The sequence below is a fragment of the Amia ocellicauda genome, chromosome 18 (genome assembly GCF_036373705.1).
Source record: "Amia ocellicauda isolate fAmiCal2 chromosome 18, fAmiCal2.hap1, whole genome shotgun sequence".
NCBI lineage: Eukaryota > Metazoa > Chordata > Actinopteri > Amiiformes > Amiidae > Amia > Amia ocellicauda.
The window spans coordinates 17466556-17754913 of record NC_089867.1 but is presented as its reverse complement, the minus strand read 5'-3'; the positions used below and the strand labels follow the sequence as shown (position 1 = coordinate 17754913).

Genomic DNA, 288358 nt, shown 5'->3' with positions numbered 1-288358 from the left:
TTAATTCAAAATTCCTGTCTGTGGCTTTTAGCTCTTAATAATTTGCCTACTTAGGTCAGTAGGGTGAAAGAAAGGTCTATGATCACAATTTCTTGCAAAGACTCTTATCAGCTATTGTAGTGTATGGCATATTATGCATAATGATGAAGACCTTTCATTGGAGTTTATTTTATTGTGCTGTTCTTAAGTGTGTGTGTGCGTGTGTATATATATATATACACACACACATGCACACACATATCTATATACACTCACCTAAAGGATTATTAGGAACACCTGTTCAATTTCTCATTAATGCAATTATCTAACCAACCCATCACATGGCAGTTGCTTCAATGCATTTAGGGGTGTGGTCCTGGTCAAGACAATCTCCTGAACTCCAAACTGAATGTCTGAATGGGAAAGAAAGGTGATTTAAGCAATTTTGAGCGTGGCATGGTTGTTGGTGCTAGACGGGCCGGTCTGAGTATTTCACAATCTGCTCAGTTACTGGGATTTTCACACACAACCATTTCTATGGTTTACAAAGAATGGTGTGAAAAGGGAAAAACATCCAGTATGCGGCAGTCCTGTGGGCGAAAATGCCTTGTTGATGCTAGAGGTCAGAGGAGAATGGGCCGACTGATTCAAGCTGATAGAAGAGCAACTTTGACTGAAATAACCACTCGTTACAACCGAGGTATGCAGCAAAGCATTTGTGAAGACACAACACGTACAACCTTGAGGCGGATGGGCTACAACAGCAGAAGACTCCACCGGGTACCACTCATCTCCACTACAAATAGGAAAAAGAGGCTACAATTTGCACAAGCTCACCAAAATTGGACAGTTGAAGACTGGAAAAATGTTGCCTGGTCTGATGAGTCTCGATTTCTGTTGAGACATTCAGATGGTAGAGTCAGAATTTGGCGTAAACAGAATGAGAACATGGATCCATCATGCCTTGTTACCACTGTGCAGGCTGGTGGTGGTGGTGTAATGGTATGGGGGATGTTTTCTTGGCACACTTTAGGCCCCTTAGTGCCAATTGGGCATCGTTTAAATGCCACGGCCTACCTGAGCATTGTTTCTGACCATGTCCATCCCTTTAAGACCACCATGTACCCATCCTCTGATGGCTACTTCCAGCAGGATAATGCACCATGTCACAAAGGTCCAATCATTTCAAATTGGTTTCTTGAACATGACAATGAGTTCACTGTACTAAACTGGCCCCCACAGTCACCAGATCTCAACCCAATAGAGCATCTTTGGGATGTGGTGGAACGGGAGCTTCGTGCCCTGGATGTGCATCCCACAAATCTCCATCAACTGCAAGATGCTATCCTATCAATATGGGCCAACATTTCTAAAGAATGCTTTCAGCACCTTGTTGAATCAATGCCACGTAGAATTAAGGCAGTTCTGAAGGCGAAAGGGGGTCAAACACAGTATTAGTATGGTGTTCCTAATAATCCTTTAGGTGAGTGTATACTATATAAACTAAGTGTATATGTGTGTGTATGACTTTGTCAAACAGTTATTTTGTTTTGGCCTTATTGGCATTCTCTTTATATAAAGGGGGAGATTACAATTTATTCATAGGCCTGAATTTGAAGTGCCTGCCCAACTTCACTGTAAGATGACCCAGTGATAGGAAAAGGAGATCTATAATGGATTGCCTTTGTGATTAATTGGAATACGTGACATTGGATTTTTGTAAGTGGAATTCCCTGGTGAGGCACTTGGGACGTAAAATGGGAAGGGACAACAGGCGTTACAGGGGATTTTCGTTCCTGTAATCTGTTCAGCTTGGCAGTAATTCCTGCCATTGGTACTGAAACAGTGAGAGTAATAACCCTCCCCCCAAATCCTGAGAGGAAGAAACCCGACAATAGTCTGTGCAGTGCAGAGTGACGCAGATTCCTACATGAAATATACCCTCTGTTGGAAGTACTGTGCTGTAATAAGTAACCAACCTTCTGGTTGATTCCTTTACAAAATAGTGTTTGGTTCAATTTCAGTTTATCATATATATATATTTTTTTAAACGTATTTTTGTAAACATTAAAGCTAGGAATGTTTTATGACACCCTTTCCATAACGTGACTTACATTATTCAGAGCACACATCTGCTGGTTTGTTTTTTGATCTGTGGTTATAACTATTAAAATATGAAAGTACGTCTCACTAGCATGACTTAAGAAATAGAGTAGTAGCAGGCTGCTGTGTAGTAGGTTATTTTGTGTTAGAGATAAGAGCTTGAATTAGGATGTCAAGGTAAAGAGTAAAGATGGCAAGACTGCAGGCTTTCTTATTCACACTCTTAATCTACAGAACACTTTTTTTTCTGTTTCTTGCTTATACCCCTACTGCGCTAGTCAATGGTCCAGTGCCAATAGTACTTTGTGTGGCCATTAGCACACCACTGTGAAACTTGACAGCTTCCTGTTAGGATTTCCCATGCTTCTCAGTTTTGCCCATGCTTCAACCGTATGAACTGTTTCATCGATGCTATGTTTTCATCAAGCATGGACAGTAAAATAAAGTCTACTGCCATGGGGGGTTGGGCAGAAAAAGCTTATTTCTGCAGGAGGATGACTTACGCTCTCTATATTTGAATGGTTAGATATAGCTAAGCAACCTTTTAGAGTCAGATTGAGCTGTAAGTGGGCTTTCTGAACTCCTAACAGTTGTCTTTTGAATGTTGACAGGCAGAAACCTTATGCCACCAGGAGGCTGAAGTCATGCATTGATGGGTCGAAGTATGGGGGAGCGAGGGTGGTACAGGAGGTGTCAGACAGCACCTGGGGGCTGGGTTGCGGGGAGGTTGTACAGAAGCATACAAGGAACATGTAAAAGATTAAAAATATATCTGATCATTTGCTAGTCAGTCTTCACAGCAGTGCAATGACAGGGAAAGCAGTAAGAAGGAAGGCAGTGTGATCTAGTATTTTTCATTATTATTCAAATGGTTTCTGGCTGCATTGCTGCACACCTGGCAAAGTGGACGAGTGTAATATTCCCTCCCCTGTCCGAATATGTATTACTGAACAGGTTCATGTTTGCACCGGCATCTACTTCCTATAAGAGTTGTTTCTATAGGTCAAGGTCAAGAAGAGCTTTCAGGACATTTCACAGACACATGCAAATGCAAAGTCACCATTCAGGCATGCCAGGGCAGTACCGGTGCCCAACCCCAGCCACAATTGAATGACAACTTTCACACACAGATGCAATGCATGCAAATGCAAAATCACATTATTAAACTGCAATTCTAGTTTAATGGCATTTGACCTTTACTGGCATTTACAGTGTGCCATTGTGCATTATACATACAAGAAAAATGCAGTTGCAGACATGTTAAAGCTTTCTGCTTTCCAGATGTTGCAGGACTGTTTATCTTGACCGTTGAGGTGTATCCTCTGAACACTTTGCAGAATGAGAGAGGAACAAAGCTCCTGAGAGTGAGGGAGTTTTCCCCACAGCAACTCAGGTCATAAACTATTCTTTAAATAGAATATTTAGAAAGGTTTTTTTTTTTTTAGGGAATCAAAACGTTTTCGTATCATATCATCTTTAAATTACAAACAAGTTCTAAATTATATTCTTAATCTTAGCAATCGTCATTAATTTGTTAAACCAATGTTAAACCAATACCTGTAAATACCTGCATCACTGAGTCTTATCAACTTTCCAACCATCCCAATAAAGTCTAAAGAAGACCTTCTATTTCTTGTTTTATCAACATATTCCTGATGTGTTTTTTAAATAATGACTATTTTTAGTGCTCTGCTGTGTTGATGTTATGCCTCTGGGGGGCACTGTCTGAGAGCAGTTGCTGAACCGGGCACCATATTTTTCACTTTCCTTGCGCAGTCCTTCACAGGCAAGGGCAGTGACAGTGTTTAATTAGATCAGTGCAGATGTTTGTTCCAAGCCGGGGGTTTTAAGTTGTGCTCTTCAGGGTTCTGCAGTATTCCAAGTTATTGATCCAGCCAGCGAGTGGTTGTATTTACAAATAACCCAAGATTTGATGTGCAAACCTTATGGACGAGGGGCTGTGTGTAAATAATATCCACTAACTCCAGTCTACATGTAGAGCTGAGCAAATAATCCATCTTAATGGAGTGCCCACAGCTCCGGCTTCACTTCGTAAACTCCACATTTATTGCTAATCCTTTACAGGAAATCAGCAGCTGCCTTTCCTGACCCCCACAGGGACATTTTAAATCACAGAATGATGCCTTTTGGTAAAGCAATCATACTGACATACGTATGTGCAGAACCCATATCATGAACGGCTGTATAGGTACTAGAAATCATATTAATTCCACCTTGCTGCGCTTCTAAAAAATAATAATACAACATTTAATAATACACAAGTCAACAATTTTAATGATATTTTCTTATTAAGGGGGTTGTGGGAGATATGTATAAATTCAGTTTGATTTAGTTAGCAATCTGATTCACACTCAAGGGACACAGAAAACTCCTTATGACTAGTGTACTCACGAAGTTAATTTTCCATTGATTGCGATTTTAAAACTTTGCAAGAAATGAACCTCACTGAGATCTATTCACTGAAGATGGAGCACCTTGAAGCATTTATTATACAGTAAAAGATCCACAGATTATGTCCTTCGTGGACCTGAATGTCTCACAGGTGAATAAATTAGCAGTGTCACCCATTAACAGTTCCAGCATTTGAAAAAGAGAGACATTACTTTTTACAAGAAATGTACAAGTATTTTACCAGGTATATCTTTGAAACAATGCCAAGTTAAAAGCGTTCTGCCTTCAAGAAAACAGTAAAATAGAGAGAGAGTGATACATCTACATAGAAATATAATATTTAAAGGACACATTTTTGAAAAATAAGATAAAAAGTAACAATAAGAGAATAAGACTACATTTACAGGGCTATTTAAAAGCTAAGGATACCATCATTGTACTGGCTTGTGTGTATCTGAAGTCTTCGTTCTCCTTGTGCTTTCCTCCTCTCCTTTCCTGCAAGTTGCTTAATTTCTGATGTCACCTCTTGCACAACCCTTGGCCACAGAGCTACAGAGGGAGCTGTGTTCGAACTTGTCCCGACACGCAAGGGCTTGTCTCCGAATGCTGCAAGTTTGTGGTCAGCCTTATCGGGCCCATCTGTGGACTGACCAATAAAGAACAAACATAGACAGCCCATAAGCAGAGGAATGTTTCCATTGATGATACTGTATAATGGGATTCTGGATTTCCTCCCTGGTTTGGTTTACCCTGTTTTAATTATTTCTTTAAAAGGGCTGCTTCGTGAAAGCAATTTAGGCATTGCGTTTCTCTGTGCTGTGGACCTGTGTTTAGACTCCTCACTGTCTCTGAAGGGCATGCTTTCCAGAATAGCGTAACTAAATGTGCTGGGGACATACAGTCAAATTATCTTCAAATTGAACAAGTAGGTAAACCTTAATGCAGACTAAAGCAAGACTTCAAGTTTTGAAACCTATATGATGGCCAAATACACAATTCTTCTACACTAGATTTAAAAACAGCACAAAACAAATCTTACAGGGATACTTAAGAAAATACTATATATATATATATATATATATATATATGTGTGTGTGTGTGTGTGTGTTTTACAACATTACATTTGAATACTGAATAGTGTGATATAACACAGTGGGTAGACTGTTGATCATGCTGGTTAGTTGCCACACAACACATATTAGGTAAAACTGAATCACTGCAAGAAAGCGGTGCAGTGGGGCTGGACATGTGTCTACTGTATCTCTATGTATTGGATGAAGAATTGTCTGACTTTTGTTTTTCAGACTGCTGAGCTTCTCTGATCGTCCCTGCAACGGAGATGGACAGAATCTAGCAGGAGCAGACAGTAGGATTGTGTTGGTGGGTTTTCCACTTCAAACCCAGTTGGTGAAAACAAATGAAGGTGTGGAACACAGTGGATGAAAGCTTTATTCAGTGTTTTATTCATCTTGTAGTTTGGTGTTGTTTTCCCATGTACTAATGCTATTTGATGAATAGACATACAGTGTGTGTGTGTGTGTGTGTGTGTGTGTGTTTTATTTTCTTCTTTCTTTAAATTTTATGTGAACATTGAATTCGCTATCCTGCTGTCCAACAAAAACGTGAGTCTAAAAATTTACTATTAGGGTTTTGTTTTTTTCCCACTGTGGTCATCTGTTTTGATCGTTTTGGGTTTTTTGTTTGGTTTTTGTTTGGTTTTGTGTGTTTGCTTGTATATATTTCTTGTTTTCCTCATGTGATGTATGAAAGAGGCAGGAGGATCTCCACTCCCTGGAGATCTGTGGGTGGGGGAGGTGTCGGCTGTGTTGGTAGAGTTTAGAGGGACAAGCCCACAGTATAGATTGTGTTCCCATTGAGTTTTCACAGATATATACAGTTGTCGTCCAACCATTTATAGATTTATATTATTTTGTATTATATTTTTTCTTGATTTTATACTATTGTTTCATGTTTCTGTCTCCAGTTTACTTAACTTGGAGTTTACTTACTGTGTGTGTATGTCTGTGTGTGAGAATCTGAGAGTGCGAGTGCGTGTGTGTGTGTGTGTGTGTGTGTGTTTTCCTGTCGCACAGCTGTTTTGTTTTGTGTGGTTTTACATTACTGGAAAAACATTCAAAGGTGACTGGTAAATCTATAAAAAATAAAAAATAAAAATTGACATGCAGTGACTTTGAAATGCCACTCAGTGGGGAACTACTAAATATTTCCCAATGAGCCGCTTTAACATCACTGTGGATACCCAGCCCATTTTTGTTCTGACACCAAATGAGCTGTCAGTCATGAGATGAAAGAAAAGGAGTTTGAATTAATTAATAAGGGATAATTAGGGAGAGTCATTTAGTACAATGTCCAACCAATGAGAGGAGCCTATTTAGCTGAGATGCACACCGTAGTCTTGTAGTTCAATTTCCAAAAGGGGTCAAGTGGGAAGCTGGCTGTTAAGTCATTTCTAAAAACTTGTTCAGGTACCCTCATTGAATTCATTTTATATAAGGGTTGGTATAAAATATATTATCTTGTATCATCTTTCTATATCTTTAAATACACTCACCTAAAGGATTATTAGGAACACCATACTAATACTGTGTTTGACCCCCTTTCGCCTTCAGAACTGCCTTAATTCTACGTGGCATTGATTCAACAAGGTGCTGAAAGCATTCTTTAGAAATGTTGGCCCATATTGATAGGATAGCATCTTGCAGTTGATGGAGATTTGTGGGATGCACATCCAGGGCACGAAGCTCCCGTTCCACCACATCCCAAAGATGCTCTATTGGGTTGAGATCTGGTGACTGTGGGGGCCAGTTTAGTACAGTGAACTCATTGTCATGTTCAAGAAACCAATTTGAAATGATTCGACCTTTGTGACATGGTGCATTATCCTGCTGGAAGTAGCCATCAGAGGATGGGTACATGGTGGTCATAAAGGGATGGACATGGTCAGAAACAATGCTCATGTAGGCCGTGGCATTTAAACGATGCCCAATTGGCACTAAGGGGCCTAAAGTGTGCCAAGAAAACATCCCCCACACCATTACACCACCACCACCAGCCTGCACAGTGGTAACAAGGCATGATGGATCCATGTTCTCATTCTGTTTACGCCAAATTCTGACTCTACCATCTGAATGTCTCAACAGAAATCGAGACTCATCAGACCAGGCAACATTTTTCCAGTCTTCAACTGTCCAATTTTGGTGAGCTTGTGCAAATTGTAGCCTCTTTTTCCTATTTGTAGTGGAGAAGAGTGGTACCCGGTGGGGTCTTCTGCTGTTGTAGCCCATCCGCCTCAAGGTTGTACGTGTTGTGGCTTCACAAATGCTTTGCTGCATACCTCGGTTGTAACGAGTGGTTATTTCAGTCAAAGTTGCTCTTCTATCAGCTTGAATCAGTCGGCCCATTCTCCTCTGACCTCTAGCATCAACAAGGCATTTTCGCCCACAGGACTGCCGCATACTGGATGTTTTTCCCTTTTCACACCATTCTTTGTAAACCCTAGAAATGGTTGTGCGTGAAAATCCCAGTAACTGAGCAGATTGTGAAATACTCAGACCGGCCCGTCTGGCACCAACAACCATGCCACGCTCAAAATTGCTTAAATCACTTTTCTTTCCCATTCAGACATTCAGTTTGGAGTTCAGGAGATTGTCTTGACCAGGACCACACCCCTAAATGCATTGAAGCAACTGCCATGTGATTGGTTGGTTAGATAATTGCATTCATGAGAAATTGAACAGGTGTTCCTAATAATCCTTTAGGTAAGTGTATATAAGTTAAGTGATTTGAATACAGAAAATCTAAATCCTTTTTAGAACCAACTGTTTAGTGTGCAGCTGTTGGAGGTCACACTGCATGTGTTGTAAGAAGAACATTCCCTGGCACTGTAAACCTTACCAGGAGATAATATTTTATATTTCTGTGTTTGTTTGTGTGGTGGTTGGTTTTGTTGTTCCAAACACAAATCCTTTCTCCAGCTGTCTGAGATTATTGAATTGTTTGATTTCGTTTTTTAACTTACATGTATTAATTTTCTCTGACTATATAGTACTCTTTCTTTAAGAAAACAATATCTAATCATACGTAATGGGGGGGACATGGCAGAAACTAAGCCTCTTAATCTTTTTGGAATTGGTCCAGTCCTGTAGCCATACTCTTCGATACCTGTATTTTCCCTTCTAGATTAATGTGGAAATGGATAGACCGTGAGCATGTTTAAAGGCTTCCCTTTTCATACGTAAATTGCGACACATTGAGTAGAAATTGAAACTTTCTGTTGAAAAAGTACCTGTGGAACTACCACTTAAAAGTCAGTCGTTTGCAGACAACGTTTTCAGTAAGTTGTTAATGAATCACTGCGCCTTGGTATTTTTTTGGTTTTGTTTTATTATTTTTTCTCGCATATTATTTTCTTAAAATTCCACCATTTCATGTATTTGCAGCAGTGGCATGTAAAAGGAAACTTTGTAGTAGTCCAGCAGGATGTTTCCCAGCACTATGACATACGTCACTGCACGTCATAACATTGCTGAGTTCCGTTGTCTTTTGTTGCCAAAGGTCAAAACATTGTTGGCAGAAACACCCTGCTTCTGTTATTGAGTATTGAAACCTGATTGCAATAGATCATTCAGCAGATAGTTTAATCTGACAGAAAGACATTTACAGAGACTAGGCATTGAACTTTGTCACTCATTTTCACATTCCTTCTGGTTCACGTTTCTTTCCTGCTAATGTGAATTTAGCAAATTGGAATCTCGTGTTGACCAAGGCCGTACGATGGGACTTCCTTTGTGACTTGCGAAATGTAATTGCTTCCCTTGTGCCCCTGATCACGAGCGCAACTATAGTTTCAGCTCTGAGTGACACACACACACACACAGGGCAAAGGTGTGTATTCACCACTTTGTTTCACCACCTAGTGTTTGTAGTCTCCACCAGAGAAAGAAAATTGAGGGGATTTTATGCAGAGAAAAATCTGATTGACTTACTGGAAGATCTGAATTCCCCACCTGAGTCATGTATTCTATATAAGCACACAGTATTGCTTGCTCTCTAAAACCTGGGGTGTTCTGTTCAGGAATGTTCTGATGAGCTCAAAGCTCTTGGGGACACCTGTGAACTGGAGGAGAGTCTGCATCGTACAGTGTTACATGAGATCCATTCAACTGATTTGCTTTCAGGTGCAGGAAGAAATGTTGTGGGAAAAATCTCAAAGCTCACTGTTGCTGATCAGGTATGACTGGAAATAGTGTAGCCAGGTAAGAGGTCTCTAATGTATTGCTATCTTCCCTGGGTGCTTCAGCACAGTTTGTAAGGAAGCAGAGATATGGAAAAGGGGTCTTAGCATGATTAAATTAACAGAACTGTATACGGAAGCTGGAAGAAGAGTGTCATGCCTTGCTTGAATGGGACTATGTTAATGAATAATGAGGCCTATCTGATCAAAGAATTGATTGATTCATTGATTTATGTAAATAGCAGTTTTAAAAATACTGATACAGCTGTTATTTCAGTTAAAGCAATAGGTCGTTTTTCATAATGCAAATCATGTTATCTTGTTCTACAATTTGCACTTGTAAATTTGCAATTTGCAGACACAATGAATGAACGTGTCATTTTGAATCCCATTAATCAAGAACTGGTACCTATTCACAGGTTAGCATGATTTCACATCTTCAGTATTAGCGTTCAAGTGTCTGCCTCTTGTTCTGAGGTTGCAGCAAACCCGTAAAGATTCCAGAGCCCGGAGAACTGAAAGGCTTGCCTGCAGTAAACCCAGAAGTGCGGAAGGTGGTCCTTGCATCCAGTGAAGAGTAACGGTAAGAGTCTGATACTTGAGCTACTGCAACAAGAGTAAACGAAGCAAAGCAGTGCTACTCAGTTCTTTATTAAGGACAGAGAGCAGCACACAGGGCTCTTGAGAGTCTGACAGTCGAGACTGCTGATTTGTGCAGCGAATCCACACACCGCTCTGTGGAATATGCAGTTACACTTAGACACAAATGTGTTTTGTGTGGGTACCAACAGTGAATGGGCATACATGCAGACAGGCAGGTAGACTAGATATCAATCAAACTAGGGATGCAGAAATGCAGACAATGTATCTAATGTACGCTTAAGCTGTATAGGCAGGGAGGTGGGGATGCATTCATAACTAAAAATCATAGTCTTTGAGGCAGAAACAGTATAAGAATGCACCTCTGTTTGTCTCCAGACCTTCGTGTGCAGCATCGCTCAAGCCTGGGAGGTTTAAATTATTAATGACATCAGGTTCTGCAAATAGAGCTTTCATTGATCAGGAGAATCACAGGAAAACTGATACTGCAGAGGACTGTGGTGGGAGCAGTTCATTTGTCTTGAGAGCCCTAGAGCTGGGAGTGTGATCTGGACTTTTCTCAGTGATGCTGAAGCACGACCAAGCAGCCCGTTCCAAAGGGTAGAATTTATCATTGTTTGCTGGTATCACCCTGGTGAATTACTGAAAGGGGAAGTCTAGATAATCCTTGGTTGTAAAAAGGTTAAATAGAAATATCTGTCTCTTATGTGCATACAGAGGCTCAGCCCATGTTGCCTATTATTATGATTGTCTTCTGTACAAAGTTTTGCATTCATAATAGAAGACTAAATATTTCTGTCACACTCAAATTAGTTCTGAGTATTTCAGTAAGCCCCATGTCAATTAAAATTACAATTAATATAATTAAAAACTGACAGAAGTTTTACCTATTAGTCACCATCTTTATGAACAATCTTATATTTTCAGAGAGCATATTTTGTGCTATTCAGAAATAGTTGCATACTTATATGCATATCATACATATCAAGATTATGATATAGCACCACTAATGGGAAGATTGCTTTTTAGTTTTTTCTGGTAATGTAATACTGCAATTTAGGCAGAAATGTTCTTTTAGTTCTATACAATACAGTAAACCTGCAGACTGTTGACTTGCTGCCCTGTTCAGAAGCACGTTTTGATCTACTTGAAATGCAGAGTCAGTCCACCCCTTTCAATGTGGTGATAAAAAGTTGTCAGTTGTACCTATTGATAAAGCTGCCATTTCCTTCCAAAAGAGAGTGACAAAACCAAAAGCGATTGTTTAGCACTGTTTATCAAGTCGACAAAGAAAGCCACACGTACTCCTGACTGACTGGGCGGTTTACATCACCGTCTAAAACTGTATTTCCTTAGTAAAGAATTGTGGGAGTCTTTTCTTTAGCATATAGTTGTTCAACACACCTTAGTCTGTGTTAGTCATTTCAAAAACTACATGACAGAACTTAAATTGTTCTCCGAACGTGCATGTTGAAGTAAAATTAAGACGCTTTTTTAGGGGCGGATAATTGATAACTTACCAACAAAAAAGAAGGATATGGCTTCAAATGCCTTACTAAATGTGATTGTGTGTGGAACCGATAAGCCATGTTCCATGCTCCTGTTCAGCAACATTTTGGTAACCAACCCAAAATAACCACTAATGACCAATTACACAAATATCCAGAAATCGGGACTTGAGTGGGATGCAAACTAGAAATGTCTGGCCCTTTGAAATTGAATAATAATAAGAAGAAAGAGAACAAAAAAAAAGTACTAAAGGACATAAAGCAGTCAGAAAGTACAGGCATTTTTCCAATTGTTTTCAAACAGAATACATTTCACATTGTCTGTGATTAAGAAAAACACACTTGAGAGGAAAAAAAAAAATCAGCCCGGCTCTTGAAATGTTTTTGCCTTCCTATTGTATCCATTGTCCTTTAATCTCTCTCTCTTATCCCTGAATCAATGTACATTAAATCTGATTTAACTTTGTTTTTTTTTGTTTTTTCCAGATTTGAAAAGCTTTCACTTTAAGAGATGATCGAGCTTGGAGTGAAGAGTGCCTGTGATGCACCCAGTAAAAGCCAAAACCCTGGATGATAAAATGGAGTCTCCAAGTGAAAGGTTAATTACTGCGGTGTGTTTCTTCATTAGCAGATTTGCCAGTTGGACCTGGACAGAGAGAGACCTCTAGCTGATGAGCTTCTATCATTTTCGCAGTCCTGGTCTCTCCTGTATTTCAGATAAGAGGTTGGTGTTCGGTTTTACTTTTTCAGGACAGAAGAATTGTTTTGTTTTATTGTGAGGCTGCAGCAGCCATCTCCCATTTGAATTCTATGAATTTGCTCTTAGCATCTTCACCAGCAGCGCTGCACTGTGTGTGGGGAGGTTTCATTGGTCGTTGGGACAAATTGCTCTCCTGCTTTGCTCAGCGATGTTAAAACAGTACGTGACCATAAAATCCCCTCCCAAGAGTTGGGGCAGAAAAATAGTTTTGTGTCAGACTGCAGCAGGGGTGAAAGACTTTGTCAAAGAAAGAGAGAGAGTGGGAGAAAGCTTTTTTCTTGTGTTTAACTTTTACTGTACATATCTTCTTAAGAATGTCTTAAACAAGCATAAAAAAGAAAAGACATGTTGTAATACATTTTCCAGCAGCTTCTTTCCACCTCAGTATGTTTATTTGTCACCTTTTGTATTAGCTGTCTTGCAGGCTTAAGTGTCTGAGAAGACAGTTTGGTTTAAATTATGACTCTGTTTCTGTCTAATGGAAAATTTGTTAAACAGCATTGGATGCCAGTGAAATCAGCAGACTCGAGTTGTGATATTCATATTCGGCCTTCCTAAAGTGCCTCTGCCAGTAGCAATTTCTAGTAGACTCCTGCTCACTTTGTTTCTCTTAAAATGCTCAGGTTTGTTCTGTAGCCATCTGCTCTGCTCTGCAGGGGAGGTAGTCTAATCCTGCGGTCTGGCACAATGGAGATGGAAAACTGTGCACATGGAGCATCTTGGATTGGCATGATATTGTGAGACAGGGTAGCACAGTGCACAGGGATAAGTTGCCGTTGTGTTAGTGTATGCTCCCTTTGGTGCTAGGCGTGATGTCGTAGTTGTATTATATCTACATCAAGCCTGCTTATCTGAGGTACATGTGTGTGCTATAACTCGTCTTCCCGTCAGTGACTGGGATTAGAAAAACCTTGACCTGAGCTATACTTACAACATCGACCTGCTCGATACAATTGATCTGTCAGGCCGCCATCAAATTACAGCCCTAGAGAGACTTTTAAGTTAATTGCCAGACCCGCACAGCACTAAACTAGCGTGATTAGTCTACAATGTTTTTTTCTCTCACTTGGCTGAAGAGCTAAATCAGCAAAAATCAAGTCTGAAACATCGTCAATAGCAGAGGTTAAAAAATATATAGAGACATTAGTTAATGAAATTAAAAAAGAGAAAGAAAGAAAGAAAAAGAAAACGTGAGTAAGCGTGTTCCCGGTAAGCCTGTGAGTCTTATGTGTGTCTGTTGATAATCAGGGCCTATGGCTTCCTTACATTGTGGTTACATCACCGCATAGCCGACAGGAATTACACGGGTCTGGTCATGTGGCTGCAGCTGTCTGGTGTGTGAGACAAAAGTGTAACACAGTCACTGAGAAACATGAGGCACATTAATCCAGCACTAGGGTCTGAACAACATCTCATTTGTTTATTTGCCTGTTTGTTTTCTTGTTTACAGCTCGTTCAGCAACAGTCTTGCATTCCTCTGCTTGCTGTTGAGCTCCAGCCTGTTTCCCCCTGGCACACTCTCTGCTTTGATTACCCAGGCAGATATAATTGGCCACTCCTGTGATGTACAAACGCTTTGTAATCTTCGCAAACAGGTTGTCCTCCTGTTGTTTGTGTTTTTTTTTTTTTTTTTTCTGCTGTTGTTTCCACTGGCAAATTTTAAAATATGCTGTGGTCGACACATGCTTAAGTTGTCTGGAAACTTGAGAGAGATCATCATTCTTTTTATTGTAGTATAGGGCAGTAATGTACTACTTTTTTATTACTTTTTTTATTTATCTCCGGCATGTGTTTGCATTGTCATCATTTCGTTTTTTTTTACACTCACTCTGGCAGTTAATCACAAGAACCGTGTGCTGCAGTAAATTCAAAGGTAGTTTTCCGATTCTTGATGATGACTTTATTTCCTATGTTTTTGTTCTTCTGCACTTTTAAGATAATTCAATCCTGTGCTGGAGTTTGATCGCATTTTTCCAGACCTTGTCAGCCAAGGGAAGTGCTCTCTGTGTGGGGTCAGCTAAGGTTCTCATCTCAAGGTAAAAAATAATACAGATTTAAAAATGTTGTGGTGGCTGATTATCACACTTGCGAGAGCCTGATGAGTTATATCTTGTTTTTTTGTGTTAGGTAGTGTCATTGGAAAGGTGATCTTTGCCTTATTCTACTGCATAAAACACAGACCAAGAGAATTCAGCAGAGGATTATATGGGTTTAGTTGAGTTCATAAAGGCTAGGTTGTCCAGTTGTTAAGGAACTTCTTCCACTTCTTCTTCTGAGAGATTCACAAAATCTATCTGATACTTTTATACTTTAATTTTAAAGACAGTGGCTCTTTACGTTAAGTGAACAGTTGTACTCATCCACACATCTTCCCCGTCTCCTATTACACTGTGTCGTATTGTAAATTGTATTGGGTTATAGGAAAATATATGTGTGTGTATTAGGTTTCATAAGCCTGGCTTTACACAAACCGACAACACGACCATCTCATTGGAACTCGTGATGATTTAGTCAAAATTAAGAAATGAAAGCGAGAGCAGAAAATACTTTTTCCTGAAGATGAAGAGGTGCTTTGAGGCGCCAGTTTTAGTTAGAGAAAATAAAACCTTGTATGTGTGTGTTGTTTTGGGGTAGAATTCCTTCTACTCTAAGGGCTGCCTTTAAATGCCAGTCAGAATGTGATGCCAGTGCACTCACACAGACACATTCTTTGAAAGGGAAGGAATGCAACAGGAAAAACAGCACTGTTCCTGCTCATACCTTCACACACACGTCAGGGCTGGGGGACCCAAATTAGACCTGAACAACAACAAGGTCATCGGCTGTTGCACAATTTATTTTCATGGCCTCAGCAAGGCATTTATTTTAGGAATTCAATTCAGTTATTGATATAACATTCTCTAAAGATGATTTCTGCGTTTTATTTATGTATTTATTTCTTAAAATTAGAAATATATACATATATTTATACTAGAATTTTGAGACTGGGAGCAAACATTATTTACAAATACTCTTCTATTCTTTTGTCTTCTTGCAAGTAAATATGAACTATTCTGTCTCAAAATGGGTATCCAGGGAACTTTTATTTCCATTGTATTCTCAAAAAGAGAAATGTTGATTGAGGAACAAGAGACAGAGAAAGATTTTACTCATCTTGCAACAACGGAAACACCCCCCCATCTATTTTTCAGAATACATTACAAGGGAAATAACATTACCAAGAATGTTTACATGAGCGGATCATTAGGTTTAGGGCTCATTTTCAGCCGCCCACTCTGAAACCGTATGAAGGGTATTGCTTTCTAAGAAAAGTAAAACATTGCAAGAAAGTACTACAGGAAACTATTAACCACAGTGACCACACTTGCCAGATACCGTTAAGCGATATAAATGAACATTTCGCTGCATTATCTGAGTGAGAAAGGTGCATGCTATAGACAATACTATTAATTTGATGGACATAAACAATTAGATAAATCGGACATAGCATATTACACTAAAGATATTATACTCACTGTTGCTGGGGGAGGATTGATGCTTGACTGAAGAGCCAGAGTGAAGGGTGTTGGTGCATGTGAGTTATGACCCGGTGTGGTCATAGAGGGCTATGGAGGCAGCAGAGCTCAGCATCCAGAGAAACTTTCTACTACAGTTTTTGTTGTGTGTTGTAGTGTGTGCAGTTTCCCCCCCCCCCCCCGCCAAGGCCTGGCAGACAATGCAAAGCAGTCTATGTGAGGATTATGTGACAAAGTGTTGTTAAACACTATATAATGACCGCGTCTGTGTTTGCTCACATTGTTCTCTCTTCACAATGCAACACAATCGAACTTGTTAGAGGGTAGTGGCACTCACACACATACTGCACCTTCAAGCCAGACATAACCAGCTGTTTTGATTGAGTTTGGATACGTATTGATAAGTCCATACTTGCAGTTGCACATTTCATTTGGTCAGGATATGAAACTGCTGTAACTAACACAAGCACATATAGTTCAACAGAACATTCTGTAGCGTTGCACTGTGGCTTGGTATCTCAAAATGGGAGTTCAGTTTTTGTCAAATCTACATAGAGTCATCTGAAGTTTACAGTCCCCTGTGCGAGAAAAAAAAATAGAATGTGAGTTACAAGGAGAAACAAAAAGAAACAGTTTCACACAGTCAGAGAGGAAGGTTGGCTAACTTTGCTTCATTTCTTCCCCAGTATCAATCTTGCTGTGTGAGTTACGCTGAAAGTGTAGGGGGCTGTCAAGTAGGGGTATGAAATAAAATCAATACTCAAGTGTCTTTACATCACATGAGCTAGGGGAGGTAATGTGCAATGTCAGTCTAACATGCCACTTTAATTTTGTCCTTGCTTTCACTCTGACATTTTCTGTATTGGGGATTACAGGGTTGTTCTGTAGTTCATCTGAATCTAATATGCTTTTGTAAACCAGTGCTTGTTTGCTAAACCACTGTAACTCTCAGTATGAGTTGTTTTTTAGCCCAAGGTGTTTTGGTGAGAGAAGCCCAAATGAGATTAATTGCAGAGCAAATAGGGGAAGCTAATCGCACTTTGCTCTCTCTATCTCTCTCTCAGTTTCTCTCTTTCTATTTCTCCCTCGCTCTCTCTCACTCACTCTCACACACCAGTGCACGCGCTAACCCAGGGCTTCCTCATATCTATGTGCCTCCGTCATCGTGCTGTTTCTGGCAGGGGTGTGAGGATTGAGGTTGCCTTCCCAAAATAACTCCACTGTGGGGAATACCAGCTTATACCATTGGATTCCAGCCTCAATCACTGTAGCCAATTGGGGTCTGTTTCTGCCTTTCTCTGTCTCCTTCTTTCTCTTTCTCTGTTTCTCTCTCTCTCTCTTAGACACAGACACACATTTACTCACACTCACACACTCCCCTTTATTCTGGACAGGCTGAAGTATGAACAGAAATTCCCTGGGAACTCAAGCTCAGCTTTGAAAAAAACGTGAGTCACCATAGTGAGGTATTTTTAGATGTGAGTTACAGTGAGATGTAATAAAGGAAGGTGTGCCTAATCTGTACCAAAGGTGTGGTTGTCTCTCTCTCTCTGACGCTCTCTCTCTGGGTCAGACTCGACAGTATATAAAGCTGCCTGCTGTAATGTCCTGGCTTCATTCTGTGTCCTGTCTAACCAGGTGTATTGTGTATTGTAACAGGGTGGCCACGAAGGCCTGCCTAACTTAAACATCACTGGGAGCACTGCTGTTTCTGTGGACTGACTTTTTACAAGAAGGAATATGTTTTCGGGTGTTGTTGTTTTTTTTTGTTTGTTTGTTTTTTGCTTGTTATGTTTCTCTTCAGTTTTATCTATTCAAAGCATACAGTTCTTCTTTTTTTTTTTCTCTCTCTCTCTCTCTTCAGTGTTGTCTGCTGTGTGAATCCAGCTCTGTGTTCACGTGCTGTGACTCACGTCTCAGTGCCACTCACACTTTCTGTTTGTTGTACAACAGTGACACAGCACAGAGTGTCACTCCCGAGGTCGCAGTTCTCGAAGTGAGAGCTGCTTTTAAAGAGATTGCCAACCATTAACTTGGTGGTCCTTCTGGTGCTCTGTCTTATGACATGCGCACTTATCGCTGCGCAGTCACACAGTCACTGGTGAGGCTGGAAATGCACAGCTTTGAAAACTTTCCTTGGCTTCTGAGCTAGGCTTGTGCAGTACAGTGATTCTCTCTCCGGCTTCCCACTTTTGCTCGGGGTAAAGCCGCACACTCTGGTAAGAAATATTCAGTCTAAGGGCTAAAGCAATCTGCTCTGTCAGAGGAGGGAGGGTGGGGGTGGGAGGGGGGTTATTTGTATTTTTCTGTTATATAATTTCAAGGAAGACAGAACTGTCACTTAATGGAATAGTTATGTTCAGCTGTTTCTCCCCCCGATTATAGCATTAATGATGTACAGAGAGAGAGATAATTATTCAGAGAGTGCAGCTGATCTTCGCAGTACAAAACAAAACTTGGCTTTTAAAGTAGATCTATTCCTGGGCATATATTTGTTTATTTATTGTATGCATTGGTGTTTGTTTGCTTTCAGAGGGACATGTTTGCCATTAAGGACTTCATGGTCATCAAGAAGGGAGAACAGTGTGTGTAATTTGTACCACCAGGGAAACCCACCAAGCCGTCATCCTGGTGGTAGATCGTGGGCTCCTGGTGCCGACTTCCACTCCCAGCATGCTGTTGATGCAGTGGACCCAGCAGCCTGTTGACCACACAGGCCCTGTTGTTCCTGGGGGTCTGCAGTGTCTTGTCTCTTGCCTCTCGCCCCCCTAGGAGAGACAGAAGAGGCACACAGAAGAGAGTGTGATTGGGGGGCATAGGAGGGCTATGGGATTTTGGCTGGCTGTGGGCGTTTCTTTGGCAGTGTCTTAGCTGGTTGTTGTGAGGAGTCAGAACGAAGCAATCAGCAAGTATACTGCCGCAGAAACGCATCACCATGTGCTCCTGTACAGCCTGGTTTACAAGCATGGCGCCAGTGGATCGTCATCATGTGCCCAACTGACCCTACTTTCTCCTTGTCAAGCTCAGACAGAGGCTAGTGACATACCAGCCATGGCGTTGGTAAGGTAAGTATCAAATGTGATTTCTGTATGATCATTTAAGTATTTTTGCACAGTGATTATTGTTGGCTGTTGTTGTTATTATTACTTTATGAAAGCAACAACGGATTGCATAAATAAGAATTCACATTTGCCTTTTTGTTTGCTCATCAAAATTAATAAATAAATAAATAAAACATTCTGAAACCTGTATTCCCCAAGCTATTATTTTTTCTTCTCTTTTTTTACTATTCTGCACTCTGTTCACGAAGGAGTGTGTAAAGCTACAGCTGCTGACACGTTGTGCTCTTTAGCCTGCTTCACTCTGTGCCTTCAGTGCCAGGATGCACGTATTGAGGGAATCTATCAATGCGGTAATGCTCTGGACCTCAGAGCGCTATTGCTGCGGAGAACATGAGTTGTTTTATTGCTGCACGTTTTTTGCACATAAAAAGCTGCAGCTCTGGAAGAACACCCCAGCCTCTCCACGCTAAAGCGGGTGGATGTATGTCTGGACATGTAACGTCACCTCCAAAGCTTTATTGCTCTGCAGCGTACAAGCAGAGGGCTGCAGCAAAGTCCTCTGCACCGTCTCCCCGGGGAAGCATATCAGGTTACAGAAGTGTCACTTGGTCAGAAGCCTATGCATTGTATTGCATATCACCAAACAGCTTTTAAGTCCCATATTAATAGCACTTTCCTTTTATGTTTTTTGTGTTGATTTTGTTAATGCCTGATGCATCAGACACCATTTTCTTCTAGAACGGTTCACAAAACTGAGAAAAGTGTGTGTCAGGGGTAGGGATGATGGAAATTAAATCAGCAATTCGTGATTGGGTCATTCTCTGTGCATCAGGCCTGTGCAGGGAGGAAGGATGTGAATGCAGATTGGATTCCACACATGTGATTTCTCTTCTAAAATGTATCAATAAAAATCCCCCTGTGCCCTAATGTGTTTTAATTTTAATTTTTAATTTTTTAAAGAAAAGCTTGAAAATAATTTGCTACCTATACTCACTGTGCCCTGCTCATCATTTCTGATAGTGAAGGCATATAAAGGAGCAGACTTTTCCATCTGTCAGGAGTATTTAAACCTGCAGTATTTCCCTGAGGCTGCTGTGCACTGCTGCATGCTGCCTGGTGAGGTTACTGGTACAGAGAGGCAATAAATTCTGATCTGATTCACGTCTAGTCACATGCTATTGATCTCAGTTTTCTCTTTGTTGCTCAGCTCTCTCCTGCACTGCGCTGCATAACATTCCTCTGCACCACACCACACTACACTACACTGCACCACACTGCACTGCACTACTATACTGCACCACACTACACTACACTACTACACTGCACTACTATACTGCACCACACAATACTACACTGCACTGCACAAATATACTGCACCACACTATACTACACTACTACACTGCACTGCACTACTATACTGCACCACACTACACTACACTACTCTAATACACTGCACCACACTACACTATAGTACACTATACTCCCTCTGCAGTTCCCCAGTCCTGTATTACAGTTCCTCCTCACAACCAGTATTCAAATAATAAAATGGGTACAGAAACAGTCTGATAGAAAAAACATTTTAAAAGAAGAAGTTGGTCTTAAGTGGAAATAACTCTGTGAGGGGCACAGAGGCAGCTGCCACTGTTTTCTGAAAGTAATGAAAACATTTAAAAAAGTCAACATGTCCCAAAGTGTTGGAGGGGGGATATTTGGGACACTGCAGGGAGAAGAGAAACACACAAGCAGTGGAGTAGCAGGAAGGCTCATTGATCGGAGGGAGGCTCGGCTCTGAATCCTTGCCGAGCTGCGAAGTGGAAGATCAACTTGATACAAGTGGGGCAGTCATTGATTTTCTCGGGCAGTGTTTAATACAGACACTGACGGGAAGTGACACTGCAGCTTTAAGGCCACCCTGCTATGCTGCTAGGAAGAAGGAGGAGGTGACACGGAAGCAAGCTGGGTGGGGATGGGGAGTGGTGTAGGGGTGGGGGGGCAGTTATTTCTAGAGTGCATCAGCGAGAAGGAGATACAGGATACTGACTTGGTTAGGCCCAGTAGAAAGGGATGTGTTTGTGGCTGTCCTCAACCTGCCAAACCGCTGGGCCTGTGACCGACACACTGACTCCCCCCCACCACCAAAACTCCACTCCATTTGAGATCTAAAGAAAAAAAACTGAAAGTCTCTGTGAAGGTATTAGCATGGGGAGCCTGGCTGCACCCTGTGTCTTTGACCCCTGTCTTCACTCACAATGGGAGAGTGCTTTTCCAATTAACACGACAGCCTGCCTCCGCTGAGTCTATTAAAGGTTTTAAATGCAATCGGCACTTATTGTAGTTTTATGGTTTTAAGGTCCCTTGAGACATGAAGTAAGCCCTCATTCTGTCTTCCATTGATTACATTTTTCCTTCCTGTATGGCCGCAAGTGCCTTTTTTTCCTTCAAGATTTTTTGAATTAATTTCGTAATAAACCATTTATCTCTTTTCATATTTACGTATTTGTGGGATCTATGTATTAATGTCAAGGTTGAAATAAATTCTTCTGTTTTATAAATACATGTTTCTGGTAAGAACGGATGCTTCAGCAGAAGCTTGTATCAGAAGTGACTTCATGGAGGTGAGTGGACTGGTGCAGAGTCTCTTGCAATGGTATCAGCTTTAAATCTCATCTGAGCGACAGAACACCAAAGAGGGTGGACTGAGAAGCAGTGGCAGAGTTAAGATTTGAACCACAAAGCTGCTGAGAACAAGCCCTTCACATAAATCACCCAGTTACTGCACCTCCAGCCCTATTGCCTGATTACTGGGTTAATTTAAGACACTGTTTCTCAATCTTTTTATGCCTCAATCACGCCTAGATAACACATTTTGTGGGTGGCAAACCAGTTCAGTTACCCCATTATCAACTTTAAAATGTAGTTTCAAAGTTAGTTAAAAAGCAAATTATACATTTGGTTCAGCAATCAAATTACGGGCTAGGGTTAGACTTCCCAGTAAACTTGGGTTTTCATTAAGGTTCAGATTAGGGTTGCTAACTAGATTGAGTGTAGACTTGGATGGGCCTAACTTAAAATGTTACAGTTGGCTAGGTTTGGGGTTCAGGATGTTGTTATTCCTACAATTGAATAGGAAGCCAACTGAAGTAATATAATTTACTGTAGTACGCCCATTTATTTGTAATGCACTGATTCCAGTCAAATATGCAGCTGACTCAGCACAAAGTGAATGCTATATGCATGCCAAAATAATTTATGCTTGCATCTGTTATTATGGAGTAGACTGAGATACAATCATTTCTGTATATTAGTGCTGAATTTTTCTAGGCTGATAAAAAGCAAAAGCAGTACATTTTTCAAATATATGTCTCTACGGTGCTTCTTCACATTTTGTATTTGGATTCTAAAACATTCCTCTTTCACTGAAGGAGGCAATGTGCCTGAAATATTGATGTTAACGTGTGTGTTTACTGGAATCCTCTGGTTCTTTAATGGAACATCAAAAGTTAAAAGTTAAAAACTATTTTGGAAGCATAAAGAGGACACACAGAGTCTGTGTTTGTTTCAGTTGTCTTTGTAGGAGTAAGGGGAATAAAATACTGCAGAGAATATAAATAAACCTTGCTTTGCAAGAAAATCGGAACAGAAAAAAACAAATTCCCACATGGCCTGTCAGGAGGGGAGGGGGAGGAGGACAGAATAAAGAAAGAATAAAATCACTTTGAAAGTTGATAGAAAAATGAAATGCAGACTCAGAGCTCTTGTGGGAGTAACTTTACTCTCCATACATGACACAGCTTTCTCAATCAAACTAAATAGTCTGCCAGAGATTAAGCACTAGTTGGGATAGAGGTGACAGAAGGTGAATCCGTTTTCGAGATGTGCTTTGCTTTTACAGTGGCAAGAAAAAGTATGTGAACCCTTTGGAATTACCTGGATTTATGCATAAATTGGTCATAAAATGTGATCTGATCTTCATAATAGACAAACACAGTCTGCTTAAACTAAAAACATAAACAATTATATGTTTTCATGTCTTTATTGAACACACCAAGTAAACATTCACAGTGGCAGGGTGGAAAAATGTGAACCCTTGGATTTAATAACTGGTTGACCCTCCTTTGGCAGCACCTCAAATATTTCCTGTAGTTGCAGATCAGACCTGCACAACTGTCAGGAGGAATGTGGGACCATTCCTTTTTACAAAATACTTTAAGTTCAGCAAAAATCTTGGGCTGTCTGGTGTGAATCGCTCTCTTGAGGTCATGCCACAGCATCTCAATTGGTTTGAGGTCAGGACTCTGCGTGGGTCACTCTAGAAGGCATATTTTCTTCTGTTGAAGCCATTCTGTTGTTGATTTACTTTTGTGCTTTGGGTCGTTGTCCTGTTACATCACCCAACTTCTGTTGAGCTTCAGTTGGCGGACAGATGGCCTTACATCCTCCTGCAGAATTTCTTGATCAACTTGGGAATACATTTTTCTGTCAATGATGCCCCCTCCACCATACTTCACAACTGGGGTGAGGTTTTAGATGTTGGTGTGCTGTGCCTTGTTTTCTCTACACAATGTTGTGTGTTCCTTCCAAACAACTCAACTTTGGTTTAATCTATCCACATAATATTTTGTCAGTAGCGCTGTGGAACATCCAGGTGCTCTTTTGCAAACTTCAGACATGCAGCAATGTCCTCCCATGAACATTCTTGTTTAGTGTTTTACATATCAGACTTGTCAACAGAGATGTTAGCATGTCCAGAGATTTCTGTAAGTCTTTAGCGGACACTCTAGGATTCTTCTTTGCCTCATTGAGCATTCTGCTCTTGTAGTCATGTTTGCAGGATGGCCACTCATAGGGAGAGTAGCAACAGTGCTGAACTTTCTCCATTTATAGACAATTTGTCTTACCGTGGACTGATGAACATTAAGGCTTTTAGAGATACTTCTGTAACCCTTTCCAGCTTTATGCAAGTCAACAATTCTTAATCTTAGATCTTCTGAGATCTCTTTTGTTCAAGGCATGATTCATAGCAGGCAATGCTACTTGAAAATAGAAAACTCACCATTGTGAGTGTTTTTTATAGGGCAGGGCAGCTCTACCCAACACCTCCAATCTTGTCTCATTGATTGGGCACCAGCTGACTCCTGACTTCAATTAGCTTTTGGAGAAGTCATTAGCCTAGGGGTTCAGATACTTATTCCACCCTGCACTGTGAATGTTTAAATCAGGGATTCACAAACATTTTGACCCAGGGACTTTTTTCTTCTGATGCACCCCTTGGGGTCAGCCCATGCACCCCTGGGGGTAAGCACATCACAGTTTGGGAACCGCTGATTTAAATGATGTATTCAATATAGACAAGAAAAATACAATTTGTGTTATTAGTTTAAGCAGACTGTGTTTGTCTATTGTTGTGATTTAGATGAAGATCAGATTAAATTGTATGACCAATTTATGCATAAATCCAGGTAATTCCAAAGGGATCACATACTTTTTCTTGCCACTCTATAACCCCGAATATCATCAGCAACTTCATATTTAAACAAACACATCACAAAAAAAATAAAAATAAACCTTTCATCTGAAATATAACAACCCAAAAATGGTTTAAGTTAATAATAATAATGTCTTTAAAATGTAATATTCTTTTGATAATTTTTATGACATAATTTTAGGATTTGCATTGCTATATCCAGACTAAACTGGATGAGAGCAAGTGTCTAGTCTTTAGTGTAATGTTTCCATTAGTAAGTGTAATATAATCATCAGTGAATATATTAGTAGTAGCTGTATTATTTATGTATTTACTTGTGCTTAATTTTCAAAGCACATGGTTTATTTGTGGTGGTATTTTCTTTGCCTGTCATGCTTTTCTGGGTTAACAAGTTGAACCAGGCAGACCAGTTGTGCATATTCCCTTCTGAGGCGACAGAATCCCAGCTGTGCTTGAAGAAGTACGACAACGTCACATGTCAACAGACCAGAAGGGCCTACACTGCAGTTCACGTTCAGTCAGGTTGCGCCTCACACATATGGCTAGTTGGTTCAGACAATTGTTTACGACACATAGTTTGACAGAGGACACGACAATCATGTTTTTCTTTTCTATTTTAATTATTATTTCCTAAGCATTACAACACAAATTTTAAGAGGTTTTATTTTGCTGTAATAGCCCACCTCCAGGTTCACAAAAGTACTAGCAAACATTTTTAGATTTCAGAAAAAAAAAAACAATCCTGACAAATAAAGTGTAATCTGTCTGTTGTCATTAGAGAAACCTGGGAAGATACAGTTCAGTTCAAACCCTTCATTTCAAACAGTGTTGTTCAGTGATTCATTTAATTTAAGCAATGTTGTTCATGATAGCCTAATTATCAATGTTTTAATTGCTTCTTTTTTCCTTAGCGACTAGCGCTCCCTGGTGGCACATCGATGTAAGTGCCCTTTGAGGTTAATGCTGATTATGGGTGAGCATATGTGAGACATCCTTGTTTCTACTTTAGTACAAGCATGATAGTCTCTAAAAGAAGGACTTTTCAAAGCTCCATTTTGTCTTAAGGATGTTACTCCATTCCAGAATCAAGCTGTGTGTTCTTCATAAGCACTGCGTCATCGGTCTAGTGAAACCCAAACATATCAGTCAGCCATAAAATCTGAAAGAAAAAAGAATCGATGCAGTAGTGGCTTCAGGAACAAAAATGTGATATTACACTAGCGCTTTTACTTGGACAACACAATGTGTTTTGTTTTCATAACAGGGGTCAATACTTACCAGCCATGTTTACCAGAGTGTTGAGATCATGCTTCAGGGGGAGATAAAAATAGAAAGAAAAACAAAATATAGTGGTAGGCCTATACAGAAACAAAGCCACATGGCTGTGATGCTATTTCTAGATGACAAAGTTTGTAAGTAAGTCCCTCTTTGTGTCCTGTTTCATTGGATCATGTGTTGTATTCTTCAGAGAACTTAAGTACACAATCCATCATGTTTAATCACAAATGCATTACCTTTATATTAATGTTAAAGATTCCTCAGTTCATGTTTCTGCCCTCTAAAGTTTATGTTGACTTTTAATTTTGAATAAGTATAATATATAATAACTCTTGAGTGAAGTATTGTAATAGAAACTATCACCTCTTATAATTAGTTCTTTTTATCACTACAGTCAAATCTTAAAGGCTGCTATTTATTGAAAGACTCGAGTCAGGATAATATATGACTTTAGACAGCTGCTCTATTCCCTGGTGTGTTTTCCACAAGAATTTTTTTTTTGTCGGTCTTGAGATTTTGTCAAATTAAGTTCGGTCTTTATTAAATTTTAACAACTGCCCCTGACATAATGAGCAAATGGGAAACTGTTCCAGCTAAGTGAATAGAAAATTGAGAATTGAGATTTGTTAGCACAGGCCGCCAGTCTGCGGAACCAATTTAAGAAAGATGCCACCCATTTTGAAATTTTGACTCTCTTAATTTGCAATATAAATCTGTATGATTCCGTGTACAGGTAGACATAATTTTGTCAGGTATCTTTATTTTTTGTTTTGTTTGTTGGAATCTTTATTTTAATTTTAGGATAGGGTAACAGTGTAATACATTTTGAACCTGTGATAGAGATATTGAGACTTAATTGTGCTTCACTCTTCTATGTAAATATTACTATAAATATTGTAAAGATTAATTAAATGCCTGATGCTTAATAACGGCATTTTATCTATTCTAGCAGACTTGAAAATTCTACAATCACATCAGTAATTTGGCTAGCACTTTTGTGTATGTTGTACTGCTGCAGATAACACTGGGTACTGTGTTATACTGAAAGTTGCCTTTAATACATAGAGAAGGATTATCTAGGTGTAAGGAAAAAGGGTCTCCAATCTTGTCAATCAATGCTTCTTTATTGGGATATATATAGCAGCAGCAGAGCAGAGGAGTCAATCTGAATGTTGAGTTACAGTTTTGCAGTTTCTACACAGGGAACATCTTTTCTTCCCTCTGATTCCAGGTGTAACGATTTGTTTCTTGTGCTCAGCCTAAACAAGACAAAGATATCTGATTGTCCTAGACACTGTCCTTTAATTTTTCAAATTCTGTGTGGTCACTCAACTGGGCCCTGGATCCAGATACATCTGCCCACCTAACAAACCTGTCTGCAATTAGTGCCTTTACTCATTGTTGTACTGATCAACCTAGCACACAGTGAAATAACCCTTCATAGGCTATATAACGGCTGGAAACCATTGCTGCACTGAGCTGGAGGGACAGGTATGTCGTAGGGGATGGCGTGCCTTAGGGGACAGTGTGTTGTAGGAGACAGGCGTGTCATAGAGGAAAGGTGTGTTGTTGGTGACAGTGTGTCATAGGAGACAGGGCATGTTTTAGGGTAGTGTGTGTTAGGGGACAGAGCATGTCGTATTGGACGTGTTGTAGGACATAGCATGGCCTAGAGTACAGGGAGTGTCGTAGGCAACACCCAAAGTGTGATGCCCTGAATATCTAGTACTGTCTGTGTGTGTGTGTGTTTGAATTTATTTGTATATGGTACTGTATACCCAGTTATTACATTTTCACTTCACCTGGTCTCTATTTGTTTCCTCACTTAGGCCAACTTTGTGTCCAGTAGATGCTCTTAGATGCTTATATGAATGTATCGGTCGTTTTTAAGTCTTGCAATTTAAAGTGCTGCTTAAAATATGGACACAAACAAATACAAAGTTAAGCAACCCGAAATGCAACGTGTGGTGCCCTTGCCTGATCTTGTTTTGATCTCAAATCACATTAAATCAAAGCCCTCCAGTCACCTTTCAAGTGTCTCGCTAGGGGGCAGTAAAGTGCGTTATTGTCCCGGACAGACCGCCAGTAACGACCGGACGGAGACGCGGCGTGCTGTGAAGTTTCGGTCAGCAGATCCACACGCAGGCGGGGAGCCGGGCGATGCCGAGGGGCCGGGGGCGCACAGGGGCTGCTCTCTGCTCAATATGAGGACATCGCGAAAGCTGCACAGGGGACTGGGTTGAGGATTTGGTTTCCGGGTTACACCGAAGGGAAAACGAAAGATATCATCGCTAACTCGGATCATACGCAGCCTGGATGGTTTTTGCATCTCATACCAAAAACTTCCGAAAGTTGCTGTTGCGCGTCTTTGCACTGTTTTGGAGATCCTCAAAAACCAAACCAAACCTGCGTTTCTTTCTCCACCAGCGCTGCTAACTTAGGTTTGGGTTTTTTGAGTTTGTTTTGCATGTGACGTGCAAGTGCCCTGGGGGAAGAGGAAGATGCATTTGCTAAATCAGTCACAGTAAAACTAAATCAAAGCTTTTTTATGAATTGTTTGACTTCCTACGCAATGTTGGGCCACCACGCTTGACCCTCACCTGAAGCAGCCCGCAGTTGAGTGGCGGTGTGTGTTTGCGAGCAGAGGTCGTCAGCACAGTACAATGGCTGATACTGGGGTTTACTTGTACGAGCAGGTTATCATCCTGATTTCGTGTGTGCTGTCCTTCTTCGGCTCTTGCCTGATTATCTTCTCCTACATCGTGTGGAAGGACTTGAGGACCAAACCCAGGAGACTGCTGGTCTTTCTCTCGGTCGCTGACCTGATCTCTGCCCTGTCTTACTTCTACGGGGTCCTGCGGGTCTTTGAGTCGGATTCGTGGGACTGTGTCCTCCAAGGAGCCCTGTCCACCTTCTCCAACACCAGTTCGTTTTTCTGGACCGTGGCGATTGCCATTTACCTGTACATCTTCATCGTGAAGTCCGACCAGAGACTGGCCGACAGCTTGTCCTTGTGGTTTCATGTCATCAGGTAAGCCTGGACTGAAGGAACCACTTTGCTTTGCTGTTGTTTTGGCAGACATAACTGTTCCCTCTCTGATAAACTGTACATCTCACAGGGATATCAAAAGGGATGTGATCATTTCATTTGTTTTTACATTTGAATTGTGCAAAAGTAATTGAGGTACCAACTCCTTTTAAATGCACCTGTTTGATTATTTACCAACAATTATGTTGACCAGGACTTTCTATTCAATAGTTGTTGTTGTTAACTGCAACATTTACATTAGCCAGGCGGATAAACAGTTTAAAATTAGTTTTCATTTCTTTAAATCCAACTAAATAAGTATTTAAATATAGACTAGGAGGAGATATACTCATAATGTAACCTACTGAAACAATATTCTTGGATTTGTTACAAATTAACGCAAAGGAAACAAGGACAGAAACCTTAAAACTGAATAAATGACCCCAGATTATATCTAATCTGAATTATTACTGCTAGTTTTTTTTTCTTCCTTAGAATATATCAATTCCATTAAACGTCTTTAAAAATAATTTAGTAACGGAATTACATTTTTTTTTATAAAACGTCACTTTTATAATTTTGTGTATCATTTTTCCATCCCCCATATATCTCATGTCCACCAAGATTGGCAGGCAGAAATAAGCTAATTGTCTCAAATGTTAGTTCATTGATCAGCAACTTGTGTGTACACAAGCCTGGGAATATTGTCAAAAGGTCCTCTATTCTACAGAGATAAATTCATGTTTCAATGAATGTTTCCAGTGCATTCCAATACACACTCACACTTATACACTCACCTAAAGGATTATTAGGAACACCTGTTCAATTTCTCATTAATGCAATTATCTAACCAACCAATCACATGGCAGTTGCTTCAATGCATTTAGGGGTGTGGTCCTGGTCAAGACAATCTCCTGAACTCCAAACTGAATGTCTGAATGGGAAACAAAGGTGATTTAAGCAATTTTGAGCGTGGCATGGTTGTTGGTGCCAGACGGGCCGGTCTGAGTATTTCACAATCTGCTCAGTTACTGGGATTTTCACGCACAACCATTTCTAGGGTTTACAAAGAATGGTGTGAAAAGGGAAAAACATCCAGTATGCGGCAGTCCTGTGGGCGAAAATGCCTTGTTGATGCTAGAGGTCAGAGGAGAATGGGCCGACTGATTCAAGCTGATAGAAGAGCAACTTTGACTGAAATAAGCACTCGTTACAACCGAGGTATGCAGCAAAGCATTTGTGAAGCCACAACACGTACAACCTTGAGGCGGATGGGCTACAACAGCAGAAGACCCCACCGGGTACCACTCATCTCCACTACAAATAGGAAAAAGAGGCTACAATTTGCACAAGCTCACCAAAATTGGACAGTTGAAGACTGAAAAAATGTTGCCTGGTCTGATGAGTCTCGATTTCTGTTGAGACATTCAGATGGTAGAGTCAGAATTTGGCGTAAACAGAATGAGAACATGGATCCATCATGCCTTGTTACCACTGTGCAGGCTGGTGGTGGTGGTGTAATGGTGTGGGGGATGTTTTCTTGGCACACTTTAGGCCCCTTAGTGCCAATTGGGCATCGTTTAAATGCCACGGCCTACCTGAGCATTGTTTCTGACCATGTCCATCCCTTTATGACCACCATGTACCCATCCTCTGATGGCTACTTCCAGCAGGATAATGCACCATGTCACAAAGGTCCAATCATTTCAAATTGGTTTCTTGAACATGACAATGAGTTCACTGTACTAAACTGGCCCCCACAGTCACCAGATCTCAACCCAATAGAGCATCTTTGGGATGTGGTGGAACGGGAGCTTCGTGCCCTGGATGTGCATCCCACAAATCTCCATCAAGTGCAAGATGCTATCCTATCAATATGGGCCAACATTTCTAAAGAATGCTTTCAGCACCTTGTTGAATCAATGCCACGTAGAATTAAGGCAGTTCTGAAGGCGAAAGGGGGTCAAACACAGTATTAGTATGGTGTTCCTAATAATCCTTTACGTGAGTGTATATGCAATAGATAATGTTAATGAAGTCTAACTAAAAGTGTGATGGAAGTCCAACCTGTCCAACTTTACTAATAGTGTTGTACAGGGTCCGTGGTAAATCGCCTCCAGGTTAAGGTAGAAATCATTTTATCTGCAGTTCAGAGTTTACATACTGTGACTTCAATCTGTTATAGTTTGTACAGTGTTAAGGACATTCTGGCTTTGTCCACTCTTACCTGGATTTAGATGCAGCATTTGTCCCTCAGATCATCTTTTATACTAGATATAGAATTACAATGGAAAGGAAGTATATTGAACTGAAATACAAACTTCCAACCATTTGAATAATGTAAAAACATGGGCTGCATCCAAAACAGTGCTGTTGCTCTCTCTTTTATAATTTGTTTGCCCCCCACTGAATGTCTAATGTGGGTTAGTTTTCATATCTTTCAAAATGGGTTAACTCCATGACATTGAAATGCATGTCTAATGGTGATGCAGTAACCTCGCATCCTGTGTGTTTTAATCAGTTTTTAGTTAGTCTGTTGTGGAAGAGGGCTGGTGACGACACCAAGGAATGAAGATGTTTCCAGTGGTTTATGTGCCTTGCCAAGGAGCAGGAAATAAATTAATAAAACACTAAAACCCATTACAGTACTTATGATGATTAGTGGCTGTAATCTATCATTGACCTGCCATGTTTGAGTAGGTCAGACATTTCTACTTCTGATTAACTCAACATTGATTAGCCATCTCGTCTCGCTGCTGTTGCAAATGAGAACAAATGTTGCTTTTAGCAAATCGGCCGTTCGGAAAATGCCCTTTAATTTAAAGTGTCCAGCTGAGTCTTTTAGTTTCTCTGGGGTGCCAAAAGCAAGCAAAAGTAGTTGGTGTAGCCTGCTTTGCAGACTGACTGATAGATGACCAGACTGACAGATCGCCACTAAATATTTTAGTGACTAGTGATCCAAAACTACAGGAACTGCAACTGCAGCCAGAAGTGGCCTAACGCAGTGGTGCTCAACCCCAGTCTGGGACAACCTCTGTGTCTGCTGACTTTTTATTCTGACTGAGCCCTTTAATTGGACCATTGATTGTTTTGTTTAAACCTTGTCAGTTGTTTCCAGCTCTTAAACAGGTGGAAATCAGTTGGGTCAGTAGGCTACAACAGCTGGGGGCTGGAGTAAAACACCAGCCAGCCGACACAGGGAGCCCGCCAGCGTTGTGTGATGCCATGGCTTTACGGTTCCAGTCCTGCTGGGCTGCACTGCCTCCAGGTTTTATTCCTCCCTGAGCTCTAAACCACCCATTGTTATATATATTGGCCTCAACAGAATTACTTTAACAGTTTCCAAGAAACCTATAAAATATGTTGAACTGTGGTCTTCCAGGGCTAAACTCTTAAACATAAAATCATAAAAAAACAATAACGCTAACCTTGTTACAATCTAGTCAACCAAAGTTTTGGACTGCGACTTAGACACCAGGTTGGAATCAGGTTGAGAAAACATGTGACCCGTTTAGTAAGACTGTATTCAGTGGGATGATTTTGGCCGAACCCACAGAGTGAGAATAGGCAGAAAGTCAGCGACGTGTTTGGTATAGATGACCGTTGTAGTACGCCTTAAATAAAGCATGTAGTCACTACTGAGTTTACTCCCCTTTCTATTTCGGCTTTCAAAATCTGTTTCGTGCCAAATTCCTTCAGCCTCCTGCCTTGTCCGAGCGAGTGGGCGGTGGTTCCGCATATGTGAACGCACAGAGCCAGGAGCAGCATAGGGCCTTTGTTCTTCTCAGATCAAAATCCCCTCGCCTCTGAGAAACAGCTGTCACAAAGGCATGCTTTGTGAGGCAGCAATTGTGGATTTCATTTCCAACTAAGTAACGAAGTACAGGCCTTGACAGTGCTGCAGAGTGATACACTGGTATATCCTGTGCACAAGCACTTGGCACAGCTAATTACACACTGCACAACTTCCTTTCCTTTTTCCGTGTGTGTATTTTTTCCAAATAGTGTTGAGGAGCTGAGGATCATGTACATGTGATGCAATGAGCGATGTTATGAATGAACCACACATTAAGCGTCCAGACATCCGTACATCGCTTGGGCAAAGTGGCTGTGTTTTCCCCGCGTGCACAACTGATGTGTGTGAGAAACCAAGGGGAGTGATGTCGCTGTACAGCAGTGTCCCTCAAATCTGCTCTTCAAATGGCTTGCAACATCCATCTTTTATTCCACCCCAGTTCTTAATCAATTAATTTATCTTAATTGGGCCAATTTGACCTCTTTCTTAGCTGTAAAGCAGGTGATATTTTGCTGAATTCTCCAGGCTTGTGTCCCCTGAGGACTGGTTTCGATGACCACTGGTGTGGGTAATAAGCAGTGTGCCTTGTTTAGGAGAGTAAGAGGGTGGAGGATAGTTAGTTTCTATTGATTAACATAAACTCTGATATGCTGGCAGATTTCATGTTTTTTGTTTTTATTAATTGACTCTGGAAGTTATTGTGATAGGGGTACCTGACAAGGGACCCTTACACAGCATGATGTTAAGAGATCGGTGGCCTGGCTGTGGGAATTGTTTTATTTTCTTTACAAAGAGCACTAGTGTTTAAAAAAAAAAAAAAAAAAAGCTGCATAACTACTTAAGATCAAGAATCTCTTCATCATATGAGTGAGAACAGAAACCCCATCCCTGAGAAAATCAGATGCATAGACTGTGGTAAATTACTGTGGTCGAAAGTACCAGATTTGTTTTTTGTTTCGGTAGTAGAATAGTTTTGTTCCTGAGTCTAAACCAGAAGAAAAGGGTATTGTTAAGTGTCCCCACTAACATCACCACAGCAGTCATTCCTAAGGGGATATTTTTGTTGGAAATGAAAAAAAAAAAAAAAAAAAGAACACTTCAAACTTTAAATTTGATTTGTACAGCCCTAGATTTTGAACTCCAGGCTGCGTTTCATTCCACAGCATTCTTTATGAATCAGGGGAGTCTGTCAGCTTTCTGAAACTGATCCACCGCAACAAACCAAGAAACAAAATGCAGAAGTGCTTGGCAGAAGAACCCTTCCAGAAAGTTTCTATGCTGCAATCCTAAATGGGTCCCCATCCACACTGGAGGAAAGCACCAGGCATTTAGTTGATGACTGATTTGCTCTTATGTCACAAGATGAATGCCTAAAGGTTACCTGTTAAGTTCAATAATAAATCAATTGAGAAGCTAAAAAAAGAAAATCCTTGCCCAAGTCTGACATCACTCCAGATGTGTGCATGTGGGCAGTCTTCTGCAGCTTGTGGCTCTCGGGGCTTACCTCATCAATAAGAAAAGCCCACAAGATGTAAATTGCCATGAAGTTGCCTAAGTGGTTGTTGACCTAGCTTGCATCTGCACTGCCTTCTGTAATCATGTTGTTTTTCCTTCCTTCCTTCCTCCTCCTCTCTCTCAGCTGGGGCATCCCTCTGGTGATCACAGTTGCCGCCGTCTCTCTGCAGAAAATCGGCTACGATGCCTCGGAGGTGTCGGTCGGCTGGTGCTGGGTCAGCATCCGGGCCGAGGACCACGTGCTGTGGATGTTGTTGACGGGCAAGATCTGGGAGCTGCTTGCCTACATCACCCTGCCTGTGCTCTACATCCTCATCAAGAAGCATATCAGCACTGCGGTGAGGAACCTGCCATGCCTGTACACCCCCCACCACCACACACACACACTTCCCATTCTGTGTTGGCATTCATGCATGCAGAACTGAAAGGAGAGTTGGTTATTCCATTTCCCGTTGGGTGTGGGCAGGGTGATGTCTCACAGTACACAATGTTGTTTATCTAATATAATCATCTACACACTGGACTCCTTAAAATGTTGATTGTAATGTGCGCTCACAAGTGTGTCAAGGTAGGATAATACACTGAGTTGTGTATTACAGGGTTGTGGATTTTGAATGGTGAGAAAAGCAGGGTCCCTTGTGAAGATAAGCCAAAATGATGAAAGTCTTGTTTCTGTCGTGCTCCTCCTTCCCAGCATGCCGCTCTGTCCGAGTACCGCCCCATCCTGTCGAGCAACCCGCTGTCCCACTCGCGCTCCACCATGGCAGACAGGAAGCTCACCCTGATCCCCATCATCTTCATCGCACTGCGTGTCTGGAGCACCGTGCGCTTCTTCCTCATGTTGTTCGACTCGCCAGCCTTGTACAACCCCGTCCTTGTGACACTGCACGTGAGTGAAGCCCGACTGCGAGGCAGCATGCAGCTCCTTGCAGCTACAGGCCCGCACTTCGCAAAGATGCAAGGGCTCAGGTACCCTCCTCAGCCCCCTGCAAATGAGGACGGGGCTCTGGGAGCTGGGGGGCTGATCTTCGGGACCTTGGCATCCTAACTAGGGGAATGTCAATTCCTTCCATCTTCGCCTTGGAAACAAGATTAAATCCTACTACCCATGAGCCACTTGGGTAGACAGAGGATTAGCTAGTGAGGGAGGTGGTGGTGGTATTCTCAATATTTCAACCACTTCTTCTTTTCGCTGCAGGGGATTGGCAACACCTTCCAAGGGGGCGCCAACTGCATCATGTTCGTCCTCTTCACCCAGCTGGTGCGCTCGCGGCTCGCCAACTCCCTCTGCTGCGGCTGCTGCTCCAGGTATGGCCCGGAGCACACTGCCGACTCGGGTGACGCTGGGATCTGGGGGCGGAACAGCCAGGGCAGGCCCCAAACGCCGTCCCGCACAGAGGAGATGAACCCCCCCGAGTGGGTGGAGGAGCACTGAGCACTGGCACAGGCCTTTGGGGGAGTTGACTAGCGCTAGCTGGCAAACTGGAGCACTGACGTTGACAATGCGCTAAGCTCAGCAGTCCCACATCACAGACTCTTTTTCTACCGGCAAAATGTGCCTTAAAGGGCTTCCCAGCAACGCAACGCTCCAGTACGGTCACAGAGCGGAACACAGGGTGTGGCGAAGGGAGAGGTTGGGTTTGTCTTCTGTTTTGTGTCACTTTTTCACACATCTCATCCTTTGTTTATTTTTTCTTTGGATTGTCTGATTTTCCAGTTTTGACAGGGGTTACTTTACTCGCACAGTGCAAAGATGATACTAGTTTACCTTCCTGCTCTGGAGTTGCACTACTGTGACACAGGCAGTGTTGTCGGGGGATTCGTTGGCTCGTTCACTTGTTGGACCATTCCTGGGGTGGCCGTGTGATATGAATAAAACTGCGGCACACGGGTCAGTACAATCCCCTTGGGTTACTTCATGAGATCCCATAAAATCTTTCCTCTTTAAATAATTCAAACAAAGCATTAGTCCCTCCCAGATTGCAGCTGTACTCACCACACTGACAAGAAGGATGTTTTCTTAGTGCAGGGGAAATTCATCAGTTAGCATTTTTCATGTTCCACAACTTTCTGTATTGATCTTATTTTTTTAATCATTGTTTTCTTGGACATGTTTGTTATTAGCATTTCATTCAGAACAGAGGTGAGAGGAACCCACAATCCTGTCTTTGTCCTGTACTGAAATGGAATTCCCCAAACAATCCAATGTATTGCGAGACTTTATTATTTTTTTATACTCCAGTGAGGACTCCCTCCTAAATATACTGCGATCAGCTATATTCACTGAGGTTGTCTTCAAATTTGCACCTGACTGCAATGGACTGAATCCCTTTTTTCTAATAGTCTATAACTATAAATCAGACATCTGTTTACATCCTATATCAGTGACACTACTCTTTTTATCTTGGTCAGTTTTTATATTTTTTACGTCATGTCTTATCATTGCTGTTACCATCGTTCCTCTGAAAGGTGTCACAGGCATTCTAGAGAGTCATGTGACAGCCTTCCTGAGTGACAGAAAACCTTTTAAAGACAGGACTTCAGTCTTGTATTTGTAAAATCACTGCCAGATGTTCATTGTGGAAAATAATTTAAAGTTATACATAGCTGTGGTCAAGCAAGGAGAAGTACAATTTCTCCAAATCTGCACTTTTATCTAATGTTGTAGTATTTTTACTCTTTCTATGCAGTATCTTGAAGAGATTATTTTGAGAGAGTTTAAATTTCTTATTTCTTTAATGTACTCTTCATGTAGCCTGATGAACTCTTTGAATACATGGCTGCGGTTCTTTCGGTGAAGAAATCATTGTGCTTTTTTTGAATATTTGTTTGTACATTAGAGTGTTTTGTAAATGCTAAAGATTATTTTGGGGGATGGTAGCATTTATACTGCAGCACTTAACTTGAGTGAAGCTCATTAAAAAAACACATGAAACTGTTCCCTTCTCTCGGAGTTTTATATATTGGTCAGATTAGTAACTATTGGATTTGATATTTCTCAGCTTTAAAATAGCTGTGTAGAAACATACATTGTGGAACCCACAGATTCTGATATCAAACCCATCTTTAAACTTGTTTTTTATCCCTGTATACAAAAAAAGTGATTTGTTTTCTGCGTTAACATCAGTCTGTTTAACATCCGGTTTTGACTCCAAAACCAAGACTACAGGAACTAAGCCAGAAAGTCAAAAATGTACAAACTGGTCATGAAGGGCTATTGATGCAAAATAACAAACAGAAACAAAACACACATCTATTGCATAACTACAGTCAAAATAAAAGCTGTACCTGTAGTACACAATGCATTAGTGTTTTAATGTATAATTGTTTTATTATGTTGGTGATTACATAATGTTTCCAGGGAGGTTGTGCTTTTCTCTTGAAATCCTAGGTTGGAGAGCACTATAGGATAATAGGGAGAGAAAAACAAAAAGTAATCAATGTGTTCTGGGGATCTGAACTCCAACTAGATTTTGACTGTTATGAATTTAGTTTTGATCAGCAGTCAGACAGAAGGTGAATGAGTGGAGGTTTGTAATGCAGCTGAACTGAGAGACTGTCAGTCTATCATATCTATAAATATTCAAGAGAGGGAGCTGTGCGAGCTGTGGCTTTCACACCAGGGCCCCCTACACCGTTTTAGCCATGGATTAGAGGGATAATCTTTACAGGGGGATTTAGTCACAGCTACAGAAAAAAAGTCACAATCATGCGCCTTTGAAGGAACCTGTTTTTTTGTTTAGAAATTTAATGAGACAGGAAGAACATTTTGCCTTCATGCTAGACCAGAGTAAAAAAAAAAATATGCTTCTATGTTAATCTGGGAAAGAAAAAGGAAAAAATTGGATTTCTGTTCCAACACAAATATAATATTTACTCACTCCACACAGTACAAATACTTTCTCAACAAGGAGGATCAATTTGCAAGTATATATATATATATATATATATTATATAAAACCTATATACAATTTTAAGCACTTATTTCCCCCATAATACCTGCTTTGGGGTTCCCTAAATATATATGCATACATAAATACACACACGCATTACTTTTAATCTGCTGCCTCCACAAGCATTTGGTGGAAAAAAAAAAAAAAAAAGAAGGAAGGAAGCCCATTGTAACTGCTGAGCATGAAAACCGGAAGGAGGTCAGTGCAGACAGATTATTGAGGGTCATTCATTATTCACTAGCCTGCACTATTGGCAAGGTGAAAGTTGACTTTTGTTCTTTTCAGTGACCGTAAATAAACATCTGTCTCTCTTGTGTACATCATATTACATTTTAGATTTCTGTTCCTAATGAAAGCATCCAAAGAGTTTAATATTTTTTTTACTAGTTTGTCCTTACAAGTTTCACTGGTAAGGAAAGTCTGTACAGTACCGATACTGTAGCGCCGCACTATGTGAAGCCTGTAACAAAATAAAATGTTCATCTCATTGTATCCATGTGTTACATGAAACCTCTGTCAATATTGTAAGGAATGAATACCTTCTTATTAGATATCCACTCACCTTCAAAAGATTTTTCCATTTTGACATATTTTTCCCTTTGGAACATTGTCTATGAGTGATCAGGCCTCCAGTTTACAGAGCAGCTTGAGCATAAAAATAGATTTATATCTTGCAGGGGGGGGGGGGTAATCCCAGAAGGGAATGACACTCCGAGATGTTTTTGTGCCTTGTGTAGTTTATTAGCCAGAGTAACCAGGGTGATCTTAAAAATGCTGCACTTTAGGTTGGCAGTCGGGGCATTGAGTAGAATGCCAATAAGGAGTAGTTTTTACACTGTCAAAACAAGTCCCTACATTAAGGGGATTTGGTTGGGGGTTTATTATTCCAGGGGGAAAGTACAGGGTTACACACCGCAGGATCTTCTGAGCAGCATCCTGACCTGCGCAGTGGCAGCGTTTGAGATCATGAGAGACTAGTTGTAACCGCAGTGTGAGAACTAGTAAGTGCATCAGAGAGTCGCATGCACCTGCAAAAGAGACGGGGAGGGGGAGGGTTGGTTTCATTTCCCCGAGGTGTTCCTTTCACCATGAAGTGACCCTCACAAACCTGTTCCAAAGGATGCCTCTCTCTCCCCCCCCTTTCCCTCTCCTCTCCCACTCTGCTGCACTCCACTGAGTAATCTCGAAGCTCTGTGTTTTCCACGGCTCTCTGCCAGTTAAGAAGGCCTTGTGACCAGCAAGCAATTCCTGAGGTGAGCCCTTGAGTCTGACCCTGAGTCAGGAGACCTTGTTTTGCATTCTGTGAGGGGAAGGGGGAGGCAGCAGGTTCACACTGACCGACCTCCCCCTCTTCCACCCGCCCCCTGCCCTGAAACCTTAGAAGCAGGACACCATCCCCCCTCCCACCCAGACGCCAGGGAGACGCAACCTCCCTACTAGAGCATATGCAGCCCTGGCTGAATGTGTGTACACTGCTGTCAATGTGTCTGTGTAACTATTGGTGTTCAAGTCTGTCTGTTTATTACAGAGTATATTTTATTTTATTATGTTTTTCGGGGGACAGGTTCTGTTTTTCCCCAAAGTGAGCATAGTTTCAGTCTTCTGTGAGATGTGCTCTGTTCCCGTCTACAGAATTGCAGACCCAGCGTGCTGTAAGTCACAGAGTCTCACAGGGGGCACAAGGCCAATGACAGTGCTTTTCATCTAATACCACGACATGCCTCAGCGCACACCAGTCAAGTTTCAAGAAGAATGTGCAGATAAATCGCAATCGAACTCCAAACTCTGCATTATTAAAGTTCAAGTCCAGCTTCCAATTCAATTCCTCTCCTGGGGATGCTCAGATTAAATGTTCTGGATCTCCCTTTTAATTGATGTTGCGCAATTAATTCGATTAATGACACGCTCGTGAAATAATTGTGCAGCAAGGATAGTAATGCCCAGGACTGCAGTGATTATTCACAAGCTCTAAATTGTATTTAGTGAAATGAGGACCTCTGCTGGACAGACTGTGTCATGCTCAATTGAATAGGCATGTGGAGGCTTATGATTGTCCATGAGTTGGCATTCATCTTAGAACCCCATTTGGGAAGCTCTGTATTTTGGTGGATGCTGTTTTTGTAAATATATTTTTAGTTATGCCTTAATTGATTCAATGTTCATATATATATATAGAGAGAAAGGACAAGATAAGATGCTCTATAACCTGGAAATGATTCCTCTTGGTGTATGCTGTGGCAGAGATCTCCCTGCCTTGGCCCTGGTACCAGACGTCCCTGTTTTGGCCAGGGTTTTCTTTGGAGCTACAGTGTGGCTAAAGAAGCAAGGATGTTGTGTTGGCTATGGAAGTGTGTTTCAGAATCAAGAGAATAAATTACAGCTTTATTTTCTGTAATATGAGGATAATATCTGCTCTAGGGTTTGCTTTTTTATTATTTGTAAGTATAGAGAGGCATTTTCTATATCGAGATGTCATACTGAGCCATGCAGAGCTGCACGCGCTGTAGTCCATTGCTTTTGTCTGTTGAGGCTTAAAATCCAAAGCATGTCGTCTTCAAAACCCCTTTCAATGAATTATGGCCAGTGCTTAGAAATGATTGCACAGTTTATAAGGGAGGACATATAAATCGAGTCTTACTAGAGTACGTGCTCGGATTTGAATTACCTCCCCTGCGAGTGAACGGTAATACTGTTAAGTGTGCCGCATCTCACAGACTGAGAGGGGATCGCTTTCAAACTCGACTTAAAGGGCATTAAAACCGGCTGATATAAAAGATAAGTGGGGGGCAGCGAGTCATTTGTAAGAGCGAGAACTGACGTTTAATCCGCTGATGAGGAGAAAAGCCTGTTCGGGGTTGGCAGTGGTGGGATGTGCCCTTCAGACTGGGAGAGGGGGGCTGGGTTATTAGAAAGGCACTCAAATCAGCTGTGTTGGTTAATCATTTGTATGAACTGATGTGTGTGGGCATGGTGATGCGCAAATTGAGTTATTTAAACCACTTTCATTCTGTAAAACACTAAGTCAACAAAGCTGGCTGTTTCATTTGGAAGCCAGGGCTTGATGGTCCTTTGAAATGTTGCCAGCTTGTACCACAGCCTGAATACAGAAAAGATTGTGTGTGTGTGTGTGTGTGTGTGTGTGTAGATCTGTATATCAAACCTGTCCTAGTCTTTTCTGCAAACACACATTGTCCCTTGGTCTCTTGGTGTGTTCAGTGTCCAAAGCTCTTCTGGGATCATGCATAGCTTCTTACCTTACTTTCTTAGGTACTTAATTCCCAATACACTCTCACATACATGCACACACACTCACATTTTAGTTCTATTTCTGCAGCATAAAAATAAATAAATAAATAAATAAATAAATAATGCACAGATGTAAAATCTCAAGTGACGTAAACCGTATTCAGATGTGAAAACCTCTAGCTTCCCATTTCAGCATGAGAGGACAATCAATGGAGGTCTTAATTAAAAGTGTGTCTATTCCAGGGACGTGTGATTTATTATGTACTGTACGTATTGTTCAGCCATCCCCAGAGAGAAACGCAGCACCTGAGTGATCGAAGGACTGCAGAGTGGGTGCTTGTCTCCGGCCCAGACGGGATATCGATCCAAAAATCACTGGGAGGGGCTCTTCATTTGGTTCATGCTAAAATAACTGTATTATTCTTGCTAACACGTAGACGTTTTATGGTATATTGAAAATACACATTTAATCTGTGAAGTAAAGCATTAATCTGGGCCTATAATGCCTTGTGCAAGATGGGAGAACTTGACATATACAGTAGTGAAAATGATCTACTGGTGCACCTTAAAATCATGTATCCGTAGTTATTTTGCTTTATTTTAAGGACTGCTAAGCGTGACCCCATCCAAGCTATAAATATTGGAGATGTCAATGTAAAAATCTTTTCTTTTGTCCAATGTATGCAAAGCCTCAAGTTTCATTTATTTATTTTGTTTGTTTTATAATTTCTTCCCTCCAGTGAGACCACCACAGGTCGGGAGCAGAAGATTGATGAGGGTCTGCAGATATCTGCTAGGCCAAGGCATCTTCCCGTCACTCGGTGAGCCAGTCGTCACGCTCTGATGAGATATCGATGGGAGGAGGATGGTGGTCGTCCTCCCAACACAGAATATAGTGCTGCAGTAAAAGTGGCCATTGTGAGAGTTTATCCACCCCTCTCTTTCGAATCATTGTGCTTCTCGTGAGTGAATGTCAGTTGGTTTAAACCTGTCATTGCTGAAACCTGTTACACCTGTGCATGTTTTTGCAAGAAAATTGGTTTTGTTTGCTTGGGCGATTTGTCACATTCAGTACCGAACAGTGTCGGTAAGCTGGAAAGGGTTCTCTGCAGTGAATGGGGACGGTGTATATATCGGCACTTGTTGTGGATCACATTGGCCACATGGTGGTGCCCAAATCTTTTGGCACAGCAACACCAGCTGTTTTTGTGAGTCTTGGGAACAGAGTATGTCATATACCCCATTCACACTGAAACAAAGACATTGTGCTGAGATAGGGAGGTTGCAACAGAGGCCATGGACCAGTGTTCAGTTGCACAAACCAGCTTAAGGTAATTTTCTGCTTTATTTTCTCTGTAAGCAGACCTGTCAAGACACTCACCTTCAGACACATGCACTGGGATATTTTGTCAAGCTCTTGTGCCACTGTATGAATTTCCCGATGTTTGTATTTTTGTATTTTTTTAACGATTATCAACTTTCCATATGCGGACATTGAGGCCCAATACTCAGAACAAACACCATGTCGAAACTGCAAAGAAACATCTTGTGTTTATTAAAGCTCAGGATTATTTTAATTAATATGCTATGGTATTTATTTAAATTAAAAATACGGAGTGTTCTGTCTGACAGCATTTACCCTCCTTATATCACATAATCTCACCCATTTGGGAACATAAACTTGACTGGTATGCTTTAAGTAGTCTTTGAGTGAGTTGCACTACATTTCCTCACAGATGGAAGTCATCCTATTAGTTAAGGGAAAAGCTGCTATATTTAATGCCTATGGGGGGGATTTACTCCCGCAGGGCAGCCGTTTCCAGTTGTCCTTTTCCAGGAAGCTCTTGATCCTTGAAGAGCACAAAGTCCCTTGAGCCTCTATCTGTGGTTCACCATGTCCTTCTCTCACAGCGTGTGTGAGGAGGCATGTACAGGTGGTGCTGGAAGATTTGTTTGAGACTTGGCAGTGACTGCACAGTGATGTAAACCTGCGCAGGTCTATGCACGGCACGGCACGGCACGGGGCGGGTGCGGGAGTGTTTGAGCGCAGTGGCGGTTAGCGTCATTCTCGCACACACCTGCCTGTGAAGAGATTTGTTCTGAGCCCGCTGCACCGGGACAGTCTTTAACAGTGGTGCTTGTTCTTTAGTTTAATCATCACAGTTGTAAGGTTTGTACCGATGGGAGGGCCGTGCTTAATAAGTCTGCAGAGAGGCTATCTGTGATTTAATCCACCTCCCCCTTGTTTCTGCCGCTGTGCATTGATAAGGGAGTTCAATGCCTTGTGAAGTAGAATCAGGGACCAACCCATTCGGGGCGGGGGAGGGGTTGTGGTTTTTGTGGACTGTATTCTGTTTGACTTGACCTCCTATGATTACAGGAACAGGAGATTTTACTTTCACCTTCTTTCTTTTCCTCCCTGTCTCTCTCTCCCTCTCTCAGACTTAATATCCTGGATGCTGTGCATTAGGATTGCCTCTCCCTCCCGCTGTGCTTCGGCTCTGGGCTGCCTGTAACTGATTGACACTGCAGCCGCTCACAGCTCTATTGGATTTAAACATCCAGCCATTAGAGGCAGTATAAAGGCGTGTTTCATTTCTCTCCTCTCTCCCTTGTCTGGCAGCTCGGCAGGGGCTTCACAGACCACTGCAGCGCTCAGTATCTCCCGCAGGCAGGCAGGCGGGTCGGTCCCCAGCATTGCACCTCAGCCTCTAGGAAGTCCTTATCTGTGCATTTCACAAAAAGCACCCAAGAAAATGAGTAAAGGCAGCAAACAAATCATAGTGTGTGTATATAAATATTTGTACGCCTGTATAAGTGTTTGGAGGTGAACGTTGGCACTCGCTTCTTTATTCGGCCCACTGCAGCCGCAGTGCCAGGCAGAGTATCGGCTGCACACATGGAAATAGGAGTGGGGGTTGGGGGTAAAACAAAAAATCACCCCCCCAATAGCTGCCTTGTGTGAAGGAAAGCTCCTAAATCCACCTGGGCGCCCCTGGGGCTTTTATTGTGCCCAATGGTTTATTTTCTTTTTTTTTTTTTTTTTTTTAATTCTGTGCAGCGCTCTGTGGCAACCTTGCAAAGGGCGCTATAACAAATTAAAATTGATTGATTGTCATTCTTGCTGCAGATGCCCTCCTGATTGACATGCTTCACTCCTTGGAGGGCATTGAATATCTGAATCAAGGACCCCGAGTCTTCCCGGCTAAAATGTCTGTTTCTTTACTCTGAGCCTGACATTTCCTTAAGATCTGAGTTTAGTCATGTTGCTGTCCTTTGAACTGCCTCTAGAGTCTTTTTTTTTTTCTCCTAGTCTTTTCATCCTTCAGATAGCTGAGTGAATCTCCCTTAGTTAAGCATAATGTTTAAACCCAGTGCGGCCCAGACACTAATTCTATACTTTTTTTTTTTCCCAGGTGACTTGTCCAGGTGTTTTCCCAGAAGGCCTGGCCCTGTTGTCCTCTGCTTGCAATCCAAACCCAAGTCTGCTTTAATGGATGGCTTTCTTTAAAACAATACCTCTTTAAAAAGAAAAAAAAATCCAAAGCCAATCCCATAGATCACAGCTCAAACAATGAACAAAGCCGCAAGGACTTGGCTCACCTTGGTCGAAACCAATCATGACCTTTTCTGTCAGCACGTGTATGAGAACATGTGCCCCCCCGACCCTGAGAGAGTGCAATTAACTGAGTGCTGCCCTTCTCAATGAGGAGAGGCACTGTGATGTGGCCGAGTTTTAAATATCTGCCTCTGTCATAATAGACCAATCACAGGTGCATTAGTCTTAATGCTGGCACTTGAGCTTAAGGCATGTGATGACACAGTGTCATTTCAACCCCATTTATTTACCTTTTTTTACCCTCGCTCTGAAATGCACATGTGGGTGGTGGGGAGGATTTGCAAGCTGTGGTAGCTGATATTCGGTTCCAACAAGTTTATTTAAGGCTGTCATTCTTGAACAGGCTGGGAATTGTTCCGCTGACATCTCCCTTCTGTTCGGCTGCAGGTGGTGGCTCTGGGCGCCGCATGGGGGTCCTATTGTGGGAAGTTAACAATGACTCTGAGGCTGGAAGTATTTACAACGTAGCCATCGTGGTCAGGATCAGTTCCCTTTTTCAGACCCCAGCCCTGGTTAGCTCGTTCATCTCAGTATGCTTGGGAACAGTGTGCACTTCCCAAAGCTATTTCACACATGATTTGGATTTTCTAGTATTAAATGCAAATTTAATGAGTGATGAATGCTTTATGATTGCTGTATTTTGATTTTAAATACGTTAATGAATAAAGAAATATTTAAAATGAAAGATTTGAGTCACTGCATTTCATTTCTTTCTCGACTCAAAGGTTGAAAAGTGTTCCTGCTGACTGTGTAAGCTACCTGTGCCTTTCCAGAGGTGTCCAGATGTGTCCTGGCTTTGTGTGCATCAGCATTTGAAATTATTTCAGCTCAATAACTATTTTGACTGCTGATACTGGGCTGGAATTTCTCTTGATTTTTGAAAAAAAAAAAAAAAAAAACTTTAACAGATTTGAACAGATTTTCCAGATTACCTACATACAAAATAAAATGGCAAATATTCCTATTTGTTAAATCGTGGATCTTCAGCCCTGCTGCTGGTGATTAGTAGCTTTATTGAAATGATGAGGGCAGGGGTCTGACTGGGTGATTGAGATTGTTAGCTTCTTATTGATGTAATGTAGCAAGAGCCATCATTATATATCTCAAAACTGCTGGATAGGGATTTTTTTCCCTTCACGTCATGAATATTGCTTTCACTAGCACAGAATTAGGATTGTGCAATGCTCTCTTTCGCTATCTGAATGTATCTTTTTTTTTTATGTGAGCAATTATTTAGTCAATTATTGTCCAGGCTCCGTGTCACTGATCAACTACATTCCTGTGCCACCAACGCAGTAAATATTATTGAAAATTCTGATGTCCAAAGTGCATTACAAGCCAGCGGTCAATTGATTTTATTTATTGTTTTGTAGCAGCTAGCCTAATACAATGGAAGGAGTAACTATCCTGCAAAAATCCACTGAAAGGAAAGGGGTGAGTCAGCTGGTTCAACAGTGGTTTGGTATTTTATTTTGTAGTCAATCTGTAGAACCTATTTTTTTGGGAATTGCAGGCATTTGAAATGTGGGAAATGAGACTATTTGGAGCAGTCAGTACTTGAAGCTGCTATGCTTTGTTTTCGTTGTTTTTTGTCTTTGTGTATCATGCTCTCGATCGTATTCCATATCACTCCTGGACATTAAATTAAATATGAAATATATGCCATTTCCCATTTGGTGCAGGACTGACAAGGTCCATGTCTGCCAGTGCCATGTTCTAGTGAGGCAAAGTGACATTAATGAGGTCACCAAGGTGCCACTAAATATTTCACAGGAACCCTAGTTATGTATGAATTTGTTTTTCCTCTCCCATTTAAATTCGCACTCATGCTGATGATTGGAAATGCACAGTGTAGCAAATTCACAATGCTTAAATGCCTTAATTTCCCCAATTGGAGATATTCAGTAATGGACAATCATTAATCACCCCTTCTTGAAACAAAGAATTGTGCAAACCTGTCCTTATGATGGATGTGAGTGTGTCAAAGCACAACACAAATACAAATACTTTGTTGAGATAAGTTGATTAAATGTCCTTCCTGTTCCCATACCCATCACTTTCCTGCCTACAGCAGTTGACTCTGGTCCTGGCTTTGGCAACCCTGATTTCTTCATTTGGATCGTCCTTCCAGTACGGGTACAATGTGGCTGTGATCAACTCTCCTGCTCCGGTAACACGCAGCAATTTCCTATGCTTCCCTTCCTGGTGTGTGTCCTTCAGCTTGTCATACAGTATCATGTTATAAACAGAGATAAGCATGCTTGGTATGGCTTTGAGAGCTTGAAATGAAAGGCAGCCACAAAATGACATTTACAACAGTTTTTGTATATGTTTCTTGACTCAAGAGGCTTTAAATCATAGCAAAAATAAAGCCAGCAATGTCCCAAGCTTGGGTCATGTTTGAGCTTCTGAGCAAGAGAGACGGGGAATGGCAGACGGGTCAGTGCAGTGGGATCCCAGAGGATTACTTCATGCCAGCTCAATAAGCCTTTACACAGCACGGAGAGAGGTGCACCTCAAGGACTTGTTCATTCAACACTGGTACATCCTTTTTCTCCAGTCCCCACACTACCTCAGACATTGGAGTTTAGTGCATCACATTACTGTGAAATCACATTGTGGTGCTGGAGGCCATGGAGTCCAATAAACGATTAAATGGTTTGAGAGTAAATCAAAACCAGCATAGTTACACTATACCACCAAACACACTGGGACCAAACATATACAAATACCAAGCCGCAAGCATTTTACACTGTATTTATTAGTGTAGGTGAGATCTCTCCATCCTGTAGTGGATTCAGATAAACCAGTCTCTGCATTACACATAATCTCTGATACAATCCATCACTGGCTGAATTTCATCCCGTCACTTTTGCCATCGCAGCGTAAGTGTTGCGCAGAGTACACAAGCAGGGAGGATTCATGTGTCTAGAGATCTGAGTGGTGTGGCTACAGAGTGTGGATCACAGGTGAGTTCTACTGATTCTGCTTCATTCCGCAGTTTATGCAGCAATTTTATAACCAGACGTACTTTGGTCGCTACGAGAGGCCGGTGGATGACAGCCTGCTCACCTTGCTGTGGTCCCTGACCGTCTCCATGTACCCCCTGGGTGGCTTCTTTGGATCCCTGATGGTTGCCCCACTTGTGAACAAACTGGGGAGGTAAGTTTGCCAACAGGGAGTCAGAGTAGGTGACCATATGACTGAAACCTGCGAACGTCTGACAACTGACTGCGATTCTGTTTTTTTTTTTTAATCCAGACTGACAGCAAGCTTGTGTTGTTTTTTACCTTGTTAATGAATTAAATTTATTGTTTGTCATGCCTGTGAGCTGGAACCCTATTGCAGTGGCTCATGGGTGTAGCTGATATTGTTATGTACAGCAGTAAGAAAGCTTTAAGCATTAAAGTGGTTCCCTCAGTCAGTCACATTGTAAGCATGTCATTAATTACATTAACTTTCAATCACCAGAGCTTCCTGATTGGGCCAGCAGCCATACTCCTCCGAATTAGCCCTCTTTTTTCTTGCCACTACAATCAGAATCCTGTCTTAAATCACAAGCTAATGAGAGAATATAATGTGAATGCAAGGCATGAACAATAGCATAATGAATGCAATCCTTTCTCTGTGATTTACAAAAATGAAACCCACATACATCAAATATATATAGATATATTTATTCTTCTTATATTATTCCTTAATTATTTTTGTCACAGGAAGGGGACCCTCCTGTTCAATAACATCTTCTCTATAATCCCTGCTATCCTGATGGGAGCGAGCGAGGCTGCCGGCTCCTACGAGATCATCATCGCCTCACGGTTCCTCGTTGGGATATGCGCAGGTTGGGAACACCGACGCAACAGCCACAGAGCACAGTGTATATATAGTACAGCGTGTTTTGAAATGCTGTACACTAATACAGCCCCTAGTGCAATTCCTGACAGTGACAGTGTGGAGAAAGATCTGCACTGTGTTAATGGCACAAGGACCATCAGCAGCAGAGTGTGTTGGGCTGTGGGTCCCTGCTGGTCTTCCTCTGGTGTCAGTCAGGACCATGCTGCATTACCTTTGAAAGAGACATGAAGGCAGACAGACATATCGATCCACAGACAGATACACATCGATAGACAGATATGCAGATGGAGGGAGGGAAAGCAAGGCAATCTTTCTCATGGTGTTCCCCTCCTCTGTGGCTCTCTGCAGGCCTGTCCTCCAATGTAGTGCCTATGTACCTGGGAGAGCTCTCTCCAAAGAGCCTGCGTGGGGCGGTGGGCATCATGCCACAACTCTTCATCACCATCGGCATCCTTGTCGCCCAGGTGTTGGGGATCAGGAGCATTCTGGGCAGCACCAGAGGTACAAACTCCCCCCTTGCGGGATTCGATAAGTTAAGATTATAAGGCGCTCAAACCATAAGGGTGCGATAAACCAAGCTCTTCACTGCAGCTCTACAGCAACTCCATAATACCATGCTGCCAAGACAGATCCAGCACACCATGTATATTGCCATTTTTTAATTATTAATAATTCATTCATAATAATATCACTATGATTATATAATAATGGGCATGTCTACTACGTCCCCAGGCTGAACACCCTGTTGGCCATTGGTGATCAATAATGCTGTAGAAATGTCAAGTGTTCCACAACAGACTCTCTCTGTGTGTGTGATGGGCTCTGTCTGTCTGTCTGTGTGTGACGGGCTTCTTGGCTATCTGCGACAGGCTGGCCTCTCTTGCTGGCTCTCACTGGAATCCCCGCAGTCTTTGAGCTCATCTTCCTGCCCTTCTTTCCCGAGAGTCCCCGCTACATGCTGATCCAGAAGGGAGATGAGGAGAACGCCAGGAAAGGTAAAGTGTACATCACATTTGGTGGTGTTTTTGTCTTGCTTAATCTCATAGCACAATCCCACATGAGAAAGTATCTAAATTATCTCATATTAATAACAAATAGTGTGTTCATTTAGTTTCCGTTAGATAACTGCACTCAGCCCATAAAAAAATGGAATGAGATGGTCTTATAAAGAATAAAATAATAATAATGAATAAAATGAGAAGTGACTTTCTGTCCCCCTCCCTCATTCCCTCCTTCCCTCTCTCCTCCTCCCTCTCCCTCTCTCTGTCCCCCTCAGCTCTGCAGCGGCTGCGTGGCTGGGAGGACGTGGGCGAGGAGCTGGCGGAGATGCGTCTGGAGGACCAGTCGGAGCGCGCAGAGGGACGCCTGTCCGTGCTGAGCCTCTGCTCCTTCCCCTCACTGCGCTGGCAGCTGGTCTCTGTGGTCGCCATGAACATGGGCCAGCAGCTGTCCGGCGTCAACGCGGTGAGCAGGCAGACGGACAGATGGACAGACAGACAGGGAGTGCTGGGCTGTTGTTTTGGGCAGGCCATCATTGGAGGAGATGTCAGGGCCTGGCATCACTGATGATCACATGACAGCAGAAACCCCTTTTCCACTTCCTGATTGAGGGTTTTCTCCTTCTCATTTGCCTTAATCTCCCTACTGTATTTCAGTAGGCTCAGTAAGTGTAGTTCAATATGCGATTTCTCATCTCTCTTCAGGGATCATTCTCGGGGGAGAGAGATATATGATATATATATAAAAATCAAGTGATATGTAAAATATTATAGCATATTCAACATTAAATATTCATGTTCAGCCTCAGAAATGACAGGAGTGGATTGCTGTGTGTGCTCCATGTTTTACAGATCTACTACTATGCCGACAGCATTTATGGTTCTGCAGGCGTCCAAGAGGGCAACATACAGTTTGTCACCGTTGGAACAGGGTCTGTGAATGTGGTCATGACGGTGATAGCGGTGAGAGGAAGTGACCCTACATAGTGTGCTTCTTACATATACATCTTAATTCAATACAAGCTATATAAATCATCCACATTTCAAATAAGCAGTGCCCTAACACTGAGCCTTCACTTAATTTTAATGTAATGTTTTACAAAGTTTATGGTTAGGGTTACATTACCGGAATACATGGACTTCTATTAGTTCAAGGGCTTAGTTTACTAGTTAACTTGGTGATCTTGTAGTAATCTAATACTAGATAATCTTATCACCCTAGTTTGAGCCTGAAACTGCACTGTGTCCTAACGATTCCTGTCTTCCTGTTACTGTTGCGACCTCAGGTGTTCATCGTGGAGAAGCTGGGGAGGAAGCTCCTGTTGCTCAGTGGCTTTGGGATCTGCTGTGTTGCATGTGCAGTGCTGACTGTCGCCCTCCGTTTTCAGGTTTGTGGCAGAGGAAACACCAGGCGTAAGACTACATAGCACCTATACACACAGGATTTTTGCTCCTCTCAATGTAAAGTGCGTTCACACACACACACCCCCTTCCTTCTCACCTTGATAGCTCTGTTAAGCTTGCATGCTTGTGTTGTGAATACCACACTACAGAAACCCTCTCTAGGAAAAGCTATTCAACTCTGTTTATGTTTACAGGAAAGTGTGGAGTGGATGCCCTACCTCAGCATCGCCTGTGTCATCATCTATGTCATTGGCCATGCCATTGGACCCAGTAAGTTAAACAAATTCATGTTAATTTATGATAAAGTGGGTTTTAATTCAGTCACTGTTGTTTAGGGTAATTCAGTTGGATGCTTGCTATGCCCAATTAAATGCCACCCCCCGTGAGGGGAGAGAAGCATAACTGCCCAAGATAAACTAGATAAAAAAAGAAGAGTACGGGTAACACCTCCGCCCCTGTCCTCAGGTTCTATCCCTTATGTGATTACCACGGAGATGTTCCGCCAGGCCTCTCGTCCTGCCGCCTTCGTCATCGCCGGCTCTGTCCACTGGCTGTCCAACTTCACTGTGGGCCTGGTCTTCCCTTTCCTGGAGGTCAGACTTTTCACCTATCACCTTTCACCCCAGGACACTTGGTTCCGAGCCCCAGTGGCCAGTTTAATAGAACAGCTATAGTAAAATATTTCCCTCACATTTTCCCATGAGTGTACCTTGAGGTTAGATTGCTGCACAAGAGTGCCTTAACACATTGTTGCTGCTTTAGAGTAGAGTTGCTGTATTTAAGTTAAGTTAAGTTAGAAAGAGGTTTCATACATCTGCCCATTGCTAAAGTACCAGGGAGTTTTATTATTCACTTGGTGTACAAGGGTAGTAGGTCAGAATCACCTTTAATTTCTAGTTGAAAGAGAAAAGTGAAAGTGAAGTGAAATCTGATTTTCCTTCACTATCCCAGATAATAACTAGTAACAATATTTGAATTTACCTAAATCCCTCACTATCCAAGACACTGAGTGTTTAATTATATTGGATTATATATATTAGTCCCAGCAGGTTCCAAGTAAAGTGACCCAGCAAGCTAATTAAATGCAAAAAATGTTACTTTTTTATGTAGACGCAATGTGAAGAACAAAGATTCACAAATTAGAGATGTCAGTTTTATCTGCAATCTCCATTGAAAATGACCTTTGGGAAATCAATCCTTCCCTCCTCAGCAAAAAGTGTGAGTGTTTGAAAAGAGATGGCAATCAATGGAGGTTTTGTAGAATTAGAAAGAGTTGAGAGTGTAAGACGTTATCCAAGCAATGTGTGGAGACTACCGTAGCCAGTATTCCTTAAGAAGTATCCAAAGCCACCACCACACCAGAGTGGAGATATTTGCCAAATCAAGGTGGCCTACAGAGATGAGTCATGTGCAAACCCTGTCATTGCAGAAAGGGCTTGGCCCATACAGCTTCATCATCTTCTCCTTAATTTGCCTGGTCACGCTGGTCTACATTTTCATCGTGGTGCCGGAAACCAAGAACAAGACCTTCCTGGAGATCAGCCAGATGTTCGCAAAGAGGAACAAAGCAGAGATCATCATAGAGCCCGGAGACCTCGGCACGGAGAAGGACCCAACTCTAATGAGCAGTAAACTGGACACCAGACCGGAGGGAATGAAGGTGACCAAATTCTAAGGCGACCTTTGCGTGCCCTCCAGAATCCCACAGATGTCCACGTGTTCCCCCCCGCTGACTAATAATAAAAAATATAATAGTGACAGGAAACATAAAACTATGCAAGGATAAAGTGGCGGGGGGCTTCGGTATTTAGTCAGGATCGTACCCTGGATATTTTCAAATGAGCAACAGCTGCTGGTTTTGATGGAATTGTAATCTTTCATCCTCCTTTGAAACGTATGCAAGATACTGTTCTTGTTGATGTTGTTCTCGAATCATAGACAATTTTCCAGGCGTGTCCTGTAGAGGCTCCAACACTTGCTCTGATTAATTTGTATTTGTTTTTATTGGAATCGCACTTCTGCCACTAGACCAGGGGTTCACAATGTCTGGTGATGGAGGGACAATTTCCGGAGGTTGCATTGGATGGGGGGGCCGTAGTACCAAATGAACCACAGATGAAAACAAAATATTTCCCAAATTATACCTTTTTATTTCTGTTAGGGAACATTTATTAACTTTAATTGTTGTTTTATTATTTTCCCCCAAATTACATTTGCAATTTATAACAGAAAATGTTCATGAAGTGTAAAAATATAGTAAAGGTTCAGAAAAAGGGTGGTTGAAGGCTGGCTTTGGGGGGCCGCACCAAACATCCTCGGGGCCACATTTGGCCCCCGGGCCACACTTTGGGAACCCCTCTACTAGACAGTTAAATATATAGGCAGTTAATAACCATTTAATAACACATTAAATATAGTTGTGTCTATTCTACAGTAAGGTCTTACATTACAACATTTCTGAAGATCTTCAAAAAAAGTCTTACAAAAAAAAAAACAGCAAATAGTTTCCTGGAAAAACTCTTATCCACAATCTTGTGGCCATTAGCTGTATTAAATTCCCTTAAATAATAGATTGCTGAAATTTAATTATTTATTGTAGATATACAGATCTGAATTAGATACAAGTTCTATATTGTTGAACACCATACACGTTACAAATTCACTTACTGCTGCTACTGTGCAGGCCCTGTTTGGAACAGATCCCCAGCTATTAAAAATAAATGGATAAAACAAAAAGTAGCACACGTAGAAAATTCCCAAAGCATTGTATTTTTCTTATTAGACTGAATATAAAATATAATAGTTTTGGTTAACTTCCATTGTGTGTACAGGTTAACGTGCTCTACCCATCACAGACAGTGCTTTAATGAGACTAAATAAAAAAGATGAAGTAAACCTCTACAAAGTAGTCACTGGACTCACTGTCTGAACAAGTCATATTAGTCATAGGTCTGGAGAGCAGGTCTGATCAAGAGATCCTGTTTACTTTTTTATTTATTTTGCTACAGCTCCCTTTAAAAGCTGCATTAGACTCGATCCAGCGGTCTCTGAGCTAAGCTTCTAGGCAGCGCTGAATGGGAACTGTGGCAATAGCTAGGGTCTGGTGTGTAACCCCCTTAGTAGGATTGCGGCACACTATTGTGATGTCACAGTGCAGTGGGCGGCACTGGATGTAGGGGGCAGGGCCTGCAAGCGCCTGTTTCCAGGGCATCCCGATTAGGGACACCTGTAGTCGGTCTCCAGTCTCACCCCTCCGTACAGGCTGACAGGCGTCCTCCCCCAGGCGAGCACATTGCCCTTCTGGGTGTTGTTGCTGCACTGCATCTGCTCCCGGATCTCAGAGGAGCCAAGCACATAGTCCCACATGTTGACGTCGGTCATGTGGCCCACGAAGGCGTCCTCGTCAGAAATGCCCAGCAGGCCATCCTGGTCCTTGCCTAGGATAAGGGTGCCCCCCGCCCTGATAGTGTAGCCCCGCTTCATGTACTGCTCCTCGCTCACCATGCCATTGATCCACAGCTCTGCGCCACCCGAGTGGGAGGCCCAGGTCATGCAGTAGTTATCCCAGTCCTGGGAGCGGAAGGTGTGGGGGAAGCTGATAAACTCGTTGCCCAGCCACAGCCCCACCTCGTAGCCGGCTGTGATCATGAGCTCATTGTCATGGACAGCGCTGGAGTAGGACAGGATGGTGTGCACGCTGGGGATCTGGATCTTGATGTGGGCGCACACGGTGAAGGAGGACAGAGCCAGGCTGTGTGTACGGTGCACCTGGACGTAGCTCTTTGTGTTCCTCTCCGGGAACTGGAACACCAGTGGGGACAGCATGCTCTGGGCTGAGAGCGGGAGAGGAGGGGGGTAACATGGAGACACATGGAGGAAGATGGGTTTGCATTTAATAAAACAGCAAAAAAAAAAAAAAAAGGTCCTGCAAGGGTACGAAGGCACCTAATCAAAGAGACTCTCTCTCACTCTCTCTGATACTCTGTCACTAAACAAATGGTTTGTGACCTGCAGCTGTTAATAAGCCCTGCAGCTGAGAATAAGCTGCATCAATCCAACACATTATTTTGAAGCTAGGTCCACTGGAAGCTTATGTATAGATTAGTTTTAACACATTTAAATGTAGTGAACCAACTGTCCAGAGAGAAATATGCATAGTAAAAGTACTGAACCCTTCTGTCAGATTATATGGGGTTGATTTTGCCACAAACATGTAAATTGGTTTTGCTATATATTTCCACAAAGCCAATTTCGACTGTGCCAGGCAATTTTACATGCACCAATACACTTTTCTTCTCAAGGCTGCACTGTCAGAGGACTATAACAGTCTGCTCCAGCTATTAAACTCAAAGCTGGCTGTCAGATTTTATTGATAATAATATAACACACTCAATTGCATCGTAAACACCCTGGAAAGTGTTTTTTCATTAATGGAGGTACAGGTTGTGAAAAAAAACAAAATGGAGAAGAAGAGAGGAAAAAATACATCAGAACTCACATTGGTCGCGCTGCTTTGGGCCTTTGAGAGATCCCAGGGGGAGGGGGGGTAGAGAATGTTAAAAGTTAAATGTCAGAGGTTAAGAGGCACATTGAAGATTAGATTCCTAAAGTGTGTGTGTGAGACAAGGATGCAACATACAATGCAAGGAAAAATCTTGGTATCACCTAGAATTTAAGTAATTTCCTGCTAATCAGATTATATTATTATAATTATTATTTTCTAGCTATAAACAATTAGTGTTTTATTTGTGGGCACACAGTAGCTCCTGTTATTCTAGGTGCAACAGTCCTAATTAACACTGTGGGAGGAATGAATAGTTGTATTTATCAGCTATGTAAACACATTATTTAAAAGTGTAAGGCATTCAAATCCTTTGAAATCAATTATGCTGCCAGAGTAAATTCAAACATGAGCTAAACCCATGAGCAGGGTTACCTTCCCGAATCTGCTTTCCGAAGGAGTCCAGCATTCCCTCTATCTTCAATAATTTGGTCTCAATTTCTTCTTGCCGACAAAACGCTAAATATAAAAAAATAATTGTAATGAGGAAAAAGGGGAGGATAAAATGAAGATGAAATTAGTAAATGACTTGCGATACAGCTTAATTTGTGTTTAGGAACATGTACTGTACCTTGCTTCTGCCTTGATTTTTATCAACCTTAATATTTGTGCAAAATGTGGTCCTGGTTCTCAATTTTCAATGATACAGGAAAATAAGAAAGTAAAGCGTACAAAGTACAAAAACGTGTATTTTAAATGTATTATTTTTTTAATGTATTATAAGAGCTTTTAAAAAAAAATCCCATGTGCGTCTTTACACAGTAGTTAATTGCTCGTAGTAAAGAATACTGTAGTAATTGTTAATCTTGCAATGGATGTAATCGCAACTAGAGTGCAGCAGAGAGTAACATGGAGGCGATTGCGGGAGCAAGTTGCAGGTTTTCAGTCTGGTTAATATAATTGTTTCTATTTTAACTTCTCCCACTGCTTGGAGATTGAATTACCATTTGATGCTTTAAATATGCAGGCCCCTTGAGTGGGCAGGGGCCAAGGATCCAGTATGACAGCAGCAAAGGAAAAACACTAAATCAGATAATGCTCAGGAAAGGCTGACAAAATGATCAGATGCTAAGTGGACTTAAATTAAGTAATTCAGTTTTGCACACAAGGCACTACTAAGCAAGACCCCGTTAAGAATATTGTATTCAAACTTGGTCACTGCGTTTACAGAGAGGAAGCTGCTGCCCCGAGATTAGTTTTAGGACAGAGACCGGAATAATGATTCTGGTCTCACAGATATGTCCCATGAAGATGGACGAAAAGGCAACTCTGCCCAGTCATCTTAAATTTAAAAAAAATGAACCAACCGAAGTCAACCGAAGGAACTAATTCAAGCTCAACAGTGCAGCGGAAGAAACATGACTCTCTGTCTGTCAGAAAAATCACCCTTGTTGGAAAGTGCACTCTCTGAAAAGCAGCTTTCTCTTCTTTTCCATCAAGCTGCAGCCAGGCATTCAGCTTCAGACCAGCCATTTCCCTGGGTCCGGCCATAAAAAGAAAAGCATCACTGGGCCTGCGACAGGAGCTTAACTATGTTATTTCTGATGCACAAACCGTAGAAAACACCCAAACGCCCGGACAGGCCACAAGTCTCTCAGATTGGGGGGGGTGGCTCTGTACTCACCGCCTATGCCAAGCCTCGGCAGGAAAGAGGACTCCACCACGCGGTCATTCAGCGACTGCGCCACCCTGTAGTCATTCCACAGGGTCTGGTTTTCCGGGTCCATCAGGGTGCTCTCTAGCTTCATTATCTTTGGACAGGAGAGACAGAGTGACCATCAGCTTGCACAGACTGCACTGAGAATCGGGAGGGGGGGTGGTTAGCAATGTAACAGTGCATGGATGTACTGAGAGGAACTGTTCTTGGGGGGATATGCCTGGATATTCTTCCCCTCACCACTAGTACTCCTCGCCCAATTATGTGCCCGTTCAAGAGGCCTTCCAGGCTAGCACAAGGAGACGTGTACCTGGCTGTGGGACAGAGTAATAGGGGTGTCGAAGACTGTCCACAAGATGCTCTCGTAGCAGGGTGGGGTGGTGAGAGAGCCCTGGTACCGGAAGAAATGGGACAAGTTCTCTGGGAGCATGGCCCGCACATTCACCGAACTGATGTTCATGGATTGGCCTGAAAAAGATTGAAGGGACAGAGAGGGAAGGGAGGGGTTATAGCAGATATAATACCATGCTTAAAAGTCAAGATTAAAAGAGGATGTAGTTTGCATCATGTTACCTCACCTGTATACTTCACATACTTCAGGTTGGAAATGAAATCACTGTAGTAAGTGTTCTCAAAATGCCCGTCCTGGCAAAAACAAACCGACAAACCAAAAACAGTGAAAAATGAAATGCCAATTAAACATTCATCCAACGCCCTCCTGCAGATCAATATTTAACACTGACAAGGTAGGAGGTGAGTGGTGGAGTGGATGCTCTATTGCACTGGAAGCAGGCGTGTGTAGCTTTATACTGGCATGAAATCCTCGACCACACTGACTGGATGAAAGATTAATGGCGTGCCAACGGAGTAAGAGTATGAAGCTGCATTACAGTGAGAGTGCTTGAGTGCTATGTGGGGAATGGAGCGAACACAAAGGCAGTGAAGGCTCCCTGTGCATTGCGGCTGTTGCTGAAAAACCTGGGACGAAAACAGGCCTGTCATCGCCCGGATTCAGCTTAGACCTGGAAAAACGAAGCTGTGCCCTCTCTCTAACTGCATTATGTAAGCTGCTATTAATGGCCTTCACAGATCCTACAAGCTGTCACACAAATCGTGGCTCGGACCAGTTGCTCAGAGGCTATCTAGCAGCTTTATTAATACAGGGCAACGCTCGTATCACAGAATCAGAGCCGCTTTGTCTCACACTTCCTTATACATATTCATACAGTATACCTGCTTCTTTTAAAAGTCCTTTATAAAACTACCCAAACATTGTTCTTCTTTGACCACGGTTTGTTTGAAGCAGGTCAGTGCCCAGACCGTCACAGGCACTGACTCCTTAATCTCTTAATCTCACCCACGCACTGCTGCTGTTGCACTCGTGTTGTGCCGAGATAGCTCACTCCACATCGCATTGATCGAAATCATTGATCACTAATTGGAACTGGCACTGTGATGCAGAAGTGTGTGTATGTGTGTGTGTGTGTGTGTGTGTGTGTGTGTGTGTGTGTGTGTGTATCGGGAGACTCCCTGGGTGCCCCGAATGTGTTCCCTGTATCAGTGGCATCAATTTGCAGACAAACATTTTACCTCATAGAAGAAAGCCAGCACGGCTAGTCCATCGGGTTTGTCTACAGCTTCAGCAAAGCTTTTGTATTTGTCTGAGTTGTAGTGAACAACGTGCAGCTGCAAAAACAAAATGAAAAAATATTAATTAAATACGGATGTATCGAGTCTGATTATTCTCAGTTATGCTTTCTTTCTCAGGAGCTTTTTAAGGGAGACACAGTGCTTCTTCCACCTCGGTTGGGTTTTATCATATAAGCCCTGTCCCAAGCAACCCTTAAAGGAGAAGGGGGGGGATATACAGTGAGGGAAAAAAGTATTTGATCCCCTGCTGATTTTGTACGTTTGCCAGAAAAACGCATTTCAAAAAAGTTATAAATTGATTTGCATGTTAATGAGTGAAATAAGTATTTGATCCCCTATCAATCAGCAAGATTTCTGGCTCCCAGGTGTCTTTTATACAGGTAACGAGCTGAGATTAGGAGCACGCTCTTAAAGGGAGTGCTCCTAATCTCAGCTCGTTACCTGTATAAAAGACACCTGTCCACAGAAGCAATCAATCAATCAGATTCCAAACTCTCCACCATGGCCAAGACCAAAGAGCTGTCCAAGGATGTCAGGGACAAGATTGTAGACCTACACAAGGCTGGAATGGGCTACAAGACCATCGCCAAGCAGCTTGGTGAGAAGGTGACAACAGTTGGTGCGATTATTCGCAAATGGAAGAAACACAAAATAACTGTCAGTCTCCCTCGGACTGGGGCTCCATGCAAGATGTCACCTCGTGGAGTTTCAATGATCATGAGAACGGTGAGGAATCAGCCCAAAACTACATGGGAGGATCTTGTTAATGATCTCAAGGCAGCTGGGACCATAGTCACCAAGAAAACAATTGGTAACACACTACGCCATGAAGGACTGAAATCCTGCAGCGTCCGCAAGGTCCCCCTGCTCAAGAAAGCACATGTACAGGCCCGTCTGGAGTTTGCCAATGAACATCTGAATAATTCAGAGGAGAACTGGGTGAAAGTGTTGTGGTCAGATGAGACCAAAATCGAGCTCTTTGGCATCAACTCAAATCGCCGTGTTTGGAGGAGGAGGAATGCTGCCTATGACCCCAAGAACACCATCCCCACTGTCAAACATGGAGGTGGAAACATTATGCTTTGGGGGTGTTTTTCTGCACCAGGGGACAGGACAACTGCACCGCATCAAAGGGACGATGGACGGGGCCATGTACTGTCAAATCTTGGGTGAGAACCTCCTTCCCTCAGCCAGGGCATTGAAAATGGGTCGTGGATGGGTATTCCAGCATGACAATGACCCAAAACACACAGCCAAGGCAACAAAGGAGTGGCTCAAGAAGAAGCACATTAAGGTCCTGGAGTGGCCTAGCCAGAGGAGTGGGACAAAATCCCTCCTGAGATGTGTGCAAAGCTGGTGGCCAACTACAAGAAACGTCTGACCTCTGTGATTGCCAACAAGGGTTTTGCCACCAAGTACTAAGTCGAAGGGGTCAAATACTTATTTCCCTCATTAACATGCAAATCAATTTATAACTTTTTTGAAATGCGTTTTTCTGGATTTTTATTGTTGTTATTCTGTCTCTCACTGTTAAAATACACCTACCATTAAAATTATAGACTGATCATTTCTTTGTCAGTGGGCAAACATACAAAATCAGCAGGGGATCAAATACTTTTTTCCCCCACTATATATCAATGTATAAATAAATAGTGTAAACAAAAATCGAGAGCAGTTTAAACTGTGCAGTTAATTGGTTTAATTTGTGTGGAGATTCCCTTTGTCTCCTGAGTGTTTTTCCACCGTCCCGTGAAGGCTCGTTGGCTGCAGGAAGACCATATGTACAATAGGGCCATATATCTCTACAGATCTGAGGATGCTCTTTAAATCAGGACTGGCTATAAGCTGACCCCAGAGGTGCAGAAATATTTCCTCCGCGGTTGTCGCTAAGCAGACTAGGATTTCACAGCCTGTCCTTGCAGGAGAGAGAGAGAAGGAAGGATGAAAGGATTATTTTCATCCTTCAGTTAACACCGTGGCCCTTGCACTCCAGATGCAATAAATGTGGCAGATGTGTAAGGCTGAGGAAGGGTCATTTCATAGCTAAGACTATAGGCTGTTGGGGGTTGCTATGTTGCAGTGTGGGAGTGTGTGTTTGCTTGAAGGTGGTATTTTGGTGCGTTGGCATGGTGTTGTGGGCTCCACTGTTGTTGTATTGGCATGTCAGTGTGTAGGTGAGTCAGTGTACTGCAGTGTGGGTGTGTCAGCGCGTTGGCCAGTTGGTGTGTGGTTCTGTCAGTGTGTCAGTGCATTGACAAGATTGTATATATTTGTGTTAACATTTGTGTCAAAGTTCTGGCCTGCCGGTGCATCAGTGTGTCGGGGAGCTGGTGCGCAGTTCTCTCTGGGGTGTAGCTGCGTTGGCGGCTCAGCTCTGTGCCGTACCTCAGCCATGTACCGAATGCCGTCCACCGTGTGCTCAGCACCGCTGGCCTCCAGGTCCATGCCCCCCCAGTGCAGGTGCATCTGCACGGCGGTGTAGCGGGCAGGCAGGCCCTTGCTGATCACCATGGTGGGTGGCAGATCGATCTGAACTTCAGGAGCAGAGAGCAACACCGGGCACTCAGCCAGCAGCAGGAAAAACAGGATATAGTTGTGTGTTGGGCAGAGCTTCAAATCTTGTTGGCTAGAGCCCGGGTTCTGCCCATTGTTAGGATTCATAGGAGCAAAAGAAGTGACCCTCATCCCATCACCCTCACAGTTACACCAAAGCAGGATCACAAACCCCTACTCACTAATACCCCCCCCCCCCTCCCCATTGATTGATAATCCAAATTCCCAAAGCCCAAATATAACACTTTAAAAGTCATGCATAATAATGACCTGGATTACGGTTTATTACTGTGTAATAAACAAGGCTTTCAAACAAGGGAGAAAACCGTCAATATCAATTTAATTGTAGTCCCCTGTACGCCGAATCGTTGTGTTGGTAGCAGTTATCTTCAGTGTGAAGCATTCCCTTTTGCATCATTTAACATGAAGCTACTGTGTTTGCTGATGTTAAAAATAAAGAAAAATATAAGAACAAAAGAAAGAAAGTAATTAAAAAGAAAATAATGAAATCAGAAAACAATGCATTTGGAAAAAAAAACTAAAAGAATGACTGAATGTAATGGAATTCAAAGAACCCCCTTTGAAAAAATCAAATAAGTTTCAACGTTGATTATGCTATTATGTTGATTATGTTGATTATACTATGTCATGTCTCATAAGATATACCCTGGCAGACAACATCCTGGCAGAGTTGGCAGCCCCTATTTGGAGAAAAGTCACTGGTCACTGGTCAAACTAAATTAAATGGCCCTTAGGTCAATATTAGAGTATTCTGTCTGATCGAGGGTTTGGTAGAAGGGCAGTGTACTGTCACAAGCCAATAGCTTTTCCAACCCGGCAGGCTGATCAAGTCAACAGGCAGCTCAAGGTCCTTTAAATATTCATTAGTCTTCTTTCCTTTCGCCTTCTTCTCTTTATCTTTCTCATCTTGAAAGATGTCAGGAGGGTCAGGGGGTCAACTTAAAGAAAGCAGTTGAGCAATCTTGGGTCTGTGTGGCTGTGCTTTACATTTGTTCAGTCGGGGATTGTGTGCACTTGTGTGAAATCGACAATTAATTCATGTCAGTCCATCCAGGATTCCACTGTGCGTAGTTCTGTGTGTGTGTATTTGTAAATGAACAAATCATTTGCACAGTTGGAATAGCCTGTGTGTGGAATTGTGACCTTTTCTCAAGAACATACACCTGTAAAACATTCAGTTCAGCTGGGCACATCTTTTCTTATTGCTTTACTTTGAGAAACATATGTAGAAATGGTTTACTTTTAATAGTTGTATTATTGTTGTTGTTGCTGTTAAAAGGAATAAAGTACTTGCCAGTGCCAAATACTAATGCAATGTCTTCAGATAATACAATTAATGTCTTTTACATGTCAAAGATTAAGAAAATGACAGGATTATCCTGGAGCTGGAAAATACATCCTTTGTACTGAAGCTCTCTCTTTGTATGAATATCCTACAACTGGAGCTGGAGATTCCAGAGCTTATGTCATGACTGTAAGCGTTTTACTCAGCAATAGCCAGTGCTGCAGATTAGGAAGTCGAGTCCTCACTATGGGCTGTCACAGCAGGCTGCCCAGCTCACCGTAAGTGTCAGTTTTATTTGCTCTGTAGCTGGAGAGAAACCATTCTTGTCAATGGAATCTATTTTCTCTGTAAGAGGTGTCTTTCAACTGTTCCACCTCCGTGTTTATACTTAAAATTTGTATCATTTAAGAATAACTATCCTTTCCTTTGAGTTTTATTATTATTATTATTATTATTATTATTATTATTATTATTATTATTATTATTATTATTATTATCTGAAGGCTCCATGTCAGTGATTGATCTTGATATACTACCAGTTGCACACTAGAGGTCGCCATTTATTCAAATTAATGTGACCCGTTCTTTACCTCTGATTGGTTATACCTCTGCTCTTTGTCTCTGTAATAAACCTGTACGCCTTATAGGTACCTTCCAATAAACAAGAGATTAAGAGCTGGAATAATTATTTGTATCCTTTATAATGACTACAATTAAGTGATTACAAACTGGTGGCATGAAAACCAGAAACCACCTCGGCCTTCAAGGACTGGAATTGCAGAGCCCTACCTTTGTGGTTGAAACATAATTTCTAGCATATAACTATTAATTAGTTAAATACATACATACACACATATATATATATATATATATATATATATATATATATATATATATATATGTAAGTATGGGTGATTTTGAGGGGTGTTCTTACACATCTCTCTCTCTCTCTTTCTCTCTGCCTTTGAAGCTCATTAAAGATACACTGACGCATGCAGCGGTGTGATCTTGACGTCACAAGGGGAGTGAGATCACTGGATATTCTCTGTATGCAGGGAGAGCCGTGCTGTGGAGCTGTACCTGAGTGCCCGTTGTTGGTCATGAGGAAGGTGCCTCTCTGCGGCCCGTCGTAGCCGCTCAGCTTCAGCTGCTCCATCTTGGCGTTGTACCGGACATGCCTCCTCTCGATGTTGATGGGAGACTGCCTCCTCCCACCGCACTCAGGGTAATTCTCTGCCCAGTGCATTGGGTCCAGACCTTCCCCCTCTTCCACAGGACAGGGGACAGGGAAACACACACAGGCAGGGGAGTTGGGCATGTGACTTCTGGCTTACTGGACATTACTTGTTAACTAAATACATTAATAAAATCACTCCACTAATCAATTGATCAATTAATCAAATCGGTCATTTAATAAACTTCCTTTCCCTGCAGCATATGGGGCAAGGCAAGAATGTTCTTAATTGTCACATACTGTCTTTCATCAGCCTGATGTTGCAATAATGCTGGTGTGCAGGTATACTCCCCTCTACGAGTCTCGGCACCACTCAGTACCATTCCTTAGATCAGGGGTTCTTAACCTGTGGAGTCGTCTCCCCAGGGGAGGTGTGAAGGGCCTCCACGCTGTAAATTGTTTTAATAAATGATAAATGCAAATTTCTGGTTTTTTTATGTATTCTTGCTTCTGCTGGTTCAGGTTAGATAAATTCAATATATGCTTGCTGCCTTTACAGAATCCATTTGTCATCTTAATTATGTCCTGATTGGTTGATTGATTAATTGTTTTAGGGTTTGTTTGTTGTTGTTTTTGTGAGGGGGGATGGACGTTAAGATCACCCTCAAGGGAAGTGTGAGGTAAAAAAGGTTAAAAACCCCTGCCCCTGATAATCAGCCCAGTGTACATAAAGATCCACTAGATTATACATCATGCCTTAGAAGTTAAAAATGTATACACAGTATAATGATCTGTACTGCACGTGAATTCATACATTGCTTTAGATGCATCATTTGTCACTACATTACTGGAACTGGGCAATCTGTGAATAATCTACTTGTGAAATGGAATTGCTGAAAAAAATGTGTTGTTGAGCAAAATGTGTCTTCCAGACATCCGCTGTGCTCTTCAAAATAGTGGGGCACACTGATGTGCGTCATTAGTTTTTGTTTTCACAGACCTTTTCTTTTCATCTTCTTCTTCCGTTGTAAATTAAATCCATATGCCCAATTCCTCCTTGTACCCACCACTAAAACACAGCAGCTGTGCAGAGAAGACAAGTGCTGCTGAGGACTTTCTTCTGCAGTCTGAAAACGCACTGCAAAGCCCATCTCCCTGTCTATAGCAACCTAATTAATAACTTCCTAACTTCTGAGTAATCCATCGAAAGCTACTAGCGTATAATGTATATTATATTTAAGCACATGTTTAGCAGTACCTAGATTACTGTATAAGGTCAGAAAATACAATGTCTCTCTTTACAATCTTTCATGCAGCTTGATGAAGCCATCGCTACTATATATGTCCATAAATCAACCAAATGTATGTGTGTTGTGCCCCTCAAATTTAATTACAGAAAACAGCCTTTGATGTAACTTTAAAAGCCCCCTCAAAAGACTTGTTTGCTTGTTACACATCCAAACCCATTGCATTATTTCCACTGCATGAATCAGTTTAAGCAATAGTAAGAGCACATGTTAAAGGATCTTACTTTACCTTTGTAGGACCAGTGTATCCCTTGTATTGATTCCCAGCTGGGGTCCAGCAGGAGAAAACACACAAAAAGTCCCAGGTACCCAGTCATGGCTTTAGTTGTGACCAGGAGTGAGTCAGGATGTTAAATTCTGTGTTGTGTGTGAGAGAGATTGGGTGGGTGAGGGAACAAGTGAGGGAGGGAGAGAGGGAGGGAGGGAGTTCAGGGGTAAAATATAAAATCAAAGTGGAGATGCCCTTCAGTCAGTGGCTCTGTGCGAGTTTATAAACACAGGCCATCTGGTATTGATTTTCCTGCCTGGTTAACAAATGGTTTTCATATGTAACCCTAAAGTCTGTGCATCTTAGATTTTATGAAAACTCAAACAGATGAACTGTGAAGGAAGCAGCTGATTAATTCTATGAATTGCCAAAGCTTGGTATACATGCTGCCCATGTGTAACTATATATATGTACATAAATAAGTGTTTTTAATTTTTTTTAGTTGGAAAGGTCAGGTCACCCTGGAAGGTAACTTAAAATGTTTTGTCTCGCAAACTCTCTGTCTCGTCCTCTCTCTCTCTTACACACAAACAGAGCACATGGAATTTAATAGCCTGGCTGCTCCATTACAGAGGTTAACAATCCCTTTTCATGTTTCCTCCCGCAGGGCCTCACCAGATTGGGGAAAACATCCAGGAACATACACTGATATACAAGAAAAACAAACCGTTTACTTCAGTATGATTGTTTGTTTGTTTGTTTGTTCGTTCATTTGCACACAATGGTCCATATCCGTTCCTTTAACTACATTTTTGCCGGTTTGCCAGTGGAACAAAATTAAAACGGAACATGTCAAATAATAATAATAATAATAATAATAATAAATATTAAAATGTATGTATATAGCACCTTTCATACTAAAAGCAGCTTGAAGTGCTGTACAAGAGAATCAGATTAGTTGAATATTTAAAATACAGTTAGATAGAGAATAAATATACAAAGAATAAAATACAGAGAACAATACAAATATAAGAAACATCAGTAGTGTTAAAAACAGTCAATTTCAGAAAGCCATTGTTGTACAAATGTGTGTTAAGTCTTGGCATAAACATAGTCAACGAGGGTAAATCTGTGATAAAACATGGCAATGACTGCCACAGTCTTGGAGCATTATAACTATAGGCTGCCTCTTCTTTCTTTTGTGTCTCACTCTGGGGACACAAACGAGGCTGATTAAATTAGTAGCTCAGTTAAATAAGGTAAGGGGCCTTTCCAGTTAGTGCTTTATATTTTTGGAAAATAATCTTAAAATCAATCCTAAAGTGTAGTGGAAGCCAGTGCAGCCAAAACAGTCCACAGAGTAATGTGGGCCTGTTTTTCAGTTTTGCCCTAGCAGCTGTATTCTGCACAAACTGTATTCTGCAAAAAGCATGATTTGTGATACCTGGAAAACAGCACATACTACAATCCAAACTAGATAAATAAATAAAAGCATGGACCAATACCTCAGACAAGGAGAGAAATGTTCTAATTTTAGCGATGCTTCTCAGATGATAAATGGACACTTTAGTAATATATCTAACATAATATTCAAATCAGAATCAAATATTACCCCCAGATTTCTTAACCACAGACTTCACATTAGAGATCAGGTTTCCCACATCTATATTAGTCAACTTTATATGTCGCTGATAACCTATTACTAATTGTATTTTGGTTAAATTGCAGATGCAATCCAATTTTTAATATCAGCAAAATACTTGTGAAGCACTGGAATAGAATTACTATCACCTGGTTTAACAAAGTTGTGTGTCATCCTCATAAAAATTAAAGTTCACCCTATGTATTCAAATAATCTCATCTAAAAACAACACATATATGAGAATAGCAAAGAACACAGGACAGAACTCGGAGGGAATCTTCCAATGCAACAAAATACTGTCTATTGTGGAGGTGTGATCGAATCCAGTCCAGAACAGTTCCAGGCAAGCCTATCCATTATTTAAAGCAATGAATTAAAATGTCATGGTCTTCAGTATCGAATGCAGCACTAGTCAAAGAGGACCAAAATAGAAATAGTATTTGAATCTTCACAAAAAATAAATCACTTCGATCAAAGCAGTCTCTGTGCTATGATCTAAACCCTGAGAGAAACTTTTCCAAGATACAATTCATTTATTTAAATACTAAATTTTCAAGGACTTTGGCTAAAAAAGGAACACTTGAAATAGGCCTTAGTCAAGACTGAACTATGTAAATTAGTTGTTTTTTTTTCAGTAAAGGCTTCACCAGGACTGTCTTAAGGCAGCTGGAAATGTCCTGTAGGCAGAGAATTACTGATTATATTAAGAATGCCAATGGATAAGTCACTAAATACAGCCTTCAAGAATTGTGTAGGTATTGGGTCCAAGGAGCAGGTTACTATCATATTTAACTCCTCTTTACTAATCAGCAAACATAAAATCCAAAGCTGATTCAGCCTGTTCAACAAAGCACAGAGGAAAAAGAGATATGAATCAGCCCATCAGCTGTAAAAATAAGAATCCTCAACTTATTCCTATTTGCCTAAATCAGATTAGAAAAATAGTTACATCCTGATACGCATAACAGGCTTGATAACCAACAGGCTTTGTTATGCACCGATATAAACTGTTTCAAAATAGTATAATGGATATGTAGTTTTGTGTTTATAAACTTTACAATAAGCCACCTTAAAGAGTTTTGTGTTTAATCATTATCAACAGATACATATATAAATCAGGCTTTTCTGTATGCTCCAGTAGTGGTGTGAGGCTGTGGCTCGGGGGTTGGGGGTTGCTGTTCTAATTGCTGATCAATCAATCAGTCTATATCTGTGTCAGCTCAGCACGTAGTCCTTCACATAACCTGGGTACATGGTATTGCAGTTCAGCTGGAGGGGTCTGAAGCCCTGGTCCTGGAGAATTCTTATGAATGTGAAAAGTGGCCTGATTTGCTTGTTGTCCTGCTCTCTTATTTTAATGTATTGTTTACAATGACATGAAGGAACCTTATATATATGCGGGACAGGTTTCTACAGAGTGCAGTCAAATAGTGAGGTAATAATATATTACCTGTAAATATTTGTTTTATTTTATGATTTATTTTATTTACTATCTGTCCCTGTATAACTAGCTCATATTATAGTAGTAGCTGTGTAGTAGCACAAATTGTATAGTTTTTATTAAAGGCACATTAGGGCTGAATTTCACATCCTATTTAAACCTAAGACACACCTGCTTTTCATAAAAGTGTGTGACACACCAAGCCCATCTGTCCAACTCTCATTATAAACTAGAAAACAAGACTTTGTTTGAATTTCCGAGATTGACCTGCGTCTCTCGATATAGAGAGCTGTGTAATTCTGCTAGAACATGTTTAATTATTTATTATTTAACTTTTATCATGTTTGTCTTTTCCGAGCACTCCCTGGCACAACCAAAAATAACAAAAAACGACTTAAGAATTAAGATTATAATAGGGATAGGTAGTCTATTGATGTGATGCAAAGTGTAAACTCCCTTTTGCGCTGCAATGATGTATGCAGATCAGAACTAAATTGTTTTTGACAATAACAACAACAACAGAAAGTTGGCAGTGGTAGGCAATTTTGTATGTACATTTTAAGTTTATTCTTATGTATTTCTTTATTTGAGAACCAATCAGCTTTTCTCTCTCTCTTTTAAATAAAGTAGAGCACATTTTTGTGTATGTATGCCCCCTACCCCCTAATCCCAGAGAGCATTGTTTATGTCCTGTCTATGTCTCCTGCACCTTGGCCATTGTTGATTAATGGAAATTGATTTTGGATTGGGGTGCATTGTGTTTGATGTGCCTGACCGAGGGTAAATCAGCATGCGGTGGTGCAAATCTAGATTTGAACACTTTACAATAGTTAATTAAACTGTTTGTAGAAATGAGCTAATAATTAAGCTCATGTTGTGTTATATTCTATAGATCCTTAACTCTACGATTTAAATACTTTTTAAAAGATAATTCACTATTATTAAGTATTCTTTTATATATATGGCAAATTAGATCCGAAGCATATTTGAATATATTTATATAGCACATTCTGTTTATATTATCGAATGTATGTCTTTCAAATACAGTTTGCCTGGAAACGGTACCCCTGTTTGTTAGTGAGGTTAGTTACGTTATTGGTTGTAGAAGTTTCTACAGCTGCGATTCTCCTTGTCACCTGCAGCAGGGAGTGTGGAGCTGCACAAGACCAATTTATGATCAGCAGATTACAAATCATAGTGTATGACATAACTTCCAAGTAGGAATGGGCCATTCCTGATTTTTTTTAAATATTATTATTATTGATTGATTGATTATTGATCTTATAATGGAAATAGCTCCAAGAGTAATTCATCTGTTTTTTGGACCAAATATGAGGATGTGACACTTTTGTTCCCTACAAGATTGTAGTGTGGTGTACTGTGGTAAAAATACAGCAAAGTATAGTGTGGTATAGTAAAGTTTTCCCTTCTATTCCTGCAGAGAGCATACAGATTTTACTGGCAACTTCAAATGCATAGAGGCTAAAGTGCTGGGAAGCAGTAGTCATTTTAGACACATTTATTTCAGTACATGCTGCAATTAAGCAATTCGTTTCTGGGGTAGAGTTCACGCAGGTCTGAGCTCTCTAAGATCATACTAACATGTTGGTGTTCCCAGGTTCTCACTTCACCTCAAAGGCAGGCCCCTGTCAATTGATTCCTGCATTGCTTCAGGTAATTGTTATGAGTTTAGGCTAAGCATTTTGATTAATGTCCTTGACTGGATAATAGATTAGGCAGTTGAGGTTTAGCTCAATTTGGTATGTTGGACTTGGACCATGTAATTTTAATGTGTTTTAATGGAGAATGCAGCAGACACATGAATTATCAGGTGACATGAGGAGGGGGTGGGGGTACAACCTTACCTTCGATAAGATACATGTTACAGAATACCTCCTTTACCTAAACAGGGGCCGACACCTTGAGATTTATCTCGAGCAGCTGGTGTGACACATAAAGGACAGACATGTAATGCCTGGGTTGGATTCCACATTTACATAATGAGAGCTGTGGGCGAACATCACTCTATTGGGCCTTGTATTGTATCCAATACAGCAAAGAGGTGTCAATACTGGACCACGTTTCAATCAAGAGTGGGTGGATCACAAATGCCTTTCTGCTTTAAAATGTTTTCTTCAATAGAATAGAATAAATGGACAATAAATTCAAGGCAATACAAAATACACTACTGTTCTTATTTTACAAGAATAGTAGTCTATTTTGCTGCAGATGTAAAACTTACTGTCATATTCCTTCATTTGTGGAAAGAACACAGAAGGTTCACTATAACAGACACAGGATGTGTTACACTGCACTAGAAAACTTGCTCGACTTCCTTTATCAGAGGTAGAAACAAACAACCAAAAAAGGCCCTGCATGTACAGAACGCTTCAGACCTGCCTGCTTGTCAGAAACCTGTCAGGACACAGCAGGGAGCCAGGGAAGACACTGAACACGTCATCAGCGATGTGATCTGATGCGACACATTTCAAAGCGTATCTTCTTGCTGCTGTTGCTATTCGCCTCCAGGTGGAGCCCTCCTGTGTCATTGGCTCTCAAGGTCACTGGGACTGTCAGCCATTGCTGATGCTCTGTTCTGCACTGCTCTAGCTGCCATGGCTATGACTGATGCCTCCTCCCACAAGCCACAGAGTGAGTCAGTACACAGAGGGACAGGCCCTCGCTGTGGAAACAGTGCCGCAGGGGGAGGAATTACTACTAGGGATCATTATTCATCAGTCAGAAGCAGGGAAATGTGAAAATCAGTGAATGAATAAGTAGATTTTCTTTTCTCACCTCTTAAATCAAAGTGTATGGGTTTTTTTTTAAGTCATATTAAGTTAACCCAGTGTATTTCTTTAAAGTGCTTTTGGCTGGGTTTTTTTCATCTTTCACAGAAGACCTTCCATTAATGTCTGTTTAACTGCCACGTGTTGTATGTAATACAGATGTATGTACCTTGTCATTACTAGCCTTTGTGCCATAACACATTTCTGCTGCACATTTACCTTTGGGGGGGGGAGCTCCTCCAAACAGAAGAGACACAATGGGGCAGAAGACTTATCTCCTAGTGTGTAAGAGATCATAATTTATTCCTCATTGTTAAAATTTCCTTATACCTTTTTTGTGTTTGCATGGATTTACTGGGTTCCAACCTTAGAATACAAACCTATATGAATGATAACTTCAAATATTCAGCACACAAATATTGAGTAACAGGATGCTTGGCTCACTGGTACTCAGGAAATGTAAAGATTGTTGCATTAATTTTTTGTTCAATTTCCCTTTCAGTAGCACCTCCTTCTCTCTTGTATTCCAGTCTTGCATAATGTACTTACTTTACAACACAAGGTGCTAATGAACTCCTGATAACTCCCCTCACAGAAACATTGATTCATCTTGCAAAAGCAGAAAAGAGCAGGACTTTTTCTAACACAATTCCTGTGTTTCCTTCAGCCTTTGCTACTCAGGTCCCCTCTCATTTACAGAGGTAGAGAGATCCTTACTCAGACAGTTGGAGGCTAGGGCCTGCAGAACAGTCATAAGATTATACTACATTATTTCTTAATGCTTGCAAATGAGGAGGGAGACAAGCTCCACCTAAAATAGGCAAAAGGCTGGAGTATAATTCATTATTGTACACATTAAATTTCTGAAGACCATGTCTTGTCTGTCAGTTAAAGGAAGGGTTACTCCAGGTTCCACACAGCAGGTTTAGTGCCAGAGCCAGGGCTTCAATCTCAAATCTCCTGCTAACCAGCCTTTGGACCATCTAACCTCTCGAGTAAGGCAGGGATTCTGTGGTATCCAGGTTTAACTCAACAGTGCAAATAATGCTGCTGGCGGGGTTCAGAGTGGCCAAAGTCGGACACAAACCTGTGGGTGCTGTGCAACATGCTCAGGTGTAATCTGATGAACAACGTTTGAAATTACTCAGAGCGAGGCAGAGCTGGTGAGCTTCCCGCAATGTGTCAATTACTGCTGCACTACTGTGCACCACTAGTCCTCAGCTGGACAGTGAAAGAGAGGCCAGCTGCTTGCATTATTCCTGCAGCTCCAATAACCATCGTGCCAGGAGCATAAATACCGTTTTGGTGCCATATCTTTGAATTTTTATTACAGGAGTAACATGCACAAGTCTGTGTCTGTGCATTACAAAGTTTGTTCTGTTTCTGATGTGCATGAAAGGGAAGGTGTTTTGGTGGTGTTCTTTACCAATCAGTAGTGTGCAGAAGCAAAAGTAACAACCTGTTGATCACTAGATACAATAATCTCTACATAGACAGAGCCCTTACTGAAGTAAGTCTGGAAAGGAGTTCTAAAACGAGTCTTCTATAAGAAAAAGTATTAAAACATCTAAAAATTGAATCACTAAAGGGGTTCCACTGAATTATCATTAGAGCACACAATAGAGTTCTACACTGAGGCCTGCGTGCTATGGGTTTCATCATTGTCAAGGGCAGTCTTTTTGGGTAGTGGTTAGGATAACTTCAGCCAAACATAGAGCCGTCTCTGTGGTTCCCGACTGATGGCCTACTGCATCTATTGGTTACGCAGTGTCTGTCAACCGTTGGGGAAAAAAATGACTCAGAAATTGAACTGATGCTGCAATTCCTAAGATGTCTTAACACTGTTCTCCCCACTTCCTTGTCCTCCCACAGCACACATCAGTCGTTCAGTTTTGTGAAATGTGTGCGTTTGCCACATACATCATTAGATACACAGACAAATGGGTCAATAGCATGGGAAATAAAATAAACATATAATGTAACATAGAGAACAGATTGGGATGTTCATTTTTAAATAAATATGTGACGCCTGTGCAACACTTTTTACCCACGCATTTTGTGGCATCCATGCCTGTTGACTAAAATAGAAGCCTTGACACATGCAACATGCTGTAAATTAATTGCATTTGAACATAATGAACTCCAGATTCGCCAACCATTGCATTATCAACACTTAAGCTAATAATGATGAGCATGTAAAGGGAGCAGGTGGTGGTAGGGGCTTTCTGCATTCAGTAATGCACTGAACAATCAGAGGGCAGGATGCAACTGTATCACTCATCCTTCACGGGATGAATGGCTCTCTTTCTGTGAGTCTGTGTAATTGACTTCAATGAGTCAAAACTGGAAATCTCGAATAATGTCTGCTCCCAGCTCTGCCTGTCAAATGACGCCGCGGTGAAGCACGGAAAAGCTTGCTGATTCCCCGCACGTACTCGCACTGCGTTTTCCTACATCCTTCTCGGTCACGTCCTCCACTGCAGGCGGCTCCCAGGCAGCCTAGCCCTAAACAGGGAAGGCTCTTCACAGTTAGTGACACAGAGATATAGTACAGTAAATACAATACTAACCCTCCACCACAAATAAATGAAATAAAAAATAAACTGAGACTGGTGCTAGTCCGCTACGACCCGTTCGTCATTGGTTAATGTGGTTGACAGATAACATCCGCATCTGCCTGCAGCGCGCCTCTCTGCGCGTCGCGTGAGCCCGGCTCAGCCAATCAGGCTGCGAGGAGGCCGTGCGCGCGGCCGCGTCCCGGGGATATGGGCCAGCGCGAGCGCCGCCGCGTCTGTCCGCGCGGAGAGAGAGAGCGAGCTGTCCTTGCCTCACCTTACCTTCCCGGCCCGCACCTCGCTGAACCAGGTGAGCGCCACAAACGCCACAAATACCTTTTTGTGTTTGTTTTAAATAAACCGAACAATCATTTGTAAAAAAAAAAAATGCACCATTTGATTTGGTTCACTTTTAGGGAACTGCCAACATGGGCGATTCAGATTCTCTCGCTTCTGATGTGTATCTGTTTTGCAACCATATTAGAAGTTTCGCGTGTATAACCATCGCCAATCATTTTCACTGTCTGTGTCGCCGACGTGCATCTGCAGCTGAATGTATTTTTAAACCCTCTTCTCAACGTTGGGGAGCTAGACACGGGTGTCAAGTTCCTGCGATCTGTGCCTTAGAATAGCGTGCCGTTTTAATGACGTTGTGTATGTTTGCATGTTAACGCTGCCTTTTATTGTGTTGGAAATCACGGGAGGCCTGTCCTTTTGGAAGGGAAGGCGTAATGTCCGTGTCCAGCGCATTGCCATTTCGCTAGACGCGTTAGTCACGTCCGTGCAGCACAGATTTCCGCAGTTCTGCACAGATCTGCACCTGTGAACCAATGATGTTACAAGAAAAGCGCAGATCTGTGCAGAACTGCGGAAGTCTGCGCTACAAGAATGTGACGACTGTACTGCAGTGGTGTAATTTAACTGCGTGGTATCAAGTTCAAGTTCAACCATTTGAAACTGATTTTATCAGTGGGTAGGTATGCATTTCCAAACGGCCCATCTCCAAATAGACCAGGTTTGCTGTCTTTTACTGTCACTAACCATGTACAATACATAACCTTGTTTCAATATCGATAACTGAAAATTATGTAAATTCTATAGCGTTCGATCAGTTCGATTGCAGTTTCGAGTAGATTAAAACGTTTAAAACATAACTAACATGTAGAAATACAACGAATGCCCTTTTAAATAGCAGTTATCCATTATGTATTTTTTAAATCGGATTAAATGGGCAGGACGTCTCTGATCTCCACCTCCGGAAAGGCACACTTTTTTTTTTTTTTTTACTCTATCCTTTACTCTAACATGCGTTAAATGACATTTAAAGCTCGCACGGTGTAGGGTTAGTACGCAAGAGTAACTTATACATGATTTAAAACGAATACGGAAATTAATCGAAACGCTGGAAGCCATTTCTTGCTGCAGCTTCAGATCCTGGTGTGACGTTACATTTGCGCCTAAGACGCAAATCGGTGGCTTGCATACAATTTTAAGGGAAAAATAATTTTGTACCGAACAAGCAACAGGCAGGTTGGGTGGGGAAATCCTTCTAGCCTTAACCACAGTATTGCTGAAAGTCAACTCCCCCCTGAAAGAGACTTAATATTAGAATGCAAAGTCGAAAGTCTGTATTTCATAACCCCCCTCACTGCAAACCACCTCCAAGCTGCATTTCCCCCCCTCTCTCACGGAAGATTCCCGTGTAATGATATAATCCGTGACAGTGCGAGTTGCTGGGGGTGGGTTGCAGGATTAAGTCATTCCAATCCAATTATCCCCGAGGCCTGGTATCCTCGTGCTGCTGTCCCTGGATTCTAGAATGACCACTCGGAAGTGTCCCATCCCTCTCTGGAATCATTCCTGCTCATGGAGGGCTATTCTATGTATAATTCCAGTCAGTATTGTTTGTGGTGGCAGGTCTTTCATGTTTTACTATTATTCACGTTACCTATGGCATTCACCTTGCTGTTAGATAACATTACATTTACCAGACTGTATACAGTGGCAATGCACACATTATAGCGCTGCAGTGGCACACCCAGGTAGCCCAATATTGAGAGCAGTACCTAGCAAATGGAAATGCATTCTAGTAGAGCAGTGCTAATGCACAACTGCATTATCATATTTAACCTTGACCTTGATGGCATGGTTCAATAAAGAATAAGGTGACATTACAATATGTATACATTTTATATACCTGTTGCCAAAATATCTGAAACTTGTAAACTACAAATAGGTATTGATTTCTCCCCCTCCCATTTCCCCTTAACTGAACGTAATTGAATTCAATGAATTTAAGGTTCCAGTTAAAATGGGAGGCTCGGACTACAGTGCAGATGAGGGCAGGTCACATGCTGTATTGGTGTAGGATGGTCTGCATCACCCCCCTGCCTTATATAGCCAGAAGCAGGTTTGTGTTGTCCTCTGGATTTAGGTCACAGGCTTTTCCATTGCTCCTGCTTTAATTGATATGGTTGTGGCTGTTGTGCAGAGCATCCAATCAACAGACCAGGCAGGCTTTTATCATTGAAGCTCACTGCCCTTAATACCTGGGTGTGAGTGACTGCTATGCATCCTGGTCTATAATCGTAGTTTGATCCATTGCAGCATATACAGGCTACAGTCTCTTGTCTGTTAATACAACATGTGAAGCAGAAAGAACACCTCTTAAATTTTCCAAGTACCACTTTTACTGGAGCTTGAAGTTTGCAAAATGGTAGACTGTTTAGTGCCATGCAATGAGAATCTTTGGCTTTCTGGTATCCACAAACGCTAGTTAGTTACTTAACCAAAACCGTACTCGGTTACAACTTGGAATGAACTGATTCTATGCAGTCAAAATATGCCTTGAATACCACTGGGGCAGTCTCGCTTGTTTGGACTGTAGTTCCTGCGCTATTTAAGACATGTGACGGTATTGTTGGCTAATGACAGGAAAACAGGCCTGTAATACCAGGGAAAGGGCAACTATGACGATGACAATGTCAACAGACATGGCTTTCACTTTAAACTGCTGATCTTCAAGGAAACCCCCATCCTGCTTGATTTGCATGGGGATGGGGGGGGGGGGGGAGATTTATTGGCAGCAGTCATCAGATACAGCAGGACTTGAAATAGTCCCCTCAATGGCCACCTGTTAGAATTGATCAGATTGTCGCCAGATTGACAATTGTTTTGCTACACTTTCACACTAGAAAAGGATGGGGGGTAAATGGGTTTGCCATCTAACACTCCTCCCTGTGAGCTCCCACACGTACAAGCCGAGAGCAATTTGGGAATGTTAATTCCAGGGCTTCCTGTGTTGTACTAGTAGCCTTTGTTTGTTTTTTTTGTTTTTTTGCCCGTGTGGTATTAAAAACCCTTACAATGCTTTATATGCTCAGTTTGCCTTGTCAGATTTCTAACCTTCAAAAATACGCTCTGGACATCTATACTGATTGTGAAATTGAAGACTGTCTCATTTCAGCTTTGCTCTGACTACCTCTTTTCCTTTTTCATTGAGCTATTAATTCAGACGATACCTCCATTTTCTTACAGAACTATCATGTCCATTCTGTCGATCACTGCTCGGGAGATATTTGACTCCCGTGGAAATCCCACTGTGGAAGTCGACCTCTACACCAAGAAAGGTAAGCCAATAATAGACAAAATCAACATCTGTTTGTTTAAAAAAAAAAAAAAATCCACAGAACGGTCCAGGAGTGGTGAAAGTCCAGTGGCTCTTATGCAGCATTTGAGACCTAAATATTATTGCTGCTCTCAAGTGCCAAACTGTTTCCTTAGCTTTTTTAAAATTGTAATCGTACAATCATAGACTGGGAAATGTGTATGACAATCCTGACCATTATGCTGTTTAATGTTCAAATTCAATGAAGACCATGAACATTTAAAATGTGGGCAGACTCTTACGCAGCATCGGTAAACATTGTAGACTCTACTAAACGCACAAAGGTCATTTTTATTTGAGGTTATTGTAGTACAGAGGTGAAACTGCAAGTGTGCATTGGGGGGGATGTTTTTCCACTTCAGCAAACTTGCATGCAGCCGGCCATGTTCTACACCAGTAGTCTCCAACCCTGGTCCTGGAGAGCCCCAGTCCACCATCTTATAGTTCACACTAAATCACCAATTTCTAAATACTGGGAACACGTAGGGAGTTATTAAGCAACCCAACTAAGGGTATTCTTGCCTTGAGAGGCTGAAGGTATTCAGAGGACTGTGCCAATGTTTTCAAAATTATTGAATTTAACAAACCACCTGCTTAATTGTTCAGAATTAAATACTTCTGTTTTTTTTATAAATTGGTGATAGAAGGGTGACCACAAAAACCTGCTGGATAGGGTCTCTCCAGGACCAGAGATGGAGACCACTGTTCTTAACCCAGAGAATCCAGGCTTGTTCTTTGAATGAGTAATTCAAGATGCAATTTGTGGGAGATTAGTTTTCCCCATTCTCACAAACATCATAGACAACTATACGGTGGTTCAGCTACCTGATTAAAGTGAAGTTATTTGAATGGAGATCAACAGCACTTAGAGCAGACTGATATCACTGGTCTGAAGATGACCTGACAGACTGACAAAGTCCAAAGCCCCAGAACAATAGAGACCTGGACACTGGATATGGCAACAGACTTCCAAAACGTCAAAGCCTGTTCTTTTACTTGGGGCTTCGAATGCTTTTGGAAAGTATACAACAGGCCAGGGAAACGAGGGATTGAGTCATTGATTTAATAAAAATAGTTTGTGTAAGGCTACGCTCCTCAGATGGAAACAAGATGCTATAATTATTCACAGTGGGACTTTGAGGTGAATAATTGTTTTTGAAGAGGAGCCAGATACCAGAGCCAGTCTTTCTCCAGATACATTAAGAGGGTGAGGATCTTTCTACACTGACGTGTTCTCTGCATGGAAGCCGCCAAATTTAAAATTGAGCTTTAGCCTGAGGAAAAGCTATTTTTAACTGAAATCCACAAGGGCTGTTTAATGCCTTTTTTCCCCAATTTATTTTTTATTTCTTTGGCTAGTGAAATTTTAGGCAATTGAATAATTTTAATTTCTAAGCTTTTGTTAAAGATACAAAATCAAGCAGACCAAGTACTTGTCGACAAACTCCTGTAGGTGATTGTGTTGTGATAACAGGTAAATTAACATTTAAACTTTTGCCTGATGTAAAATGTACTGTTTTATTCTGAATTACAGTCGATTTGGCCTTTGTATAGTTAACGAGGCTTGCTGTGTTCAGTTCCGCTGTGCTTTCAGATTCCAGCATGCTTTATGAAGGACTTTTTTTTCCCTTCTCTTTACAGGCCACTGAAAGTTTTTAGGGTTCTTAACATGGCTGCCTAAATTCATAATTAAGATTAATTAATGTCACACTAGTTCGTACGAAATACTGGAAGAATTGTTTTGTTACATCTCTGCCACGGTATTGAGGAAGCAACCAATTAAAATTGTTTTTGTTTTTTTTTTTCATTAATAAAGCTCCCGTTAAGATCTCTGCAAATGAGACTAAGACTAAATTAAGTGAAAGGCTTAATTGTTATACAGTGTGTGGAATTCAGGGCAGCAGTTCCGAGTCTCAGAGGAGAGCAGCGCTTGTTCAGAGCTTCATTTGTTTGCTTTGCCCGACTGGTTGCTAGGGAGTGAAGTCACGTACCCATTTGTGGGTCCAGCATGTCAGGGCTTTTGTCTGTGCAGCGCCTCGGTTCCTTCAGTCTGCCAGGCTTGTTTTGGCAGCCTGTTCAGCTGTACACAACAAAGGATTGTTAGAACAGAGGGTGCATGAGGCCAGTTCAACCTGATATAATAGGCCTTTACAGTCAGGTTTTGCATAACCCTTGGCAGAGTCTGGTAACGAACTTTCATACTACTGCCCCCCCTTCTTCCATGTTGGCACAGCAGCATTAAAATAATAGTTTAATAGTGTTTTTTTTATTATTATTCCTGCTTTTTCACTTTGTGGGAGATTATACAATTTTTTTTTTTTTTTTTTAATGTAAAATTACATTTTTAAATGTATTTCAGGAAAATTTCCAAGTGTTGTAATGCACTATGCTGGGGTTTTGTTGCAGATTAAAATACTAAAAATGTCCTATGCTAATGGTATATTGAGCCAAGTCATAAATTCGCAAACTTGTCCAATGTTTTCAAATAGGAAGATGTTAAGGAGCAGGAGCAGCCTGTCCATCTCATTAATGGTTTAGTGTGCCAATGTAATTGAATAGCCTCCAGATATAGGCTTACTTCAATATTCCCATTCTGTTCCATCACTGAATTGAAAACTAATCCTGAGCATTGTCCTCGCTTTATGAAATAATCCCAGTACTAACTGTGGAATTATTTTCCCAAAGCTTTTTTAAAAGATAAAACGCTGCCTTTTTCCAAAGGTAGGCATCCCAACAGGGAATGGTTTCCTTGCGGAAGGAATTCCTTTTATATCAGATCAGAGGTTAATTCTCTAAAGAAGTCTGTTCAAGCATTGAAATCACACTTATTCACTGGCCTGACACCTAGAACCAACAGCCTCTTGGGTATCTGAACACAGTGAATGAATATTAAGACTGTGATGGTTGACGCATGGTTGAATTAAATGGGTCAATTAATGTACTTGTATGCACGCGTGTTTGTGTGGCTTAGTTGCTCTTGTATATATTTTTCCTGCGCATCAGTGTATGCATGTTTACTAATGTGGAATTTCCTTCTACTCCAGCTGTAGCACTTGTGCACGGTCTGACACTATTGTTCCTTCAATGACTTGGTCAACTCGTACATGATTCCAAATGGAAGGGGTGCTGTAGAAACACTTGGCAGCAGCTTGCCCTCATCTCCAGGTTACCAACTAGTTGGTCTGGGGCTCAAACAATTTTCATGGTCAGGTGTGTGGAAGGTAGCTAGCTCCTGCCAAGCATACCCACTTGCTTAAGGGGTTTAAATAGTGTAACTTATGATGGAAGTTTTTCTTCCCTGTGCTGTGAATTAGTCTCTTCACTTTCCCTGAGTCTATAGAATGGCATAGTCCTTTTTATACATCTACAGCTCTGGAAAAAATTGAGACCACTTCAAGCTCAGAAATCAATGTTAAGTGGTCTCTTTTTTTTTTTTTTTTTCTCTCCCCAGAGCTGTACATCTCTTAATAGTTCTTTATTCATGCTTCCGTTTGCATTTTCATCTTTCCAGGTCTTTTCAGAGCTGCAGTTCCCAGCGGTGCTTCTACGGGAATCTACGAGGCTCTGGAACTCCGTGACAAGGACAAGACCCGTTACATGGGGAAAGGTGTGTAATGTCACCTGTAATGGGCCCTATTTGTGTAACACTCCATATAGCAGCTGAAATTAGCTGTCTAAATGGAAAACATCGCAAACTATAAATCTCTCTCTCTCTCTCTCCTGCCAGTTAACATTCAGCTTGTTTGGCCCATTCCTTATTTCTGTTGAAATGCGTATTTGTATTCTGCAGTGGCTTTCTAAAAGTCCTAGTTGACATTGGCTGGACTTTAGTATAGAACACGCAAGCCTTAAGAGTCCAAAACTATAATGCCATCCATGGTTCTTGAAATGCTTTTCTATTAATGTCTTTAATGAGACTAAATTACTCTGCTTCTGTAAGCTTTGGCAAACTCCTTCAGAGGTTTCTTCTGTTGTTAAACTAGCAAGGTAGTTTGTATTTGTATCCAGAGTTGGAGCTCTTTGAGTGAGGTTTTAAACTTGCTACTAGGCTCAACTTAAAGGTCATATATTTAACTCCTCATAACCATCTGTGCATCGTTTCAGTCTTGCTTTTATTTAAAATTGTTTTGGCCCTGAACATTTCACAGCCTTTCCTTTTTGTCTTTTGTTTTTGTTCACTGTGGGATGTGGCAGGGCTCTCTGTACTTTCCTGTAACTTGATTTTCTGCCCCTGGCTCTCTACTTCCCTCTTTACTGGCGTTCATCTTTCTCTTCCCTTCTGTCAGGGGTGGGCAGAGCTGTTAAATATGTTAATGAGTTCTTGGGACCAGCTTTGTGTAATCAGGTAATTAACAAGTGTGCGGCGGAGAGTTGGAAAATAACTGAACAGAATGTTGCAATAATTCACAAATGCATGAAAAAAGTTTTGACCACTAACCTTTCAAGCAGGCATTTATAGACGATCACTTTTTGTTTGGTTTTCACACAATGATCATACTTAATCAAATCGCTTACATCATGCATTCCCATTAATTTTGTTCCGTTTTCGTATGTATAGCACTAAACAATTCTCCTTGGCAAAAGGTGTGCTGTGATCGTCTAATCGTGCCTGCAATGCATGAGTGTCTATTTTGTGGATCAGTGATTGATTTGCTTGTTCCTTGCAGGTGTCTTAAAAGCTGTTGAGCATATCAATAAAACAATTGCACCTGCACTGGTTAGCCAGGTAGGAACATTTATTGTTTGAACTAACCACTTTGAAATGTGTGTTGTAAGTGTTAAGTTATGCCAAATGTTTAGTCCTCTTGCAAGATGCAATGGCAGAATATTTACATCCAATTCGGCATCTTTTTCTGCAAGTCAGTCACCCAACAGCAGACTGGTTGAAGAGCAGGGTATTTGAGTAAGTCCAGAACCTCATAACATTAACTGGTTTATTGGCTTAAACTGATGAACAGAAAACATGCAACTGAAACCTATAGATGGATGATGTTAAAGGTCAATAGAAATACATAAATATATATATTAAATCTAAAATGGAGGCAAGCTTTTCTCTTAACCCAAATCAAACCTGTTGCACTTTACACTGGATTTTATTTTATTTACATGACAAACGTAAGCTACACAATTCTGGACACTTCAGTTATGGTGGGGGGGGTTCATGTGTAACAGGTTTTTGCATGTGCAACAAACTGCATAACCTCTGGTCTAACTGCATGGCAGATGTTTTGCATTAATTAAAACTGCCAGATGTTGAAGCACAACACAATCCCCTCCCAAGAAAATAAAAAAATGTAATATTTGTTAGGGTCTGTTGAAGCGGGTTTTGATTTAGATATGGGCACTAGAAGGAAATTATATTTAAGTCCCTAGACTTTTGTTTACTGGTTTGTTCCTTTCATGTATTTTCCCAATAACCATACCATGTAACCATACTTGGTCAAGTCTGTATCCTCTAAAAAGGGTGAGCATTATACCCTTTTCTGAATCTGGAAAATGCCATTGAGCTCAATCTAAATGATCATGCACACACCACTCCACAGTCACTAAATGGCAAGGCCCAGAGAGAATATTTTTAAGTATGAGCCTATCCAGATTGTATCACACTTCAGGGCTGCAATGCTGTTTGCATTAATGTAATTTTATTCCTTTTTTTCATTTTCAGAATGTGTCTGTCATCGAGCAAGAGAAGATTGACAAACTGATGATTGCCATGGATGGCACAGAGAACAAATGTACGATTTTATTGACTTATCCAACAAGAGAAATACTTTTGCATGTGCATGAGATGTGCAGTTGTCATCTATTTTTATTTTGTCTGCAAATTGTAGAAGCATGCCAAAGCCCTTAAAAAGAAGGCATTTAATCGGCACATGTGTGACGCATTTGACTTAATTTTTAGCCAAGTTTGGTGCCAATGCTATCCTGGGTGTGTCTCTGGCTGTGTGCAAGGCTGGTGCTGCGGAGAAAGGTGTCCCCCTGTACCGCCACATTGCCGATTTGGCTGGAAATCCAGAAGTCATCCTCCCAGTTCCTGTAAGTCCCTCTTCAATTAATTTTCCTACTGTGGTTTTGATGTTGCTCCTCTGTGACCAATCTCTTGTTTGTATTTGTTAGAACCCATTTATATTGCAGTTCCTGTTACTGGATTTTAAGTGCGTCGGACTACTTTAATACACATACACTTGATGTGCGCAGCTCCAATGAGCAACACTGCTGGATACACTTAAAAAGATGCACCTTTTTAAAAGATCATACAGCAACAAAAATGAAAACCTCCATTAAAAAATGACAACTGATGCAAACTGGCTTCCTGATTCCAAAATGCTTGTTTATTTTTCCAAAGGCTTTTAACGTGATCAATGGCGGCTCCCATGCTGGCAACAAGCTGGCAATGCAGGAGTTCATGATCCTGCCTGTGGGCGCGAGCAGCTTCAAGGAGGCCATGCGCATCGGGGCCGAGATCTACCACACCCTGAAGGACGTCATCAAGGCGAAGTATGGCAAGGACGCCACCAACGTGGGAGACGAGGGTGGCTTTGCTCCCAACATCCTGGAGAACAAGGAAGGTGAGCCAGGCCAATCCCCCCCCCCCCCCTCCTCATGGCTAAAGTGCTAAAGTTAGGGCAGGATCGCATTTCCCGAAACATGACAGCATCTCTGTGGGGGGGGGGGGGGGGGTTTCCTTGACCCTGTGTGGAGACTAACAGCCCCTAGAGTCTGTCAAACGGGGTTTCAGTCAAAGCTGCAGACCAGTCATGAAAGTGCTGGTTTCTGTGAGTTTCCTGTTAAGATTGTTTTATCTTAATATAACCAGTTTCTTAACTTGGAAGGAACCCCCCCCTTAATTTAACTGCATTGAGGTTTAATTTCATTTCCTACATTTTTACCACACTGCACACCCTGCACCCTTGCCATGGAGTGGTTCCCAGCCCTGCAGCCCAGGTCTTGTTTTCACATGGCTGTCATGCAGAGGCCTGAGAATGCAGTTCCAGGGAAGCAGATGGCTTCCAAATTAAGGTCTCCTAACTTGATACCGCTAACTGTATTTGACTGGTAGCCACTGAATTAGCTGAACTACGACCCAGCTGCCTGGGGGAGTTGCTGAAACTGCAAGAGCAAACCAGCAGCTGCATGCTAAGGGCTGCCAAACGCAACTGTAGCCCCCACAGAAGAGCAGGGCAAGCAACCCACTGCCTAGGCCTCAATCCTTCAAAAAACTGCTTTGTAGCTTTTTTTGCATAGAAAGTCAAGGGACAAGAGTTTAACTTCCTGACGGGTTCCTTGCTTTCACGTGCTTCTGAGAGCATGCTGGGATAGTGCACTGTAATGTACTTGGCCGCTGACTTCCTCCAGGATGACTGGTGCTGAAAAGCACCGAGATCTAACTCGTGTGGGAGTCTTTAAACATGTGCAGTGAAGTGGATGGTGAGGCCCATGACCAAATGGGTGTATGGAGTGGCAGTGGGTGGCTGGTGTGGGCCCTCCAGGAATAAAAACTGAAACCCTTTTCTTGATGGATGCCTGATATTAGAGCCTCCTATTCTAACGCATGTATTCTCCCATTCCCTCCCTCCCAGCCCTGGAACTCCTGAAGAATGCCATCGCCAAGGCTGGCTACACCGACAAGATCGTGATTGGGATGGACGTGGCTGCCTCAGAGTTCTATAAGGACGGCAAGTACGACCTGGACTTCAAGTCCCCCGATGACCCCAGCCGCTACATCACCCCCGACCAACTGGCTGACCTGTACAAGGGCTTTGTCAAGGACTACCCAGGTATGTGGACCAAGTCAATACTAATCCTAACACTGCTGTTGATACCTGGGGGTGTCAGTCTAAAACCCCTCGCTGAACTCCTTGGCTGCCCCTCATTCCTTTTTCCTTGCTAAAATACCACAAGAGCCCCTTGCTAAGGTCCGGGTCTTGCCTGCTGGCTGTCCAGTTCATTAAGGCTGCAGGCTTCACACCCCATTTGTATTTTTAAAATGTTTTTAAAAATTCTTCCCCCTTTTGGCACAGTGGTCTCTATCGAAGATCCATTTGACCAGGATGACTGGGCAGCTTGGTCCAATTTCACCGGCAGCACCTCCATCCAGGTGGTGGGTGACGATCTGACAGTGACCAACCCCAAGCGCATCTCCAAGGCCGTGACAGAGAAGGCCTGTAACTGCCTGCTGCTGAAGGTCAACCAGATCGGCTCCGTCACCGAGTCACTGCAGGCGTGAGTTTCATTTTGGGGATCCCTGGGTTGCACTAGTCTGCCTTTTGTGCAAGCCCTTATGTACTGCCTCACACAATCAAAACAATGTACCAGCCTGTTCTAGTGTTGCATCTGATTTTGCCAGAGACATGCTTCTTGTGCCGAGTTTGTAGAAGCTAATGGCGTCCTCTGTTCTCACTCTCCTGTGCAGCTGCAAGATGGCGCAGTCCAGCGGCTGGGGGGTGATGGTCAGTCACCGCTCCGGGGAGACCGAGGACACCTTCATTGCTGACCTGGTAGTGGGACTCTGCACTGGTCAGGTATGTGGACTATTCACACCTTTTATATACCCGGCACACCTAACCTGCTGAGCGTTTTGATCCCAGGTCTGGTGCGTTGGGGGAATTGTCGCCATGAAGCAGAAAATGTGTGTTCAGTCTCGCTCAACACTGCGCTCTCTTCCCACAGATCAAGACCGGAGCTCCCTGCCGATCAGAGCGCCTGGCCAAGTACAACCAGATTCTCAGGTGAGGAGTCTGCTTTTACACAGGAGCTTCACTGCAGCAATTTTATGCATTTAAGAGTGACCCGACTTCTAGCTGTAAAGTTACCTGACCCGAATTCTCCTTGTATTCCTCCACCTTGTTCCATATTCTTGCACCCAGATACATTTCTGAAACGGACTTGTTAAAGTAACTAGACTTCTCTAACGGTCCCCATGGTTTCACAATGGATGATGTATGCTTTATATATTTTCATATACTTGTTTTTATCCATCATCTGCACACACAATGCATAAAGTGTCTTATCTCCTTTTGACAGGATTGAAGAGGAGCTGGGAGATGCAGCTCGTTTCGCAGGCAAGAACTTCAGGAACCCTCTCATCAACTGAAGAGTGCTTCCACCGGCCTTACTGTTCAATCCCTCCTGTTCACACTCATCCACATACATGTGCACGCACACTATAGTTCACCTGTTCCTGGACAGAGGGGCTGCTGGAAGGGGTCACATGGACGCCCAAGGTCCAAGTCCTTAAAGCCATCGCAAGGAACTACCCTTCCCACCACCCCACCACCCCTGTGTGCAGTCTACTGCCCCCCAGGCTTTGGCTTCTCGATAGGCTTAGTCCCTCAGTATGTGTATTATTTTTGTATCGTCTGAGAGATCCTAGTTTTCCTGTGTGAGTCATCGTGATAGTCAGTCTCCTGATATAATCTATTTTAGTAAAGAGCAAAGTCTATACTGTACAGTACTGTGTGTGCAATGTGTCCTATCTGAGCAGCTCTAGTGTTGCTGTATGTGTGGCGAATTAAAAACCTACTCCCTTCAGCGGTCACAAATGTGCTTGTATTTATTGCATTCTGATGTGAAATAGCTGAAACGTGAGAACATGCTTGTATAAACTGCACTGAGACAGCTGCTGCTTCTACAATGGGTCTGCCCAGGCCTGAGTCTGGACCACAAGCCTCCCCCACCCTTCTGCAATCACTTTTCTATTCCCATCGAAGTGCTTAAAACCTCTGTTGTGGGACAAACCAATTGGGCTGTGTTGGTGTGGAAGGACATTCCTCTGAAGTGAAATGTATTGATTACATAATGGGATTTATAGCTGCCCTGTTTACTTTCTTAGTGCCTCTCCGTATGAACATTTGGCTGAGACAGTTTGTGTTGAAAACTATATAAACACTATCTCTTGGGCTGGGTCCCAGTAAGGAGTGTTTTAATACCAAATGCAATGGTTGCAAACATGAGGTGAAAGGTTTTCAATCACACAATTACAGTATGTTCAGTTTTTATTCTCGTTTTTGCAACATTTTGATGCTGTTAAATATCGGTGTCCGCAGAAACTGTCAACAAGTAGAACATGGGAAAAGAGTTGCAGTTCACATGACCTAGACCTCACACCCTGTCCTCACTGACTCTGCTTAAGAGCCTGGGGTAAACGGGAGTAAACAGTGACATGTCGAGGGAACCATGGGAAAAGCCACAGCCCTGCAGCCTGGTTTCTTAGATCATCCCCTGTGGAGAGAGGGGAGGCCCGCAGGATTACTCATCTAGGAGAACACCAGACAAAAGAGAAATCTGGTAAATTAAAGGTGATAGGAAATGGTTATGAGGAAAATCTTTCGCATAGTTGGATTATTTCCTATTTCTATAAAGGGTTTAACAGCTGCATTGACCTCTTAGTCAGGTGCCTCGATCAGTCCCAGAATCCCAGTTTTAGAGCTGTGGCCAGATTGAGTGGATCATCCCACTCACATCTGAGGATGGCAGTACAGAGAATGGGGGAAGGCTGCAGAATTGGAAGATTTATTGCTGGGAGTAGGTTTATGGTCCTCCATGCTGAAGTGCACCCTGGTCCTAGCATGGGGGGGGACAGTGGTTGTGTGTTTAGGGTGCTTAGTGTTTAAAATAAATGGATCTGTGCCACTCTAGGTCTCTAAATGGACCTGATCTTCCCGGAATCAGCACTCTAATTATTTTACAGCACATTAGCAAATGCTGCACTCTGCTACAGGACACTGACTTTCTTCCCAAAAGGATGTATGCTCCATTTCCTCTCTTGGGTAATTTTGAAGGGCAGGGAGCTTTTAATCCTCAACCGGTGCATTTCCCTCACTGACCTGCTGTGTCTATTTATTTTGCATGCATCATCTGGCTCTGCTATGAGCCTGACCAGCCTAGAGCATGACCACAGCAGACCTGAAAAATGGTCAGCACACAGGGACAGGATATAGTGATGTAGGTACTAACAAATAACTGTAATCCAAACTGAACATTGCCATTACGAGAAGTAGATAGGGTGCACGGATCATATGAAATAATAAGATACAGAATGCAAAGACTCTCATTGATTAACTGTCCGCATTAATTCTGATTGGTAAATTGGCCCAGGGGTTGGGGAGTTGAGGGGTGAAATGTAGGGGAGAGGGATCGTTTTACTTGCCTGTGATTTTTAAATAAATACCCAACAATGCCCCAATATGTCCAATCGCATTAATGATCCCCCTCCTCACTAATCTGACCATCTCAGGTTCGTTTCCCAAAGCCGGCAGGAAGAAATCAATTCTGCCCGAATGAGACTTGATGAAACTGGGGCAAAGGGCTCTGCTGAAACTAGAATCAACAGCAGATCAATATTGTGAAATAGCCTTTCACTGAGGAGCTTAGTGCTGGAAACGTTATTGACTTGGATGGATGGATGGAAGGACATACAGATAGATGTACAGCCCCATAAATAGGCCTCTATTAATGTATTTTTTTGGTCCGATTATTTCAGCATCTATAAATTCCCTGCTTTCATTAAGCAACACAAATCTCAAATTTTACGCATTAATGATTGCAATCCATTACGTGCACGTCCGTGTCTCTATCATGAACCTCTGCGCCATCTTGTGGTGTTCTCACGCTACTGCACCCCTATATATATATATATTAGAATTGAATGTTGGGGAAGATGCGCTCACCTTTAATTAGTTTTTAATTGCTGTTCATTTTTCATATGTTTCATGTTCTTATTAATTAAAATGTAATACATTTGTCGTAGCGACAGTCAAGGAAACATTTTATATCACTGACTCAAATCATAAACTTTGAACTGATAACGCTGTTTATACAACTAAACTAGTCATACAGTTTAAATACACCACAAGACTTTGTTTGGTTTTACTCATGTCCTACGGGACACGCCTGGATAGCAGTTATACGTGGCTTCTAAGACATTATACACTTTGTATACATGAACATTTGTTGAAAACATTATTTTTTAAATGCATCCATATTGTGGCACGATTGTCTTTCACTGGCCAAAGTGGTTCCTTTGCTCTTGCATGTGAACCAGGCGGAGATTGTGGTGCCTGATCACAGATACTAGTCTTGATTCAGCATTAACAGACGGATCTAGACATGTTCCCTGCGGGACAAACATGCAGTCTTGGCCAATAGGACGCCTGCTTAGTATTCTATCATCAAACCACTGACCTTCACTTATTTAACGAGTTCTTTGTATCCTTTTATTTTTGTGTAAACAAATGTGCACTGTTTCTTTTTTTATTTAATACCAACTAAACCTGTCTGCCTGTACAAACATGAAGCAGATGATTCCCTGCATCTACCGCAGAGCCCCTCAGGGGGATGTCGTTTTATTAAGTGTAGCACTCCAGATCATACTGTTAGTGGGTAATTGCGCCCCCTGCTGTCGGCGTGTGGTAAATGCGCGCATGTTACATATTGTGAGCATCAGCAGGTGGCGCTTCTCTGCGGGGTGCGTTCAGCTCACTCTGCCATGCCCCCCGTTTCGTGCGCTTAAAATCAACCATCCTGTCTCGTCTCGTCTCGTATTGAATACACTGCCTGTGAAATGCCCACGCTTTACGATAATGCTATTCTAATGATAATTCTATTTTATATTCTTCAGGAATGTAATTTCATGGAAAGCGGGATTGAAGAGGTGGGATCTGGGCGTGACTGCGCGATTCGTGCCCTGCAGCTCATTTGAACGCTGTTAGAGCTTCTGTCACGGTAGCGTATCGCGCAGATCTGCAGAATCCCAGCGATCCCATTGGCGGAGCAGCGCAGATCCGCGCAGAACTGCGTACGTCTGCGCTACAAGAACGCCACCAGATAGAGTCTCTGTGTGGCTGAAGATCAAAGATACCGCAGGACTCAAACGCTTTTATTACGTCACCAGAACTGATCCATGTGTATATTATAGTTTGCATGAAGACATTTCCTTGCGGTAGATTGTCTTTTTCTGTACGGTTAATTGACAGACTATTTCTATTCAGAAGTGACATTTTCCGCTCATGGACCATTTTAAATGAGTTATGCGCCACAGACCTGAAATGCCCTGAGTGTGGAGAATTAGTGATCGCCTTCCTTCATCTTGACAAGCTAATTGAGATGTGCTCGTTAATTTCCCCACCAATGGCCGATTTCTAATGGTCACCTCTTGCGTTTATAGAGACTGGACAGCACAGTAGTCAGCCAGTCCTTCAGGGACCCAGTAAAGACTATTGTTAACTACATTACTAGACAAGAAGGATCATTTTCATAGTAACCAAAAAGTGACCTAGTTGCAAAGACAGGTTAGATGTTGAGCTCTGGTGTAACCAAAACTAAAAGCTACAATGCAGCACCATACCATATAACCAGTCATATAGACGAATTACGGAAGATGCAGCACAAGACTGACCACATTTAGTCCATGATTGAGTATCTATATTTAATTATTGTTATTATTGCTTTTGATGTTACTTACCCCTATGCCCTGGGGTTAGCGTAATGCCCCCCACCTGTGCATCAATATTTATTTCCAGTTGACAGTCAACAGTGCTTGTGACCCTTGCTTCAATGATACTAGACACATCCTCAGCACAACACAGTGCCGGAGTGTGTGAAGCACCCTGTCCCCCCCAGCACTGCGGGCTGACTCAGGTCATTAAACTGGAGTCACATACTGGGCTGTGTCCCACTCACTAACCCAGAATCTTTATGAGCCTCAGTCATGTTATCTAACTATAGCAATACGGGGATGACATAAGTGTGTTTTATCAGTTGTTTTCTCAATAATAATAATAATAATAATAATAATAATAATAATAATAATAATAATACAAATTGGTGTGTTAATTTAGTATCCATTAGATAAGTGCGCACAGCCATAAAGGATGACTAATGCGAGGGTTTGGAAAGGCTGCCAAAACACGGTATCTTAGCAATTGAAATGAGATGCAGCCCATCTGTGTTGTGCTGGCAGCAGCGATAGAGGTATTATATTTGCGGAATATCAATTAAACTTGCGCACTCGTTAAGCTACAAAGGAAGGTTAATACGCTGCTTCCCTCGGTCAGAAGCTGCGGGCTGTACGTTTTAATCGAGATGCTTGTTCTTGTGTCCTTTCCCATTTCCAGTTCTTACAGCCGTCGTGTGTGTGTGTGTGTGTGAGTGTGTGTGTGTGTGTGTGTGTGTGAGTGTGTGAGTGTGTGTGTGTGTGTGTGTGTGTGTGTGTGAGTGTGTGTGTGTGTGTGTGTGTGTGTGTGTGAGTGAGTGAGTGTGTTTGAATGAGTATGTGTGTGTGTGTGAGTGTGTGTGCGTGTGTGAGTGTGAGTGAGTGTGTTTGAATGTGTGTGAGTGAGTGTGTTTGTGTGAGTGCGTGTGTGTGTGTGTGTGTGTGTGCACGTCTGTGTGAAGTCTTTCAGAACTCTCTTTGCATATAATGTACATTTAAGCGCTGGCTGTCCTTTCATTTCTCCGAAGATGACTGATCAGCAGTGTGTTGTTGACTCCTCTCTTCTGGATGGTCTTGATTCTGTTTCTTTTCACTCCACTGAAGACACTTATCCTGGAATCTGATTTTTTTTTCCAGCTGTTCATTCAGCCTGTCATGTTACAATAAAATAACAAGCCATCCATTCCCACACAATATCTTAGAGCAAGCCTCTCGATACCTTTATTTTAACGAGGAAAGAAAATAGCCAGCTGTGATCATAACACCATACCTGAAACCCATTTGTCGCCATCTTTTATTTCTCGCCACAACTGATCTGGATTTACAGCCTCGCCTATTTCTCATCTGCTTCACTTCTTTTCATTTGGCAACAAAATCACCCACATGTATCCAGTTATTTTCATCTCTTTTTAACCTCTTAAAGGGAGCTCCAGTTTAACCATAGGAGAGACCTGATGGCAACGTGGATAATGTACATCAATAAGGGGAGTCGTCTGTAATTCAAAAACTGAGTGAGTGTGTGTGTTGGGAGATGCAATCTGAAGCATGGTTTACTAAACATCTTCTTTTCATTGCAAAAAAAAAAACTCAGTCTGTTCGTCTTGAGTGATGACGTCTCTGTGGTCAGGTCAACATGCATGCTTTTTATAAACTACCATTCCCAGACTGTCCCTAGAAGCCGGCTGTCTGAGCAACACATTGCCTTGCACCGACTTCCTGTTGTTTCTACAAGTTGTCCACAAGGTCACAGAAGTTGTGAGGTGGAGTTTTAACAACCAGGCCTGATATTGTTGATAATTCAGTAACCAATATAATCTGTTAAAACTGCGTGTTAATCAGAATTTAATTAATATACATTTTATCCAATAAATGCATTTTTTCTTTCGTCTGTCTCGAGGTCTAAACCTATCAATGACTGCACCTATTTTTTGGGAGGGTGCTCAGAACCTTCTCTGATCCTATGCATCTCTCTAGATTTTTGTATTACCCCCCCAAAAAAAAAGAAAAAGTAGATTAATTGTCCTCCTGTGGATTCCTTACAATAAATAGAATACAACAAAAGTACAGATATGGTCCAGGTGGGAGGTTTTGGAAGCAATAGATTATGTATTGCAAAAGATCTAGTGGGTGGGAGTGGGTGCGGTCCGGCTAGTTTTTCTCAGATGGAACCCAGGTTTATGGAAATTAAAAATCTTCTCTTTCCAAATACAATAAGCTGTAAAAAATCAATGGAGAAGGTAGATAACAGTAACAGCAGTCTGACGTGTCCACTTGTTCGGATTGTTTCACAGCCTGTGCATAGTGCACAGCTTGTCCACCCTGGTATCAGTGGAGCCACTGTGGCATCCTGTGTCTTATTGCCTGTTATAAATTCCACCATATCAATCATCTTTATTGCACACTTTTGTTTCTGCTTTTACTGCTGCATCCCAGGATGGTTAATACTTAAACAGATGCTTAAATGGTAGTTTACATCTGCATTCACTGTTTATTAAATGACTCAGATTGATTTATAAGTCACGTTATGGGCTCCACCCTATTTTTCAGATTAGTTAGCCTCTGCTCAGGTTGTATTTATGTCCTTACTTTCAAGTTATTCCAGAAGGAACCTTGACAGAAAATAACAGAATTCTCAGATTTAGGTGAGAGGAAATAAAACCGGGTCTGTACATCAACATTGCACCTTCTGCGAATAGACAATTCCAATATCCTTAGTCTGCGTCATGCTAATGCCCTTCCCTAGTACAGTTCTCACAGATTCCACATGCCTGCAAGACTCAGTTCCCTGGTTATGCAGTGGAACACATTATATCAACACAGGATCCCATGCTGATTGTGAAATAGCCTTTTATTGAGGTTTTCCAGGGTCTTTGTTTGTATTCAGGCTGTCCTTGGAAATAACTGCCTTTGCTTGAATTTCTGACACTCTCATATTCACATTTGCCCCACATTGAAAAGTAATTGTTTTCTCTGCTGGGGGAGCTGTATACCTCTGTGACATCAGAGTCAAAGGAGAAGGAATAATCTACACTGGGTCATAGACTTATAGAGTGTCTTTTATGGTGTAGTATAATCTTCCTCTCACCTCAGCTCTTCTTTTCACAGTTTAGCTTTCACCTGACATTGCAGTCCTGGTTAAGAAGAAAAAAACTAAAGCAGGCTATGATCAGACCTCTTTGTAGGCCAGCTGCTGTATAGTTTCAGTACTTTTCCTGTTGCTATCTTGGGTACAATTTCTAAAATTCCCCTGGCTGGCAAAAAGAACACCAACAAGAATAAAACCAATAAAAAAACATCTGTTCTCACCTGAAGGGTGTGTTGGAGCTGTCAGTATTTGTAAATGAGATTTGTGATGAATCTGTGCATGGCATTACAGTTTGTTCAACCTTTATCCTTCTACACAATTTAAGATGATGATTGTTTTTCTTTTGTTTATGCTGCAGCTTATATGTCAAATTAAATGTTACTGCCTACAATATGTTCGGAATGTCTTTGTATGTTTGTGTGTTGTGTTTTCTCAAGACTTTCAATTTCAAGGTCAATTATCTAATTAAATTGCTGCATTGGTCTGAAATTGCAACTAACTACAGTTTTGGGAAACATGGGGTGTGGTTTTAATATTCAGAGAAAGAAGAGGGAGGACAATGCAGCATTTACGAGCTGTAAACTCAAGTCAGACCTCCCCTTTGTTTTTCTGATATGTGTGCCAGAAAAACATCACCTTCCCCTGTAGAAAATGGCAACAATTATTTTGAACCTGTGCAGCCCACACTACAGTGAGACAGGAAAGGGAACAAAAACTTCCTCTCAGTCCTCCATGGACAATAAGACATCTCTTGACACAGGGATGAAGCTAACCGGATCTATTGGGACTATGAGGAATCACAAGCTAATTATACAGAAATATTATGATAAATATGATTTTTTAATCATGAGGAAAATGTATGTATAACATGGATTTGAAAAATATTTGAAACTGTTTTAGCCAGTGTTCTGTTCAAGCTCTGCTTCAATCAGTAATTATTTTCAAAGACAAGTTACTATTATTTAGGTATGAAAGGGGGGAGGGGAGGAGTGTGGCAGGCAGGGCGGTGTTTCACATGAATGTAACTAAAATGTTATACATAATGGAAACAGGGGGCGACACTTAAATATACACTAAATATATCATCTTTAGCCACACACAAACACACACACACACATATATATATAACCTATACTGGTGTGTCTGTGTAGATACACTTGTCTTCCGAGTCTTTATCGTCAACACTTCAGAATAGCCAAGCGGTTAAGTACCTCTCACGTCGAGCGAGCAAGGGAAATAGATCTGCCTTGAATTCAGAAACAGACGAGATACACAGTATAATCAATGGGCTGCTTGGGAAAGGTCGAGTGCAAAGGAAGAAGAGAAAACGATCGGCAGGTTGCAGTCACGTTTAGCTAAATGAACGAAACAATAACATGTATGTGGAAGAAAAAGGGCAACGCGCCAACCGGGGCTACTTTTCGCACGTTCCCGGGGGTGGCCATTAGCACAGCTTTCGAACGCGCTGACGTAAATGGATCTCTCCAGCCGTTCTGGATTCCTTTCCAACGGGCGATAGCGGCGCGGTGCGTTCACAACAGCCCGTCCGGTGTGATATTATGAAACCGCACACGGATCCCCTAACCGCATCTGCACATTAAAACACACAACCGATTGCTTATTTTGTATCTCTCGTCTGCCTTTCTCTCTTTTTTTTTTTTTTTTTCACACACGCACGCACCAACTCTCTCTTTTAAATCACTACATGCTCACACCTCATTGGTGGGTTTGACGCCCAGACCACCCGAGCGGCCAATCCGGTCGCCCGATACTGGGAGGTGGGCTGAACCTTTTTTTTTTTTTTTCTTTTTTTCCCTGTGACTCCGTCCCCTGTTGTAGGAAGGTGGTTTCTTTCCATCTTCTACAGAGGGAGAGAGGGAAAAAAAATCCCAACATTGATATTTACACACACGCACACACTTTATTCAGAAGCATACATATTGATGACAAAAACACGATTCGGCAGGAGCAGTCGCTTACGTGGATAAAAAAACCAACAAAAAAAAAACACCCAAAAGTGGCACACACTTTTCCCATCTCTACTTCCCTGCCTCCTGTTTCTTGTTGCAGACAGCTCCTCAAACAAAAACACTGATGTTGTAGAACAAGAAAGAAAGGTAAGTCCTTAAATGAGCGACATGTACTCGGGGGATGATCGGTATTGGGGAATGAGCTTGTAGATGCACGGATGTATTTTTTAAAAACGCCACTTTGCGAGTATCAAACCCTTTTTCCTAATTGAGAGGCTGTTGTGTTGTTTTAATGGGAGGACCAGTCGTGCTTTTGATGATGGGGGAACTCTTTTGTTTTCATTTCAACACAAATCATAAAACCGAGGCGATGCATGATACGGAATCGATCAAACGTCCTGACAGCCCGGTGATCAGGATCAGTTGTTGGCATCAGATCGTAATGTGTTTTTTTTTGTCCTGCATTCTCTTTTATGGGATGTTATTTGCTTAATAATAATAAAAAAAAAAAACCAAACAACAACAACAGAAACCAGCCAGCTGATGTGCAAATGTAAAATAAACAGAAAACACTTGCATTCCTTTATGTAAAATGAGGCTGATTGATCCCCCCCCACCCCCAACCCAACCCCTGTGTGTTTATATTTGACAAGTCTGCATTTTTAGGACAGTTTCTTTATATCATTAGACACGAAATGAGAGCTGCTTTGATAACTACAACGATGTCAATGTGGTTGACAACCATCAAAAAAGTATTGTGTCTCGGAAGTCTTACGTAGGACTGTTTGGGTCGTGTTCAGCTTCCTCTTTACAACATTGGGGGGAAAAATAGAGGAAAACGGGACAAATATATATGTACATGCACATTGTTATGAATCACAGTTTTAATTGGCCCTGGCGATAATGTTTAAAAACGTGCCCTGCCAGATTTCTCACATTGTCGGACAGATCAGTCATTGTTCGCCGGCACGTCAGTATATCAGTAAAACGTGAACCGATGTATTTACATTTGACAGCGATGGAGAAGAAGTTTGACGCCGAAATAACGATTTTATTACCCCCCACCCCCCAATACAATCGCCAGAGCCCCCGGTTAAGACATGTCTGAAGAAAGCACCGTGGTGTGTGTGTTGTTATGAATGGCTACATGCACTTCCCTTCACCCCACACACTCATGCCGCGCAGGTTTGCCATTGTGCCCAATTGGTGTGTGACTGGGAGATGCTTTATTTTTAAATGTGCCACAGGGTTTAACGCCGCATCTTTGTTCGCAGTCTCCAGCCCACAAAGGTGCCAAGTGTATTGATCGTGTCAGTTTATGTCAGATCTGTCTCGGTTGCTCCTGGCTCGATTGTGGCCTATAGAAAGGGGATCTTTGATTAGCCTTTGATTATTCAGATCTACACTGCAGAAGGGGGAGGTTGGCGTGGGCTTTGTGTGAAATAAATGTAATAGCTAATTCTGGCGTCGAGCCATTTTCATCAGTTTAATGTATTGTATTTAAATGTGTCTGTGTAATTATGTATGTATATATGTGTGTGTATGTATGTATATACACACACACACACGTGTATGTGTATATATACGTATATGTAGTACAAGTTCACTTGCAAACAGAGGCGAGATAAGTAAATGGCCGTGCTCTTTTCCAGTAATTGCAAATGATGATGCACATAGATTTTCTTGTTTTTCCCCGTTGGCTCTCGGTGTCATAATCTAGCATTGTGTGTTTGTGTTTCTCTCTCGTTTGGGAGTGTATTTGATTCACAGTCTCCCTCACTGATGTCCTTTTACAGCACATCTCTGTTTTCAGTTCATCTGTGAGTGTTGTTAAATGGGGAGAAGACAGGCTTTCATGCTTGGGTTTGACACTAGAGTTGTGAAAAACCACATGATGAGAAAATGTGGTTAGAGGATCTAATGAAGTTATACAGAGTTTTAGGCATTTAAAAATAGGCCATGGAGAGTAACTGAAAACAGGCTTTGTTTTGACCTTTCTCTGTAGGCAGTCTCAGCCCATGTTCTGAACCTTAGAATAAATATGAGGCTGAAAGTTTACTAAACACATTTGGAACCAAGGCTTCCAAAGACGAGATTTGCTTTTAATCTTTGTTTTATTTTCTTGTTCGTGTACTTCAGCGTTGTGCTGTTACATTGTGACCTGCTGATACTTGCAAATTCCATAAGTTTCATACCACGCTGGCAAGAGAGTATTTCATGTACATGAAACCGTTGCATTTATAGTAAATGTATAGTTCCTGGATCATAATTAAAAGTTACAGTATGTCCATATGTATTTGCCAGATCAGTATTTTGAAGGTGGTTCTCTGTTGTGCATTTGTAAATCCCAAAACACTACATTCACAGCTGGTTTGTAAGGCTCTGCTCTGGTTTCCAAAATACACTCTTTCTGTAAAGTAAAAACATTGCTGTTTTGAATGACCTTTTTATAACTGGGAAAAAATCCTGTTAAGTCATGTGCTGTAGTGCCATGTAAACATCTTAGGAAATTAGGAGTTTCAAAAACAACAGTAATATATCGGAGATGCTTTTGGGCAATATGCAACATTCAGTTTGTCCATGTTAGACTAATGCAGATTAGTGTCAGAAAGAACAGGCAGTAAAGTAATGTAGGGTAAAATACAATGTCGTTGTTGACAATTTGTTTTATTTTGGTGGGGGTGAAATGCTTAATGTTTAATTGCTAATTGTTTAAATGTAATTGAGGTCTCTTGCAAGTGGAGGTCATATCCACTTTTTGTTTTGTTATTTTTGGGTGTTTTAACTTCCACATTCTGATGGGGATAGTACATTTTCCTTTCCTTTCCTTTTCTTTTTTAAATCATTGTCAAGAAACCGGGAACATGTCTCAGACTAAATTTACAACTGCCTGACCACCTCATGGTACCAAGCAAGTAGAATTGCTGGGTTAGCCCCACACAGGACCACGAGTCCACAATTCTCACAATATTTCCTCAGACTTGAATTAAACCATGACCAAATATAAGCAATTTGCAATGCAACATGAACATTTGTTTCACTGATAACTCTGACCTTGGATAGGAGAAGTAAAAAAAACAAAAAACAAAAAAAAAACAATTAAAACTAATACAAAGGCATTCCAGTTGCTGGTTATAATTTAATTTGCTGTAATTAACAGATTGCGAATAGGGCTAATGAATGCTCTTCGTGGATAATGGTGGAGGAGATTACTGTATTTTAAAATCCTGGTAACTGATATTGAGTAAAATTGTCAACATTGATGAGCACATGCAATTAAAATCCCCCCCCACTCCTTTAAATGGCAAAACTAGAAACAACAGCAAATAAGGATTTAATTTAATTCAACTTTTTGTAACAGAATGACTTTGCTACAGATAGTCTTAATTGTATTTCTTCCGTTTTTTTGTTGTTGAGGTTTTTTTGTTAGTTTTTTTCCTTTCAGTTTGTTCCCCTGACTGCAGATGGAATTGTCATTAGAATTATCTAACTCTGGTAACGCCGGCGTTTCTTATTTTTTTTTCCTTTTCATCCAGTGTTTGAATACTCAAACATGCATCCTGTTAAAAGACCGCAAATTGAGCAAGTGTACTGCTTACTTCACAAAAGAAGAAATCTGACAGGTGCACTGTTTAATTATGCAGCGAAGGAATCGCAAGGTGTGTTTGTTCGACCTTTATAACCAAATAAATAATTGAATTGCATTACAATGGTGCTGTTGCATTCAAACAGATCTTCCTCGTATTAAGTGTGAAATATGTTGGAGCTCTAATGCTGTTGATGCAGTAGATGCTGTGATGCTGTCATTAGGTTCCATTAACAAAGTTTGCTGTGCTTCAATAGCTTTCATTGTTTTGCTTTATGGCTCGTGGTATATAGTGGTGTACATAAATAGCACCACTCTGGTGAAGCAACATTTTCAATTTGTTTTGCAAACCACTGTGTTATAGTTTGAACAAGGATCTGTTTATCTTTTAATAAATAATGAGGCTCCTCCTTCCCACTCCTTTTTCTGATGTTGTATCGAAGACAAACCACACTGTGCTGAGTGAGGGTAATCATCTTAGTTTATAGTTTAGCTTGACAAGACTTTTATTTCTCTTGGTTCATGGGTTTAACCAGCCCACTATGTTGTTTTGCCAGCAGTGTTTGTGCATCAACAAAAGTATTACTGCTGCTCTCATTAAGATGGATTAAATAAGAGCGAGAGTCAAACGGTGTGGCCATCATCCATTAGTGACCGTTGTGATTTTGCCAGAGGGCATGAGAGAACGTCTTAATGGGACTGGAGAGAGCGGCATTTACAGTGCATAATGAGATCAAATTGTGAAAGCATTGATGAACGCTTTGATAAGCAGGGTTGGTTTGTTTATTTATTTCATCTGTTTCAGGAGCAGCCAAGGTATTGTAATTTACACTTCTGCACACCACTCCAGGCTAGATATTGTGTTTTTACTTCCATTTTATTTTGACTGTTTCCATCAGATCTAGCAAGTTTCATCACCATAATCAATATTTCTGCCACATCATAATTATGGAGAGGCCTCCTATACCGACTGTTAACATCTGCTGTGAAATAACCCGTGATATGACCCCCCCCGTTAATGCTGAACTATAGACCTTTCTTTCCGAAGTATTCTTCTATAGTTGGCCGTAATCATATTAAACAGGAAATGTATTCCTAGCTACACCAATAAACTTTATCATTCAGGAGCCAGTTGTCCCCAGCCTAGGCTTTGAAGTCTTCGTCTGTGGTTGCACAGGAATATCATAACCTTTTATAGCTTAGTTCATTATGCTCTTTAGCAGAGAGCAAGACTGTGTACTGTACACAGTGCATCGTTCCCTATACTGTTTCTTGTAAATAAACACATGGTTATCCAAACAAGTCTTTAGGAAGTAGATTACTGTGTTTTTGGTGGATCTTAGCTTTACAATATGCACTAGCTTTCAACATTATATCTCTCTTTTTTAAGTGTGTTATTAAATTAGACATTATTAGTGATGCATACTGAGGATAGTATGATATAGTAGTTAGTAATGTCAGGGGTTTTACTGAGGAAGGCATGGTTTTTGTTGAAGGGGATTTTTGAGTGAAGGAAAAGTGTTTTTTTTTTTTTTTTTAACTATAATCAAGAACACATGGGGCTTTGAATCATTGTAAAATCATGTGACACCTATAAAGGTTAGCCCCTGTAAGTAGGAAATCAAACCAATGGTTGGTGAATAATTATAAAAAAATTGTTGCATTGTTTTTATGTACTTGGATACATCGGTGTTCACTTTGCATAAACACATACATGCGGTTATGTTTGTAGTTTTGTAAGCAGCAAGAATTTCCTTTTTATTTTTAAAGTCGTAAATTGTTATCCATGTTTTTCTTAAAAATGTTGAGTGTTGAGCATCTGAGGTTTTTCTTTCTTTCAAATTGTAAAGGCAAATTGTAAAGACACTCTGGTGGATGCACCAGGGAGTGTGTGTGGTGGCTCTGCTCTTTTCAGTGTAGTGTTTAAAAAAAAAAAAAAAAATGCGAACAGTGTACATGTTTAGGGCCTTATTAAAGTTTAAAAAAAAAAAAAGCAATGCAAACTGTTTGGCATCAAGCTCTTGCCTGTGCAGCAGGGGTCCGTTCTGTCACGTCAAACACTCTGTATTGAATGAATACAACCTGGTCACATTAATTTCACCCACCTTTTCATAAATAGATTAACAATGATATGTGATGCATAATAATAATATTAGTAATAATAAACAAATATTTCATTTGAGTTTAAAAAAAATGCTTTAGGTTTTATGTGGCTCTTCCCCATTGTTTTTGTTTTTCCTTTATTATCAGGCTTTATGAATATGGCCCTCTGTGTGCTTGTTCAACCCTAAGGTGTATCACACACTCACTAGTAACTTTTTTTTTTTTTTTTTTTTTACATAATGTATTTTGGCAAAGTAAATCGTTTTTGATAAAGTGCTCTTATTTTATCATCACTCCAGATGCTAATCTCATCAAATGATTCTAATGGTAATAATTAAAACAAGTAAAAAGGCTTTATTACCAGCAGTGGAACTTAATATTGAATTTTCTATATTATAATGCAACTAATGTTGAAGAAGGATAATAGAAGCTAGTGCACAGCAGTTGTGATTCAATTTCTCAAGTTTTTAATAAGATTGTAAGGACATTCTTAAAGCAGGTGGAGAAACACACCACAATTCTTGAGCTTTACAGGGAAACTGATTTCCTCTTTCCATTTGACCTCAGGAGCCTGAGGGAAATCCAGGTTCCTGAAGACACCTGAGTCTCTGACTCTCCACTAAAGTATGTTTCTATTTACTTCTACAAAGAAAGTTAAATTTTTTGTGATCTCCCAACAGTACAACAGCGATTCATCAGACTTCCCACATGGAGGCTAGAAAAGTTGTGTTCTCTTTCTCAAAATAACAAACCTACATACATTGAAGGGAACAAAATCATAAATACATAAAAAAGCGAGCTCTCTTGTAGTGTTTCCATTTTGGGCATTGTTTCAATAGGCCGTGGCCATCGTAGACATTTTGACAATGTGATGTGTACAACCAGTGTCTGACCCTTCTAGTGATAGTGTACTGTTGAGAAGGTAATGTTCAACAAGCATTTGGTTAACATTAGTGAGGGAGGAACCTCATGTTTAAATTCATATAAGCTACCTTTCCTTAAGTCTTTACTCAGCTCTGTGCACCTGTGTTTTCTGCCTCTGGACTTCAGAGCACACTGTGCTTCCAAAAGTTGGCGAAACAAAGTGCTCTGCTTGAAGTAGACTTCCTGGTTTTGCTTCTGAACTTGCTTCATATCTGTTTTTATTTTGCCTTACTCACACATTATATTAGAAGATAATGCTCAGGACTAAGTAACCAGGCTGTTTCAAAGAACTCTTCATCGTCTATTCAAGTGCAGCACTCTCATTAAATTTAACAATCTGTCAGCGCTTACTGACAGCAGTACACATGACATGTCAGTTTTTGCTCTCTTTTCAAAGGGTGTTTTACGTCTGCGAGTGCCAAAACAATCATAATTGGCAACGGCAAAAGCTTTCTACGTGTGTGTTGTTTCTAAACATTAGGGCTGACACTGCGAGCACGTTAACGCAGAAGGAGGTTCTGTGACACGGGGAAGCAGAGATGGATCCAGGATTCGCGCAGTGGCCAATTTGTTTAAGTTTGTTCCTGCTTTTTGTTCTTCTGCTCACGCTTCAAAGAGGCTGCTCGTAGTCATTGCCATGATCACGCCATGTGGTAGTGCTGGCGCTGTACCTTCAGTGTACTTCGGCAAACTCCAAGGTGAGAAATGTTACTCGCCCAGCCCGCGGTGTGTTCTGCAAAATGTTTCACTGACTTCATGACAAGTGGCTCGTTTTAAATGCAGGTCTTACAAGCTAAGTATAGATGTGTAGTGTGGCCTGCTTTTGGGATATTTGCCTATCTGGAGACAGGTTTGCAAAGTGGGTGGAGAAAACATGGCAGTGAGGAAGAAGTTGTGCTTGTTGTTGTGTGTGGTAGTTATTGAGGTTGAAATTGAGACTTAAAGTGTATTGAATCAGGTGCTTAAATACTGGCCAAGCATTGTAGACTTTGGTAGACTTGAGGCTGTGGTTGATGTGCTTTTCTAATGCTGAGGCACTGCAGCTGAAGGTGTCTTTGCAAAATGGCGATTGACGCCAGTTCTAACTCTCCTGTGGACTGTGAGGGAAAGCTACACAAAACAGGCCAGAAATCTGAAATGTAGTTATGTTGTTGCCACACCGATGTGTGTGGCGACAGGAGAGGAGTTGGGTGGTGAGCACTGACCTTGGAGTAGCCTTGGTCAGAGTGGCTTTAGACTGGCATAAAGAAAATCGTTAACAGACTTGGGCAGCTCCCACCTATGAGCTCTGCTTATGTGGACCTTCTTTCCAGGAGCTCTGAAAATGTAATTGACCCTTGCTAGTCTACATCATGTCCTGCCAATTGGTGTCAAAGAAGTTAGACTGTGTGTGTGTGTGCGTGTGCGTGTGCGTACGCACGCTCGCCAGTGCTGCATTAAAAATAAAAATTGAGGCTGAGAGCAATGAGGAATTTTACTAGATTGCTACAATATGTCATCTGAGATCAGACAAAGACATGCTAGGGAGTCAACTTGTGGGATTGGAAGAGAATGTTTGTAATTTTAAAGCAAAACAAAAGCAGATGCAGGGAAATGATAGCGCCATGGGATTATTTTGGATGTTATGAAAACTATTAACAAGATGATGTTTTGTTGCAGCTGTATGCCTGCTTTAATTGCCGCGCTAAAAACCGGCAAGCCGCAGTGAGCGGCGTAAGAGTGGAAAATTCTTTCCCTGTGTGGAATGAAACCATCAGTTTTTTTTTTTTTTTTTGGTTAGTTTTTTTCTTTCTTTTTCTCTACACTATTCTAACTGGGGCCAAAAAAGAAAAGAAAAACAAATCAGTGCCCTTTTCATGTTTTTTGTTTTTGTGAATGGCAAAATGATGGCAACCTTAAAAGTCCAATCAATTATGAGACACTCGGCCCCCACCCCCCTTGAGGTAGCGGGTTGGCTTTGCTATTTAGGATGGAGGCTTGACTCATCTGCTATGACAGAGCATTGCATGTGCACTACATAAACACACAACACAACGCAGTGTTTTATTTCATGCCTCTTGTGGTTGCCTGGAGCTGTTTAGTTAAGGCTGCTGTAATATTGCACCATCTTTAAATAATGTCCTCAGTAGTGGCTTCCGGAGACAGTTCCTTGATTTAAACTGAGTGCACATCTTGTTATTCTATCATGTTTTATCCAGTTGGATGGTGCATTAGTTTAAAGCTCAGTGTTCTGGCTCTAGTTGCTTGATTGCATGCCATGAAGAAAGGAGTGGGGGGTGCATTGAACCCCCCCACCCCCACTTAAACTCTCTCCAGCTTCTCTCCCTTGTGTCAGCTTCTAAATGTGTGTGTTTGCTTTATGTATTATTATTGTTGTTCTTAAAAATGAAAGATTAAATGCATTAATGTATGTGATAGTGTTGGAGAAAGGGAGGGCAGGGAGCCAGGGAGGTGTTTCTGTTTTCTTCTGCAAGATGGAGCTGGCAGGCTTCTGGAGTGCTCCCGTCTCTGGGGAGGGTTTGCACTCGGTGCCCTGATGTGCTTTTACCTGTAATATTGATGTATCACTTCAGAACAGGCTTCAAGTTTCTGAGGGTCTGAGCTAAAGAAAAGGCTGTTTGTAAAGCTAGTCGTGCTTGGAGCATGTGTATGTGTGTATGTTCTTGCAGGATGACTGTATTCTGTATTGTAGTAGCCTACAGGCTTTAAGCAGAATAATGATTTCCTTTGTTAAACTGTTCTGTATATGATGTCTCCCATTATTTAAAAAAGAAAACACAAAAACATATTGAAGGATATATAAACATTTTAAATTGGCTGAATTCTACAGTCTGATTGGTCTACATGTATTTCCCCTGGTTGTTGGCTTGAATGTGTGTAGGTATAGTTTTACCAGACCCCACTTCCCTGATTGTTGTTGTTGTTTTGTGCTTTTAAAGGTTACCCTCCTCCAGGACTGAATATGTTCTGACAGACCTTATAATGAAAAGTAATTGGGGATCAATGCTCGATATGTGATTGATTGGAGCCCAATTAGTAGTAGTCTAGTTCATACTGTGTAATAGATTTCGGATTTCGGGTCACCGGGAGTCCAATCAATAGTTAAAATGATGTATGCAAGCCACGGGGGGGCTGCTGCTGAAGAAGGGGATTTTGAGAATGTGATGATGCGTCTGCTTTGATGGGTAATCTGTATCACCCTACATAAAAATGAGACAAGATCTCCTGAAACTTGTCCATAATGAGGCTTTTTTTTTTTTTTTTTTAAACATTGTACTAGATATATCTGATGTGTGTCAGAAAATAATGTAGTTTAATCATCAACCAAAGAAGAGGGGAGGTGAGGACGTTGCTTTTGAAAGCCCTGACTCATGCAGTGCTTGTGCTGTCCTTTAAACGAGAGGCGGCAGCACGGTGTTAGTCTCCTTTTCATGTGTGCGGCTTGTTTGCTTTGCTGTGTGGACTAGCTCCAGGTGTGGATTGTGCCAGGATGTCCCATGGGTTTATACTTCTTGCTCGCTGCGGTTGAGCAATCTTTGTCTTCCGAAGGCGGTGGGCCTGATTGACCAGGAAAGCCACCATAACCTTGGTCAGCATCAGAAAAAAAAACCTGTTTAACATAAAGGGTTTTGTTTTGGTCTGGGTGGAAGAGTTGAAGTTTCGATTTATTTAGTCTGGGTCTCAACCGGGCAACTGACGTAAAAGCTTGAGCAAAGAAACTTCAGATAATACATTTATACAATAACTATAAGGTAAACGGTGTGAGGCCAGGCTGAATGGAACAGAGTAGATGACATATGTGTATCTGGTTAGTGTAAGTAAGAAACAAATTAAAGCAAGCTGCCTTTTTCTAATGACAGATGCTTGGTTTTCAGTGATTGGTAAACAGGATCGGAAGGATCAGAGTGGTTATGGTTCTGATAAATCAGGGGTGGCTGGGATTAATTGGGGTTAATTCCCACCATTATAAAGAATGTGTGGACTAGATTCATAAAACATGGTATTGAATATCTTCAAGCATGTTGACTTCTGTGTGTCATTAAGGTGCTTTATTGGCGACACTTGAGGAAAACCATTAGCAGGACCACACTTGCATTCGTTGGCCACTGACTTCTGCCGTTTCCTCCGTCTCCCTGATCAGCCTACAGTGCACCTGGAGTAGCCTGCCCTTCCGCCCTTGCTATCTTTGCTCTACCTTGTGCTTTTTGAACCCTCTCGTTTGTGCTTGGTTGCGGGGAGGCCAGTGTGGTGAATAAAGGATGGGTCTGTGGGCAGAACTCTATGCCATGTGCGTCTCCCCAACTCCTGTGGGGGCAGCCCAGGTCCCTGGTCTGGGAGGCCAGGTGTGATACGAACAGCTGTTTGGCTCCATCCTCTTTGTGCCCGTGTGGCAGAGCATGGCTGGCTGAGAGAGATCTAACAACCGCGAATGAAGCAAGCAAACAAGGAGGCACTGCGGCCCTGTCAGTTGTCATAATAAATCTGTTTCCTCTGGCAGCAGTCCTGTTGAATGAGCTACCAGAGGAGTGATGGTGTAACCCTGTGCAGCTCTGCACGCTGCTCTCCAGGGTGCAGCACAGCAAATGGCGATGCTGCTGCAAAGCTCACATACGCAGTGCACTCGCCTCCAATAAATTCGTCGACCTCTCTTTCTCTTTAACTTTTTTGGTTTATCTGTTCTTTTTTTTTTCCCTCTATCATGCACTCTCATATTCTCCCATTGGAAAAAAGTCTTCTACCACATTGCACAATAACAGAAGGAAAATTCTTAGTTTTTGACTTTTTTTCTTTTCCTAAATTGCCAGGTGGTGTCATCCCTTATACACCAGTCTTTTTATTTACATGACACTGATACAGAGATGCAATCTTTGGATCCCTGTAGTATAAATAATAAACGGAATGGTCAGCCTTTCCTGGTGACGGATGCTCCGATTCCGGAAAGCATTGCATAACCCGGGGAACGTGCTGGGGCGACGGAGTCATGGTTTTTGATGAGTGTGGGGAAACGGGGACGCCTTTGCTTGAAATACAGTTATTAAAATTGAAAGAAAAAGCCTATTCTGCAGCCATTTAGTATCACAGGGGATAAATGTCATGCATCAGGGAATTTGGGTCCTTGGGTAATGCCATGCTAGTCTGACATCCTTCGGTGAGTTTCATTAGGGGTGAAAGATCATATAAAAGGACAGAGGTGCAGAGCTGATTGGTAATAGCAGGCGACTGTGGTGGCAGGTTTAGTGGGAAGTGCTTCGGCAGTGCAGTTGCATTCTCCTGAATTAGATCTGTCCTCATGCCAGGCCTCCCCCGCCCCGGACAGATCCCCAGTGCCTCCCCTGTGAAAAGAGAGGCTTGTTCCTGCAATAGAAAAGACATTGTTGATCAGGCAGAAGAATACCAGGGCCACTGTTGATTTATGTACTGATCTGAGCCAGCTCTAAATTGAAGGGTTTATGCTTTTAGTTGGGTTTGCAGCACTTTCTCAAATGGGAACAGAAAGCGGTTTGTTAGCGAGTGTACTGATGCATAATATAGGCTTGGTTTTCTTCTGGGTGCCACATAGCGAAAGGCTAAACATGTTTTTCTGCTATTGGAAAGCATTCTGAATTGTAACATTCCCCCCCTCACCCAGTGTTTATTCACAACTGGCTGGGTAAAGAGATACATTTAGAGCAACTTTCATCTCCTCCCTGTACAGACAACCCGATAAGGTGACAGTTTGTACTATATTGGCACAGCTTTTGGTCTGTAACAGGGAATGTCATTGTCTAAAGACAGTTTTAAAGACATGTGGGTCGTTGCAAGTCTAAGTATGTTTCATGCCCGCCACAGGCCTCTGTGGCCAATAAGCATGGAGGTTTCTGTGAAGGGCATCCTCTTATTTTGGTATAGACGAGCAATGGTTTACAATTGTTACGTTTTGTTGGGGGAAGATTAACTAAATGTGTTTGAAAATGTGCGTTTTGTGTTTTTAAATACACCCTGATGAATGTAAATATATTTCGATTTATTAAAAATGTCCACAACTGAACCAGGATCTGTCATATTAATTTGGTATTTGGATAGTCGTGTGTTTTCTTGTAGAATAGTAGGCTGAAGTCAGAGGTGTGGGACTGTATTTGAAGTCTCCCCTAAAGCCTCAGGAAAAGAATGGGATCATTGTTGCAAACTGGCAATGAACTTCTAACACTGTATACTGAAATTCACTTCATGTGTCACTTACAGTATTGCAGAGAAAGGACCACATTAGCTGTACTCCGGCTTACATAGCCCTTGTGCTGCAAATCTGTGACAAATATCTGTGTAAGAGGATTATTAATAACATGAAAATTACAAAGCCTACCCCCCCCCCCGCTTTATGCATAATAATGTATTAATTACAATACGGGAAAACAAGTTGCAGTGTTTTTACGATCATCAACTCAATGCAAAAAGCCGGCGTCAAAGTTATGCTAATGGCACTGTGATCTGAGACACAATATGAAGGAAGGGAACCAACGGTGACGGGGCTGTAAAACATGGCTCTGTACACAGTGTATGTAAACAGAGTATGTAAACAGAATTCCCCAATTACAGATAGTGGTATTCAAATAGAAAAAGCAAAGGTAAAACTCATTAATTTCCACGAGTCCCTGGCAGCTATGAAATGAACTTAAGGCCGTCGTATTGTTATCCTATAACTACACCCTGTGATGATTCAAACACATTTCACCTTTGAGGCCTGCAATGTCAAAATGAAAGTAGATTAAAAAAAAACCCGAAATGAACTGACACATTTTGCATACTGATAGTGGAACAGAAATTGTAATTAACACATACAAAGGGAAACGAACCTGACAGTAACATTTTTAAATCTCTCCACTTAGCTGTTAGGAAGATGAAGTGTTCAAAGATCATTATTATTATTATTATTATTATTATTATTGTTTTGTATTTTTTGCAAACCTACAGCATCTAGAGTGGTGCAGGTGTGTTGATATTTATGATATTAAATGAATGTATGGGATGGACAATGAAACGAGTGTGGTGGGTTGGGGAGGGGGGGGGAGATGTGTTATGGCCTTGTGGTACAACAGTCCTGCACATTAAATCAGTCGAGAGACGATTGCCCTGACGATGCTTTTCCATGCTTATGCAAAGTGATTGGCTTCTAGTCCCCATTCTCGTGTTGATGGGATGGTGCTTTACATTGATTTGAAGTGGAGATTCTGCCTCTGACGTATGTTAATTGTGGGCCCCTGCTCTTTCATTAAAACCTACTATGGTCATCTTAGGGGCTGCGTTTATAATGTTGGCATCTGATGTGGCCAACTGCTTTGTCCACTTACTGTATTTTTATATTATTATTGATGGATTGAATACATAAGGCTGTCTTTAAGGGTAGTGGGGATAGAAGGATTTTCTATTTTTATTTATATCTATGTATCTATATATATACGGGATGTCGATTTCCACGGACCACCCAGACCACCCTGCCCTGGTTACTTAAGGCATTTGTTACTGGTAATACAAAACGATTAATTTACCCGATCTTGTTAAAACGCAGCTCTAAGTTGTTGTTATTGTTTGTTTTAACAGGGGTGTTTAGATCTTATCCCACCATTACATATAACCCTGACACCGTAACTGCACTTGCCTCATCCTCTACCATTTGCCATCCTAATGGGACGAATGGTGCTGCATTGCGTATAGGGTGTGTCTCACACAGTGCAGCAGCTCAGCTAATTTTCAACAGTAAATTTTGCTTTTATTTATTTATTCAGGGTTTACCTAACTTCATTTTTACATTTAAGTATCATAAGTAAAATATTAATTCATGTCCAGAACCAAAGGTATAAACTGTCATTATTTCCAGAACAACCTCACTCATCTGTAGAATGACATATAGGCGTTTATTGTAAGGCTGCTAACTATGAATGGGTTTGGTTGCTCTCTAATATTTTGGAATAGTTGCATATATATTAAACAGACGTATTCATTGCTTTTTAGTATAATAAAACTGACTTAACCACATGAGCTGACAGCTGATAATGGCTTTTCTACTGCTTCTCGTTCAGACCACTCATTCTCCCAGCTGAAACCGTTGAAGACATTATTCTTGTCCCAGGCATCCATCCGCCGGTCACAGGTTTGATTCACTGCACCTGGATCCTCATCTTGTTTCTCCCCAGTGGTCTTTGTATTGACTCGATCTCTTCTACCGCATTTCAGATTTCTTCCCCTCCCTCTACTAAACTGTTGCCAAGTTCAGTGTGAAGTATGTAAACTACTAGGAAGTTTATATTTGCATAGAAAGAGAAGCGGAAATGATCTGGTATGTAATCCTCCTCAGTATTTATATATAAAAAAAGACTATAAAGTCCTTGATGTTCAGCTTCCCATTAAAGGATGACGTAGTTTGTTAGTGTAGAAATCAGACACGCTTGCATAGCACAAGCGATGCTATGTAATTACACCGGTTTGGGTTTATACACCAACCCTGGCTCTCAGATTACCACTCACTTTCACCGTGTCTGTTTCCACATGTTTACATTGAACACTGACAAAGATCTGCTTCAATTTTATTTATTCCTGGGGGGCCGTCATTGACATAATATGTACATTTTATATACATACGTAAACACAAAAGGGAGATTTTCACGCAGTCGGATTTGTTAATTACTCATCATGAATTCGATCTGGCAGGTCTTCAGTCTATTGTAATTTTCTGGTTGATTATTACTAAACAAATCCAAAAAATAATCCAATGTAGTTCTCCCACATACCATTGGGAATGGCTGAGTGTGTGAGTGTTGAAAATGCCCCTGTTTGTTTCCACGAACCCTCAGTACCGTAGGAGAGCATTAAGCAAAGAAACGCTCTTGGCTGTGCCAGTTTACTTTTCATGGTGAGCGAAATCGCCACCTCTTTCTTGCATGCAGAAATAACTCTACCCACATTACAGTGATCAGTGGTGCTTTGAAATGTCTGCTCTGCCCTGTGCATTGTTTGAATCCGGGCAGTGTGTTTTATGTGTAAATGCAAATTTTTAACAACAAGGAATACATTCTCACCTCCTGGATGGTGATATTTTTGTTTCCTTTCTGCAGGGTGGGTGGAGGCCGGGGCATAAAAGCTACATTTTTATTTTATTTTATTTAAAGATCATAAACCACTTGAATGATTGTACTTATTACGAGGGTGATAAAAGCAGTGATAGGTCTGTGCTCTCATTGGAAAGCCTGGGTAAAGGGAGGGAGGCAGGCAGGCAGGCAGGCAGGGATAAAATGTACTGTTTAAACAGGCAAGGTAGAATATAAAAAATGACAAGTGTGTTTTAATTCTCCTTGTCATATGGAGGCAAAAACCATTACTGTGGTTACAGCAGACCTCAGAGATCAAAAAAATTCTCCCTCAAAAGCCATAGACATGACAGAAAATAGACTTTTAAGTAAGCGTGAAATCATGACTACAAACATCTACTACTACTACTAATAATGAAAACACGGAAATTAACTGGAAATGAATGCAGCTCCCCCCACCCATCTCCTCTCACCGCCGCCCACCCCCCCATCTCCCTTTGAGCAGCCCAGATAACCCTAATTTAAAACCAGATTCATGTTTGAATTAACCCTCTTAAATATATGTAGTGTGCATTTCAGTGAGCACTGCAGAATTACCTGATTTGACTTGGTAATGCAGCAATAATGAATCTGGTGGGAAATAGGGGCGAACGAGCACAAATATGCTGCAAAACTGCAATGTAAAATATTCTGTCAGTTCCGTCAATGCCCCCGATAAAGAAAAGAGACAGAGATATAACTGTCATGGGCTGATGTCTAGAGCTGGCATATTCCTCCAGGACCCAGAGGAGAAAAAAAGAGAGAAGAAAACAGGGCTAAGAGGTGTTGATAGCTCCAGTGTCATAGCTAAATTCTGTCCCTCCAGTTTAATTTATTTTTATTATCGTGGCGAGCAAGGAAGATTTATCTCGGCAAATATGCCATATTTTCATCTTGATTAGACGTCGGGAAAGGAGGAGGAGGGCGGGGGGGGGGGGGAGAAAAACCTTTTATTATTCAAAGTAATAAGAAGAGAGAATTTTGAATACTGTTAGAAGATGTAAAAGGAAAACCCTGAAGCACTATAGATTAGGGCATTTTATTATAGCCACTGATGGGTTTAAAAAAAACTAAAAACAAAAAAAACAGTTTTTATTGATGATGTTGATCTGCTTTTCTTCCCTCTCCCTCCCTCTTTCTTTCTCTCTCACCCAACCTTTAAAAACCTATATGATCCCGGGAACAGAAGAGCTGTAGAACTCCTTTAGCAATGACTGTTAGCTTTTATTTATGTATTTATTAATTGTAACGTTGTTACTCATTATTGTACTAGCCGTTTCGACAAACAGAATCACCAAGAGGTGTTGTGCCCTAATGTTGGCATTGCTTTGCATCGCTCCTTATTCTCCACGCTTACAAAAGATAATAGATAATAAATCAGGCGCAATAACAGGCATCAAAATATGGACTGTTAAATCACCGCTATCAGCATGCAATTATGAATTGCTGTTTATTTACTTGATGATATTTGACCTTTTGGGTTTGATTTCGAGGTCAACCTTTAACACGACACTATTTTTACGCATGAAAAATATCCATCCAACGCGGTCAACTGGGGCCGAAACAGTCTCTCGGGAGAAACGGATCGACGTGAGGCCGCTGTTGAGACATTTTGTGTACACTACAGCCAAAGAACAAACAACAAAGGCATACTTTGAAAGGTTATCTGTAGTCTGCGTGTAACCCAACTGGATTGTTTCAAATTAGTATGCATTAGGCGCATAGTGCGAAGCAGTTAATTATGCAAGATTGTGCTAAACTGTCTACATTATGATTAGCTAGTTCTTTTTTTTTTCTCCCTCCTGCCTCTCTCTCCCCTCTCTTCTCCCCTAAATCAGAAACACACACACTGCAACATCAGTCTTTTCCTGTCAGTGGAGACAGCCCCATAAATGACACATATAGCACTAAGTAAATAGTCTTTGTAGTAAACGTTCTCGCACAGTAAATAGCTTGTACAGATGAGTTTTTATACTTCAGAGGTTTCGTTTTATTTTATTTCTTCTCCCTTTTGCATCCTTCTGTTCGTGGCTTGCTCCTTTTTATCACAGGGAATCGTTTTTAATAATAGCAGCTTGAGCAGTGTGACGAAGCATCCGTCTGAGGCTCCCCTGAGAAGCAGATTATACAGGAGAGATATCAAACCATGAATCATTTACGCTACCCTAGCACTGAAGCGCAGCTTGCATTTTTAATGAAGGATGATTGCATTTCATAAACAGACCTTTAAAAATTAAAATAATATTGATCCGCATTCATTTGGTTGCATGTAAAAAAAAAAACAAAAAAAAGCGCTTTCCGCAAGATTCCGTCTCCTGTCTCTTTGGTGAAGGCTGCAGACATGCTTTTATTATGCATTTGTTTATTTTTTGTGGTGTGGGAGGGCAGAAAAAAAATCTGAGGTTTGTTTAAGTGATTGTGTTTTATGCTGACCCTAATATTATCCTTCCATAAGTGTTTTATGTAGTGTTTGTGTCTTAATGACCACAGAGAACCGATGGTAAAACTGTGTGTTTGTGTGGGGGGGGAGTGGGAAATGAATATATTAAAATTAGTGTGTTTTCCCCTCTGTCCATGCTAGTAGAGGCTAACACATTTTAAATTAGTGATTTAGGTCAATCACTCCTTCTACATCTGCCACTCTGAGACCAGCATTCCAGGAACGTGCACTGAATACTGACTGACGGGAGAATTGTCATGTATGTTATTTCTTTTGATATGCAAAAAAATAATAATAGTAATAATAATAATGAGAAAAATCCCAAAAGTGTAGCTTCTTCAGTGCAATCAGCCCTTTCAGAGCTTGTTTGACACAAATATAATCATTTTTACCTTCATATTAAGCATCAGGCTGCTTAAGCCTTTGCAAATACAGCATCCCGCCTCTCTCTCTGGAGCATACTCCAGTTGTTGTAAATATCACATTCAGTCGCTATTAGTGGGGGTGGAGGGTGGGGGGGGAAAGAGTGTGAAAGCGAGAGAAGCTTGTACTGTATCTCAAAAAGGGGATTACTAGAGCCATCTTGTTTATCTATTATTAATGTGTATCTATCTCCACGTAAATGTCTGTGTACAATCGATTGCATCTCTCCTTTTATTTTCTGGGTTGATAAGTGTGTATATCCCCATGTTTTCAAAAATATACAGCTCTGGAAAAGAAGACCACTCCAAGTTCAGAAATCAATGTTAAGTGGTCTCTTAATTTTTTCCAGAGCTGTATATATAAATATAAAAAGCTCTTGGAGTATTGTAGTAGGAGTAATATGTGCATACAGAAATGTCTGTCAACACCTCGGTGTGTTTCGTGTTGTCTTTGGAGGGTTCAGGTAGTGGAAAGTTAGGAGATGCATTCACTCTCATCCCCCCATACTATTACCCTACGTGCCCCACAGTATGTCCCCGGCCTGTGGGCTCCAACCCTGCCCTCGGTCCCTGGCCTCTTTCCAGCCCAGAATTACAAAATCTCCCCCTGGTGTGCAAAAGCCTGTGTGCCGCAGTCTCCAGGTAACCGATGAAGACGGCAGCCAAATGACCGGTAGGCAAACTTGTACAGCAGTGTCAATCAAAATATAACTCCTGTATTCATGTATTTTTTTGCCAGGAAATGTAATAAATAAATAAGTAAATAAATGAGTGAGTTAGTGAGTATTTGGAGCAGGCAGTTAAATAATTAGACTTTGACAGACACTCCAAGACACGTGTCAGTATGTTTGCGGCCCAGCGCGGATACGAGACATGTTCGTTCACCAGGGCCCAGTCCTCCTTGTGCTGGGAATTCCCAGGAGTAATTGGCTTTGACGGATACTGGTTTGCTGCAATGATACTGATTCCTAAGCTTGCGTGAGCCGCATAATACCAGCTAATGCCTGAAGGATTCTGTACCCATCAATATGTCCTCAGATCACGAGCAGCTCTTTTATACTCTCCTAGCCTGGCAGTTTATTAAAAGAAATACTTGCTTCCTGAACTGTATATTTGATTTCTACACTGCCGAAACTGTCATAGTAGATAAAACACTGTCCTAGAATTTGGTGCACAACATCTGTGTTTATGTTGTAGTCAGCTCAAAGTGCTTGACACAGGAGGGAGGGGGGAGAGAGAGGCAGAGAGAGAGAAGGAAAGAGGGAGGGAAGAAGGGGGGTGAATGGTGGTGGTGTGGTGTGGTGTGGTGGTGGTCGGGGGGGTGTGTGTGTGTGTGTGGGAGGGGGATGTGGGGGGGCAGGGGGAGTGTGTCTGAATTAGCAGCTGGAAAGGAAACTGGACATCTTTCATGGAAACAGCTGTTCTTGCCGCTCCCTTTCACAGGAATGTTTTCATTTTATTATTGTTACCCCCTTCTGTTAAACATCGCAACAGGGTTAAGCACCTGCAGTAGGGAGCGTATTCCCCCCCGAACTCGCCAGCGGCATACAGGCCCGCGGAAATGAGGGGGGGGTGGGGGTGTTCTCGCAAAACACCAGAGTAATATATTGAGAGCAGTGTCTTGGACAGGCATTGCTTTACCTTTGCTTAATTGAGGGGAAATTCCCTGGGCCCCTGCTTAGTGTAGCTTTCTCCTGTGTCTGAACCAAGGAGAAGCCAGCGAACCTTGACAGAGAAATAAAGCAGAGCGCGGAAAATTCCACAAGGGGACGCAAGCTCTCTGCATCCGAGAGGGGGGAGGATGGAAATTATTAAATAATGCAGACAAAGCAGAGAGGGATTTCATTCTTTAAAATCCTTCTCGTTGATATTAACCAGGCCCGGAAAAGGAAGGGGGGGGGTGAGAGGGATGTACTGTTGCCAGTGTTCTTTTCTTTTTTTCCCAGAAAGGATCTGAAATAGAAGTACTAAATATTTCAGGACTTTTGTGTCAAACAGAGAGCCCTCTTTTTATATGTAAATACAAACGTGCTTAAGGATTATGACACCTCTTATTGACTGAGAAGGAGGCCGCACTGAGGAGGTTAGTCAAGGGCAGTGAAAGCACATTGCCACTGGCCAACATCAAGGGTGTGTGTGCGTGTGTGTGTGCATACATTCATTATTATACACCACCCGAGCTGTAGTTTACAACTTCTTTGCTGTGAATTTGACTTGAATTTAAAAATAAATTCAATTAAATGCATTAAAGGGTGCGTGTCATTGCTTATTAGGATTGGTGCTTGGTTGGCAAATTGTTTTTCGAAGGCTAATTATCACGAAAGCCTCAACGTTTATCCAAGGAAGGTAATGAATGTTATGTGACGGGGGGGTGGGGTAGGGGGGGGGAATTGGGGGTCAAATAAAAAAATATATAAATTTAGATTTTTTTTTTCTACAACTTTAGAAGACGGTAATGGGTTATCCCGATACCCTAGCACTCTTGTTTAATCAGGGACAAAATAATTGGTGGCCTTTGCAATATTAAAGGCTTTACGGAAATATGTCACTGTTATTGAATGGGGCTGAATGTTGTTTATTTTTCCCTTTTAACCTTCCAATGGTCTGTAATTAAGTGCCACCCCTCGCTGTAACCCAGCGCTGATGGCCTGATTGCTAATCTGAGGAAGCTCCACTGTGGGATACAGGCTGCTTGCTTCTTTGCTTGGGCAGAAGTGAGGGATCTCTTGGGAGAAGAGGCGATTAGGTGTCAGCAGTGAGAGTGGGGAATGATGCTGATGTCTGTCGAATACAGGAGCTTGTTGAAGAAAGAGGAGAGAATGGCACAATGTTAACTGTCAGGAGAGTAGCCAGGGACCACATTTATTTTAGCGTATTTTATTTTTCTTCTGTCTTTATTCACGTTTCTGCAATAAGAAAGGCTGGTCTGTTTGTGGACATATTTCTGTGATATGCAGGGCAGGGGCAGCGCCTTCCACATCATCTTGTTTGTGAAGATGCTTTTGGAATTTATTTTGCATTTCTTTAATAATGACCTTCCCAAAATCAAATCTCGAGAACCGATGCATGACGGCACCTTATTGCCTTGTTGCGTGATGCCACGTTCTGTTAATGAAGAGGCCTACTGGGTTCACAGACGCTGCACTTTTGATATTTAATTCGCCGTTAGATTATTTTAATTAGACAGTAGTGTCTCCATCTGGTTGGACGGTATCGTTCGGTTGCTGAAAAGAAAAAACATAAATTAGGAAAAATTTGGGAGGCTCCCAATGAAAACTGAAGGGGTGGGAAAACAAAGGGAAATCTGTGTATATATATATAATTGGCATTACACATGCCCTTCCTGTGCTACAGAGAGACCAGTCAGCCGTGCTTAAGTTTTCTGGCTCTTAAAATATCCATGGTATAAAGGGATTGTGTCTGTACCGTTACCTGGTTTCATCTCAGCTGGGCCTTCAGAGCTGCTTTGGTTGAGAGATCAAGAGGCTCCATTGAACCTTTGCCCTTTGTGATGCTGTAGCTATTACCATTAATTTTCCTCCTGCCTCGTGCTACACAGCCTGACACACACCACTCTTTGCTGTACACATCAAAGTCATGTTAATACTGAAGGGTAAAAATGTCAGTTTTCGTCTGGGGGGGGCTGTGCTGTGCTGGCCTTGTGGAGGTTCAATATATACACAGAAAGAGAATGAGAGAGATGGGGATTGATTTTATCAAATCTGCATTTGTAATTTTTTATCTTTTATTTATTTATTATTTATATATGGTTATTATTCTCACCCCACTCCCTTCTTTCTTTCTCCCTCTCTCTTATCTTGTAAAAAAAAAAGAAAAAAGAAAAGCCATTCTTCTTTCCCCACAGACACTTGTTCCTTTGTCCTTTCCTATAAGTCTTAGTCTTTCTGTAACCTACTTCCATATGTCAAGGTGATGTTTGTAATTTGTATACATTTTTCATTCTCTTATATGCACGATTAGCCGCAGTTATTTACCAAAGATTGTGCGGCACTGCAAAGATGTGTGTTTGTGTGTGTGTGTGTGTGAGACAGTGTATTTCATTAAATATGCCAACAGTTCTTAATAAATAAAAAATAAAAAATATGGTCATTCAGACACTGATTGGGGAGGCGGGGGGGGGTAAGGGTGGAGTGGGTGTTAACATGTATAGATCTGGGGTTTCCTGCCTGGCCCTGAAGAGCTGCAGGGATCCTCTGATTTTCACTCCTACCGAGCTCTTGCTGTCATTTACTCAGTTGAACCAATTATTACTGGATTAGTCAAGATAAACGTGATCTTTAGCCATTGATTTAAGATATGTACAAAAACTGAAGGGACAGTCTATGACTAGGGCTGGAGAATGCAGCAATAATCAAACTAAGTGAATTTTCTTTTTTTTTTTTTCTTTTTTTGTGTGTGTCTGCTTTGGATACAGAGACATTATAAATGTTGCCAAATCCTGTTCACCTGGTTAATTTTCATACAGTTGCCAACGGTACCTGTCACAGGTGACTTCACTGTTGCTCTGAGTGGTTTAATAAGCCCAGCTCCCCTTATGTAACATAAATATTGCATGCATACAGTTTCCTCATTAATCTTCAGTACATGCATAGAAATGAAAAATTAATTTAGGGGAGAGTTGCAACTCCCCTATCTAACTGTAGATGATTAAGGAGCACTAAATCGAGCCCCATTAGAAGGATTTCATTTTCTTACTTAATATTTACTGAATAATAAATACGATAGTGCTTCCTCTCGGAAAAAGCCATTTTTTTGTTAATGGAAATCGCACCTTCCTGATGGTTTCATGTTTGTTTTATAGTAAATCCAGAAGCCATTTTGATAAATGTTTGTGTACCTTTGAAACGGTTTTAGTTATTATAATGGTCTTGAGATTTGTATCTTGTGATTTGCCTATCTATCTCTCTGACTGTCAATCAGGCTGTCACAGGCTGAGAGAGAATCCTAGTGTGGAATTTAGATCCCCCCTTTCTTTTATTCCAGCATTGTATAACCCCCCCTCTTCCTTGCCCCGGCTCTGTATTTCATAACTTATTTCTTAAGCCTCCGAATGTATCCTCTGCCTATGGTTTTGATAGAAAATAACTTTTCTAGGAAATTGAACTGACCTTGGCCTCTGTTTCTCTATATATAATGCTGATGTATGGCTTTGCTGCCAAGACACTTTGTAAGTCTGTAAGTGAAAGGCATGTTGTTTCTCCCCCACCCCCCTACCGTGCAGGTCACAGAATCGAGAAGGATCATTTTTTTATTTCCCTTTTTACATTGAGAGAATGATTCTTAGGTTTTCATTTATGTTACGTTGCCATATGCAGACATAGAGTATTCTGGGTTGGTTAAACACACCGCTCAAAGTAATAGTACGCCATCTTTGGTGAATCGGTTTTTATCACCTTTATTTTTTCCTGTGGTGCAATAACTCAGTAGTTCAAGTTGCATTTAGGTGACCCCCCTTTTTTAAACCGTTTAATCGCAGAAGTGAAACAGAAATGAAAATCAAATTGTTATTTGAGAACCTAGTGTGAACTACATGCATTCAGAGACTTGATACAGGTGAAGTGGTCTGAGCTTGAGTTCCTCACTAAAGAGCATCTGTTCTTCTTACTCTTGCCAAATTTAAGAAATCAATATTTACTAAAAAATACATCATAAATTGGGTTGGTCTCAAGAACAAGTTGAGCGGGGAAAAGGCTCCAGTAACAGCGTGGGAACTCTTACGTTTTTTTTTTTTTTTTATTACGGATATATTACAGAGATCATAAAACTCTTTACAGAGGTGAAAATACTTAAAATCTTAAATTGCTATATTTAAAATGTAAATTTGTATTTTAATTGCATGGAATATGGCAAGTGTTACACAGACTGTGGGAAGTACAGTGTACCTTTGTTGTCAGTCATCTGCAGTACTCTAGGTGCAAACATGCAATGAGAATTTTCTTACAGAACAGAAGAACCCCAGTTACAACAAATTCAATTACAACAGACCCTTCCTGTAAAAGTTTCATTTTTGTTCTTTCCTTCTGGAGTTTCACCTTAATGTTAATCCATCGTTACAATAGCTATCTCTAGCATGATTTTAGTTCACAGCTGTGGACTTAATTTGCCTTTTATATGGTGTTATAAAATCCACACGCTCACACTCCACTGGCGATAAAGAGGAAGTGAATGCAGCACTGCATGTGAGATGTGGTTACATCTGTCAGACTGGGCTGCTTGCTGTTAGATGAAATAAAAAGCAAGATGGACAAAGTACTAGAGTCAGTTGTTGGATGTGTTTACTAATACCTGAGGTGGCCTAGCAGGGAGACGATGCCTAGAGCAGGTAAAAGCAAAGTGCCATTCATCTGTTTAATAAATCGTACAAATTCATTAATTAATTTCATTAAGTGATTAATTGACAACCCTAGTATAGGTGTGTGTGTGTATGTATGTATGTATGTATGTATGTATGTATATATATCTATATATACACTCACCTAAATGATTATCAGGAACACCATACTAATACTGTGTTTGACCCCCTTTCGCCTTCAGAACTGCCTTAATTCTACGTGGCATTGATTCAACAAGGTGCTGAAAGCATTCTTTAGAAATGTTGGCCCATATTGATAGGATAGCATCTTGCAGTTGATGGAGATTTGTGGGATGCACATCCAGGGCACGAAGCTCCCGTTCCACTACATCCCACAAAGATGCTCTATTGGGTTGAGATCTGGTGACTGTGGGGGCCAGTTTAGTACAGTGAACTCATTGTCATGTTCAAGAAACCAATTTGAAATGATTCGACCTTTGTGACATGGTGCATTATCCTGCTGGAAGTAGCCATCAGAGGATGGGTACATGGTGGTCATAAAGGGATGGACATGGTCAGAAACAATGCTCAGGTAGGCCGTGGCATTTAAACGATGCCCAATTGGCACTAAGGGGCCTAAAGTGTGCCAAGAAAACATCCCCCACACCATTACACCACCACCACCAGCCTGCACAGTGGTAACAAGGCATGATGGATCCATGTTCTCATTCTGTTTACGCCAAATTCTGACTCTACCATCTGAATGTCTCAACAGAAATGGAGACTCATCAGACCAGGCAACATTTTTCCAGTCTTCAACTGTCCAATTTTGGTGAGCTTGTGCAAATTGTAGCCTCTTTTTCCTATTTGTAGTGGAGATGAGTGGTACCCGGTGGGGTCTTCTGCTGTTGTAGCCCATCCGCCTCAAGGTTGTACGTGTTGTGGCTTCACAAATGCTTTGCTGCATACCTCGGTTGTAACGAGTGGTTATTTCAGTCAAAGTTGCTCTTCTATCAGCTTGAATCAGTCGGCCCATTCTCCTCTGACCTCTAGCATCAACAAGGCATTTTCGCCCACAGGACTGCCGCATACTGGATGTTTTTCCCTTTTCACACCATTCTTTGTAGACCCTAGAAATGGTTGTGCGTGAAAATCCCAGTAACTGAGCAGATTGTGAAATACTCAGACCGGCCCGTCTGGCACCAACAACCATGCCACGCTCAAAATTGCTTAAATCACCTTTGTTTCCCATTCAGACATTCAGTTTGGAGTTCAGGAGTTTGTCTTGACCAGGACCACACCCCTAAATGCATTGAAGCAACTGCCATGTGATTGGTTGGTTAGATAATTGCATTAATGAGAAATTGAACAGGTGTTCCTAATAATCCTTTAGGTGAGTGTATATATAATGTACAGATGTGTATATATGTGTGTGTGTGTGTGTGTATATAGATAGATAGATAATGTATTGATAGATAGATGAATATCTCAGACATTACTGTTCATTAGGCAAGGAGTCCTGATTAATTTACAATCCTTTGACAACCCAGTTGAGACAGCACTACACATGGAAAAGTAGATTATAAAGTAATCTCTTTATATTGCTTACTTTGTCAAGACCAATGGTGGTCTCAATCAAGGGGTTTCCATGCTGTAATGTTTTTTATTTCACATTTCAAGACTCGTATGGCGTTTTTTTTTTTTTTTTTTTTCTTTTTTTCCCTTCCTTGATATAAAAGTTTAAAAAAACAAGTCCTGCAAATGACAGAGCCATTGAGCATATTTATATCAGCGTCCATGTCATAAAACTAGTTGGTGCTCCATGGTTGGGGCATGGGTGTTGTGTGTCAGTTTCGTAACAGACACATGGAATGATAGGAATTCCACTGAAGCAAAACTCAGATTGAGGTGGACCAGTACAGCTTCAGGTTTTAGGAAAGGGAAATATTACCACATTAACAGGTACATGGTTCCAGTCTGTGCTGTCTCTGCCTTTAATCTCCTTCATTGGTATTGACTTAACAAAAAACAACAACCACTGAGTTGTTTTCTAATTACAGACCTCTGCTATCCTCTTCAAAGCAGTCAATAGTGACCATGCGTTGGCAACAAAAGGGGGGAGAGAAGACTAAAAAGGAAATTTAATAAATTAATGATTTAAGCTAATTATGTAATTAAGGCTGCAAAGCTGTGATTTAATAGTCTGAACATGTTAACAATGGAAGCTATTTACAGTGTCGGCTACAAAAAATGTAACAAACGGAACCTACCTTTGCAGTAAGTGTGAATAGTGATGTATGTATGCCGGAAGAATTTTGCATCCTAAATGCAGGCATTTTTGTGTATTTATTCATTATCTTTTTTCTTGATCGCCGATACTAATACAGTAAAATGAGAACAGGTTTCTGCTTTTGCATTGTAAGCAGTGCATATCAGTAAACTCAATTATGGCCAGCTAGCATTCAAAAGACAGTCATTCGTAGGATTGATCAAAGCCAGATTAATAAATCTGCTCGCCGTGCATTTATTTAACCTTTTCTTAACCACCTGTGAGAATTCACTTCTGCTGTATTCGTGTTTTTTGTTTTGTTTTTTTCCTGGTTTGTCCACTGTGCGTGCAGTCAAGCTTAAAGTAATGAGAAGGAACACATTTTACAGGGCTATAATTATAGCAATCTATCACTGTATCCACTTGAAGTGTTGAGGAAGAAAAAAAAATATATATACACGTTTCCCCCTCTACTAAAAAAATTACACGTAATTAATTAGAGAAGTTAAAGATTTCAGGTCCTCGTGTGAAATCTCAAAGATCTTGGTGCCGGCCAAAGTACCAGCCCAGAGAGATGGAGTCTGTTGTGGTTTGCGGTTTAGCTTCTCTCATCATAGTGGTTCAGATTCAAATTTAGGTGCTGCCATGGTAAATGTGTACAATCTCATCTAGATTGCATAATAAAGATGCAGCTGCAAAAGAGTGGATGTCTGTATCCCTGATGCAGTGTTTACTGCTAAACACCTTAAGGATGCACTGTTCCCGTAGCAGCACAGGAATACTGCTTAAACCTTTGAGCCTCTTACTGCTAACCACTGTCTTTTGTTGTCCAGCAACCACTATTTCGCTTGGAGTGGAAATCAAATTAATTCAGGAAAACACAAGTATTATTTCCCCTCCACATGATACAGATATCTTTACTAAAGGTGTTCTGGGTATTCAGTTTGTATTCTTCACAAAAATATTATAATAGTAATAATAAAAAAACAGAAAGAAAAAAATATTAAAATGCCTGATGAGGGGTCTATAGTAAATCTACACAATAAGGGTGTATTTGTGCGTGGCTTCAGGCAGATGTACAACACTTCAGTCGTGAAATAATCATTAAATATAACATGACTGTGACCAGTCTTTGGTATGACGTGCTCATACAAAAAATATATAAAATTTGATAATTTATTAAACTGCTGCTGCTGGATAAATCAGCATTTTAATACGGTGATCTAATCCACAGACTTAATAACCCTTAGCTCTTCTAATTGCATAGGTCTAAATGCTTTAATACCATCAGACAGATGTCCCTGCTGATGGGACCAGGAGATGGCGTGTGTAGCCCTTATGAGTGTGTGTGTGTGTGTGTGTATGTCTGTATAAGTGTGTGTGTATCTGCCATTAAGAATGACCAGTTCATTTTTGTGTGTTTTTGTTCAAAGATGAACATGAAGATTTAAAAGCTGCATGAAAAAAATAAGAGAAAAACAGCTCGTCAAATTCACCGGGGCACATTAGAGTAATTTAAGTTTTCTCTTGGTGAAATCCTGTATTTGAGCCCTAGTGAGACGTTTTCTCGCATAAATCATTTCCTGTGCAGTCTTTTCATGTTCTCATTTTGGAAGTGGGTGCCATGAAACGCTTTGAATGGCGGCGGCCTGTGGCTGGTGGATGTGAAATGTCAATGTTATTGAACAGAGGGCTGTGAGGCAGGATGCTGATGTTTTCATTTCCCAGACGTGTGCATGGAGAGGAGAAAGGAGATAGGCGGGAGGAGGTGGGGTGGAGGGGGGGTAGTGCGCTCTAGAGGGCACTGTAAATATCCGTGAATCTCGTCTTTACAACACAATTACTGGAAGGCCTACCGAAATGTCAAATAAGAACTCCGGGGTCTTCAGATCAAAGGCTGGCTGTACGATAGCATAAAGCCAACTCTTTGAATCCTCTGCTCGGATGATGGCAGCCCGTTCGGTCTCTTCCTAACTCCGGAAAAGTGCAAAACTGTTTATATAAGCAAGGATTACAAGTTCTGTGTCGATTTTGAAAGCATAGTTGTTTACTTTATGCTATTTTGTTGTATTGTACTGTATTAAAAAAAAAGAGAAGAAAGGAAGCTTGTACTGGATGCACAGTATGTAGGCATGTTAGAGAGAGACTGCCTTGTTTGTTCTTGATTAATTTACACCATGCTCTTTTTTTTCCTTTTTCTGTTTTTCTTTTTCTTCAGAGTGTCGTTCTGTTTCAGTGCTTGTTAGCATTTGGAGAGGCGGTGTTGGAGTGTCTAAAGAGTTGAATGCAGTCAAGGTTAGTTAAAGTGTTACAGCAGTAAAACCAGAAGATGCCCCCCCTCCTCCTCCCTGATTTGCCAAATTAACCACAGTGCTTCTCCCTCTTGCTTTCTCCCTGTCTCTGTCCCCTCCTCCTGCTCAGATGTCTGTTGTAGGTGTTTAGTCCTGTCTCTATTTCTGTAGTAAGCAGAAGCAAGTAGTCCCTTTTTTCTGCTGCTCTATTAACAGTGGATCTTGTGTGACCCAGATATTTCACCTCTTAACCTCCTGTTGCAATTAATACTTATTTTCCTTAATGCTTTCACCGTTATTTCCCAAGCTGTCTAACATTTCCTTACTACTGTGGTTGTTGTTGTTATTATAATTTTTGTTATCATCTGTGCCTAAATCCTTGCAAGTTTCCTTAACAATGAAGAAAACCTTTTAAAATCCCACATTTTGATTGTCATCTAAATCTGTGATCTAAAATGTTCCTATTTGAATGTGCCGATTTTCTTATGATAATTGTTCCCTTGGGGGTGTGTGAAACCACACTTTTTTTTTAAGCAGGGGAGAGGGTGGACGGGCAGGGGGCAACCTATTTAGCGATTCCAACAGGTTGATATTAACATACTTGTAACAACATCCAACTGGCCGGTACACAGGGCTAGATGCAGCATTGGCCCGTTCGCCGAGTGCAGCCCCTCAAAACTGACGCGCTGATCGCTAATGAATGGAGCAGGTGCCTTTCGGCGGGAAGGGTGAGTGAGTTTGCGGGTGTGAAATGATGCAGGCATTGCAAGCTTGCCTTCTGCGGCGCTTGGGTCTTCCTAATGTGCCTGTGCAGTGTGCCACATCGCCAACAGCATTCTGTGTACTGCTATTTATTTATTTTTCTCAATATCAGTAGATGGTGGTTTCCATTAGGTGGTAATCCAATTAACAAATCATGAACAGATTTTCTTTCCCTGCTGTTTCCTTTAAATGGAGCTACCAAGGATTAGGCATTAAAACAAGCTCTGCTAGGATGTCTGACAAGAGCTGCCTGTGAACCTTAGATGAAGGGTGGAGGGGGGAGATGGGGGAGAGAGAGAGAGAGAGGGGGGGGGGGGGGACAAGGGACAGACAGATGGACAGACAGGGACAAAACAAGAGAGACTGAGACCAAGGGAAACTGGGAGTGAGTGAGAGAGTGGGAGACATGGAGACATAATTACAAGAGGGAAGTCCTGAGTGCTTATACCAAGTGTGTGTGTGTGTGTGCGTTTTTTGGAGTGTCTTAGTCTGTTTTAGTTTTCCATGTGACTGAGTGGAATTACATAATACACTACACACACAGACACGCACATGTGTGACATGCCATAGCTGTGCAGGTTGTTAACTCTGCATAGTGTAGCAACATGAAAGATTTTGATCAAGGCATAATTTCCAGTCTCTCCTCTCTCTCTGGGTGTGCAGTTTGTGTTTTTGTGATGCTATGAAAGATCTCTCCTATAAAAAATAAACACATTCTGGCTGGGAGGAATTTAATCACAATGTTTTCAAAAGCGGGAGGGGGGCAGCCAGGTTAACCATGTAATACTTTTGTTTCCTGTGTATATTTTTCTATGGTGTGTGAATCAGGAATGTACCTGCAGTTGTTACAGAACAATAACCGCGTGGAGGCAGTTTTGAAGGCTCTCCGTGACTGTGGGGATAAGAGCATTTGATGGACTATCACTGTTCAAACAGATGTTCGTTTCTTGTTTTTTGTTGTTTTTTTTCCCCCTTCTTCCTCATCTTCTGGAAGACGTACTGTTATGGCCAAATGTTTCGACCTCTACCAGCAGACTTGTGTTTTCGATCTAAGTTAGAGATGCAGACTATAATTATAGTTTAGCCAGCTCCATCCCCCCTAATGCCTCTCAGCTCATCAAGTGTTCTTGGTTAGAGCCAGGCTGCAAGCTCTTTCCCACTCATTAATTGGATCCTCCATCAGGGCTCTCTTCCTCACTTGTCAATATCTTTCACAATCAGTCCAGCAGCTGTAAGCTTAAAAAGTTACCTGCCTGACTTCATTGAAGCCCCCCCATCTAACATTTTCCATGATCATTAATGGATAACACAATCGGCCTTGTCAAACGATGTAGTGTTTTAAGAGCTTTTGCCTCATCTAACTGATGCCATACAAAATGTATGAAAAGCGACAAGCGTGCCTTTTAAAGCCTTCGTTCACACTCTTGGTTTTATCTGTGTGTTTTTTTAAAGTGTTCAACACGATATCGGTCAATTCTGCCATTATCCTTTATCCTTGCCATCTGCAGATTATCTTAAACCAGTGACCGAACACCATCTCTGTATTCGGAGATGGATTATATTCTCTTTTGATGTAAGCGCCTTCTCAAAACCAGCTCTTCAGCGTGAGGCACAAGTGAATTGAATCTAGTGTTTGCTTACACTAGGGGAACTGCAAGCTTCCAGTCTGCAGGCCGCAGTATAGGCAAACAAAGAATCGCAACAAAAACGAGCATACAAAAAAGTATGTGTGACAGAAGGCATCACTGACAGTTAGATACGTTTTCTCTTGCTGTTGTTGTTTTTTACAGTACATCTTAAAAGTAAACCCCATAGGAACAGCCATAAAAATGCACAACAAAAATCCTCAGTGATGGAGCTTTGGAGCATAAATTCATGGCCCATGTTTTAGTGCTTTGTTTTTCCTCTAGATAAAAATTACTCAAAGGGCAGAGAACACTAAAGCATCAAATATATCTGCTTTGGATTTTCCTGGACAGCCTCTTGGCTCCCAGATGGGGTGCTTCACACATTGTGGAGCTAGTTAATTACAAGTGTTTATTTTAATGTACTTGCGTGTTCGCTGAAAAGCAGAGTAGAATTTTTTTCCATTTAATTTTACTTTTTCCAGCTCCATTGCAACCGCTGACACTTGTCTGAGGCGAAAAAACAAAGGAACAGATTTGGTTTCGGAGGGCGAACTGCCAAGATATATTTTAAGTTCTGCTAATGGATTATTAATGAAGTAGCGAAGCGTAAGTGAATAATATTATTGACAAAACATTGCCCATTAAGACTCAACAACTATTTCGGAGTGGGCTGTCTAAGGAGCAGGTGTAATGTTTGAACCTCAGTGAGCTGTGGACAAGGATTTGAAAGGATGTGAGGGACAATAAAAGTGCTTTTATTGCATTTATTATTTATTCAGTTTAATTTATTGAGCTGTGTTTGGATTCTGAGCAATGAGTAAAGATTGTATTGTGTTGTATTATCTCAACGCTCACTGAATATTTCTCAGTACAAATTGGTACATTTTTAAGCTCTATTCTGTGTGCCTGAGCAAGTGCATGTGAGAAGGACAAAGCGGGGCTGTGACCAGAGAGTGTGGCTGTTTGTCCACTATTGTTGATAATTGTCCATTGTTATTGCAAATGAGTTAAGAACCAAAAATATGTTGCTCGGCATTGTATTGTGATTAGACCGTAGATTATGAATTGACTAGCATTTCTATGAACGTCCAGCAGATGGCACAATGTAGGAATTATCACCGCTCGACTGCTCACTACTGGGAAGGTTTTCATCCCTCAGTCTTTCAAGCAGAAAGTTAAATCATCCCAGTGTGTTTCTTTTTTTTTATCTTCATCTCTGTAAAGGACACTGACACCCTGTGAAAGGATCTAATCATTTCAATGTATTCGTCAGTCATTCAATAACAACCATTCTGCTACGATGGCATTTCTGTTTGAATTGTATTTGCAGGCGAGTTACGGACATCAAGTTTATATAAACAATGTGAAAAAGGAAATGCTTTGAGTTACAGCGCGGTGCGAGGGTGCCGTGTTAAGCATCACCTGAGGTATTCTGTGGGTTGAGCGCTACAATAGGATACAAGCCTTGTTAAGAGATTTGCAGAAGAATCACAAAGGCAACTTTCAAGACCTCCCCCTCTGAGAATCTCCTACTTGTACTACATTGCATTTGGATCCTACAGGCTAGAAAAACATTGAAGTTTTCAGATCTTCTTCCTTTATTTTTTCCTTCCCCTTCCTCTCTCTAAGTATAATGACTATAAATCAATCACAGGTTCTTATATATATATATTAATTCTCCAAATCAGTTTGCAAACAAGCTCTCTTAGTCTTCAATATGTAGTTAGAAGGGTGATATAGATTCAAGGGGATTTTTTTAAAGCCACTTTTATTTCTGGTGTGTGTGTATCTTTTGCTTGTTATTTCTACAGTACATGTGTCTTTTTTATTTAAAGCTCCTAAGCATATCATTTTATGTCGTCGTTGTTGTTTAGGGTAGAGACACACAAGCAGATCTACGGTGTTGGTTGAACATGCTTATTTAGATAGGGTATTTTAGGGTAGTCCTGAAAAATAATAATTAGCATGCCTTTAAAAAGATGTATGTTGATAAAGAGTGAGTGTGTATGTGTGAGGCTTAGACAAGGGGAGATCTAAAACCTTCCCTTTCCCAGTTCTACTAATGACACTTTCCCAGTTTCCCATTTCTGTTCTAGACCGTGCCTCTAAAAAGTATATGAAAACCCATTGTGGGCTCTTAAATGTTGCTTGAATGTGTGTGAATTTTCTGCAGCATATAGAATTACAGGAGAAGCAAGCGGTCACATAAAAACTTGCTTAATTTGGGAGAGATTTTGTCGCAAACATTTGGCAGGCATTTCCTACAACCTTTGAGAAGCAGCTTCCTTTGACATAATTGAACCACAGATTTGATTGCTGGTATCACTTTACTGTATCCTGTTCAGTCTTTTTATTTTATTGTACAGTGGTTAATATATCTATCTACCAACGATATCTCATATATATGCGAGACACAGAGAGAGCCAGAGATTTGTTTCAATAGTATTTATTTTTCTTCTTCTGACCCCCAGCACTTTCAAATATAAGCATTTGATTTCTTTATATAGGTCTGTTTGACTGGCATGTCTTGCTGACCTCTACACTCCCCTGTGAGTGTCGTGAAACTGTGTAATACTAATTAAAAGATCAAGAAGGCTAAAGAGAAGGAAGGAGAAAAATAAGAATTAAAAAAGGAGCCTCCCTTTTCGGCCATAACAAAATCCCTGTCAGTAAATGCCTGTCGTCTGAGATGAGCTAATGTAAGCTTATACTGAAAGATTAAACTTGGAAATCTTGCCTTTTAATCCCTTCGGAGTCTCTGCATTTTCAAAATAATTGGGAAAGATTTCAGTAGTGCTAACATGGAGTATTCCACTCTTAATTCCTAACATTATGCTGCATTATCCCCTGTCCGCTGATTCTTAACATCTAAAAGGTTTTGTGTGCTGGTCTAAATGGCATTAACATCTCCTGGGTTTTTCTCCCGTTGTACAGATGTTTTTTTTTTTTATAAATCCCTTCTCTGTATTTTTAAGAATTATGTATCTACTTTTCTAAGCGCTGAAGTAACTTGATCTTCAGATTGCTAAAAAGAGTACTACGCTTTATTTTTTTTAATATATATATTTAATGGGGGGTCACTGTTGTGTGAAATTACATTTCTGTTTCATTCAACAGAACAACAAGAAACAAACAGTGGTAACTAATTGATTATATTACTTTTTTTGGGGGGGGGGCAGGGGGTTGGAAGAGTTGGGAGAGAGCAGGGTGGGGGGGGTGGATGCTAAGCAGAATTGAATAGACATTGTCAGCTTCCCAGCTACATGCTTAGGCCTGTAGAATTCAGAGTGCTTTGCTTGTAACAGCTCCCCTTGTCTCCTTTCATTATCTGTTAATGGTGCTCAACATGACAGGGCTGTGTGATAAATAGAGGCAGTGTGAAAACCTGGAGCTGGATTCCCGCTTCAGCTGGGAACGGGGTCTGCAACGCAGCTCCAGTGAACCCGAGACTGGACCCAGCAGCACAGTCACTGTAGAAAAGACACAACTAAACGCATCTGTCAAAATGCATACATATAGTGTTTGTTTCAAGTGCTGAGGTTCACTGGATCCCGTGTACTTCCAGTTTTTATTTTTGCAAACACCCTGGTTGCAAAGTTTAAATTTTTTCCCTCTTTGTAGTAGGAGCATTCATATTATTCATTTTGTGTAAATCTATGTTGTGCCCAAACCCAAAGACTATTTCACTATTAAATGTAAAGCTTGTGTGGTGTAAAAGTTGCATAATGTGGAGTGGTTTAACCAAAAAATTTAAACATTACAATAATTCAATACATTCCACAGTGCACTCAAATATAGTACTACTAGATACAGAAACAAAAGCAAATAAGATTGCAGTTCAAAGCAGGACCAGCTGGTAAACAGAATGCTTATCTGATCTGTGTGCTCTTTGTAGAGGCTTGTATGTGTATGTATTTATTATTTTTTCACATACTGTTGCTACATGTCAAATGTTTTTAATATTCAAAGTACACAAAGTGACCCCCATCCACTCAGAGGAGTGGTCTGTCTCAGTAAAGACACTTCAGGCTTGAGCTCTTGGGAATGCCTTTCACCCTGACGGTGCTTCCCAGTTAAAGGGTGAAGGAGGCTCCTTTGTTAGATCCCTGATGTTTTGTTCAGAGTGCTTCTCAATCTGTGGGAGAGCGAGAATGTGAAGTGTGTAAAGGAACTTTTGAGTTTGCTCCTATTTTTTACGGTTATCGATCAGTTTCCGTGGAGCCAATCCACAAAGAACAAGTCTCCAGCTTAAAATTTAAACTGGTTTGGCACAAACTTTCATGAATTTTAAAACCCACATGACCTTGCCTGAGGATTCTGAATCTCGTGTCAGATCGCATTTCCTTTACTGAAGCCATTCATTCACGTTCTGTCATGTGTCCATACTGTGTGTGTGTGTGTGTGTGTGTGTGTGTGTGTGTGTGTGTGTGAGAGAGAGAGAGAGACAGAGAGAGAGAGAGAGAGAGAGAATGAAAAAGACCAACCAGAATCACACACACACACACACACACACACACACACACTTGGTTTGATGATGAGTGTAAATCAATACGAACAAATTTAAGGCACCTATCCAATCAAAGACATCATCAACCACAAGACACAGAACTACGCCAGCAGTACTGTGAGACCCTAAAACACTACAAACACACCCTTAAAAATAAAAAACAGAAACACACAAACAAAACACTCACAGACATAGAGAAATCTGTTGACCAAAACCAGTTCTGGGAAATGTGGAACAATTTAAATTCAACAAAACAACAAGAATTGGCAATACAAAACGGAACCATTTGGAAAAAATACTTTTAAAAGCTTTAAGATATCCAACAAAATGATCTGACACACAAACAAATTGAAACCGGGGAAAAACTGAAATTACTCGAACAATCAATTAAAAATAATCAAAACCCAATTGACTCTCCAATCACCCTACAGGAACTATCTAAAAAGCTACAGGCACTTCCACCCAGAAAAGCCTGCGGCCCGGACAGCATCAGCACTGAGATGCTCAAACACAGCAGCACACAACTGCAGGAGGCTGTGCTTAAATTGTTCAACATGGTCCTCAGTACTGGTTACTTCCCTGACATCTGGAACCAGGGGCTGATCACCCCAATCTATAAGAGTGGAGACAAATTTGACCCTAACAACTACCGGGGCATCTGTGTGAGCAGTAACCTGGGGAAGGTGTTCTGCAGTCATCAACGCCCGGATACTGGCCTTCCTTACCGAGCACAGTGTCCTGAGTAAGAGTCAGATTGGCTTCCTCCCAAATCACCGCACTACAGATCATATTTACACCCTACACACCCTCATAGACAAACACGTCCACCAAAAAAGTAAAGGCAAAATCTTTGCCTGTTTCATTGATTTCAAAAAGGCATTCGACTCCATTTGGCACGAGGGACTTTATTACAGAATTCTTTAAAGCGTTGTAGGGGGTAAAGTCTATGATATTATAAAATCAATGTACACCGAAAACAAATGTGCAGTAAAAATTGGCAACAAAAGAACAGAATTCTTCACTCAGGGGCGGGGAGTGAGGCAGGGCTGCAGTCTGAGCCCAACACTGTTCAACATCTACATCAATGAGTTGGCAACGGTGTTGGAGCAGTCTGATGCCCCTGGCCTCACCCTAAATGACACAGAAGTCAAATTCCTGCTCTATGCAGATGACCTAGTCTTGCTGTCGCCCACAGAGCAAGGGCTTCAGCAAAACCTGGCACTACTAGAGCAGTACTGTCTGTCCTGGGCCCTGGCAGTAAACATGAAGAAGACAAAGATCATGATTTTCCAAAAAAAGGCCAGACCTCAGGGAAACAAATACCACTTCACACTAGATAACACTACCCTAGAACACACCTCACACTACACCTACCTGGGCCTGACTATTAGTGCGTCAGGGGGCTTTAACCTGGCAGTGAAGACGCTCAAAGACAAAGCAAGAAGAGCATTCTATGCAATCAGAAGAAGATTCTATAAAATTAATATTCCAGTCAAAATCTGGCTAAAACTAATTGACAGTGTGATCCAGCCCATTGCGCTGTACGGTAGTGAAGTATGGGGTCCACTCAGTCAACAGGACTACACTAGGTGGGACAAACATCCAATAGAGACCCTGCATGCTGAACTCTATAAAAACATACTGCAGGTGCACAGGAACACACCAAACCACGCATGCAGGGCAGAATTAGGCCGCTTCCCAACCCTCATTAATATAAAGAAAAGAGCACTGAAATTCTGGATGCACCTGAAGAAAAGTGAGTCAGACTCACTCCAGTACAAGGCCCTCCAAACCCAAGAGCTCAGCCCTGAAAAGAGTCCCCTGAGTCAGCTGGCCCTGAAACTCACGGCACTGACCCCCGCTAATACTGCGAACAGAGACCAGCTTCAGGTCAGCACTGCTTACCTGCCCCCAATTAGAGTCAACCAAATCATAAAAATAACCAAAACCTCCTATCTGGAACATTGGAACAATGAAACCAAATCCCAAAGTAAACTGGACTGCTATCGGGCCCTAAACAGAGAATACACCCTGGCAGAGTCTCTCTTCACTGTCAGAGATACGAAGCAGAGACGGATCCTGACCAAGTACAGTGACCACAGCCTGGCCAGAGAGACGGGCCGACACAGGCAGAGCTGGCTGTCCAGAGAGCAGCGGCGCTGTGGTCACTGCGAGACAGGAGAGGTCGAGACAGAGATGCACTTCCTCCTCCACTGCAATAAATATGCCAAATTAAGGGACACATTCTTTAATAAATTCATACATATTACAAAATCATTCTCTGAATTGATAAATGGAAAAATAGATAAATGGGAGGGACATACAGCCCCCCTGGCCGCCCAATATGTAGCCGCCTGCCACAGCCTGAGGGGCTCACTGTGAAAACATACATGAGCACCAGCAACCTGATAACTATAAATAAAGTAAATGTACATGTCTATTAAGATTTTATTTATAAATTATAATGTTACTGTTTCATTTGTTTTTGTTTTGTTTTTTCCTTACCTTTTATTATTTTTCAATGTATGTATATAATATTAACTGCTTTGGCAACACTACGAAACTGTTTGTCATGCCAATAAAGCACCCTTGAATTGAATTGAAATAGAGAGAGAGAGAGAGAGAGAGGGAGAGAGAGGGAGAGAGGGAGAGAGAGAGAGAGAGAGAGAGAGTATATGTGACACCGAGAGCAACACATACACAGAGAGTGAGTGAGAGTGTAATATATAAATATATTGGCTATGGTTCAGATTTGGACCTACTAGGGTGGCTGTGTTCTCTGGTGCACGTTGCTTTTCCCCAACTACATCGGTCTGTGCTTGTAGTCGGAGCGTTTAGAACCGGTAGAAATGGAGAATAGGTCTGTATCCAAATGACAACCTGTATGAGTAGTGTTGGCTTATTTGTCTGGACTGGGAACCAGTCTGCTTTGGTAGTGCTAACAGATACGTGGATAATGAAATAAGTCGGGCAGGCTGGGAATATGGTTGACCTTTTCATGGGGATGACTGGCAGAGAGGAAAAGTAGGGGAGACACAGAGGTTAAATACAGCCCAGGAGATTACTCCCCTCGCCTTTCTTTTAAAAATCACAGTGTTGCAGCCCCGGTGAAAATGAGCACACTCGGACTTTAGTGTTTTAAGTGTTTGTATTTTATTATCCATGTCTATGTTTCTCTAGATTTCTAGGTCTAGGTTTCTCTGAGTGCTCCATGAAAGCTTTGTTTGCAAGAAAATATGATATATCCGTGTGTGTGTGTGTGTATATATATATATATATATATATATATATATATATATATATATATATATATATATATATATATATATATATAGTGTATACACACACACACACACACACATTATATAGAGTGTGCATTCCACTCCTGTGCTTAGAGATTGACCCTGAGCTGATTAAAACTGCAGAAGAGATGGATGGAGAAGAAAATGGGTGTTTAGGATTGGGCTCACAGTGTACCATAAGCATCGGCCGCGTGTGAAACACACTTTCAAGCGATGTGTTCACCAGGGACCCCTCCTCTTATTGCACAGCCTGATGATAATCCACAGAAGAGATGCCCCACACGGCACCAGCTTCAGTGGATTGATTGATTCCCATTCCTTTGCAAAACCACAACAGGCATTAATGCTGGTGTTAATGTTGACCCAAGTAGCGGCAAGAGAAATTATCTCTCGCTTCTCCAGCAAACTACCTGCTAACTGCTGAGCCCTTGACTGAGGAGGTTTGTAATTTAGGAGATGGAAATGATTATTATTATTTTTTTTGTATTAGGTATGCATACTTCAAAAGCATACATCATTGCAATGCACATATTAGGTAGTCTATAGCTTAGTGGATGTTCATTCTGCCAGTGGTATTGTTCAGTTTCAATTGTCTTAAACTTTGGTTAATGAATATTCTTTCATCTTTTGGAAGTGCATATGGGGGAAATGTGTTGGTGATCTTCCTTAGGAAACACCCCAATTAACAAATGGAAAAACTGAATTTTGTATAATTCATGGGACTATCAAAATAATGAACATGGACATATTATTCCGTATTATTTGCTTAACGGGAAGAGAAACAGGTGTGCTATGTGTAGTGACTTTAAACCTCTTTCTGCTTCCAGGGGGATCGATAGACTGTACAATTGGACAGGCTTCATTACAAAGAATATTATTTAGGAAATGATCAGTATCAGGCTTCAGGCTTCACAGGAGTACGTTTGTATCAATACACCAAATACAAGTAAGCGTGTCGTTTATCAATATGTACAAACAAACATTCATAGCCTGACATAGATAGATAATTTACATACCCCCCCCCCCCCCCTAACAGGGATATTATGCATTTGTATGGCGCTTCCATTCGGCTTTCCTTTGAACGACTTCCTACTTTGAAATCCTTGGTGTGACTGATTTGTAATGCAAACGGGGCCATCAATGCGTTATCAACACATGTATGCAAATGAAGCCACTACCCAAAGACTACAGGGCTTCAAACATATCGGTTTTGTGTTTAAATGTGTGGTGCATTTCATGGATCAATACAGTGTGATTATAGTGATGGTGATTATTAGTGTTCTACACGTTCCAAATCATACGTTCTAAGGTTTCCCCTTAATGTTCTTTCCTGTTACATACAGTACTTACATAGTACCCTCTCTTGCTATGTTTATTTAATTAGCACCAGACGAAAGGGTCCCCCCACCCCCCTCTTTTAATTTGTCTTTGAGCTGCAGTTGCACGTCAGAGCTTTGCATTAATATTCCTCGCAGCAGCCGCGAAAGTGAGCGGTTGATCACACCCGGGATGCAAGCTGTGTAATATCTTGCTTACCGATGCATTTTCCAACAGACCGTTCTCTTACGAGTTGCCATCAATCACCCCCCCCCCACACACACACATACACACTTCTCCACCCCCCCCCCCGTTCCTTCATTCGTCCTGAGAAGGAAAAAAGAACGGAAATCCAGTCCGTATTTTCACGGAGTCTCTTTTATTTTTTTGTGGTTGAAGAGAGGAGAGGAGGTGGGGGGTGCTATTCTCCTTCACTAGTGTCTGGCTAAAGGAAGAGTAGGTCAGGCATGTGTATGTGTCTGCTGAACAGCTGAGGGAGGGAGAGGGAATTGAAAGAGAAGAGAGAGAGAGAGAGAGAGAGAGAGCGATCGTAGTGTATGTGCATGTGAGTGAGTGAGAGAGAGAGAGAGAGAGAGAGAGAGAGAGAGAGCGGACGCGTGTGTGTGTGTGTGTGAAAAAGGAAGCGGAGTCGGTAAACGGGTGAACTCTGTGATTTCCTATCCGAGATCTACAGTATCTTCCGCTACTACAGTACTACTACTCTTACCACCAGCACTACTACCGCCACTTAATCCCACGGCAGGCCACGGAGGACACTTTCTGGCACCGGCGCTCTGTGTGAGAAGAAATAAGCAAGCGAGGCCGTCTTTTGTTAGCCAAGTGTTTTTTCTCTCCTCCTCCTCCTCCTCCTCTCCCTGTATGGGCAGTGGCTGACTGGTAACGGATAAAAAGTGCCTCTGATCATTGTGTAGCCCGTGTGCTGGATCTGGCCCAAGCGAGCAAGGTCCGCCGGGGTCAGCCTGGAACAGCTGAGAAGACTGGACTAAAGTTGTTTCCCCCTTAAAGGCATTTCAAGATTAACAGACTGGCGGGGTGAGTAGTGTGTGTGAATAATCATTTTTATGTCGTGCTTTGAGAGTTGCTGTGTTGCTGAGCGAGATCTTGGCAGAATAGCGACAACTTTTAATGAGAATACAGTGGATCCAGTTACACACAACCCAGCCGTGCACTGCTTTTAATTTCTGGAAGTGTTGTCATTTGTGAGCCAGACAAAGGCGTAGTGGCATTGAGGACATGTTTTGAGTTAACACACTCGAGTTGGGGCAAAATGTGATTTTAGATTTTGTTTTGTTTTTGTTTTCCTCTATTAAAAGTGTTGTGTAGAAGAGGTCATAGTCAATACACGTTTTTGTATTTGATTATTGTGAATAATACACACACACACACACTTTATGTATGTATACTTACCCTTTTAGGTTAGTGATTTAAATCAGTGTTTTGTTTTTGTCTTTGAAAGCCTTTGCAAAGAACTAGCCTATAAAGTTTTGTTGTTGTGAGTTACTTATTATGTTTAGGTCTGGAAATAACGTCAGAAACCTTAGCTTGAAATGTGTATTTAAGCAGGGCTTGTGGAGGACACACACTTATATGTGGATCTCCTTTTAGGGGTACTTTTATTTATTTATTTTTAAATAAGAAAACACTTCCCATTCACAGGAGAGAGGTTGAGATGAGCTTGCTAGCTTTTTACTGCAAACCTCAGAGCTGGTGAAATGCATTGTAGCTGTACTTGCTTGACCAGTTGCAGGTTGTTTAGGGGCAAACAACTCAGCCTTACTTCCTTGAGCTGAGCGGGGAGCACATGTGGCCGGGCTCTGTGTGGAGCATTGTGTGATTAGTCAACCCTCAGTGAGGTGATTATTTGCGGAAAGAGAGCATTTGTGATAAGTGTAAAAGGAGAGGGGGTGGATATTAAAAATAAATAAATACACATTGTTGGGGGGGGCAGAAGGGGGAAGCTTTAAGTGTTTTCTCACATTTTCATTTCCCCATGTTATAACTACAATCAGCTGCCACCCATGTTGTGAATTACTGTAAATCGAGGGAGATTTGTTTTATCACTATATATATATATTCTTTTTTCAATTTGAGTAGCTGTCTGATCTCCAAGGTGTTGTAGGTTTGCGAATACAGTATAGAGCTGTGGTTTTGAGCTAGATCTAACTAGCTTTAATTACACTGAGCCGTAAACAGAGGTAGCAGCGGCAGCCGACTTTGAATTGTTGAATTGGGATATTTTTAAAATTAGCTGCTCTGCTGTGCTGTATATCTTTTTTTTTTGTGTGGAAGTGGGAGTCTTCTTGCTTAGTGCTTTTCTTCTCCCATTGTGGAGAATCATAATTTAGAACCTCAAATGTTAATTGGCTTTTAGTTAATAATGGTGTCACACTGAGCTGCTTTGTGGTTGCCTTTGTCATATATGTGTGTGTACTTTTTCCTGTTAGCTGAGAACTGCAACCCCTGTTTTAATGATTCAGATGTGATTAATGTACTTAAGTAGGAGGACACTTTGCCTTTTTATCTGTGTGCATAGTGGTTTGAGATGATGGGTAAAATCAGTGGCCTAAATCTCCTCCAGTACAGTTTTAACAAAGGATTGGATTCTTTGTTTTGGTATCTATGTTTTTAAGGAAATGTATTTTTCATTTTGGTTGTTGTTTGAGAGGTTCACACGGTGTTGGCCTGGGCACTTTGAAAAGTTTCCTTCAAGTGTCCCTGTGCAGAAACTCTGTCAGTTCACAGAAGAATAGCACAGGCGGCCATTTTCAGAGGGGTTAAAGGTGACACGTAAGGCTGCATGTGCTATGGAGCATGTCGAACTAGATCATCCGAGAGTGCTTCTCTGAGCGTGTTGTTTTTTAGCAGATGCTTCAGTTGGTGTTTGCAAAGTTTATTTTTTTTGTATATATTGTGCAAACGTTCAGTTGTGGATCCTAGTTTCTCTGGTGAAATGACGAGGTACTTTAAAAACTGGAAATTAAGGTTCATAACCTCTTGTTCTAAGTTTCCCTTTTTCCCCACATTATTCAAATATATTGCTTCTTCTGAGTCTCTTGTTTTTGCTCAAAAGCAACAAAACATTTTTAGAATTGTATCAATACTGTTTAACCGTGAGAACACTCTTGACTCCACTGAAACCGTACTGAAGATTTGACTGGATTAAGATGCAATTGATTTTTTTAATTTACTTTTTTTTTTTTAACAAGTGTAAAAAAAAAATGAATCTTCTAGTACCTCTTTGTGAGTCATTTGAAGAGTTTCTGTGTGTATGTGTACAGTGTGCTGCATGTGTGGGTGTGTGAATAGATGGATATTCTTACAGCAGTGCATGGCATATTTATAATGCGCTTGTCTGAACTCTCTGGGAGGCAACAAAGAAACAAAAACTAAGCTTCAGTATTACTTGGGGTCATAGCCCTTTAGTGTTCTGCTGAACAGAAATATTGGTGGCCGGTACAGTTATAGAAATTGTAACAGTCTCTTACTGCTGTATAAATGTGTAAAAGCCTTACATTTACTGAATCAAAGTGTGTGTAAGAAAAGGGGGGGTGATGAAAGGACTTTTTTTTTTAATAATGATAGGTGTTTTTGTTCATGGTGGTTTAGCAGATTGCCTATGGGAGACTGACATGGGGGGAGGAATGTGATTTATTCTGTGCTGTGGATACAATTCAGTGAGATTCACCACATTCCATTTGATTTTTGTTTGTTAATTAGTTTATCTTCTCTGCAAGATGTAAGTGCATCAGAGAGAGAGAGAGCAGTTTAACTCCACAAAAAAAAAAAAAAAAAAATCAGTTTCGTGTGTTGTGGAGCTGGGCTGGGAGCTGCGGGGCTTCGTCGTAACAGTTCATGAATTAGGGGAATCACAGATGTAATTAATGTCATGCTTTTTACCACTTCCTTTGTTGTTGCTGTTGTTGCTACTGCTGCTGTTGTTGGCTGTCCTGGTCAGCAGCCTTTCGGCAGTGTAGGGAGACCTTGCTTAGCGACTCGCTGCCATACTTTCAAGTACAAATGTATCTGATGTATTTATTTATTTTAGTAAAGTGCTTATTCAGATTTTATTTCTTCTGGTATTCCCTAGCTGTAAGCTGTATTTAATAATAGTCTGTTTGAATGTACAAATTACGAACAGGGATCGAATTTTAGTTTATGATTATTATTTGGAAATTAATTTATGCATGATAAACATATTGCTAAAGCTAAATTATAAATCGGCCACTGAATTAAACATTCAGTTTCATTCTTGACTGATAACTATCCATGTTGCAAATCAACACTGACATAAATGCCAGTAAAATACTTTTAAAAATATTTAAGTATGGTTGCCGTTTGTGATTTTGCCACACCCAAAATAATGTCTGAATGAGTCTTTGTATCCCCCTCCACAGTGTAGAGTAACGTACATACTTTTGGGACACTTTGTAATGTTAGTCTTGACACGCAGAAAATATACAACACTGTGAAGCCCTTGAATTTATTATTAATAATATCACTATTGTTACTTTTAATTTTATGTGTGGCGATTTAAGCTTCCCTGTTGGGATGGAAGGGATCGAAAGTGTTGTCTGCTTTCTTAATTCACTCCCACATCGCATCTCCTCCTTTAGTTTAAAAACCAATCATAATAATCACTGAAAATGGCCTTTATCATTGTTTTAAATGTCTTTCTAATTTATCATGAAGGTGTCTGGCTTTACCAGGGCCGTTGCTGTGCAGTATCAGGTTACTGTGGCTTCCAACACCATGCAGCCTTATTGAACAAAATTCTAGTCATTAAAAACAATGCCATTTTAACATTTTGATCTGTGATTTGAATATGATTTCGCTCTTCCTATTAATTAGCGCTCTGATGTGCCCAAGGCAGAGCTGTGGCTGATGACCTTTTTTAAAACTGAAAAATTAAGATGTAGGGGGAGATGAAAAAAAATAAAAAAATAAAATAGAAAAAAGTAAATTACTTAAGCACAATGCAAGTCTTCAAGAACTGGAGGAGGAAAGGAATGAAAACAAGAAAAATAGTTAACTACACAAAAAAATGTGTAGAAGGACAAATAATGGCATTAATCGCGGAAAGGTTTACATTGAATTAATTTTTTTTTTTGTTCATAATCAGGGAATGGGATTTTCATGTTGAGGAGGTGGGCCCTGTGGTCATTCTTGTTCACAAGGCGAATTACAGGATTTGAGCAGGCAATCAGCAATTTCATCTCTGCCTCATGTGCCACCTTCTGATGGATTCGTATCTGTGTTTCAGCCATAGTGGAAAAAACAATGTGACCAGTGAATGTCACCCAGCAGGTCTGTAGAATGGAGCAACTAAGCATATGTGTATTTCGTCTTTTGCTTTTGATAAGATGACAAACGGCTCTGTGTTGTGTTAAATATTTTCCTGTAGCGTGCTGGAAAGATAGATCAATAGGTGGATTCCTGTTTGGTGAAGACTAGATATTTCTGTTTGGTATAAAGCAGTTTAGTTGACAAGGGAGTGCTGAGTCTCACGTTGACCTGTGACAACAACAGCCTGAGAGACGATGGCTGTAAATGTTGTATTAGCCCAATGTCATCTCCCTTTCCCAGAAGGGGGAGAGTTATGGCTTAAAAGGAGTGTTTCCATGCTGTTAGGATGTCACAGATGAATTCAAGCCAGTGCCTTTTCAAAGTGAGCTTTTGTTGTGTCAAGTTCTTAAAAAAATAAGTTTAAAAATCTGATGGGGTGCTGATCCTGTATATACAGAATTCTTGCATTTGTCTGTCACAGCCAATTCATGTTTTATACATTTTCTTTAACTTCTCTCTCAACCCAAAAACCTGTTAACATATATTAAACTATAATGATTTAAACTTGTATTTGAGTTTTATCAGTATCTCTTTACAGATTGACATTTAAGACTAATTTAGCTAACATACAATTTGATTTATAATAGAAAGAAATACATAGATCTAGATCTATATATTTATATCAGTGCACAACAAAGCATGTCTGTACTGTTGTGTGTGCATGTATGTATTGTTGGCAGCTGCTAGGCCTGTCTTCTGTGACGCACAGGTTTAATCATTTAAATATATTGCTGGGTACTGCATCTAAATCCAGATTAGGGGTATTGCATTAATGGCTGCACTGTGTACCCCTTCTCAGGATTAAGTTAGCTGATTTAACCACAACAAAAAATAGTTACTCATAAATAAAGGAGTAGCCTATGTAGGGCATTGTCAGCCACAGGGCCTTTGGTTATTCCTGGGTTTGCAGTAACCTTAAGCAACTGACAAGATTAAGTCTGGGAGCTTGATGTCTTATTTTGAATATGGAGTAGACATGCAGAAATGTTACATGTGTTTATTGTCAGTGGAGTTCGCAGGTTTGTCTTGTCACTCTCTACTGGTGTCATCTAAAGCAGTGAACCATCTGAGAAGTTCAGTTTTGCAACTTAAAAAAACACTTTTTTTCTGGTAAGGAATACAAAGCTGACATTGCAGTGTGTTTTAGAGAATTCCAGCTATTCATTTATTTATGATTATTGTTGATTTCTTGGCGGATGCCCTTATCCAGGGCGACTTAGTTTACACAAACATTTTAAAGCATTACAAATGTGCAGTAATACAATCGGTATAAAATACAATACACACAAAGTGAGCCAATAAGTGCAGACATAACATTTGTAGAGAGAGGGGTAAAGGAGAGGTTGCAGAATCAAGTGCTAACAAAAGTTTTAATAAAGTGCAAAATAGCAAGGGCACTGAGCAACCCAGGTTTAGGTTCTTTGTGCTGCATCCATGGGTCTGCCTTTTTTAATTTTTTTAATTTTGTGTTTTATTACCAAATTTTTGCTTTGCTTTACTAAAATGTTTTATGTTGACGTATGTGACGTGAGGGTGCTCCATCTTGGGCAGCACTCTTGCAGAGCTCCTTGCTCCTTTTCATGCTAAATCAGGAGGCCTGGTGTGTGTGGGGGCAGCCCCTGCAGTTGCCATAACCCACTCTGTCTAGGTAGATGTTGGTGGTAGTGTGTGCAGACCACTCTGTACAATTTGTAGGAAGTTGACAGGTGGATAAAGGCCGTGGATGCTTTTGTGGAGGTCTTAAAGACTGTTGGAGAGGTCGTACTAAACTATAACGAAAAATGCGTGACCAATGCACTGTTCCCGTCTTGCACATGACTGGAGCAGGGGCCTCCTCACTGTGTTCAAAACCCTGAAGGTGGTGATGGTAGATTCCTTTCTGTTTCTCCGATGCATTGTTAAACGGCACTCTGGGAGCTGCTCGCCCAAGAGGACTTTCCCCGTGTCAGGGAGCCGGCCACGAGCGGTTTACAAGATTGCATTTAGAAACCATCAGGGTTTGAAGCCAGCACCACTTTGCATATCCTTTGCATATCCCTTGCAGTCTTTGTTTTAGTCCTTCTCCTTGGCTCTTGGACAACTTGCAAAAAGTGCTCCCTCAGCTGTCTTTTAAAAGCTGCTTTTTTTATTTTTTAAATTATTTTGCTCCTGTGCACGCGCACTCGCATGCACCTTTTCCTGGTGTGTCTGAGCACTCCAGTGGGGTTGTTCAAGTTAGCGATAGATTAACTTTAATGACAGATTGCCCCTGTGTTCTAGAAGATACAGGGAGACGGCTATGCAAGACATTTCCACTTATCAAGAACCTTTTAAATAGTCAGCCCCTATTTAATTATTTCCAGATGTGTAACTGGTTGCAAAAGATCATGCGTTAACAGTTTTTATAGTGAGCAGATTGTCCATCTCTCACCCTACCTAGAAAGTCTCTCCCACCTTGTTTTTCCATCTCCCAGTCTTCTTCAAAATCCTTCTGCAGTGCACTATGCCAGGGAAAAGTGTAAACTTGCATCAGGTCAGTGACTGGATATTAAAAACACTCAATCTATCAACACATCTATTTTTTATTTTATTTGAAAGGACTGTGTGATGTTAAGTAATACATGTTGCTTCCTTAAAAATAAAAGACTGTAACAGAGCACAAAAAACAAGCATTGACTGACATTGGTACAACGCCACCAAAGAATAGTGAGAACCAAATGTCCCCCACACACAAAAACACACTCACCCCTCTCTCTGTTATTCCAGTGTGCTTGTATCCTATTCTTTTGTTTTGATACGGATTTAAAATGCAATCTTTAGTTGCTGAGGGTTCTGCGTCTTTCATCAGCCACTACTGGAGGGATTATTTTAAGTATCGGCAACAGGTGTTGACACTAGAGAGCAGTTACTGTAATATCCGCGCCAGGAAAGCAAAGAACTGGAATCTTGAGGGACGAAAGGAAAAAAGACCCAAAAAAATGTCAGCCTAACAAATCCCCACTGGGTTGACTTTTACATGCAGTCAAAACACACTGTAGGCACTCCACTTCCTATTGAAATCCCGCCCTCCCCTCTCCCAAAAAAATGTGATTTTCCTTCCCGATAAAGAGAGGCGAAGGAGGCAAGAAAGACATGGGTTTTCCTTTGAGACTGTGCTGGAGAGGGATTTCAGTGCAGCATTGGTCTGTGCTGATTAAATGAACATTTGTAGATAATCCTTTGAGTAAACATGCTTTTGTTGTGGTGAAGAAGAAGAAGAAACCGATTCAAAGCGCTTATCACCTCTGCTATCTGCTAGTGTTAGGATAAATAATTAATTATATTGGGGGGGCTGAAATGGTTACAAGAGACTGTTAAGAATTAGAGCTTCTATTTATACTTCCTACTGTCCCATAAAGTAATGGCATTAATAGACAGCTCAAGGTTATTAGTGTGTTCAAGATTAGCTGTTCTCTTGTGTGTATGAATATAGATGTATACCAAGACTGTCTGATGAGTTGCAGTATTTACTGGATGAAACTACAAATGTCCCGCTTGCACTGTGTAGCCTACAAAGGTGAATTGTTTTTCTTGTATTATATATCCATCTATAATATTGGCACAACATAATTCAGCAGTGGCAGCATAGGAAGGTAGAGAGAGTGTGAGGTTTTAAATTGTCATCTATTTTGGTTGATTTCCATAGATATCAAACTCAATCCTCCCCCTAGTAATATATAGCACTTGACGGATCTGAGGTTAGAAAAGACGGAATCACAGGTATCGAGAGACTGTAACTTGCATTTCCCCCCCGAAAAAATATTATACATTTATTAGACCACAGGTTGTTTAATTCAGAAGCAGTGTTACCTTTTATTGCGTATTTAGTGGAAAGGCAATAGTGATCAGATGGATGTATATCAGGGTGCAATTACAGGATATTATGCAGACTTAATTGTTGTTGGTATTAACATGTATTCAAGAATAAAGACAAGTGTGTTATTTGATTTTAATTCCACTTTTAACACAGGCATTGCCAAACAATGAATGCCTGAGGTTTAGTAATCCCTGTTTATTCGAGGTCTCCAGTTCTTCATCTTTATGGGAGAGATGTTGTACAATAGGACAAATCCAGTCCTGAGCGTTGTAGCATTACTCGTACACGCAGCCTGTGTTGTCAAAAGGTACAACCTGTGTTATTAGAGTAGTGATATCGTTTCATGAGAACATTGGCCTTCTCAGGCTGGGTTTTGAATGGAGTTCATTGTTCTCTTCGATCTCCAGATTGCTTCCGTTACACTTTTAACGCTGCACCGAAGAGGTGGTGGTATTTATTTGATTTTCCCTTTCCTCTCTAAGCGCTTTCTAGTTTTACAGCCTGTTGTTTTGCGAGGAGCTCATCAGCCTGTTGGTGGAAGGAGTGGAAGCTGCTCTCATTTATCAGTGCTTGACACTTCTGTCAGTTTAGCTGGTAATGTTGACGCAGTGTGTTTCAGCATGCTTGGTGTTGTGAAAACTTTGCAGTAAGCACTTGAGTAGCCCTTGTATTGCAGACAGTGCATTTATTGGGTCCTAGTGTCCCCCCTCCCCACTTTGGTATGAAATCTGCGGTTTCTTATCGTGTGCGTGTCCAACAGTTAAAAAGGGATGGCTTTATCTTGGAGGGCAGTATATTTTTATGTGCACACTACCATTGACGACATTTGTTTTTGTTCTGGTTCGTTTTACATGCAAACGGCCAAATTTGGCAGACCAGGCCAACTGGAACCTGAAAAGATTACTGCACTGTAATAAAGCACTGCATCTGTGGGGCCTAATCCTGACGCTATGGCAGGCCACTTTGACTAACCGTTCATTATGCGGTAATGCCTCTGTATTTGTTGTGCCAAACGGTCCCTGCTATAGAACGAGGCATCTGAGCAAGACAGAAAACTGTGTGTATTTTAAAACAACAGCAATTGTGATTTAATTTATTAACCTTTAAAATGTCTTGCAAGTATTTTTTCCATGAGGTTAAAGCAGTCCGAAACGAGACACTGCTCGGTGCTTTGAATTATAGTATTGAATTACTTGCTGCTCGTTTCTTACTGTTCACGGTGTGGAGGTGTGCCTCTCGAGATTGATGACACCATTATTGTAAATTTGATTTGTTCGTGACAGTCACTGTGTATTGGTGATCACTGGGATTCAGGACCAAAACAAGCCCCCAATAAATCTTTTCCGGCATCATAATTTATGCATTTAATTAAGAAATTAATTTCTGAGATGTTCGTGCATTTCGCTTGCAATTTTATTTGTGTTTTTTTTAATTTCATTACTTTTATTCAACTATTTATATAAAACTATTATTTTTCTTCTGTTCTCAGTGTTGTTGTCCCTCCTGTAGCCAAGGTGGTAAAATGTGTAATTTGAACTGCGGCATGCCAGTAAAATACACTGTGCTTGCCGAGCTGATGAGTCTGTTGTGGACTTGCCATTTCAGCCAAGGCCTCCGATGCCATAAATCAGATTGAATACACATTAGCACTGAAGCCATTGCGTATGCCTTTGGAGGAAGGTAGAGGTTAGGAGATTGCACTAATGCCGGAGGGATAAAATAAAAAATAAATTCAGATTCCATCACTGGCTGCCCCGTGTCTTCACCTTAATTACTGTGAGCGGTAATGAACCAGGAGAAGCCGTGTCTTTCTGGTCTAATTGCTCGCTGATGATCATATTCTGGGCTGTGCTACTCCAACCAAGGACGAGCATCCTGAAATCGTCCAAAGCGGGGCGGGTCGTGGAGAACGGAGATCTGATGGAGTTCTGTGTCCCCTCCGAGTTCTGTGTCATCTTCTTGATTTGAACTTTCTTACGATCCTTCATGTTTTAGTTTATTCCCCCGTTTCAGTTTTGCTCACTGTATATGCCCCATTCCTTACTGTTATAACCCATTCTAAAACGGTGCAGAGGAATACATTCCAGCTCTGTCAGATGGGTGTCTGGTGTCCACAGGAATGTTTCTGGTTTTGTAGTTTTAATGTTTATAATTCTGCAGCCTTCTGGGTTTGGGCTTAGGCGTTCCTGGAAGTTATGGTCTACAATGTGCTGCTTGTTTTAGTTTTTCCTTTTTCACAACAACGGCAACATGTCTTTGTGTCCCTTGCTCCAGCTCACAGTGTACTTATGAAACAAGGGTGTGAGAGACTCCCTCATGTAATATAGTGTGTAGTGTGATGACCTGCAGTGTCTCTCGGTATCAGATTCCAGGCTGTAAGTCAGTCAATCCATCCCACTCCTCCCCCCTCTGCTGTTGATTTGTGTTGTTTCCTCCACTTAGCATCGTGTTGCCCCTTGTCTCAGATTCTGTCATAGGGTGAATTCCTTTGCTTAGGCCTAAGTGTTAAATAAAATGGAAATTGCTGGAATTAAATGCATCACGGTGACCAAAAAAACACTTCTCGATGCCTTTATTTTTCTTGATTTAAATTCTTATTTTTGCTCACCAGAAGCAATTTGGAGTGTTGTCCACCTAGTTTGAAATATTGCAGATTAATTGCAGTAGGCAGCCACGTTAGAGTGGAAGAAAACACTCAGGGTACATTATTTGACCTCAAGCCAGACTGTTCATTAGCTGTGTGGAGTGAACTGTACTGTAAACATGGCCTGCTGCTTTTTATTTGACTGCGCTTTGGTTTTTATATACTCTGTGTTTATCTTGTTATCTGTATGTGTGTGTGTGTGTGTGTATATATATGTGTGTGTGTGTTTATATATATATATATATGAATTGACCCTCAGGAATTTGTAGTGACTTGGTTGCAGTACAGCTTGTTAGCATTTCCTTAATGCCTCTTTGTACATTAGTTCTGCAGTAAATGTTCTCTCTAACTAAACAATAGGCCTTTTCACAGTGGGTGGATGTGCCTCCTGTAATATGTAAACTTCTTTTTAATCCCCCCACACCACCAACTTCCCTAGGTTATAATCTGTGCATCTGTCAGAGCAGAAAGTGCACAAGGTTTGTTTTGGTCGAGATTTGTAGAAGGGGAAGGAAAGGAAAACACGCATGAGAAAGTTTGGCTGTGTGTGAGTGTTGGATTGGCTGTGTGCTAGTCTCTTTTCTAAACCAACAGAGCTGGTCTTTCCTGACCAGGCCACATGGTTCCCTGACACTTGAGACTGTTTTGGGCTCTTCTGTAATCGGGTTTGGCTGGGGATTTCTCTGGCTGTGCAGTGCAGACAGAAATTGCCATTGTGAGTGACTGACCTATTTATGTACTGCACTCTGATAAATATACTAGGTGACTGAAATATTGCTTTGGTGTCTAGGTGACCACTAACTTGGCGCAGACCTCCAGCTGTAGAAGCTTTTTTTTTTGTGTATGTGTATATGCGTTTTGCTTTTTTGTGTGTGTGTATATGTATTATGTGTGTATGTAAAATTCTTGGTTCACAGTCTAGCTTTCTTCTGGTGTATTACCAGGATTTGCTTAACGCTGTGTATGTAGAAAAAAAAATTACAATAAAACTGATCCTTCCCCCCCTCCTCCGTTGTAGAGGAAACATGAAGAGCTTTGTGACAAGGCCGTGTGGTAGTGGAAACCCTTTGGCTAAAAAAAAAAAAATGTACATAAGCGTGACATTGGAATTCCAATACAACTTAAACGACAAGAATAAGGCAAATGGAGGGGGGAGGGAGAACTCTTATACATACCAAGATAATATGTCACGTGAGCCATGGTGCTTTATCAAGGCACTGAGACTTGTGTAAGATTTAGTACTTCAGCAATGTTAAAATTCATTAGGTTGTGCAAGGTTAACATCAGAGGATAATGTATTTCCTTGTGACTCCCATGACGTCAGCTCACTTTACTGGTACTGGCATGTGAAGTTACAATTACAGCTATAAAACCACGTCTGAGAGTAACACCTCGACCATGTTACTAAGAAACTGTGTATGTGTGGTTTATATGGAGTGTTTTGCTGCTGGACTTTCCCATTCTTCACATTGACAGCCTTGCGTAGCGGTATGTAGCTTGGCTTTCTGCTGTGAGGAATTGAATTGAGGCGAGAGATTATGGATGCCCGTAACCCGACCCTTACTATCCTTGGGAAACAATGTGAAAGCTTTTTTTTATTTTGTTTTCAGTCTCCCTTTCTCTGAAGCTCTGAAGACACAAACTGTGCGTCTCGTCAGATGCACGTCCAGTGAGATATGCATGTACGTGCGCACACGACCATAACCTAGGCCTTTTAAGGTATAAAAACACAAACAACAGGAAGCTTACAATGCCAGAGTGGTCCCATCTTCTTAACTTGTTGGCTTGGAAATTGTATTTGTGACTGGAGGCTAAAAGAAGAAAACCTGAATTCTGGTGCTGCATTAGACTTCGTCAGCTGTGATTGAATCCTCTGCATGGGCTTGGAGTCCCTGAGCTTTTGCATTTCCCAGGCATTTGTTTTTTGATTGGTACTCCCCCCCCCTTTGACCGGAGTACAGGTCCCATGCTTAGAAATGACCCAAGTGCAGAGGTTGCACTTCCTCTCTCCCTTCTCAGTTATGTTAAACGCAAGATATTTACAGGGTCTGCATTCTGCAAACTCGGGGAGGGATATGATGTGTAATCTAATATTACAGTTGTTAGGCATTATGAAATTATGAAAAATATGCAGCCTGTGTTTGCTCTAGGCAGCATACTGTATCAGTCAGGGATCAAGTCTCCATTTCACACATGAATAAGCAGAGTTAATCTCCTGATCGCAACAGTGCTACTGTATGCTGCTTAAAAACTTGGACCTGCATTTAGACACCATAAGCCTCCCCTTTTGTTCTCATCCTCTGGTTGTATTTTTAGTAATTGCCAACCTCTTTGGGTTAAAGTTGATCATATCCAGGGCTCAGGATAAGTTTTGTCTCCTATCTGTCTACCCTTCTTATCATGCTAGCTAGCTAGCTAAGAGGCAGACTGTAACAGGGAAATGCATGTTTTATGACCTATCCATTGAGAACATGGTGCTTAGGTTCTGCTAGCTCCTACAGCTGCTTCTTTCCTGACAACTAAGTCTCCCCTCCCCCTACTCTTGTTGTAACAGAAAGGTTCCTTACATGCACCCCCCCCCTGAACTGTATCTTAAACCAGTTGCTGAACACATGATTTGTAAATAATGATTCTGCCCTCCCCATCTTAAAGCCTTTGTGAAAGCAGACACCGTGTCCTTGTGGGTGGTTAGGTGAGAGTGGGGTCAGTGTCTATGTGCACGCCTGTCCCTCTTTGGCCCTGGTGACTCAAGCGTTGGGAGTTGCTTAAACCAAATGAATTAAATCAGTCCATTGCATAATCCTGTCCAGACAGTGGATTGTAACTGCCTTGTAGTGGTTGTGAAAATGTATTTTGGTAGGCTACATTTTAAAACAAATATTTAGTTATTTGTGGAGGGAGAAAGATAATTTATAAATGCATGCCTTTATAAAACAAAGCAAGAAAAGGGCAGAAACCAACAAAAGTAAGTAAATCAAGAAATAAAACGTACACACAGCCCATGGTATTCTCACAGCTGAAGCTTCCTGAAACACAGTTGCACTGTGGCTAGACAGAGCCGGAGAAGCGGCCGCTGCAGAAACAAAAGCTTTGCCTAATTAGAGGTAATACCATCCTGTAGTAACCAGGGTGGAGATGCTTTTGGCAGAGCAGTAATGGGTTTTTGAATGTAGGGCTTGTTCCAGGACCATCTGCTAGGAGAAGCCGAGTAAAAGGCCACCAGATAACCTTAAATAATTTAGTCTGCAAATGTTTATATGTGCTGACCTAATGGCTCCCCCGCTAGTGTTTCCTCTAAACGGAGGTTGAAAGATAAAGCAGAGATGATATTTTAGAACGGGGAGAAAAAAAAAAAACGCAGGGGGGTGTGGGAGTGGCATGAAGAAAGGAAATGAGCAATCTCCTTTGGGACTTGAGCCATGTCGTCGCGTTGAATGTGCGTCCGTCTCCCTCGCTCTCCGGTGTTTTAGGATTGATCAAGACAAGGCAGCCGCAGCTCTGAACGCAGGCCTTTGTGGCCCTCTCCTGAAGTGGTGCCAGAGCTCTGTTGATCATTTGTCGGGACAGGAAACGCTTCCGGTGTGGCGGCTGCCTATTTGCCTGTCCACATTTGCCAATCTGTGGGTCTGTCACCAGGGGTTCAGTGGGCATGTGCCACTTCTGCAGGTTTTTTTTTTTTTTTTTTTTTTTTTTAATATTCACAATACAAAAAAAATTGTCTGCAGCTTTAAGATCTGTCGAGGGGAATCCATTGCATTTGGAGTCTGGTTAGCTTGAATATTGCTTGTTTATATTCCAGATCCGTTTGTCTCCCACTCGTCTCGCAGCCTCCCCATTACTCGTCTCATAATTCCCCCAGCATGCCCGTCTGTCTGTAATCCCTTTTGTTTGCCGCACGTCCTGCCTTGTATTTGCCATTGTATTATTCACAGAACGCTGTTAATTTGGCTAAGTTTGATTAAGGGAAACACAAGTCCCCTATAAACCTATTTTATTACTCTTGTTATGTGCATCTTTGTCTATCTGGATATTTAATCTTGTAAAATACAGTTTGTGTTTGGATAATTAATTTGATGGATGGAATGAAGGAAAAGATTAGTGTGTCGGGGGGGGGGGGGGGGGGAAATCCATGAGAAAATAATTTTCTTACCATATGCTAACAGAAACTGAATTTATAATACTGCTAAATACATGTGCCAGACACAACTGCCTGAAGAGGGCTGGAAAAGATTTCCACAACCTCTCAGGCGGTTGGGGGAGTGATTGAAAACACGTGCCTGTTGAGAAGCTGGGGCTGAGCTCTGGATATTACAGTAAACATTCTCCATTTTCTTCTGTACGTGCAGGGGGCCGAGCGTGAGTTTCAAGCAGCATGCTAACTGAGTGTGAGAATTTATCTTCGGTGAAGACAAAGTAATAATGATTTTTAACCGCGCTGAAGTTGCTTATAAAATCTCCTGTTACGATCCAGATAAGCACTCTCCATGGGGAGTCCTTGAGATCTGCAATAATTAAATTTCAATTTAGCCCTTTTATACAACTCCTGTTAAGGGGGACTTAATACCCCCCTCTAATACCTGCACTTCTGCCCCTGCTCATTTGATTTGCAGAACAATCAGACGACAATATTATTTTTTAATGGGGCACATTTCTTTTATTTTTATGTAAACCTTTCTGAAAGGTTGGAATTCTGGAGAGAGCTTTAAAATGACCACATTTGTAATTAAGAACAGGAGGAGAGAAAAGCAGGGGGAAAAGTGTGTGTACAGGGGGGGAGAGAGAAGAAAAATACCACCCCCACTTGGCTGTGGAATTCCACAGCTTTAGAGAAACTCAATTAAGACATGGATGCCTGCTAGAGCACTTGGCACATCCCCGGTTCTGAATCCTCTTTTGTTAACTGTGACACGTAGGTACGGCGCCCCGTGTACTTCGTGTGATTACACCTTCAAGAACAGTTTGGAAAAATAGCTCCTGCCATTTTCCACTGCAGCACTGTCACAACTTATTATTCAAGGTAGTGTAGCAAGCAGAGACAATTGTGCTGTATCATTAAAGTGATTGTAAGACATTCTGGGCCTATTGCACACTTTTTTTTTTTCTCCTTTTCTCCCCTCTCCTTAAATTGATATAGAAAGGTGTCAGCTTGGTGTTACAGGTTATTGGTTTGTTATAATAATAATAAGAAAAGTCACTTTCACAAATGCTTTAAAGATCTTCCGCTGTCTCTTCAGCTTGTGGCGGCGCATCGTGCTGTCACTGTGGAATGTGACGGTTTGATTTGTCGGTAGATTTCGTAGTTGGAAAATACATACTTTTCTCATTATGCTCAACACACCTTTATGAAAGTGCATAAGGAAAACGCAAGACTATGTATGGCCTTCAGGATCCAGATGAAGGGAAAAAGCTGGAAAGGTTCTTGATACTGTATTAATGGATTGATGTCCAGGGAAATGTTAGTGAATGCATAGGGATTGTTCTCAATTTTTATTTTTTAATGAAGTGCCTTTCAGTTCAGGTGAATGCTTTGTTGAGGGTTTCCTTTGCTTTCAGGAGGTTAGAGGAGAGAATAACTTTTACAAACAAAATGTGTATAATACAGCTGCAGCAAAGTGATCAAGTTTGAATTTCAGTAAATCTTGGACACATATGGTTTGTTTTTAATGTGTAAATAAACATCAGGGAAAGGGTAACACAGTTGATTTTGCTTTGAGTGTCCGTTTTGGGTGTTGTTGGTCTTGTTTCAGTCACAGATTGTAGAAGTGCTGACCGTTCAGTGCACAAATCTCTTATTGTTGTGCAGAGCAAGTGGGCCAGAGAAGAGGGAGCACAAGTGAGGGGGCACAATGTTAGTCATCCCATTACAATAATGTACAATAAAAACAGCTTTGTGTACATCACCAACAGGCTTTATAACACTGATGCATAAATCACGTACATCTCACTGAGTTTCTTGGACAGGGGGAGGTGAAGTGAGGGATACTCTCTTCTTGTTAGCCTTAAATGGTAGTGTTGCGCATTTGTCTTCTGAAAATGAAGCCACCCCCCAAAAAAAAGTTAATCTTTCTACATCCTGTCTGATTCCCCACCATGCCAGTCTTGTCTTATTATGAAGTGTGTGTGTGATCAAAATTGTTTAGTTATCTGCTGAATTATTTGCACCAGAGACTTTAAAACATGGGATTTTACAGTGTTGGCTTAACAGTGGGGGGGTTGGGTGGTGGGATAGTCTCCTCAGACAGTTAATTCAACAAACAGCTGTTACAGACAAGTGTTTTTGCCCTTGGGTTACGAAATACATCAGTATGGGATAAAATAATGATAATAAACTGAGCAGTTGTTTGGTGATTCAGTCTCTTACTGCAATGCTTTGTGGGTTGAGGCATTATGCAATGTGTTTGCACATGCTCGAATGTTAGCACTAAAGAGGGGATCTGGTGTTCTAGATGCTAATTTCACTAGGCTACCTTAGAGATTTTGTCTCAGCAGTACAATTTTGTCCAGACTTTTTTCCCCCCTTTTTCTTTCTTTTTAATAAAGTAAAGCCTTCTTTTGGGAACTGAATGCTGGATAGCCCATAAGGGTTAGAAAGTTTATTGGATAAACCTTTAAACTTTTACTCCAAGTTTATAAGTCAATAAAGGAGACATCTGGAGGAATGTGAGTGTTGTTCACGAGCAGACGCGTAGGAAGCGGAGGAGGCGGTAGGGGGTGTTGGGGGCAGGAGCAAATGAGCAAAGCACAATAATGTCCGAGTGATGATCAGATAGCCATAGGGGTTGTGACTGCAGCCCTCAAGTAAAATAAGATTCATTGATGGCTTCAGAAATAGGAGTGAACGAAAATGGATTCCCAGCCACACGCATATAAAAACCCACTCCCAGGAAAGTTAAAGGCCATTGACCTGAACTAAAGTAGTAGGATATATCCCAGATCAATACAGGGCCTGTCACACTCAGCCGTATCCACCCTCCAAGCCGTTTCTAGTAGGCCCTTCATCATGTACCAAAAACGAAAAAAAAGCAACACAGGTGACATGGAAAAACAAGCTGTAATCTTTCAGGAGGGGTTAAATGCACACTGGTAGTGGGCACACACGTATTACAAATAAAAATCTTTGCAAGGGTTTGCTTTCTTATGAAATACACAATGGAATGAGGGTTTGTGTAATAGTTTTGGCTGGATGTCAGGTCTCTGGAGTTTAGCTCCTATAACAGTCCTAAGAAAGGCTAATCTGTAGTTTTAATCAATTTAGAGTTTAGGTGTTCTTGAGCTCCTTGGAATGGCCTCCCGAATCCACGCCAGTCATTTTTACCACTTCATAATTCTCAGATTTAAAAAATATTTTGTCATCTTGGCCTCCATTTACATTTTTATAATATATATATATAATTTTAATTTACTTTTCATAACCGCTATATACTACCTGCAGATTTTGATTTTGTTTTAAGTTGCCTTTGCAGATGTTTGTGCAAAATGTGTAACTGGCTGTTGATGAACACTTTTATGAATTGGCAAAGAAATGCATCGGTTTGTTTAATTTCAGCAAGAATTTTTATAGGCCTGTTTTAATCTTTTTTTTAAAGAGCTGTCTTTGATTAAATTACAGATTCGAATTTGTATCTGGTTAGTGTTTAGGAAATGAAAGGGAGTAAAAAGTGGAAGTGGAGTGGGGGTTGGGGGGACAGAAAAAACAAGACCACAGAATAGTCTAGCCTTGTGCAAGTTTTACTCGCAGCCAGATTTCACTGTTTGATACAATGCTGCCTTAGAAGAGGCAAGTGTACTGGGCTTTTGTTTTATTTAAATGCTTAATAAAACAGGAGTTTGTGTTTTATTGTCTTGCTTACACCTTTTGATTTTGCAGAGAGATCCTAACTGGTGAAATTAGGTGCTGTTGTGAAGGGGGGCCCAAGGGCTTTTTCTTTAGTTTTTTTTTTTTTTGGTTGGTGTGACTAAAAGGGATTTATTTTTTCTGCATTAATAAGACAGATGGCGTCTTTCTGAAGCAAAGGGTTTTAGGGTTTGCATCTTCACCGCACAAAGGTCTCTCCACACGGTAGTGAGATCAGAGTCTGTAACCCAGAGATGCTAGATGTGAGCCCCACGCCTTTCAGAAATTCAGCACCACGTATATTATTTTCATTAAAATATCAGTGTGTTCCTACAAGAGGGGAAATGGCTGTTGCGGGTGGTGTTGAATTCTGGGAATTTATCCCTGCCAAAGCAGCCTCTGTGTTGGATGGTGGGTGTTTCGGTGTTTGTGGTGCAACTTTGTAGTACAGTTTTCCTCTACCAAAGATGGCTCTGGTTGCAAGAATTAGTTAGTTGGAAAACAGAAAAGCCTTTATGTTGGTAGGGAAAGACTTCTTTCTGAGTGATATTTAACAAAAATATTTTTGCTTTGCTTGCCCTGTCATCGAGCCACTTAAAATGTGAGCTGGAATTCAGGACATCCCCTTTTATTTGATTAGGGTTGCTTCATATATTTTATTTTTATTTATTTATTTTAATTATTCATCGTAAAAAACTGTTTAGCCACCTGGGAGCTCATTTCATATGCAGTGGTTTAAGAAGCAGACTCTCTAGAACCCCCCTCCCCCATTGGTGGAGAAGATCTGCACCCAGTGAGGTGGTTTGGAATTGAGCTGGGAGAGGTGCTATCAGAAGGGCTCGCCTTGATGAACGTGGGTAAACGCAACCTGAAAAGTATTTGAAGAACAGGGCCAATGCATTTGACCCCAAGTCTGTTAAAGAAAAATAAAGCAGACTTGTTTTTGTTGTGATGTGTTCAGACCTGCCATGCCAACTGTTTGATCTGCCTGCCTTCTTTTTTTTTTTTCTTGGCCTGGTGTAACCCAGGAGATCATTTCTTACAGCCTGCATCTGTGAACAACAGTTGATGTGTAAGAAACGTCCCACTGTGTGTCCTAGTAACTTACCATTAGGTGATTAATGTCGGTCAACCCGCAGACCTGTAATCAGAACGTATTATTTGTATAATGTATGACGACAAAAGCAGCTGCTGTGTCAGTTGCTGTCTGCAGTGGAGATGACAAGCTGCCAGTGACTAATGTTATTGTGAACCGCACTCCGCCACGCCTGCCAAGATACACTTTTAGCATGATTATCGAATCTTCTGCTCTCCTTTCCACTTCTTCCCCCCCCTCCCCTTCTCTCTCTCTTCTAAATCCATCTTTAAGCAATCTGAGGTGATTGCCAGTTTTGGCCCAAACTCCTAAGCACCATAATCATAGCCACGGTTTATCTTATAGAGCAAGACAAACTAACACCTGAACTGTTTACCCCAGAACCTGACATGCAGGCTTGTAGCCATCAGGGTAAGACCAGGATGTGGTAACTGGTGCAGTGGAGTGAGTGAGGTTTAGTACTGGAGTTATTGAGTCAGTGTGCTGGAAAGAAGGATTCCTTTGTGAGATTTTGGGCGCACCTCCGTTTCTGATCCTGCTTTGATGTTGGCTTCATTGCATGACAGTCTTTCTCTCTTTAGCTGTGTGTGTGTGTGTGTGTGTGTGTGTCTATGTGTATGTGTATATATCTATATCTACATCCATCCATCAGCCTCTATCAACCCCCCTGCAGGATGAGGCCTCCTCATAGAGGATCACTACCCATAACTCACCATGCTGGCATTACGGGTTGGCGATGCACCATGCTCTACATGGCAATTTTATAGCAGCCAGTCAACCTAAGCACCTGTATTTGGGATGAGAGAGGACACAGGTGGCCATGGGGAGAACCGGCACCCTCCACACAGGCAGACACCCATGGCTCGAATTGAACCTGTGTCCCAGGAGCTGTGAGGCAGCAGTGCTATGCACTGTGGCCTTCATATATCTATGTATTTTATAGTGGCATCAAAGGAAGATGAATACAATTTATTATTTTTGTCAGCTTGTGGAAAACTGATTAGGGAGGCAGTTGCTCTGTTTATGCACTTGGATGTTGGGCTGCATTACCATATGGTCGTGTCTTGACTTTATTAAATATTGGAAGCTACACCACGTTGAGAGAGCATCCGATTTATTTTAATTTTTTCCCATGCTTATTTTTCCCTCATGTACCCTTGTTTGCTGAAGTAGTACATCTATGTACAGAATGTAATCAATTTATCCAAGATGGATTCCAAAGTCCCTGAAACTCACTCTGGCTTAAGCTTTTTTAAATTATACTGTACCATAGCCACTGCACAGGGGTGGTGTCTTGTGGGCAGAGTGCGTTAGTGTTTTATTACACGGGGGAGGGAAAAATATGGCTCTGGGGTGGGCAGAGTAGGGGAGGGGGGTGAAACTGGGGAATTTCCAGTGCTGGCTAGTTTGTGCTTTTAAGAATACTCCAGTGTTTCTTGTGTTAAAGCAGTGGGAAATCCAGTTCTGCCTGTGTGTCTCCAAACCCTTGTTTCCCTTTCAGCCATCTCTAAGATACACCGGGGAATTTAAAACCTGGTGTGAAGATTCGGTTCATTTTACACTTGTCACAGTGAAAGATGTGTGATTTTAAGAGATTTTAGACCTGTCTGTTCGGGTTATCCTGCAGGTGTGCCTTGTTGAGATACGAAGGTTTTTCTTTTGTTTTCTTTTTTACAGTTCACTACCGATCATGTGATCTTGTTTTCCATGCCTTGCCTTTCTGTCTCTCCGTGAGTATTGTGCTGTGCTGTGTCTCGACAACCACCACTGGTCATCCACTCACGCTGCTGTGTTTGTGTTTGTGTTCTGCAGCTCTTCTGAAACACTGGGGTTGCTGGTGTGGCTGAATTTTTCCTGGATCTGAGTGATAAATTCAGAAGACTGAAGCCCAGGCTCACAGTCTACCTTTCACGGAGGCCCAGCCGTGAGAGGACGGAGGAAGGCACGTGGCGTATCATGACGGCCGATAAAGAGAAGGACAAAGAGAAGGAGAAGGACAGAGACAGGGACAGAGACCGGGACAAGAGAGACAAGATGCGGGAGACCGAGAGCTCCCGTCCGCGACGCAGCTGCACCCTGGAGGGCGGCGCCAAGAACTACGCAGAGAGCGACCACAGTGAGGATGAGGACAACGACAACACTGGCACCACCGCCGAGGAGGCCACCAAGAAGAGCAAGAAGAAGCCGCCCAAGAAGAAGTCCCGCTACGAGCGCACAGAGAACGGAGAGATCACCTCCTTCATCACCGAGGACGATGTTGTGTACAGGCCCGGCGGTGAGTGTGCCATCTCGGCTTTTTATTTCCTTCTCTTTGAAAGAAATGTGGATCTGTTTTATGGATGAGGCATTGTATGGAATACAAACAGCCCTCAGATATAAATTTAATGTAACATACATCACCCACCCACCCATCAATCTTAGTATTAGAAAATTCACTACTGCTTTTGGGTTTCCCATGATCACATGCATGGGTCAGCAGATGAACCAAAAGCTGTCATCAAGGTCTCAGATTCTGGTTTACCCCTGCCAGATGTTCTGATCTGTTCTGTGTCTTACTGTATGACGCGACGCACAGAAGTCAGCAGGAGAGTTGCTGGCACATATAGATTTGTATAGGCCCAGTTTGAAAACGGCCTGACATGGGACATGTAACCTATTGATGTAGGGCAGGCTTAAACTCAAAGGTGTGCGCATCAGAATCTCATTGTGACTGTCCCACACTGTCCCATATTTCTAATCCCTCATCCTTAACCCACTTTGACAAAATGTAAAAATGACTGAGTGGCCTTCACTGATGTCAAAATGGGAAATCACCTTTTTATGGTTTGTGCAAGGCTGTTTGTTGAGGCCGCTAGCAGTACAAATATAAAGGTAATGTTTTCGAAGGTAGCTGGGTGCTGCCTTGCCTGTTCTTTATTGCAAATAAGTGAGAAAAGTGTAACCTTTCTGAAGCCGTAAATATAGGCCTGTTTCCACTTTTTTTTTCATAAATTGGTTATATACCAGACTTGGAAAATGTCAACACTCGAGACAAAGGCCGTACTTAGTCATTTGCCTGCTATAACATTACAGTCTCTACTGTCCGATTAAATCTTCTCTGTCATGTCTTTCATTAATCTGCCAGGAATTTAAAGGTCAAGTAGGAGCGCAGTTTGCAACGCTTAGTTATTTAATCTTAAGACACTGTGAAAATTACAGTCAACGTGTTGCTTTGTCTTTGTCATGGATCTTTTTTTTTTTTTTCTTAAACCATGCCTGAGATTCTGTTTTGGTGGATTGGGCGGTGCCTGCAGTGAAGTATGCGAACTATGATTGGCACATGTCTTTGCGTTTCCTACTTATAGATACCCGCACACACAAAAGAACAGTGTTATCTCTCGGCTGGTATCAGAGCAGTCCCTGAAAAAGCTGTCATTCTACCAAGTGAGGCGTGATGCTTCACAATGACTTCATTTATGGCGCTGCCTGTATTGTTCACAAACGGAAGGAGAGGAATGGTGACAGTGCCGCTTGGTTGCCTGTACTAACTCACTGGTCCCCCCCTTTTTTGTGTGTGCTCTGTCTTAACCTTATTTAATTTACAAATAAAATGCTGAACAGATAGTTAATCTTGAGTCCCTAGCTGCTGTGTAGAAAAAATATTAAAAAAAAAAAAAGATTCTTTACTGAACTCCCTTTGGTAGGTTGAGGTTAATTGTAGAGAGGGGTGATGTGTCTCTCACAAAGGGGCCTTCTCTCTAGAGGTCAGTGTGGCACATTGAAGCAACCAATCACAAGCTCATCTTCCCTGTCTTGTGGCTGCAAGCATTAGGCCTCGATTGTGTGCTGTCCCCTATAGAAAAGCGCTGTAGTGGCCATGAACAAGCCCACATCTTAAGGGTTCGCTGTCTTGACATCAGTGCTTAATGTCCTGCGATAAAGTCTTAAAATTGGTTAAGCGGGAAAAGAACATAGCCATAGTCTTTTATTTTGCTGTACATTTGTTGTATGTTACCGGTCTGTAAAGCGCTCTGTGGCTACCCTGCGAAGGGTGCTATACAAATAAAAATTGATTTGATTGCTTTTTATTTTTGTGGTTTACTTTGCGAACCGGTTTACTGTCCACACAGGTATTAATGATGACTTTGGGATCGCTCCCCCTCCCCCCACCCCCCCACCCAGCACTACAAATCCAGTGTTTTTTTTTTTTTTTTTTTTTTAAACTCAAATCTTACTACCGTCAGATTTTGATTTGGGCGGCTTAAACCAGGCACAAGGCTTGGAGTGGATTATGCGCTGCTAAATGTTAAATCCTTTTATTTTTGTCTCATGTCACACAATATATAAAACAGACCTCCTCTGAGGAAAGAGAGACCGCGAGAGATGGAGAACAAAAGCTCTTCTCCAACACACTGATTGTCTTTAGACTGCTCAGGACAAATATTCAGTGCTTTCTTAAGATTACCATGGGGAACAGGAACACCTTGCACACAGACCCTCTGGCTACCTGCTTGTCTGTTGATCCTCATGGGCAGGGAGCAGTCTTTTTGGTGGATGAGTGTGCCTTGAGTTAAAATAAAAGCACATAAAAACACCCTGCAACCAACATTCGATGCCAAGTACCAGTAGGGAAAAGCACAGAGGGCGACTCGGCAATAATAGTAGATGAAGGGAGACAAGGGAAACGGAACGGATACTGACTGAGATTGCTGAATCCTTCTTAACGACCGTGTACTACTGCAACCCGAAGCCACGACCCAAACACAACACAGCTCATACCCCACACTGTGCCACTATATATATTTAAATATTTATTTAAAACAAAAGCACATTCAAAACTGATAACCAAAACCCCAGCTCCTTTTGAGCTTAAACTAAGCACAGCATACATGTTCTTCTCTACACGAATAACAATTAAAGACACAAACACTACCAACAGCAAGCAGAGTCTGTAATCTGTGTCTGTTGTCAAGTTCACTAGCCAAGTTGGTTCCCGTGATCCAAATCACTTTCTCTCGGACTCTCGCTCGCACTCCCAGGCTCTCCTCCTGTCTCTTCTCAACAGCAAGCCAGTTACTTCTTGTTTTACTGAACAGGGGAGCCAGTCACCAGTGGAACAGCTGATCAGGTGCTTCCCAGTTAATTATCCTCTCCCAGGGTCTGGAGAGTTGCATGGCTGTTCGGTGCAGTCTCTCACAGCACCTCATCACAGTGTTTGCATGTGTTTGCGTGTGTACACAACACACAGGTACATGCTGATTTTATTAAGGTGCAGGTGGGTTTCCATAGAGAGTACCATTTGTATTGCAGACAGGCTCTGCTGACACACCACCCAGAGCGATTACATCTCTGAATACAGTGCTCTCCATCCCCGTCACTCAGTGGCCGTGCAGATATTCCCTCCGAAGCTTCAGCTGCTGTGCCTTGAGAAGCAGTTATGAACATGCAGGAAATGGAAATAATATACTAGACTCCTCGTGACATTATACAAGCAATGTCTTTTGCGGGCCCACTGTTATCAACTCTCGTCCCCTCTGAGAGAGAGCGCTGTGCATACTGTTAGCAAGGATTACATTTTTGTACCAGCCATCATAATCCTAATAAAAAGGAGAGAACATCTGTATCCCTCCACCACCTCATACTGCTTGAGGTCTTTAAATATCATTTGTTTGTGTATTATTATTATTATTATTATTATTATTATTATTAATAATAATAATATTAGTAGTAGTAGTATTTATTTCTTAGCAGACACCCTTACAAAATACATATGTGTACATATAAACACACATCTAATTTAATTGTTCAGAGATGCTGCTGTTGTATCTAAATCATTTGAAGAAACCAGGCCGGCCTACTGAAACTCTCCAGACATTTCCTGCAGGGTCGACTGTTCGCAGTGTTAGGTTTTTTTTTTTTTTTGCAAGGTCGGTGGGTGTCTGGACAGCTGTCACCTAATTATTCCGCTAAGTAAAGCAGCCAACAGTGTTAGTTTAGGCTGCACACACACACACACTGAACTGGGAACTCGGCTCTCCTTTGACACAGCTTAATGAGCTAAAGTAGGGCAACCCAGGCCTCATATACATAAGAGACGAGCCACCAAAAAGAAACCGTCCTGCGCTGACGTTTGGGAAAGACTTTACTTTGCCTTGAATTTGTTGTGTATCGGTAAAAATCACCTGCATGTGCGTTATTTTGCCACTCTCTGATCCTCCATTCATCGCTCATAGAACGTTTGCTTTCCATATCAAACTAGAATCGTTGTGTAAATGTGTGGATGAAACATAGTTTCCCCACTTTGGATTGTGTGAATAAACTGGCCCATCGCAGTAAAAAAATAAATGCATTGCAGAAATGTCATGGTTTGTCAGGTTCTGTCATGCTTGCGGCTTTAACTTCGTGATATTTTTTTAAGAGTATATTCAATGTTATTATCGTTATTTGACTTTTTATTTAATGTTAATCCTTTTGGTGTGAAAAGAAGTGGCTGTCAGCCCCCAACATGTTTACCATCCCAACCTCTTAACAAGCACATAATGACTATGAAGATACTTTGTCAACACCCTGAGACTCGAGGAGGCCTTCAGGGGGATACAAAAGGGAAGCTTAACCAATTTTTTTTTCTTTTTTCTTCTTTTTAATGGAACTAGCCAGTGCTGCCCAGAGTGTAGGTCAGAGCTGTGGTTACAAACATGTTGGGCAACATTTTATTGTTGTGGTCCCTAATGTGTGATTACATTTGGAATGATGGCAGGTCCATTAGCTGAAGTGGTGCTCAATCGTGAGGATATGGGGGACAGGTGCTGTCTGAGCTGAAGCTAGCCAGCCCAACTCGTAGCTCGATCTCTTTTGTGGTATATTTCCTAGTTGAACATTTTTAAAAGGCCACAGAACAAGACAAAAACAATAAAAAATGGATGAGGTCAACAGCAAAACGTTTTCCTGACAGTGAGGACACTCGATCGGCTCGTTACCTGCAGGTTTACGGCTAATTCTCTAGCTCAATGTACCTGCTGTAGGAAGCAGTTTTAATTAAGTGGCTTAGCCTTTACGACAGTCAATGATGGAGAATCACACTTGTTTGTGGGGTTGCTCTGGAAACCTGCCCACCTTGGTTAAACCCTTGTCAGTCTCGATGGCTTCAGGCTCTTGGGTAGGTTTCGCCCTGAGCACGTAAGGTCACAGCCACCATTTGTTTAATCAGTTTGAACTGCTATTCCCATCAGGGGCACATCCCACCTTGAGAGTGAATTTCAGACTGTGAGCTTCCTTGAGAGTACTGTGTCCGCAGCGTGTTCCCCCCCAGTCGTTCGCACTTCTGATGGCTGAGCTGCCATTTATATGATTTTTCTGATTGTTTTCTCTATGAAGGGGGGTTATAATGACGCTGATTTTAGGTGATTAACTCATGAAAGTGAAGAGCAGCTGCAAGGATTTTATGTTGGATATTCGGTTCTGGGACCTTGAGAGGAGATCGGAAGAAAAAAAGAACCATATAAGCTACTGTTGCTTCGATTCACTCTAACAATTAGTGGTCCCTGTGTGTCTGGACCTTGTCTGCTCACTGAACTCTTGTGCTAAATGGAGCGTCTTCTCTTAGTGGTGTTTCTCGTGTGCTCGAATGCCCGTGGCAACAGAGGGCTTCTCTCTCTGTGCTGGAACATTTCAATATATCAGTTTAGTAAATGACTGGCCGGAAGATGTATTCAGATTTACACATTTTGTGTCTCTCATCCGTCATCTATCATGTATCTCTTAGCACCGTTTCCAGCTGCTATCTTCCACCTCACCTGCAGCCTTATTATTCTCCTGCCTTTTTACACGATTTCCTGTGACAATCACTGTCCTTTCAGTGAGTGAGTGTGCATCTCGCTCCGGTGTTTGTGTGAGGACCTATAAAAGTAGAAGTCAAGGACAACTACAAACTGCTCTTTAACTAGAGCCAGATGTTGACTTGCCCAAAGGTCTAAGGTCAAGGAACTTAAAAGCAATGATTCATACACTTGCCATACTACTCTGGCCAGGTGTCTTGGCACCCTCCCTCCTGTTCATTATCTCTATCTAGTAGAAAGGAAGTAAGGTCTCTGTACTACTTTGCTCAGTCTCTTCCCTATGTGTGTCTGTGTGTTTCAGTTTATTTTCCAGCGCTGATTTTGAATTGAGTGTTGGAGGCACGGGGGAAATTAGAAATGCTTAATTTAATTTAGAATTTAGTTACTTGAGACCATTCCAGCAGAGGCAGAAACCTAGGAGCGTGGTTATTAAATCCTCTGTATAAGCCCAATTAAAGCTGATAGTATAAGGTTTTAAATTTTATTACTTTTAATGTATAAGGCTGGCTGGCTGGCTGGCTGAGGGTGACTTTTGTAATATAGATGCATTTACCATGTTATTATTGCATGAATCCTTTTTGTGAGTTTCACAGATCGTTTTAAGAACAGCCTTGCCTTTGTATTTTAGTCCTCAGGGAAACAAAAGCATAAACGTTTAAATTTTACAACTGATAATACCCTAGAAGGCAAATTTCTAACGACTTGAATGCTTTAGAAAGGAAACCGTAACACAAATAAATCCAATATAAAACAAACAACTACCAAAAACAATAGGTCTTTGTTGGATTTTAAGGCATTGCAGGCCAAAAGAACAAGAGTCTGTGAAGTCAAGTGTTCCCTGAGAGAGGAGAGACATGGGGTCTCGGTAGTAATAGGAAGAGATGTTTGTGTACAGGGGTGTGGCTGCGCCCCGGTGTTGGCGGACTTGCATTTCTTCTCAATTGTTTTTTTTTTTGGGGGGGGGGGATATTAATCTCAGCCATGTCACACCTGGGCAGACACTGGTGATCAGGCATTGTTTGCGATTTTTTGCCGTTTTCCGTGCCGGGAGAGGGGCGTCTCCGTGACTGGAGATGCGAAGAGTGAGCGAGACAAACAGGTGCCACGGCGCATCCGTGTCTCCCTGTGATTAATGGAGGCAGCCCTGCAACAGCCCCATCCCAGCGCCAGTGTGTTAACATCTGTAAAAATCGCTGTCTGTCATTGCTGTAATAAACGTGTTTTTGTTTTCCTTTGCCCCCCCCCCCCCCGCCACCACCTGTCTTTGATTTTTTTTTTTTTTTTTTTTTTTTAATAAGAATTCCGAATTTTTTGCTTAGAGAGAATACCTTACCAAACGGGTAGAAGACTGTAAATATGTTTTTGTTTGATTATTTCATGTTTGCAGGTGTGTTTGTAATTTGTGTGTTCTGGCTTTTGCTGTGAATTTGCTATCCAGGAATTATATTCAGTTGAGCAGTTCCATATGCATTCATTTCTGCCAAGTGTGTTCTGTAGGTGTTAAGGCAATGAAACGATGAGGGATTGTGATGTGTAAGAGGCTAATTCTATAAAGAAAGAGAAAAGAAAGGCAGTGTGTATTAACAAACGCAAAGCTTGTATAGCTTTACATTCACACTGACAGGCAATGCACTGGTTTTAAAATACTGAAAGCAGCGCTTAAAGCTTGAGTGGTGCCTCTGACAAAGCTCTGACTGAATCTTATCAAACCAAGAGATAAGGGGAAAATATGTACATCATCATAATAATAATATGTTTAATGAAAAAAGAACAAAAAGCAACCACCACCGCCAAAACAAAACCCAACAATAGAAACCGCTCGAGTCTCCTCAGTAGCTCAGTGCGTCTGAAGTGAGCAGCGTAAATTGGATGAGCAGTTTATTGTTGAGCTGAAGCCTTGACACATTGTGTTTACAAAGAGCGAGCCTGCCGCGGTGCTTGAAATGGGCCCAGCAGGAAGTGACATGAGCAGAGCAGGCAAACAGTTTGTCGGTCGCCGACCATGTGGGGAGAGCGCTGTGACAGTGCTGTCCGGCCCCACTATGCCTCTGCCCCCGCACGCCGACTGATCGGATGCCCCCCGATGTTTCATTATTACATTCCCTGTGCAGTTTAATTAGATGTATCTGTGGAAGGGAGGGATTATTACATTCAAGGGTGACCATCTTGCATTAACAGCTTCTCTTTCTCTGTCTATCTGTCTTTATTTATTTATTTATTTGAAGGTAACACATTGCTTTCTATAAGAGGTTTTATTATTATTTTTTTAATTTAAATTTTTATGCACATTATTTTACTCAAAATAGTGTACTGATGCAGATTTGTTTAGTTTTTTTTCCTCACCTCCTTCTTGCAACATTACCCTGTAGATGCAAGCAGAAATGTTAAGAATCCCAATCGGTAGTCAGGACTCGTAATTGTTTCTTAGAAAAAATGTGAGTCTGCACATTAATGGTTACCTTTTTTGAGTTTTCTGTGGTGTAGGTGTGGGCCTGACAACCTGCGAATACTTAAACTTAACAGGCAAATTCCACAAGCTTTTCCCCTGAACACCTTATACTTGAGCTCCACTGTAATACATTGTTTTGTGCTTTTAGGTTGTACAAGTTTTTGAAGACCTTATAGCTTGTTAATTCTTCCTTTCATTGTGGAACAAATTAAATGAATTATGCAGCAGTGTAGACTCTGTTGACAAAGCAGAAAAGCAACACATGAAACAGGTTTTCTCCATGATTGGTAAAGGTGTGTTTTAAATTAGCCACGCTTCAGATGCAGCACAGAATAATTTTCACTACTGGAGGAAAATTAGCTGCTCTTAGCTGGGAAGACTGGCTTTTTTTTTTTTTTTTTTTTTTGTATATGTATATTTTATGCATATTCATGTTGTCGAGTGGCAAAGTGTTAAGCAGTAATAACTGCAATTATTAGGTGGCAGTTTCTGGAGGCTCCCTGTGCTGTAGCTTGGGTTTGTGGCAGTGCAGTAGCACCCTTGAGCTGTAACGGAAGATGATCTGTGGCTTCCTTCGGAGAGGTTAATGATGGATTTTTGCAATTACAAAGCACACTACTCTTGTAAAGTGGGGCAGAGCTGGAGAGTGAGGGAAGACTACAAAAGCCCTGATGTACAACCCACTGCCCCTTCCCCCACTACAGACCACCCCCACCACACATCTCGTATCCTCTGGCCCCCCAACCCATACAAACTGACCTCCCTCTCACCCTGTCCCACTCCTCCACACTTTTTCTCTCTCTCTCTTTTTGAGGTTAATCTCATGATACATATTTGAATATTCAACAGATTGCATGTTCTAAGCATTTTAGGGAACAACATTGAGACAGTTAACCTGTAACACATGACCTAATTTCCCTCCTCAAACCACACACAGTCCCCTGCAAGCACCACAGACTACAAGCGATGTCTCATTTGCCTCAACTTTTGTCTTTTCAACTTTCTTACAACTCTGACAAATATCTGGCCCCCTAGGTTCCATTTATCTTTTGAATGAGTTACAGGACCCAGGTCGAGACGGGCTATAGTCTTCTGATCTATCCTCTTATTTCATCTGATGCTTCCTTCCTGTGTTTGTTGGGGTTTATCATTTGGAGATGGGGGGGGGGGGGTATAAACACACAAACAGTCCTTGTCCTTGCCCTGTTCTTTTGCCTTCTGCGGTGAAATGATAAACACAACAACAACAAAACAGTGCTGTCGGCTTCCGCAGAATAGCTGGATTAAGCAGTACTTTTCTGCAAATAATAGCTGCATATGTGAGGCTGTGCCATATGGATTTACTGCCTTGGTTTGACTGGATTGTCTCAGTGTTTATGTAAACAAAGTAACAACAAGCAGGTTTAGTGCTTTAATGAGATGCTAATATTAAACAAACACACACCGTGTTTGAGGTGCACAGAGATAAGGGCGCCAGGCAGATGCAACGTGAGCCCATCTCCGTGACGATACGGTGGTACTACTAGTTACCACCTGGCTCTGATTGTGCAACAGCGTTTTTGCGGTTTTATATCAGCGATCGTTGGTTAAAGGTCACTGCGCGTGTGCTCGTTCATCGGGACAAGCCTAGGTGACTGATTTGAGTGTGAGCCAGTGTGGTGACACGTGCGAGTGGGCTGCTATAGGTTTGTTCGTTCTAGTTTTGAAAAGTGATAATGTTCAGTTTTACATTACTGGCATCTACACCTTTTCTACAGTCGTGCAATGGGAGAGATGGAGCTGCAGGCTGGAATCAGAGGTATTGGGGTTCTTCTGTGCCTTGCATGTATAACCATCACAAGTGGAGGTGTAGTGACCCCACATTGAGTACAGTCTGAAGTTGATTCCTGGAATACTGTGCACTTCACATTATTCATGGCTCCAGCTTCTGCTACTTCGTCAACTCCCATTTAGATCTCTCCTTTTAACCAAACCCTGTGTAGTCACGGACACTTTATCCTGCCACACATCATTGCAAAACACTCAATTAGGGCCCAGAAACACATTTCAGTTTGCATCATGTCGCGACACATATTGAATAAAGATTTCAGCTTGTTTTCAAACTACGACATCCCTATTGTGAACAACAGAAAGGCTTCCAGCCCTTGATGCTCTGTCAGGCGTTGAGTATCAGGCACTTCTGCTTCTGTCTGTTCATTTTACAGTGATGTTTTTGCAGGCGTAATTGGTGGTAAACCTGCTTTTGAAAGCAGCAAGATTTAAAACCTAGCTCCTCTTATCTGCATCAGGCTCCCCAGGGAGAGGAGCCCTCTTTCTATTGAACGAGCTTACTTCCCTAATAAACCAGGTCCGGATAAATCTATAGGAGGCTTGAACATTCAACAGCGTCTGTGCTGAAAAAGCTGTGTGTGCGAGAGAGACACTACAGAGAAACAGTGGACAGGCCAATGTAACGCATTGATGTCTGAAACCATGGGTTGCTGTTCAGTCAGGCTCCGCTGGGTCCCGAGTCTTGGCCTTACGACAGTCAGTAGTCTTCTGTTCGGTCTGGGTGGGCACATGCAGGACTGACCATGTCGGCTGATGGAGGAGGAGGAGGAGGAGGAGGAGGAGTAGTAAAATATGGACAAAAAATAAAAATAAAACCCTGGGCAATGGAAAAGTCCCAGTGTTACATCACGGAAAAAAGCTGTTTGCAATAATAAACATCTTAAAAAATATCTGTGGACTCATCCATATATAACAGAAAAAAATCTGATTATGTGTGGATAAATCATCCGAGCGCACATCAGTATACTATTTATAATCAAGTGAATAATCTGTTCCATGTACATTACTCAATACAAAAAAGATGTCTTCCACTCCCGAGTGTCCTATAGGGAAGTGAAATCATGGTGTAGGCATTGTTGCTGTATAAAGATAATGCCAATTGCCTTTCATACGTAAACAGCACCCTTTAAGCCCCGGAGGAAAGTTACAATTTGGTTTCTGTGTCACAGTTATAGGGCCGGTCTTGCAGTTGTCTGTCACCTTTTCTATAAAATGTGTATGCGTGTATACTTATGACCTAACCATACCACAAGCTGCTTTCAATTTCATAAATGACACCCCCATCTTTCCCCATTTGCAAGCGTCAACCATTTTTAAATTCATGCTAGGGAAATATTTACTGTTGTCTTGTTTATTTTACTTGGCCGGATCTGTGTAGCTACCTAGCAGCTACCAAAAAAACAAGCACTTCTTTATGGGCTTTTAATAGCAGGAGAAAAACTTCTTCTCACCTCCTGGTTGTATTTGTAATCCAGATCAGCACAAAGAAAGTGTATTGTCTGTAATGTGGTATTTTGTTTCATACACAGTGAGTTCAATCATGGCAAGCAGGGATTTCAAATAAAAAATGCAATGTGAAGATTTAATTTCTCTTCTCTCTCTTTCAGATTGTGTATATATTGAGAGTCGCCGTCCAAACACTCCTTATTTCATTTGTAGCATTCAAGATTTCAAGCTGGTGAGTACCCTTTTCCTTTCTCCTTCTCTTTCCTTCTCTCATATTCTCTCTCCTGTGATTTTGGCTTCCATATCAGTTTGGTGCTTATCAGTGTGTTTCAGAATTGTTTTTGTAAGTTATATAAAAGGGAGATCAAATGTAACTTTGATGTAGAATAATTTGCTGCCTTCATGTGTTTGCATAGTAAAGATGCTTGGTGTACTTCCTATTTTTTGTGTGTGAGAGAGAGAGTGGAGAAGACTCATAAACTCAACAGCCTTTGATCAATCTCTTGATAATGTGGAGTGATTTTTATTTTATTTTTTCTATTAACATATAACCCTAATCAATAGCAAGCATGACATTTCACATTGTGTCCAGTATGGAAAACGGACGCATAAAGCAATGGTTGAAAATGGCCACACTTCTCTGTTGAGGCATTCGGCTGAATCCCAATCTCAGTTAAGATGCACCCCCACCACTTCTCTTTCCCTGAACCTCAGTTTAACCATTACATATAAGGCATTCGTTACCATTTCTGACTCCTTTATCATCCTCATCATCGTCGTGGGGATGTTTTTAAAATATGTGCTCATGAAGCTGAGCTGTAACTTTATTCATGGCTGATTAAAGGAGAGAAAACACGCAGATTTCATTGCTTTTAGAGTCAGTGGACTAATGTGTGTTATAAGGGTTTTATCATGGGCTAAATTCTGCCCATTATGGATGTCAGGAGAATCCAGTTGGGGGTGTTTGAAGCACACGCAAAGATTGAGTTGCTTATATGTGGATGTGGGAAATTAATAATGTCACAAGTTCTGATAACTGGGGATGTGGGGGTGAAAAATGGAAAATATGCAGCTTGATTCCAGTAAAGAATATGTATTGCATTGTTCCTGTGCTTAATAATTTCTATACACGTGTGCAGATCAATAAATGGTCACACTGAACCCCCCATTGCCAAAAGAGGATGCATAGCAACTCTTCTGCAGTGTTAGGAATAATTTGTATTGTGTGTGCAGTTGTTTGTTGGTTTGGTTGGGTTTTGTACCATTCCCAGGAATCATGCTCTGTTCTTTGCAATATTTAGAAAGGGGGTTGGATGAATCCAGACTGGCTTCAGCATACAGCTCTGTTCAAACAAACAGTAAATGGCAGGATCATAATTGGAATAGTTAATACAGTGCCTATAGAACTTTTTTTTCACATTTTGTTGTCAGTGCCTCAGAGTTTCATGCATTTAAATTAGGATTTTTTCCATTTATCTACACACCATACTTCACACTCTTAGGCGGGGGAAGTTTTTATTGTGAAATAATTATATTACAATTTTAAAACTGAGATATAATGATTTGATAAATCTCCACCCCCCTGAGTTAATAATGCTTGGGATATTGTTGTCACATGCACACTTTGATCAGTCTTGGCCATAAAAGCCTGTAGCTCTTGAATTGTTGCATTGACCGCTTTGTAGCTTCTCTGATCATTATCCTCCTTTCTTGGTCATCCAGTTTGGACGGACGGTTTGACCTAGGCATGGTCTTGGTGGTAACCTACACCTTCCACTACTTAATAATTCTTGAGTGTGCGCCCATCCCCTGATCTGTGCCCTTCAACTTTGTCCCGGAGTTCTGTTGAATGCTCCTTAGTGCTCATCATTTAATCTTTGCTTTGAAATGCACTGTGCAGCAGAGGGAATCTACAGGAACTGCTACAATTATCATGAAATCATGTGAATCACTACAGTTTAACACAGGTGGAGTCCACTTAACCTGGTGTGTGATTTTGAAGGTGATTGTTTACACCTGAGCTAATCTAGGATTGCTATTACAGCTCGGCTAATTCAGTTTTTATTTTTAAGACATTTTCTACACATTGTTCACTTGAAAGTTGTGGAGTAGGATGTGTAGATAAATTAAGAAACTAATATTTTAATGCATTTTAACTCCAGACTATAAGGCAAAAAAGGTGAATATTTTGAAAAGGGATATAGACTATCTATTATAGGCACTGTATCCTACACTGCTGAGAAACACACAGATATAGACGTACACACGTCCATGTCGTTTTAAGAAGTGATGTGGCTATACAATCATTAATCTATAAATTAGAACTAAAGTGTGCAAATCCCTAGGTTTAACAGTCCGCAGCACCCACAGGGACAGCATTAATGGCAGAAAACATTAAGGACAATAATCTAAGGTCATAAGGCGAAAGACTCGGGCAGTGTCAGTAACTGCACCGAGGGGTAGAGGACGGGCAGGCATGCAGGCAGAAACTAGCGGTGCTGGAGCGCTAATCGGATTGATGGAAAGAATGCTGAGGATAGCAGGAACTTATGACGGTTCGGCTCTTCCTGCCAATAATAACATATAGAGCATTGTGTGCTAATCCGCACGTTGATTTAAGTGCGGTCTTCAGGTTCTGTGTGTGGCGGTACAGATGGCAGCGAGCAGAGACCGAGATCCATAAAGGGTCTGTCTATGACTTCCCATCTGTAAGTAATGAATGCACTGTCTGCCTGTTTTTATCCCCCCCAGTGTTGCGGTAAGTGGCAACTTCATGGGAAGAGAGAGCGCCAAATTATTTATTTTTTATTTTTTATTATTCATTTATTTGGTTTAATGTACTTATTTTTTCTAAGGTATTTATTTTCTTTCTGCTGCAAAGTGTGTGAAACGACTCAGTCTTTTGCAAAAGCTTAAACCCACTGCTTGTGAGATGTCTCTTGCTATCAGCAGGGGTGGCAGACCGGGGGCTCTGATGCTCACCTCTTGACCCCAGCTGTCACTATCCTTCCGCAATTAGACAACAAACATTTGTGCAGCGTGAGCGGGGTAATATCCGGTATGTCTTTCTGCCAGTGGTGTGGCTGTGCTCTGTTCATAGCAGGATGCGACCCTTCCTCTTAGATTTAAGTCAGTGTCGTTTGGTGAAAAAAATGTAACTGGGTGGGGGGGTTACAGACAATAGTGACACCCATTTAATGTTCGAACAGTTTGGTGACTTTTAGCACTGCATTCTGCTGAAAATGTAACTGAGGGAATTTCTGCTATAGATTTTAAAATCTATACTGTAGGAGCTCCCCACCTTTTGTTTTTTGGTTTTCCAACCAGAGAGGGTATTGATATTCACAGTACATTGCTCAATAGGACACTGCATCATAAAGCAGCCTGAATGAGTCTTAAAAGTGCTAACTACTTAATTCCTCATATTGATTCAGCCCGTTGATATTTGCGTATTTTATTTGCATCCTCTTTGCATGTAGCGTTTTTTTTTTTTTTTTTTTTTTGGCTGGCTCTCAACATGTTGTAAAAAGTATTTACTATAATCTTTCAATAAGGAGAGAAAAGGAAAATCTGTAAAATGTAAGTATTTTACATTGTAAATCCCATCCCCCCCTTTTGGAAAGGGTACAATAATTACCAGATGGAAAATATCGTCTCTGCCTTAATCACAGGCATGAAATACCCTTTGCATGTCCTGCTTGTGTATCCCCTCAAACCAAGCGCTTGCTCACCAGCAGCTTGCATGTATCTGATGTGTTTGTGATGACGGCCCTCCATTCTGTGCTAAAGTTAACAAACCCGGCTTAGCGTGTTCTCCATAAATATTGCAACAGACTCCTCGGGCTCGAGATGCATATTGATTTCAAGGAAGCCTGCGTCCATTAAGATAATATGTACACCCTGGCTGCAGTCCATTACATTCCTTTTGATATTCATAAAATTTAACTGCCGCATTGTGTGTTTAAAAAAAGAAAAAAGGAAAATATTCACGGTTTCCCGAAGGCTGGCGAACAATGTAAACTAGCATGCTTGGCTTCTCTGAATACGTTTACTTATAGCAGTATAATGGATTTACTCCCCAACCCCCCCTCCTGTTTTTACCGAGCGACTTAGCTCTCTGTGTGACCTAGCCTCTTTGGAATGATTAACTTCACTGAGATTGTCTGGCGAGGTGGGAATCTCGCCTTGTGGTTGTTGACTGATGTCGGCTGCACTGAAATAACATGTAATCAATCGCTAAGAGATGAATACGATACAAGAAGGCTGTCATTTCCTCTCCTGCACCCCCCCCCCCCCCCCATTTTTTCCCCTTTTTTTCCCTTTCTTCTTTCTCTCTGGACTTACTGTTCCTGAATGCCCATAAGAAGGTCTTATTACTGTCAATGCCCATACACTTTTTCAAATGTATATTGCTGGGCTAATTATTCAAATCAATGTAAATGTTCGACGATTTTGGGTCGGCGTTCGAGTTTTTGTATTCAAGACTTGCATTCATGCAATTAGCTTCATGCGGCTTTTATGCTTTGACTTCTTAATGAGAACAAAGTGTTTGTGTTGCTATGGTGATGTAGTGAAAATGGCAGCCCAGGAAGAGAAAAGGAGCAAGACCAAGGAGGAGAGAGTCATGGGTGCCAGCAAATGGTTCAGACAGCACTCGAGCGTTGTGTGCCTGCTTTTGCACCGTAACCTGGAATAATGCATTTGTTTCAGAGATGAGAGATTTCAGATCTTTGACATTTAGCCAATCCCATTTTTGAGAAGTGCAAATCTGATGGAACAATATATAAGACGGGTTTGATCCAGACTGACTTGGTTGCATTTACATGAAGGCATCTTGTGTATAAGGCACATATAAATGTGCATGAGAGAGTATTACAAGTGCATTGCCATAAACACTGATTTGTCAGTCACATGATAATATAGACCAATCAGACAATGTGATTTTGATCTCTCAGTGAGAAAAAATTGAAAAGAAAAAAAGTCAATCATTGATGCTTGTGAATCTTCACAACTATTTCAGATCTCGATTCAGCTATTAAAAATATATTCTGCTGGTCCTGGTTAGATTATTATATATACACACACACTATCTATTTATCTATGTCTGTAATCTCCATCCCCCTCTTTCCCTGTGGTTAAACTAATTTGCAGATATTGGACACATCAGCTGCAGAATGGCTTTCCCTCTAATGGAGTGATTGCAGCTTTCTCTGGGGGCTCTCACTGGAGAGAGGAAGAAAAAAAAAGCAGTGCTCTTCCTGTGATTTTCACTTATGGACATTTAATTAGATGTGAGGTACAATACAATTATTTTCAAAGCCTGAGATTCCCAGTTGCTGAAAATAGTGTGTGTGTGTGTGTGTGAGAGAGAAGCTGAATCGTGGTTTAAAATTATTATAATACACTGTTAAACCCACCTTTTGTTGTTTAATTACACTACATGTAAGAAACCAATGTCTTGTGTCTTTAATGTGGCTGTGTTTAATTATTCAGTAAGCTGTGTTCAGCTCAATCAAGATGGGAGTACAAAATAAAGCCAAATTAGTTCAAGACTCCATCAAGGCACAAAACAGGATAGTTTGTTGATTAGAAAACGCGTGTAGGAAACGATAGTTTGGGCGTGTTCTCCCTCTTAAGTGTTTGTACTTCAGGTTTTGCTGTCTGCATGAGTCATTTCCACTTGGTTGCTGAATATATAAATCTAGTATTGTTTAATTGTGAATTTAACATAATATCCTGATTCCTGCTGATTTAAAAGTAGTCACTGTATTTCTTTAACTGCAGAAGTTTACATAACCGATGAGGTGATTTTTCTTGGGGACCTTGTGATTGGATGCCAGGGGAATAGAAGGCATTTTGTGCAAGAAAATGTAAAAAATCAAAAAATAAAGTAATTAAATGAAACTGAATTAGAAGATAAATGCGAGGCTTCCCTGAGTGTGAATGCTGCAACTCTTTTAGGGAGAAAATGGTAATGCACTCAATGTTAGCCTTTCATAATGTGTTTCAGTGCTTATCGTGCAGCCTTCATAAGCTAATGATTCAAAGCTTTAATTAAAAAAAACTTTGATTAAAGATGCAAATCAATGTGCATTAATATCTGAACTAACAAAAGTTTGGCCGTGGATTATTTAAATGGGATCAGCAGATGCACACTGTGTAATGCAAGGAATCAGTTATGCAAAACCTCAACAGAGTTGCTAAATAATGCACCCCTGTAAAAGGCACCTTTTGGTTTAATTGTGTTTTAAAAGCAGCCCTGCTCTCTACCGAAAGATTTCAGCCATTACTGTAAACTGCTGGGCACTGATGATGTTTTCCAGTTTATCCATTAAAGCATCAGGAAAAAGGCCCCCCCCCAACACTTTATTTTAAGCGGCTGTTGGGATTCAGAAACGTGACCATTGAAACGCAGTACGGAGCAAAATTACCCTGGAAGCTTTTGTCTGAGTTTTATTTTTATTGTTTATTATGCGATTAGGTTGGCCAGGGATCAGCACTATCGGTTAACAGTGCTTGTTAATGTTTATTGAGCCACAGCTACTGTTGCTGCCATCTATACCCCCCTTGAGCTGGACGGCAGCGCAGCGTGCTTGTGGACTGGGTGGTTGTCTGCCTCTACAGGACACAGTGTGCCCATGTCTGTATGTGTGCATGCCTTTGTGTATTCATTACCGTCCAGGCTCCAAAAGCATGTATGTAATGTGTGTTTGTGTAAGCACTGCTATAATGAAAGTGCACCTTTTAAAACTGGAAATACTGCTTTGCTCCCCCCCATTCATTCTCTCTTCTTCTCCCTCCCCCCGCAATATCAAAGGCACATAAAGGTGTATGGTGTGTGATTCAGCTGCCCTTCCAAGTCGACATGTTTACTTGATTGAAGCATCTTGACACTGACACGTTCTCCTTGAAGCCTGATTTGAATGGAGTGTACAGCTGTAGTGCCCCAGGGCCTTGTAACAATTTATAGTCTTGATGGAAAGGCAGGAGTGCATAAAAAGACAGTTGAGAAATCCACTAGCACTCTATGATTAAAAAATATTAATAATCATAATAGATGAAGGAAAACCATTGTCAATCCTGTGTAAGATTTATCTCATTATATATAATTAAAAATAAATACCATTTATTAATTGTTAATCAGATCTGGAACATGCAATTCCGTATATGTGCAATTGTCTGTACTTACTAAATATTCAAGATTTTATTTCACATGCTGCTGCTTTTAAAGGGAAATTGATGATCTGCATGGTTAAACATTAATAGTTGGGGTGGGTGATCAGTCAAGCCATTACCAGTCCCCAGTAATAAACTGGTATCCAATTCAAGCTGTAGATCTGTAGATATTAGCTTCTCCCCTTGTGTCTCTAGGGTCTTGCTGTTATTCTGTTTTTCTTTGCTACGGAATTTAAACTGCTAACTATTGGATCAATCCAGTACCCCTTGTTGAAACATTTTTAGGTGTGTGTGCCAGCAGTGTTGCTAAATCTCAGCTGTTGTAAATTTCCAAATGTTTGCTAATGGGGATTCTGATTAATATTCTTGAATGGGACAGCTTTTTTTTTTTCTTCTCTCTTCCTCAATCCACTTGAAATTCCATTGGTGGAAGCATTAATGCCGTTCTTTGTAATGACATTAGATACTTAGCTCTGTGTGTACCATACACTGCAGCTGTTTCCAAACGGGCAGGTTTCCATGGGGTGAAAGAAGCATTCTGTTATTTGTTGGCCTGATATTGAATTTGTATTATTATTTTTTAAGAACACTTAGTTCCTACAGATAGCTACATAATGTTTTCCATGAGGCTGTTTTATTTATATTATCCTTTGTGGATAAAGAAAGCAAGCATCCTCAATAAATAGATTATAAAACAAACACATGCACATAGTTTGATAAATAAATCCCGGACTTGGTGGATATGAAAGAAGTGGCAGTTTAGGTAGAGGTAGCTATAATTGGAGGTAATCTGTTTACTTATCTATTTACCCGTTTAGATCAGCGAGTGAGAATGAGGTGTCTTGTTTGTAGTGTGCTTAAACGCCACGCAGCACACGGGTTGCTGCTATGGTAACTGCAGGGAATATCTTTTTCCGGAGGGACGTGGGGAGAACCAGCGTGGGCTGCCACCAGACCCGGGTAACGGGTTAAGGCTTTGCGTGGCTAGCGACGTCACAGGGATTAAATTCACTGTTGGGGCGCAATTTGGCTGCTTGACTGAAGATAACATTTTCTCACTGGGCAGGAATACTGGGATCAATACCAGCTCCTCGATGTGGGGGTTGAATTATTAAACAGAGCCTCTGTGCTGTGTTTCATTAGACCCGGGATTTACCTTCCCCTGCTACCGCCGTGTCCGTGGTGTTAGAGATTTGTTTGGAAGTCTACATATTTAAAATGATTGAGTTAATTTTAGTGATTCTTTGTCTTATTGAAATAATAAAATGCACAGGCTGTTTTGATGCATGATGAATACGTCAGGTCTTTGTGATGTCTTAACTATCATTAAACACCAGCACTTCAGTTTGGCGTTGCATTCCCTCTTGTCATATATTTATACAATTTTATGCATACATCCTCTTAGGACCGGTTTCCATTTTCTTTCTCTTTGCTCCCCACCCTATCCCTTTTCAGTGCTTCAATAAAACGTGGAAAAAAGATCTAATCTGCCAGACACGTAATTCAGAGCATTTGAAGTCATATAGCTTTACTGTAATAAAACCAGCCATTGTAAAGCGTTAATCACTGGAATTGTAATGAGACTGCCGGGGTTGTCTCTTCAGCCCCTGATATGCAGTGTCTCTTGAAACGGCTTCAAAGACATTGTGAAAATCCTGTGACATAAATTCTTTCACGCTGTAGACACCATACCACAGGCTGCGTAAACAAGGGTGTGCCTGGTGGGGTTTAATTTTCTTTGTTTTAGTTAATTTTCCATTATCTGATTTGCGTCGGGGTCTAGCGCAGTGTTAGTGCCCCCACCTCTCTGCCATCTGTGCAGTAACAGTATTAGTCATTTTTAATAACGCCTGTGACCTTTTGGATTATTGGACACGGAATATTCTCTCTGGTCAGCAGAGGGATATTTCAGCGCGCTCTCATTTTTGTCACTGTGCACAAAAAGCCGCAGGATCTATTGTTACAATTCACAAAAGGTCGTCTGTTTAAGATGATTCATTAAAATAATTTGCCCGCCACGCAGTGGATTGGTTTAGCTTAAATGGGAGATCTGTCAGGGCTGGCTGGCGGATTTTCCAGTTTGTAATCATGTTCGGTTTTCCTCAGACTACTCATTTTCTGTCACCTCCCAGCACACACACCCCCTCCATTTTATTTCCTGCTTTGTTGTAGACTGCTCGTTTGCTCAAAGGGGTTTTGATTTCACGTTTGTCCGAAGCATGAAGTACCAATAAAAGCCAGTGCAAGCACAGATTTACGGTGGTATCGGTTTCTCCCGTCTATTGGACATCTTCCTCTATCAAAGAACACATGTTGCAAATTAGCTTTCACAGACATTAAAGGCATATTGGTGGGGGTGGGGGCTGTGTAGTCATGCTGGACGTGAGTTCCGCGGGGAGATAATTGCAAGGCCCTGGGTGGTTTCTTCAGCCGCGAATGGGAAGCCCATTTTGAGAGCCAGAAAGCCGGAGAGAGTCTCTTGGATTACACCATTTTAAAGCCTTTCTAACATACGTGTCTGTCTCTTTTAATGTGTTGTCATGAGATTCATATCCAATTACTGTGTCAATAGGTGTGACAGCAGATGCGCACGGTTTTGTGTGTTGATGTGCCCATCGCATAGAGATCGATTTTGCTCCTCCTTCCCGCTGAGGTTTCGAGGATTGTCATTGTCAGTGTTTTTTTTTTTTTTTTCTCCTTTCTTTTATGTCCTATTTAGAAATCATACTCATTATTAAGTACTTGATACACATCACTGTGCCACGTTTTGGTACCACCAGGGTTTCGCTTTGCGTGTGGAAATGGATGCTGCCAGCGGTGTTGAAACTGTCAGGGAACAGCCATCATTGCGTTCAGAGGGCAAGCAAACCATCGGGAGGCACACGGCAATTGCTCATGCACTCCTCTGCTTGAACCTGTCACAGCTCAGTCACACCGCATTAAAGCCACTACAGGCATGCTTCATTATCTCTGTAATTCGAAGACTGCAAGAGCCGAAAAGTCTTCATTTATATCTCGCTCTTGATACAAACTACTGATTTACAGCCACAGCAATGTTTTTCCTCAACAATTTATGATCTTAATCCCAAATTAAAGAAAAAAAAATGTGATTGTGCAAATGATAAAATCAGAAAATGAATCCAATCAAATCTCCCTTCCCCTTTGTAGTAATTAAGGTTATGCTGTTTTTTTTTTTTTTTTTTTTTTTTTCTAGCTCAGTCAATTCATTTTCAATTATCTTTGCTTTGTGTGTGTGTGTGCACGTGTTTTTTGGTCTTTCTCTTTTCCTTACAGAATGTTGCAGTCAAAATGCATCTGGAGTTTGTGTGTGTGTTTTGTCTTTGTGGTTGTGGTTGTTCAAAGACATTTCCTTACTTCAAACAAGAATTTTAATCCCCAGCAGCAGTGTTAACTACTTGGAAGTTTTGCTGTATTAAAATCTAGTCTTTGTTCTGCGGAAAGGGAACTGCTCTTGTTTTTGTGTGGCAGGCTGCTCTAGTGCAAGTGTAATTTAGGACTGGTGGGTCTTCGTAGGGCTGAGACAAGCGGTGTAAAAGGCAGACGTCTCGTACGTCTTTATTGAGCTCTTATCTTGATGATATTTGGGGGAGAAACAAAAACAAAACAAAGCTTAATTTATCGTATGAAAGCACTGTTTTGATTAAGATGTTAATCAGGGGAATTTCCCGGGGTAAAATCATTCCCAGATCATGTATTTCCTTGAAGGGTAATATTATTTATTTCTTAACAGACGCCCTTGTCCATATAAGAGCAGGGTAGTATGTATTAATGGTTTTAAGAAGCACATTTGTGTGCGTTTCCTTGCCCCACCCCCTCACTTATCAAATGTGAAATGGAAAAGGACCGGCTCAGTTGTCGTATAGAGAGCTCTTTAAAAAGCACAGCTCCATCCATGTTATATATGGACAGGATAGTACAGAACACTCCAGTACTGTAGTGTCGCGAATGCTAACCTTGGGCTATTGAACTTTACATCCCTTTTATAGATTATTGTAATGCCCCCTCCATTTGCAGGAGAATAACTCTTCATAGGTTTAAGATAAAGTACTTAGTAGTAAGCCCCAATCATTTACTATACTTGCTCTCATATTCTGCATTTAAAAAATGCTATTTTACTGTCTGACAGTATTGATGTAACGTGGCCTCAAGGCATGCTGGGAGAAGACTGAAGGGAGTTAATTTATAGTATCACACATGCGGGAATACTTAAGGCCATATTTGACTCGCCTGCTCAAAGAAATAAGTGGTTTTCTTATTTATATATATTTTTATTACAGGTGGGAGTGGGGAAAGTGTTTTAATTTGTGGTACGTTTGTATAATAATCATGTCTGTATAGCTGCATTGTCTCTAATCTTCCAATGTTACTATGAAGTGAGGACTTCAGTGATGAAAAATGTCATGCCTAACCACGCAGACAGGGGCTGATACAAAGGCACACGGAGATGCTGACAGCAAGAGAGACGAGGCACAGAGACATTGCTCTGTGTGGCAAATAAAACGCTTCTGGGGGGTGGGTGAGAATAAACATTTCAGCAATTGTAGAATTGGAAGTAAGGAAGGGACAAAAAATATATATGTAATGAACTTGTGAAGCTCTAACGTACCAAATTAAAAATTTGTGACTTTCCTCCCTAGAGTTGCTCCCCGCCCCAAAGAACAAAAATATAAAATTACAGATGTTATAACCATGAAAACGGGTAATGTACCATGACAACCACACACAGCTGGCAGAATCTCTTCCTGTAGCAACATCTGTATGGGATCTCAGGCTTCACTGACCGGGGCACAAATGTACACAGTAATCGACTCCAAACAGAATCCCCAGGAGATTGTCTGTCTGTCTGTCTGTCTTATGTATCCTTAATTAGCATAAGGGGAAATGAAAGGGATCTGTATAATAAAATATTAAATTAAATAACAGCCACAACCCCCACTCAATCTCTAAAATGAAGCATTTCAGAACTTCAGGAGCTCCTCTGTGAAATTAACAGAATCCCACCAGATTATAAAAGCTTTGACTTTAATAATAAATCTTTAATAAATAAATAAAGCAGAACCTTCAATGTTTTTGCTGCATTAAACACACTGACAAGTGAAGTGACTGAATTTCAGTGAGATGCTATGAATGCGTGCGTCTGTGTGGACCTGGTTCCTGTAGGAGCATTTCTATTGCATAAACAGGCACATGCAGAGACATAATAAATAAATAGCCTCCCATCTCGAGTCCTGTCTCCATGTCTGTCTCTTTCTTAGTGTCTGTGTGTGTTGAGTACTTAGCAGGATAAAGTGTGTTTGCGGGCAGACAAGCCCCCTTGCGGAGAGGTTGTAAGTGAGGAGCTCCCTGGTATTTAAAAAGTGAGATTCCTGTTTAAGTGACACCGTGACTGAAAAGAGCTAGGGCTGCAGCTGGTTGCTTATTTTAATGCAAGCAATAGATATTGTATCTGGCTGTGTGCAGTAATTGGGTGTGAACTGTGTACTATAAATGGCATTTAAATGCCAAATGGCTAGCAGGGCAGAATATAATATCTGGGTTTATGGCTGATGTTCCTTATTGTAGTAGGGTTGCTGCTGTGATGAGGCAGCACAGCAAGAATAGAGGGCAACGTGTGGCAGTCAGTGTGTGCAGTGCGTGATTTTGCATTCTGCTGCAAGACTCAATCATGTATTTCCTTCCTATTGGCCCTATCATATGCCAGTTAGTGAAAATGGTGTCAATTGATCCATTTGCGATAGATGTTATGTTTTTAAATTATAGCAATTTAAGTTTGAAGTCTCAGCATAGTAAAGTTTGTGTGGGTGGGGGTTGGGGGGGATTATGAAGCATCACTGTGGAACATATGTAAACGATTATACATTTTTTTTTTTTAAGTCACTTGAGGTCTAAAGACTTTTGGGGAGTGAAAGTGTCCAAAAGTGTTTCACTCTTAATAATCAGATGACGGAATCTAAGAAGCAGATTACAAATGGAGGGAGAGATAAAACTAAACCTGACTTTAATTTGGTTGAATGCGGCATGCACAGAGGGGACTCCAGAGAGGACTTGAGAGAGAGCGTTTTATTGTACAAGCTGAATCAGATCGTGTGGGAGTCTGATTTCCTTTGTGAAAATAAAGCCATCAAAATCCTGTGAGCTTTTTCTAATTCAGACACATTGTCACTTCCTCTTTCTTCGGTCCTCGGTTTTGTACCTGGAAACACCCGCGCTTCCTAAAATAACCAAAACCCTCCTTTGACAGTTTAAAAATTCCCCTTGCTAACTTTCGAACCTTTTATAATCAGTGGTAATGAGAGAATTCAGTGAGATTAACTGAGAACCGAGCACTCTCCCGCACAGATCAGTGGGGTTTATGTCTTATGCCCGGTTTATTTTTAAACCAATAAGATGAGAACGTGGAAGGTGCTTTTCAGGCTGATGTGATTATTGTGTCAAACACACTTTTATTGTATCTAACACACACACATTTGTTTTTCGCTTTCTGAATTTATTAATCGGAACCATATATATATAATTTTTTTTTTCTTTCTTCCTCTACCAGTACGCTTTCATATGTATTTCACTGGCAGAGCAGGCTTATGTGCAGGGTGGGGAGTGTTTTTTGGATAGTGGGGGGTGGGAATCAATAGTGTCATAGTGCGATGATCATTTTCACAGATAGGTTCAGCTTCCAAGGAGAGAAAGTGAAACCAAACAAATGTCCCCCCATCCCACAATAAATACATAGAAATAAAACCCTCAATCACAACAACAACAGCAAACAATTGTCTGTTACATTCCAGGCAGTAGCAGGTGCTCGGGTGTCATCTGAATTCGCCCTGTCTCTGCACTTCTTGTCAGTCAGCTCGGGGGTTTGGCATGTTTTTAATTTTACCCCCTTATTTCCCAATTGATTTGAGACCCTAACAGAAATGAATTACTGTGGCATATTCAGCTTGTTTGTCGGAGCGCTATTTGTCGGGCAACTGCTAGCTTATTATGCCTGACAGAAGGGGTGTGCAGTTTACAATGCTGGATGCATGTTCCGCAGCCATAGGAATGGTAATGAGCCGAGCGTTCTGGAGAGCTATCAATAACACGTCAACCAGAAACCAGCAGTGTATACAGTGGTTAGAAAATACCCATTATCTGTAATCAAAGTGTGATCTAATGCATTAAACATGCATGAATAACTGTCTTTTTTTTCTGATTTTTATTTTAGCTTTCTTATTAGTTTTCTTTTGTGTCCTGCCTGATCTTTTGTCTGGTTGTCGCCCTGAAGAGATGCTGTATTCCGTATTTATGGAGGTTTTTTCCTGCAGTTTGTGTATAGTCGGCCTGCATGCTAATCCAGTAACATTTACGGTTGCTATATCTTTCTGCATACCATTCATAGTCTGTATACAATCACACCCAAAATGGAACAAAACTTAAAACGGGAAGAAAAAACTAAATGTTGCTTAATGTTGGAAGGCCTTGTAGTAACTCCCCCCCCCCAAAGTAAAATGCATATGAAAGATTTTATGAAATATGCCTAATTAGAATGACTCAGCCATTTATCTGACAGCGTCCCATAGAAGTGGGAAGCTGGAACTGATTGGCTAGTCTTCATTGTCAGGTTAGACCAACTGCATAGTGGATCCCATGGTGGACACCTTTACAAAATTAGCAAGAGCCATCTGCAGCCTTGAAGGGGGAAGGGAGGAGGGTGCAGAGCCCAGAGAGAGCACCCTGGGGATAATCGAGAGGCTGAAGAGGAGCTGCTGACCTCTGATCTTTGGTTGATGTGCAAATGTGTACTTTTTATTTTTACACTTCTCTTCTTTACAAATCCACTCTCCTCCCCTCCTTCCCCATTGCTTGCTTACTCGCTAGTTTGCAAGTGCCCCACCACTAATGTCTGTGTGTGTCTGTTGCTTTCTTTGTCTGAAACCTGTGCGTGGTTCTCCTGAGTGGGTAACTGTGGGTAACTGCCAATTGTCTGCGAGCATGTGCTGCTGTGCATTGGGGTCTGTATGTTCGTGTTGGTGTTTGTGTGTCTGCGCGTCGGTGCGAGTGTGCGCACGCTGAGTAACATTATGTGTAATAAAATACCGGAGGTGGGGAGCCAGACAGGTGATCTTGCTCTTGTCGCTCCTTAGCGTTATTTCCGCAGTGCAATAGATTTGCATCCGGGTCCTGCAGCGCAGATAATGAGATGCATGCCTGGGCCCCAGCTTGGGCCTGCTGTGGTCAATCTCAGCCACTCTTGGCACAGATTGAAGAGTGTTTTGGTAGTGGAGTGAGTGCTAGGGGGAATGCACCGTTTGCCGCCAGGAGATGACATTCTTATTAAAAGCTAACCATGGGAACACTTACACAGAGCTGCTTTAGCAATACTTCACTGCCGCCAGCCGTGGCCCAACAAGCTCCAGTGCACCTGGTGTGTCCACAGTTTAAAAAACAAAACAAAAAAGTAGACGGAAGAAATGGGTTTTATTCAAATTTTCATGGGCAGGTTTCTAAAACAAATCTCTGTGGTGTGTATGTTGCCTATGCCCTACATTCAAGTCTGCATTTCTTGCCGTAAGTCTGCAAAGTATGGTAGGCTAAAAAATTCCCCTCTATTTACTGGTCTTATTGGGGGGGAGGGTGGTGGCGGCGGCGGCGGCATGCAGTATGCAGGGGGGTGACCTTAGAACTTAAGTGTTATTACTGGCTGTCTAGACTGGAGCTAGAGATCATAATGGTTTGGGTTGTAATTTTATCACTGCAATGTTGTTTCAGCTGCACTGTGTACATTGTCGGGTGCAGTACACACTCACAGACACACACACATCGCTTCGTTTTTGTGCCTGCACACACAATAATTGTTTTGCTTTTTCATTGACAAGTATTTATCTGTACCCATATGCCTGACTGCAGTACATCTTCAAGCCTTCATGTGTAAGATTTCTCATTTAAATTTAATTTCTTTGTCTGTGATCATCCACATGGATATACCGTCTTTCAGTCTTCTGCTTATGACGTTGCAGAGCTATACAGCTTGGCGAGCATCTGAAAAGCACCCAATAAATCAGCAGTGTGGTTTCTCATTGATTTAGAGGGTCACCTTGAGCGATGAGACGGAGGATCTAACCTGCTCGGCCTGCAAGGTGCGGGGCGAGGAGGGCTCTCAGGCTCTTCATACGCTGCAGCTGGCTTGCGGAGGCTTTGGCGCTTAATTGGTTGGGAGTTCATCTCAGTTCAGTTTCCCAACTTTGGCTTCTTTTCCTTCCGTGTATTTCTCTGGTGTTCGTGAACATTTCCATCAGCTGTCCCTGTGCTGCCTGACAGTGAGCCGACCAGACACCACAAGAGTGCTCGTTCAGACAGACCCCAAACAGCTGTTATTACATAAAGGCCTCGAGCCCTAAGCTGCTTTATAAACACATTCCCTCTGCCTCTGTGAGGAGTCATTCCTGGGCTGCTTGAAACTATGTAGAAATGCCAGGCGTGTGATTCACCAAACACTGGCGGAGGTAGTGTGAGGGGCAAATTTAAAATAAGGAAAATGAAAGGAAAAATACTACAATAGAAAAAGGAAAAAGTGAACAACCCGCCAAGCAATTAAACCGAGCAGATACAATGGGTGTATCTATAGCATTCCATTGATATATACTGTGTTGTGTAGACTCGACACATCAGAGTGCGGCTTTGTCCTGGCAGCAATATTTGATGCTCCCAAGCCGCTTGCTTGCAGTTCTGCTCGCACTTGACTGAAAACGCTGATCGATTATCTGTGGCTTTACCAAGACTTCTCATTTCCTACCTTCCATTACCTCACTCAATCAAGCTGCAAATTCCTTGTGGCCAGGTTTCTGCACCAAGATAAGCCATCAAGGCCTGTATCTTTTTGAAAAGCTCTCCTCTTTGACGGCTCGGTCATTAGACAGCACTAGTACTGTGGCTTTTGTGTTGGGAAAGAGCGAAAGAAAATTAAGGCATCACAAACGTTTATAGAATGTTAAAACCGCGTGCCTGGATTGTTTTTGAGCTTGTTTTTGCTTTTAGGTTTGATGCATCCCACTTTTTTTTCTATCTGTATGAATATTTTTAGAGGTTTCATTTGTGTATAGATTTCTTCACTGTGTGTGTAATTATAACTTACTGTAGCAGTTGTGTTCTTGAAGCTTGAATCTGTTCTTTGTGGCAAAAAACTGTCCTTACTGTTAGCTATTAGATCTATTTATATAAAGTTTTGCTTTTGGAAATAGGTCTGTCGATAAGTGGTTTTGAGAGTGTTTTCAGTTTACTAAGGCATTTCTGTGGTCAGGCTGGAGATCCTCAATACAGCTGATGTAGGCGTTTGTGTATGTAGTTATTATATTTATGGAGGCAGATTTGATATATCTATTCACTTTACTTCACCGAGTAATCCCTGAGGGATGCTGTGCTGAAGTCACAACCGAGATGTTACAAAAATGTACTTCCCGTCACAAAAACAAAGCCACTAATTGATTGTACATGTAAAGGAACGCAACAGTCAGAATTGTTTATTTTTGTTTTTGATGTTCCTGAGCTGCTAATATTGCCCCCACTAATGTTTTGCTCACGATGCACTGACTCATCTGGAAATGAAAGATGTACAACAATAACAAAAGCACTGATTTTGCTTTCAGATTAAACAGAAAAAAGTTTTTTGCTGCCGTTTTTTCTTCTTTCAAATCTTCATTAGTTCTTGTTTTTGTTATCTGCTTGAATGTTTTGGGCACAAGCTCAAACGTCTTCTGTTCTGTGTGTCTGCCATCACTGTAATGTGAGATGGGTCTGTGGGTGAGTGCAGTTCCTGTTCAGATTGAATTTGCATGTTGGTGTATTTAGCGTGTGTGTTACATCTAGCTGATATCGCCAAGACGCTATCGAATTCATCTCTCCTGCACAGTTGTCTGTTGTAATCTGAAGACAAGCTGTATAATAGGCTTTTGTGGCACACTGTAGATGCTGCAGACGTGTGCTTGGAGACCAGCAACAAGAAGTATTACCCCCCTTAAATCATTTCAAAGGAAAGGATGTCAGGCCACCATTACACTGTGCAATTCTCTCATCTTGATAGTGTTGATAGTCATCATGAGGATTTTATTTTCTGCTTCAGCATGAGTTTACAGTGCTCTGACGCATCCTAGGAAGGGAAATTTTAGTTGTTTTTTTTTAAGTTTTTTTTGTTTTTTGTGGTGTACCCAGAAGGTATCCTAGCTTCTAAAAAAAAAACATTTAAGCAAGCATTTTGTAGGATCCCCATGCATTGCCTGTTTGCAAGTGCGAGGTAATTGCTCTGTGATGATGAACGCCACTTTTAGTTCCTCTTGCAAAACCGTCTGCACGCATATATGGATTGTTGTTCTCAGAATCCAGGGTGTTTATATTATGAACCATTTAAATTTGAATACTGGAGTGATAGTGTCTTATTTAATTTAGATTGTCACATTTTCATATTTAGCTGCCGCAAAGGAAAATTTGATAGACAAAAAATTATACATTGAGAAATTTAAAAAAAAAAAAAAACTTTTTATCATCTGCTTCAAAATCCACACAAAAATTTGCACAATTCCTGATAAATATATACAGTACGTGACCTTGAGACTGAAAGCCGAACTTCAGGTATGCATTATAATACTTTTTTATTTTTTTATTTTTAAAAGCAATGGTATATTGGTAGAACACACTATAATAGCAGCAGGTCCTCCCTGGTATAAAGATGACGATGGTTTTTTTAATGCACGGCTTCCTTCCTTCCTTTTTCCCTTCCTTTGCCAGGCCAGTTACAGGGGCCGTCAGCTGCAGCCGGTGCCTGTGGCTGTGGAGTGATGGCTGGATCCGACTTGCTTGTCTCTCCCTTCACACTTGGGGGGGATAGAGGGGAGGGCAGGGCAGGGCAGGGGACTGCATTGGGGGCTGCTTCTTTGTTGTGGCCTGAACAGTTAGTCTGGGTTAGACTAGGGCTGCAACGATTAGTCGACTTATTCGACTAGTAAAATACGTTGACTTCTATTTCGGCCGTCGTTGCCTCTAAGCCGTTCTTCTTAATATCATTGATCTTAGCCCTTTCACCTAATATCCTTGGCCCGTATTCCTAGCTCTGTATGAGAACAACTGTTTCATTCCAAACAGCAGTAGGTGGCAGTAATGCATCACTTGGTTTGTCATCCACCTGTGCACCTTACTGGAAAAAATGTCTGAACCTGCACGTTGCAGCCAGCCTACCGCACAAAAGCATTGAAACTGTGGGAGTATTTATAATAGAGAGAGAATGATAACCGTACGGTGCTTTGTGGACTGTGTAAATCAGAATTAGTTTTCCAAAAGAGCACATCCAACAAGCTTGAGCACTTGAAACGAAACGCATGGTAAGTTTTTGCAGCGTTGCTGGTAATAGGGCAACTGTGGTATTAATTATGAAACTGCGCTGACGTAAGTGTTGTATTTGCTGTAAGGTTTTCTCTCATGCTAATCTATGCAAAAGTCTATATCCAAAATTCGACATTGAATTTGACATACCTACATGCATGGAATTCTACATCTGTCTTCAATCGTGGCGCATGCAGATGCAATTTTCCAAAGGTACAGAATTACTTAAGTGACTTTTGAATACAAGCACACTAGAATTTCTTAGTTAAAATCAGTTGGTTTCTCGCCAATGCTTGTGCCACCGATAGTTGCAGCATCAAACAAATGAATTGATTTAAGATGGGGAAACTCAGGTTTCCATGTAAAGTAATTTTTAAGTTATGCTGTAGACATGGGATACTGCACATACGTGCACCGCGATAGAAGACGTGGATTATGTGCATGTTTCAGGCATGTGAAATTCTATGTAGAATTTTGGATATAGACTTTTGAAACACATGTAGGCCCTGGGCGCTATGGAGGACAGCATTTGACCACTTCAATACCATGATGTACGCACGCACATCAAATGAAAACCCTCAGTACCATGTAGTTTCATGTCATTCCCAAAGCCAGTGATGATACTGTAGACTGTTAAATAAAAAACGGGGACGGCGATCATGCCATGTTTTTATCCAATCGCATGTTGTTAAAGCCTCCATGTACCTAGAAGTCTTCCATCTATTGCAGCAATCCATTCACCTTTTACAAGTATATAAATAGTTTTATATTATAATTGCTAGTTTTATTATTAGTTGTACTTGCAGCCAGATCCATCACAATGCTGCGCGGAGCCCTGTAGCGCATCTGTAGCACTGTCTTCCAAGCTTATTGTATTGAACAGTTCAATACATTGCACAGAGCAAGCCTCTGATGGCACAGGTTTTGATCGATTGAGTTTTTGTTGATAATTACTGTTCATTGTTTATTATTACAGCATTTCAGTGTATTTTCATTTGCATTTCAGTATATTTTCATATTTTCATATGCGTTCCAGTGTATTGCGTATTAGTGTTTCAGTGTATCGTTTAATAATTATAATTATTGATTTTGTATTATTTATATATATATATATATATATATATATATATATATATATATATATATATATATATATATATATATATATATATATATATATATATATGAGAGAGAGAGAGAGAGAGATGGATAGATAGATATAGAGAGATGGATAGATAGATATAGAGAGATGGATAGATAGATATAGAGAGATGGATAGATAGATAATTATACAATGTTTTTGTTGTGATTATTTGAATAATTGATCGTTTTATGTATAGAATAATCGATTATCATATTAATCGATAGCTGCAGCCCTAGGTTAGACACTTCCCTGCTTTTTCAACACCCAGGAAGAAGCTATCCTAGTGCTGGTCAAAAATGCCCAATCGCGTCTGCAAGACAGCAATCAGATGGCTGTTTATTCTGGAATTATGTAAAACTGGGTGCAGGCTGAGAATGCAAAGCTTTAAATAAGTGTGCATGTGTATGTATGTGCATCTATTAATATATATTTATGTATGTGTGATGTAAGACTACCACCAATTCCCAATCTACAGCAATGGAGTGATAGTAACTCTCCCCTTCTGTGTAACACAATTGTCATTCACTGTGAACATCTGTGCAAGATTTGTCTTTTTATAGCTCAAGGTGCAAGAGGAGGCTTGAATTAATTTTATTGGCCGAACAACGCAAGCCACCATTTATGAGGCTTTTGTTTGGCATGGGTTCAATATCTTAGACGTTTTAATTAAAGTTTGATATAATTGCTCCATTAGCTGGTTATTCAGAGTTGATTTTACAATAGTGGTGTGTTAAGGTTTTGTTTTTTAATTTTAAGAAAATTACAATTCTAGTCAGCCTTGAGCAGGAGTGTTAGTGTTTTTAGTGCCAGACCTTTGATTTTTCTGAACGTAAAAAAGTGTAAAGGGTTTAGAGAGATGCATTACTGCAGAGAAAGAAAGAAAGAAAAAACATTAATGTAAAGGCAGTGCCCTTTCTTGCAATACAAACCAGCAGCTAAACTGCATCTGTCTTGGCTTTTATAATAAAATAGTCCTGCAGCTCTGTGATCATGGTATGAACGAGGAGAGGGAGGTTTGGTTTTGTTACAGTGAAAATTTCTACTTTGAACCGGCTAATACTCATCAAATCCAATATAGAGCTGGGATGACAGATGGGCAGATTGTCTTCAAAGCGAGTCTAGATTTAATATCTAAATCGTGCGGGCAGCGAGACAGACGTGGACTGAACTGCACAAAGGACTTGTCGTTGCCTAGCTAACATCTGTGACCGCTCTGTTTGTTCCTCATAACCAACTGAGGAGCTGTAATCTGTACAGGGGATTTCACAGAGCAAAAGCAACAAAAAAAACAACCCACTTGTAATTAACAGTTGTTTACAATTATTAGTTTGAGCCCCGGCAGACGTGGATGAGAAATGCATAATCCTGAAATGTTTGCAAAGTAGTGCTTTCACGATGTTTTCCTTTGTTGTGATGTTATTTTCAACTGGAAAACACTGGGGTCTCTGTAGATGCATGTAGCTTCACAACTGACCAACAGACGTTAAGCGTTAAGGTTGTTACATATAGAATTATGTGTTGCAACCTTCAGTATTTAAATTTTTTATGCTGCTTTTAAGTCTGTAGCCTATAATTCATGGGGACAGGGTTGAATTGCATCTTAGAAGTTCTAACACTAGAGAGGTCCAGCATTTAGCTGCATGATTGTGTCCTTCTTAGGCCTGATCTTGTGTTCTTTCTCTGGGTTTGCTGATTTCCATGTGGAAATTCTTAGAGTGTATATTCTGTGGCTCTTAGCTGGCAGGGCACTTGCACACATGCTTCTATTTCAGTGGTAATTAGCAGGAGGTACGAGCCCATGCCCGTTCTCTCAGAAACCAGATTCCCAGTCAACCGACTCTCTGTGCTGTGCTAATTCTACCTTTGGAGATTTCATAAGGGTGAGAATTTGGAAGTCCTTTAGAAAACAAAAATTTGTTGTGGAATTTTTTATATGAATGCTCAGGTAATTGAGCTTAGTGACATGTAAAATATAGGTGTTTTACCATAAGTTCATTGAATATAGATTCATTTCAAGCAAAGGCTTGGCCTGTGGTTGCATGGTCTAACAGAATAATTGAGCTCTATAGATGTTCCTTCATTTCATCATTATTATTATTGTTATTGTTATTATTATTATTATTATTATTATTATTATTATTATTATTATTATTGTTATTTACTCTCCCCTCTGCTCTCTTGTAAGTTTTTTAGTAGGTGGTTTCTGTGAAAAACTGCTTCATAAAGTTTCATTGTTGGAAAAGTTTCTCCCCCCCCTCCTAACCCTGTATTCTCCAAATCCTGCCCTTGTTAGGTTTAAATATGAGAAATGTGTCTTTGGGTGCTTCTGTTTGGTAAAGTGAACAGGAGGTCATGAGTATGGGGTTATTGCTGTAAGAGAGAAGCTCAGTCTAAACATTTAAAAATAAACACAGGTTTCCCTGGGAATGTGCAGTTGGGGGGGCTTTGTGGCTTTGGGTAATGTTCATTCATATCCCGTATGATGATGAAAGCGCTCTCTCAACCACTAGTACTTTGCAATGGATTACAGTTTTTACATTTTTCCTTTTGTTTCAACTGCTTGTTTTTGTCTCCACAAGCCTTTTGGAGATTTCATGGCTGCAGTAAGAGAGGGTGGCAGAATTACCCACAATGCATTTAAATCTGCCTTACTGGGCAGCTTGGTTACATGTTACTTCACTGCTGAAGTATTGAGAGCTGCTGCAATTCTCTGTCTCCACTGAACATGTATAACACGTTTGTGTATAATCACATGTATGCATGACCACAAACACGGACTCGCACGCTGTCCCAGATGTCATGGCGGCTCACTGCCGGTTAGTCTTTGTGCATTGTCACAGTTAAAGCAGACTGTTGGCCGTCACTGCCCTGTTATGTAGACCTGGGCCTTTTGGTTAGCAATGATCGAAGCTGGAGGAAGACAATTAAAGATCAGTATTTTTAGTGTTAAGCTCCCACCTTTCAATGCTGCCAGTGTGTCAGCAGGCGGCAGTAAATCACCGTTCCATGGGCCCTCTAACTGCCCTGACGGCCGTGCCGTGATTATTACTGTCGTTTTCATTTGTCCTGTGCTTTTAACCATGGCTACTCGCATTCAGAAGAACACAAGGGACTGTGAAATGTTACATTGGGCAATAAACACATTGTGTACAGAGGCTCAACAACAGTAACAAAGAGAGGGGGAAAGGTGGAAGGCAGTGCGGCACACAGCAAAATACAATGGGGAAAAAACAGTGTAGTGGATGAGCTGGAAGGTAACAGTACAGATGAATAGCCAGCATGTGGTGAACTAAGAACTGAACAAAAAGCTGTGTGACCTGATCTTCTGAGTGGGGTGGTGTGAAATTGCGCTGGACTGGGGAGAACAGTTTATGGTGATACTGTGTTTGCTGTTGGACATTGTTTTCATCCCCCTTTTCTACTCTCTCTCCCTCCTCTTCCTCCTTGCTCGAATTAACAAAGAGCTACACGCTGCCTCATTTCGTAATGGAACTGGAAACTGTGGAGAAACTGGCAGCCCTGCCTGTCACAGCCTACTATTCCCGTGTTCTTCTGAAACAGTGTGTTCGGGAGTTAATTTTCCCTGTTAACTTGCTAGAATTGTGGACTTTGTTTAGGATTATAACCAACCAAAACCTTTAAAAGGTAAACAAGACAGCACTTTAATAAAAAATCGAAAACAAAACAACCATACAGCAAAATTCCCCCCTTTTTGATTCTTTGTTAATTTTATACTACTATGTCTCCCACTGACAATCGCTGACAGACAAACAGGCAGTTTGTGCAGCTTAAAACAATGGTGTCTGTCACACTGTGCTGATAGCCCCTCTCTCCGCTGCGCTGATATTTGACCGGCGCTGAAATGGCTGCACTGTAGCACCAGACATCTGTTCCTTTTTAGATTAAATTTTTTTGCACAACAGTCTTTGCCTGGCACAGAGTATAAAATACGGATATGTTTGGACGCCTTGGTGCTGCTTTGACAAAAACGTAAACGCTATGTACAGTGGCAGAATTTGCCCATTAAGCATTTGGTAATAATTATCCACATTACTTTTCCATCTTAATGGGTTGAACTCCTTTCAACCCATATTCTTGACCTGGAGTAGTTTGCTGAAATGTGTTCTGGTTGGTTGTTTTAATATTTTTTGTATGAACTACCTGGCACTGACTAGTGCATTGCTACTACTGGAGTTGTAAAGGCTGGCTTCTCCTCTCGGTTTCAGAGACTTTCACCAAAAGCTGTGCCCAGTAAAGTTTTATCACATATAGTGTACGGGTAATTCCTCTCCAGCACTGCGCTGTGTAAATGTGCTGTAACATGAGCTCACTGTGGTGTGGCACCACAATCGGAGACCAAAGAGGAAACCAAGGTGGGGAAGCAGGCCGTACGGCGACTCCGGCATGACCTCACAGCTCGCAGAGCATCATCTTGGCCTATCTTGTGTGTTATGGAATTCACAGGCGCAAAACGGTTGCTTTTGTGTGCAGCAAAACCATGACTTCACATTCACATTCACTTCACTGTGAGTAGGGCAGGTTCAACTGGGACCGAGCCGAGATACAATTTCTCTTCCTCCTCTAGAGAGAGGTGAGTCAGGGGCCTGTGGCTGCAGCTAGGTCATTGGAGATGTAAGGAGCCGGATAGCGGTGCAGAAACGGGTCAGTGCGGAGGCAGCCGCCCTTGCGCAGTTCGGAATGCTGCTCATCAATCCGGCATTGTGATTCTAATGGGCGGCTGCGGTTGCTCTTTCCTCTTTTGTGCTGAAGAGTACTCATCTCGATAATCTGATTCTGTGCACTGTGCACATGGTCCATGCAACAGAGAAACATAATTAGGGTTTAATAATGAAACAGTCATTTCCAATCTTTAGACTTGCTGGGGAAGGTCAGGGGGTTCAGATTCATTGACTTTTATTGTTTAAACAGAATAGGGAAAAGAAGAGAGATGACTGGTATTTTTTGTATTTTTTATTCCGAAAATATATATATATTTTTTTTTCTTCACTACAATGTTCATGTTCAGTGTTTAATTTTCACTGTTAACGTTCATACACTTTAGATAGCAGCATGAAAATCCAACAGCTCAGATATATATATATATATATATATTTTTTTTGTATATATATTTTAACCACACTTATGTCTGGGGAAAATTGATAATTGTTAATATGCTGTTAATGCATTTTTACAGAGCTGTAGACCAGTGCTATAATATCTTCATCTGCCAAATTATGCACTAGCTAATGCAGTGGAGAAGGCAAGGGGTGGGGGTGGGGGGGAATAAATGGCTTTCTGGAAATTAATTGAGCTGGAGTTCAACTCTAATCCCACTGATGCGGAGCAAGTGGTACTCGGTCCCGCTTTTATTTAAAAAGGTTTAACTAAAAATATAAACTCCCCCAAAATTGAAAGTGAAATGATTTGTAATTAGCAGCCCCGGTGGGGGACCTCACATTTTGGAATTGAAATCCTGCAACTTCAGTGCCATTATTACTTTCTGTTGCTCTGCTTTTAATGTCGGCGAGGGGGGGGGGCGGGGGGTGTTTATGCTGTGAGATGTGAAAATGTGCTGCATAACTGATCTTATGAAACAAGTCTTGTAGTCTGTGGGGAGATTGTAGTGCGTGCATAACTTATCACCATAAGATAGTGGAAAGCAAAATGTGTTCTTTTGTCCCCTCCTCTTTCTGCTTTGTAAGTCAGTGTGTGTATATAAATGGTCTAAATCTGAATTTCATCTTCATTTATTTTTGGCTTCTTATTGTTTTCATTATCACAACAATTTTAATTACTGTTGTTAACCTAGTTTGTAACTGTTGTGTCTTGAAGTCGATACATAGAGAGTGTCTGTGACGCCCTTGGCTGCTAATGCCCACTTGTTGAGCTGAATCGTAGGGCACGGCCCCTGCGCCATGTCTGTGCAGGAGCCCTCAGCCAGGGCCCTGGGCAGTGTAGGGCTGGGCCACATGTGCCGATCGATGGACCGGATCCTGCCTGTCTGTAAAAGAGAGGGCTGAGATCATAAGGCTAAAGGTAAAGGGAGCTGTCTTTCTAAATCTTTACACACAAAGCTTTTCTGTTTCATTTTCTTGAGAGACAGTGGTCAAACTTAGACCTTTAACCTCTAAAACCATTGTGGTTTTAGAGAATCTGTCCATTATGAATTTAACCCCCCACCCCCTCTTGTGCACATGCTCTCTTTTTTTAGCACAATAACCCAGTCAGCTTTGCATGAAAGAGTGCAATTTACAGTTACGTAAAGGAGCAACTGTGCTTGCTGGCTGGTGCGCTGGGGCTCTGCTGTGTAGCTGCACGGAGCTGTAGCTCCTCTAGTGCTCTGTAAACTGTCTTCGTGGTCAGCAGGGTTTGTGGGGAGGAATGATAAATATTTCATGTGAATGAATGGAAACACCTTTTTCCTCCTCCTTTGCTGCTGATTTCTGACTCAGTGCTGCCACACTCTGTACATTTGCAGGAAATGGAAGTGCTCGGGAGCAGGTGCAATACCAGAGACGGACAGCGCGTGGCAGAGTTTATATAAAAAAAAAAAAAAAATACAAAAAATGGAAATGCATATAAAACACCCACCAGGACTGTATACACTGCACATTTGTCATAGATTAAATGAGACCTCTGAATATACTACGGTGACCTTCCTTGTGTTTTGATCTTGGGTTGTTTGTGTGCATTTGAGTCCCAGTGAGGTGGTGTAAAAAAAACAAATCTGCTGTAAAACCCCAGACCTCTTGGGCAATTTTTTTTTCGGATATATTTTTAATGGTTTTACACCGAAGTAAACGCCCAGTAGCACACCAAGTGTTGGGTGACCCTGCTAGTGAATGTGCAGCATAATTAGTTTCCCCAGAAGCTGTTTGCAATACTGTAAAACCAAGTAACAAACATTAAAGTATGTTTTTTTTCCTATCAGAGTAAACGGGACCACCTGCTTATGAGTGTGAAATGGTACTACCGCCAGTCAGAAGTACCAGACTCGGTGTACCAGCACCTGGTCCAGGATCGCAACAATGAAAACGGTGAGAACCCCTTTAGTATTAATTAATTAATTGTCCTTCAAGTTCCAAACTGGTTTTAGTGATTACATGTTCTCTCTCTGTCTGTCTCCCCGTTTGTCTGGATGGTTTCTTCTATTGCAGACTCTGGCCGGGAGCTCGTCATTACTGACCCGGTGGTCAAGAGCCGGGAACTGTTCATTTCAGATTATGTGGACACGTACCACGCTGCTGCTCTTAGGCAAGTCATATGCTGCGGTGAAACGCATCGTGGCGACTGGTGCAGACGGGAGACGTGCATTTGCAGGTTTTAACGTAGTTTCGGAGCGTGCCATAAGACGACCAAACCATTTTGTTTTAAATTTAAGATCTCATAATCTCTCACCTCATCAAATATATTATTTTCATGTTTAGTATTAATAAAATAACTTACAGAATCGGAACTTGAATTGGATTCAATGTATAGCTATACATTTGTGTACTTAAAAAGTGCATTGAAGGGCATTTGTGTGTATATATAAACAGTCAAAACAGTCCGTATATCATCCATTTATGAAGTAGCCTGCTCATGTTGAGGCAGCGATACATACATACCTCCTTGTTTAAAATAAAGCAGTGCTTTTTCTGGGCTTGGTTAAGGTCATAAGAGAGAGAGAAATGTGACTGCATGGCTATTATCAAAGTTTGAAACCAAATAGTCCCTTCTTTAACAATTTTGCTCATATGACTTTTTAACTGAAACCATCTGGCACCAGCAGTGCATAAACTCTGAGCCACATCACTGCGGCCAGTGATTTCAAGGCAAATTAGCTGCAACTTCTGCTACACAGAGAGTCTTTGATTTGAGTTATTACAGGGCTTTAGATAAACACGCTCAATTCCAGTGGTGTGCTGTAATGCCCAGCCCTCTTCCCACAGCCCTTTCATCTGTGGAGGAAGGTACCTCTTCTGGATGGGCTTAGCATGCCGAGAGAGGATAGCGAGCTGGTGTGATGTCTATTATTCTGATGGAGAGTGACGTAAAAGAAATGAGATTGTGAGAGAGGAAAATCAAATCAAGATGAGGGTTTAGCCATCGCAGCTCAAGCCTGCTGTTTCGTGTAACACTTTAAATACCCACGCGTCTCCTAATGCAGGTCTCTCGATCTTCACAGTTGCACTCTCAGCGTGTCCTAACTTCTGTTGTGTGACTTGTGATGCAGAGGTTTATTTTACTCCCCCTTTGACATTTTTCTTTTCATGTTTGTTTTTCAGAGGGAAATGTAACATTTCCCATTTTTCTGACATTTTTGCTGCAAGGGAGTTTAAAGCCCGCATTGACTCATTTTTCTACATACTTGGATACAATCCCGAGACCAGGTAAGTGTTTTTACCCTGAATGCATGGATCAATCCTTTGCAGTCACACAGGCATGCACAACAGAAAAACTGATAGCTGATTACCTGCATGAGAGAGCCCAGAGCTTGCAGTGCAGTGGAAGTTAATTATTGTGATTAAGTGTGGAGAGGGGCCTGTATAATGTTCAAGCTTATTCAGCTATTTGTAACATAATTAGCTCCTTATTGCATCAGGAAGCCCAGCAACACACAAGCTAATTACATTTAAACACAGGCTCAAGGCACATTGTTTTCGGTATCTTGCTTCTTTGGCCAACTTGTGAAAATGTGATACAAACAGTCACACTCCAGGATTTCTGCAGACAAGAAACAATTACAACAAGGACCTGTACTGCTTGTCAATGTCACAAATGGGAATGAAGCAGAAGTGATCTAATATAAATACATTTCCAAATCAGGTGTGTACACGTGTGTACGTGTGTGCCTGCAGTGAAGGGGGAATCTGAATTCCGAAAACCTATAATGAAGTGCTTTTTTTCCCCCAAGCCACACTGAAGCTCTTGACTGTCACACATTAAAAACTAATGACTTGCATTGTCTAAAACCTTCTACATTTTCCTGTTTAATTGGTCATGCACAGTTCTTTCTACTCCAATTTGCACTGCTAACTGTTCTTAGTCCCTAAGATCTGGGAAGACTTGGCAAGTCTATGTGAAGGGGACCCAGTTCATTGAAACTTAATGATAAAATACCATGCACTAAAGCATCAGTCATACATTTCCAGACTTTTTGTACATACTCAAGTACATCATTTAAGAATCCCTCCAGGTACGGCATAGGCTGGGGGTTGTAAGTTAACAATTTAAATGGAGTTAATAAACTCCAATCCACCTGAGCCATGTCCTAAAAACACAGGGGCAGTACAGGGAAACCAACCACTTTGTGTCGAGCAATAAAAACGTGCATTACAGTTGCAGCTAAAACATAACAGGCAGGATAATAAATTGGGCGTTGAATAAAATTGGTATTCCATTGAAAGACTGGACACTAGAAAAACAGTAGAGCCATGTAGAGGCATGCTATGTGAGTACAGATATAAGAGCACTAAATATATAGATGCATGTTCCAGAATAATAGTGCATTTGTTGTTTTGGCAGCTATTTAATATTTAGTTTTTTTTCCTGCAAACTTTTATAGTCCACCTTACATCACTGTGTACATTTCCTTGTCAAATGTGACAAATGCAGGCAAATAAATGTAGCTTAAACATCGAAGCCCAGTTGGAACTTGTAAGATCATCTCAGTGGTCCTCTGAATCCCATTGGCAGGAATGCCCAGTAATGATGCGCTGGGTACTTCATACACCCCCTTACGATTGCACTTGTTGGATACAGTGCTGGCAGTGAGTGTGACTTACCTGTAGTGTTTATAAGCAAATTGCATATTAGTTTAAATGCACATTGGACAGTATGGGTAGCATATGTATAAAACATTATGGTGCATTCCCTTCTGGAATAAAATGTAAGCTGTCATGTGCCCTTTCGCCAAAGCTTTTTTTGGCCGTCAGTCCTAATTTCACGGCTGCAACCTTTCTGTCATATTTATTTATTGATGCAATGCCAACCAGTAACCATGGTTCGCAGGGTGCAGACCAGTCTCTGGATGTGACGTGCTCTTATGCGTCAGTACCTCTTAGAGATACTGAGACACGGTAGTCTAAGCAGCCCCTGTAGAAAAGACAGAAACCAAACGGCCTCATAAAACAACTTTGTTCAAAGATGATGAACATTGAACAGGTATATCCAAGCTTCCAGAGATTGTGAATGTTAACGCAACACTTTGGGCTGATGTAACTGTCCCATTCTACTTGAAGAGGTGCAGTATGACAGGGTGCTCAGGTTTGCGTTTATGCATCAGTGCCGGTGGGGGCTCTGTTTTCATGGCTTCTGAACGCAGGGGGTTTCTTCCGTGAGCCGTGCCTCGTGCAAATCAGTCTCAGGCGGGAGAGAGCTGCCACGGCTTATTATGTTTGCTGTTGCTACTCCCGATCCTAAGCTGTGACCAAGGTTAAGATCAAAGGTGCCAAAGCTGTTTCAGCAGAGTGTTTTATCGCATAGGCTGCTGTGTTTGAGCAGCTGCGGCCTGTGCAGCTTTGTAAATACTCGAGAAAGTTGTTTCTGAAGCAGGATGAAATGACCTGCCTGAGATTAAACAAAACTAAAACAAAAATCTCACTGGCTTGTCCAATGTGAATATTCAATTCAGCTTTGTCCACATTGTGTATTGTATCTTTATATAGTAGGTTGTTTGGAATCATAATAATAAGAATAGACTTCTTACTTTGTCCAATGTGATCCCCATCAAGGGTGGAACTACATTGTAGAACGGTTTAAAGAAACTGTCCCCATGTTGTACAACGTGGTGCCATAAGTGACACAGTGGAGGATATAGCAGTTGCAGGTTGCATGCATTTCCATATGTATTTTGGCTGCTGTTGCTTCAGTACTTTTATCATCTGCAGTGAGGGCAGGTCAGAGGGATTTGAGTGAGGCAAGGATTTATTTGGGCAGTCATTGTAGCAAACCTCCTTGCTGAGACGCATGACATTGACCTCGCAAACATTCCAGGAGGAAACTGGACCCTCTGAATTTTTCCACGGGTCCAGAAGGAATTGGAACAGACCCCAATCTCTTTAAATCAGCAGCATTAAGCTAAGAACAATCTGGTGTGTTGTGAAATCGTGCCTGGGGTACAGTAACTGACATTTTAAAGTCCTCCACAAAAGCCCATAAAAGGTCACCGAGCGCAGCACCATAATCCATTTCTGGGAGGAAAGGGTGTTCAAAACCCTTCGTGGTTGTCATGGCAAATTATTGTCATGTCCGAAAGCAAACTCCACAGTCGAGTAAAATCTCAACAGCTGTCAAAATGAAAAACAAAACAAAGTAGTTTTCATCACCCAGGTTATGATGAAATGAGAACTACAAAACCAATGCTTTTCAGTTGCAAAACCATAGAAACACGTCGATAACCACAGTAAATAGTTTTAAACATTTGTTCATGTATGTAAATTTACATCCCCAATTCATTGGAGAAATATTTTCTCTCCAGTATTTTCATATTGTAAGGTTTTGAAAATAAATTTGTAAATATGTAAATTATAAGTAGTTAATCATAAAAAAATATTAGCTCATGGGTTGGCCCAATTTAACATTGAACGATGGGTGGGTTACATACACCAATCAGCCATAACATTATGACCACTGACAGGTGAAGTGAATGACACTGATAATCTCGTTATCATGGCACCTGTCAGTGGGTGGGATATATTAGGCAGCAAGTGAACATTTTGTCCTCAAAGTTGATGTGTTAGAAGCAGGAAAAATGGGCAGCGTAAGGATCTGAGCGACTTTGACAAGGGCCAAACTGTGATGGCTAGACGACTGGGTCAGAGCATCTCCAAAACTGCAGCTCTTGTGGGGTGTTCCCGGTCTGCAGTGGTCAGTACCTATCAAAAGTGGTCCAAGGAAGGAAAAGCGGTGAACCAGTGACAGGGTCATGGGCGACCAAGGCTCATTGATGCATGTGAGGAGCGAAGGATGGTCTGTGTGGTCCAATCCAACAGACGAGCTACTGTAGCTCAAATTGCTGAAAAAGTTAATGCTGGTTCTGATAGAAAGGTGTCAGAACACACAGTGCATCGCAGTTTGTTGCGTCTGGGGCTGCGTAGCCGCAGACCAGTCAGGGTGCCCATGCTGACCCCTGTCCACTGCCGAAAGCGCCTACAATGGGCACGTGAGCATCAGAACTGGACCACGGAGCAATGGAAGGAGGAGGCCTGGTCTGATGAATCACGACTTCAGGGTGTTGACTTGGCCTCCAAATTCCCCAGATCTCAATCCAATCGAGCATCTGTGGGATGTGCTGGACAAACAAGTCCGATCCATGGAGACCCCACCTCGCAACTTACAGGACTTAAAGGATCTGCTGCTGACGTCTTGGTGCCAGATACCACAGCACACCTTCAGAGGTCTAGTGGAGTACATGCCACGACGGGTCAGGGCTGTTTTGGGCGCAAAAGGGGGACCTACACAATATTAGGCAGGTGGTCATAATGTTATGGCTGATCGGTGTATGTAATATTATATGGTGCTACGGTCCTGAATATTCTTCCCTAGATATAGATAGACTGGTCAATTGAATTGCAACCATACAGATATTTTTTTCCCAGACAAACATCATCCAATTACGTGGTTGTTGAAGGGTTGTCGTCTTAATGAACCCCAGTCCGTCCCTGCAGTTCTGTCAGCCCGCACTGCAATCATGCAGGAAAGGGGGTGTGCGTGGGGTGAATCTGAACCCAAGTCCAGGCGGGGGGTGGGTTTTAAGCCTCAGTCGTTGCCAGATTTGGAGGATTTTCTCCCCCAAATGTGTGGGATTTGTAAGTGCCCGGTGGGGGGGTATGGGGCAAGATTTGTATGGGGGGAAATCTTGGGCGATATATATTGGTAACATGGGGTATTTCAGATTGAAATAGGGGGGATTTTATCTTCTGTGTAATTAGGTTGTGGTTGCGTGTTACAAACCCCCTTGCAGAGGGCCCTATTGCTTCTACCTCCGTGTGCGTCTCTCTTCCGATCTTCCCCACCCCCTCTCTCTCTCTCTCTCCCTCTCCCTCCCTCCCTCTCTCCCTCCTGCCCGTCTGCCTGCCTGCTCCGCTTGCTGTGCTGAGCGGGGCGGCTGCGCTCACAGGGCTTGTTTATGTGCAGAGACGGAGCGCAGTGGATTGATTGCGTTTCCAGCGTGTGTGTGTGGAGGGTCGCGGCACATGCTCAGTAGCGTCGGGGGAAACGGGAACTCTGTACGCTGTGCGTGAAGGCTGAGGTCATAGCACAAGCTCAGTGAAAACCTCGTCTGAGAGGCTCCGTGCACCTCCATTTTGAGTACTTAGACCAGGCAGGGGGGAAAAAAGCAGTTTATTTCTGCGTTCAGGGCAGGCGACCTGTCAGCATTTAGATAGCAAGAGCTCGATTTCCGAAATGGACGACCTGTTCAGTCCTCGCAGGTAGGCTCCTTCGTCCTGGCCTTACCTTTAGTTTAAACCGCGTTGTTTATTATTTTTGCTTCGCTCTCTCTCCTCCTCCTCCTCCTCCTCCTCTCTCTCTCTCCCTCTCGCTGTCTGTCTCTTTCTCTGTCTCTGTCGACATGTTTATGTGCATATTTATAATGAAAACGTCCGTCTGTTGTGAGCGCAAGCCGATGCCCGCTCTTTGATATCGACAGTGTATTGATGGTAAATTAATGCATTGACCATCCCTTACCGGGCTTACTGGGGAGTGGGAATGGGGGGAGTGGGAATGGGGGGGGCGGGCGGCGGCGGATGGCTCGGTTGTCTCGTCTATGTAAACACTTGTCACCGATTTGTTTACGAAGTCGGTTTTATTCCCTACCTTGTAATTGTAATGTGATTTTGTAATTGCACTGGAAAAAGACGAAGGCGCTGCATTTGGCGACTCCATTTTGCAGCGCTGGCGATGTCGCGACGTGTTGGCATGTGCGAAATGGATCGGCGCAGGGAGACGTGAACAGCCCGTTTGCATGGGCTTGACTTGTTGACCAGGACTGTCCGAGCGGTGTGCGTCGATCCGGAGCTGTGTCGATGTGGCTATTGCAGATGTTAAGGCCTGTCGGAGCTGTATTTATGTAATGTATCGGAGGGAGTGTTGCATCCGTGCAGGGATTGGCTGCTTTTGATGGAGGGGCGGGACGTACCCTTGATTGTTAGTCCAGTCCTCCAGTGGAATGTTGTTGTTTTTTTTGCGGAGTTTTCAGAACAGGAAATGGCTTATACGTGTTTTGTTTTTATTTGATAGATTATTATTACATGTATGTAATTATGATGTATAGTTCGTTACACCACCATTATAAACATGAATTTAAAATATGCATTATGATTCGATACTTATTGACAAGTTGTTTATTTGACTGTTACATCATTTGTATGCTGCAAAACGATGCATGTAAAATAAACCTCTGACACCCCCTGCTATGATCAGGTTGAGTCCAACATTTAACGATCAGGTCATTTATTTTTACAGTTTTTATTTTTATTATGAATGCCTGACATTATAATCAAACGCACTGCATATAACAATCAAGTGTGAAGTCTTTGTACAACACAAATGGCTTAATCCCCCCCCACCCCCCTCCCCACCAAAAAAAGTGTGTGTGGGGGGGTAGTGTTTATTTTCCTACGCCATAAATGACAGTTGTGTTCCAGTGTGCCCACCGTCTGTGTATTGTAATTCAAGCCAGACCAGCTGCCTCTGGCTTTGCAAGGTCTGCGAGAAGAACTTGAACTTGACCTCAATGGCCACTGTCCTCAGTCAATAATGCAGCGCTGGTTGTGTTGTAGATGTTGCCAGTCGGCTGTAGTGGGGCAGCCATTACCATAACACAGTTCAGTGCTAGACCAAATGCCCACACCTTCCCTGTCCATTCCTAAAGAAGGTAATTTTGATCAGTTTCAGCTCCTTTTTTTTATATAATTGAACTAATTACCCAGATAGCTACTTGTCCATGCAGTTGGACGGAAGTGCACAGCCGGCCCCAGTTAACCGGAACAGCTTGCAGTCTGTTTTGAAGAAGCCGGTCTCCAGCAGATAGCTGATTAATTCACAAATTAATTCGGGCACAGTCTGGTCAGTTTCTGGAACAACAGTCCCAGGGTTTCAAGTGAGTAACTCAAGTTGTGCCCCTTGCTATAATGCACTTTCTCCCTGTGATATGCGGACAAAGAATGCATTTTTTCGACCTAATACCTCTGTCTTCAAAGTTATCTGGTTATGAGTGTTTAGCTGTGTCAATATGGCTGGTTACAGATACCAGGGAGTCAGTGTACTTAATGCAAAGTCTATATTGCATTGTGATCTGTATTTCAGGGTTTCAGTAGAGTTTTGTCTCTAGCATGGTTAACTGAAGGAGGCTGTTGTTGCCAGGCTCAGGGTTAGAATGCCTCCCTATTTATGCCCTAGGTTTGGTTAGTTCTGATCACTATGGGATGCATAGTTGCAAATTACTTAAAAATCGGCAGTGTTTCAATATTTCTGTTCTTAAGAGGTGAATACAATCTGATACTGGAATAAAACGTCTGATGGCTTCAGCCAGCCTCACAAGAAGTATGACTGCATTAGCCCCATTTCACTGAGTCAGCATTGTCAACTGAATTGTGTACAATTTAAAGTAATGCAGACCAAATTAACAGCTGCTCTCATGGCCAGACGGAGGTCACTGGGCAGAAGTGATCTGATGTTCCTGGTCTTTCTCATCTGCCTGGCTCAGTCTCCTCCTTGGAGCTGGTGCGCCTGTGCTCTGCAGAAGCACCCACTTGGTAAAGAAAGACACAGATCCAAAGACTGGGCAACAGGAGTCTCATTCCCCCACTCCTGTGAGGTTGTTTTCCTCTGGCTCTGATCCCCAGAGACTGCACTGCTAGAGGCTGTCTGCATTAAGGAGCACAGTCTCTGATTTGAATTTGCAACCGGCCCCCAACACACACACACACACACACACACACACACACACACACACACACACACACACTTAAATCAGTACAGCCAAGGCTAACAGCTGTCTCTTTCTTTCACTCTCTCACTATCTCTAACAATTAGTTTCAAGTCAAGGTGCTTTATTGGCATGCCATATATAATGTATTGCCAAAGCATTTACAGAAGGATATAAACATTATCAGTAGAAACAGGAATAATCATGTAAGATGGGGAAAAAACAAGTTAAAGTTTAGATATACATTTATACAAGTATATTTAATCATAATGAGTGAATGAACATAACTATACAAAAACGAATTAAAAATAGATAACTAAAAATAGTGTATTGGTGGAGAAAGCCTCTCTCCTTTGCCCCTATGCAAAAGGCTCACTGGCGCCCCCCTCAGTCTGTGGCAGGAAGTTAGGTGGGCTGTGTCCTTCGCCCAGTAGGACAGTTTCTGTCATTTTTGTGAAGTGCGAGTGGGACCTGCTGATTTACTCAAAGTGTGTGTCGCCTCTCTGGGCAGCCAGGTCTGCCTGTGGTGGCCTGTTACTATGGTCTGGCTATGGTCACTGATCCAACACTCTGGATCTGTCTCTGCATTGCATCTCTGACAGTGAGGAGGTACTTTGCCAGGGAGTATTCTCTGTTTAGAGCCTAATAGCAATCAATTTGCTTTTGGGATTTTGTTTCTTTGGCCCAATGTTCCAGATAAGAATTTTTGGTTTGGCTTATAATTTGGTGGTCTCTGATTTGTGGCCGGAGAGCAGTGCTGGTCTGAAGTTGGTCAATATTGTTAGGGGTCAGACTGATTCAGCCCTGCATGTACTAGGAGTTTTTCTCTGCCCCTGTAGGATGTTTTTACATATTTCTGCATGCAGGGTTTCTGCTGGGTGCGCTTATCCCATGTGTAGTTCTGCTCACTGAGTGCACCACACATCTTAATGCCGTACAGTGCAATTGACTGGATGACACTGCCCGATATTTTGGACAGGGTTCTGATTGATATGTCTATTTTGTTTAGTCTGCTTTTGATGGCATAGAAGGCCCTTCTGGCTTTTCCTTTTAGTTAATTCCCTGCCAGGTTAAAGCTCCCTGACACACTGATGGTCAGGCCGAGGTATGTGTAGTGTTGTGTTGTGCTCCATGGCAGTGTTTCCTAAAGTGAAGTGATATCTGTTTTGTTGACATGTTGACTTTTTCTGATAGAATGATTTTTGCCCACTCTTGCTCGCTCGCCCCTGCCCCCAGATCTCTGCCATGGTTAAAACTGAGGTAACCCTTAAATCAATTCTCCTTTACTACATATGCCTTCAAATAAAATCCAAAATGGAGAAGATAAAAACCCAATAGATAAATGAATAAAAGCTTGTTTAACCTTAAGAAGGGAAAGCAGTGAATGTTTGTGGTCCACCAGCATCTTGACGTTTTCTGCACATCGTGGAAACGCCCTCTCTTTAAGCCTGTTGACAGGAAATGGCAGGGTTACTGCACAGGGCTGGACCAGCATCCCTTGCACCAAAATAATAGACACCAAATTTGACAGATTTGTACATGTTTTGTTCATTTTGGTTTACAGTACTGTGTGCTACAGCAGATTGATTGTAGGTGCTGCAGGTCTCTACTCACTGGGGTGAAAGAAACCAAACAGACAATGTTCCTCTTTGAACAAGCCCTGACCTTTAGATTTCAGGACTGGATTATTTTCTAGCATCTCTCTGGGACTATACATTTCTGATTGCCCATAAATAATAATGTGCTGGAACCCCCCCTGTGCCCCGAGAAAGAAACTCGCATACAGCTTTATGTGACACATTTGAAACTTGCAGCACTGGCTTCGTTACAGCTCAGCCTTGAGCACGATTTGAGATCGAGACTGCCTTTCAGTAAATAAACAACTGGAAAAACGGACTCAACCAAAAGAGGTTAAACTGTCCGTACAATCCAGTAGCAAAGGCAGACTTATTTGTCACAGGCAGGCATTGACTGTGACAGCTTATGCTTTCTGCTATTTTGAGACTTTTAAAAAAAAACTAAAATCTATATTTATGTAGCATTTCAGGGACTAATTTTGAACAGTATTCATATGACCAGGGGACATTGCCTCTCACTCTCCGGTCCCCCCCTGCTCTCCTAAGTTTGGTCAGAGCGCCGTGATGGAGAGAGCACGAGCCTGGATGCAAATCATCGTGACAGCTTCTGGGCAGCGCTCTGCTCTGCTGTATGAAATCTACACTGTACCCATGGCAACGGGGTACTTTTCAAAAGGAACATCTTGTCATTTTCTTTAATCCACTGCAGCTGGAGATCTGAACACTATTATTAAATTGTTGTTACTATGGTTACACACATTTGTTACTGCAACCATTTGGAAGCCCATTTGCTGCGTGTTTGTGGCTGCCTCCTCTCTGCCAGCACTACATTAGCTCGGCTGAAAAGGCATTAGAGAGAGCAAGCAGGGAGAATGAAAGCTCGCCCTGTAGATCAGCTGTCATGATCGGGAGCAGATTTTTTTTTTAATAACTTAAAACGCCCTATCTATACAGCAGATATGCAGCGATGGTGGACAGTCGAAGCCTAGCTTTCAGTGTGCTGCTCTGTGTTACATTCAAGTAGAGGTTTTTGTCTATCAATTTCTATTGCTGATTTGGAAGATAATTCACAGAAAAAAAAACCTACATTTTGTATATATTTATTTACCTCAGACATTACTGGAACTGAAAGGGATAGTTATTCAAGCTAGGATAAAAAGCAAACCTCAAAGCCAGCTGTGTGTGTCTATGTGTACACGTATTTATAAAGGGTCATTGCAAAACCACTCTTAAAATATCAGAACCTTTTCTTTAACATTGTAGAAAAAATTAGTAATGCAAAGTTATCCAGATAATAAAAAGGTGTTCACACTTCACTGCAGGACTGTACTTTATTGATATCAATACTGCTGGCTTTGATGTTTATTATCCTTGCCTGAATAACTATCCCTTTCACTTCCTGTAATGTCTGAGAATGCCTTCAGAAACTGTAAAGGGTGAAATTCTTCTCTGTTGCCCTGAAATCTTCTGCAAGATAGATTCATACACCCTGTGCACGCACACATTAGTCTTAAAATGAAGAAAGAATATCTGAGACCTCTTTAGAGTGACAGCTATTTTTCTTGAGGAGGAGAAAGCCTTTCATGTCTCTCAGTATGAAGAACAGATAAGCAAGTGCTTTGTGCAACATCCTCGCCGATATCAATTGACGTCTCTCTAAAACCTAAGTGACAGAAAAAACATCATTAACTTGTCACTCAGGAGCCAGCTGCCATGTCAGTCATGGCTTCCCTTGTAACACAGCTCCCGCAAACGCATCTGTGTCTAGCTGCTAACCACGAATGCATGGGCATATAATGGGGCAAGCTCCATGCTCCGCCAGGATCCTCACGTGGACGAGTAACTGCATTGGCATGAGTGTGTGCACGAGTGACTGCGGGTGCATGGGGGTGTTGGCGCTTGTACGTGTGCATGTGTGTGAGGCCAGAAGTACAGAAATACGTATTCAGTTTATCCTGCCGCAAATTGTAGCTTAGGATATCTTCCCTGACATCCTTACTTATCCTGTAAAATTCTTGGTATGCTGTGTGAAACTGTAAATGTCTCTTGTTGCACTAGCTGTAATTTTACTCTTCACTCTGTTTTAGTTTTATTTTTTCTTCTTTCATGAGGTGTTGTAGTGTTGATCTCTGACCTCAAGTCCTCTCATTTTCAGGCGACTCAACAGCACACAGGGGGAGATCCGAGTCGGGCCGAGTCACCAGGTGAGCGGATTACCCGCACGAAACCCGATCTGTCTGGGCACAGCCGTGTCAGAGCAGGGCTGTTTCAGCATGCCCTGACACACCTTTGCATTATGCATGATTTATTTATTTATTTTATTCTCCCTCCCCCCACACCACTTTTGTCCCGTTTTTTTTTTTCCTTATGCAGTTTGTTCGCAGCGCTTTGTACTCGAAAACTTCTCCTTCTGAGGCTTTTTGTTTTTATAAAATAAAGATCGCCAGCGATGATTACGATTCGGTAAATTAAAACCAGGAAACATCTGTCAGCTGTATGACTGTGTTGTAATCCACCCATGGGAAGGAGGAGAGACAGCACATTTGCTTTGCTTTTTTCCTTCACACACAGTAGTGGGGCGGGAGGAGGGTCGTGGGTTTCGCCTCCTCTCATGTCTTTCGGCTCGGGTCCATTTTAACTCCGGCACACACCACTTTCATTTTACTTTTTGACCTTCTGAGTCCAGAGAAGTGTGTCTCAGCCTGTATTATCTACACAGATATGCAAGAGTATCCCGCTCTTTCTCTTGCTCACAGAGGAACCTAATGTGAAGGAGAATTATTCATATAAACCGAAATCTGTACAAATTCATTTCTGATTCAATGTAAAAAAAAAAAAAAAAAAAAAAAAAAAATGCCCCCCCTAAATCTAAGCAGGTTTGACCGGTGGATTTCAATAAAATCCTTTCTGGTCGCATGTAATAATGCACATTGGGTATAGTTTATAGTTTTAAGATCAAAATGGGGTAGTGTAAATAAATGAAACCTGAGATGGTGCCCTTTACAGAGATAAGAGCAGAGCCGCGCACGTGTAAATCAGCTTGCTAACCTGCTCAGCATTGTCTGAATTGCTCGGCTGCAGTGGGAGCCCTGCTGGGCGACTGTGAATGGTGCGCTTTGGTGTCACAGCACGGCCTTCACTGGGTCCTCTGAACATATCCCACAATTGAGAGCACCCCAAAGTACAGAGTACTGCATGCCTGTTGCACTAAAAGCATTATTTAGATGATCCTGCACTAGGCTCTGCTTACAAAACGCCATTCTAATTACTGTCCACATTAAATGCATTTCTGTACGAACATATTTTGAAAATGCAGCCATGTGGAATAATTATTAGGCTCGAAGCCCAGCAACTGTCTGTAAGACTCGGCTATTGGGTATTGCAAGCTGTAGATAGCTGTAGCTGGTAATTAGGTCTCCAGATACCTACTGGTATATGTTTCATGGCACAGTTCAAGCATTGGTGTTATCTTAACACACATTTTGAGAGATTCATTAGAACACTAAGCTTTCAATTTTCAAAACCCAGAGCGGGGGAAATGACGGGAAAAGAAAATCCAGAAAATGACTGGGTTTGTGTGGAGTTTAACGCTTTGGTCTGAACACAAGGGTCCTGCTGAAAATGTTTTGCAGTTCACAACCGCTTAATTAAGACAGAATTGCTCCTTGCTTAACAAGGCAATACATAATAATGATAAAGGAAATTATTCCCTGATAAAGGATCCTTTCTGACAATGGGGCATCATGAATGTAAAATTACTTATTTTTGTGATTCGGACTTTCCAATTATTTATTCGTGTGGATTCCTTCCTCCCATGTAGCAATTATAATATGTCCTTGCCTGCCACCCCTCACTGGGCCGGAGCAGATTTCGTCCAACTTATCATTCTGGCAAGACCTGGATCTGAGAAGATAAGCATCTCTCTCCATCCTACACTTGCACACACATGTGCACATGCACTCAACCTTTTCATTTTTAATCTCTTTGCCAAAAGGCCAAACTCCCAGAACTTCAGCCCTTCCCCTCTCCAGATGGACAGAATGTGACTGAGAACGAGGAGCTGGTGTGGATGCCAGGGGTGAACGACTGCGACCTGCTGATGTACCTGAGGGCCGCCAGGTGAGGGCACAGCTTCGCACCACGGGCTCTGGGGCTGTGGGTCCCGTTTATTTGCCCTTGATTAACAAAACCTGTTCATGCTCTCGAGGACAAAACTCAAAGGCAGTCACCCCATGCACACTTGCAGACTTCTCTCGACCTGTGTTCCCATGTGTGGTCCCCATGTCTGTGTGTAAAATGAGCTGATCAGTTTGTTTCCGACTTTCTCGTAATTGGCGGGGGGCAGGACAGCAGATCTGAAACTCTCTTACCATTCTGCAGTATGAAGGACGTTCTTATCCGTGCCCTCTGCTGAGCTGCGTGCTCTTTTCTTCACTCCCTAGGGCAGCCTTGATTCAGCTTCTTGTTTATACAGGAAGTCTCGGTTCATTGTCCTTGATCTTGAGGTGAATGTTAAGGCCTAGTTTTGATATGGCCTTATGTGGGTGTGCATTACATTTCTGCAGAGTGCCCGATTAGGGGAAAGTTTTAGTATGATGCCCCTGTCAAACAACCTAGTCACAGATGTAGCCTATTAAAAAAAAAAAAAAAAAAAAAAAAAAGGCACATAGAATAGTAGTATTTTTCAGTCCAGAGAGAGATGTCCACAGGAATGTATGAATCTGCACATCTGCTATCTCTACAGAACAGTCATGCAAAATCTAAGAGTTTTTAGTTTTACTTTTTCCACAGTTTATTTTTCATTTTGGCATTATAGCCATGCTGCTGGAGAGTGGTTATTTGATTTATTCATTAGTTTTCCCCTCTTCAGTTCAAAGTCAAAACTGCCACACAAACTGGGATAACTGCTGCAGTGGTTGTCTGTTTGATAATTTTTCAACACCCTGCGGGACACTGCCACAAATGTATTTCTGTGGCTGCATTTTCTGAAATGATCCATAAACCCTGCCAACCATTGTTGAATACATTTTGCAGTTATTTCTTTCAGCATTAAATTAAAATGCTGTACCTGATGTTCATGAGCTTGATATTGGGGATGTGGTGAGAGGAGGAATGGCAAGTTTTGAAAAGCATGAGCCTTATAGAAAGAGTAATGTGTGTGGTATTTAGAATGAGTGCAGTCCAAGAAAAAAAAAAAAACTATTTAAACACTCAATACTACTAACAACACCACAAATTGATATCCTAACACGCATCATACAAATATATACCCATTTATCCTTTCTGACAGTGGACTTTCACAGCAGCTTGTTTATGCCCTCCATTTGAATGACAGTTGGGAGTGTCTGACTGGTTCCTCAGATTTATTTTTGTGTGTTATGTTGGTTCCCCCCTCAGTGGTGAACCCAAAAGTAAGAATTCAGACACCCACCCACTGTGAAACTGTATGTGCACGCACCGTGTTGACTTTCTGTGTATGTGTGATCTGCTTCCAGGAGCATGGCTGCTTTTGCGGGGATGTGCGACGGAGGCTCAACAGAGGACGGGTGCTTGGCTGCTTCCCGTGATGACACTACACTCAACGCATTGAACACTGTGAGTACAGATCATATGCTGCTCCATTTAAGACAATCCATCTGTCAATGAAATCTAAATGATCGGGCTTTAAAAAAAAAACTTATGGTCTTTGGTTTTGAGAGGAGGGAGAAGAGATCTATTCTCTCTCTCTCTCTCTCCCTCTCTCTCATTCATTTGATAAGAAGTGGTTTCACTTATCTGATGCCTGTCGTGATCAGAGTTGATGAGGCCTCTGCCTGTTCTCAGAGAGCCGACACTTTGCAGTAAAATGTGTCCCTTCGTTGTGAGGAGGTGTTGATTTAGCACTGAGGAGGAAGCAAGGCAGGTAGGGAGGAGAGGTTTTTGATAAGCTAGATGTTTTCTGGTTGCAGAAAAAATCCAATGAAAACTTATCGCTAGCTTTGCAACAGTTGGGATAAATCAAAGCAGGCAGGCATCTCCCTAGACATTTTATTTATATAATAACAGCCCGCTGCAGCCTGCGCTGCAATTTAATGTTAATTGTGCCAGACGGCCGAGAGAGGATGAAAAATAAGATGTGTGTGATGACTCCTCAAATATAATAACAAGCACCTACAAATGAGTGTTTGCTTAATGACATTCATGAATTGAAGCCTGGTGTCGGTGCAGTGCATTAGCTATTATGGGTTATAAATGTAATTTTCTTTGCGATGGCTGCTAGCCTTTGAAAAACTCCGAAGCCTTGCCTCTCATTTGGTGCTCAGCTAATGTGCACGCACAACGAGCAAAATCATCTTTTGCATGGAGAAGGGATGAAAACCATTATATAATTATTGTGATTTGTTATGCATTTTAATCATAAAACAACAAAACTAACTCTCACACTCACCAACCATGGATTTTGTGGAACATTCACTTCTGTTACTCTCCCTGATGAGAGTATTTTTTTGGGTAGAGAAAGGTAGGGGTCAGATAGTCAGACAGCAGTCCTAAACAGGTTTGATTTTATAATTTTAAATGATACTGGGACCAGTATTTAAACCTAAAAAGCGAATGCATGAATTATAATCAAAAGCAACACATTCTAGACAGCAGTACCGTGCACAGATTTTTTGAGGGGCTAGGGAACAGTCCAAAAAATTGGGCACCCTGTATTGGGGAAGTGTGGTCGGGAGGGAGGGGGCGTGCTGAAGAAGTGCGTTCTGGTGGGGTGTGGGGTGGGGGTTTGGGGGCTGCTCGGGATAAAGGGCACTTTTTGAGTCTAAGGAAAAGGGGCAGGGGCTCAAGCACCACCTGGGGTGTATCTGTGCACGTGCCTGCTAGTCAGACTGCCCGTGTGGATATAGGTGGAAGTATAAAGTAGTGTGCGAGTTTGTGTCGTAATGAGGTTAAGTGAATGTGGAGTTTCACAAAATCGGCAACCCACCCCTCCCCGCTGTCCTGCTATCCCAACATGCAGTCATCTGTATCATTTAAGAGACGTAAGGTGAAACCACTCTGACTTTCATCCCAGAGCAGCCTCCTGGGCAAAGGGGCAGGGCCAAAATGGAGCCCAGAGTCTCCCGGGCAGGAGCCATTCTGTGGCTGCAGAAACCATAAGACATCGCTCTGCATTAATTGCTCTTGTCGGTCTTATTACAGTCATGCCCAGCATTCAGTATTTCCAAGATGGTTAAGATAATTACAGCCATAGGGTTCTCTTCTCTCTCTCTTGCTCTCTGGTTCCAGGCTGGTAAAGCTGGATAATTATTTTCTGTGAAAGGCACCAAAGAGAAACATTTTTATACACACAAGCAAGATCTGATATGAAGCAAGTGAATTCAATACATGCTTATCTATTTATTTATTTATATATAAAAAAAAATATTGGGAGCATTCAATTTTTGCCATGCTTATAAAGACATCAATAAGTCTTGTGGGCGAGTTCAGGGATGGCTTTTGTGTTCATCCGTAGGCACCCAGAATAGTTATTTCTCTATAATTGATCTTCTGGGAGTATAGTTTTACAGGAAAATTGCTGCAGAGCGGCGGGTCTCAAGTAGGCAGAATTTCTTCAGGTTGTTTGTTACCGGTGGTTTTACCAAACTCTTCGGACTTTTTACACGTTTTAATGCAAGATGTTAATCGGCGTTCCCCACGTCACTGTGCCAAGACGGACTCTTCTGTACTGGAGAAAAAATGAAAATGGCAAGATCTACTTTTGTGCAAGATTTATCTGTTCTGCTGCCACCGTTTTTGCAATTTATGTGCAGTGATAAAGTGCACTTTACAATTCATCCTTCTCTATTATTTAGTCCAGTGGTGTGATGGATAAAATAAGATGTATTCCTGGCAGCCTGTGGCCTAATTATAATTACTAATAATGGTTGTTTGGTGTATATATATATATATATATGTATTTTGGACTCTGGTCATTGAAATTCAATGGCACTTGAGTTTGGCGAAGGTCGCGGTGGGAGAGGGCCATTTAAATGAAGTTATAAATTACAATCGAAGAACAATATTTTGATGTGCGAGATGGGAGATGTCAGTAAGGCGAGATGTAATTCATGGGTTCATTATAGCGCGGAGGTGCCTGACAGCTGAGCCATGCCAAAAGCAGAATTTATTTGTAGCATTGCACTGACAGAGTGAGGCAGATCAGATGAGTAACTGGAGTCGGGGAGAGAAGCCTTGCAGTGAAAGAATTGGGGGGATATGCTAATCAGACTTCCAATGCTTTACGGCAATGCGCGCTGCATAATAATGCATTGTGTGTGTGTGTGTGTCTTTTCACAAAAACAATAAATAAATGCATTGAAATACAAAATATAAAGAAGCCCACATCATAAATAGGACATTACATGCAGTTTGCACATTCCCTTCAGAAATGGGAGTCAATCAGCTGTGTTTTTCTTGACCTTCCATTTACAATTCTAATATCCTCGCTAGATGGAGGGACAGAGAGAGAGAGACCCAGGGACTGGAGCCCTGTTGCAGATGATTTCAGAGCTGGTTGAATCTGACAAGCTGTAGGTTTGCATCTCAAAAGGATAAGAGCTCCCCGAAGGAACGGCCCGTGCATGATAAACACTGAGCTGATGCCTGGTGTCCTTCAGTCTGTGAGGATCAGAGCGGTGCGATGCACGCAGCAAATGTCCAATGCATCACATCTCTTCTGCCAGGCGGGACCCTCATGCAAATTGTACACTTATATATTTACATAGTGATGTAATGCACATTGTCCTGAACGTCAGTTGCTTTTGCTCTCTGTATTTATATATTGAACATACATCTGGTCCTCATTTCTACTCTTTCCCTACTCTCTCAACAATGCACAATAGTTAATTGATTTCAGGTTTTAATCCCAGCTGTTCTTAAAGGCACTCATTGTTGCACGTAAAAACCCATCCAATTCCCTACCCACCGACCCCAACCGTTGTTTACCGAGTAACCTTGTATTTGTTTCACAGCTGACTGGTGACAGTGGTGTGTATATATATATATATATATTTTATCATTGTTTAATGATGAAATGATCAAATGGTAGAACACGGGCCACAGAATAACGGGAACAAACAATCACTCATTCTCGCTCACATAAATGTGCGCTGCCGCTTACATAACCTAGTTAAAACTGGAGAAATCTCAAGGGTTTGTGATATTACTAACCCCGAGTGTTAGTATTGTGGCACAAATGCACTTTCATAGATTTAAAGGAACTTGTATTGAAACTAAAGGTACAGAATCTAATATATTGGAGAGCCGTTGGCAGCAGAAACCTCAATGACACAGATCAGATCTTGCTCTTCTCCGTGCAGCTAGATGATGACGTGGGCCAAGGACAGGTGGCTTCCACAGCGGTCTTCCTTTTGGTCATCTTTCCCTTCTTCTCCACACCAGAATCTGTTGTCTGTGTGGAAGATTTTATAGCAGGAAACAAATCCCTTGAAAATAGTCTCCTCGGCAGGTTTCCAACTTAACTATTAGTGTCGGTTTTTAAATGCTCCCCAAAAATTTTCCCCAGAGTTGTTAAAAAAAAAAAAAAAAAAAAAAAAGTTTGCGGAGTAGTTCAGTCTTCAGATTAGACATTCGTATAGATAATTTTACACTTTCCCCCCCCTTCTAGCCCATTTTAGGCTGGGATCACATGATAAATTTGGCTTGCTCTGATTGTCAGTTTCTCATTTCTTTTCATTTATAAATTTCACAACTAACAACTTCAGGTATGCAGTTGTGATTTAATCCAGCCCTCAGTCTGGTTTAATTCATAATGTGTATAATTATTTTTCTTCTTTTCCCTCCCCAGCTACATGAAAGTAACTATGATGCTGGAAAAGCCCTGCAGCGGCTTGTGAAGAAACCTGTGCCCAAGCTGATAGAGAAGTGCTGGTCAGAAGATGAAGTGGTAAGGATCGCTTTTCCACTTAATTAGCGTTAATTGCACCACAACTGGTGTGGGTGGGAATTCATTTGTGAATGCTTTTTTAACTTGACCTCAATGCATCCAGAGATTGATCTAAGAAATTGCACAGGCCTGGTGTGGTGACTACGGCAGCAAACTTTGCAGGATTGTGATTGGTGTTCTGCATATTCTCATTGATTGTGTTCCAGGGCTAGATTTAAATCTGACCCTGTTTACACCCCCCCATCTCCCTGATATCTATTTGTCCATATAACAAGAATTATATTGATATAGGTGATCCAGATTATAGTGCTTAATTGCCAGGTAGATTCCCCAATATCCTGTGGCTGTATTTTTTCATACGCTTTTTCTGAGCAAGGAAGGGCTGTGTGGGAGAATGCAGTGTGTGTGTGCACACTTATCGAATTGCAGCTCCTTCAAGTACTGAGGGCAGCTGCTTCCTGTTTACTGGCCTCAGTAACACCTGGTGCTATAAATCTTAGCTCAGACTGGGCAAAAGCGGGGGAATCTAACTTAATTTGGTTCCAGATTGTTCTTGAGCGAATTAAAACTTTTAAAACCTGCCCATGCTTTGGTTGTACCCTGCTGAGGTTTGGTTAGTACTGTAATTGTTTTTGGGGGGGTGGAGACTTGTTTTGTTTTTCTCTAAGCTTGTTGCGTCAGGACATGTGAGAAGCCATTGATGTTGAGATGATTCTTCCTCTATAATTCTACTTAGAAATAACAAACACAAGAGAAATAACAAAAATACAAACAGAAATTCCTGGTGATTGCAGGGGGAATGTGTGAGAGCAATGTGATGTGTGCCAGTAGGTGGCGGGCACAGGGCACAGCGCATCAGTATTGAGATTCCAAAGCAGGTTAAAGAATAAAAACATCAAAATGATTCTTTTCATTCCAAAGGAGGTGTGTTTGGCCAGTAGACTGCTGCTGTGCTCCAATATACTGTAGAAATGCTGATCTTCACAAGCTGATACATACTGCAGGATTTAAAGGTTTATGTAATAATTTTGGTGTGAGATTTTTGGATCATACTTAATCTATAGCTGAAGCTCCAAAAAGAGCTTGCATTCTGACAAGAATACATAGTCTGTGTACTTGGTGAGCAATTTATAATGGAGTTTGAGTGCTTTTATTCACCTTAGCTGCAGGTTAATAAATATGTAATTTTGTTTATTAACCTCCCTCAGTAAATATATATTTAATTAGTCTTAAAAGAGATGTAAAACAAGTCCTGATTTGTGCAATAAATTAATTCCACACTTTCCCGTCACAATGCCAAGCCGCTGCAGTTAGAAACGCGCAGTGCCTTTCTCCGATTGTGACCCCCCTGTTTGATGTGTGGGTTTGTTTTCTTTATAGCTGTGCTTCTGACACAGTACCCGTAGATCCCCTTCTCGGCCCCTGCGTCTGCACTGCGGTCCAGCCGGGGCCTCCAGTCCGCTTTGGAAAGCTTGTGGGGGGGGTGGCTGACCGGAGGAGGGGGGAAGAAAAAAAAAGAGAAGAAAAAAGCAGTATATTAGCTTTTTAATTAAACATGATAGGCACATTTAAATAAAGCTGAGGCCCAAGGCAGGGCTTCAGCTAATCGAAACAGATTAAGTCACCCTTCCATACTTAGATAGTTATTAATTCTGTTTGTTTATGCATGCTAGCTTGAGGCAGAGTTCGCTTGCTGTGCTGTACAGCTTATTGCGCTGGGATGTTGTCACTGCTTGTCGCCAAACTCTTAATTAGCATTCAGATGGTTGATTACTGGAGTGCTGGAGATGCTAATTGAATCTCCTTTAAAATACAGCCGCTTTATAAATTAGCAGAAGCGGAGGCCAAGGCCGTGCTTGGTGGTTCTGCCTTGGCAGAGGGGAGGGGCTAACATGAAGGAACACATAACAACCAAAGACAAACAACCCCCCTCCCCCCTGTCATAATGCTCTTGTAATTGTCAGCATGGTGAATTGACTGTATTAAAATGAGAAATGCGGCTGATGGGATTAGTTTGCGCCTGGCGTAGGTTGACCATTTGCAGCTGCAGGGCTCATGCTGCCTCTGGTCGTGGAGAGAGCGGGAGACCAGCTTAATCGGTTCCCTGTTACAGTGTGCTGCCATTTCTCGTTGCATAGCCCCCTGAGAAACATCATGGCCACTGTTAAGGGGGAAGAATTTTTATTGTGGAAAAAAAAATAATAATAATAATAAGAATATGAAACTGAAATAACATGGATAAGTCTCCACTCCTCGAGTGAATACTTGGTGGCAGCAATTACAGCTGTGTCTGTTGGAATAGGCCTCTACCAAATTTGCATACCTACATTTGGCAGATTTGACTGTTCTTTACAAAAATGTTCGTGCTCAGTAAAGTACCTTGGGGAGAGCTGATGGACAGGAAAGCATTTTAATTCCAGCCCATAAGGCAAGACGAAGAGAATTTTGAAATGGGGTGGACTTCCGATATGCACTGTGTATATGCATCTGTGTATTTATCTTTATATATATATATATATATATATATATATATATATATATATATATATATAGTAAGCTACTGAAAAGGGACAGGAAACAGAGTGAAGGTGGGCTGTGGTTCTGTGCTGCATGTGGAGGTGTTAAATGCCGCTTGTGTTGTAACACATTGCTGGTTGGCAGTGCGCAGTCTGCTGCTCAGGCAAGGACACTGCTCGGCTGAAAACGAGCTGATTTCCAGTTGTGCCTTTACAGCTCTCTTGCCTTGAGCGACGTGTGTAAATATATCACTGACCTTGACTGCCTCATTATTTATTAAATTCATTTATTTATTTAATTCCTTGTCATCTGATTTCCCCCCCCCTTGTTTAAATATAAATAAATATGACAACAAGCTCCTCTTATGGAGAGTCCTCTTATCTCAGGGGTGAACTGTTTTTATCTTTCTCCCTATGTGGTATCTAGGGCATTTCTTAATGTCAGATGTGATCAGTCAAGAAACCGCATTTTTTTTCCCTTCATAAAATTTCATTTACCGGGAATTACCCAGATGTGTGTGTTGATGTACAGCGACGCCCCCATTTTGTCCATCCCAGTAATGGTAATGAGTTGAGTATGTTATTTCTTATTAAGAAATCCTCAAATAACACTAGGTGTCGTGGTTGAATACAAGCCAAAATATCTTTGAGAGATATGGACTGTTCAGAGTAAAGGATGAGCACTATAATTTGATGCAAGACTTAATACTAATAAGACAAATATTCTCTTAAGAATCATTTAAAAATAAGTTGCATTCTGAGTTCTGATTCCTAACTCGGTGTTCTTCAGAGAGAGAGAGAGAGTCAAATCTGTCTCTTTTCCCCTCAAATTGCCAAAAAGCCTCACTGGCCAAGATTGTTTGGCCTGTTTAAACTTCCTGCTTTGTGGAGAGGTTGATAAAACAGATGTAAGAAAAACCTTGATGCATTTTATTTTTCCTTCATTTTTAAAAAAAAATTCATTTTAAATTGATCAAAACTGGTCACAAGCCAGAGAGCCCTTTCACTTGAAAGCACACTACGTGTTAAGGTTCAGAGTCAGCTCTGGCCTATGTTTTGTCTCCTGCTTTCAAGGACGTCTCCCAAACAGAGATTAAGCTGGGGAGGCCTCCCAGATCGCGCTCCCTCCCGCTGCTGGGCAGGCTGCTCTGAGGCGGACAGAAACACGAGGAAGGGGGAGGAAAGCACAGAATTAAAATAAAGCAACGTGTACATCTATTCCACCGCCAAACTGCATCGTAGCAGCAGAGTGACAGAGCTGCTGGTGGACCCCTGCTGCTCTTATTTGAGCTCAGTGACTTAAGACCTCCGAGGCTGTATTTGACGATCAGTCATGATATTTTTGTGCCACAGGGAAGTAATGGTTTTGTTTGAATTTTAGTTTTTTGTCGTTTTTTTGAGCAAAAGATCCAATGAGTATGTTGTGGTGGGGTGATAAATAACATAACCATTATAAATGGCACCGTAAGTAAAACGGATGTATGTTTCTTGTATTTTATCAGAATCCAGAAAATCGGGGGGGGGAAATCAAAAACAAGGCACAACGGGATGGCTTTGGTCAATATCTCTTGTGATTCCGATCCATAGCCACAGTGGGGTGGGGGTATCAATTCTTCAGGCTTAAGAGAGACTGTATATTATCTCTTAGCTTGTCAGCAGGTGATAAACGGGCACACAAGCTGCAGGACTGGATAAGTGATTTGTTATAATGGGGCTTTGCTGGAAGTGGCAGAGACAGGGACACCCAGTGGCTGTTGGTGGGCTTGCACAATGTTCGCACACATTCCTCCCCCACCCCCTTACAAATCCCAGCCGGAACTGACAAGAATGAAAAGTGTTACAATATGTTCTGCACCAGCTCATGTCAATAGCTCAGTCAGTGCAACAGAGATGGATACAATGCCAGGGATGTAGAAGTGTACATAATGCATGCAGTTCAGCAAAGTGGTTGTAAGTGGCGTTATAAATGTAATTTGTTATGTTTGTGCGTTGTTTTTTCTTCTTCCTATATAAGTGGTCTCTGCTCGTGCTCCATTCTGAATCGTGGAGTGGATTTGCAAAGAAGGGCTTCTTTTATTTGTTTTTAAAATAGACCTGACATTGTTTACAAAGCCCTGGGGCACGCAAGCATTGGAGCTGCAGCCTGGTGGAAATGAATAAGTAATGAATTTGACGGCATTGTGATTTAAACCAAACACTTTATGGACAGTATGGTAAATCGGTAGGCAAATATAAAACATGTTGCTCCTTTGTTTTCCAGTCCAGTCAAAGATATTTTTGTAGTATATATAATTTTAAGATTAAAAAAAGTTAATTTGAACATTTCATGCCCTTCTGTATATTTTAGTAATTAAACTATCCCCTAAAAAATGAATACATACCCTTGAGTAAAATCATTTCTACTGTTTTCCCTTCTGCAAAATGTTATTCTTTTAGGTGAGTTTGGATTGTATTAGTTGTGTTGGGGGTCAGGGATAATAGATTTACTAAGCAGTTTTAGTTGTTTTTCAGTTTCAATTTTTAAACAAATTCTTGCAGTTCTTCACTGAGGAATAGGAATATGGATGATTTTTAGTTTTAGTTAATAGCTCTGGGGGAATAGATTGAATTGTTTAATTTCACTTCTCCCCCTCTCCCCAAAACAGTAATATCATATTCTTGTGGTCCCTAAATTGAAGTTGAATTTGTTAAGTTATGAGGGAGATTTCAATAGTAAAAGGGTGTTGTAAGAGACTTATGAATGTGCATTTTGAAGTCTTTAGCTGGTCTTTCCCTCCATTTGGTACTCATTGTCTGCTGCCTGTCTTGATCCAGCCACCAGCAGGGGGAGGGTGGTGGTGGTGGTGAAGAATGACTTGGGTTAATTGTTTCTAAATGAAAGGCATAGTCATCTAACTCCACAGACTGTAACTTCAGCAAGTGTGGTTTACCACTCTGCTTTGACCTAAAGATATTGTACATTATTTATATACACGTTGTCTTGAGTATCTCGCTTGGCTGTCATTGAACACACCAAGGGCTTGAGTATCTGGGGGTTTCTGTGCAAAGATGGGGGATTGGGGAAGGCAAGTGTAAAGGTCACACAGGAACCCTTAGTGTCAAGTCACATTAATTACCATCTTGGCTTTTTTTTTTTTAATTTATATTTTAACTTTTTTACTTATTTTTTTTATCAATCTAGTATCAATCCCATCGAACAATCATCTCGGAGACCCTTTCAATCTCCCTGAGCAGCCTTTGAGCCTGTATCCCTTTCTGTATTATTCAGTGGCTGTTAGTCAGCAGGATGGGTGTGTTAGCGTGTTTACAAGACACGGCTGTTGATGGTAAGCCGAGTTTCCTGGCGCCGCTTGCTCGCTTTTTGCCAGCAGAAACGCACACTCAGGAAAGCTCACAGCTGCTGGTTTGTGCCTATTTATAATACATCTGCAGACTCAACACTGTGGCTCTTTTACCATCTCATTTCAGCATGTTGACGCATTGTTTGTAGAGGCCTTATCATTTTCAATTAGAACAACACTGTCTGAGGTGTGTGGGTCTGTATGTTCCTCCTTACTGCAAAGTATGACAATTGACAGGATAGTTATGGACTTGACAATGTCTGCTGTTGTAGAAAGTGTTGAATGAAAATAAAGACTAATACATATGTTTAATATGCATTTTTTTGTTTTGTGTATATATAGATTTTTGTGGAGGTTTTTTTGTCTGCATTGTCTTATGGGCTTTCATGGTCAATCTCCGTTGATGTCCAGCCCTTTGTTGACCTTAGTGAATGCTTTATTTAATGTTATTTGCTTGTGTGCTTGCTGTACTCATCTTGGAGTGTAAAGTGGGGGAGACAACTACCTGTTGAATGACTAAAATTAGTTTTCTCTACAATTAATTTAGGTATTATCTTAATTTGTTTAGTTGGTGGCTAGATGAGCTTAGCAGTCTGTCTCCTCCCCCCCAAAAAATGTAGTAATGTAAAGGCCAGAAGGGGAGTTCACCTCTTCACAGAGATGCGTTGGCCCTGCGCAAGGCTGTGGAAGCGAACTCCGCCACAATTGGTGGTTTGAATCTCACTTAATTACATGGCTTAAGCCCGTACCCCCCCTTCTGCCTGCCTTTCAGCAGGGGCTGTGGGCAACTAGCCAGCTGTTGAGGCTGCTTTATTTGCGAGTCAATGACTTGCATTTAAATATACACAAGCCCCCCCAGCCCCCGGGGATCGTGTTTCTGTTGTTCCGTGTACTTTTTATCTCGTTTACAGTATCGCATTGCAGTCGCTATACACTGCATGATCTCAGGCTTCTAACACAGCTTTTAACAATTAACTATTGAGTAGGAAGCATATTTATTACAATGCCTTTTTGAGTTTATTTTTCCCCCTCCCCTTTTCTCTCTCTCTTTTTAAATGTCTTCTCCTTCTTTACAATTGTGTAGTGTTAAGTGAGGAAAAGGCAGGGCAGACGGGGGTGGGGGCAAGAGCCAGTTTCTCTGGAACAGCTTCTGACAAGAGTTCTAGAAGCCTGTTGTTCCAGCAGCCTTGGCTATTTGTCAGCGCTGCCTCAGACTTCCCTCCCTCCCTCGCTCTCGCACTCTCTCTCTTTCTCGCGGTCACCTAGCAACAGAGGGCTGGAGCAATCAAGGCATGGCCAGAGCAATTCCAGGAGCAGATTGGTGGATGATTTATTAGCAGGGCTGTGTGCATGGTGAGGCCAAGCAGCTGAAATGGAGCCTTAAACAGGAGCCGACATGGAAAAACACTGCGAGTGCGCGTGCGTGCCAGAGAGAGAAGGGGAGGGAAGGAGAGGGAGAGGGAGGGCAGCATTGAACCAGTAAAGCACACAACTGGGCAGGCAGTATAAATATTAGTGAGAAAATAATTAGGTTGCAGTAATTAGAGTAAGGGCGGGAGTTGCAGGTGTAATTGATTTCATAGCAGCCCGGCCCTCCTGGGACTGCAATGATCTTGTAATAACCTGATGATTTACTGTGAAGTTATATATTAATAAGTTATTAATGGATACATTGATGCCTGCACAAGCTCCTATGGGTTATTTACAAATATGTTTGTGTGTTTTTATGCAGGTCTATTTAGTCCATTTTAGATGGACTACTCAATAAAGGAAATAATTTTGACCAACTTCTCAAGTGGGGAGACTTTCAAGTTCTGGAGGTTTTATTGCAGTGATAGTGAGTCATAGCTGATGGAGCCTTTCTGTAAAACATTAAAAATAAATCCCCTTTTTTGTGAAAGATCAAATGAGATACTATATGCTTCTGCAAATGAGATCCACGTATTTAACAAGGCTGTTAATTTATGCTTGTAGTTGGGATTTAGGAAACAAAATATTTATTCAAAATTGTTCAGTAGGGGGAAAATCTAGAGCCATGAAGTCAAAATGTCCCCATGTGAATTTTTTGAATTTAGTAAGTTCTAAGAAATCATCACTTCTGTAGCAACAACCTTAAAATACATTATTTAATAAAACATGTATGCATGCATATATGTAAGTTACATACAAAGGGCGTGAGGGTTGTGCTGCAGACTGGCTTTATTGACAGAGTATCCTGAGTATCCCGGTATTGGAGCGAGAACAGATGGAGGACACTGGAGGTGCATGTTCTACTAATTCACATTGTATGTAGGTCACTGCATTTCTTTTTGTCAACCATTGCGGATCCCCTGTTCTCAAATTCAAAAGCAACAAATGGGTTTCTGTGACAGTTCTGTACTTCAGAAGCCATGCACAGTGTCTGGTTTAATAATGTCCTCTTCAGGTATGCACTGGTAATGCATTTAGAACAGTCTATAATTGTGGTTGCATAGGCACTGATGATCAAACTGAACAAAGCAAGTCTAGATGAATGTCTTTATACAATAAATATACATTAACCTGAGACTGGGCAGAGCTCCCTCTGCTGGGAGTTTGAGGCACCTCCCACCTACACTTGTAAGTTTAAATGGTTAATAATAATAATAATAATAATAATAATAGTGATAGAGAGGTGTATTTGCTCTTATAATCATCAATTTATTAACTATTCATCTTTGCCAATACTGGTATTCTACAAAGGACTCGGAGAGAAGGTGAAGTCTTGTCTTGTGTATTTGTGTCATTTTTGTTTTGACCATATTGGGATCTCGCTTGGAGGCTTCTTTGTAGTTAACTCCACAACTTCTGTTAAACTAATGAATAAAGATAAACATTAGAGCATGTTGCAATAAATCATAACCACTGTGATTGTGTTTCATGCTAAGAGATGTAACCTTGTTGAAGCGTGTGTTTCCATGGTAAGTGTGGCCCATTAGCTGAATGTTATAGCTCATACTAAGAATAGCGCTCAGGAACAGCTTGGGGTGCTCACAGTTGGTCTCGCACAGTACAAGGTGTGAGGCAGTGAGCTCGGGTAATTACAGATTGGGTTCTCAGTTCATCTAACCAGAAGAAACAAATGCAGGTTATTTCCATCTATATTTGAAAATAAAAGGAAGGTGACTTGATTCTTCTGCTGGCATTTTCTTACTTATAATCTTATGCAAAATTCAGTTGCAAAGATTAAAACTAATTAACACAAATGTATAAAGTGCACCGATCTTTTTTGAACTTGTGGTGATAGTCCAACAGAGAAATAACTTGGGAGTCAGAGCACTACTGAGAAGTAAACTGGAGTTCTCTTTCCCTCACTCCATGTCTGGTTTTACCACTCGTACGAGTCTTCTTACAGTATCGAATAGACCTCTTCCCACTGAAATAGTCTCTGCCTTCCTTGTTAGCTTGCCTATGTGTGTAGGCAGAGCTCTGAATATATTTAATGAAACAGCTAGTTAATCTGTGTAAAGGCAGAGGGGGAAGCTTGCAGTGAAAAGCACGCTGCTGGTGGTAGTTGGGAGGGGTGTGGGTGGTTGGACGGGGGGAGGGTGTAGTGTAGCTAAATCTACAGCTATCGTTTGAAAGCTTGTGTCTGGGGCTGTTCGAGAAAATTGAACGCCCTGTCTCGAAACGCTGTGATCTTTGGAGGAAGTCACTGATCCATGCCGGGTTTTCCATCTAACCAGAGGCTCTCTTGCAGAAAGATCACATGTAAAGCTTTCCCCTTTGTAGTGAAAGAGCAGAGAGTGACAAGCTATTTCTTGCTTGTAAAAGCTGCCCACCTTCTGAGACTTTGTGGATTGCACCTTGATTTTATTTACCTGTAGCTGGATGGAGAAAATTCTTCCCTCCTGCCTTTCTCTCTCTGGGTTTTGTTGGATTTACCGGGTTGAAGCTGCAGGACGGGATTACTGAGCACTGGACAAGGCTGTGGAACAAGAAAGTAAATGTGTTTGGTTGACTGGTTGGTTGGTTATGAATGTTTTGTGCCTTCGATTTTTGTGGCTTTCACTGTCGGTGGTTCTTAAAGGAATAGAAGTCTTTTTTTTTTTTTCTCTCTCTCTCCTTTTTCTTATTCTAACCCTCACCATTTTCTGTAACGAAAAGCAGCAGATCTGTCTTATTTTACTGAATTCTTTGGTTAAAAAAAAAATGTTTACTGGGGGATTAAAATTATTTTCTTGCCGTCTTGAATCTGGAATGAGAAAGTTAATTTTGTCGGAATATGCTTACATAATCCTCTCAGTTCTGAATTTTTCCCAGATGTGGATTAATATTTTTATTATATATATATATATATATATATATATATATATATATATATATATATATATATATATATATGTATGTATATATATGTATATATATATATATATATATGTATGTATATATATGTATATATATATATATATATATGTATGTATATATATGTATATATATATATATATATATGTATATATGTGTTTGTGTGTGTGTTTAAATGTATATATTTATCTGTATTTTTAATCTGGTTTTCAAGCTTGGTGGTTTTATTAAGCAGTTGTCTTGGAATTTAGATGCCAGTTCAGTGTTTTTAGCAAAGATAAAATACAAAGGGGATTCTATGTTGGTTGAAATGTTATGTTGGTTAATTGAAGGGGCTTATCAAAGTTAATACATGCATTTGAACTTGAGTGTTTTGAGATTCAAATTTTGAGGCAGGAAAGAAGAAAACTACCATTCAAGATTTTTATGTGGTACACTCTACAGTTTTTATATTTTTATCTCCGCTTAATTTCCTGCTTTTGTCATGTTTCCTTTTTTAAAGGTTTTTTGTACCCCGCCCCCCCTTCAAAGATGTGCTCAGATCGAGTTTGAAGCTTGAGCTTTCACGATTTGAGATTAAAAGCGACAGACCTCAGACAAGTTTAAAACATTTTGTGGCTTCTGAAAGCTTTTTTCTTTTCTCCTCTCGCTCTCTGTCTCTGTCGTGCGTGGTATCCTTGTTGATTGCGGCTGTTTTTGTTTTCTCTCTGAAAAACAGAAACGGTTCATCAAAGGTCTAAGACAATACGGCAAAAACTTCTTCAGGATTCGGAAAGAGCTCCTACCACACAAGGAAACGGTGAGTCCTGCTTCATATATATATTGTTGTTTTCTTGGTTCTTATCTCTTTATTTTGAATGTGTTTATTTAAATTTATTTTATTTTATATTTAATTTGTAAGACAAATTAAAATTCAGGCCTGCTCTATTCTCTGTTGATTTGAAGTCATTTAAAGTGGTCTGATTATTTAAGTAGGCAATTATACTCATGATTTTTTTTAGTTTTTTTTGGTAGTTTATTTAATTTTTCTTATCTGCATTACCTTGATACGTTTGGAAGTGGATCTGGGCAATGTTTATTACATGTCCCAAGTAAGGGTAAATTGATTTGTCTTTCAAAAGCAACAGGGCAGTTCTATCTATCTTAGTTCTATCTTTTCCTTTGCAAGAAATTCTCTCCCTAGCTGTCATGTCTCTTTCAGGCTTCTGACTTTATTTATCTGAAGGAAATGTAGGGAAATGAGAGCATCATCTTTTATTTTCCTTTAAAGATTTTATGCCGACTTACCAAACGTTCCCTCTAATTTCTATAGTTTTTGTATTTTTTTTCCTTCTCTTAAAATATTAGCACTAGTAGTAATTGACAGAGGGTTTATTGCTGTAGTTAGGGGGTTTAATTGATGCATTTATTTATTTACCAAAGAAATAAAACTTGACAGTTACCAGTCAAGGTTTAAAACTAGTTCATAAGAGATTTTTTTAAATGCACTTTTTTTCAGATTCTCTTTCGCTAAGAGGAATGTCAGGTTGTGTGATATGAATTACGTTGTCAGACGCTGCAGACCAATCTAATTGTAACCTTTGACCTGGAACAGATTGTTTAGGTTTCTGTTTCCTTCCCTTAGTGGTGCCCCCCTCCCCACGTTTACAAATCATCTCTGACAAGCTCTTTTTGAGAACTGTCCATCAAAACCAAACCAATCACCATGTTCCTCATTCCCCCACCAGTTAATCTCTTGTAGACTGTGGGTGCAAAAGTTAGGGAGAGGTCAGAGTTCATGCCCTGTTGCTCATGACACACACACACACACACACACACACACGCACACACACATATAGTCCAAAACAGGAAAAAATACTGTTCCTATAAAAATATTACTAATCCGGGTACCAAAGTAAACATGTTTATTTTGTAATTATCTTTCAAATGTTCGTTCTCTTTGCTGAGTGTTATCGGTCTCCTGTGCAAATCCTTGTATAGATTCCACGTATCTGCAAACAGTACTGATCTTGGCCATGGTTGTGTTTGGGTGACTGTCCCAGTTTCAGGCCTACCTTCTAATCAGGAGACCCGTCCTCAAATTATCACCCGCCTGCTAAATCAAGTGCAGCTCTGCCTCCTGCTCTGCTCTTTTATTACACCACAAGCTGCAGACACGTGGCAGTGACATTTACAGCTACAGGAATTTGTTTATTTTTATTTGGTGGTTTTGGTTTAGCTAGCATTTATTTCTCACGTGAAAATGTTCCTTTTATTTTTATTTTCCTCTATCACCATCTTTTTTCATTATTTATTATTTATTTATTTTAATCATTTGGAGTCGCACACCAATTGTAAAACAATCAGGTTATACTTTTAACTAAATCGATAGCTCAGATTTAAACCAGGTTGTTAAATACATTTCTGACATGCCATATTAAACTGGTTTAAAAATCTTTTCCGCCTGATCTCCTTAAATAGTGGGATAGGATGCAAAATAATTAGCTTTAAAGTCTCCACCAGAAACATTTTATTCGTAAGAAAAAAGAATCAGAAACAAGATGAACACAATTTTTCCCTCAATTTTTTTAGCTTGTTAATGTTTAATCAAATGTTACATAATCCGCATCCTTGACAGCCACAGCTGCTCTGCCTGCCTCTGAATGTAATGTATTCTAATAACCATTTTATACCATTTCTTTCTCTGCAACACTGGCATTTTTTAATAATACAGTCAATAGGAAAGTTCTCCATATTGGCAAAGAACTTGGTCATGCCAGTGATTTGTATTAAATGTTTTGCATGCATTTTGATTTGTTTTATTGTAACTAGTAAGATGTCTTTGCCATTTTTTTTTCCTTCCCTCCTGCTTTCAGTGGCTGTATTAGTGTCTTCAGATAGTAGTATCCATCACAGGCACCTTTCTCCTACGTCTGTCGCTCTCAATTCACACTTCAGGACAGGAAGTGTCAGCAGTTCTTTCTTTCTCACAGCTCCTTCTTTGTGATGTATTTAGTTATTTATTTATTTTGGTACGATACTCTCTGTAAGTGTATTCAGGGAACATTTTCCCCCAAAATATAAAACTATACAAAGACTGATGAAAGCCAGATGTGCTCCTTTGGGTCACTTGAGGCAACTGGACATTCATAAATTTTGATATTTTTCTCAGTATTTAGTGAGAGCAACAACAAAAACTCCCAATGCTACTATGCCCCCTCAAAGCTTGTAATCTGCCCCCCAACACCCCCTCACTTTCCCATTCCCGATATCTGTATATTAAAGAGGAATGATAAAACACAGGGCACAGGCACACTGGATTTAGTGAGGGTTTCAAATTAGCTTCTTATTAATTTTTTTAATTCTCTTGCCATGCTAATTTCCCCCATGCAATTCCTGCTGGCTCATAAGCCTGTTTCACACACAGTGCCAACAGGGGGAGGTTGACCGAACTTGCGGCTCAAGAGACAACGAGAAGGCACCTGTCACAGGGTGTCCGACAAGCCTGAAATAACAACCAGAGCAGGAACCATCCAGCACCTCGGAGCAGTCTTTTGCAGTGCAGGTTTTTAGCTTGGTGCTTTGACGGAAAGAGTAGGCCTCCCAGAACAGCCACGCACTATCCCTTTTCATAAGCCTCAGTTATCCCCCTGGAGAACAAACCTCTATCTGGTGGAATGGAGGAAGAGAACTGGCTGGCGATCTCGCGTCAGTTTTATTTTGAGAGCTGCTTGTGCCAGTTCAGCAAGGGTAGCCATATTTCACACAGGCAGAGCCTTCATCTAGATGTGCATTGATAAGATTTTATTTTTATTTTGTTAAAAATATATTGTAGAAAGAGGCAAACACCTTTACAATGCATTTACTGTAGAGACCTCATAGTGACTGTGATGATCACAGAACCGTCTAATGTTCTATTCACCAAAACAGCAACAAAAGGTTGCATAAGACAATTCCTAGAATTTCTCATTCTGTTGCTCGAGAGCCAATTACTCGCATATTGAGGGGAAATACGCAGCCTTTCTGTTATTATTTATCAAAGTAACTAAACGACCTTGTTATATATGTTCGATTAACAGCTGCAGAGTCTGGAAGGGAAATATAACCTCACTGCTTCACAGTGACGGCTCTACCCAGTTTGTTTTTAGAGAAATAAATAATAACTTGGATTTTTAATTCTGCTCGCTCGGTGTCCTGCTGGTCTGCCATACGGTTATTTAAAGAGCTGCAAAATGAATAGTTTACACTCGTCTGTAAATCACAGAGCCCCAGAAGTTATTTAATTGCCTTTGCTGTAATCAGTGAAGACATATGTTATCAGATTGCCTTGTGCATTATCGGGCTATAGATTAGACATGTTAATGCTGTATTAGAGATGTTGACTTATCTGACTCCTCTTGCACTCCTGTTCCCTACCCAGATGATGTAGATATACACAGGCAGTGGAATTGCACTCCACCCACGGTTCCGATTTACAAGTTGTTATTTTGACAGTGACACTACAGGCCTCTGTTGCAGTTACAATGGAACTGCCCGTGTGTACGTGCAGAATTATGGGCCTAAGGTTTCCTTCATAGAACGAGTGAAATTCCATGAGGTCTCAAGTGTGTGTTGGCCGAAACACATGAAGGATCCATGAATCGCGTCCCTTTTGTCTGTTGATGTACTCGTAAAACAAATACACATACTAATACCTGAAAGGAACTGCATGTAGCCCAGTTCCTGTGTTGACTGACTGAAATGTAGCAGGAGAACACTGGTCTCCCCTAGTAATGTTCTTTCGAGGGGTAGGGGGAGGTCAGGACTGTGTGAGCTGGCCGTGCAGTGTTTGTAGCACTATGTTCCTTGAACCATGGTTTGTACTGCCGTCGTGCATGGCCATGGTAGTTCCTGCTCAGGGCCCTTGCCATGAAATGACATCAGTGCTGGCATTGCCCTGTGATGTGAAATACCACCATGCCTACTGGGCTGGTCAGGGTGCCCTTCAGAGAAATCAGCTGCCACACTACTACTGGCAGAAAGTGGTTAGTTCCTTTACCTTTGATAATACTCTGTGTATGTGTGTGTATATATATATACTCACATTGCCTGCCCTCAAAGCTCCTTTTGAACAATATGATTGCATTAGCACTGTCTCTCAAAATGCAATTTGCAGGATTGATGTGAAATAATTTGAGAGAATTATCTGTGTTGGTTTATTCTTGTTCTGTCATGGACGGTCACCAGATAAATGGACAGTTCAAGTTTAGTGCACACCTCAATGATTAAGTAGAGGTAGACTAATAGCATCTCTTAAGAGGGTTTGGCTCATTGCGATGTGGAGACTGCAGCACTGGGGCTCGTACTGACGCTGCTCTAGGTTTCTTTTGACAGTCTGACACCGGAACCCATAAATCCATAATAACGATGACATAGAATTTCTGGCAGGAGATTTTTTTTTCATTTCGAAAAATGAATTTGTCAGATTAACTTTGTCTATGTCGAGAAGCAGTTTTGAAATCAAAGGCTATTTTAACCTTTTTTTTTTTTCTTTCTCTCCCCATTTTGTGGATTTAATTATTATTTTTTTTACAAATTTTTGTTTAATAAAATGAGGACTGAAGAGCTGTGTTTGAGGCTTGATCAGTAGAGGGTGATAATCGCATACAAAGCAGGGAAGACCACGTTTGGGTTTAAAGAGGCAATAATGCCAGAGTCTACTGGTGCCCACCTGGAAATCCAAGAAAAGTGTTTTTAAAGGGACACATTTAACAAATGTTTGTGTGTATATGTATGCATATATATGTTTATTTGTTTAATAATTAACTGTGGTAATGAGGCCAACAAGCTATATAGAGACAGCAGTATTTAGATTGCAGAAATATGCTGCCTTATTTTAGATCACTTGTGGTTAAAACCAAATTAAAATAAAATCACAACTTTATAATGTGGTCGTTGTTGGTTCTTAATTTCTCCATCTGTAGAATAAAAATGATATTGGCTTTGCTTTAAAACAAGTTAAGTAGTTGATGTACAGTTGCTTTGTTAATGTCAGAGAAGCAAATATTATGGGTTTTGGTCAGTTGAAGTGTAATTGCCTTTTGTTTTGCTTCTGAGTGCTGGGATTGTTTTCGAATCCCAATCTAGTCTAGAGAAGGGTGTGGGAGACTCCTCTTCATCTGAAAAGAACAGCTATTGTATTCATGACAGGAATGAAATTTGCAATATTGCTCTCCAGCTGCTGTAGTTAAAAACGGTGTCTGTGGTGATCACCGTTCTTAGATAGATGTATTTTACTTCCGTTTTAGCTTCAGGGTTTGTTTGTAAATGTGGTGCAGGGAAAAAGGGAGAGAGAGGAGGAGGGAAGGGGGAAGATATTCTTCTGTTAGCAGGGTAGATGTACTTACAATAAAAAAGATTAATCTGAGCAGGAATGAGCTTTTAAAAGGAGCCACTAGGCCAGGAAATAATGCACATGTTCCTCCCTCACAATTGATTAAGTCCACCTCTTGCGAGAGGGAAGGAGAGATTCGTTTTGTCCAACAAATCGGAAAAACTGCCCTTTAAATGTGCGGAGGGAGGGAGCGGGAGAGGGAGCGAAAGAAAAGCACTTCAGACATAATGAAAAGTCAGCTTTCTCTTCCAGCTAAAAAGCCCTCCCTTTTGCTTAAGATTGAACTCGCTGTTGTGCCGAAAGCCTGTTCTCTGAGTAAGTGCTTGTGTGTACCCTGGAGGAACGGGTGATTTATTTTCCTAACTGCGCATTTTTTCTTTCCTTTCTGTATTTCCCCCCCTTTCTACACAGGGTTCAAAAATCTTTTAAGGATCTTATCGGTCTGAATACTAGTGAAGAGAGAAATAACAGTAGTTGGTTATATATATATATATATATATATATATATATATATATATATATATACACACATACACATATATATGTGTGTGTGTAAATATAATCTGCTCTTTCATATAAAAGTAGGAGGAGAATGGGGGCAAAGAAATTAGAAGAAACCTTTTTAACGCTTTCCACATGCTGAGCTCTTGACCTGTTGAAAAGCTAACCTCGCATAAATACGGTTGTTACTGCGAGACGCCCTGGGTTTCAGGCCTTGATATCTCTATTGTGATAATTTTGAAAAGAGGTAATGAAAATCCTGGGATCGTGGCCAGGCTTTAAGAAGCAGCTACAGTGAAACTTTGCTGCTGCCGCTGCTGCTGCCCCTTGTTATTTTCCAGCCGTGATTAGCCTTGTTTCCAGTAAAGCGCGGCCTGCACTGGAGCCTGTGCCAAGAGCGAGTTCCTGCGGCTGTGTAAACACACTGAGCCTGGCTGAGTTTGAGGAATGCTTGATATAAAATACGGAGGGGTGGGGGGAATTGCTTTCTTTCTTTGCCGTTAACTAAAATACTCCCACCATCTTCCCTTGCTTGTCTTTAAAGTAGCCCAGTAGCAAGCTTAGCATTATCTACTGAAAATGTTACACAGGGCTTTCAGATGCTGACTGTGTATTCCCCAGGATTGGGCAGCAGATTTTTATGCATTAAAAATAAAAACACTACAAAATGTTGAGTAAGTAAAATTGGGACAGTAAGGCAGTTATAGCAAGACACCAGCTTTGTATGTATTTTTTTCCTCACTCCACTTTTTATTTTATACGATTATTTTTCATTATAAGTTACCTGATAAAGTCCCGTTTAGTGTGAGATTTCGTCCCCCTTGCCTCGATGTACACATTAGGAACCAAACGCCTTGCATCACGCTCCCGTGTCGTTGTCGGCGTTAGGGTTGGCGCAGTAGTGAGGGGTTACAGTTGTGACGCATCGTTCGGGGACGGTCTTGCATGAACGGTGTTACATAAACTGCCCTGACCTTTTTCAGCTATATTTACACAACTGCATGTCTGGTTTCTTCACAATCAACCGCAAAATGGCAACATATCCTGTTAAGTGTTTCCTGTGTTGCTTTGCTTTTTTGGTCTGTTCAGAATGATTTTAAAGACGGCAATAAACGGAGAGTAAAAGTTTTTTGCATTGAGCAATTTCAACTGCTGTCTGTTTTCTGGAGGTGCATTGCATACAAACAGGCTTTACTATATGTTTGTGTGTGTATCTGTCTGTATATGTCTGTATGTGTATATACAGCTCTGGAAATAATTAAGAGACCACTGCAAAATTATCAGTTTCTCTGGTTTTACTATTTATAGGTGTGTGTTTGGGTAACATGAATATTTTTGTTTTACTATTTACTATTCCAAATAAACATATCAATGGAATGGAATGGTTGCCGTACATGTAGAGATGCTGATTTAAGAAAAATTTGCAGTGCTCTCTTAATTTTTTCCAGAGCTGTATATATGTGTGTGTGTGTGTATATATATACCGATCAGCCATAACATTATGACCACCTGCCTAATATTGTGTAGGTCTCCCTTTTGCCGCCAAAACAGCCCTGACCCGTCGTGGCATGGACTCCACTAGACCTGTGAAGGTGTGCTGTGGTATCTGGCACCAAGACGTTAGCAGCAGATCCTTTAAGTCCGGGAACAGATGCTCTGACCCAGTCGACTAGCCATCACAATTTGGCCCTTGTCAAAGTCACTCAGATCCTTACGCTTGCCCATTTTTCCTGCTTATAACACATCAACTTTGCTGCCTAATATATCCCACCCACTGACAGGTGCCATGATAACTAGATTATCAGTGATATTCACTTCACCTGTCAGTGGTCATAATGTTATGGCTGATCGGTGTATATATGTATGTGTGTGTTAATGTATGCTTTCTATAGTGAGCACTTTGAAATTTAAATGACTGCAGGTAAAGCTCATTAGCAATGGGGATTAGTGTGTCAGAATCCCAATTTTGCTGTCACTGTAATCACTGCTCGCAATTTGGGTGAAACTTCGCAGCTGGCCAGGAATTCGGCCTGTCCTGCACAGATGTCAGTGACTCGATCACAGGCTGAGCATGGAATTACCTGTTCTTCACAGCTATTATCTGTTAATAACGGCCATTTAGAAAAGCAGATCTTGCATATTACTGTCAAACAGGGAAAAACCTGATGAATAAGTCTTTGTGCATTCATATATGTATGTTCACAACATGTTTTGTTTTACTTTAATGCCGAAACCACCTTTTCTTCTCTCTAATGATGGACTTGATAATATACATTTAATCCATTAGTCATGTATATACTAAAGCTTGAAAGACTCCTGTAGAGGGCTTAACCAGGCTTCCTGGCATGGAGGCAAAAAGCATTTAGGGTTGATTTGAGTTAACATTTAATCAGGTAGGCACTTACGAGAGTGTACTATGGCCTCAGGTCACTCTGTTTTTATTAGCCCCCCCCCCCCCCCATTTTAAACTTGTAGCCATTTCCAGGAGGAGGATTGGGGCGAAGGGGCTGTAACAAGCGAGCGGGGGTAGAAAGGACCCCTGCCAGGCTGTCGAGTGAGATGGGTGTTGGGGTTGCTGTCCTGGTGTTAAATTAGGTGTCACTCAGCAGAGGCTGTAAGATTAGGTGAACCGCTGAAACTTCAGTCTGAGGCACACACCCCTGCGGGCCTTGTCATTTTCCAGGCAAGATGGCCGGCGAGATGGAAATAAATGTTCTCACTGCATCCTTGTAGCAGATGTTTGCCCCGCTGCTGCCTCTGCAGACGTCAAACATAATTCATCGCAGCCTCTTCATCCCTTCAGCTAGGACCCCATCGCTGCTTGCAATTATAAATATTTTGTTTCGGGCATTAATTAAAATGACTGAAAGGGGGGTCCTGTGTGCGGTGGCAGCAGATGGCTGCAGCGGAGTGAATGGTCAGATTGTGCCGGTGTTGCCTGTTGTTCCTGGCTAGCACAGTTGCAAATCTCTAGCATTGTTTCAGTAGTGTATTTATTTATTTGTATTTAGTGTTAGTTTGTTTTTGTTGTCGTCGAACAGCAGCAGCCTGGAGGTTATTCAGCTTTGATGTACCTTTTTAACCACCCCCCACCACATTTATGTTAGCTTGAATACATTTTCAAGAAAACCCTGCTTAGTAAGGGTTTCTGTCTTGGTGTATTGCCAGTTGTATCTGCAGTCACATACTTTTTTTTTTTTTTTTTCCCTTCCTTGAGAGAGGGATTACTGAATGCTAAGAAGCTTGCAGTACAGAAAGAAAAGGTACTTTTTAATTTTTTTTTTTTTTTTTTTTTTTTTTTTTGGCGTTACTTACCCCATATGTTTGTCCGCTGGAACAGTGGTGTGTTGCGGTTAAGTCCATTTTTCAGTAAAAACATTTCTGCTATTGCATTTACTCGTATTGCTTCGACCCCGTAGTTTTATTTTACTTTATTTATGCTTATTCTCTTTACATGGCGACCTGCGGTGGCGTGCTTATTTAACATTTACATGTAAGGCCGTTTCACTTCTTCTTTGGCACTTTTTTTCATATTTCTTCTTCCTTTCCTCCCCTTTTTCAGTACTTCAAACCACACTATGTATAGGTCACCCACATTAACCTCAGAAATTGTCTGTCACTTCTTCCTGTTTCTCTTGCTCTTACTGTTGCATTCATTTGTGTGGCTTTACATTTTTTTTATAAGGGCTTAAGAGCAAGTTTGTCCTTTTGATGTTCCTTTTCCTAAACTGATCTGCCCTTTTTGAGCTTTTTGGGGTTAACTCAAACCATACGAGCCCAATTCTTGGCATGATTTCTTGACCTGGTGGTTCAGTAAATGTCTTTCAGCTCCGGGCTCCCAACCCCAGTCTTCAGTTGAGGGTCGACTCCATTCCTCACTTCTGGTTTTGTTATGTTTTTCTCAAGTCGCTCGCTCTGCAAGAAACCTCTTGCTTTGCTTCAGCTGGCTCAGGCTGTGTGGTCACGGCAACACGCAGAAATGTTGCGATACCGTTAAACGCTCAGCTACTTCCTCTTCTTCCCGTTTGTGTGAAAAGAACAACTTGGCTGCCATTAAAGGGGGAAAAAAGATTTTAGGAAATTTGAGAACTTGAAGCATATGAATATATATATTTATTTTCTTCAAACTTTAACTGTTTTTTAATGACCTGCTGGAAACGTAAAAGCTTTGTGCGTTTGCTAGTAAATTACATTTTATGAAATGTTAAAGGGAAAAATAAATTGGTAATTTCTTTACTGTCACCTGGACTTGAGCTTTGTTTCCTTTTGAAAGCAGCCTGTTCTCTGGTATGCCTTGCGGTCCGGCCTGGTGGGAGTTTTTGGTTTTCCTCAGCCAAACAAAAACGGATTTGGTCTTCCCCCAATCTTGCCTCAAGTCTAGCCAGCTAAGGAAGACTTGTCCCCAAACCTCGGTCTTCTTCGCAAAGCAGATCCTTGCGTATGTGTATGTATATGTATATATGTATATATGTATATGTAGAGTGAGGGGAAAAAGTATTTGATCCCCTGCTGATTTTGTACGTTTGCCCACTGACAAAGAAATGATCAGTCTATAATTTTAATGGTAGGTGTATTTTAACAGTGAGAGACAGAATAACAACAACAAAATCCAGAAAAACACATTTCAAAAAAGTTATAAATTGATTTGCATGTTAATGAGGGAAATAACTATTTGACCCCTTCGACTTGGTGGTAAAACCCTTGTTGGCAATCGCAGAGGTCAGACGTTTCTTGTAGTTGGCCACCAGATTTGCACACATCTCAGGAGGGATTTTGTCCCACTCCTCTTTGCAGATCCTCTCCAAGTCATAAAGGTTTCGAGGCTGACATTTGGCAACTCGAACCTTCAGCTCCCTCCACAGATTTTCTATGGGATTAAGGTCTGGAGACTGGCTAGGCCACTCCAGGACCTTAATGTGCTTCTTCTTGAGCCACTCCTCTGTTGCCTTGGCTGTGTGTTTTGGGTCATTGTCATGCTGGAATACCCATCCACGACCCATTTTCAATGCCCTGGCTGAGGGAAGGAGGTTCTCACCCAAGATTTGACGGTACATGGCCCCGTCCATTGTCCCTTTGATGCGGTGCAGTTGTCCTGTCCCCTTAGCAGAAAAACACCCCCAAAGCATAATGTTTCCACCTCCATGTTTGACGGTGGGGATGGTGTTCTTGGGGTCATTCCTCCTCCTCCAAACACAGCGAGTTGAGTTGATGCCAAAGAGCTCGATTTTGGTCTCATCTGAGACCACTTTCACCCAGTTCTCTGAATCATTCAGATGTTCATTGGCAAACTTCAGACGGGCCTGTAAATGTGCTTTCTTGAGCAGGGGGACCTTGCGGGCGCTGCAGGATTTCAGTCCTTCACGGCGTAGTGTGTTACCAATTGTTTTCTTGGCGACTATGGTCCCAGCTGCCTTGAGATCATTAACAAGATCCTCCCTTGTAGTTCTGGGCTGATTCCTCACCGTTCTCATGATCATTGAAACTCCACGAGGTGAGATCTTGCATGGAGCCCCAGACCGAGGGAGACTGACAGTTATTTTGTGTTTCTTCCATTTGCGAATTATCGCACCAACTGTTGTCACCTTCTCACCAAGCTGCTTGGCGATGGTCTTGTAGCCCATTCCAGCCTTGTGTAGGTCTACAATCTTGTCCCTGACATCCTTGGACAGCTCTTTGGCCTTGGCCATGGTGGAGAGTTTGGAATCTGATTGATTGACTGGTTCTGTGGACAGGTGTCTTTTATACACGTAACGAGCTGAGATTAGGAGCACTCCCTTTAAGAGAGTTCTCCTAATCTCAGCTCGTTACCTGTATAAAAGACACCTGGGAGCCAGAAATCTTGCTGATTGATAGGGGATCAAATACTTATTTCACTCATTAACATGCAAATCAATGTATAACTTTATATATATATATATATATATATATATGTGTGTGTGTATATACAGTACTGTGCAAAAGTTTTAGGGAGGTGTGAAAAAATTCTGTAAGTAAGAATGTTTTCAAAAATATACATGTTAATAGATTATATTTATCAATTAACAAAATGCATAGTGAGTGAATAGAAGAAAAATCTACATCAAATCCATATTTGGTGTGACCAACCTTTGCACAAAGTCAGGGATTTTGTAGGCATATAGTCAGGTGTATGATTAAACAAATATACCAAACAGATGCTAATCATCAATTCAATATTTAGGTTGAAACACAATCATTAAGTGAAACAGAAACAGCTGTGTAGGAGGAATAAAACTGGGTGAGGAACAGCCAAACTCAGCTAACAAGGTGAGGTCGCTGAAGACGGTTTACTGTCAAAAGTCATACACCATGGCAAGACTGCGCACAGCAACAAGACACAAGGTAGTTATTCTGCATCAGCAAGGTCTCTCCCAGGCAGACATTTCAAGGCAGACAGGGGTTTCCAGATGTGCTGTCCAAGCTCTTTTGAAGAAACGGGCAACGTTGAGGACCATAGATAGTGGTCGGCCAAGGAAACTTACTGCAGCAGATGAAAGACGCATCATGCTTACTTCCCTTCACAATCGGATTATGTCCAGCAGTGCCATCAGCTCAGAATTGGCAGAAAACAGTGGGACCCTGGTACACCCATCTACTGTCCGTAGAAGTCTGGTCAGAAGTGGCCTTCAGCGTACGAATTGTGGCCAGAAAGCCATACCTCCAATGTGGCAACAAGGCCAAGCGACTCAACTATGCACGAAAACACAGGAACTGGGGTGTAGAAAAATGGCAGCAGGTGCTCTGGACTGATGAGTCAAAATTTGAAATCTGGCTGTAGCAGAAGGCAGTTAGTTCACTGAAGGGCTGGAGAGCGGTACACGAATGAGTGTCTGCAGGCAACAGTGAAGCATGGTGGAGGTTCCTTGCAAGTTTGGGGCTGCATTTCTGTAAATGGAGTTGGGGATTTGGTCAGAATGAATGGTCTCCTCATTGCTGAGAAGTACAGGCAGATACTTCTCCATCATGCAATACCAGCAGGGAGGCATCTGATTGTCCCCAAATTTATTCTGCATGACAACGACCTCAAACATACAGCGACAGTCATTAAGAACTATCTTTTTCGTAAAGAAGAACAAGGAGTCCTGGAAGTGATGGTTTGGCCCCCACAGAGCCCTGATCTCAACATCATCAAGTCTGTCTGGGATTACATGAAGAGAGAGAAGCAACCGAGGCTGCCTAAATCCACAGAAGAACTGTGCTTAGTTCTCCAAGATGTTTGGGCCAACCTACCTGCCGAGTTCCTTCAAAAACTGTGTGCAAGTGAACCTAGAAGAATTGATGCTGTTTTGAAGGCAAAGTGTGGTCACACCAACTATTGATTTGATGTAGATTTTTCTTCAGTTCACTCACTTGCATTTTGTTAATTGATAAATATAATCTATTAACATGTCTATTTTTGAAAGCATTCTTACGTTACAGCATTTTTTCACACCTGCCTAAAACTTTTGCACAGTACTGTGTGTGTGTGTATGTATGTGTATATATACACACACTAACATATATATTACACACATATCTATGTATACATATACATACATATATGTATGTGTTTGTGTATGTCTTTGTATACACGTGTGTATGTATATATAGATGTATGGTCCGAGTTGTCTGCCTGATTCTGAAAGTAAATCCATGATGCTAAACATTGAAGTAATTTATAGTGAGTTTTTATTTTTAAAATGTTTATATGTATTTCTATTCTCCATTCTCCCCCTGACCCATTGCAAGCTCTGGCTTTAGTGCTCTGGCTCCCTGTCAAAGCAGGGGCCCTATTAGTGTGGCTCGTCACAGATCTGTAGGGAAAACAGACCCATCTGTTTCAGTGCAGCTCTGGGCCCAGATAAGACTATAAATACATGACTGCAGCCTGCGAAATGTTTGCTGTAGCTTCACACCAGTCATCAGGGTGATGGTGTGTAATGATGGCAGGCAGTTTTGCGACAGCACCATAGCAATATATGCACCGATGGGGTGTTTCATTTTTTTTTTTTAATATATATATAAAATATATATATATATATATAATTTTAAATGAAAATGAAAAGTTTTAATGCGTGGGCGAGAGGTAGATTATCTATTGGAAAATTAAAATGCTTGAAATCAGAATGGTGGCCAGCTGTCTAAATCCTCCCCTCTCCCCCCTCTTGTGTAATTTTCACATCTTGTGATGTGTAGTTTCAAGTGGCAAGGATTGCTGGCAGAATCATTTTAGTGATGTGAGGTAAACCTCTGCCTTGTGAGCTAATCCACCTCCCTGAAACATCCTTGAGATAGACGCATTCTGAAGGGGGCTCATAATGCTAAGCTTATGTTGTCAGGATCTCATTCCCCAACTGCATACCATTTTCTTTCCTTCCTCCCTCCAGAAAGTTACAGCAATCATTGTGCTACATGTATGTATTTCTTGTGGATTCAAGAGTGCTGGTGCACAATAAATAGGAGCTACACCAAATTATCTTTATCTTTACCTCACTTGTCTGCAAATTGATAAAGACGGATTGTTTTCCAGCTTTGTGTGTCCAGGACCTCTACACACACTAGCACCCTGCAGACAGTGTCTATTAAAATGCATGGTTCGTTCTTTGTGTGTGTGTGTGTATATGTATATGTTTATATATGTATATCAGTTTGTAGTTTTAAGTTGAGAGGGAGAATGGAGAAGAATGTGCCTCTGAATTACTTGTTGACACTGATGTTCTTTTCCCTACAAAACATACTGTTACATCAGGGCAGAAGTAAGCCATTTATAATTTAATATCACATCATATGACCATCAGCGACTGACCTACATTTAGCAGTGTTTTCTTTTGTAGTCGAAGATTGAACACCGTTTTCGCAACGCATGAAACATGGACGAGAGACGTGATTTGAGATTGTCGGCACAGTTTCTTGCTAATTATGTACTACATGCGTCTAAGACTTGCCTGTTAAAGCTTTGCGCATGAATAAGAGGCATTGTTAAGAGGTGTCCTTTTTTCTTGTGTGTTGGTGTTAATGATCCACACTTGCAAAGTAAAATTGGGGCACTTCGGTACGGTCACAATCATCATTGGTCCTAGCCTGCTTCTGTTTAATTGCACATCACAAATTGAGGCTAAATCCTGTTGTCTTTAAAGCTAGGCATATTAGTGCATTAATATGAATTGAGATCAGTTTATTTACATTTTGATATTAAGACTTTTCATCACAGCCTGTCTCGGTGCCTTTTGATGTCGGGAGCTGGACGTTACACATGTCGGACAGATCCCTTTTGTGTTTGCTCTCACAGGCCGAAATTAATCTTCCTCTGGCTCTGTGTAAAATGAGAATTGTATAAATAATCCATCACATTTCTAACGCACCTTAAGAGGAAATGTAGGCTGTTACAGCAGGAGCACATTTTCTTAAATATACAACCCATTTTAGAAACCCAGGCAATAGGAGCTTTGAATAGGTTTCGAACAGAATCGATTTCATGAATTTTTCATTCTGCCACGCAAATGCTGAGTTTTACAATGGAGTGTCTTTTACTACTTTGCAGAATATTTTGTTCTCGTGTTTGTGTGTGTGTATGTATATGTATGTATATATGTGTGTGTATGTGTATATATATACATACATATATATATATACATATACATATATATATATATACACATATACACTCACCTAAAGGATTATTAGGAACACCTGTTCAATTTCTCATTAATGCAATTATCTAACCAACCAATCACATGGCAGTTGCTTCAATGCATTTAGGGGTGTGGTCCTGGTCAAGACAATCTCCTGAACTCCAAACTGAATGTCTGAATGGGAAAGAAAGGTGATTTAAGCAATTTTGAGCGTGGCATGGTTGTTGGTGCCAGACGGGCCGGTCTGAGTATTTCACAATCTGCTCAGTTACTGGGATTTTCACGCACAACCATTTCTAGGGTTTACAAAGAATGGTGTGAAAAGGGAAAAACATCCAGTATGCGGCAGTCCTGTGGGCGAAAATGCCTTGTTGATGCTAGAGGTCAGAGGAGAATGGGCCGACTGATTCAAGCTGATAGAAGAGAAACTTTGACTGAAATAACCACTCGTTACAACCGAGGTATGCAGAAAAGCATTTGTGAAGCCACAACACGTACAACCTTGAGGCAGATGGGCTACAACAGCAGAAGACCCCACCGGGTACCACTCATCTCCACTACAAATAGGAAAAAGAGGCTACAATTTGCACAAGCTCACCAAAATTGGACAGTTGAAGACTGGAAAAATGTTGCCTGGTCTGATGAGTCTCGATTTCTGTTGAGACATTCAGATGGTAGAGTCAGAATTTGAATGAAACAGAATGAGAACATGGATCCATCATGCCTTGTTACCACTGTGCAGGCTGGTGGTGGTGTTGTAATGGTGTGGGGGATGTTTTCTTGGCACACTTTAGGCCCCTTAGTGCCAATTGGGCATCGTTTAAATGCCACGGCCTACCTGAGCATTGTTTCTGACCATGTCCATCCCTTTATGACCACCATGTACCCATCCTCTGATGGCTTCTTCCAGCAGGATAATGCACCATGTCACAAAGGTCGAATCATTTCAAATTGGTTTCTTGAACATGACAATGAGTTCACTGTACTAAACTGGCCCCCACAGTCACCAGATCTCAACCCAATAGAGCATCTTTGGGATGTGGTGGAACGGGAGCTTCGTGCCCTGGATGTGCATCCCACAAATCTCCATCAACTGCAAGATGCTATCCTATCAATATGGGCCAACATTTCTAAAGAATGCTTTCAGCACCTTGTTGAATCAATGCCACGTAGAATTAAGGCAGTTCTGAAGGCGAAAGGGGGTCAAACACAGTATTAGTATGGTGTTCCTAATAATCCTTTAGGTGAGTGTATATATATATATATATACATATACATATATATATACATATATATATACATATGTATATACATATGTATATATACATATATATACATATGTATATGTATATATGTATATCTATATATATATATGTATATGTGTGTGTGTATATATGTATATATTTGTGTATGTATGTAATGTATGTATGTATGTATGTATTATATATTATTGCTTAAAACTGAGAAATTCTATATTACCTACACAGTCACAGCATTATCAGGTGTCATGGTTTGGAAACTTTTTCCACTTTTTAGTCCTAGGAATGAAAACTTGACTGCCAGGAAAATTGCTATTAAAGATGGTGTGCATTATATTCGTTCTCTGTTTCGGTAGATGAGGATTTACTTATTCACCTAGGCAACACCAGAATAGCCTGGAGCCATGGACACTGACACAAATTCAATTTTGTTTCTTTTCTTAATGTTACAAAATGCTGCTTGGCCCCTAGCATGTACCCAGCTCCCTCCATCTGCCTGTAGAGAGCGTTTGACATTTTGACGTCAAGATAAGAAGTCAAAGGACTTCTGTTGCATTAAGAGCTCCTTGTGTTGCTCCACAAAAACCCTTTCTTGAAAGATGTGTAGTTTGTTCAAGAAAATCTCCCAGCGTCGGGTGTGTGTGTGTGTGTGTGTGTATACAGATACTAATAAGCCCGTCTCGTGCACACATAAAAGCAGACGAGTGCCTTTAACCGTGTTGAGTCTCTTATCCCCCCCACCCCCGTTTTTTCCATACATTATTATTGTCTCACTGTGCATATAGAGGGGAGAGGCGAATCTCATTGTACCTGAGATTGTGTGAATTATGTTTGTTTGGTATGTTCAACCTCCCTAAAAGAGTAGCAAAAGAAGTGAAATGACGAAAGGACAGAAAATATATATTGTTTAAATCCAAAATGAAATAAAAGTAACAATGGGAGAAAGCGGACACTCTCCTTGAGCGCTGACGACCATTACACTCCTCCCAGACAAATAACACCCCCCACCCCTCCTCCTTAACTATGCTTTTCTGTGGCTCGAAAATGGATTTTCCTCAAGCTGCTGTCATTCAATTATCACTTCAGGAAATTTGGCCACATAACAGATGATCCCTTAAAACACATCTCTGGCATCACACTCCCTATCTTTCATCTCCAATGTTTTATTTTTTCTTCCCCCTCCCTCTCCCACCATCATTAGATATAACATTGCCGATGTATATTTTTACTGGGTGACCCTGACACCTGTCATTTTGGAGCTGTGCACGGATGAAAGGCTCCGGCACGAAATGGAGGGTGGAAAACCCAGAGAGGGGGAATTTTAAAAAAAAAAAAAATGAAAAAAGGCAAGGTAGTGGTGATTGCTTTTCCTATAACCCCCCCCCCCTTCTCGTGCCCTTGTGTTTTCTCATTTTGATTGCTTTCTAAGGACAGCTTGTATGTTTTACATAATGTTGCAAGAGTAAAATCATTGCAGCAAGTAAAAACAAATAAATATTGAAAACCTACACAAAAGAAAGAATGTAGTTTTCTTTTCTCCTCACAGTCGATGCCCCCTCCCTCAGACACCACCACTTTTTCGCGCTGCGTTCTGATTCTCGTATTGCGAAACAGCGGGGGACCAGCGGTGTGCTGTGAACAGTCATTAGCTGCTGAAGAAAGCCAGCTTCCCCGGCCCAACCGTGCTGTAATCTACATTCCTCTTTCGGGTCTCTCATTGGGATGCTAGCCCTGGTTTCTGTCTGGCTGTGGCTTCAGTGTCGTGTCTGAAGCAACATGCCGACGACGTCCAATCTGTACCTGCAGCTGCTTATGAGCACAACTGCCCTGGGTGGCAGGTGACCCGTTTAATTAGGTATGCGCAGCTTGAGATAATACACGGTTAAAAGAACCAGCTTCAGTGGATGTGCAGTTCAGTAGTAGTAGTTGTGATCTTTGTTATTACTATTTATTATTTTAAGTCAGGATCCACAAACGTCTCGTCTCTTTCCAGTTTCCCCCTCGCATGGAGAACCTGTTCTCTTCTGAAAGCTGAGCCCAGACCGAGGCAGGTATTCTTTAAAGAATCTCAACGGCACCGGATCCAGTTAGGAGTATGAGGCAGGGGCTCCCAGGCAGCACGTTTTAGATGTTTATATATAACTGCATTGCTCTATGAGTTGAGCCTGAATGCATTGAATTTTAATGAGAATGTTGCACACGACTTCAGTGTGAGAGGCATTCGAAGTACAACACAGATTGCACATTTCTGCCGAATGATAAAGGAGGCTGTCTTTCAGCACCCATGTCCATTCGCTCTGTACATGCACACAGACATGGTGTGAGGCACTGGCCGACGCTCTGCACACGCTTGCGATTCCACGCGAACATCTTGTGAGGTCTCGGCAGAGATCACCCTCACCGGCTACTCGCCCTTCCGCAGTACTCCATCAGCCACCTAATTGGCCTTCTGAGTGCTGTGTGCTTACCTAGCCAATGTTTTGGTGATCAATTAGCGGTTCATTTGTCACTTTGCTCTTGCGGCCTCAAATAAACCACAAATGGCGATCTTGGAGTTATAACTTTGTTTGATCTCTTTATATATAAAATAAATGCTGCCCAGAATAGGCAGTGATTGGCAAGTGGTTTCTGTGACCGAGGAGAGCAGATGCTATGTGCAGAGCCCTCCAAATATTCAGCCATGAATAATTTAAGCGTACATGAATATGCAAATGAGTGAGGTCCAGCTGACTGTCGCAGGTCTCATTATTAATGAATTACAAGGGGGTGTGATGCAGCATTGGGAGAGCGTACGCTTAGCTCTTCATCAACACAACAAGATGACTTCCACAGCCAGCGGAAATGGTTCTGCATCTGTCCTGGGTGGCCTGTCACTTCTCTTTAGGCAGCTGTCTGCTAACAAAGCTACCGTAATCTGTCTTCACTGAGCAGCCAAAGGAGGACTAAGTGTGTCTGTGAGCACCTGAAGGGGGAGTTGGGAGAGGGATGGGGGGGTTGGCTAAAAAGGGCAATAAAAGTGAGGCCCTTCCTAATTCTTATCTGCAGCTTTTTTTTGTATTATATGCAAATAAAACTACCTCTAATTATATGATTTAAACAAGAAGGAGGGAGTAGACGGGATTTGATGGCCGTGCACTGGGAAGGCAAGGTATCCACCATATAGCATCTCTCAAGATGTCGTGTTGAGCTTCGTTCCCACTTGACACCTGATACGTGGCTGATGGTTTCATATGGTATGTGCAGGGGGTTGGGGGGGACAACCAAATAAAACCCCCCACAAAAAATGCATGCTTGATATGCATTATTCAACACCTTGAATTAGGGATTAAGAGCCGCAGGAAGTACCCAGATTGCTGTGCTGACAGTGCTGTAATTCAGCTCTCTTGCATGCATGTTTGTAAAGCTCTGTGCTGTTTATGCAGTCTTGTGGAGGGCTTGTTTAAGTACTCCACTGGCCTAATGTCACTGATGCCGTCAAATCTCCTAATTACAATAAACCACATGATGTTAATGCTGTGTTTACCCAAGGCAAAGGCAGTCACGCCACTAACTGCACAAGCACTGTTCGTTCTGTGTGTTTAAAATTTCACTCGGAGAGATAAGATAGGTAGGGTGGAGCTGGGGTAACACTCACCTTAAACATTTAGCGGTTGTGTGGGGAGGGTGCAGACCTTCCTGTGTAGAGTGGTTGGAAAGCCTTGTAATGCAGTGATGTGCCAATAACAAGGGGTGTGCGATCCTTAACCCTGGCAGTTATCCTGTTCAGCTGTCTGCGCAAACAGACAGAGAAAACTGCTGACTTGATGAATGGGATGCAAAAACCCACTGGAAACCTAATCGTGCTCTCCTGTGCTCCACGACCTCCAGATTGTTTATTTTTTATTGCTTCCTGCCCTGATTAATTAGTAACTTACCATTCAGGCTTTTACTTTGAACCGTGTCGCCGAAAGTTACTTCTAAAATGTTTTTGCCAGAGACGTATGCAGTTGAGGAATACAAAATACACTCACCTAAAGGATTATTAGGAACACCTGTTCAATTTCTCATTAATGCAATTATCTAACCAACCAATCACATGGCAGTTGCTTCAATGCATTTAGGGGTGTGGTCCTGGTCAAGACAATCTCCTGAACTCCAAACTGAATGTCTGAATGGGAAAGAAAGGTGATTTAAGCAATTTTGAGCGTGGCATGGTTGTTGGTGCCAGACGGGCCGGTCTGAGTATTTCACAATCTGCTCAGTTACTGGGATTTTCACGCTCAACCATTTCTAGGGTTTACAAAGAATGGTGTGAAAAGGGAAAAACATCCAGTATGCGGCAGTCCTGTGGGCGAAAATGCCTTGTTGATGCTAGAGGTCAGAGGAGAATGGGCCGACTGATTCAAGCTGATAGAAGAGCAACTTTGACTGAAATAACCACTCGTTACAACCGAGGCATGCAGCAAAGCATTTGTGAAGCCACAACACGTACAACCTTGAGGCGGATGGGCTACAACAGCAGAAGACCCCACCGGGTACCACTCATCTCCACTACAAATAGGAAAAAGAGGCTACAATTTGCACAAGCTCACCAAAATTGGACAGTTGAAGACTGGAAAAATGTTGCCTGGTCTGATGAGTCTCGATTTCTGTTGAGACATTCAGATGGTAGAGTCAGAATTTGAATGAAACAGAATGAGAACATGGATCCATCATGCCTTGTTACCACTGTGCAGGCTGGTGGTGGTGGTGTAATGGTGTGGGGGATGTTTTCTTGGCACACTTTAGGCCCCTTAGTGCCAATTGGGCATCGTTTAAATGCCACGGCCTACCTGAGCATTGTTTCTGACCATGTCCATCCCTTTATGGCCACCATGTACCCATCCTCTGATGGCTACTTCCAGCAGGATAATGCACCATGTCACAAAGGTCGAATCATTTCAAATTGGTTTCTTGAACATGACAATGAGTTCACTGTACTAAACTGGCCCCCACAGTCACCAGATCTCAACCCAATAGAGCATCTTTGGGATGTGGTGGAACGGGAGCTTCGTGCCCTGGATGTGCATCCCACAAATCTCCATCAACTGCAAGATGCTATCCTATCAATATGGGCCAACAATTCTAAAGAATGCTTTCAGCACCTTGTTGAATCAATGCCACGTAGAATTAAGGCAGTTCTGAAGGCAAAAGGGGGTCAAACACAGTATTAGTATGGTGTTCCTAATAATCCTTTAGGTGAGTGTATATCCGTTAAATAGATGAGCATTACATTATTCTGATGAGCATTGCAGCACGGCTCTTGTTACCTTCTCTAGGGAGTGTTGCAGTTTTCACTTGCCATGCCCGCGTCGTGGAATTCGTTGCACCCAGAAGCAACCGTTCCAATCCATCTGGCATGTGGAGAAAGGAAAGAAAAAAGAATGCATTCAACAGATCACGTCAAACCGGACTAATTGCTTTCCATACTTTCCTGTCGCTGTAAACCTCTGAAATGCCAAGTTCACAGTTTGGCAAGAGTTGACTCACACAATAGATTAATGAGAAATGCTTAAATGGGAAAAAAAATATATACAACAAGAACAAAAATATATATTCATGTTGGAAGCTATAGGATACTAGCATAACAATACATGTAAGTTTACGGTGCCTTGTCGGAGGGGTGTTCTGGACCTCTAGCAAACCAGAAGACAATGCAGACAGCAACTCCTGTTTCAATAAATGTGTGTGTGTGTGTGTATATATATATATATATATATATATATATATATATATATATACACACTCACATACACAATAAAAAATACAAAAACTGCATAATTTATTCTCGCTCGAGTCGATTGTTTCGTGTTTATTATTTTGAGTGCTGGCAGAAGTGGCAGTTCATTTTGAGTGGGCTGCTTATGCTAAAGCACTTTTTGATCCATGGTTGCATGTGTTAATGTTTCAGTAGGGTATTGATTTCCTCACTAGCTTTTGTTCACTGAATTTATACGCTCTGGGCTCTGGCAGTGCACACTATGCATGTTTGATTAAAGTTCAATTGCCTCTGCCAGGGAAGAGGCCAGGAGCCATTTCACTCCCTATTTGTAGCACCAAAGCCTTACTGACTTGTTCTTTTGTTTGCATTCAGGCTGCTGCCACCCATGCAGTAACCAATAAACCGATCCTAATTCTCTCATATTCACTCTACTTCAATGCCTAATCCTTGTACAGACGCTACAGCAGCAGAAAGCGGCAGACTGCTGATAAAACCTGACGTGGATTTTTTGTTTTGTTTTGTATTCATCCAGCTCGAGCAGTGTGTGGGGTTTTTGCTCCCCTACTGTTTTACCCCAACCCCCCTTGACCTGCCTTTTCATTGGCAAAAACTTCCTGAATTACCCTTTCATTTAAGGGAGCTTTTTTTCCTTCTACCTTTTGGGTTATGTTTCCATGCTCCTGGATTTTTCCTTTAGTTTTAAAGGAGAAAATTTGCATACTGGTGAAGGTGCCTGTTAAATCTGCAACATAGCCTTTTTGTTATGATTTAGAAGTGTGTGCTTTGCTTCGCTAATTCGATGGTTTTCATATTTAAAGTTTCCTTGAATATAGATTTGTCATTAATTTATTTTTGAGGTTTAATGAAGTTACCTTCAAACCTCAAAAATCAATCTTTTTTTTTTTCTGTTCTTTTTTAAAATAATTTTCTCTAAGTAAACAGCTTGTACGGGGCCACACCTTGTCTGTGATAATGATATATTCATGCAGTGGGTAAATCGCAGCCTCTTTCTTCACAATGAGGCAATTCAAGGAAGCTAATCCTTACCTAATTTCTTCCACATTCAGAGTGCGTCTCTCATATACAGCCAAACATAATGTTGCTGATTTCCCTGCAAATTCTGCTGAAAAGTATTTTTACAAACTGTCAAGAATGTAACACTGCTTTTTCCTTTTCCGGAAATATAAAAAATATATATAAATAAATATTTGTCTGTTCAGTTTATGTATTCTGTGCAGGTTCGACAGTTGTGTATACAATTGTGTGGATGTGTAGTGTAGCTCTTTGGGAAAGGACCCAAAACTTGCATTCAGTGTTAATGATTCTGGCACTGGTCAGATGTAGGGAGTACTTACCAAAAATGGCAAAGCAGGAACTACTTCTTGTGTTAATGGTCGTTGTGTTTTGGTGTGGTTTAGTGTTTATACATTTTTTCAAGCTTCGGCTATTGTGGAGAAGGGTGTGTACGCTTGTGTGTGTTGATGTATCACCCTTGCATACAAGGAACTATACAAATTTTACTTGGTGTTAAGATGATGCATTGTAGAAATACAGAATGCAAATACAGAATTTTGGAGAGAGAGAGGGCAGGAGAGAGAGAGAGAGATATCAGGATACAGCAGTGGTATTGCCAGATGCATTCAATAAAACACATTTCAGTAAAGCAATATCCCTAATATGTTCTACTTGTTAGAAGAGGATGACCATGTTTGTCTGTTATAGTGCTCAATTCCTCATTGTGTTTTGTTGACACTGTCTTACAGGGTGATCTGATCACTTTCTACTACTACTGGAAGAAGACCCCTGAGGCTGCGAGCTCGCGGGCACATCGCAGACACCGCCGCCAGCCCGTCTTCCGCAGGATCAAGACACGCACCGCGTCCACGCCTGTCAACACGCCCTCCCGCCCGCCCTCCAGCGAGTTTTGTAAGTCGGGGGTTTAAGGAGCGGGGATTACCTGTTACCCCAGTCACCACAGTCATTTAGTCACCTTAGGGGCTTTATGTACCACCTACCAACTTACCCCCACGGTGTCAGACACTAGTGCACAGGCCGGCTGTCTCCCTTGACAGAACTGCAGAGAGAATATAGGTGGATGGCTTGATCGCTGAGTGGGACAGCCCTATTACTGATTCAGCCTTACATTTTCTCCCCCTGCATTTGCTGTTTCAAGACTCCTGTGCCACAAGGGGCATCTGCAACAGACGAGGGTTGGGGCAGAAAGACCATCCTGGGAGGGCAGGCATTGTTTATAGGCCCTCTGGGATAGAACTATAGCAATCTCTCTCTCTCTCTCTCTCTCTCTCTCTCTCTCTCTCTCTCTCTCTCTCTCTCTCTCTGTCCTCCCCCCAGTGGATCTCAGCTCTGCCAGTGAGGATGACTTTGACAGCGAAGACAGTGAACAGGAGCTGAAAGGATACGCCTGCCGTCACTGTTTCACAACCAGTGAGTGTCGTCTTTGTTTTTGTTTTTTTGTTTTTTGTTTTTTTGCTCTCAACTACCTTTAAATAATTGGGGGACTAAGTGGTGAAAACGTCCCGATAGGTACTTCCAGTGTACTCGTGCTGACAGTGATACTCGTTGAGGTTCGAATTGAAATTCCACTCATCTCTGCATCCCCGGCCTTCCCTCTGCGGTTAGAGGATTGAGGATCATTCCTTTGTCAGACAGATGGAACTCGGAATATTCAAATGCTAATTCAATTAACTCTGGCAGCTTTTAATTTAATTTTGCCTCCACTCCTTTGATGGGTGTATGTATCCTAATAGGATATCCATCTGGTCTTCAGCACCCTCTTTAAAGTGATTCCTAACCCTGTGGCTTAGAGCTATAACCGTGGCCCTTCCTGTGGCCCTCCCCTTGAACAGTTTTGGGGTTTTAAGATTGATTTCAGGTGAGTCTAAGGATGGGATTAAGGAACCCTAAAACAAAGTAGCAATAAGGTTGTAAACTCTAGCAGTGTGCAGTTTGTGGGTCTAAGTGGGCCAGGCAGTACACAGCTGTGTCTTAGCTGTCAAGAACTATCGTTTCAGCTTCCAAGGACTGGCACCACGGAGGGAGGGAGAACATCTTGCTGTGCACAGACTGCCGGATCCACTTCAAGAAGTACGGGGAGCTGCCACCCATCGAGAAGCCAGTCGACCCTCCGCCTTTTATGTTCAAACCAGTAAAAGAGGAAGATGACGCTCTCAGCGGCAAACATAGCATGAGGACGAGACGGAACCGGGGCTCGGTAAGCGCCGACTACTCGCTCACCTGCTTGCTTGTTTGTTTTGTTTGTTTGTTGGTTGTCTTTCTCTACTCTTACACCCCCATGCCACGCCTTCACACATCTGGTTCTTAAACCACAGATCCGCTCTTTCAGTCTTGACTGACGGCCTGCACACAATGAGTTTCATTAGCTCTGCTTTAGTCATTAATCTAAACAGCTGCTTAAATTACTAAGAAACAGGTGTAACCAGCATTCGTCAGTACTGCATTACTGTCCTGCAATTCTCTGATGCATTGCACAACCGCATTAATTTTTTGCATATTATTATTATAATTATTGTCTGCTTGATCACATTGCCTTCACTGAAAAGCCAGTACAGTGTGTTAGTATCCGCTGACTGCAGCTCTAGTGAAGAACATGCCTGCAGATTGCTTCAGGTTGACAGCAACGTCCTGCACAGCCCAGCGGGGGGGACATCACTAGTGAATCTGTAGACTTTGCGAATGTCATAGTGTGGGTGTGTGAGAGACCCAGCCTCAAGCCCTTACTCTTCTAAATGTATCCCAGTAGCCGAGTCCTGTTACTGACCCTCTTCCTCTGCCGTCTCACGTTTGGTAAAGTGCTCTGGTGAAAAGTGCTAAAAACAGCAAAATGGTAAAACAAATTGAGCGATTATGAGCACGTTAGGTTTTTATTTTATTTTTTTATATGAGGGTTTGTTTTTGCCCCCATGTCAGATGTCTACACTGCGCAGTGGTCGTAAGAAGCAGACAGCCAGCCCGGATGGCAGAGCCTCGCCCACCAATGAAGACCTGCGGTCCAGCGGGCGCACCTCCCCTAGCGCTGCCAGCACCTCCAGCACGGACAGCAAGACGGACTCCATGAAGAAGCCCAGCAAGGTACTGTTGTCATTTTGGGGGACGGCCTGTTGAACACTGTAGACGACTGTCACGTGGTTGCCTTGTTTTCAAGCATAGTCATGTGGAAGAAGGGGATACTTTGACGGTCAAGTTTTCATTTATATAGGTAGACATCCATCCATTTGAAAACCTCTTAATAAGCCTGCACACTCTGGATCCTGATTAACTGGGCAAAACCAAGTTGCAGCTTCCAACAGTGGCTTGGTTTTGTTTTTTATTTTTTATTTTATTTGAAAGCTTGCATGTGGGGGAAAAACTGAATGTGTGCCAGAATGACATTAATGGCTTTTGTTTTTTCCCCTTCATCTTCTATGTGTTCCTTTCTTTTCTCAAAGCAGATCAAAGAGGAGGTGCCGTCTCCACTGAAGAGTGCCAAACGACAGCGGGAGAAGGCCGCCTCGGACACGGAGGAGCCCGACCGGTCGACTGCAAAGAAATCGAAAACTCAGGTGAGGGGAGCAGGAGGAGAGGCGTTCCCAGGCCTGCGGTGCGCGCACATATGGCAGGGTGGCTGAGATGCTGTTGCGGTGTGGAGACACCACCGTGGTGGCTCTGAAACCGAGCTGCCATCTGGTTCGTCAAAATTGAAACCGATGCATTTTACAGAGCAGATTTAATTTAGGCCTCTGTGTGCTCTGAGTCCTGTGAAATTTAATTGACTAAAGCAATGAAAAGCAAGAAAGAAACTTGGGGGGAGGGGGGGGTAATGGTTTCCTTCTGGTTCATAAAAATTAACACAGAGGCAGGTGTTGATGCACCGATCCCCACCCGGCCCTTCTCTTCATTACTCCATCATGTTGGACCTAATCTGCTCTGGCAGAAGAGTTTAAAACCAGTCGAGACGAGAGCAAGCTACAAAACCTACAGCTCATGTTCTGAACCTTGTTTATTTCATTTAGTTTTCATATAAATGAACGTACCCATATATATACACTCTACCGTTCAAAAGTTTGGGGTCACTTAGAAATGTCCTTGTTTTCGAAAGAAAATATATTTTTTTGTCCATTAAAATCACATCAAATTGACCAGAAATAGTGTAGACATTGTTAATGTTGTAAATGACTATTGTAGCTGGAAACGGCTGATTTGTGATGGAATATCTACATTGGCGTACAGAGGCCCATTATGCAGTGATGTTAGCACAGCTGAAAACTGTTGTGCTGATTAAATAAGCAATAAAACTGGCCTTCTTTAGACTAGTTGAGTATCTGGAGCATCAGCAATTGTGGGTTTGATTTTACAGGCTCAAAATGGCCAGAAACAAAGAACTTTCTTCTGAAACTCGTCAGTCTATTCTTGTTCTGAGAAATGAAGGCTATTCCATGCGAGAAATTGCCAAGGAAGGCTGTCACTCCATTTTGCAATGCCATACCATACCCTGTGGACAGCGCTTGATTGGAGCCAATTTTCTCCTACAACAGGACAGTGACCCAAAGCACAGCTCCAAACTATGTAAGAACTATTTAGGGTCAGCAGTCAGCTGGTATTCTGTCTATGGAGTGGCCAGCACAGTCACCGGATCTCAAAAATACTGAGCTGTTGTGGGAGCAGCTTGACCGTATGGTACGTAAGAAGTGCCCATCAAGCCAATTCAACTTGAGGGAGGTGCTTCAGGAAGCATGGGGTGAAATCTCTTCAGATTACCTCAACAAATTGACAACTAGGGTGCCAAAGGTCTGCAAGGCTGTAATTGCTGCAAATTGAGGATTCTTTGACGAAAGCAAAGTTTGAAGGACACAATTATTATTTCAATTAAAAAAATCATTATTTCTAACCTTGTCAATGACTATATTTCCTATTCATTTTGCTATATTTCCTTTTCAAACTCATGTCATGTATGTTTTCATGGAAAACAAGGACATTTCTAAGTGACCCCAAACTTTTGAATGGTAGTGTGTGTGTGTGTGTGTGTGTGTGTGTGTGTGTGTGTATATATATATATATATATATATATATATATATATACCATTCAAAGGTTTGGTAGTATATATGAGGGACACAAAATGTGTTTTTGAGCAAAACATGAATTGATCCCTGGCAGCGCCCGCCACTGTTGTCTGCTCACGCTGCTCCCTGTCGTGCGTCTCCTCAGGAGCTGAGTCGGCCGGACTCCCCCTCAGAGGGCGAGGGTGAGGGCGAGAGCTCGGACAGCCGCAGCGTGAACGACGAGGGCAGCAGCGACCCCAAAGACATTGACCAGGACAACCGCAGCTCATCGCCCAGCATCCCCAGCCCGCGGGACAATGAGAGCGACTCGGACTCGTCTGCCCAGCAGCAGGTGTTGCAGGCCCAGCACCCTCCTGTCATCCAGACCCAGGCCGGGCCGCTGCAGACCCCTGCGCCTCAGGCCTCCCCCGGGCAGCTGCCCACTTCCATGCCCCCAGTGGCCTGTGCTTCCTCACTGCCCCCGCAGGTCTCCCCCCCCATCCCCCAGACCTCCTTGGTCTCCCAACAGCAGCAGCCTCCCCCACAGCCCCAGCCCCAGCCCTCGCCGCTGTCCCTCATCCAGCCCGGGCCTCCTCTACACCCCCAGAGGCTGCCCTCCCCCCACTCGCCCCTGCAGGGGCTCACTCAGGCTCAGCCCCCGTCTCAGGCGCCCCCCCCACCCCCGCAGCCTTCCCTCCACCCCCAGATGCAGCCCCTGCCTCTGCAGCACCCTCTGCAGGCCGCACAGCCCCACCTGCCACACCAGCTGCCTCCTCAGCCCTTTTCTCTGGCCTCGTCGTCTCAGTCTCAGGTTCCTCTTCCTCCTCCTCCTCCTCCTCCTCCCCCCCCACCTCTCCCCAGCCAGCCTCTGACTCCAGGCCTCTCTCAGCAGCAGTTGCCCCACACTCCCCCATCCCAAACACAGCCTCCCTTGCAGGGACCACCGCAGCCCCAGCCCCCCAGGGAGCAGCCTCTACCTCCTGCCCCAATGGCCATGCCTCACATCAAGCCCCCACCCACCACACCCATCCCACAGATGCCCAACCCGCCGTCACACAAGCACCCCCCGCACCTCGCCCCGCCCCTCCCGTTCCCCCAGATGCCCTCCAACCTCCCGCCCCCCCCGGCACTCAAACCCCTCAGCTCGCTGTCCACCCACCACCCCCCCTCAGCGCACCCGCCCCCCCTCCAGCTCATGCCACAGAACCAACAGCTGCAGCTGCCCCCTGCCCAGCCGCCCGTGCTCACGCAGTCCCAGAGCCTCCCTGCCTCCGCCGGACACCCCCCACCCCCAGCCCCACCGCCGCCTCCCCCCTCCTCTTCCTCCTCACACTCCTCCCTGCCCTCCCAGCCGCCCTTCCCTCCACATCCCTTCATTCCCGGTGGATCCCCTGTCCTGCCACCATCCTCCTCCTCCTCCGCCTCCTCTTCCTCCTCCACTGCCCTGTCCGGCCTGCAGCCTCCCTCGGCATCCATCTCCACCCCCCTGCCTCCCTCGGTCAGCGCCTCCTGCCCCGGACCCTCTGGGGTGCCCCCCATCCAGATCAAGGAGGAGCCTCTGGACGAGACCGAAGAGCCAGAGAGCCCCCCCCCACCCCAGAGGAGCCCCTCCCCCGAGCCCACGGTGGTCAACACGCCCAGCCACGCCAGCCAGTCGGCCAGGTACGCGACGCCTGCACTCACTCACTGCCAGTCTTGTTCATCACTTTCCTTTGGTAATATATTATTTTGTATTAGTTTTGTTTGTAGTTTCAGTGCAGACACACCAGAGCATGTAACTCTGGCTTATTGATGGGTTATGATTATTGTTTTCAGCAGAACACAATTATAGTGCATATCAGAAAATGTAAATTGGGGAAGAACAATTAGACCAGATTCAAGGGTAAAGCTTGTCAGCTTCACTCGCACACAAGACTGAGAGCAAGGGGATTGAATTGTGCACTGAAGTTTTGATTGGCTTCTGTATTTCTGATTTCAGCACTCGGCTAATTTTGGCTATCACAACTGCTATTTAAGGGTAGATCAATTGTGGTATTCTTTCAGAGAATAGCTTCAAAATTTTTGTCTGTTGTGCTTCGGTCTCTGAAGGGCCTTCGAGGCTAGCCATGAATAACAAAGATCTCCTTACTGCACAGTGGAGACGTGTATTTTGCAGGCAGCAGTAATACATAAATACAAATATGCATCTAACGTTTTAATGCGTTGGTGAACCTCTGTAATAACTGATTCGTCCCAATAGCTTATGTTTGCTTGTTAGTTGTTGTTTTGTTTGTTTACTGTGCCATATTACAAATTAAATGAATCACTAATATTGTTAAAATCCCAGTTCAGAACTGTGGAAGGTTACAGAAAAGAAAAGGGCAGAGGGAGAGAGCCAGTGACACTTCTGTGCTCTGTACTGAAGCTGTCGGTCTCCCATCAGTACGCTGTGCCTGTCTGTCAAAACTGCAGTGCAGTTGTAGGGAGAGCAATTGGATCTCTGAGGACCTTCACTGACCCCCAGAGGTTGTTCTGAGTGATGGTATCGGTTACCTTTTGGGTTGGCAAGGTGTCCGTTTCCCTGCAAATTTGCAATTCAAAATCCCAGGAAGAGATCTCGGCCTGTATTGTCTTCCCAGGGTGCCAGCTCAAGGCGGACATACAGTACGAGGCAACTTGGAACACCGACTGCGGTTGATATTTCAGTTCAGGGCAGCTTGAGATTACAACTCGTCCTCATGAAATGTGCAGAGGTCTTAGATGCAGCATCTTCAATTTTTTTTGTATTTTTTTTTTTTTTTTGTATTGTTCTTCATGCGTTTGATTGGTTGAATCTCGTTTTTGTCTCAGGTTCTACAAACACTTGGACCGGGGCTACAACTCCTGTGCCCGGACAGACTTCTACTTCACTCCCCTGGCTGCTTCCAAGCTGGCCAAAAAGAGAGAGGAGGCCCTGGAGAAGGCCAAGAGGGAGGCGGAGCAGAAGGCCCGAGAGGAGAAGGAGAAAGAGCGGGAGAAGGAGAAGGAGAGGGAGAGGGAACGAGAGCGGGAGAGGGAGGCCGAGCGAGTGGCGGTATGTTTCAGGGTTTGTTTGGATTTATTCTTTACTCCCACCCCCACCCCCACCCCCAGAACTTGGTATGCCATATTTTACACACCTGCCATTAGTGCTTCATCTGAAGGAGGGATTTATATTGATCAACTCTACATTATGGTACATCCCGCTAAAGGGTGAAAATGCACACTGATGCTCCAAAAACACAAAACAGTGCTCACCACACATTAACCTGTTCTTCTCTTATAGTGTATATTCAGGTACATTTATTTGAGACCCTGCATCTGAAAAAACTGATTATTGTTAGTGTTTGATGGCAATATTATACCAGTCCAACCCTTTGCACCTCTGTAGTCCAGTGTGTGGCACCTGTCCTTAGACCGACTGTGTTTTTCTGTCACCCCCTCTCCCCCCAACAGAAAGCCTCCAGCTCGTCCCACGAGGGCCGGATGGATCCCCAGATGGCGGGGCCGGCCCACATGCGGCCGTCCTTCGAGCCGCCACCCACCACCATCGCGGCGGTGCCCCCCTACATCGGGCCGGACACACCGGCGCTGCGCACGCTCAGCGAGTACGCCCGGCCGCACGTCATGTCGCCCACCAACCGCAACCACCCCTTCTTCGTGTCGCTCAACCCCGCCGACCCCCTGTTGGCCTATCACATGCCTGGCCTGTACAATGCTGACCCCGGCATGCGCGAGCGGGAGCTGCGTGAGCGGGAGATCCGTGAGCGCGAGATCCGAGAGCGTGAGCTGCGCGAGAGGATGAAGCCCGGGTTCGAAGTCAAGCCGCCCGAGCTGGACAGTCTGCATCCCGCCGCCAACCCCATGGAGCACTTCGCCCGGCACGGGGCCATCACGCTGCCCCCCATGGCCGGACCCCACCCCTTTGCCTCCTTCCATCCCGGCCTCAACCCCCTGGAGAGGGAGAGACTGGCGCTGGCCGGGCCCCAGCTGCGGCCGGAGATGAGCTACCCCGACAGGCTGACCGCAGAGCGACTCCACGCGGAGCGCATGGCTTCAGTGGCCAACGACCCCATCGCCCGGCTGCAGATGTTCAATGTCACGCCGCACCACCACCAGCACTCCCACATCCACTCACACCTACACCTGCATCAGCAAGACCCCCTGCACCAAGGTGAGGCGACTGCTGCTGCTCACAGGAGAGGGGGATGAGGAGGAGTGAAGGGGGAGATGGGGAAGAAAAGAGGGATGGAATGGGGGGACAGAGGGCCTGGGGTGGGTGGATCACCATAAGCCTGTGTCTGAGCTTTGAATTTCCTGCTGTTTCCACTCGTTCTCTTGTTTTTCGGCACAATGTAAACTACTGCACATTTTTCTTCTCTCTTCACTGACCGTGCGATGGTGTGCATACCAGGGTCTGGTGCCCACCCTCTGGACCCGCTGGCAGCCGGACCCCACCTGGCCCGATTCCCCTACCCACCCGGCACCATCCCCAATCCGCTGCTGGGACAGCCCCCCCACGAGCATGAGATGCTGCGACATCCTGTGTTCGGTAAGGTCCCTCCCCGAGAGCATGCTGATAAGACCTCGCACACGGGCGGCGCCTCCTTCAGCTTTCCACAGCCGTGTGATCTTATCAGCCTCAAAGGCTCCTGCAGTTGTAGCTTGTGTAGTTGAACAGTCTGATCTTTTAATGCATTTGACGTTTGCATGCAAGACCTTATCTGCACTTGCAGGATTTTTTTTGTATTTTTGTCTTCAGGCTGCATTTTCATATGAAATGTTGTACGTGATTCTATTAGTCGGTCTAATATAACATGGCTGCTGTTACTAATATCCCTGCAACTCGTACGCTTGTCTCATGCTTGAAAGATTATAATTTGTTACGGTTTTCTTTTCTTTTCACGTTGCACAGTGTGCACATCATTCACACAGTCAAGCATTTAACATTGTTTACAGACTCTTTACATGCATCGACAATTTATCTTAGGTGACTTTGTGACCAGTCGCACCGTGTGGAGACCACGCGGTGTGGAGGTGTGTCACGGAAGATGCTTTTTAAGGCCTTGCGTGTAGAGAGTGAGGGCAGTGGAGTGAAGCACTTTGTTGGTGTGTGTTTCACAGGCACTCCGTACCCCCGAGACCTGCAGGGAGCGCTGCCTCCCCCCATGTCGGCCGCTCACCAACTGCAAGCCATGCATGCCCAGTCTGCGGAGCTGCAGAGGTTGGCCATGGAGCAGCAGTGGCTGCACGGGCATCACCACATGCACGGGGGCCCCCTGCCTGGCCAGGAGGATTATTATAGGTGAGTCTGAACACTGGGCTGCAGCAGCCCAGTAATGGCAGCATCGAGAAGGGGCAGGGTGGGAGCGTCATCTATGCAGAGAATGGAGATCATTGCCGTGGAGTGATTTTATCTACCGCCCTGCGTTTTCAGCCACTGCCATCCTCAGGGTCAGCCACAGCTCAATTGCACAGACATTTGTTTTTTTAACACACAGGTAAAACCCACTTAGTACCCTGTACAACGCTGACTAGTAAGAACACTGTTCCCCTGGAGAGAAATATAAAGAACAATAAATAAACAATAAAGGGAAAAAAATATTCATAATGCGAGTGAAGAGCCAAGAGCCGGGCCCTAGCTTTCTTTACAATTGCTCAAACAATAAGAACCCCATATTTCATCCAATCAGCACTTTCCTACCTCCTTGAGTGTAATTTTTCTCATCACATGGTCTAGAGTCACACTGTAAGAAATAAAGTGCTGCAGGGTTGATAAAGTAAGACATTTGTGATGTTTGGGGGGTGGGGGTGTATTCCAGGCTTCGCCAACCAGCAGCTATGGGACTAAGCGGGCAGACCTAAGTAGAGTGGGGAGACTTGGACATCGTCAAGATGTGCCCACTTTAAAAAGACTTTCACTTTTCCCTGTAGGAGATTGAGTCTGGAGACAAGAGGCTGCAAGACAGCCTGCAAGCGAGAGAGCAAGAACAAGTGAAAGCGTTAGAGAACTTAGTGTTTTATTGCTGACTGTGATTATATGTTTGTTGCCTCTCACTTTCTTATTTTAGTATTTTTCTGTGAGACGGATTCTCCTAAATGATTTATTAAGCAGTCTCACTCCCTTAATGTTGACATTCTTGTGTTTTAAATATTAATGTTATATTGTAATGATTTTATAAATAAATATTTTTTTTTACCTATACTGTAGCCCTCATTTATCATTCATGAGTAAGAAATAACTGTCAGGCACCTCCATGACATCGGGGCTGAAATGACCCTGTTTTGTGCGCTCTTCCACTGGAACGCACCGAAGTGCTATACAGACTATAACTATATAATTTGTAAATGATGTCCTAAGCCTTTTACAAATTTGCGTATTTACAGTTTTCTGTACCAGATTTCTTTATTGGACCTTTGTGATATTTGGCAGCTGTAGATGTCATACTCTTACCCCCATCCACATGAAACTCTGTACATGAGCCTGGCCCCTAACCACCACATGCCTGTACCCCAACGCCGAGCGACAGGGAAGGACCAGTGTGTCTCTAGAGATACAAAAGACCGCTACGCAGAAGTCTTAATGTTTTTGCCTTGCTGGGGTTCTAAGGCAGTCGGGCGCTGGGTGTCAGTCAAATGAATTTCGCTCATCAGCGTTCGTCCTTACAATCCTGATCACAATCAATCCCCCACTTTGGGATATGGAGTGTCTGTGTCCCCTGTGTTTTAGCTGCCTGCCCATGTTGTAAAATGCCTGGAAAGAAGCACGGTCAAGAATGTGGTTTTAATTTAATCTAAAACTCTTTTATTCTTGCAGCCGTCTGAAGAAAGAGAGTGACAAACAGCTGTGATCTCTGGACTGACATGAAGGCAGGCAGATATAAAGGACTTGAGAGGATCTGTAAAGCCAGTCCAGTGTGAGGAAGGAACTCCAGTCATTGTCCTAGGAACAATTTCAATTAAAAAGAAAAAAAAAATATATATATATATATATATTCACAGAATATCTTCTGAGGATTTTTTTTTTTTTTCCTGTTTCTGGAAGTTTATTTTTATTTTTTTTTATTTTGAAAGAAATGGACTTTATTTCATATATTACATTTGTTGAGTAGAGACTAATTTTTTCCTCAAGACTGGTTGTTACTCCCTGCATGATGTATTCAGAGAACTTTCCTGCAGTTTTTGTAGGTGCTAGATAACGAGTCACTTTGTCACTGTGCTTAACGAGAAAAGAAAAAAAATGCAGTTAGGCAGTATATCCTAAATCTTTAAGTGCTATCTGAAATTCAATCGTTATTTTAATACATTGTAGGAAGTTTTCATAATTTTAAAGAACGCTCAAATCTGCAGCATGGCTTTTTTTTGTCTGTAAATAAAAAAATATATATATTATTATTATTATTATTATTATTAGGTGTGGATTCCTAACCAGGGTGTTAGACCTCCAATATTATTGTTCTAAAGCATTATCCCTTTGTTTGAAAGGGGAACATGACGGCATTATTTTAGCAGGAAATTCAGTTTGTGAGGTTGTCAGTATGCATTCAAAGAGTTGCAGGGATAACGGTACATTTATATCCGAGTCAACACAGCTCTCTGTAATGTATTTTTTTAAATGTTTTTTCTTTACTTTTTTGTTTCCTGTCATCCTTGAAGACTTGATAATGCCTTGCAGTCAACAATGCAGACAGCCATCTGTGGGACATGTCACTTAAATTACTTGTATTATTTTCCAGAAAACAAAAAACGAAATTCCCCGCATATTTTCATGGTGAGAATGCGGTTTCTATCCCTCTCTCTACACACACACAAACGCACACATCTATTTAAACATTTTAGCATTGTGTGTGTAAATTGAAACAGCTTTTAAATGGTAGTGTTTCTCTGCCGCTGAGCATTGCTACTGTCAAGAACATGAGTGTGCAAGAGGGTGCCTGTGAGAGGGACTGTGTGCCCGTGCGTGAATGTTTGTGTCTGTGCGACTGCGAGCGCGTGTGTGATTGAGAGAGAGAGAGGCTGACAAGATTGTCAGCAGAGATTAATTGCACTGAGAGGCCACATGAGCCGTGTGTCGCGTGTTTTTATGAAGTGGTTTATTATACAGTTCTGTGGTTTATACACAGTACTTAGAACACAATTGGGTTCACAACAATTATGAAAAACTACAACAAAAACTAAATAAATGCACTTTGAAAATGTTCTGTAATTTGATATTTTTCCTTTGATTAAATTCCCAGTACCAAAGTCGTAAAGATGAAATCCATCATAAAAACATTTTGAATTAAATAAAACTGCAGGTTTTTCTTGAAGATTTAGGAATAACGAATCCTTTATATGTCACACAAGCTACAGTCTGTTTTGTATGTGGAAAGTTTGGAGGGAGAAGGATAGGGGAACATAAAATGAAAACTCCACATCTCTTCACAGAGCCAATACCATACAGCTAGACTTTATATCGGTCACTTACATTCTCAGTCATAGTGTTTCCTTATGTATTGTATAATTCTTTAGATTAAAGAACCGCAGGCTACCGAAAAGCATTCTGGGTGCAGAAATACATGCTTTTCTTACTGGGCAATATAGGTATATATTTTTTAACCCCTCTTTATCAGTTCACAAGTTATTTTCTCTATCATATCTGTCTAGGTACCTTTTTCACTGTGATTCAAATGCAATTGATAACACTGAGTGCAGGGGGGTTGGGCTGCGGTACTGGCTGCGACGGGCTGAATTTGAACCGAGGGCGCAGACAGGAAGCCGGATGGGTCTTGATGCGTCTGTATTTAGTGACCTGCACGTCTCAGGAGGTGCAGCTGTTACTTGCTCTTGGTTTGTGAATCGAGGGCTGTATATTCGCCATTGTAGACTGTTATATTATATGCGATGTTCACTGTCATATGACTTATGTCAGACCATGTAAAAGAAAATCGTTTGTAGTTGCCTTTTTTATTTTTATTTTTCCTTCTTACGTTTTCTTTTTCTTTGTTTGTTGCTTTGTTCTTTCTGTCCTGTCCCCCCTTCTCTCCCCTCCACATTACTTTCTCTGCATTTCATTGCATTTCATCAGATCTCATTGTTATCCAAAGGAAATGTGATCGGGTACAGATTTGACAGATCTTGAAAGTGGGCTACAGGTGTCAGACTGAACACTAGGTTGTTGAGGCATAGGTGCAAGAGATTCATGCCCAGTTTTGTGTTTTCATTGTTGCATCCCTCCCCATCCCCTCCATGGGCTATATGGGGAAGCTGTGGGTGAATTTATCTGTATCCTAAATCTTCTCTGGCCATTTCCCAGTCACTTGTGTGTCAGCCACCCTTGATCAGCAGCAGTTCAATTTTTTTTTGTTTGTTTTTGCTTTAGTGTATCAAACCTATGATGTTAAGTGTTGTCAATGGGTTAGCTTCTTGTTTCAGAGCGGCAATAGCAGAATGTAAATTCTGACTGCTAAATTTATATATACCGGTATCTTGAAGCTTATTGTATATATTAGTAGTTTGCCATGGGATAACACAATGTAAACAAAAGTAGAATTGAATAAGAAAAATTGTGAGTCCTGTGTTTTCTCCATTTGAGTATTTTGTAATTTTTTTGAAAAACTTGTGGAATTAAAATAAACTAAGTTACACCACAGCACATCTGACTTTTTTGTTTACTTTTTTCTCACCATTTCAGAGCAGTAGACCTCAAGAGTCACATGCAAAGATGTAAAGAATAACTATAAATGTTTATAATCTAAGACCTTAATTTTTATTTCATCGTATTTTTATCTACTTTAACTCAAATCTTTCTTCACGTCTCACACTGCGTTGATGAAGCAGTACTTCAGTGGGGGTAACTGTAAGGTTTGGTTGGAAAATGACATGTGTTGAATTGAACCCGGATCTAAAAGACAGCATTCCAGCCAGCCTACTGTCTATGAAAACCATACCAACGAAAAGCCCCGGCCGGGTTCAGTCCATTAAAAAATAAAACACTTGCTTGCTTTGTGGCTCCCCATCTCGCTGAGCCGCTTTCTCTCCCCTCTGGTGTGGTTTTGTCCACTGTTTGAAAATTCTACACAACTCTAGACTTCTCTAGTGCCAAGCTAGCATCCTTGGCAGTGCAACACATTTAATAATCTCCACTTTCAATTTGATTTACAATTCAATGGTCCAAAGCATTTGTTTTTAATTTGTATTTCTATGTAACCCCCTGTTCAAGCCAGGCTCAGGCCCTGTTCAATACACTGCTCAAAAAAATTAACACGTAAACATCACAGTATAAAACTAAGTTGATTAAACTTCAGGGATATCAATCTGTCCAGCTAGGAAGCCTAAGCGATTGTGAATCAATGTCACCTGTTTAGGTGCAAATGAAAGTGACAACGGGTGCACTGGAGAGGCAACAGCAAGACAACCCCAAGAAAGGGAATGGATCTGCAGGATGTGGCCACAGACAATTGCTCTCTCCTTATCCTTCCTGACTGGTTCTTCTCAGTTTTGCGTTTTGCTAGTGTCCTTGTCACTACTGGTAGCATGAGGTGGTACCTGCAGCCCATTCAGGTTGCACAGGCAGTCCAGCTCCTCCAGGATGGCACATCCATACGTGCCATCGCAAGAAGTTTTGTTGTGTCTCCCAGTACAGTCTCAAGAGCATGGAGGAGATAAAAAGAGACGGGCTGTTACACGAGGAGACCTGGACAGGGCCGTAGAAGGGCATCAACTCAGCAGCAGGACCGGTTTGGTGGTGGGTCAGTGATGGTCTGGGGAGGCTATGTGCTAGCCAACGGTACCCTGACTGCTGTTAGGTACCGGGATGAAATCCTCAGACCCATCGTCAGACCTTACGCTGGTGCAGTGGGCCCTGGGTTCCTCCTGGTGCAGGACAATGCCCGGCCTCATGTGGCCAGTGTGTGTAGGCAGTTCCTGGATGACAAAGGCATTGATGCCATTGACTGGCCCTCACGTTCCCCAGACCTGAATCCAACCGAGATCCTTTGGGACGTTATGTATCGGTGCATCCGACGCCGCCAAGTAGCGCCACAGACTGTCCAGGAGTTCACTGATGACCTGATCCAGGTCTGGGAGGAGATCCCCCAGGACACCATCCGCCATCTCATCAGGAGCATGCCCAGACGTTGTCCGGTGCATACAGGCCCGTGGGGGCCATACACACTACTGAGCCACATTATGAGCTGCCGTGATGAAATTCAGCAAGTGCATGTGATTTAAATTGTGTACTTTGGCAATAGAAGTTAAGGTGTAAGCAGCGCAAAAGCATTCACTATCTAAACCCAATGTAAATAGCCTACTAAACAAATGTGTATATATTTATAATGTGTGTGTGTATAAATGTATTGTTTTATTAATCCAGAACCTGTTGGGTTGGATTTGTTGTTGTTGGGGGACGGAAAAAGGTGTGGCACAGCAGTATTGTGATGTTGGGGGTGGGCTTCAGCTGTCCGTGTGCGAGTGAGTGGCTCAGGAGGCGGCTGTGGATTGCCAGGCCGGGAAACGGGCGTCTTTGAAAGGCTGTGGGCGGCTGCAGGACAGGACGAGATGGAGGTTTGTCTGTCCGGGAAACGAGCGTTTTTGGCCTGACTGGAAAGGACCGAGAGGATTACAGAGTTCTCAAGAAAAGTTGACAGAGAAAAGAAAAATAGCAGGCTGTAAGTACATTAAGTTTATTTAAAAAAGTTCGAGAAGTTTATTTTTCAGCAAACACAATTTTGGTTGAGGCGACCTGTGTGCACTGTGGTGAAGTGGGGTCGCATGGACGGGTGCAGAAAACAGCGCTGAGGAAACATCTGGCCTCCCCTGGAGTCCTCCATCACATGCTGTAACATAACTACTGCTAATAGGAGTTCAAATCCTTTTTTAATTCATTATCTTCATTATATATGACTTGACATTTGGCTTTATTAAAGTCTGCAATGAGAAGTGTTTGTAGCTTTATTTTCAATTGGCAAAATGTGCATGATTTATATTTAAACTGCCTGTAAATGGATGCAAATAATCAACCTTTGTAATGTAATAAGCGTGCACAGTCATGAATGTGCAGTTCTCCAAGAAGCAGGATTCCAGGGGAGGCAAAATATGTCACAACACCTGTCTGCATTGCTGGTCTGTTGTCAGATTTGTACCCCACACGCTGTAACCTTTCTGTGTGTAGCTGATGTAAGCTTTTTCCTCCTGTTCTTGTAGTGGTCTGGTCAGATTATTTCAGTTGTTAAATGTGTGTGTGAGAGAGAGACATTTTTGGGGGGAAAAGTCCAGACACAGCACAGCTGAAGAGCAGTGTTGGAGGAGTTTGCAGCCCCTGGATGGTGAATCGGTGCGCACTTACATCCCCCCCCAAACACACACACATTTTTTTGCAAGATGTCCTTAGCCAGGGGCGACCAGCTTTACACAAGAGCCACCTCCAAGTATTACGAAGTGCAGTAATACAGTCAGTACAGAATACAATCAGCAGATATCCCAGTACAATGAGCTAACCATTGCAGTGCTAACAATGTGTAAGTGTGTAAGTAGGCAGTTTAATAAGAGCAGAACACTGGTTAGATATTAATCAGGTCTTTATTTTTCCCAATGTGCATCCTGTTGTTCCTGGCTGGGATGCGGTTCATTCAGGGGTTTTTTCGCGGACAAAAAACCTTGAATGAGTAACAATTTTAGGATGTCATCATTGCATTGCTTGCCCTTCCCACCAGCACAAACGCACGGTGCACAAATACGATAACGGTGCTCTCGATTTCCAGTACGGAGTTCAAGCCACTGTAGTTGCCCTTCATCTGCCAGGCAGGAAGTCTGGTGGCTCAATAGTACCATCGCCTAAAGTGGCACCATTTGGGGTGGAGGGTTGGGGGGCTATTGTTATTGGCGTGCATCCAGCAGCTGGGCTCACGCGCCGAGGCCTTCGACAGACGCCCTGCTGTGTCCAGCCCAGTGCTGTCTCGAGACGACTTCTTTCCTCAAGAAGAGAAGGACAATTTGGATTCCCCCGTTCCCTACAAGATGGCATATTCACCAGCCAGCCTCACAGTAAGGGCTGCTTCACTCTTCAAGGCACGTTATCGGGGGGTGAATTGTGCGATGGCTTTGGACTCTGGAGAGGAGCGGCTTTCCTCTTTTTCTCTGAACATGCGATGCAGCATCACGGTGGCCTTAGATGTGTTCTGATGATCGCTGTCATTCGGATATGGGGCTGAGATACCCTTCTGTACTTCAGCTTCAAATGCCTGTCCTCCGTATTCAAAGTGTGTGTGATTTAGTACTAGGCGCTCTCTCTGTCTGGGAATCGGTGCCCTTGTGGTAAATGTATTTATTCAAAGGTGCCCTGGTTCAGGGTTTTACACCCCATTATTAGCCTATATCAACTTGGCCTTTTTGTTTTCTCCACTTAAGGAGGGAGATCAGTAAAGTCTTCTGTCTATTTGTCTGTTTTTCTGCAGCGTTCTGTGAAAAGTCAGCTTAATCCTAACGAGAGTTACAGAGCCAGCTTTGAAGTGACAGGAACAGAGGAGATGAGAGGCAGCGGCGAGGCGTCACATTTGTATGATAGAGTGGTGCAGATCGGGATGTCTCAAATGCTGAGTTTGTAAAGAAGCTGTCAGGGTGGGTTGGTTAATGCTCACCCCAAAGGAAAAAGAAAAAAAAAGTATTATATTGTACAGGTTGCTGCGTTAATTTCCCCCTGTATCGTATCACTATGCAGTTCAAAAGCTTTTCAGACTTTTCAGGTATTTTAACTAAAATAATAGTTCTGTTACGTTTTGATCCTGGCCAGGCTCAGGGGTAGAGCCCCAGAAAACAGGCTTTCGTCAGGGTTAGATTTGTTCTTCTACTGGGTTAATGGAGTCGTGTGGGTTTTTAGGGGCCTAGTTTGAGATTTTGGTGTTGGCTGATGCCGGGTCCATGCTGCAGGTACTGACGTAATGCAATGGGTTATAGTTGGCCAGACACAGCTCTGCAGTGAACTCTGTTACTCGGTGTAATACCTTTTGCTTTAACTCTGATATACAGGCCGCCTGCATCTGGGCCCTCCCGATATACACTCACCTAAAGGATTATTAGGAACACCTGTTCAATTTCTCATTAATGCAATTATCTAACCAACCAATCACATGGCAGTTGCTTCAATGTATTTAGGGGTGTGGTCCTGGTCAAGACAATCTCCTGAACTCCAAACTGAATGTCTGAATGGGAAAGAAAGGTGATTTAAGCAATTTTGAGCGTGGAATGGTTGTTGGTGCCAGACGGGCCGGTCTGAGTATTTCACAATCTGCTCAGTTACTGGGATTTTCACGCACAACCATTTCTAGGGTTTACAAAGAATGGTGTGAAAAGGGAAAAACATCCAGTATGCGGCAGTCCTGTGGCCTTGTTGATGCTAGAGGTCAGAGGAGAATGGGCCGACTGATTCAAGCTGATAGAAGAGCAACTTTGACTGAAATAACCACTCGTTACAACCGAGGTATGCAGCAAAGCATTTGTGAAGCCACAACACGTACAACCTTGAGGCGGATGGGCTCCACAGCAGAAGACCCCACCGGGTACCAAGAGGCTACAATTTGCACAAGCTCACCAAAATTGGACAGTTGAAGACTGGAAAAATGTTGCCTGGTCTGATGAGTCTTGATTTCTGTTGAGACATTCAGATGGTAGAGTCAGAATTTGGCGTAAACAGAATGAGAACATGGATCCATCATGCCTTGTTACCACTGTGCAGGCTGGTGGTGGTGGTGTAATGGTGTGGGGGATGTTTTCTTGGCACACTTTAGGCCCCTTAGTGCCAATTGGGCATCGTTTAAATGCCACGGCCTACCTGAGCATTGTTTCTGACCATGTCCATCCCTTTATGACCACCATGTACCCATCCTCTGATGGCTACTTCCAGCAGGATAATGCACCATGTCACAAAGGTCGAATCATTTCAAATTGGTTTCTTGAACATGACAATTTGTTCACTGTACAAAACTGGCCCCCACAGTCACCAGATCTCAACCCAATAGAGCATCTTTGGGATGTGGTGGAACGGGAGCTTCGTGCCCTGGATGTGCATCCCACAAATCTCCATCAACTGCAAGATGCTATCCTATCAATATGGGCCAACATTTCTAAAGAATGCTTTCAGCACCTTGTTGAATCAATGCCACGTAGAATTAAGGCAGTTCTGAAGGCGAAAGGGGGTCAAACACAGTATTAGTATAGTGTTCCTAATAATCCTTTAGGTGAGTGTATATTCATTATGAGGAACTCCTTGTGCAGTGAGTGACATTACATCTTTGAGAAATGAAATACAAAAGCCCTGAGTTTGCAATTAAGCAAGGCCTTGCACTGCTGAGCCCTCTAATTTGGGCAGCACATCCAGGTCTATGAATAAAGTCCAGTGTTTTGAGTGAACGAAACAACTGGATTATGATGCATTTGTGAAAAGGGTCTCTTCAAATAAGAGCTGGCCCTTAATGAGCGAGTGCTGTGGCACTCCGTGGCGGTTTAAAGTGGTTGTAGCGTAGCGATCGAGAGAAGGGTGAGATACTGTGTTCCCAGTGGAATGTGGGATAGATTCAAAAAGGCAATCTGTCATGTCTGAAGCTTTTCTATTTTTATTTTTTTAATCTTCCATTCAGAGTCTTTGAAGGATTCGATATAGCATTTCAGAGCAGGTTGTTATTGAGCGTTTGATCTTGGCTCTTGCCTAATGACAGGCGTTAGACAGGAGCATCTCTCCCTGTGATGTTTTGATGAGAAACATCAACACAAACCTTCTGGTGCAATAATAACTTCTTTCATTTCCCCTCTCTCTCTTCCTCTCTCCTCTCTCTATCTCTGTCATGCGTGAAATAGAAAATGTGACTGAAAAATTACAATTAAGCCATCTGGGCCAATTTTGAACTGCTTAGGCTGTGCTTTAAAAACAAAACCACCAGACCAGTCTGCACTAGGAAGGCCAGTAAATAATTTATAGGTGTCCCTTTCCTGTACTGTGTGGTGGTTGTTTGAGTTTTTTTCCCCTCCCTCCAGTTTCATTGTCATTTTACCCCCACCGCCACTCTTAACTTCACTGGATAGGTCAGGCTTCCCATTCCCACATAATTCAAGCTACACATTCCTGACATGTATGTTTGGTGGTGGGTGAGTGTAGGGTGCTAGCGCGTGGGGTGGGGGGTGATAGCTTAGGTGTCTGTGATGTGCAGAAGGTGTATCTGTATCTCTCTCTCGCTCACCACAGTTGAGTGTCAAGCAGCCCCCCCTGCAGTCTTATTTGTGCTCTTGCCGTTTGTGTCAGTGAGAGGGAATTGGATGCCACTTACAGATCTCAAGAGCTATGCAGTGCATGCTTCAGAACAAAAGCTTTTTATATATATATTTTTTTTAACTGGGATTACATTGCATAGAAACCACAGGAAGCTTTAGAAGCCAACACCTTGGGAACGTGTGGCATATGGAGTGCCAATATGTAGAGCATGCGGAAAGGCTAGAACCTGCTGGCGGAGGGAAGTGAAATGTGGCCAACTCTGGTCTTATTTCAGCCATTATCAATGTGACACGCTCATTATTATAGACTGATAGCGGAGATGAACTGAACTTTGGAATTATGTTTGAGCTTCAGACTCGAGTTGCATGTTGGCATAGGTTCAGATTTTCCAAGGCACTTCAGATTTCCATTAGTGTGTGGGTTTTGTTGCTACTGAGTTACCCCAAGACTGCAGAGGTTAAGTCTGCAGAGTTAACCACTGGGTTTAGCTTCAGAGCTTTGTTGAGCTTTGTGCTGGCTCAACTTGGTCTTCTGGCTCCTGTTATGGCTTGATTTTCACAGCCCTCATCCCAGCTCACACCAAGGACTGACACTCCTGGTCTAACCCACAGTATCTTCCCACCTACCTCCCCCTCAACTCCAAATCCACATTTTCAAACAGCCTGGTTGTCTTTAAGACCACCCAGTCATTCAGAGTGACCTTTAGTTCAAATCGCCACTTATTTTGACGAGAGTGTGCTATTTTCCACAGGTTAAAAACGGGGGCAACGGCCACAGTGCTTTAGAATGAACATCGATCTGATTTTTTTTGATGATGAACAAAAAAAAAAAAGGGAGGTGACTCCATTACAGCACAGGCCCGGCAGATGTCTACAGCGTCTGTGCGATGACTCGGACGCACCAACACGAGTGCAAGTTGCTACAACAGAAATGGAGGCTGACACCTCTGCATGTGAAAACCCGATTACAGGCCCTTGGGAGAGGAGTGGGGGGGAGGGGTTTCCAGGCCCCTGTATTATTTTCACCTGCCCAAGTTTTATTGCACCCTCCGCAGAGAAGCGCTGCCTGGCTTCACACTTCGCCTGAGACTTAGTAAGATAAATGGGCCCTGGAGGAGCTGGAGAAAAAGACAATCCATACCCGTCTTGGAAATTGGACAATCCATCCACACAAAGCTATCTATCACGGGCCAGTCATTATGAACAAGGTCAGGGGCTGTTCTCCGCTCATGTGGCGCTCCCAGCACCACTCAGCTCACTCCAGGAGGGCGGCTTCATTTAAATCCTCCTGCAGTTTATTAAGAGCAAAGACAATTAATGACATTCAGGTGTCCGTCCGATAAAATAGCTGTGGTTTAGTAAAGTAGCTCTGTTAGCCAGTCCAGCAGGACCACTGCAGTCTCTTGCATCTGTAATGTCGCGATTCTTCATTGTCATCGTCAGTCGTTTTCCTCTTTGTCCTCCTCTTCTTCTTGTCTCTCGTGTGTAATCAGTCTTCCAGCAGAGCACTGGCGAGCAGAGAATGGGGTGCGGTGTGGTGACGGGAGCCTGGAGGACGCTGGACACAGGTAGGTGACAGGCCGGGCAGTAATGCACGTGGAGAGACGGCCCTCACTGTGCCACGCTCGGCACACCGAACTGCCCTGACACAGGGAGGTGTTGACGGACACGGTGTTGATGTGTGCCGTGCTCCACTGAGCAATCCTGCGGATCCGATGTGAAAGCTCTCGCATGTGTCAAAACTGCAGCTTCCAGACAACCTGCGACCCTGTTTTCTTTCCCCCACCCCTCCCCCACACACAAACATCCTCCGAAATGCCTGTTTTTGCAGCACAATTCCATCCCATCGCCGTCAGACAGACAGAGATGGAGAGAGAGAGACTACCTGCATGTCTGAAGAGATTGGCTCTGCGTGTTGTGTGTGCGTGTCCTCTCGGAGCAGTCACTCTGAAGATCAACAACGTCAGGCAGGATTTATGTGCTGAGACCAGTTTCAGTATGAAGCCCTTATTTTATTGTTTATCCTCCAAAAGTCAGATCGATGTCCATTCCAAAGCACTGTGGCCGTTGCTCCTGTTTTTATCCTGTGGAAAATAGCACACTCTATTTGAAATAAAGGTCACACTGAATGGCTGGGTGGTCTTAAAGGCAACTAGGCTGTTTGAAAATGTGAATTTGGAGTTGAGGGACAGGGAGCCGGTGTGAAGATGTTTGAGTTAGACCAGGGCTGTCAGACTAGAGTCCTGGACTGTTTTTTGTTCCAGCGTGTTTCTTGGCTTATTAATTGGTCTAATGAAGCGATTAACAGGATGAACTGACCACTTCTCTCCAGACTCTGACATGTTCTGTGGGGACAATCCACATATTTTATTATCTGAAAACATAACGTATTAAAATCTTTAAAAAGTCAATAATTAAATTTAAATGAGTAACTGAGGATTCCTGTTGGAACTAAAAGAAGACGACATTTGCCCCTCCAGAACCAGAGCCTGACACCCCTGGATTAGACCGTGGTGGTGGTCAGACTGGGTCCAGGTATATGTACTCAAGGTCATTTCGTAGTTTTCCATTTTGGGTCTGTGACTTGTGTTGTGGAGTATGAGCAGAATTCCCGCAATGAAGGGAAGCCATTACGGTTAACGTCATTTATTTGTATCGCTGTTATAATTTGTTCTGGATATTTCTCCTTGGCTTCAACCGAGAGTGGACGTAGCTCCACTGAGTCATGGTTTAAAATTTCCTCCTCTGCTCTGACACTTCAGGATGGGAAAAAAAAAAATCTTTGAAGAAACATACGCTGAAAGCACATTTATAAATGTTTAAAAAAAATGTCGGCAAACATCGAACATCGTAGCCCTGAACGTGTGGGTGTTATTCAGTGTTAACAGCTTCAGTGAACTTTTAATGTTTCATTCGATTTGTTTTTCCTGTTGATACTGTACGCCCAGCTTTCTCCGTCAGTGTTTGAGAATAAACAACAGCAGCAACAACGAATATCATTATACTTTCTAATGTGTTCTCCTTGATCTTGATCTGATCTTCCCAATTTGCCTTGTTTTGTCATGAATTATTCTGTACAGCTTTTGTTTGTCTTTATTTATTGTAAACAGTGCCCTTCCCAAAGCAGTGGTTTGAAAAACACTAAAACAATTTTAGCCATGCTTTGCGTTGCTGGAGACCTCTGTGGACTGGGCTGTCATGCTGCGAATGCCTTTGCTCAAGTTAAAGAGATATCAGTCAGTACCTAATATTTTATTTGAACAATCGCTTTGTAGTGCACTTGAGGGGGTTTTGTGTGGGTTGCTTTAATGGCTGTTTTTCCTGCCCTGTCACAGTCTCTTGTATGATTTGTGGTGTGATAGCTGCAGTTTTAATGTTCTTTGCAGCTGCTGGGGAAAAAGAGAAAAGAAAAGGGAAAACAAAAAAGAAAAACATTTGAAAGACTCTCAGGATGGAGATGGTAAGAGACCACACATGATCTCTCCAGTCACAGCTCATTCTCAGACCATTTTAACTATGGACCCTACAGTTAAAATGGAGTTTAAAACTGAAGTTCGGGAGGAGGACAAGCGCAGTCTTTTCCATCCATCCATCCATCCATCCATCCATCCATCCATCTATCCATTTTCGAAACTGCTGGTCCTGGTAGGCTCGCAGGGTTGTCTGAACTCCTGAAAAGCTAATTATATCAGCTATACATTTTTAATAGTAACAGACAAACTGCATCCAACTCTAATGTATCTGTTAACTAGCTAATGTGCACATTTTTCTCACACCAGAACTAATTTTATACCCAGACAATGAACAGCAATGAACAAACTGTAGCAGTTTCTGTAAAATAAAATAAGAACTAAAGATGCAGGGTTTGTACTAAATATATGAGCATCACAAGCCAGTGAAATGCCAAGCGAGCTGCAGCAGTGTCCTCAGCCGCTTTGAAACACGTCTCCTGACTGGGGCAGGCTGATCACATGACCTGAATTTGCCTGGGGGGAGCCTCTGACCTCCTTCCACCCGGCTCGGAGTGTGACAGCAGGAGCTGGGCCCCGTCACCTGCCAGTCCTCAGTGCAGGCCGAGCTTCCTCGTTCTGCAGGGCTGGACACACAAAAGATCTTTGACGTGGTGAAAGTCCACTGAGACGGTTTGTCCCTTCAAGGTTTGTTCAAGTGCAGGTGTATATTGTACACACGATGAGGGTAACTGGAATATAAAGCAACTGAAGAGACTTTGTCTACTAGTGATGGAACTTCTTGCATGATGCATGATTGGATATGTATTTTAATTGCAGTATGCAGGTTTATATGAATAATAATTTGGTTAAGGCATCATGCATCAGCAATAGTGTGTAAAAGTATGTAGGTTAGTAGTTGTTTAATAGCAGTTGTTCATTGTTTATAATAGAATGTAAGTTGGTATATGTACTTATTCATATTTTGTTTATTATATATAGTTATGACAACAATACAATATCATAATGTATCATAAAGTGGAAATTGCTCCAAGTGTAATTAAGCTGTTTTTTAAATCATAACTTGTATATAATATGCAAATATGAGTCCAATAAGGAATAAACCAAGTGTGGCAGAAGGCGGCTTAAACGTGTCATAAGGATACAAGTAATGTCAGACGGGACCATGGGCCCAGTATGAGTCACTGATACTTTTCTCCCACAAGTGTAGTAAGGTGTAACATGGTAAAGTTTAACATGGTAATATATGGTAAAGTGAGGCATAGAATAGTAAAATCATGGTAAAAACTATGAAATTATAATATGCTTTAAATCTAAAATCTTAATAATATTAATGCTCAAATGTGGTAAAATCATGGTAAGAAGCAGTTTAAACATGATAAAAAATCATGTGATACTTTTGTGGTAAAAAATTAGTAAAAGGTATACTGTACACACAGACCAGTTCTAACACAATAAGTATATTTGCAGCATAGAATGCATGAGCAGTACTGAGAGGCAGATGTGGTGTATTTGTTATTTTGAAGGGAGGGAAGGTACAGTGATAATAATAATGATCAGTCACAATGTGAATATCATTGTGGTGCTGAAACATCTCGCAGGGTCGCTGTGTCTCTGTGTGCCCTGGGCTGTGGCACTCGAGCAGGCTGGCCAAGCAAGCGTTGTCCGAGTTTAGTGTCCACTCTTAGAGATGTTCTGAAGCGGGCTTTGGATGATTTATAAATATAAAACATGAGCTTGGCCCCACTGTGCCGCTCCACACTTGCTTCCAGCGCCAGCCTGAATACGTCACTGACCTCCAGCTCTCTGACTCTCTGATACCCCCGGGCACGGCTATTTCTGCTCTGAAAGGCTTGTGGCATTTTTGGCCGGGACAACAGAGTGCCCTTCTACAGACTATAATGTTTTTATTGCCACTCAGCCTATATTTATTTATTGATTGGTTGTTTTGTAACTACAATGGCAGTAGTGTGTTTTAGCTTTGCCTCAGAGAGCTCAGATTGATAGAACAGTGTCTTCCTTGCCAGGTGAGGCTCCTGTGCAGCAGGGCAGCTCTGGTCCTGGAGAGCCACGGTGTCATATTCACAAGTTAACCAATTTTTCTGCTGTTCTGCTGTTTCACTGTGTGTGTACAACGCCCTCTAGCAAAGACAGGGCTGACTCCAGCTGTGTCACTGGAGCGCACCGCCGCTGTTCTCCAGCGGGGCCCGCTGTATCTTCTAGCTGTCCTCCTGGCCTGTCTGGCCTAGCTGTCCTCCACACCAAGGACAGGACTTAATTAGGAGGACCTCCCTGCTAAAAACATATATATAGAGAGAGACCCATTTTCCATGTCTCTGTAAAATAAAACTATTTTTGTGTTTTAGAATCCAGTAAAATGCCTTGAAAAAAAGACAGAAAAAGTTGAAGCCCGTCTTCAGTCTAGTAAAACAACTATTTATAACCTACCTCTGCATCCCACAAGGACACAACAGTCTCACCAGCAAATAGTACAAATGCATTAGTACACATGTAAGAATGTAATGAATATCCGGTTTAGGTAGGTTCTTGACACAGGACGCTTGTTCCCTGCATCACAACCACCTCTCTTCTGCCTCCTCATCGACACAGTAATGGCAGCAGAGCCCAGTTTAACCTTATCACATGGTTCGTCCTCAGGCCTGCAGTCGCCGTGGAACACACCATGTTCTGTCTGTTTCTGACAGTGGATGCAAAGACCTACCCGTGAGCTGGCAAGGCCCTCAGTGCAGGACACCGTGTCTGCAGCAGGGAAGGCCGCTTTGAAACCGGCTGCGTGTGCTGGTGATGTGGGAGCCCCTTCAGCTACAACCAGAAATCAGCGGCCAGTCTTTGCTGGTCTCTCTTAATTAATTATTTTCTTTTTTTACAGTAAATGTCTCCTGGGTGTAAGGATCTGCGATGGAGCTGGGATTGAGGCCTGCTCCACTTTTCCTCCAGGAGAGCAAATATTTGCACAGTGCACCACATTTTAGCCACACTGCGGTCGCCTCTGCCAACAGTCCAGTTCCACTCAGCGAGTCGCTCACAGGCCAAGGCCGGGTCTGTGCCACTCACATTGGAGACTGGGAGCCATGTCTCTTGACTCGCAGAGATCCTCATCAAAAGTAGAGAACGGAAGGTAAGGGGATTTGAAAGTTAATTGATGATGATAAAAACACAGGTGCAACTTTCAAAATTGTTGGATTTCTTCTCGTTATAATGTGGCTGCATGCTGATGTATAGCCAGTGAAACTAACACACAGCACGGGTCATTTACACCAGGTGGGTAAAAGCCAGGGCACATACTGTACCAGTGAGTGTTTGGGATTCTAGAAGCGGAACAGAGCTCGGTGTTCTCGGCACGGCTGTGTGTGTTCCATCTGAGACAACAGGACCAGAATGCCAATTGGACGCAATGTCATATTCCCTCAGCAGGTCTGCAATGTTTGTGTGCAGCATGTCTTGTCTTAAAAACTAGAAAACGTTTGTGAGTGTCACCTTAGCATCCATGTATGTTAGTTTTAAATTACGTCAAATAAAAATCATTCCTCAAGCATAAACCTTTTGCTATATACTATGTGCTTTGTGAACAGATGATCAAAATCCTACACAAACAAGATGTGTTCTTCTAATCTTATATTTCCTCCCTCTAAATACGATCATCAAAAGAATTGTAGTTTTTCAGTGGGTGGGCTGTGTTATGAGGAGCTGCACATCTCAAAAGAAGTGTCTTTGTCCTTTGATTTCTCATATCCGCTTTCTGTTTCCCCAGTTGTGTTTGCAGTCGTCTCCATCCCTGTCCGGCTCCCTCTGACAGCGGCACAGGAAGCGCGGTGAGTCCTGACACTGAGACTATATTTTTGTTGTTGTGGTGGTGGAGGTTGTTATTGATGCTTTCTCATTTCCCTGAAGCACAAACACCGTTGGGATGCGTAACTCCAGAATGAGATCTTTTGATTTAGATATAGTCATAACCAGGCAGGCTGGGGAAAAGACAAAGAAATACAAAAAAAAATACAAAGCTTAGAAAATGTTGAACTTGAAAGAGCAGAAGCACAAGTTTAAAAAAGGCAAATCAAGTTAGAATACAATTTCCTAAAGCAGGAATGGAAAACTATAATTATTTAAACAGATCACTTAAAAAAAAAATGTGCTTACTGTTTTGTCTAACGTGAATTTTCCAAGGATGAAATGCATGATTTGTAATATTAGTATAATCTTCAGATAGAGTGAAGCAGTCCAGAATAAAACAGACCAATGTTCCCACTCTCTCTCCCCTGCTGCAGAGACATCTGTAACTGTTTATGTGGTGAGAACTGTACATGCTGCTCACAGGATTTTTTACTGGCTTCACAACTGTGGCCTGGTTTATTTTAAACAGAAAAGAGCAGGACTTCACACTAATTAATTCTTTAAGGGCTGCGATTAAAATAAAAAACATCAGAACGACGGCCTTCTGCCATTCTGTAATTAAGCATTTATAAGGTCAGAGAAAAACACATAAAATGACTGCTGTGCAACATAGATTTTAATTGAGGGGGGAGAATAAAAAAGACGCATATTCAGTTTAAAATTTTGTTTCAATGCAAATGGCCAGTGTTACTTTAATGTGTTTTATTTTTGTGTGTGTTGTTTTATTGTGCCTGTGTGTGTATTCTCATCACAATGCAGCCTTTCCTTTCAAACAAAACTGACACATTTTGCAGAAGTAGTTGGAAAAGATCATGCATCATGAAGTCGGGTTTAATACATTTATTCCATCCTATTGAGTTCTTCAGCTCACACGATGGCGCAGATAGCAAATGTAACGCGGACCCTTAAACACCTGAGTGGTTCATAGTGTCCTGTGTTAATGTGTGTTAGTATTTGTTATAAATATACTGTGTTGTACTTGTAATACCTGTAAGAGCCACACGAGGGCAGTGCACTCAAAGGAAAACAATGTTTCTTATTGTGGGGGAGAAAAGGAAAGCTCAGTATTAAGAGCAAACTGTGTCTTTTCCGCAGACCAATGAATAGCGACAGCCCTCAGTGGACTTCTTCTATCTATGTAACTAAGTTTTAATATTGCCATGCCATGCTCACTCCAATATCTGTCTGCATCTATATACTCCCCACCTTACGGCCTGTGTGGGGAGTCATGGACGCTGCCCGCCACGACAGACAGACTACTGGTTAGCGAGGGAGGACAGTGACTGGGGACAGAGTAGTGGACTGACACAGACTGGTTATTATTTTCTCCTGGTTGTCCAAACGCCCGTCTTGCGGAAAAGGACCTCAATTAGCCCTCTGGGGAAACAGGCCTGCTGTGTTGAGCACACGTGGTTGAGAAGAAAGAGGTGGTTCTGCTTGTTGTGCAAAACACCGGTACTTATTGAAATGAGATGTAGGTATCAGAATACACCTGCAGGTAGCTTCCTTCTTTTCTTAAAAAACAAAATGTAAATAGAGAAAATCTCAAGGCAATTTATGTGAAATTAACAGCATATGCCAACAATATGGTCTTATAAATGCGGAAGGAGAAGGGACAGGAAGCAGGACTGCCTTGTCCTGGGGGGAATCCTGTTGAAATCCCGGTCGAGGGCATTTGAGCGTGTCCAGGGTGCCGGGGAGGCTTCTGCGAGTGCTTTCCTGTGCCGGTGCTCCTGTGCAGTCAGCCCGATGGTGGTCAGTGGTGCTTGCGTCTCCTGGCTCTGCTGTCTGCATCAGGCCACCCTGAGGAGCGAGCTAAGACCTCATGGCGCAGGTCCGAGCCACGAGCCACGGCCTGCGCTGGTAATGCTGTCTGAGTCAGTGTGAGGGGGACGACAGGATGAATGAGTGCATGTCTGTGTTTGGAAAATCCAGGACTTCTTCATAGATATATATATTTATTTTTTTCCTTTGTCATGCTTGACGGTTGTTTCACTGGCTCAACAAGCGTTCCACAGTCAGGGTGTTCCAGGTCCCTCGGCGCTCCAGCTTGTGGTGGGTTTTTCAAAGCTCACATTTTCCGTGCAGCTGCAGTTTCGACGCTGGACAAAACAACGCTCCATTCTGGAATCTGGATTTCAGTGAACTCCGACCTGAATAGAGTCTGTAAATAGCCAGTAGAGCGGAGTCTTACGGTGGTGAATATACACTTCTGACAAAGGCCCGTCTGTACCTGATTTCAGACAGTCCGTAGGAGCAGACTGAGCCCTGAGTAAAAACGTCACAAGCTCTCCTGTACTCTACTGAGCACGCTCCTGTACCCTACTGAGCATGGTTGTGCACTGCGCAGTAGTGTAGCGACCCCTGTCCTCTACTGCTGTGTTAATGAGCTCTGTCCCTGCGTGACTTTGAGACACCCCTCTGTGTGACGGTCCTCCTCTCCTTCCTGTGACCCGAGCCTCACCTGCTGCCCCGGGCCGTCCTGGCTGTCTCTCCGTGGGCCAGTGTCATTACGAGTCTAGACACCCTACCAAGAAGAGCCGCATGGCTGAAAAGGAAGTGATGTGTCACAGCGGCCACAGGGGTCAGGAGGTCGGGCAGGGCAGCATTGGCACAGGCAGGGCAGTGAGGGCACTGTCAGGGTGCCTCCGGGTTGGTAGCCACCGCAGCTATTCCGGTGCTGGTAGAAACTCATCAGTAATGCTGTAGTTAGCTGCTGCATAGGTGAGCAACAGGCAGACAGCTATTTTATAACAGTGCTACCGGCGATGTTGAGTGTATTCATGAAGACTATTTATAAACATGCAGGTTTGCCTTACTTCCACATCAGTCTGGATTTTCCCTTATTAACACCAGCAGGGCCCTCAGGCGGCTTCACTCCACTTCCTGTGTTTGAATTTCCTGTCCTGATTTTATTTTATTTCTTTTAAGAGATTCAAGTTTCCTTTTTTATTTTTTTTATTTCTGCGGTCCAGTCCTCCTCTTGATTGAGTAATGATTGGTGAGCTGACATGGCTGGAAGCTTCTTTCATGGACTGGACAGCTCCCCAGAAAACCTAGAGAGCCAAACCCCCCAACACTGACTGATTATTAATATCGAGTCACCATGGTCTCTCTTTGAAGCAACTATTTTCATATTTAATTTGTTATTTAACGCTTGCTTTCCCTCTACCCCCAACATGTTGATTTATTAATTTTCTTCTGTTTGTCATTAACAATATGAGCCTGTTTCACAGCCGTTCTTTCGGTCAGCAGGAAGAGTTCAGTAGATGGCAGTAGAGGTGCATTTTTTACAATCCTAAACTGTATTTATTTATTTAATATTTAATTATTGTACCTGTAGACTACATCTCCACAGAAGTTAAAATGGCAAAAAAATGGTCACCTTCCTTTTGCCTCCCAATTTAATTATAAATAAAATCGCATATATATTTCCAACAAAATATACAATTTGCATCAAATCTTGTGTAGATAAAAAAAAAAATCTCATTATTTTGCCTTTGATATGTGAACCTTTAGTGTGTGCTTTTTTTTGCTTCCTCTTTTCCTTTTACCTTTTGGATTCTGCTTAGACTAAGATTGAGATATCAAATAGCAAAACACAAAACTTTTAAATGTTGGACTAAGACAAGGATTTGTATTTGATGACCAGTATAGTGAAATACAGCGTTAGTGATGTACGTCTGTATGTGTGTTTCTGTGACTGTGAAGTTTCAAAGTGACTGGGTATTAGGAGGAAGAGCCAAGCTGACCCCGTCCCCAGCTGCAAATCTCCCGGGAAATTATGTTTTCCACAGTGAACTCGACTGAAAACACAGCATAGCTGGACTTGACCTGCACAGGGGAACGAGTCACCAAAACAACAGGATAGAAACAAAACTAAACAAAAATACAACAAATAAACTGTGTGAACGCATCAGTGCGAGGCAGTAAGGCTTTGTAATGCAGGTATGATTGGATTTCTCTGCTGGTGCTGCTTCAGTGTAGTTCAGTATGACGAGATTTTTGTCTCTGCTTGTCTGTGCTCTTCCTCACTGAATGGCAGCGGTGTTCGTGTCTGGCCTGGGACCGTGCTGTTCGGCTGTGTTACTGAAACATCAATCTGTGTTTGTTTACTGGGATTTTTACCCTCCTCAGAAACACACATCCACCCACTCTCCGCCTTCGCTACGCCATGGAGGTGAGGGCAGGGGGGCTGGAGTCTTGTGAGTGGAGATGTGAGGGCTTGCAGCAGCGGCTGTGTCAGCAGGTGACAGCCCCCCCCCCCACACACACACACACACACAGACACACACTCGCTGCACGCCCTCCCAGCGGCTTCCTCCCCTGATTGCCTCTCTCGCCCCGGGGGGCTCCAGGCTGTGCCGGCTCCGGCGTGCTCGGCGGAAGATTTGTCTAAGTGAGAAGCAATTAGCAGTGCCAGGATATTAATGTATGCACGCTCAGCCTGACCCCTGTCTCTCTCTCTGAGTAATGGTGTCCCTGTGCTGAGAGGAGCAGGGCTGGAGCTCGGGCCCCTGTGCTCTCCTCCCTTCCCCTCACTCAGCACCACACCGCTTCCCAGCGTAGCCCAGTCTCCCATGTGTGCATGTGTATATTTTAATATACATATAAACATTTTTTTGTGTTTGTGTAATGTATATGTATACAAATATATATATATATAGTCATACATGCATTATATATTTGTATACATATACATTACACAAACATAAAAATATGTTTATATGTATATTTCTATATATATATATATATATACATATCTGTTTGGTTTTGTTCTGCTTGAACATCATCACAGTGGTGTTGTTCTTGGATTTTTTCGCAAATGATTAGTCACAAAACTTTTTTTTGTTTTTAAAATATTCAAACCAGGTTGCACAAGCAGCCTACATATATACACACACACACACACACACATATATATATAGTACAGTGTGTTCTTCCAATTTTGGCTTCATCTTGTAGGAAGGTGATGTAAATATTCTGCCGCGAGAATACACAGCACAATGGATTCCTTAAAACATTGACACGGGCCTGACGTTATACCTGTGGGTTCTGAAACGACCTTTTCTTTCGTGAACATGCTGGGAGTTCTGGTCTGGCAGCCCAGGGCTGTGGGTTCTCGCCTGTGAGGGTGACGACTGTCCGGTTCAGCCCAGTGAAACAGTAGATGTGAACCTGAGGGGTACCCAGCTCTCTGGACCCAGAGGGAAGGGCATGTGTTCCCGAACAATGGAGAGATGTGAAAGGAAAGGAAAAGTTAAGAAAGACTGTAATGGG

At 41.9% G+C, this 288358-nt stretch overlaps 5 protein-coding genes and 1 long non-coding RNA gene across 17 annotated transcripts; 4 read left to right on the top strand and 2 right to left on the bottom strand.

The window, feature by feature from the left end:
* The first annotated feature begins 28014 nt into the window (after positions 1-28014).
* gpr157 (G protein-coupled receptor 157) lies at positions 28015-45798 on the top strand. 2 transcript variants are annotated; one of them, XM_066691612.1, is made up of 6 exons: positions 28015-28987; positions 34420-34633; positions 34990-35184; positions 35494-35603; positions 42235-42315; positions 44911-45798. In XM_066691612.1, exons 1-6 carry the CDS (start codon positions 28620-28622, stop codon positions 44912-44914), a joined length of 972 nt encoding a protein of 323 aa, XP_066547709.1. In that variant the 5' UTR covers positions 28015-28619; the 3' UTR covers positions 44915-45798. The 2 variants fall into 2 exon arrangements, with proteins under 2 accessions (XP_066547709.1, XP_066547708.1); XM_066691611.1 differs by lacking the exons at positions 42235-42315; positions 44911-45798 and having other exon boundaries at positions 35494-38401.
* Positions 45799-46447: 649 nt separating this feature from the next.
* slc2a5 (solute carrier family 2 member 5) lies at positions 46448-53395 on the top strand. Its single transcript, XM_066691610.1, has 12 exons — positions 46448-46547; positions 47185-47283; positions 48115-48275; positions 48830-48954; positions 49317-49469; positions 49838-49963; positions 50245-50432; positions 50819-50929; positions 51253-51354; positions 51565-51640; positions 51836-51963; positions 52800-53395. Exons 1-12 carry the CDS (start codon positions 46503-46505, stop codon positions 53043-53045), a joined length of 1560 nt encoding a protein of 519 aa, XP_066547707.1. The 5' UTR covers positions 46448-46502; the 3' UTR covers positions 53046-53395.
* Positions 53396-53497: 102 nt separating this feature from the next.
* On the bottom strand, positions 53498-66017 carry ca6 (carbonic anhydrase VI). The gene is made up of 10 exons (XM_066691609.1): positions 65808-66017; positions 64178-64363; positions 61624-61772; positions 59179-59274; positions 58167-58233; positions 57899-58056; positions 57556-57682; positions 56307-56390; positions 55869-55889; positions 53498-55203 (listed from the first exon to the last, which is right to left on the bottom strand). The coding sequence occupies exons 1-10, from the start codon at positions 65893-65895 to the stop codon at positions 54587-54589; spliced, it is 1593 nt and encodes a 530-aa protein (XP_066547706.1). The 5' UTR covers positions 65896-66017; the 3' UTR covers positions 53498-54586.
* An 8398-nt stretch (positions 66018-74415) lies between these two features.
* Positions 74416-87411, top strand: eno1a (enolase 1a, (alpha)). Of its 2 annotated transcripts, none has more exons than XM_066690517.1 (12): positions 74416-74523; positions 77751-77842; positions 81392-81487; positions 82548-82606; positions 83546-83615; positions 83783-83916; positions 84227-84449; positions 85461-85658; positions 85902-86103; positions 86294-86402; positions 86551-86609; positions 86905-87411. In XM_066690517.1, the coding sequence occupies exons 2-12, from the start codon at positions 77758-77760 to the stop codon at positions 86972-86974; spliced, it is 1305 nt and encodes a 434-aa protein (XP_066546614.1). In that variant the 5' UTR covers positions 74416-74523; positions 77751-77757; the 3' UTR covers positions 86975-87411. The 2 variants fall into 2 exon arrangements, with proteins under 2 accessions (XP_066546614.1, XP_066546615.1); XM_066690518.1 differs by lacking the exon at positions 82548-82606 and adding an exon at positions 82167-82225.
* Positions 87412-95954: 8543 nt separating this feature from the next.
* Positions 95955-269091, top strand: rerea (arginine-glutamic acid dipeptide (RE) repeats a). Of its 10 annotated transcripts, XM_066691243.1 has the most exons (24): positions 95955-96514; positions 125741-125817; positions 126446-126541; positions 159915-160377; positions 171803-171873; positions 199259-199364; positions 199485-199581; positions 200595-200699; positions 211973-212021; positions 213812-213936; positions 215313-215412; positions 219644-219742; positions 230641-230721; positions 255167-255329; positions 255756-255848; positions 256436-256635; positions 257352-257513; positions 257873-257983; positions 259627-261122; positions 262290-262524; positions 262914-263631; positions 263872-264009; positions 264582-264762; positions 265392-265662. In XM_066691243.1, the coding sequence occupies exons 4-24, from the start codon at positions 160059-160061 to the stop codon at positions 265453-265455; spliced, it is 4713 nt and encodes a 1570-aa protein (XP_066547340.1). In that variant the 5' UTR covers positions 95955-96514; positions 125741-125817; positions 126446-126541; positions 159915-160058; the 3' UTR covers positions 265456-265662. The 10 variants fall into 10 exon arrangements, with proteins under 10 accessions (XP_066547340.1, XP_066547343.1, XP_066547339.1 ...); XM_066691246.1 differs by lacking the exon at positions 126446-126541 and having other exon boundaries at positions 262290-262512; XM_066691242.1 differs by lacking the exon at positions 126446-126541.
* LOC136713987 (uncharacterized) lies at positions 220890-237663 on the bottom strand. The gene is made up of 4 exons (XR_010805002.1): positions 237560-237663; positions 230514-230629; positions 229439-229545; positions 220890-221229 (listed from the first exon to the last, which is right to left on the bottom strand). It is a non-coding gene; the product is annotated as an uncharacterized LOC136713987 (long non-coding RNA).
* Positions 269092-288358: the final 19267 nt, after the last annotated feature.

What these genes read in the sequence shown, in the direction of transcription:
- gpr157 (XM_066691611.1), top strand. Translation starts at nt 28,620, where the DNA reads ATGGCTGATACTGGGGTTTACTTGTACGAGCAGGTTATCATCCTGATT. An exon ending in AGAAGCATATCAGCACTGCG is followed by an intron (nt 34,634 to 34,989) that starts GTGAGGAACCTG and finishes CCTCCTTCCCAG; the next exon opens with CATGCCGCTCTGTCCGAGTA. An exon ending in CCGTCCTTGTGACACTGCAC is followed by an intron (nt 35,185 to 35,493) that starts GTGAGTGAAGCC and finishes TTTTCGCTGCAG; the next exon opens with GGGATTGGCAACACCTTCCA.
- slc2a5 (XM_066691610.1), top strand. Translation starts at nt 46,503, where the DNA reads ATGGAAGGAGTAACTATCCTGCAAAAATCCACTGAAAGGAAAGGG. An exon ending in AGCTGTCCGGCGTCAACGCG is followed by an intron (nt 50,433 to 50,818) that starts GTGAGCAGGCAG and finishes CATGTTTTACAG; the next exon opens with ATCTACTACTATGCCGACAG. An exon ending in TGGTCATGACGGTGATAGCG is followed by an intron (nt 50,930 to 51,252) that starts GTGAGAGGAAGT and finishes TTGCGACCTCAG; the next exon opens with GTGTTCATCGTGGAGAAGCT.
- ca6 (XM_066691609.1), bottom strand. Translation starts at nt 65,895, where the DNA reads ATGACTGGGTACCTGGGACTTTTTGTGTGTTTTCTCCTGCTGGACCCC. An exon ending in GATACACTGGTCCTACAAAG is followed by an intron (nt 64,364 to 65,807) that starts GTAAAGTAAGAT and finishes GTCCTGTGGAAG; the next exon opens with AGGGGGAAGGTCTGGACCCA. An exon ending in CCCAAAGCAGCGCGACCAAT is followed by an intron (nt 55,204 to 55,868) that starts GTGAGTTCTGAT and finishes TCCCGCTCTCAG; the next exon opens with CCCAGAGCATGCTGTCCCCA.
- eno1a (XM_066690517.1), top strand. Translation starts at nt 77,758, where the DNA reads ATGTCCATTCTGTCGATCACTGCTCGGGAGATATTTGACTCCCGTGGA. An exon ending in AAGTCATCCTCCCAGTTCCT is followed by an intron (nt 83,917 to 84,226) that starts GTAAGTCCCTCT and finishes ATTTTTCCAAAG; the next exon opens with GCTTTTAACGTGATCAATGG. An exon ending in AAGTACAACCAGATTCTCAG is followed by an intron (nt 86,610 to 86,904) that starts GTGAGGAGTCTG and finishes TCCTTTTGACAG; the next exon opens with GATTGAAGAGGAGCTGGGAG.
- rerea (XM_066691245.1), top strand. Translation starts at nt 160,059, where the DNA reads ATGACGGCCGATAAAGAGAAGGACAAAGAGAAGGAGAAGGACAGAGAC. An exon ending in ATGTACCTGAGGGCCGCCAG is followed by an intron (nt 213,937 to 215,312) that starts GTGAGGGCACAG and finishes ATCTGCTTCCAG; the next exon opens with GAGCATGGCTGCTTTTGCGG. An exon ending in GCTGCGACATCCTGTGTTCG is followed by an intron (nt 264,010 to 264,581) that starts GTAAGGTCCCTC and finishes TGTGTTTCACAG; the next exon opens with GCACTCCGTACCCCCGAGAC.